The sequence below is a fragment of the Oryzias latipes genome, chromosome 9, assembly GCF_002234675.1.
Source record: "Oryzias latipes chromosome 9, ASM223467v1".
Taxonomy (NCBI): Eukaryota; Metazoa; Chordata; class Actinopteri; order Beloniformes; family Adrianichthyidae; genus Oryzias; species Oryzias latipes.
In genome coordinates this window covers 8,592,944-8,881,301 of record NC_019867.2, presented here as the reverse complement: position 1 = coordinate 8,881,301, position 288,358 = coordinate 8,592,944, and the positions used below count along the sequence as shown (strand labels likewise).

The 288,358-nt window shown below is 37.9% G+C and overlaps 5 protein-coding genes and 3 long non-coding RNA genes across 16 annotated transcripts; 3 read left to right on the top strand and 5 right to left on the bottom strand.

Annotated features, from left to right (window-relative positions):
* Nucleotides 1-9,265: 9,265 nt before the first annotated feature.
* On the top strand, nucleotides 9,266-23,483 carry ercc6l2 (ERCC excision repair 6 like 2). 2 transcript variants are annotated; one of them, XM_011478972.3, is made up of 20 exons: nucleotides 9,266-9,556; nucleotides 9,733-10,049; nucleotides 10,156-10,272; nucleotides 10,375-10,568; nucleotides 10,882-10,975; nucleotides 11,197-11,264; nucleotides 11,384-11,591; nucleotides 13,303-13,443; nucleotides 13,735-13,851; nucleotides 14,000-14,059; nucleotides 14,136-14,207; nucleotides 14,335-14,480; nucleotides 14,643-14,738; nucleotides 14,858-14,957; nucleotides 17,166-17,318; nucleotides 17,538-17,615; nucleotides 18,928-19,792; nucleotides 19,871-20,025; nucleotides 20,210-20,367; nucleotides 22,159-23,483. In XM_011478972.3, the coding sequence occupies exons 1-20, from the start codon at nucleotides 9,529-9,531 to the stop codon at nucleotides 23,195-23,197; spliced, it is 4,206 nt and encodes a 1,401-aa protein (XP_011477274.1). In that variant the 5' UTR covers nucleotides 9,266-9,528; the 3' UTR covers nucleotides 23,198-23,483. The 2 variants fall into 2 exon arrangements, with proteins under 2 accessions (XP_011477274.1, XP_011477273.1); XM_011478971.3 differs by having other exon boundaries at nucleotides 13,940-14,059.
* An 8,412-nt stretch (nucleotides 23,484-31,895) lies between these two features.
* Nucleotides 31,896-44,771, bottom strand: hsd17b3 (hydroxysteroid 17-beta dehydrogenase 3). Of its 2 annotated transcripts, none has more exons than XM_004072225.3 (11): nucleotides 44,510-44,771; nucleotides 37,977-38,023; nucleotides 37,751-37,826; nucleotides 37,532-37,639; nucleotides 37,352-37,419; nucleotides 35,605-35,649; nucleotides 34,918-34,952; nucleotides 34,722-34,803; nucleotides 34,566-34,631; nucleotides 33,948-34,097; nucleotides 31,896-33,862 (listed from the first exon to the last, which is right to left on the bottom strand). In XM_004072225.3, the coding sequence occupies exons 1-11, from the start codon at nucleotides 44,754-44,756 to the stop codon at nucleotides 33,737-33,739; spliced, it is 1,050 nt and encodes a 349-aa protein (XP_004072273.2). In that variant the 5' UTR covers nucleotides 44,757-44,771; the 3' UTR covers nucleotides 31,896-33,736. The 2 variants fall into 2 exon arrangements, with proteins under 2 accessions (XP_004072273.2, XP_011477272.1); XM_011478970.2 differs by adding an exon at nucleotides 42,461-42,536 and having other exon boundaries at nucleotides 37,532-37,826; nucleotides 44,510-44,622.
* Nucleotides 44,772-48,202: 3,431 nt separating this feature from the next.
* Nucleotides 48,203-184,207, top strand: ipo11 (importin 11). The gene is made up of 30 exons (XM_023958341.1): nucleotides 48,203-48,335; nucleotides 52,338-52,487; nucleotides 60,654-60,754; nucleotides 63,711-63,783; nucleotides 64,969-65,172; nucleotides 72,039-72,171; nucleotides 72,317-72,375; nucleotides 79,546-79,594; nucleotides 85,187-85,257; nucleotides 86,099-86,291; nucleotides 87,348-87,500; nucleotides 88,463-88,506; nucleotides 90,994-91,084; nucleotides 99,908-99,955; nucleotides 100,618-100,723; nucleotides 111,512-111,638; nucleotides 116,870-116,903; nucleotides 117,061-117,101; nucleotides 117,234-117,350; nucleotides 120,678-120,791; nucleotides 123,830-123,945; nucleotides 124,605-124,681; nucleotides 140,179-140,258; nucleotides 140,353-140,433; nucleotides 143,027-143,122; nucleotides 143,424-143,537; nucleotides 143,779-143,900; nucleotides 151,345-151,440; nucleotides 156,905-156,989; nucleotides 182,692-184,207. Exons 2-30 carry the CDS (start codon nucleotides 52,350-52,352, stop codon nucleotides 182,854-182,856), a joined length of 2,928 nt encoding a protein of 975 aa, XP_023814109.1. The 5' UTR covers nucleotides 48,203-48,335; nucleotides 52,338-52,349; the 3' UTR covers nucleotides 182,857-184,207.
* Nucleotides 184,208-185,721: 1,514 nt separating this feature from the next.
* On the bottom strand, nucleotides 185,722-189,189 carry LOC111947887 (zinc finger CCHC domain-containing protein 10-like). Of its 2 annotated transcripts, XM_023958340.1 has the most exons (5): nucleotides 188,991-189,189; nucleotides 187,785-187,940; nucleotides 186,801-186,876; nucleotides 186,594-186,770; nucleotides 185,722-186,272 (listed from the first exon to the last, which is right to left on the bottom strand). In XM_023958340.1, exons 1-5 carry the CDS (start codon nucleotides 189,160-189,162, stop codon nucleotides 186,173-186,175), a joined length of 681 nt encoding a protein of 226 aa, XP_023814108.1. In that variant the 5' UTR covers nucleotides 189,163-189,189; the 3' UTR covers nucleotides 185,722-186,172. The 2 variants fall into 2 exon arrangements, with proteins under 2 accessions (XP_023814108.1, XP_023814107.1); XM_023958339.1 differs by having other exon boundaries at nucleotides 186,594-186,876.
* Nucleotides 189,190-189,457: 268 nt separating this feature from the next.
* On the top strand, nucleotides 189,458-191,525 carry LOC111947891. The gene is made up of 5 exons (XM_023958377.1): nucleotides 189,458-189,672; nucleotides 190,493-190,606; nucleotides 190,911-191,118; nucleotides 191,228-191,389; nucleotides 191,505-191,525. Exons 1-5 carry the CDS (start codon nucleotides 189,491-189,493, stop codon nucleotides 191,523-191,525), a joined length of 687 nt encoding a protein of 228 aa, XP_023814145.1. The 5' UTR covers nucleotides 189,458-189,490.
* An 8,993-nt stretch (nucleotides 191,526-200,518) lies between these two features.
* On the bottom strand, nucleotides 200,519-204,602 carry LOC110015568. The gene is made up of 2 exons (XR_002290780.1): nucleotides 204,325-204,602; nucleotides 200,519-201,997 (listed from the first exon to the last, which is right to left on the bottom strand). It is a non-coding gene; the product is annotated as an uncharacterized LOC110015568 (long non-coding RNA).
* A 42,888-nt stretch (nucleotides 204,603-247,490) lies between these two features.
* On the bottom strand, nucleotides 247,491-250,257 carry LOC111947885. Its single transcript, XR_002873849.1, has 3 exons — nucleotides 250,153-250,257; nucleotides 249,824-249,953; nucleotides 247,491-248,194 (listed from the first exon to the last, which is right to left on the bottom strand). It is a non-coding gene; the product is annotated as an uncharacterized LOC111947885 (long non-coding RNA).
* Nucleotides 250,258-250,896: 639 nt separating this feature from the next.
* Nucleotides 250,897-255,611, bottom strand: LOC111947883. Of its 6 annotated transcripts, XR_002873844.1 has the most exons (10): nucleotides 255,567-255,611; nucleotides 254,940-255,046; nucleotides 254,727-254,798; nucleotides 252,726-252,878; nucleotides 252,538-252,625; nucleotides 251,926-252,422; nucleotides 251,761-251,843; nucleotides 251,562-251,646; nucleotides 251,154-251,285; nucleotides 250,897-251,056 (listed from the first exon to the last, which is right to left on the bottom strand). It is a non-coding gene; the product is annotated as an uncharacterized LOC111947883 (long non-coding RNA). The 6 variants fall into 6 exon arrangements; XR_002873843.1 differs by lacking the exon at nucleotides 255,567-255,611 and having other exon boundaries at nucleotides 254,940-255,256; XR_002873846.1 differs by lacking the exon at nucleotides 255,567-255,611 and having other exon boundaries at nucleotides 251,199-251,285; nucleotides 254,940-255,256.
* Between the last annotated feature and the right edge of the window lie 32,747 nt (nucleotides 255,612-288,358).

Below are 288,358 nucleotides of genomic sequence, written 5' to 3'. Positions count from 1 at the left end.
TTAGACATTCGCTTGCCTGTCTGATACATATTTGTTCGGGTTTGTAGTTTTTTTTTTATCTTAATGACAACAAGTTTTGTGGAACTGCTTTTACTTAAAGTAAGCAAAGAAAATGAAGAATTGATCAAAAATTGACATTAAATTCCTTACTTTGAAAAGATTTGTATCTATTGCATGAGGAAAATCTGTTCCCCTAGAAGCTGTTATGGTGAGCGGTAGGACCCCAAAGCAGAATCTGACTCCGAGGGCAGTTAAACAGTTTTTATTCCTCACAGGACAAGGAACAGAATTGGACAGGCAGCAGAATCAGGGAGCTAGACTAGAATACCACAGATATGTAGAGCAATGGAAAAGTGATAATCCGGCATGGAGAAGCAACAGGCTCAGGCATTTAAAGACCTTGATGAGATGAGGATCAGGTGTGCCATGTAGGGAGGCACCAGGGAAAAAGTCAGCCACGCCCACCTGGTCACACTAATCACAACAGAAGCTCAAGGTAGAAAAATGAGCAATTCAGTCTCAGTTGTAGTCACATTTTGAGTTTTTATTTGAAGAAGGGTTATTTTGGTGCAGTGTACTTGAGGCACTAAGCATTGCACTGACAGGGTCAGCCAGTTTAGCTGGAGGTCTCCTGCAAGTTTTTGCAGTCTCTGATTGTGGCTTAGACACAAACCACATTTCACCAGAGAGAAACAAAATCTTCCTGGGGAGGATTTCATATAGAGCACAGCCCTGGACTAAACATTCAAACAAACAAAAAACTTATTCCCTCACATTAATATTCTGTGGCCACAAAATGTTAATTTGTGTGCACAAAATGCTACTTTATGAGCACAAAATACTAATTTGTATGTACAAAATGCTGATTTGTTAGCAGAAAATATTAAATAGTGTGGACAAAATGCAAATTTGTGCGCATAAAATACTAATTTATGAGCAGAAAATGCTAATTTGTTTGAATGAAATGCTGATTTGTGAATAGAAAATACTAAATAGTGTGGATGAAATGCTAATTCGTGTGCAGAAATACCTGATTTAGCATTTTAATCTCCTCGACATATTTGTGGTTTTAAAATTAATTGTAAAAATCTTGGCATTCTTAGGGAGAATATCAAATATATCAAAAATTAAAAGAAAACATGCAAATAAAAATGTAAGTTAATTATTGGATAAATTATTTGCTGACACAGAAGAACATTTTTGTGATGCTGTAACAAACTTGAGGCTAGCTTGCATGAGCAGGTCCTCCAGTTCTGCTGTCGGATTGCCTCAGAAGCCTCAGCTATATCCTCCTAAAGGTTTTGCGAGAAGCCAACTTACCAATTAGATGCCATGGGCACTGTGAGACCTTTAGCTAAAATCCCTAAATACCTTGAAAAACCTTCCCATTCATTTGAATGAGAAGGTGTGTCCAAACATATGGTCTGTACTGTAGTCTGCTCTTGCATTTAAAAATTGAACCAGTAACTGTATTAATGGCGGAAAGAAACCATCTTTTAACTTTACTTGAAGTAATTGAGCTCTTTGTATCCAATCAATCTCAGTTAATTAAAAAAAATGACCAGATTTGTGTTCTGGGAAGCCCCTATTTCAGCTTTTTGGGGGAATAATGGACATTGTTGCCTTGGAAAAGATAACAACATTTTGATAAAACTCATTATCTGTGCTAAGCCCTCATACAAATATATACAATATCTAATATCTAATAAGTATTTTATGCACGTGTGTTAGTCGTAAACAAGTTGAATAAATTACACAAATGAATATCTTTTACTGGTTTGTGCATGATTTAGTGTTCCAAAAATATTACAGAAATGATACTTGAGTCTTTTTCTGACAAGAACACAATTTAAAAGATTAACTAACACACTTACACAGAGAACCAAAATACTAATTTGCGAGTAAAACATGACACCCCTTGCTTTGGTTTCTTCTGAATAAAAGTTTACTGGGTGTTGCTCATGCACCAGCAAAGGTAAACATTTTCTTTATTGTGCAGACCTTGTTGTTTCTTCTTCATTTATTGGTGTCCCTGTTTTTCTATGAGCACAGGAAGGATGCAGTCACCATGAAACGAGCCTGGAGGTCTTCAGACCACACACAGAGCAACCCTGAGATTTTGCCACTTGCCTTCTTTGTTTCCTTTCCTTTCCTCTTCTTTTCCTCCTTTTTCCTACTTTTTTGCCATCAGTTTTATCATTCTTTTAGTATCACTCCTTGCTTGTTGCATGTAATTCTCACACTTTCTCCCAACATTTGTTTTCCTTTTGCAAACCCATCTGGACCAAACAGGATAGAGTTGGTGTGTCCACTGTTGTGCACCTCTATCTCCACTCTGGCAGCAAGTTGTATCCTTTTGTTTATTTGAAAAGCTGATGTGAACCACTGAGACGATGGTCACTTACCAAGATATTTGTGCCTGTTGGACCACCCAGCCAGTAGGCAAAAGACACAGAGTTTAGACTTTTTTCTTTCTTTCTTTCTTTTTTTTTTTTTTCCTCAACGCCTCCGCTGTTCCCACAGCTTCGAGCTGAATGAGATTAATCCTGCTCTGTCGCCAGCATGTGTGGTTATGACACTGTCTAGATCAGCTTTGGAACATCCAGCTCAAAGGCATGTCAAAAGAAGCAAAGTGTGTTTCATATTTTGAATCCCAAATGTATGTTTTCAAAGAGATTTTCTGCACTGTCTGTAAATGGCTGTTAAACAGTTTCAAATGACACTTATCCACATTTAGAGAAAAAGGGATTCTTAAAAAAGGCATTTTATCCGATGATGAAGTCGATGTTAAAAAGGGGGAAAATAAAAAGTCAGACTTTTTTTTTACTGCGTCATTTCTTTATGAAAAAAACAAAACAACTTTAGCTGTTCTGTTGGAATTCGGGGGATATATTTGGATGAACTTGAACTTTTATGCAACGATAACAAGGAGTTAGACCACCAGTTTGATTATTTATGTTTATGTTGTTTCACAAAGTAGAATTATTTGTCCAAGAAGACACAGTTTTACAAAGAGTAAGGACTGCTTACTGCATATGAAAGTAGTTATCTTTTCATGTTACTGGAAAGAGTTCATTAAGGGTATCTTGTATAGGAACCATAAAGGCATAAAAGGCCTTGCCCTGCTCGGTCTGGCATGGTAGCCGATATCGTGGATAAGTATCCCATTGGGTGGCACGATTTGGTACTTGAGGATTTACAGTGTGTCCAGACCACACACAGACCCAATGAGGGAGGAAAGGTGAATGACAGAAGAAGCAATGAGATAGGAAACAGGAGCAGAAATGAGTAGGTAAGGTATTTTGGGGTTAACTGAAGAGTCAGAACAGCCTGATGCAGATATTCTGTAACTTTTTTAGAGGGATGAATGCCAACATCAATCTTGTATGTGATATTATAGATTACTTTATCAGGCAATTTTAAAGGGACAAGACATAAATAAGTTTTCATCGTCTTAAAGTCCCACTTCAATCATCTTTTGATCTTTTTAAAAAACGTTTCCAGTGGTCTTCTAATAATGATTGTTCCGTTTTTTTCTAAAATCCCAAAAACCTGTCAATTTATAGGACAAAGTTTCTGCAGAGCAGCAGTAGTTAGTTAGAAATTCACCTCTGAGTTGTGGGCGGGACTGTTGGCGTCATGTAAGCCCGCCCACATTTTTCATCATCCATCTTTTTACATGCTTTCCCACTAGCTTACAGACCCTCACAACCCAACATTACCAATGCAACAAAAATGATGAGCAATATCGGAGCTATCCAGCAGCACAGTTTTGAGCCAGATTCCAGCTTGGACAGGGAAAACAAAGATGTACAGGGATCTATTTAACTGCAAGTGGATGGATCAGAACGGAGTTGAGCAGGGAGGCTGTGGCTTGCCACTTGTAGCATCTACGTCCCTTGTACAAACCTTTTCCAAGCTTATTTAGGAAGTTTTTCTATCCTCCACTAGTTACCTGTATTATTGTCACCTGTTTGAACTGGTTATCTGGATAAAAGACACCCATCCCCACCCCAAAACGATCAGACTGCAACCTCGTCACCATGACCAAGACCAAAAAGCTGTCAAAGAACACCAGGGACAAGATTACAGAGCTGAACAAGACTGGGATTTACAATAATTATGCATCTTGATGAGAAGAAATCAACTGTTGGAGCAATTATTGGAAAATGAGAGAAATATAAGGTCACTTTCAATCTCCCTCCACCTGGGACGCCAAGCAAAATCTCACCCTACAGATGTAAGCGCTCCAACAAGGAGAGTGCATGCCAGAATGCACTCAGACTTTATGGAGTCTAAAATGCAGTGAATGAGCTACCCTAAAACAAGTTTTTTTTTCTTTTGGATTGTGTTAATCCTGCATGCAGCGTGGTTAAAAATCTTGTTTTCCAACTTTTCATTAATCCTTTCCCAATTTAAAGTCATTCGGAGAATCAATTTCAATGTGAAACTGGTTCTAAAGTGGTTCCTGAAGTTTTCTAACATGACAGATTGGAAACAGAAGCCAGAAGGATACAATCAGTGCTCTCTGTAATAGAAGCTGTTTTATAATTTTTTAGTGAAAGAGTTATTCTTACACTTATTGATCTCTGAAAGACTGAGTTATTGTTTATGTCAGAAAAGTTTGTTAGACTTTATTTTAGTTGAATGGGAAATGCAAAAGAAATAGCTTATTTTATTTATTTTTATTATATTATTTATTATTTTTCGCAGGCAAGGCTTAAATACAAGATATTGGTGAAAAGAATATCAAAGAATTTGGAGTAGGAATTAAATGTGGGCAGCACGAGGCCTAAAAAATTAAAACCTAACAGCCCCCCCAAAAAATGGTAAAGAGCACAAATCATGTGTGAGCAGAGTTTTTAGAAACAACTAATTAACATTATGATAAAAAATCAGAAAAACATTCTTATCTCTTTCACACCATATGTTGCCTATTTGCAACGTTGTATGTAATTCAGTGCTTCACCTCATTAAGCATCACTTTGAATGGAAAAAAAACTGAAAATATTCTTTTACACAATTGAAAATAAATTTAGGCAATTTCTTTTATTTGTCATTTTGTCATATAATTTGATTTTTAGTTGCTCATTTTGCTGTACACAACATTAGTTAACATTAAAAAGCACCAGGAAAGCACACAAAAAACAATGTAGAACTCAAATTTGTTTGGAGAATTTTTCAGAACAAATACGATTTGTGGTGGATGGCACAGCTGTGATATGATAGGTTAGGATATTACATAATTTTGACATTGTAATAGAAAAATCTCTCATCTCTAATTTATTTAAGATGCACTTTTCCCTATGCTTAATTCCTCTGACTGACCTAATAAATGTCTGCATTGATGGTGTAGCTGAACCAGACTGGGGTCGACTTGTTAGATTTTTACCAGCCTTCAGCAAAGCGGACAGTTTGTAAAAAACCTTTCTGGTTGAGACCAAACATCCATCCATCCATCATGCATCCATCTTCAGAACCTTCTAAATCTCCTTCAGGGTCACTGAGCTGCTGGAGCCAACCCAGTTATATCTGGATGTAAAAGCAAAAGTTAACGAAAGGGTATGATTGTAAAGGAAATATATTTTCATTTTATGTTGTTCAGTGAAAAGTTTCATTTTTTGTTACCACAGTATGCAATGACAGATGTGGCTAAATGGTGCAGGGGCATTGACAGATTTAAACAAACAACGTCACATTGTTTTGAAGAAACAACATCATGGCACCAAAAATATGCTAATAAATACAAAACCATAAATCCTTCGAGGTGGATTTAATGTGTCCTGAGGGGCCTTTCTGCGATTATCCGTAAAGTTTTCCAGAACTGGTGTATGAGGAGGAGTGCAGCAAAGCCATGAAGCAAAATGTAATATGCGGGACAAATGGTCCATAGGCATGGATCGGCCTGGCCCTGGAAGCCCCTCTGGACCCCATATGGTGAATGAGTGTGCACTACACGCATGGACGCATGGCCTGACTCCCTGCAGGACTGCTCCCTTCCGGGTAACATCCCATAAAACACTGAGACGAATATGCAAAAACATTCACATAAAGGTTTTACACAAAAGCGCGTTGGTGGTTTTCCAAACTAAGCAATATGAAACTACACTAAATGTGGAATCATTCTCATAGCATATCTACCTTAAGTTGCCATTTAGGTCGTGCTTTTCCTAGTCCATATGAAAACACATGCATGTAGTTGTAGGATCCTTGCCAAAAATAATATAGAAACAAAATTCTTATAGTACTTTTTCTTTTGCAAACATCCCCAATAATGTGCAACTTCTGACACCACGTACTACTCCCTGATTGTAACTGTGAATCAGTAAGTACAGGGGAATTTAATTGCATGCCTGAGAAATGAACATTCTGCTGAATTGGAGCTGTTTGTGTGGCCTCTTTGTGAAGACGTGCAGTCATGCAGTTCTCGGAGAGCCCCGGTCACGTTGGGTAAGAGAGGTGGTTCAGAAGAGTAAAAGAGGGGGAAATACTGTCAAGTGGCCAGAAATCTTTTTTTGAAAGATCAAACACTTAAAGAGGGTCTGTGGCGCAGAACTGCGGTTAATGCCAGAGTGGAGCAAAACCACAAAATTCAGAGGCTCTGTCTACCGTCTGCTCTGCTTCATAGGTCGACATTCCTGTTGACAGCCAGCTAATCAGCTGCTCTAACAGACCTTGAGAGTTTTTGATACAAAGAACAAAAACTCTACAAAACCAGCTGTGTACTTACTGAATATTTGTGTGCAAACATACAAATATATTATCATGATTATGATGCTTGGGGTGACTAAATCAGGCTTTTCTATTAGGTTTTAGCGCAATGAGAGGAAGTTTGACATACTTTGCCTTGCAGAGTTTTCCATTGAACGGGGCAAACAACAGGGACAAGCCAATAAAATCGGGTCATCTGAGGATTCTACGTGTTCTGTGACGTTTAAAGAGAACCTAATGATCAATATTGCAGGGACAGAATGCACGTGTGAAAGAGGTTTGGATGTGTGACAAACTGGACGATGTTCAACGATGCTTGGAAGAGATTCAGTGTTTATACAAGTTTATTAAAAAGAATTGCAGCCCTTTTGTCTCTCAAGTTTTCTCACACCCAACTTGTCACATACAAAGCTTGGTCAGGATTTATTGGAGTCAAATTAATCTTTTTATCTTTACTTTAAAGGTTTGTTTTTTTTTTTGCTGTTTGGATGGATCAAGCCAGATCTAAAACTCCCTAAGGAAATTCTCCACCATTTAAAAATATTTTAATGCCTTGAAATTGCTTAGTTATACTTGTAAAATGAAACAAACGTCCAAGGAAATTCACATAACTTGGTGTGGACATGAAAGAACCAAATTAAAGAATAACAATCTGAAAAATAATATTTTTGGAGGACTTTTAAATCCTTATAATGTTCAAATTTGATGACAGAAAATGCTCATAAGCACAGAAAAAAACCCTTTTACACATAAATGTGTGTAATTTTCATCCATATGGCGATTTAAAGTCAAATTTCACACACAGAACTCCTTATCTCCATTAAAGGTTATTGTAAAACATCAGAACAACAAAAATAGGGGGACATTTTAAATATTAAGTTTAGCTGGTTAGAGTTGCCACATTAAGATAAAGACATTTCCACAGTTAATTGCCAGTTAATCATTTACTGCTTGACAAATAAGCAATGGAACAAGATGTGTGGAAAAAAAGTCTTCTAATTGAGAATCTAAACCACATTCACCACAGTGCTTTGACTAAATGGTCATCTGTGAAAATGTTTCATAATGAGAACTTCTTATCTGTAGCCAATGATCTATTCATCTCCACAGTCACTGATCCAGTGAGAATGTATCAATGTGAATGGAGCCAAAGACGGCCCTCGTGGTTCAGTGAGAGAACAAGTGTGTGAAAGAACTATCTAGTGGAATATGTAAACCATTTGACAGCAGTGTTTGGGCTTTTTTTATGAGAACATCTGCAGCAGCTGCCTAATAAATTTCCAGGGATGAGAGGGAAGGAACAAAAGGTTCATTTTTTGTATGGCAGTGTACCATGGCAAAACGCGGACCTCGCTGTTCTTCATCTGTTGCGCTGTGGAGTTTAGGGAAAGTCAAATCAGGGATGCAAAAATGAGATGTTGATGTGTGTTCACTGGTCCAGAACGGAAACAGAACCTGCAGGTTAGCCAACAGAGCAAATACAGTAATTTTCTACTTACTTAAAAGCTGGATTTAAGGTCAAACTTACAGTTGTTTTTATATATTTGTTCATTTATTTGTGTAACTCCAGGAGAATTGGTTAATATAATGATGATTTCATTTATCAGAATACTTTCATCACAAGGCCACTTACAGCTTCTGCACCATAGACCGACACCATAATTTGAGAGTGTGTATAAAGCGTAATATAGAAACTATTAAAAAACACAATAATAATAATAATAATAATAATAATAATAATAATTAATTCAAACAAAAAAAGTTACAGTTTGCATAGAGAACAGGTCTTTTTTGTGAAAAGGTGGGATTTTACACATCCAATAAGATTTATGTCTGTGAAAAAGAGTTTTTGCCAGCTTTCTGACCGTTTGAGTTAAATATATTTTAAATAAATATCTCTTTTGTCAGTTTTGTACCTCTTACATGATAAATAAATAAAAAACGTCTCTGCAGGAAACAAACAAACAAAAACAAAAAAGTAAGTACGATGATCTTTGTTGTTGTTTTTGATATTGTAATTAAATATTTAAGCAGCCTATTACAGCTAAGGTAAACCTTAAACAAAATAGATTGAAACATTTAATTATCGTTTTTATTCATGTAGAAATAACAAACAATTTATTTGAAAAATACGATAAATAGGATTGTTTATTCGACTTAACGTGTTTGTTTGCTTTATTTACCAAATGAATGCTTGCTTTTGAAAAGCAATGAAAAGCAATTTAATAATATAAAAAACACAAAGCCGTTCTTCCTTTAAAATAGTTTTTTTTTTCAATAAAGCGATTGAAAAAGAGATTTTTTAAATCACAATGATCACTTCAGTTCACAAGATAATACCACTGAACTGTCGATTGAGTCCAGCACTTTCGCTACATGTTCATCTAAAACAATTTTTTAAATAAGATAATGCAGATAAAATGTCATAATTTAACACTTTTTTGTATTTTTTTATTTGGTTAGTATATATACATATGAGTATCTGTGTATATATATTTTTTAAACATTTATATAAAAACAAATAGAAATCTTTAGAAAGTGCCGTGCCGACTGCTCAACTACAAAAACAAAGAAGCTTCAGTGAAACGGCGCTCGGTTTTGCCATATGTTTGTGGTTTTTGGTTTGTTAAAATAGATACAAATGTTTGACAGTCTTTAAATAGTTTGGTATAAAAAAAAGTATGCACCTAAAAGGGTTTCCGAAAGTTTCACGACAGCGGTTATGTCGTGAATACTTGCTAAACTAAGTTAGCTAGCTAGCAAGCAGGTAAATCGACCTGGCTGCTGCTCCTCCTGAAGCCCAAACCAAGAATCCTGATGGCTTTAACTTCAGCTGCCAAAGAAGGTTTGTAGGGAGAACTGATTATGAATTTCTGTCGTTTTACAGCTTAACTTCTTCCTAGATTATAGGTTTAGTATAGATTTGATTAAAGAAGCTTTTAGTTATTTTGAGGTAAATCTAAAGAGAATAGTTTAGTTTGTGGTGTGTGTATAATTTATGGTTTCTGCTCTCTGTTGCAGCAAGCCATGAAGTTGACTGTTGTCTGGCACCGGCTTCAAGAGATGCGCTCACCAAAGATGCAGAAGATGACAGAGGAAGCATCATGAGGCCTGAGTTCAGCCATCTGAGCCAGGAGAAGCCTGTGTTTCCCGGTGGTGTTACTGACTCCAGTTTCTTCGTCCACCTTAATTTAAGTGATGAAGACAGAGTTCCCTTCACTATCAACAGATACCTGAGAGACTACCAGAGGGAAGGTATCAAATTCATTTACAAGAACTACATCCGCTCCTCTGGTTGTATCCTCGGTGATGACATGGGCCTTGGAAAAACTGTTCAGGTAAAGCGGAATAGGCTGTAAAACTATCACCAAGATTTATAAACATGTAAGCGTTAAATCTTAATGTGGCGATGCATGACGATTTCCTTCACCTATTTTGCTCCAGGTCATTGGTTTTCTTGCTGCTGTGCTGCACAAAACAGGCACATGGGAGGATGTAGAGAACAACCGGCCTCTGTTTCTGCAAAGTCAGATACCCTCCAAGGAGTCTAATTCAAACAAAGTATTACTTTTGTCTGAAACAAATGCTGCTTGGTGGACATTTATTGATCAATATTGCTCCATTATTAGCTTTTTAAAATGTCTTTTAAATGATCCTGTCCAGGTGTTTCTCGTTGTGGCTCCACTGTCGGTGCTTTATAACTGGAAAGATGAATTGGACACGTGGGGTTACTTCCACTGCGTTGTGGTCCATGGCCTGAGGAAAGAGGAGGAGCTGACACGGATCAGCAATGGTCGCATTGAGATCGCTCTTACCACCTACGAGACTCTTCGACTCTGTCTGGATCAGTTCAATATGTAAGGATTTTGGTAAAAAAAGAAGAGCTTTATTAAAATATTAAATCAATTCTCACACAGGTTTTATATATTTTTCGGATCCCATCTACTTTCTTATTTCCTAGGTGTAGCTACCTTTGTTTTCAATTATTTTTTTTAGTTTTGGAAGCGAATAAAATCTTATTTTGGTGGGGTTTTTGTAGTGTTGCTAGTGTTTTTAGCCACACAGATTTTCTGTCAAAAGACAGTTACCGGTACACAAAAACTGACTTTATAGAATTGTGTCTGCTTGACTTTTGACCTAAACACAGATACATCTCTGTCCTACCTGCAGGATAAATTGGTCAGCTGTGTTTGTTGATGAGGCCCACAAGATAAAAAATCCCAACTCTCAAATCACTCAGGCCATGAAGGGCCTGAGATGTAAGGTGAGCGAATATTTGACATGTTGTTCGTCGTCTGACAGCATTGCTACTTGAGTCATGAATGAATAGAAATCCATTGAGGTTTGTTAGAGTATTTATCACTTAAAATAATTAGAAAACGAACAAATGCAGTGAAAACACAAAGTATTATTACTGTGAGCAACACCAGCAATATCGGGATTTGTGCGTTAGGTTGCTATTACTTTCTCTTTTGTTTTCCTCAGGTCAGAATTGGACTCACGGGGACCATTTTACAGAATAATCTGGAGGAGCTTTGGTGTGTCATGGATTGGTGGGTTCAACAACAAACCTTAACACTAACAAATAAATGTATAAACTATATTTGTCTGTTGCAGTCGTCGTGCATGTTCGAATTACTTCTTGATTTATTTATTTTTTGTCTTTAACTAGGGCCGTTCCAGGTTGTCTTGGCAACTTGGGACATTTCAAGAACAAGTTTTCCGATCCAGTTGAGCAAGGTCAGAGGCACAGTGCAACCAAACGGGCCCTTGCTACTGGGAGGAAGACTGTTAGAGCTCTGGTGAAAAAGATTTCTCCCTGGTTCTTGAGGAGAACTAAAGCTCTGATCGAAGAACAGCTGCCTAAGAAAGATGACAGGGTAAGATGAGAAACTTGAACACAGACTTTAATGGGTTTCCGTTTCTTAGAAACTCCCAACTCATCAATCAACTGATACCCTAATATTTTTCTTACATATTTGTATATACCAAAATGTAAAAAGGTTCCCATTACATCATAAGATGCCTTAAGTCTTTGCCTTGAGCACAAAATGCCGATGAAGGTTCTTATTTATCCAGGTGACGTTGTTTGGAGTTAAGTCTTCTTTCTTTGCAACGGTTCATTCAGTGGCTTCATCAGACTGATGGTTCATCGGACGGTTGAAGCCACTTGGATGAGAGGCGAAACGTTTCAAAGGAAGAAGATTTTAACGCCAGATGCCATGACTCAACTTCAAGACTTCAGCATGATAATTACAGGGACGAGGGACACTTAAGTATTCCTTAGAAGCTTTATCAAACAGAACATGTCCAATCGTCTGCCTTGTGGAATCCTTGTTGCTTCCCAACAGTAGCAAAAAAAAAATATTGGAACCTCGGAAAATCACTTGATGCCCCATTTTTGTGGGAAATTTAAAAATGTATCCAATAGTTAAACAGGCAGTCAGTATGAGGAAGAGGATGGAGAAATGTGTTTGCCTTGCTGCATCCGTTTAAAGGCTTTTATGTAAACCTTTGGACTGAGATGCCAGTATCCGGACCCTAAAGTTACACACTGCAAAGCGAGGTAAACTAAAAATGCTAAAAAAAAAACACTAATTTCAAGAAGAAAATTGCTGGAAAGTAATGAAATGGTCTGTCCATATTGCTAGTAATTTTTACTTAACAGGAAATCTTATAATATACTATTAAAGTCTAGAAACGGGTAGTTCAATTCAAAAATAAAAAAGCAATAATAAGTATTTTTTTCAGTTCTAAGCAAATGGGTTGTATTTTTTGAGTTTTCTTATGTACCTAAATGTAGTTCATTTTGATTACAGTGACAAAAAACTAGTGTAATAAATGAAAAGCACTCATTTTAATACAAATTGTGAACAAAATGAGAATACGATCTTATTACATGTTGGTCCATCTTAATAAATCCTTATAAAATCAATTCAAGCACATATTCTTAGAACATAGATCTACATTTTTTCTACATTCTTTCCAAAAGAATGACAATGAATGGCAGTCTAATATTTATTAAATTTGATAATAACATTCTTAAAATTGAACCAAGAATTACATTTTAATTTGACTTTATTTGAGTTTTAAATCCTTTTTTTCTACTGCCGAGACGATGGAGCAGGAGGATTTTTGTCTCAGTTTAATCCTAATTTCCTTATTTCTAGATCCAAACTCCCAACGAGACAAACATTATCTGGTGTAGAGCAAAGAGAAGTTAAAACAACGTCAAACCTGGTCAAATATCTTGAATGTCTAAAAACAAGGTTTTAAATCTTTGCAAGTATCAAATAGTTTGTAATATAAAAAACAACAAAAATAATTTTCATTAGAAAATAGGATCATCCAGATTTTTTCAAACTATATTAAAGAATAGTTACGACTCCAAGGTGTTTCCTCAAAAAAACATCCTTATGCCAACCTGTTGTCACTTAAAATTGAAAGTCTTCTCATTCTTATCTTTTCTATTGAATCTAATATAATAAAAAACAATAAATGAAAAATCTGAAAACCTCCATTTTATTGTTGTTATTGTGCCAAATCCAGGACTTGAAATGAAAAGTGTTACCATGTGGTGTTTGTTCACAGGTGGTGTACTGCTCTCTAACAGACTTTCAGCAGGCTGTGTATCAGGCTGTGTTGGACACGGAGGACGTGACTCTGCTGCTGAGATCTTCAGACAAATGTGAATGTCAAAGCGGCCGAACCCGCAGAAGCTGCTGCTATAAAGTTAGTTTACGTCACAGTACAGTTGATCACTTCCTGTGTCAAAATCGAATTTAAAATAAAAAATAAAAAAACATTTTACAAAGTCAGCATTTTTGGGAAGCTGAAAGTGTAGGTTTTGAAATAACAAAAAATGTTGCCATTTATTCATAGTTTATTCTCAAAAGGAAGATGTTTTGAGTCTTTTGAAGTTCAACTGATTCTTAATAAAGTTTAAAGTAAAATATTTTACACTGAAATATTTTTACGATTTATAAAATGAAAACTAAATGATGAAATTCTCCTCTGTTCCAGAAAAACTCCGAAGGGGCTCAGATTAAAGAACTTTATTTCAGTTACTTGGCCATCCTGAGGAAAGTTGCAAACCACGCTGCCCTGCTTCAGTTCACTCCTGGCACCAGCAAAAAACAGGTTTTTTTCTATTACAGCAGCTTTTATTATTATGTTTACCAGTTTTCCTGAGTTTCGCTTATGCATGCAAGTGTTTTGTGTTCCTCAGGAGAAGTATGTGAGTTCTATTTGTGCAAAGGTTTTTCCGAATTTCCCCGACTTTGTGCAGAGATGCAGAAATGAAGCTTTCGAAGCTCTTTCCGACCCAACATACAGTGGAAAAATGAAGGTCTGTCATAAAAGGATTGAGTCTTGTGTATTTTCTTTTATTTCTTTTTTGAATTAACATGTTTCTGCATTTTCAGGTGCTGCAGAAATTACTCAAATACTATTTGCAAAAGAGAAGCAAAATGCTCATCTTCTCTCTGTCAACAAAGGTGACATTTTTTTCAGTTGTGGGTTTTTTAGGAGAGTGGTTTTGACGTCATTTTATAATCTATCCAAAAATGTGTGTTTGTTTATTAAAATGCTCATTTTTCTGTGGTTGTTTATTCTACATGCCAGCTGTTAGATGTGCTGGAGAGCTACTGCATGGCAGAGGGTCTGGACTACAGCCGGTTGGACGGAACCACCAAATCCAAAGACAGAGTCCAGATAGTGAAAGACTTCAACAGCTCCTCTCATGTAAATCTGTGCCTAGTCTCCACTATGTAAGTTAGAAATCAAGCAGAAAAGGAAAAAGAAACACTCGTTAAACAGTCAAAGTTTTGAATAATCTGCAAGAAAACCAGTTTGTTACAAATAATCAAAAATGGGTGTTTATTCTGAACCAAAAAAAGAGAAAATTCATTTTTATGCTCCATTTTTTTTAGGGCAGGTGGTCTTGGGCTTAACTTTGTCGGTGCTAATGTAGTGGTGCTGTTTGATCCCACCTGGAATCCTGCCAATGATCTCCAAGCTATTGACCGGTAAATACTTTTTTAAACCAATAATTATTTAGTCATTGTAAATATCTGTAGGAATCGTGTCAATGATATTCATCCCGGCTCTATGCAAGAATGACCAAAGAATGTCTGTGTGTTTTCAGGGCGTATCGCATTGGTCAGTGCAGGGATGTTACTGTTCTTCGACTGATCTCGTTGGGGACCGTAGAAGAGATTATCTACCTCAGACAAGTTTACAAACAGGTACAGAAAGGTCATTTGTGATGAGATATAATAAGAAAAACAATCTTACCTTGATTACCCTGGACCTCATGGAGAGCAGAGGAGAGGAGATTATTGTCATCAAAAAAGGAACACAACAAAATTTAAGGTGGCGATGATGTTAGGCTGCTTTAAGGATCATAAGAATAAAAGCAATGCAAAAGTATTTTAGTATAAAAAAAACCTAACTCTATTTCTAAATTCATAGATAATTTAAAACATATAAATATTCCATAAATCATGGCAAAAGTTTTTTTTTTTTTATTATTTAGGAAAAACTTGGTATTTTGTATGCAGAAAGAAATTGTTTATCTTTTCAAGTAAAAAGAAATCTTACTTCTTGGGTCCTGATGTTTATAAACAGTTTATTTTTTTTGATAACAAAATTTATCACAAATTACCGTTATTTCCGGACTACAAGCCGAGCGCGTAGCGGCTCACAGGATTTGATTGGCGGCCGCCATGTACGTACATTCGGGCTCGGTGAATGGTGTTGTATGCGCCATCCACCACCAAGCACAAGTCATTTGTTTTAACACACCTCTGAGCAGCCAAACAGCATGGAGGTCACTTCAGGTCTTAGACACTTCAGTCATGGTTCAACAAAAAGAAACACGCATGCCCGGCCGCATCCCAGAATCCTTTGGTGCCATTAGACCCAACGTGCACTTGATCGCCGCTACAATATGATAAAGCTTTCAAGTTAAAAGCAATCGTTAAAAGCAGCGTGAAAAAATCCCCCATCAGTAAATGGAAATGCCGGTCAGCTGCGTGACGGAGAGAACAGCGCATGCTCAGAAGTGTATTTACCTCTGAGTCATAGTGACTCGGCTGGCTGCACGTAAATATGTGTGAATAACATCAGCCTTTATTTTGTCGGGAAACGACTGGAAACACAAATCCATTTGGTCGTTTTTACGGTTTCTGACTGAGCGGAATTTTGCATTGAAAAGCTCACAGCCGCCGTGTGAGCTTTTCGGATAGGAAGGGGAGACAAGGAGCCCGCTTGGCGAGCGCGGAGCGCAGAGGCGTCCGGGGAGCAACAAGTGTTTGTTGTGAAAGGAAGCTTCTGACGAACGCGCCGCGCTGAGGCGCGCGCTATTTTACTGATGTTTTTTAACCAGCCCCGTTAGTACCATAATGCTGCCGCGACACAAGTGGAAGGAGAGCTGTTCCTTTTCACCCCTCCATGCACTGCTGCTCCTTGCTCATTCTTAAACACGAACAACAGTGTGGCGAGCCGGGCGTTGGCCCCGCCTTTAGCCCCTAAGACTCATGGGAAATGGGGGATCGCGGATGTAAATTTCCTCATCATAACTGAGGGATGTAATGTTGATTATATGGTTACTGTTAGTAATTTTATGTATGATACCTAGTTTGTCAATAAGTTAAAAAAAATAAAAAAAAATCAAATAAAAAAACCCATAACTGAGGAACTTGTGAACAGAATAGAGGTCCATGCTGTTTCAGATGTGGGTGTAATTAGATACATGAGCTTGAGACAAGGCCAGTACCTGCCCACAGTGTGGTAATGAGCCATGCACACTCTGGTAGTCAGGACGCGCTTTGTCGAGGCAGCGGCTTGTATACTGATGCGGCTTGTGTATGTACAAAAATATTTAAGCACGTTAAAATAGGTGGGTGCGGCTTGTAATCGGGTGCGCTTTATAACCCGGAATTTACGGTATTTATTTCAGGAAAGCACTTCTTCGTAATTAATCTTTAGAAAATAAACATGCAGATTATTTCATATTTAGAAGGTGGAAATTAGATTCTAATGAGAAAAAGATGCATACAATATTCTTGTAGAGCAGTTAGTAACAAAAGTAAATGTTTAGTTTACTCTATTGATACTCAAAAAACAGTCTCTCAAATTACTTAGTAACTTTTTAAAATATCCCTTTAACTTAAAGTTTAACTCTCATCTGCCTGCCTAGCTGTTGGACAGGACAAGTAAAAAAAAAAAAAAAACTTAAAGTTTAAAGCACATTTGTTGACACTTGCCCTTTTTTTCCTTTTAACTTTATGAGCCATACTTTTAAATTCTGTATTATTGAATAATTATGAAAACTAAAAAGTTATTCCCCTGTTAATTACTCAGTGTGTCCTGTAATGATGGGGAATGTACTTGACGAAAAACGCAAACATTTCTGTGTTGAATGAGTTTGGCTTTTTTCGATTTTTCAACAGCAACTGCAGTGTTCGGTGGTTGGCGAGCAGAGCGCCAGGCGGTATTTTGAAGCAGTGCAAGGCCACGGCGTCTATAAAGGGGAACTGTTCGGGATCAAAAACCTCTTCAGGCTGCAGACCCAGGGGACCTGCCTCACCCGCAGGATTCTAGAGGTTAGATAACCAACACGGCTCTTACTCTTCCAGTGACGAAGTTTTCTGTTGCCGCACTCTCCATGAGTGTGGATAATTGCTGACATGCCTAGAATCTAAACCTAGACACAGCAACATCTGGATTTTACCTAGGACACTCATGTCTATTTATGCATTGTTCTGACAGCCGAGAAGATATCTTTTTTTATTGAAGTGTTGAATGTGTTTCCTCTGTTTCAGAGGGAAGGATTAGTGGAGGCTGGTGTGATGACAGCGAAAACTCACAGTGGTGATGAAAAGGAGAAAGAGGGGAATGGCGTAAGTATCTGTGTAGATGTCCAAAGATTCAGAACATTTGACCTTTTCTAACCGCTTTTTCACAACTCATCCCCCTATTGAAGCACTCATTCATAGGTCCCATTTAAAGGAGGACTTCCATCAACCAGGAACATTATGTCTGCCTTGTCTCATTTGACTTGTTGAAAATGGCAAACCACATTTCACTGTAGCGTCTTTACTCTGTCATAAGTGACTTTTGATTGGTCAGGGAGGTTGTACTATAGTTCCTCTCAAATAGGTAAAGATAGTAGGCTCGTGGCAAGTGTAGTGATGTTAGGATTAAATCCCCAAGTGTCTAAAACAGCATTGGGTGGCATTAATATACTTTTTCTTTTTAAATCATTCATAACGTCTTTTTTGCAACTTAAAAATATTTTCATAGCTGGCTGTCCAGTGACCGTTGCGAGAAATAAGGAGGAAATGTGCTGAAGGAGGCACATGCTCAAACCCTTCAAAACCTCTGGGGAATCTCAGATTTGACCATTTGTGAAATTAGAATGTTTTGGTTTTTAAAGTCCCACTCCAATCATTGTTTGATCTATTTTAAAAGTCTTCCCAGTGGTCTTTTTTTTTTTCTTACGACAATGCCGTTTTGAGCCAACATAAAAAAAGAAAACCTGTCGTCTTCTATAACATAGGTTCTGCAGAGCGGCAGTAGTTCATAAGAACTTTGCCTACACGTTGTGGGCAGGAACGTTGGGGCTGCGCAACCATGCCCCCCTTCCCATCACCCATAACTGAGCGCTCTCTTTACACTCTCTCCCACTAGCTTGCAGCTTCCCCAAAACTGATTCAACAAAAACAAAAATTTCAAAAAAGCTGTTCAGCTGTTCAGTTTTGAACCAGATATCAGCTCAGACAAGGAAAACAAAGACGTACATGGATCTAGTCGTCTACAGGTGGATGCATCAGAATGGAGCAGAACAGGAGGCTTGTGCCTTCACCATCAGGTTTTCGACCAATAAAAAAGCTCATTTTCAAATCGCGATTTTTTTTCATCTGCAACTGAGTCACAATGATTTGAATAAAGAAATACAATTTTAAGCTTAATTTTGTTTGTTATATGTCCTCCATTATGAGAAAAATGCCACAAGAATGTTAAAAACACCAAAAACACAATTTTATTGGATTGGGTCTTTAAGATAATGATCATTTACATTCATGCAATCCTTGCATTTATATGTTAATTCTTCAATCTTGTTTTTGTGGTTTATTGAGAGTTTAAAAAAAAAAACATAACCGTTACTGGATTTTTTCCTAATGCATTACTTGTGCATTTTTTTTTATTCAGGAACCTGGTGATGCACTGACAGGTGCTGCAGGGTCTAATAATGAAGCAGCCAAGGGGAAAGAAGCCTTAGAGGCCTCCAGAGATGTGCTGGACTTCAGTAGTGGGAGCGAAACGGAAGAGGAGAAACAAGTACTTAAAGGAAAAGCTTCCAACCTGAGTTGTGACAGCAACTTGGGGAAAGCTAGCACAGCTTCTGGTCGAATGAATCTCCTCCAGCACGGTTTCTCCAGGCTTCTCGAAGGGGCTAAAGAAAATCCAGACAAAAGCAGTAGCTCAGAAACTGAAGACACTTCATCTGAAGAGGATGCCGAAGATCAAAAGATGAGGAATGTTCCAGAATCCAGGTTAAAAAATTGGAGCACAGAGAGAAAATTTGAAGACTGCAGAGATGAGATTTTTCAGGAAAAGGAGGAAACTGTTAGAATGAGAGAAAAAAGAGTGGAAGTGGTTGAGGAGAGCGGTATAAACTCTTCACCAGAAAGGGAGCAAGCAGACAAAAATAGAGAACTACTTCCTAAATCGCACCACTTTCAGGGTTACTCGGATGAATCTGATGATTTGGACCTGGAAGCAAAGACACGACCCAAAAAGGAGGCTTACAGTTCAAACAATACAGGAGCAGAAATTGGGAGGGGCAAGCATGACCACAACAAAAGGAGACGAAGTACTAGTGTGAGGGACAAGGCGAGATCTAAGTACACAGCAGACATAGAGACATTCACGTCTTCAGAGGATGAAGCAATTCCTACGACTGATCCAACTGCAAGAGGAGCATCGAGGCCAAAGGCCGTTTCATTTACAAGTCTGAGAAACCAGACGTCACCAGCATCCAAAGAGAGGAATAGAACCATCGACTGTGTGCTAGGTTTGATTCAAAGCTTTAATAGGGAATACATTGGAACCAAATCAATTCCAACATGAATGACTCGTTTTTCTTTTAAAGGTGGAGTACAGGAGGTGGTGTTTTCTCACTCAAATCAGCGTGTCGTGGGTGGAAGCAGAGCCGAAGAGCTAATCAGTAGAGCTGCTGTTCGGGATGTGTTTGAACGCAAGATGTACTCGCAGCTTCCAGCCAATAACTTAGTTGGTACCCAGGAGGTAAGTGCAGTTAATGGTAATGAATTGAAGCTAATATTCAGGCAGCTGGTGTGTCTGCCAGAGTCCCAACTGTTGCTTTTAGGTGGTTCAAACCGTGAATCCTGGCTAAAAATCCGTTTTAAATGCCTAAAACTTGACTGATGATCATCTGAGCTTGTTGCTGCTCCTTTTTTGATTGCACCAGAGTCTGCCCATGAGCCTTCCAGAAAGACCGCCTTGCCCTGCTAACGTCACAGAGCAGAGACCCAACGCGGACCATCCTGTCCTCTTCTCCAGCAAAAGTACACACTGCAAAGGACACGCCACTGTTGTCATCGGAGAGACTCCCAAAGCCATACAGAGGTAGTGAGAAGCAGAAGGCCATAATCTAAATGACAGTGAACAGAAAAAAAAAAAGAAATTAGGCTGTAAAGATAATGAGACCAGGAAAAAGGACTGCAGAGTTCGGCTAATTTGCAGGAATTCCTGGCAGTGTTGGGACGCAGGCCAAAACACACCAAAGCTGCAGTGTTTAGCGCCCCCACCTGGGCCTTTTAAAGCTGCGTGTTTTTACTGTGTGTTTTTGCCACGGACCACCTCGGAGCTTTTCCTTCCACCCATTTCGTGCCAAAGATTATCCAGTTATGATGAGGCTCATCAGTGCAGGAGTTTTCCCCTGCACAACCACAGGCCTCCAGAGACCGAGCAGAAACGAACGCCTCGGGGCATCCAAACCCACACCGACACACACAAACGCTCAGTATTCACACACAACCACTGCATCACCTCCGGCTGTTACCCTCCCAGAACTCATACGCAGACTGGTAGACACCTTTATGGCTCCAGTCTCACCCGGTCTCTGCCCAGAGGCTCAACGCGCAGTGAAAACACACACTCCAGTTACATCGATATCGCCTCAATTAACCTTGCTGTTTAATGAGTTGAATCCACATGCACGTCAGCTTTTTACTGCCATTACTTTTATTTATTGTTTTTCCAGAGAAAGCCACAAATGGTAAGAACATGAGCATGCTGCAGCAGCACCAGTGACTCTAAAGTATTTAGGTTCCTTCGTCTGGTTGAAGCAGCGTTTTGATGACTGCCCAGGAAAAACACCTCATGCTACACTGCTGTCTGGATATGAGCCTAAGCTATTCATCTTAGGTTCTGCCCAGAATGTCAAAATATCGGCGTGTGGTGTTACAGAAATGCTGCTTAAAGACCCACTCCAATTAAAATGGTGTTTTTGGTGTTTTTAACATGTTCTTTGTCTGATGATGGACGACAAATATTGGGAAAAGTAAACCCAAAATTGTATTTCTGAATATTTCTTTATTCATTGTTGTGAATCAGGAGCAGACGAAAAAAATGCCGTTGGGAAAATGATTGTAGTTGTGACGTAGACGCTACACTGGGCGGGCCACAAGCTCCCTGCTCGCGTCCATTCCGATCCATCCACTTGCAGACAAATAGATCCACGTATGTCTTTGTTTTCCCCGTCCGAGCTGGCACCTGGCTCAAAACGTTACGGCTGGATATTCAAAATTATGGGTGACGGGAAGAGGGGCAGGGTTGTGGTCCCACCCACAACTGAGAGGTGAATTTCTAACATACTACTACAGCTCTGCAGAAACTATGTCCTAGACAACAACACATATTTATTTATTTTGATTTATAAACGGCATAACCTTGATTAAAAGACCACTGGGAACGCTTTTAAAATGGATCAAAAGATGATTGGAGTGAGACTTTAATGACTTATTCCAATCCATTGTGTGCTGGTTTTGCCCGTGTTAATAAAGGTTAAAGTAACTCAGCATTATCAGGTTTATAATGCTGGGTCACGGCTTTCTGTATTGCAAAAACAGGTCCATTAGAAATAAGTAAAAAAAATCTGGTATTTTGGCAGAGATAAGCCAAAAAAAAATCTGCCAATGGGGTAAGAAAAATGCTTTCAGTAATTCATCCAGATTGGATGTCTGAAAAATGGTAAGTAAAATTACCAAGAATTCTTATTTTAAGAAATACATTTGTTTATATTTTGCCATTGAAAAACTCTCTTGATACGGTTGTTTTTCTTGCAAGACAGACCATTTGTCTTGAAACAAAGCTCTTTTTCTCTCTTTTCTTTGTGTCATTGTCCTTTGCCTCCAGGTTACAACTAATGGAAATGGCACAGAAGTTCACGTTTGCCTCAGTCCATCAGTTTGCTGAAGAAATCCTGAAAAGAAGTTCAGCTGACAGACTGGCATGGCTGCGACAGTATTACACGTCCTTCAATCATCCTGAACTTGCTAATATTATAACAGAAAACTTCTCCTCCACCTCATCTGCCACCTCTTCATCAATCCCAAAAGACCCGCAGAAGGACTCTTTGAGGGACAGGAAAAGACTCAAGAATGATGGAGCTAAACCTCAAAGTTTACAAAATACTGTCTCTGTGCCACAAAATAGATCTGACGTCCAGAAAGACGATGGCCTTGAACCTCCCAGAAAGCAAAAGAAAGGACAAAAGAAAGCACTACAAACTCTGGCGAACATTTCAAGCCCCGACTTAACCGACCAGGAGGTCTGCCCTGCCAGAGGACCCAAGAGGACAAAGAGAGCTAATGTTTCCAGCTCTGGAGCCCACAGAGCAGGGGGTGGTCCTGGCATGGATCAGGCCATCATCAGTGGTCTGGGGTCCGTGGCGGCTGCTGCTGTCCTGAACCGCACAGACAGAAATTCACCTTCTTCTTCTGACCTCAGCTCTGCCGTAGCATCCAACCCTGCGGCACTGAAAGGCGAGCTGGAGCATAAACCCACCCGGACTTCCAGTAAGTTCTCCTTTCTAACCGACCTGGTAGGAGATACGTCCATTCTGGATGAATTACTGAAACCAAAACCCAAGGTGGAACAGCAGCTGACTAAAACTCCTTCAGGTGGAAGAGAAGCAGGCGATCCTGATTCAAGCCCCTGCACTGCTGAGCAGGTCCACAGACCGCCGCGGGCGCCAAAGGGAGCCCGCAGAGACATATGGGACATCCTGGATGAGGGCAATGAGGAGAGCATCAACAGGTTAACAGACCCAGAAGAAGTCCAGAGAGTTTGTATCGACACCAACCTAGCAGCCAGAAGGAAATCTGGACAGAATGAGAGCAAGAGTCTCTGGAAGACGAATGAAAAGTTCCTGTGGAAAAAAGGAGATCTTTAACTTTTTACTGAAAGGCTTTTGGCTTTTTCTGTGTTACCTGTTTTCAGAAATGTGAAAAGAAATCCTGTCTAGAAATATTTTCTTTTTAACGTATTTATTGTTTTAGGTTTTACCCTGGAATTTTTTTATTTTACTGTTTACACCATTTGCTTAGTTTACGATTCATTAGGAAAGCAATCATTATCAATCCAATAAAAAATTGTAATTAACCCGAGATTTTAAGATTTACCTTGGCTGAGTCTAAGGAAATTTTATATTTTTTAATAAAACTTGTTTGTTAATCTGATTATTATCTCCTGCTTTTTCCAGGTTTGGCTTCTGGAGGCAACGGTTTTATATGTAGTTTCATTTTTTTTTACTACGTCATGATATAATAATTTTTCAAAATAAAGTCGTTGTAAAAACCGTTTTAATGTAATTATTTTGTTTGAAAATCTAAAAGTAGAAAAGAAACTACAAAACCTGGCCTTAGTTTTAGAGAATTTTAATTAATTAATTGTAAAAGTTTATTTTTTATATATATCCTGGTAACTTTTGTTTAATTTTATAAAATAAACTAAAAAAAAAGTGTAAAAATACTGTTTAAATCCTTTGAGCATCTGGACTGGTTGTTTTGGCACTAAACCCACTTTTCCAGTTCTGACATTCGTCATCTTTTAGGCTTTTGCATTTGAATAAATTACAGATTTTCACACTTCATTTATCAACTAAACCTGAAAGGTTTTAACTGTCATAAACCATTTTTTTCATGGATTCTTCTCTTTTTTTTTTTTTTACTGAAATTCAAAAAAATAAGAACAGGTGTTGCTTTTTTCTGACTCACAGAAGGTTTATGTAAATTAATTCAATATAATTGAAGCTTGTAAATTCTTGTTTTGCTGCTGGTGATGACTCCTGATTTTCGTTTATTCCTTCTCACGCAAGTGAGGTTTAGGAAAGGAAAAGCTATCTGTTGTCACAGTTTTGTCATCAGAGAACAGCCTAACTGCTGCTTTAGATCTGCCTCTGACCCTGCACTGATATCACTTAAGACTCCCCAATGGCTATTCTGTCTCAATCGCTCTGCACCCCTCGCTGGCTCGCATTCCCAGAGAGGGTTCACAAAGTGTACATGGCATAATTCCCCCGCAGCCCTTTGCGCTGTAATCTGAGCGGTCTGTGGCTTTGCTCAGTTGTGCCTCAGAGGCCCCCTTCACAGTGAAAGCCGCTCTGCCATTAGTGAAATGACAATGAGCAATTGAGGATTTTCTGGGGCTACAAGTGGAAGGACAGCTGAGAGGGATCGCAGCCTGAAAGCATGCACTCTAGCCTTTTGTTTGTTTACATCAAATGATGCTGGAATGATTGTCTTTATTTACAGAAAATAAACTGAGAACTTTGATGCAAAGTGAACCCTGAAGATGACCGCTTGGGTTTGACCTCTCCTGGTTGTTGCATTGCTGTAAGCAGAACAGGAAAAAGCTGCACTGGCGCCTGCTTCGTTTTGCAGAGGTGAGAAAGTGCTGATAAAAATCAGTGAACAGGTGAGTGGAATGCATGTCTCAACAGAGCATCCAGGTCAGTAACCAGTGTGTGTGTGTGTGTGTGTGCATCTTCTGGGTGGCAGATTGCTCCCAAACTTTTGGTCAGGCCACACATTTGTCACACCTGTTGAAATCCCACACTGAAGAATAAAGAGGCCTTTGTTTTCCAAAATGCCATAACGCTTTCCTTTCTTTGCTTAAATCTGTTTCATCTGCAAATTATTTATCTGTTTTTTTCTTTTTAGTGGTTGTGATTAGAAATACGTGAGATTGTGGATGAGTTTTGCATTTTACTGACAATTCATTGGGGCTTGGCAGATGACTGGCAGCTGATAAGACGTCACGCAGGTGTACTAAGGTGCAAATACTACTTTCTTTGAGGCAGTTTGTCAAATTTAAAAGTGACAGATTAAAACTAAAGTGACAAGTGAAGCTTTGACAAAATTTGAATGAGGAATATCTACGACACCTAGGCCTGCACAACAAACCACAAATTTATCGTTATCGCGATTTCAAGCTGTGCAAGATCCATATCGCAACAGTGGGCGAAAATCGCAATAAATGGTAAACCTTGAATGTGCTAAAACAATCTTTTGGCAGCTTGAACTGCTTAACGAATCGAATAAATCCATTTATGCATTTGACCAATCAGATGGAGCCCTTGATGTTGTTGACCAATCAGATGGAGCTTTCATGTTAGATGTTGGCTTCCTATGTAGACGAGGGTCATTTGGAGAATAATTTAAGATATTTTGACTCTTATTTAAATTTAACTGTTGCAGTGAAATGGAAATGTTTTTTGTTGTTTTGTTATTTGTTCATATACAGCAAGTTATATCGTCATCACAATATTGATCACTAATATCGCATATCGCAAGTTTTCCTCATATCGTGCAGCCCTAACGTAACCCTATACCATCTAAATCAATAGCTAATTGCTCGCCTTTCCTTTTAGATAAAAAAGAATCCTATTTTTGCCTATAAAATCATAAAAAGTTGTTTCTCTCTGCTGTCTAGAGTGTTCGCCGACCATCTTCACCCCATTCCCCACCTGGAGCAATGCTTTGCAATGCACTAATCACCATCAACCTTCAATGAATTAATCTTAAAAAAGTAAAAGGAAATGTTGTTTCAAGAAACAAAATGTCTTATTTTCTGTCCTGTAAGACAAATAATCGTGTCAAAGTTTTTCAGTGACAAAATAATCTTAGAATTATTGGTAAGACCATTTTTATTACCCCTTTGGCTGAATTTTATTTATCTATTTTTTTTTTGTTTATTTAAAGGAATCTGCCAATGGGGTAAGAATGTTTGACCTATTTCTAAGGGGCCTGTTTTTGCAGTGCAGCGTCTAGGCTGTGGCGTTTGTACATCTATTGTCCGAGTTCACCCCAAGCACGCTAGACGTCATTGGTCCAGAGCCTAACCGCCAAAAGTTATTTCTGTAACACAAATAAATCTTGACATACATTTCTTTTATTGAAAGGACAAATGTCACCATCTTACAATTTCCTTTTACAATGTGCAGTTCTTTTGTAGCAAGGCAGAGCTAAAGGGGTTATTATTGTTCTCTTATGGAGAACAGATATTTCTCCATCCTCCATCTAGAACCTTCACGTCTGTTATTCTGTTGTTTGCTGGACAGCCTTTTGAAGTATTGAAGACACATCCTGGATGCATGAGTTTATTTACAGATGTCAGAATGTGACTCCCAGTTTGATTCGGTTTGCAAAAAGCTGTGAATGAGTGCTGATCCGTGCTGAGCCGAACCCTTTAGCTCAGGTTTCTAAACATTGGTTCTGCTGTGACGGTCTGCACACTGTCACTGATGAGGAACCAGCTCATGGTAGGGATCTTAAAACTGAGCTTTTTGTACTTGTTTGTGCAAAACAAGCTCTGAATTCTTTAATGAATTAGTACCTATGATGACATTATTATCCTTGATGTAGCTGCAAGCCAAACATTTGTTTTCATGTAGAGGTTTTTCTTTGACATGGTACATGGTTTTAACGTGGTTCAGACGTGATACAACTGTGAAAATTTCACGCAAAGACCACAACTTTTTCCACGTATGACCAATTTTCATTCTTGCAACATGTGGAAAATGTACGTAGTTGGCTGTACAAACTTAAGACTTTGTGAAAGTTTAGACAAAAGTGTAGTTGCTGTTCAGAGCATCTCATTCTTTTGGGCCAGATCTGAGGATCAGATTGAAGCAGAAGCCTCACCCACTCATGTGACTTTTAGGCAATTGGCTCCCAAGACATTTACATCAGCAAATCATTGAAAACATACATTTAGTAAAGTAAAAGATTAGAAAAGCAGGAACTTGTCACCCACATCCACAGATGCTTTTGTGGGGAAAAACAGCAGTTTGTATCCGATGCTTATTAAGAAAAACCTTCTGGGTGACTAAGCCTGCAAACAACTACACTGGAGGGGCCCAAAGCCCTCCTGTTGTTACGGTAACAGGCAGCGGAGGTCTCTAAATGTGAAAAAGAATAAAATGGCCCCACCACCGCCGCTGCCATTAGGAAATTACACAACATTTGCCCCTCACTCCAGTGCAGTTACCCAGGCAACCGTTAGCTGTAATTTGGTTTAATTCACTGACTCCTGGGCCTTTCCGTTCTGCATTGTGCCCCATCATAAAGGAGATGCGGCATGGATGCGCACAAACACTCACTTCCACAAATCAGGTTTCTGATGCACGGACTCACACTGCAAAAGAAACGGATCCTTGTTTTCAGGTCTTTGACTTTTTATTCTCAGCACCTGTGTGGAGCCTAACCCCCCAAAAAGATTACAATATTATATTTTCAAAAGTAATTTATTCTTTCTAAGCTCTGCTCCAGAGACACACAGGCACAGTGGGGAGGCGTACTTTCGGGATCCCTTGGACAAAAGACGTGGAAACTTGCGTGTTTTCTCGTGGTGTAAATATTGATAGAGTGGAGTTATAAACGTACGGAAGAAAGGCTTTTCGGAGCCGCCTGGGTCTCTGTTGGCCTGCCAAAAGCCTGTACGTCACTTGATCCACTGTTTAGTGTGGAGAGGTCTCAGTAAGCAGGCGGCTGCCTCCCTGCTCCAGCTGCAGCCTCTCCACTGTTTATGTTTGCAAGGCCCTTTGCCTTGAAGTGAGGCTATGCAAGCAAAGCTTAGCCATATGTGAGAGCTCAGCCCTCAGAGAAGTCACTGGCCTTTTCTTATTCAATCCATCCATCTCTAAGGTTTTTGCACTTTCCGACTTTTTGACTTTCTCTTCTCTTTTGTCCTTCTCGCCTTGTCCTGTTTTCTTTCCCTTGGAGCCATTCGTGCCGAGATGTTAAAGGACAGAAAGTATTCTTTTGAGTTTTAGAGACATTCTGGGACATAAATAATCCTAACATTTCCCTGAAAGAGTGTCAAAGTGATTTTAATAATCTGAGACTTGTAAAAAACAATAAAACCAAAAAATAAGAATGAGAGAAATGCAATCAAAAATGTTGGGTTGAGATTTTTGAGTAATCTAAATGTTTCATTATTGCAACATGTCAGGCATCATCCATTGAGAGGAAATAGTTCTAGTCTTTAACTTTTTGGGTCAATCTGGAAAATTTCTTGTGTGCCAAATGAAGTTTGTGTGTGTTTGCTGAAGGTTAGCTGTCCTGACCTTGTCTCCTGGGTGGGCTGCAGTGGCGATGTGCTTGTTTTGTATCATCTGTGGACCCTTCTGTTTTCTCAAACAACACACAAGCAGCATCCATGCAGAAGAGAAGGAGTCACACAGGGAGCATCTTCCAAGACGGTTCTTCTTTTTCTGTTCCCCACACACAGATCTCTGTCCTATTGTCTTCCTAAAATATCTGATCCTATACATTTTGATTTATGCATGATAACACCTTACTTTGTACAGCTGCTCACCCTCACCTTGACCTTTATAGTTGAGGTTGTACCTTTTATTTAGACAGGAGAGGTCTGTCTGTTGTCCTGTTTGAGCACAGATGGCCGCTGAGGAGCTCCACTGGAACTATTAGGGTCAAGGACCTTGTTCAAGGACACTATGGTAGGCCAACGACTGTGGAGTAAACACTGCTCGGCACCGGTGCCACTCAGGTTTAATTCTGTAGGTATCAGGACTTTAACCAGTAATGCTTCAGCCGGAGGTCGATAGCGCAAACCCACTACCTTGAGTGTCTAGCCCAAACATTAAAACCAAGGACTAAAATAAACTTTTAAGGGTTCAAACTCTAACCTCATCTTTTTTCATTAATTTTACAGAAAGTCTTTCTAAAGCTCTTGTTAGACGACAGTCCCCACAAGGATCTACAAACCAGCACAAGCATATTTAAGTGTTAGAGGTGTGGACTTCCAACAAGCTCACTCCTGATTGAAAAGATTGGCTGCCATAGAAACTTCACTGCTTACCGATGATGTCTGGGTGTGGCTCTAAAAATAAAAGGCGACTGAATTGACCTCATTTCAATGGAGCTGGAAGTAAACCATTTTCTATGTGTGATGTCACACTCATTTGCAGCAGTTCTTGTTAACAATCAATGAATTAAAAACAACCACCAAAAAAAGGCAATCACTTTCTTTTAAATATGTTAAAGAACTTTGAATTATCTGCCTGGAACTTTAGACGTGCGTTTGGTGCTCTCGTGGTAACATTTTGATTCTTTGACACAAAAGCAAGAAAACAAGTGAAGATCCTATAAACACAAATCATTTTGTTAGAACAAAGTAGCACTGAGTTTTACTGAATGATAAACACTTAAATTCAGTATAGTTTAATAGAACCAGTTCAAACCAGGCTGTTGATGAAGTTTTTTGTTCATTTTAGCACAGGAAGCCCATTAAAGTATAATCTTCATATGCCGTCATTAAAATCTCAGACTCCGTCTCACTAGCGGCTACTGAAGTTTAGCCTTCTCTTTTGTTCTCCACGCGTTTCCATGGTGACTCCGGAAATCAGCGATCCATTGAGAATGTCTTTATGTACTTGCCGTGCAAGCGCATTAACCCAGGGTTACCAGGTCGAGTGTAATTACACTAACTCATATCCAGTCTTTTGGAACCGACATACCCAGAGTAAGGAAGTTCAAGTGGATTTCAGACAGAGTTTAGGGTTAAAGTCAGGGTTAGTTTTAAACGTGCGTGGCCTCCTGCTGATTTTCCAGAAATCCTGCATTATCTGCTGCTGATTACCTGGATCAGGTGTGTTTAGCCAATAAGGAGCTTGGTTGGTTGGAAAGCATGTTGGACAGGAACCAAATCCATGTATTTCGTGAAGTTATTCATTTGTTTGTTTTTAAAACTTTTCAAAATCTTTGTTTTGTTAAGTGAGATCTTAGACAGTAATAGGATGCCTGAGGAATGGAGAAGTGTTCTGATGGCCTTTTTTTTTTAAGAAGAGAGACTTGCAGAGTTTTGGCAAAGACAAAATAATAAAGCTGATGAGTCACACAATAAAGTTATGCGAAAAAGTAGTTGAAGTTAGGCTGAAGTCAGAAGTGAGCATTTGTGAGTGATTGTATAGTTTCATGCATTGAAAGAGAACCACAAATGCAATATTTATTTTGAGAATGCGTCTAGAGAAAAACAGAGAAGGTCAGGAAAAGCTGCACCATGTTTTTGTAGATCAGCATACAGAGAGAGGAGCTGTGATGTGTATGAAGAAGTCTGGAGTGTAGTTGTAGGCAGGAGTTGTTGGGGGATGTATGACAGCTGGAAGATGGTGGTGAGATTTTCTGTAGGTGTGACAGATGAGTTCAAGGTGGAGGTGGTACTACACCAAGAATTTTCAACACTCATCTTATTTGGCCTAATCGGTCCATCAGTTCAAGCCACTTGGATGAGTGATGAAACGTTTCAATGAAAGAAAACTTTGAGTCCAGATGCCATGACTCAACTTCAGGACGACGTCACCAAGATGAATGAGGACCTTCATCGATGTACTACCAGAAAAGAGGAAGACCACAGAGGAGGTTCATGGATGAAGTGGACATGAGGGTGGTTGGTGGGAATTAAGAGGAAGCAAAGGATCAGGTTAAAAGTGAAGGCAAATGATTTTCTGTAGCAACCCCTACATTTTCATTTTTCTCTGGCTTGTAATGTTATATGTGAAGTTTGGAGGGCAGGAACATCCTGAAAACGTTTTTAAACTGAGTCGGGCCAGACTGTATTATAATCATTTCCTGTTTAGTAAATCAGATCAGATCAAATCAACACAAAATAGAGCAATGAAAACCACACGTATTATTGGTATTTTTATCATAGCTTTTTTATTCTTTTGTTTATACTGTACACTTACACTTCACACTTTTTGTTCACTTGTTGTTTTGACAGACCTGTTATTGTATTTTTTTTAATTAAATACAGGTCTGCTACTGTTGTATTAATTTATCTTTCTTTTTACTTTTCATTTTTTATAACAACAAAAACAGTGAGTGACTTCAAATTGTTTAGTTGGTTTTATTTTAAATGTTTTTAATGGGAAATGACATATATTTGAAACTACAAGTAACAAATAAAACCCTACAGTTTGTCCATAAGACGTGTGATAATGGCTCTTTATTTCTCTTTTACATCTTTGACACATAACATCCGATGTTGATCTATTATGCTCCTTTTGCAAATTTTAAAGCAATTTCTTACGCATGAGTATTTTTACAGCCTGTATCATCAGTTACAAAAATGTGTTTAATTTGCAATAATGATGATATTTATGGTAGACTTAGGAGTACAGTTAATTATTTGCCTTGAGTGCCCTCTTGTGGCCACATTGAATACTAAAACCTCAAAAAGTAACAGAAAACTATCAAAAACATGGTAGACCAAGGAATTTCAAAAGTATTTTATTTCTTGTTTTTTTAGATGCATTTTATAAACATTCACATTTTCCAGATTCCTTGTATTTCTTGCAAGATAATCAGGGGTAAATTAAATATGTGTACAAACACAAGTAAACAATATTTAATGTCAAATCCATTCACATTTTAGTTTCATAAAGTTCAGCCCACTGTTGTTTTTCCGCATCAAAATAGAATAAATTGCACATTCTGGCAAACTGTACGGTCACATCTTTGCTAAATTCAAAGTGTTTCCACACATTGGACTGGAATGATGGCTTGATCTAGTAAAAAAAATGCCTTTCAGTTTGATTTTTCAGTTTTCTTAGGGTTTTTTTTATCTTCTGTTCTCAAGTTTTGTGTTTGTCCTCCTATCAAACCAAGTTCAAGCTTTTAACAGCAGCCTTTATTAGGTTCATTATAAATGTATTAAATTGAATTCAATTAATTGCATTAGAATGTTTAAACACTATTCATGATCTAAAATCAGAAAATAAACACATCTTGACAAACATGAATGAGTTATTTCCTGTGAATGTCGTTTGGCTCTACGGTGCAAAGACCCAAAACATGAAAGACCCTCTTCCACAGGTAGTAGTAGTGGTTTGTATCATGTGACATGAATAAACATGTTTCTCACTGAGGGGGAGCTGGGTTTTTTCTATGAAAACAAGGCACGAATCATTTGCTGTTGAGGTCAGTCTGACCGTTCATCCCTCTCTTTGTCTCTTTCTGGCCACTCTCTCGTGGGGGAGGTTCATTCATCATGTTTATCCTTTGGTTTGAGACTCTTCTAAAAATAAAATAAAATCCTCAGTTTGGATGCTGAAGCTGAATAGAAGCTCATTAGTAGTCTTATTTTTGTTTGTTTTTTTGAATGATCAGAGTGATAAAAACAGTGTTATGGTGTCTATTAAGTGCAAAGAAAAACTTAGTAGGGACCTTTGGATTGACAATACTCTGACAAATTAATTTCTCCTTCACTAAGTCTGCCAGGCAACTTTAGATACAAGTTTTAGTTTATAATGTATATGGGGTGTCAAACTATCAGCAACCAGAAAAAAGGGTTACAATTAATAGTCAATGGGGAGGGGTGAACTCCAACTTAGAAAGACTGGGGAGAGTTGAACTGTACTGACCACCAAATGGAGAACTCACTTCCTGTTGAGACACACTGGGAGGCTTCATAAAGTAAAGACTGGCCAAGGACACACACTAGATATATAATTGAACTTATCATACTTTGAACAAGTTTAACACACACAAAAGCTCCAACTAACAAAATGACTTAGAAAATATAATGAACTCAAAGGATACTAACGTTTTGGGGAGGGGGATGCAGTAATAGTCTGGTCTGTCTAAGCATCCACTTGGCAGCATTGATCACTTAACCACCCTTGAGGTTCTATAGAAAACAAAGAGGGATTGATATTTTAAATCAAAGTTGACTAACACCTAATTTAGATCTATCCTTAAATAAAGAATTGAATGATAACAATTGTGTTTGATTTAAAATGACTAACACTTTATGGTACAGTATCTGGCTGTACTGCCCAAGAATCTTTTGTAACTTCAGAGTCACAAGTTATGGAAAAACAATTCTATACCTTTTTCTTTGTCTTTTACCAAAAGCTGCTTAAAGTTCATCTTTTTAATTTTAAGTTTGTTTTTCTGTGGACGTTGTTCATTAAAGAACACCAACTCAAAAGATATACAAAAGTAGGCTTCATTATGAAAAGATACAGCTTGAACGTAAAAAAAAAAAAGCCTCTGTTTTTTGATTACTTCTTTGAAGATGTATTTTTGGCTTTAATTCTGTACAAGGTGAGCCACAATATTTGGACAGTCTCTTAAAAGATTAAAAAATCAGAGACATGTTCCTCTAAACATTGACTCATAAGGAGAAAAAAAATAATAAAGCCACTTGTTACCGTGAGTTTTGTGAAAACATTATCCTTCCAAACATCTTTTATAAAATACATACAGAACATATTAGGCATACCTTTGAAAATACAACACATATTATTTCCATCAGCTTCCCTTCACATCTTCAAAATAAAAGACTTTTTATTTCCCTTCTGATTTTGTTGAAATGTCATTTAAAAATCTAGTATGTGTACATTTTGTCCTCCATCAGTATGTCTTGATTCAGTCTATGATCAAACAACGTTTCTTAGTATTTCCTATTAAGGTTCTTTGAAAGACGTTCCTGATGCAGCCGGCTGTGTAGTCTTCTTAACGTAGTTTTGCATGCCCTGCAGCAGAGAGTCTGAGTGGAGAACCTTAAGGGGAATGCATTGTAGTATCCAGCCCTAAAAAGAAAGGTTCACGTCTATTATCTTATTCTTGTCAAAGGATTTGTGTTTGAATCATGACATATGTGTGAGTGGGACTTACTAGAACAATGTGACAAATACTGCCATGTGTTTTGTTCCCTGCTCGGAGGTACTGCAGAGAATTCTTGACAAAGTCTTCTGGTAAAAAGGTCACCCTGTTGGGTGGCTGGTAACCTGCCATGCGAGTGCAGACCCCGAATGGAGCCACTGCCTTCAAAATAAAGTTTTGACAAGATACAAATGATTTAAATATATTAGTAATTAAGAAATATTTGTTTCTTCTGCATATATCTGAATTCTGAAGCTACGTTCACACCGGCCTCCGTAACTTGGGTTCTTTTCTTTGAAAACATACGTAAAGTGATGTAGCCGCCATTGTTGTCACTATGTCACATGATCAGGGAGTGAATTTTAAATTTAGTGCACCTGTTCACCTGCAGGTTGGGCTTTTTGTGGTGGTTTGTGTGTGGAGAGAAAAAGCCTGGAGCACGATTCAAGATTTGCACCGCTTTCACATTTCGCACTAACACTAGAAAAAGGAAGAAGAAGCCCCCCCCCGCTTGTCCAGTGTGAACACCATGGGCTAAATGTGCGTTCAATAACCTGCATTTAGTGAACGTGTGTCAAATGCTCGATGTGAACATAGCCTGAGAGAAACCTGAGGACGGAAGTTGACTACCTGTATAAGAATGCCTCTGTTTTCATATTCTGCTTGTAGACCTTGAGAAAATCGCTCCACAAATATCTGTGAGAGATAAAAAAAATTAAATAAACAACCTTGAGGGTTTGTCAGAGTGTTTAAAAGATTAATGTTGGTATTTTCTGCCATGCTCACTTTTGATGCTGCATAAAGGGTGTAGAGGGGAAACGGGACAGAAGCAATTCCAGACGAAATGTTCACAATCACCCCTTTTCGCCTTTAGTGCCAGATTAAAAAAAAAAGCTGTCAATCATCTTACATGACTCTTTGTTTTCTTCATTTATAGTTTGATTCCGTAAGACTCTATTTATACTTAAACTGTTAAAGACACCTCTTATCCATTTGTGGGAGGATCATTCTGCACATCTGCAAAACATTTTTAAATTCATTTAAAGTGTCTCTAACAACACCAACAAACACACAGCCTATCAAATGAAATTCAAATGATATTCAAAAAGTCACATATAAATCTACAATTCTTCATCATCTACTCTTAATTCCTTCCAGCTGAGTAACCTTGAACACTAAAAAGTGAAATTCTGTGGTAATGGAGAACTTAATTTTGTTTTCTGTTTATCTTTTTTTTTTTTTTAGATATATAAACCTCTTTTAAGACTCTACCAGAGCATCATAATCAGACTTATGATTGGGGTTTTTAAATGTTATGTTACAAATGTTTTTTTTTTCTCTATTTAACTTGAACTGATTTTGTTCATCTTCAGCTTTGCTTTGCAGTGATTTTCCATTCTTGGAAGAAAAATGTTTTTTTTGTTAAATAATAAGTGTAAGATCTTTGCCAGACGGTGATGACTTTTTTTTTTTTTACACACACCTGCATTCCTGAGACCTGCTATACCTTAAAGAAAAAAAAAAATAATTCTTTCTTCTTCATAATTTTATTTTGATGTAATATAGAGTTTTTGAGCGATATCAGTTTATGAAGCAGAAAAGAAACAATTTCAAACTTTACTGCTGAAATTTTAAGGTATCAACACGGACACCACATTTACCATCTTACCTTAACCATGGTTTTTACGTTGCAGTTTATAACCTTAGTAATTGTCTGGAAACAGAAAAATAACACTAATCAATACATTTTTGATCTGTAAGAGCAGACAGACAAAGTCTAGCCTAAAGGAATGAACCTAGAAGTTGTAGATTCTAAATTTTGTGATGAAAAAAGGAAAATATTTGTGAAAGCATGATATATATTTACATGCAGCATTTTCTTCAATGCAGATGCTTTATGATAACCTTTGCAAAATTAAACCATGTATTTGGTTGCATCTGGTCACTTAATGCATATAACACAAGTCAGTGGCGGTTCTACACTAACTTACTCCCTGGGCGAGTAACCCCACCAGCGCCCCCCCGCACACATACAAAATTTGACAACATCCTGTTGTGTTCCCTATCTTCTATTTAGCCATTTTACTCAAAAAATGCATGAATCTTCTAGACTCATATTACAGGGGGGTCAAACTCAGTCACACAGGGGCCTAAGTTAAAAAAACGCTTAAGGTTTTGAGCCGAAGAAGATAAAGATTTACTGAACACACTAAAGCTAAACTTTTAAACCTTTTAAACTGAACTTTTTGAACATAAATATGAATAAAAACAGGAACATTAATCCAGAATAACTAAAGTTAAACCTTAAATAACTTGTAATATTTTGTTCTCCGTAGAAATGTATTCTGTCAAAATTATACAAATATGAACATGCTGCAGGACAAAAAACAAAGAAAGCCTGGAAATATTAATAAGAAATTACATATCAAATAATATCTTTCATCATTCTTTAGAGCATTTTTTTTTAGAGCTGGACTCCTGCTTCGTTTTTAGCAATAATTTCTTAATGTGTGACGTCCTGTGTGTGTCTTTGTGAAACATATCAGAGGGATTAGATCTAAAAAATAAAACTTATTGTGATTAATATGTTTAGGTCTTATAAAACATTAAAGACTAAATCTTAGAACTCATCAGTGGGATTACTCCAAAAATATTTGGCATTTCCCTAAATTTGTGCAACACCTACAGTAGAAATCCTCCAAAAAAACTCAATCCATAAAAAATGGTCTGCGCTCATCCCCCCTCCCCCTCCCCTTCCCTCTGACACACGCGGCTCCGTCTCCATGACGGGAGGCGCAGCTGCGGCCCAGAGTTGATTGTCAGATAGAAAAAGACTCCCCTCACACCTGGTAGTGTGATTCAGCCAGCCACCGGAGAATTGCGCCCCCCTCTCGAGTTTTTTTACTTATGTTCCAAAGACTACCGCAAAGAGGTGTGGCCGCAAGGGTCTTGCAGCAGAGGGCGGTGGTCACGTGCGCATCGGGTCTGCTGTGTCGGAGCAAAGAATTGTGGGAAATAATCCCCATTGCCTGCTTTTGTCGAAATTGGGTTGAGCACGAATGTTTGTTATGCCTAAATCCTTTTCATGTGCCTGTTTTACGTTGTTTCACTCTGAATTATTCTTTTTTTTTTTTTTTTTTTTTGCACCATAAGTGTGAAGAGGAAATAGGACGAAGACATTATTAAGAGTCTGATGTATCAAAATAAAAGCATTAAGTGTTGGCTACTGAAGCAATTTCAACTTAAAAGCATCAAGCTACCTCTTTGAATATAGTATGTACCACATTACGCATCGGGCACGGCAAATGCCGCCCCCTATGCAGTGCCGCCCTGGGCGACCGCCCACATCGCCCATATCAAAAACCGCCACTGACACAAGTACACAAACTTCACAAGGTTTTCTGACTCTTACTGACTTGGTCCAGGTCTTCAGACTCCAGAAACCTATAGGGGATGAAGCTGGGAAGAATGCCAACGTTGTTGACTGGGTAGAAAGAAAGAAGACGGCTTGTGTAGTTAAAGTATTGTTGCAAATGTTTTCTGTTTGTTTTTCTTTGAAATCTGATCATGCAGAAATAATTTAAATAAAATTGAACCTAAAATTCCGACGCAAAGGTCCTTAAGTTGCTCCTCGATTTCACTAAAGATGTTTTCATCAGTGAAGTCAGCTATGATCACCCTCACCTTTTGCCCCGTGGAATTGCCTGGCGGGGATGAAACAATTTGCTGCAAACTGTAGGTTTTTATGCATGAAAAAGTACAGTTTTGTCGACTTTTATAGGGTTTTAAAACAACAATGCATATATGTTTTATACTTATTTCCTTTGCCACTTGATCCAGTGTAGATTTGGTCCGACTCATGATAACGATGTTCATTCCTCGCTCAGCAAGCTGAAGCAATCATGCACATGTAAAAAAATAAAACATAACAAATAAAAGTTGAACAATTAAAAAAGATTCCAAGTCCAGAATCTTTAACTTTATACCGAAAATGACATTAATAACACAAGAAGTATTCATGGTGTCTGAAAAAGCACTTACTGCAAATGCATAAGCTCTTCCAATCCCCTCTGAGGCTCCGGTCACCACTGAAACAGACATTTAATTCATGTTCTGCTGCAGTTACAGTTGTAAACACTAGGGGCGCTATGAGCCACACCTGCATTTATCCTCACGTGATGTCAGACAAATCACTGGATAGTATGGAGTCCTATACTGTTCATAATTAAATAAATAAATATTTAATTCAATAAATAAATATGACGTCATGCAAATACACAATCAACCAATAAATCTCTCATAAATATATAAAAAGATCATGAAATTGTGAAAAACCTGCACACTGATTTTAAATTAGCCATTGTATTATTCAATATATTTCATTTTGCTTTAAAAACATGTTCATTATTTTTAAACAGCATTTTAAATATATTCATTTTAATCATGTGGAATATATTATAATTTTACGTCTTTTTTCAGAACCTCGGATTTCAAAATCAATATTTTCCAAAGTAGCTTTGTTTTTATTTCATGTTGCTGTTTTTCACAATGGCTGATTTATTTCATGAAGAGCTTTTTCAGGAGAATGGGTCTGTCTGTCAATCAAACTAGACAAGGCGGAGACACTTTTGTGATTGGCTATTCCTTTACCCAGACATGAGCAGCAGCACCCTAACTCCCCTGTCTACATCGATCGAAGATGCTTCAGCAAACGTGATGGCGCAATGCACACCCCTCAACAGTAGGGGGAGTATGCACCTCAACACATCCACAGTGTTACAAGAAATTGGGCAGTTTTGGTTCTAAATTTGCGGATAAAAGTGGCTTTGGGCGAGTGTGCATAATTCAGTTGGTTTTGTGGTCGGTTTGGCAATTTTCATCTTCTCATGAACGTATAGTAGTGGTCTAAGTTAGGCTGAGTGGTTGTTGGAGTTCCACTAAGCTTCTATGAACTGGAGTTTCCATGAACGCACCATGCCGCGTGTGGGAGGGGCAACAAGCTAATGTTTTGAGCCTTATAGCCACATGGAGCGGTTGCTTGTGCTTATCTCAGTAACAATGCATGGATGCACAATGTACATGGAGAGTGTTAAGATGTCAGAAACGTCATCGCAGGAAAGGTTCAACATTTTTCTTGAGAGGGAAAAATAAAACCAGAGGACCTGATTATAATCATTGTCTCATTGAAAATAGAAAAATATCAGAAGGTTCAGGAGGCCCGAGCAGGCTTGTCCCGCTTTGCACAGCTGCCTGGTCTCACTCTGTCGATCCTCCTGCGAGCCGACATATGTCACGATGTGAGCTGTGAGTGAATGGCGTAAGAATGAGGAGTGTGAAAGATGTTGACGACCGGAGCTCCTTTGTGGTTTGGTCCACACAAACCCTCAAACTACAAAAACAGAGTTGTGGATGTTTGCATCTTCTGCAGCAGACAGATAGTTTGTCTCTATTTGATCCTCTAATGTCAGCAAAGCCTCGCGGATATCACTGAAATATGTCATCTCTGACTGGCACACTGCTGAGCGGGTATCGAGGAATATGAGTCGATTTCCATGGATCAGCCAATGAGCGTTTAGATCCCGCCCACTTTCACTGATTGACAGAAAGACCCATTCTGCTGAAAAAGCTCTTCATGAAATAAATCAGCCATTGTGAAAAACAGCAACATGAAATAAAAACAAAGCTACTTTGGAAAATATTCGATTTTGAAATATGAGCTTCTGAAAAAAGACAGAAATATAGTAAAATTCAACATGATTAAAAATGAATATTTTAAAATGCTGTTTTAAAATAATGAACATGTTTTTAAAGCAAAATGAAATATATTGAATAATACAATGGCTAATTTAAAATCAGTGTGCTGGTTTTTCACAATTTCATGATCTTTTTATATATTTATGAGAGATTTATTGGTTGATTGTGTATTTGCATGGGGTCATATTTATTTATTGAATTAAATATTTATTTATTTAATTATGAACAGCATAGGACTCCATAGGATTGTTTGTATTTGTTAACTTTACTACACATTCTGTTCTTACACACTGTGCTAAAACACCATGTTCCTCTGAGCTGATAAAGATTTTTTCCCTGAACGGACAAAAACAGCTTGTTTCTGAGCTCTCAGAATTTCCCTCCTCATTCTACTGACTACATTCTTTTCCCCTTTATTTCCAAACTAGGAGCAGCATCCCAAAAAAAAATAAATATATATATATATTAGAAATAGAGTTTATTATGTACTTAAGAACAAATTAAACACTCCTGGCAGATGTGCACACACAACTGTTTTACATTTGTTTTGTTTTTTCATTAAGAAAGGAAAGTTTCAAATACACCCCCCCAAAAAACCCCTTGTGCTATCCTAGGCACTTTAACGTTGGGAGTTGGGTCATCTAGACCCACAAGACAGTGCGCTGAAATCTTTCCACCTTTGTCATGGTAGGAAGAACACGTCAATGTAAGGGTGGGGTAATCTAAGATAGCACAAGGGTTAAGGAAACCTTTTTTTTGCTTTTCCTTCTTTAAAAAAATTGGTTTCTATGCACAAGGTTTTATGTCTGAACAGGATTTGAAGTTTTTTAAGACTGCAGATTTTCAGGGGGAAGAAATAGTAATGCATAAAAACCAGGAGCTTTGTGCTGCATCTCCAGGGACACTTTTTCTGCACAGACATGTCTACAATACCTTAGAACACTTTGGTTTTATGCAGTAAACATATTATGTGAAATCACATATTTTTTCAAACGTTTTATTTTAACTTGAAACAGTAAAATTTCTGATGGTGTTTGATTTTAGTGTCTTTTTTGAGTTTGCATGATTTTGTCGCAAACAAATGTGCAACTTTTAGGCTGGACGCTGCAAGGAAGTCTCACTTTTTAGAATGTGTTCAGAATGTATTCCTCAGCATGTACGTTTAATTATTAAAATGTATGTATAGTTGTTTGCCTTTTTATCATTTTTTCTAGTCGCTTGCTTTGTTTTTTCAATGACGATTGACAATTTTCATAGACTGCTTCTGTAAATGTTGTCCTCAGAGAATTTAGACCTTGCTGTGCTCCCGGCATGAATCATTGTATTGTGAAACAGTATTTTATTTTATCAAACCGTAAACTAGAATGTACAACTTCTTATATAGAAAAGAGGGATTTTCTAATGTTTTAACATAAAAGCAGGACTTCAGAAAGAAAATAGGACTTATTTGATCCTTTTCATCTCAAGTTCTTGATTAAATAATGCTGAAAGTAACAACAAAGACGAGTTACACAATTAGAGCAAGTAACCTAAAAATAACCCCGAACTTTAACAAAAAAGGTTGTAAAAGTTGAAAAGAAGAACACATTTAAAATGTAAAAAAAAAGATTTAACTCTTTTGAAGGGCAATGAAGTAATGTAAAGAAACTCAGCACATGATGCACATAGATCCCTTCAGAAAAAGCAAAGTTTTCTGCGAAACTGCAGATAAGTGAAGTTCCTTTTTGTCTCATGAAGACGTTTCACTCATTGATCCAGAGTTTGGGTCATAAAGCCATACATCTCAGATGTAGACAAACAATGGTCTTTATACCAGAAACTATAGCCACAAATGAATAATGATCCAGCCAGCAGGGCTCTGCAGAGAGACATGTGAGAGGGAAGACATAAAAGCTATACCCTGAAGTGGAAACAACACCCAGACATCCAAAAGTTAACGGTTGAGGGCGTTACGTTCAGATCTGTGATCAACAACCCTGGTCGGAAAGTGATCTAGCTCCACCTTGGAAAGGAAACACATGCAGAACCCCATTGTTTGAGCTTTCAACATCCAACATCTTAAACATTGCTTCAGAGGAAGCCTCTTTGATCACAAAATTCTTCTTTGTGCCCATGTGTACTTCTCAATCTTCAGAGACTATCAGGAATTTCCTACAGCAAACCAGATCCTTAGCCACAGAGGCTACATTTACCATTAGCTTCTGAGCTTTAAACAGGGTTTGACAATGAAATGCACACATATAGTTTCTGCAGACTTTTCCCATTGTCACCAGTTATTTCTTAACCTTACAGAATCAAACATGAATCACAATAAGAATAAATTATAACAGTAAAATGTAAAAAATGCACTTGATTAGTCCTGAGGATGATTTGCAGGCCTGAAATGTAGTAAATAGCTCAAACTTAGTTTTCTTAAGTTTGAACTATTTACTACTATAGCTCATGAAGTATCGTTCATCCACTCGTCTTCAAGTTTCAAAGTACAGAAAATTTTGATTCTCGGTTAAGCTTTTTTAAATTAATTTTTTACCACAGGCTTCCCAGCAGAGGTTGAAATGTATTCTTTGGGTTCAACATCACACTGTTATTACCTAATCTGCCTTTAGACCTTTTTAATTTTACATTTTTCTTCACACAAATGGGTTTCTCAGGCGCCTGGAGGCAAGCTTTTAAAGGTCACTGCGAGATGCTGTTCAGTGAGAAACGTGGTTTAGCGTGAGGTTGTGTTGCTCATACACAGGCCAATCGTGTCTTTTGCGAATTTATTTAACCTTGATGGAAAGCTCCACGCTGTTCATGCCCCCGATTTTTCTCCTTTTCACGTCAATGTTTTCAGGCGGCCTGTTGCTGTGAAAACACAGAGGGCGAAGGTCATGCACACAATATAAGGATTGCAAAAAGCAATTTAAGGAATCCGAGGCACTTTTATGCTATAAGAGCGTCGCTCTCTCTAAGCCTTGCCTGTCCAGCATCCACTGATTCTGCAAAGAAAGGTTTTTGCCCCACTTGTGCATGTCCTAACAATAAGTTGATTGTGCACCATTTACTGAAGCTTGCATTCAGGGCTAATTCGTATCAAAAGGGGAGCAACTGAAGGGAAAACAGTGGGAGAATTGAGAATTAAGAGTCTGAGATCATCAGACACAGACCGTCATTTTTGTTAGGAACACTCAAAGGAATAACAGTTGACCACTGTAGTGGAAACTCACTGGAATTAGAAGCAAAATGCTGTTAAATCAAAGGATATGAGGAAAAATCTGATTGGTGCACATGGATATAGAGATAGCAGTATAGAGTTAAAAAAATGTGGTATTTAAGGGGAAAAATGTGTTCCATTTTTGGAGTTCATTCACAAACTATCTCTGGTTTGGATCATTGACTGTATAAGAGAACTGGACCGACGGCTTAATTATTGTTTACCAAGCAAGGCAAACTGAATCTGTGAAGACAGGTGCAGAACTGGGAATGCTTTTGTAGAAAACCTATGAAAAAAGGGGGTTATGCAGAATAAAATCTGATCTTAATTCAAACATGTCTGCTCCTGCTTTTTTTTTTTCTTGAGAACTTTAACTGGAAAAAGGTCAACAAGGTTTCCTTCCTGCTGTTGTGTTTCAATTGTTCAGATTATTACATCCGTGCTGTGATGCAGGGGGCCCTGGCCTGGAAACAACCGGGTTGGGAGTTTGAGCCCATCACAGTCCAGTTGTGTAAAGAAGAGCATTCATAACCATTTTTAACTCATTTTTCTTGTCATGTTTGAAGCACTTAAGACCTTCAGCACTTGAGAAACAGGATTTTACCCAGAAAAAAGGAGTTTAAGATCCTCTAAAGAAGTGTATTTTCTTATACTCAGCTCTGGAGTGATGGTAGCACATATAATGGAGTTGTTTTGGACCCATGGGATTTTTTTTTCCTTTGGAGAAAATTATGCTGTGCAGACGCACACAGACCTCAAGCCCTGCATTACCAAAACGCACACTGTAAACACTGACACAATGTACCATACAGTCCATCAAAGTCCACTTGAACTTGAAAAAGGAAACACAAACTCATGCAAATGTGGTTTGAGCTGTCAAGAGTGAAATGATAGGCGAGGACTGAATTTCATGCTGCCGAGAACACACTGTTCTGATGTTTTACTCTGTGCCAGAACGTACCGAGAGAGGGTGTTTGAAAGACAGATCAAGTGGGTCTTCTTTGTTTTGCAGACTGCTTATTTTAGTTTAGTGGAAGACTTTGTAACCTTCTTCAGAGGATGCCAAAGAAAACCTCTGAGTCTGTTCTGGGGCCAGTTGAATAATTTTGTAGAGATTTACGTTAAAGTGACATTGTGCTCACGTTTCTTGAAAAGTTAAAGGAAAACTTGTTGCACTGGCTGGGGTGTGCCACAGTTTATGATGACTTCTGAACGCTCGCTTTACAAGTAATTAACTAGAAAATGCTTACTTCACCGCATCTTTGGCAATTTTCTGCTCCTCGCTCAGAATAAATGATGTCACTGTTTATTTGTGTCAGTGCTCAATAGGCCGAAAGAACAACTAATACGATAAAGTCACTCCTTGTCTCTTAATGTTTTTATTACAGTTAAGCAACTGGTATGGAAACAAGTCTGAGCCCGTATGTTTTCTGCCAGATTCATCTTTTAAAGCAATAAACTGTAAATTACTTGTGTTTTTTAGAGTTTTTGCAACATGCACAATGTTATTTATTCAGTAAACTTGTCAGAAGTATAACGGCAGCTTAATTGTCATCAAGCCTATGGTCCTGCTCACTGACATACATTGAAAGCAACTAACAGAGCAGTGAAACACTTAGCTTACCTGCCCATTCACCCATAGAGGTGAAGAAGGTTTCTGAAATCGGAAAGCAAACTTTTGGGAAGAGAATCCTACTAAAAAATAAAAGTTTAATTCCATAATATAGAACAACTGCAGCACCCAGAGAGATGAAAAACTGTTCAGTGAATTCCATTTCGGTGTCCTGGGCAAAAAGCCTGTCTTGCTGTACTCTGAACGTTTGAACGTAGTGACACAGAGAAGGAGTTACTGTGCCAGTGAACACTCCCATTGCAGGAGCATTTCATTGCACACATACACACACACCATGGAGACATGCTCTGCAGGGTAAGCAGGATTTAATCCTGTATGGATCTTCTCAACTTTCACCTAAATGGATGAACACTTCTTTTAAAAATAATTAAAGATGGTGTCACGTTTTTCTGCCTAACTGATTATAAGATTACCTGAAGAAACTTTAGCTGTGCCGTAACTGTGTAGCTTGTTTTCACTATGATGGGAACCTGTTTCGCTTCACTGCCCCCTCACCAGCAGGTTGTCTTGTTGCATTCTTTCTCCAGCTTCGACCTGTCCTACTTTAACTGCAGCTGCGGGTTACCCAGAAAGTGTTGCCACCAGCATTCATTACTGTGAGATGGAATGATCCAGATAAAAAGTTGGAGGTTTCTTCTTGCGAAAATTAAGCATTTGGAGTTCCCTAACCCCTTTTCAGGACAATGAGAGCTTGAGTTAAGACCCTTGAGCTTGAGTTAAATATGATTGTAGTCTAATTTATTTTTAAAAAAAAGTCAGCATTGCTGCGTCTAATTCTGTGCAAAACAACCAAGCAACAAAAAATTAAAATCTGAACATGTTATCCATGCACACTCTCTCAAAATCCTTTTGCAGATATTCACACTCACACAGACATTGCGTTGATAGTAAAAGGTTTCAGTCTCTCATTTACACACCCAACCAGGGGACTGGAAATTGAGTTTCACTGCATTAGAAACGCTTAAATGTTCCAAAAAGTCATACTCGCCCTATAAGCTCAGTAATCATTAAAAACAAATTCCCAATATATAAAAAACCTCTCACACACACACAATATCAGATACACAAACTAGTAACTTAGATGTACTGTATGTTAAAATCTCCAGACCATTATGGCAGTTCAACATGTATTTTTTTTCTCTCCACCTTCACCTGACTTTTTTGTGAACTGCCTTGTAAAATCATCCAACAACCAACTGTTGATGGAAATAAGCTAACAATTTGGATCCAATCTTCCACTTAAATGAATGAATAATCTGTGTCATAAAATCAAGAACTCTGAAGTTGAGGACAATTCTGGCCAGAGATGAAATTCAGCAAGTGATGCTGACAAAATCTTTTGAAATTCCTGTTACTGTTCCTGATTCACGGAAGAGGAAAGGAAACAATTTGCTTCTTTTTTCTTACAAGTTAGAGCAACTTGTGGAGGTGACCTGTGGTGACTGTGGTTTCTTTTTGTGTTGGTATTCTTACACCACCTTTACATTTGTAATGTGATACAAAAACTGTGAGTTTGTTATCTTAGTTTTCAGATCCTCATTGAATGTTTACTTCCAAAATACAAAACCTTTAAGCTTCAGATACGCTTAAAATCAACCAAGTGGTCCCATTCAACCATCAGCTTGCCCAAGCATGCATCTGTCTCAGGCGGTAAATACTTTGTTACTGTTGTAATTCTTGAAAATTTATTCCGCCAGGCTCCATGATAATCCTATAGTGTTTAACTTTCCCACGAGAGTACGTAATGTTGTTTTCTTTTTTTTTCTGGAACTGTGCAACTGAGCAATTGTCAAATGAAATGTTCTATTTGGCACATATGATGGCTGTTAGTTCAAGCTTTGACTGGAAGGGGTTTAAATTCCTTTTAAAAAGCCTACGCTCTACACAAACAATTTTATTAAGTCCTCTTACTGTTCAAACTTGCATTCACAGGCCACTTGAAATATGTATAGCATGGTTTAGAAGTTGTACAATGAGCCAGATGTTTCAAACCCTCAGGGTTCTTTTCATTGTTGATGTGTTGCATGAATGTCTTATTAATTAGCTGTGACTGTCTGAAACAAGGCTATGACTGCCTCACACTTGTGCATGGCAGCGGGTTAAAACAGTTAGAAAATCACATTTTCTTCTTGTGTGTTCCGGCAGCAGTGTTGTGAGTTTTTTTTTTTTTTATCCAAGACTTTTCGTTGATGTAAAAGAAAAGGTGTTTGAAATTAAAAGGTGGAAAGATTTCATTCTGAATCTCTTTTTTCTGATGAAAATCAGTATGCACTTTTGTTACTGGAATCAAAAGCTTAATAATGAATCATTTAACAATCTCTAATGAGATTCAGTTCTTCTTTTGTGCCAAAATATTGTTTCCACTGATTTTGACCTAAAAGGTGGTATTATCAGGTGGTATCAAGCAGTCTCACGACCCCACCCCCCCCTTTCTAGCAGTGTTTGGTCCCTTCCTTAAGCAGAGGAGGGGCACGGTTTGAGCAACAGTACTACAAATTTAGGTTTGTTAGCTTAAAAGAGCAGTGGATATGAATTTATTAAATAAATTAAAGTTTGCTACTTTACAATATTGCATAAATAAAGGATTTATTCATTCACCCTTATGTACAGTTTTCATTTTAGTGTGATTTTTTCCCCAGACTTTATTGACAAAAACATACAACAACATAGTGAATGTCTAAGGGGATCTGAATGTGTACACATTGGAAAAAAGAACATAAACAACATTTTATAAATGAATATATATATATATATATATATATATATATATATATATATATATATATATATATATATATATATATATATATATATATATATATATATATATATATATATATATATATATATATATATATATCTCCCAGTAGGACAAACATAAATTCAATAACATTTGAAGTTTAATAAATTTTTGATTTAAAAAAATCAAATTAGTTAGAATTGCCTTTTGTTTTTTAAGTTGTTTTATAATGTTACTGTACTGATTGAATTCATTCAAAAATGCTGTAATTTAGGTTTGGAGTTACACCATTTGGCTTTATGAATATGGAATTTTGGTAATAATAAAAACAACTGTGTAACAAAGATTATTTTAGCAGGATTTAGCTTCATTCATCCCTTTTTTTGGATGTCCCCCTCCAGCTTTATTGAACATATTATTAAAGTACAAAACACAACATCAACGAATCAAACAGATCATCAGCAGCAACAGTCATTGCCATCATTCCAAACTTATTCAACCACATCAAGTAATAGACATAGCAGAAATATATCAAAAATAGAATTTGCTGCTAAGAAAATAAAGGATCTGAAAATATATAAAAGAGAATACAAAAATAAATAATGTTTACAATACAAAGTTTTCTTAGAGGAAGGGATTACATATCAAACAAAAAAGCACAAATTGTTCCATTGTTACTTGCTTTGGGTGTGTTAGTTTTTTTTAATGTATTCATAAAACTGAAGCATCTTCATCTTAAATACAGTAAACTTGGGAGTTTTTTTTTAATTATTCTGCACTTGTGTATGTCAATTTTAGATTGGAGAAGTAACAAATTAATACTATACTCTACTTTTTTATCATCAGAATTGAAATATGTGAGGATTTGTTTGATATTTATAACAATGTTACAATTAAAGCTTCACTCATCCCTGGCGCAGTCCGTCACAAGCGCTTACGTCATCATTGTGCGTTTTCTGTGTTGCCCGCGCCATTCCCACCAGCGTGTGTTTCAGTCTCCCATTACTTTACCTTTGGCAGAGCTTCAGCAGCCACTGTCCCGGGCTCATATTCTTTTTCTATCTGCATTTTGTTTTGGTGAGTTCTGATTTGTGCAGTTTTCCAATATTTCTTTATGTGTCCGCAGAGGTAATTTCATATCAGTGACGTAGATGGCCTTTGGTTAGGGATTGAAGAAGTTTAGCTTGAAGGCTGGCTAAAGTTAGCCGCGATGTTTATGATATTATTTTGTCTGGAACAAGGTTTTCCTCCTTATAATAATACATGCACAGTTAACAATATGCACAGACAGCGATACAAACAGAACATAAATAAGTTGAAGTTAAAATAAAAACATGTCGCTGTGATTTAGAGCAGTTGAAAATTGATGCCCCAGTGTGACGTCTGACGTGAGCTTGTTTTGACTTCACATAATGTTATTAAAAAAGTCCTCCTTAAACTGAAGGCTGGACGTTAAAAACAAACAAAAAAGATATTGATTTGTTTTTTTTACAGAGGCAGGCGTGTTCGAAACGAGAGCTGCAGCTGTCAGGATTCAGATTGTCTGCATTACAAAATGACAAACTTGACAAAAATGTGGTTTTTGCTCCCAAAACCCTCTGATGTTAGCATTTCCCTGTCATGGGCTGAAATAGGAAAATCAATTGGGCTGCTGGGTAAAAAAATCAGAAACTGGATGGAGATGCCATTTCACCGCCACTTTCTGAGCTTAAAGGTTACCGTTCATTGTTATGTTAAAAAGTAGTTTAATTATTTACAACATGCTGTTGTAATCTTAGTTGTTTCTACTCAGGTTTTCTTTGTCATAAATAAACTTAAAGAAAAGTTTAATAATAATTTGTATGTTCTTATAGTTTAAAATGGATTGTAAGAGCACAATAGTTTGAATGGCCTCCCAAATACTGATTTATTCATGAAAATTGAGAGGTAAAACAGTTTAACTTTATTCTAAAACTGCTAAAACTCTGTTTCTTCTATGGATTCTTCTCATTTTCATAGCAACTAAGAACTCACAAAACTAACAGATATACTCATTCATAAATACACACAATGTAGTAAGCTAATGTGGTTCCCTCCTAAATGGTTTTTATGAACTCACCATTTTCCAGATTAGTTTAGAAATTAAAATTTAGGCTGATAAAAGTCTTCTTACACCAAATCAAAGTCTGTTTTAGTGTTAAAGCAACAGCAGACCAGTAATCCATCTCCTCCTGTCTTTTTCCTCATCCTTATGTTTGCCTTTTCTGATTAAAACTCGGCACCTATTTCAGTTTATCAGCACTCTGGAGCATGTTTTGAATGGTCAAGATTAGGGAAATACCAGGTCCAGTTACCAATGCAAAATCACATCAATATTTTGAGTACTTCATAGTAACTGAGACGGTTTCTGTTGTAGAAACACAACATGAATATCTCATGAATTTGAGCAAAAAACGCTTCTTAACATCTGTCAGTAGAAGCTGATTTTTGTTTCATCTGAGAGGATTTCTTTCAGTGGTAAAACATTTTCATCTTCCTTATGTGGATTTTAACTTTCTTCTGTCAAAGTCCCTCTTTTAGTACAATGATATCTTTCAGATTAAGAGATGTGCAGAATAACTTGCAACATTTTTGATGCTGAAATAGAAACTCAAATCACGCTTCTCTCTCCACCATTCTTGACAGCTTGTATGAGGTTTTTAAAACCTAGATGGGGAAAAAAAATCTAATGTGAAATAAATATTCCTCTAAATGCTGTTTATACTGACCGCTTTATGAAAAAAAAAAAAAAAGTGAAAAATCTCTAAAATCGAATCTCCTGATATTCAGTGTTGTGATTTGCGTAACTGAGCAAATGCAGGACAATTGTTTGAATGACATAAAAAATGTAGAAACCAAAGTGAGTCTGAACTCTGAAAATATATTGTTGGAGGGGCTGTTAAGTTAACTAATAAGAACCATTTCTTCTTAAAATAAAAAGGATGTGGGATGTAGTGATAACCGAGTATCACATAACACAGTTGTGGTTTTTTTTCTGATTCACTTATGTCACTTTGAGTTCTTTCGGGTTTAACACCAATGAATCGATGGAGGTCTGTCATTTGTGTCTTCAGTGTTCACATTTAGTAAAGGTAGTAGACAAATGTAGACTTGAAATATATTTTCTATTGCTTAAACTCGACATATTCTGTGCCAGTGATGCCTCACAGAGAGGCAATATTTTGCCATAGGGTTGTTTTCCAGCTCCTGCTGTAGAGAAAACACATTGAAGCATCTTCTGTGGTGAATATATTCCCTCTAGTTTGATGTATGGGGGCTTTGTTGTTGATAAAAGGATAAAAAAAACTGTAGACTTTATATTTATGAACTGATTTCAAAGGCAGAGTAGAATGACAGCGTTTTTAGGACCCCATGATCTGTTGAGTACCAACAATAAAAGTGATGTTGAAGACATTTTTTATTTGTTTGTCTTTGTAGAAATGTAATGCCTTTCATTGGTTAATTGTAGGTATTCATCAAGTTAGTGCTAAGCTTTTATATAAAGTATGGTAAAGACAGAGAGAGCAGGTTTTAGTAAAGCAGATTATCTATTCCGTTTTGAAGAATGTCTTCTACGTAAGGCATAAACGTAATCAATAAATAAAATTTATGTTTGTATTCTATTGTTTAAAATTAGGAACATTGTAACATTGACTTACCAGTTGTCTTTAAACCCTGTGTATATATTTTTAAAGAAAAAAAATGCTTTTTTTTGTTTGTTTGCCTGTAATCTGAAATGTAATGATTTTTTATTGAATAAAGTTTCTATGTTGTTCAGCTTTCATCCCTAGTTTTGTAAAACGGTCTAATGACAGCAAACTGGTTTTGGATACATATGATGTTAATTTAGTGTTAATGTTTTGATCCAAATGAAAGATTTGGTTTTCTTTTTTTCCTTAAAATATTGAGTGAAAACCCACAGAATCATGACAGGATTATGCAATCAAAAATAAAATAGAACTATGGGCGTTATCTTTGACATGCAGGGGGGCAATTTGGTGACATAATCCGATGTACTCTCTTTGTAGAATGACCGTCCACCACAGCTATCGGGGAACGACTTTTCTTTATTGATCCAGGGAGGATTAGAAGGTGATTGATGTTAAAGAAATGATCCACAAGCGTCCTGGCTCAGACAGGTGGCTGTGTCATGGTGGAAGGACCTCTCTCTTCTAGACAGCTTTAACCCTTGTGCTATCTTAGATGACCCCACCCTTGCATTGACGTGTTCTCCCTACCATGACAAAGGTGGAAAGATTTCATGGAATCCATGGACACCAGTGAAGATCACAAATCATTGAAGAAAATAGGTTCAGACCACTGTCTAGTGGGTCTAGATGACCCCACTCCCAATGTTAAAGTGCCTAGGATAGCACAAGGGTTAAAACTAGTCTGCATTTTGTGGTGCTGAAATGCTTATTTTTGGTCTCTAGATGGCAGTGTTGCTTAATATTGTTGCCATAAGCACAGAGGCTTTAGCAGCAACATTTCCTATGAGTATTAATCTATACTTATATTCATATGCGTAGAAAAAGAAACCCAAATCATTTCCCCCCCTGGAGATGAGCAATTATGATCAGAGTTTTACTTTGACACTGGCGTCATCTCTGTAAGTGAAACACTTTTGGTGGATGTGGCCTCAGATTCGTCAGTTTTGTCCTTTGAGATTGAAAAGCACCTTTGAGTGAAGTTGGGATGTGTGAATATCTGGGACGAGGAGCAGCTCTTTGCAAGGCAAAGATTACTTCAGGTGTTTCTATAAGATGTGCTTCCTTTACCCACAACACGGATTCTTTCGTACTGTGTCAAACTGTGATTTCATCTCTGCCTGATCTGTAATACAAAGTCGTGGAAATGATGCACTCAGTTATTTTTCTCCCTCGTATGTTTGTAGATTTACTTCTTCAGGGTCCTCTTGATGTTCTCTCTGCTGTACTTTTTCCATACGCCAGAACTCTTCTGGGTTTGTTTTTGAACAAGAACTTTTCTTGATTGGAAAAATGATATTCTGTTTTTCTTTTTTTCTTTCTCGTCTCCGACCCACTGTGCATGTCACTGTAGATATATCCTGCCATGGATATAGACAGTGCCAGTTCAGTGGTGCTGCAGGCCTTAACCCAGGCTACCAGTCAGGACACAGCTGTGCTGAAGCCCGCAGAGGAGCAGCTTCGGCAGTGGGAGACTCAGTCGGGCTTCTACTCGGTCCTTCTGGTAAGGCGGGTAACGACAGAAACATCAATCATAGTCAAAACCTACGGGGGGAGGGGGTATAATCCCCTGAATGCAGACTTTGATGAATGAGGTTTTTGGAAATAAAGTTAAATTCTAACTTTTTTAAAGACCCACTTCCACTTCAAAAAATTGTTTTATGTTTTTAACGTGTTCTTGTGGGATTTTCCTGATTATGGAGGAGAGGTGTAAAGAAAATTAAGCTTAATATTGCTTGACTGAGTATTCCTTGATTCAAATCGTTTTGTATGGGGGCAGATGAGAAAATGTTGGAATAAAAGTTGTAGTGTGACATGGGAGGGGCTTGATAGCTCAAATATTACTCGCCACCAGTAATGTTTGATTTGGGTTTGGAGGGCCTATAAACTTGTGGAAGAGCATGTAAACAGATGGATGATGGGAAATGGGGGCAGGGTTGCTCTGTGCCAACAGTGCTGCTGTTAGCACAGAGCAATTTCTAATGAGCTACTGCCGCTCTGCAGAAACTATATTCTATATTTAATTTTGGCTAAAAACGGCAGAATTATAATTAAGAGACTACTAGGAAGGCTTTGAAAAAGAGATAAAATGGATCAAAAGATTATCAGAGTGAGACTTTAATGACAAATTTGTTGTAAAAGAGCAAATTATGTAGATAAAGAGACAGGTCCCAGGTCTTTTATTAGTTTATCTATTGTTTTTTTGTCATACAATAATTAATCATGAAAGCTACACTTGTTTCAAATGTTAAAAAAATATGTTGGTTAGTCATCCTATCTTATTTCATAAAAGCCAGTTTGCAGAATTGTTCTGAATATTTTCCATTAAAAGAATAAAATGTTGGACAGCAAACCTCAAAACTCATTCATTTCACGTTTTAGCATGAATACCTGTTTACTGACCTCACTTAAAATCCTACTGCAATCATTTTTTGATCTATTGTAGTAGCATTCTTGGTGATCTTTTAATTATGATTATGCCGTTTTTAGCCAAAATAAAAAATCGTTTGTCGTTTTCTGGAGCATAGTTTCTGCAGAGCGGCTGTAGTTCATCAGAAACGCACTTCTGAGATGTTGGCAGGACTGTTAGCAGGGAGTATGCGTGCACTAATTTCCCATGATCCCTTTGTTTACACTCTCCCACCATCTTACAGCCACTCGCAACCTCAAGCCAACATTGGTGCAACAAAAAATGGCGAGCAATATTGCTTTCCCTATCCAGCTGTACAGTTTTGAGCCAGCTCCACAAAGAAGTTAATGGATGGATTTGTTGGTGGACACATCGGAACGCATGCCAGTTGGGAGCTTGTGGCTTGCTGATTGTAATATATGTCCTCCACTATCAGAAAAGTGCCACAAGAACATGTTAAAAAAAACACAGAAAAACACAATTTTCATTGGAGAGGGTTTTTAAATAAAATACATTTCTGACTCAGCTCTGCAATTTATGTAAAGAAGTCCAAAGACATTTAGTAGGTGAAAAAAAATGTTTGTTAGTGGTACTTGGAGTGAAAAATCACATACAGTAATGCTCATAATCTTGCTTGAGTGAACGTACATATTAATGGCACATTTCCAAGCATTCAGTTCTTGGAGAGGAGATCAGTAGCTGCTGCATCGTATCATTTGTCTGGCTAATTGCTTAATCTTTGAACAGGAACAGCTGTTTGAAAAGCGGACGTGTGTTTTCAGGCAGATGTGTTTCTGTGTCGGGGCATGAATGTACAGAAATTTCAACTTTGTGCGTATAAAAGTAAAGACATCAAATGTAAGAATGTGTTAGGAAAGCACAAAAAAGTATTCGTCCATATAAATACATACACAAGCTTTGCAGAAGGAGTTTTTTTTTGTTTAGCTACTTATCATTTCTTCACATTTTTCCACCCTTTTTAATACAAAAGAATGATCACACACACACTAACCCCTGCCTTTAGTGTAATTTCATACATTTACTGTGTTTAGGATTGCCTTTGAGAGCGGCAATGGAAAAGAAAATGTGTTGTGGATCTGCACCATCAAAATGGTAATTTGGGAGCAGTGTTTTTTGTTTTTTTTTCAAAGTAGGACTTGCTCCACACTACTATCTGCTCAATAATTTACAGAAACCAGAGGCAAAACGATCTTCTCCTTTCTATATAGCTGAGTGAGTCAAAGAGACTATTAAAGCCAGGAGGAGGAGGAGGAGGAGGAGGAGGTCTACACACAATACGCTGTTCTGATTTGGCTGGTGTTTCCTATTTATTCATCCGTCCAGTCATTTCTACAGTCACTCCACCAAACGCGTCATCTGTATGGATGATTCAAGCAAAGATTGGTCACCTATATAGACCACAGGGAAAATATGCTAGAAAAACTTGGAGTGAACTCGATGATACTATGCTCCAATTATTCAAATGGAATCAAAGCTAAATTTTTAAATGTTTTTCTTGGTTTGATATTTTGTAGCACCTTGAACGTTGGTTCTTTTGAATTCAAATAAAACTGAGTTTATATCATCTTTGACATCATAATCAACGGTAATGTCGCCGACATTCTCATGTGTTCACTCGAGTAATTTGCTTGTGCTGCATGTACAAAAACTAGCTAAAAAACAAAGAAACACAAGAGGTTATTTGTCAAAGTTCTCCTAGCAGGCACTTACCAGTGCATCTTTGTGGTGTGTATAGTTAGTACATCACATTATAGTCCAGACTCTTCAAAATATACTTTTAACACTGTCGTACTGCCTGCCTGCGTCTTGTTTTCTTGTTGTTTTCAGATGTTTCAGGCTTGTCAACATGCTGGGAACATAAACGTCACTGTGACTTAAGTGAGGAGTCTCATACTTGTTAACAACACTACAGTTTCTGGACCATATGCTCGGCATGCCTCTAGTGCACGCCGCGCAGCTGCCTCTCCAGAGGATTTCTGGTTGAGGAGAAAGCGTCTTTGAAGAACTTCTTGGCTTTGTGCTTGTGTGAGAAAAAGTCACTGCAGGCCACAGGGAGCCGAAGTTCACGTCCAGTTTTTCCAGGCAACCTTCAAACATGTCAAGCTTCTTCACTTTTTGTTTGACTATGTTTGAAGATTTTTTTTCTCCTCAACATTTTGCTCTGTACCTGTTTTTCTGCAGCGATTTGGGATTTTACGATACTTTTTGCCTTAGTCACAACTGCCCTTACCGGTGGATACGGGCTGACTGTGGGCAAATAATGGTCAAACCTGTACAGCAAACGCAGGTGGCCCACAGATAATATCAAGGATATAGATCACTCCATGAGCCCATAAAGGGCTTATACCCACAACATTTTTTTAGCTTTTAAATGTATTATAATATCAGTTACTCATGAACAGAAACCCCAAAGCGGTATTTTGATCCATTTAACGCATTTCTGAGTATTCCTCTAAAAACCTGCACTCTGAGCATTAGCCCCTTTCCAACCCACAAAAACGAGCGGGTCTTCCCGAGCTGACATTGAGAACAGCCCCTTCCAAGAAAAGTCTGCGCTGCTGGCACCGCCCCCAGGCTAACACACACACACACACACACACACAACTACTTTCTCAGCAGAGATAGTTCTTCTTCTTTCTCTTTCGGCTTTTCCCATCAGGGGTCGCCACAGCGAATCATCCTTTTCCACCTCACTCTATCATGAACATCTTCTACTCTAACGTTAGCCAACTTCATGTCCTCTGTTAAGACATCCATATATCTCCTCTTTGGCCGTCCTCTTGCCCTCCGGCCAGGCAGCTCCATCTCCAACATCCTTCTACCAATATATCCACTATCCCTCCTCTGAACATGTCCAAACCATCTCAGTCTGGCTTCTCTGACTTTGTCGCTAACACAGGCAACATGAGCCGTCCCTCTGATGTACTCGTTCCTTATCCTGTCTAACCTGGTCACTCCTAAGGAGAACCTCAACATCTTCATCTCCGCTACCTCCATCTCAGCCTCTTGTCTCTGTCTCACTGCTACCGTCTCTAACCCATAGAGCAGAGCTGGTCTCACCACTGTCTTGTACACCTTTCCTTTGAGTCTTGCTGACACTCTTCTGTCACACAACACTCCTGACACTTTCCTCCAACCGCTCCAACCTGCCTGCACTCGCCTCTTCACCTCTTTTCCACACTCCCCATCACACTGAACTGTTGACCCCAAGTACTTAAACTCCTGCACCTTCTTCACCTCAGCTCCCTGTAACCTAACGCTTCTACCTTGATCCCTCTCGTTCAGACACATGTATTCTGTCTTACTACGACTGACCTTCATGCCTCTTCTTTCCAGAGCAAACCTCCACCTCTCTAGCTGTTCCTCCACCTGCTCTCTACTCTCACTGCAAATTACAATGTCATCCGCAAACATCATTGTCCAGGGAGATTCCTGTCTTACCTCGTCTGTCAGCCTGTCCATCAGCATAGCAAACAAAAAGGGACTCAAAGCTGATCCTTGGTGTAGTCCCACCTCCACCTTGAACTCCTCTGTCTGACCTACAGCACATCTCACCACCGTCATACTTCTCTCATACATGTCCTGAACTACTCTGACATACTTCTCTGCCACTCCAGACGACCTCATACAGTACCACAGCTCCTCCCTCGGCACCCTGTCATACGCCTTCTCTAAATCTACGAACACACAATGCAGCTCCTTCTGACCATCTCTGTACTTTTCCATCAACATTCTCAAAGCAAAAATGGCATCAGTGGTGCTCTTACGGGGCATGAAACCATACTGCTGCTCACAGATCTCCACCTTCTTCCTAAGCCTGGCTTCCACTACTCTTTCCCACAGCTTCATTGTGTGGCTCATCAACTTTATTCCTCTATAGTTGCTGCAGTTCTGCGTGTCACCCTTGTTCTTAAAGATCGGAACCAGGACGCTTCTCCTCCATTCCTCAGGCATCTTCTCACTCTCTAAAATCCTATTGAACAACCTTGTTAGAAATTCCACTGCTGTCTCTCCTAAGCACTTCCATACCTCCACAGGTAGGTCATCAGGACCAACAGCCTTTCCGCTCTTCATCCTTTTCAGAGCCTTCCTAACCTCATCCTTTCCAATCTCTGCTACTTCCTGCTCCACAACAACCACATCTTCCTCCCTTCTTTCCCTGTCATTTTCCTCGTTCATCAGCTCCTCAAAATACTCCTTCCATCTTTTCTGTACACTCTCTTGGGTTGTTAGCACCTTTCCATCTCTGTCCTTAATCACCCTTATCTGTTGCACGTCCTTCCCATCTCTGTCTCTCTGTCTGGCTAGCCTGTACAAGTCCTTCTCTCCTTCTTTTGTGTCTAACCTGTCATATAGCTCATCGTAAGCTTTCTGTTTGGCCTTTGCCACCTCTCTCTTCACTCTACGCTGTGCTTCCTTGTACTCCTGTCTACCTTCCTCAGTCCTTTCTACATCCCACTTCCTTTTAGCCAACCTCTTCCTCTGGACGCAGTCCTGTACTTCCTCATTCCACCACCAAGTCTCTTTACCGTCTTTCCTCTTTCCAGATGACACACCTAGCACCTTCCTACCTGTTTCCCTGATAATCTCTGCTGTAGTTTCCCAGTCCTCTGGAAGCTCATCCTGACCACCCAGGACCTGCCTCAACTTCTGCCTAAATTCCTCACAAGTTTCTTCATTCTGTAGCTTCCACCACTTGGTCTTCTTTTCTGTTTTCCCTCTCTTCTTCTTCCTGACCTCCAGAGTCATTTTACACACCACCATGCGGTGCTGTCTGGCTACACTCTCTCCTACCACCACTTTGCAGTCATTAACCTCTCTCAAATGACCTCGTCTACATAGGATGTAGTCCACCTGAGTACTCCTACCTCCACTTCTGTATGTCACTCTATGTTCCTCTCTCTTCTGGAAGTAAGTGTTGACTACAGCCATTTCCATCCTCTTCGCAAAGTCCACCACCATCTGTCCCTCCAGATTCCTTTCCTTCACACCAAACCTGCCCATCACCTCCTCATCACCTCTGTTGCCCTCACCAACATGCCCATTAAAGTCTGCTCCAATAACAACTCTCTCTCCTCTGGGAAAACTCTCTATGACCTCATCCAACTCACTCCAGAATCTCTCCTTCACTTCTAACTCACAGCCAACCTGTGGCGCATACCCACTGACTACATTCACCATCACCCCTTCAATTTCTAACTTTAGGCTCATCATCCTGTCTGAGACTCTTTTCACCTCTAGAACACTGTTTACAAACTCCCCCTTCAGAATCACTCCTACCCCGTTTCTCTTCCTATCAACACCATGATAGAACAGTTTGTATCCTCCTCCAATACTACGTGCCTTGCTGCCCTTCCACCTTGTCTCCTGCACACACAGTACATCTACCTTCCTTCTCTCCATCATGTCTGCCAGCTCTCTGCCTTTCCCTGTCATTGTGCCAACGTTAAGAGTCCCTATTCTCAAACCTATGTTCCTGCCTTTTCCCTTCTCTCTCTGGCCACGGACCCTTCTGCCTCCCCTCTTTCTTCGACCAACAGTAGTCAAATTTCCACCGACACCCTGTAGGTTAACAGCATCGGTGGCGGTCGTTGTTAACCCGGGCCTCGACCGATCCGGTATGTCTAAAGTGTTGTGGATGATTCGCATGGTTATTTTGGCAATTTTTGCGCCGGATGCCCTTCCTGACGCAACCCTCTCTATTTATCCGGGCTTGGGACCGGCACAGAAGTAACTGGCTTGCAACCCCTGTGGCTAGATTCAGCAGAGATAGTTGTGTTTGCAAAAACTCTTTCCTCTTATATGCACAATATGCACATCCATCTTTGCTCAAGTTTGGATGTTGTTTGTTTTTGTGGGCGAGACGCAGATACGCTGCCGAGGCCGACTCTAGGTTGACGTCATCAAATGGGCGGAGCCCACAAGGAGCAAATCGAGTAGTCTCACCTTCAGGTTGGAAAAGAACTCAAGAAAATAAAAAATATTTAATTAAAAAATGTTTTTTTTGTTTGCGAAAGGTAATATATTACCATATACATGGATATGGTTAACTAAAAAAGGCTTTAGAGTAGCTTGGTGTAGGCCCTTTAATACACATTTTTTCATTGGGTGTGCTGTGGGCAATAGGTTGTGGCAAACACTTAAACATTATATAACTCCTCCTTAGGAGTTAAGTAGGTAAAACGCAGGCATATCATATGGATTTTTCATTATATTAACCACCCTGAATCCTGTGAACAGTGCAAGGAGCCTTGCTACTTGTGCACAGCCTGACTGTTAGAATTTAGAAAATAAGACAATCAGAGTGTAGTTGTTTGGGTTTTCTTAAAGGTTTTATAGGGACCTTACTAATGACCAGAGTGTGGCGTAAGGGCACCGCACGATAACATCACTAGTGTGTGCAACTGTCATTATTCTTACACATTACAAAGCATTTACCAAACACACAACAATGGTACGTTCCATCCTCATGACGTCCTTTGAGGAGCCTCACGGGAACTGCAGACACACCTGTGGTCCACTTATAATGTCGCTGTCCTCTCTACGACCCCCCCCATGGCCACGGACAACCCAAAACCCGCAGCACCTGTACAGGTCAGCCCCCCCGTAGGGGTTCATGTGATTAGAAACCTCTAACCCCATGTCACTACAGAGAACGTAAAGAAAAGACGGGACCAGTTGATCAAGTGACAGCCAGAACCATCAAGATGGTATTTTACTGACTGGTCTAATAAAAGCAGTTGGCAGTGGGCTGATTTGTACCAGCACATTGGAAGCTGGTACAGCGTGGAGCTCAGCTAATGGCCTGTGCTGTTCAGGTGGAGGCTTTATAACCATATAAAAGCAGAGCGCCGTAAACTGTGCCGCTCCTGTGCCTGGAAAAATTAGAGCCCAGGATCCAGTCTGGATTACTGTGCTCTTCATAGAGACACGGCTCTGGCTGTAAAAAGGATAATAAATCTTTACACACTGAATGATCTGGCTTACTCCATAGGGTCATATTTACATTTTACAACTTTTTTAGACACAAAAAGTCAAACTTGTACAAACAAAATACCCTTGGTAATTAGGTTGATGTTTTTGTATTTTTGATGCTGCTTTTTCTTAATTTAATGATAGTACAGACTGTCATCCTTCTGTATAAGTACTGTATTGTATTTCTTTTTTAACTCTTGATTTTAGCATTTGATCTAACAAATGAACTAAGGCAGCCCACTTGTGTCCTTCATTCTATTGCAGAATATCTTCAATAACCACATGTTGGATGTGAATGTCAGGTGGCTGGCCGTGCTGTACTTCAAAAATGGCATTGACAGATACTGGAGGAGAGTAGCACCTAAGTAAGTACCTGCACGCCTGTCCTGTTTTCTACTATAGCCAGTCCTCTTTTCTCATATTTCCATGAACGCTTTTCCCTTTTTTTGTAGTTTTTTTCCTGCTTTCATTCGAGGCCTTTGTCAGGATCCATCAATGTAGCCTGCTTTAAGGCGAAACTGTTCTGTGTTTATTTCAATTTTTTTAACTTTCTTTTCTTATGTTTCTCTAATTTTACACCTACAATTTTTCTACTGCACCATCAGTTGTCATTTTCCTCTCTTGATTGGCCTCTCACCTTTGTTTCTCTTTTTATATTTTATATTTTTGGTTCTTTTTTATTTTAGGATTTTTGATGGTGATTGTCTTTGAGTAATCATGTTTCACCATCTGCCTTTGGGGTGTTCAAAATCACAGGGTGGTGGTTGGTGGAGTATTCTGCCTTTGTTCAATCTTTGAACCCTCCAAACTGTTGCTTTTCTCTTGATTTTTGTTTCTGGGATTTTTTAAGTTTGAAAGTTCTTCAGCTTTTCTTAAATGTCAATCTGAACTGAAGTTATTTGCAGTCTTGGGTTGGACATATCGGGATTAAGAAAAACTCCTTTCCTTATTCTAAACCTAAATTAGGTTAATTACCAATTATTAACAAAAACAGATTATAGTGTTCCTTATATTTTAAATAAATATTTTAAATCCCGCAAAAGTTCAGATGTGACTGAAGCTGAAAGTTTCTGTTTTTATAAACTTGTCTTAGGTTTCCCTCACCCCTATTACCCCCCCCCCCCCCCCCCCCAAAAAAAAGAGCTTTTAAATTAATTTAGGATTATGGTAGAGTAAGGGAGAAAATATACAAATGTACAAATATACAAACATTTAAAACGTGCACGAAAATCTTAATCTTGCATTTACTTTATTGCATGTTGTAGCAATCAAGGTGGTTTTTGACAGCTGAAAATGGTAGAAATGTCATGAAGGAAATGCACAAGAGGGAAAAAAATCCTACAAAGATAAAACACCAAAGATGCATTCAAGTTTCAAATGTGAATCATAATGCTTTTAGTATTTCTGACACCGTTAAGCCTGCTGTTCCCACAGCTCCACGCATTAAAATCTTCAAACATGCTTTTTCTTTCTTCTTTTTAATTACCATATGTGAAGATGCCTGGAGAGGTAAACGAAAGGTAAAAGTTTTCCTAACAAGTTTATTTAACTTAGTTTCAATTGGTCAATTTTTAACATTAATTAGTTTTGCTTAAGCTTGAACCCTAACTTAACATATTTGTCCTGTGATGAAAAACATGTACTCTGAAAGGAATAATGTCCATATTGATACATTACACGTTATGAACTTGACATTTTGTCAAATCCATTTTAAAAAGGTTCATTACTTGGACTTTCATTTGGTTTTAACTTAGACCGTTGAAATTGGAATTGGTTTTATTTTCCTCGGTTTTGTTTCCCCCTATTTCTCACTTCCTTGTTATTTTTGAAATATTAGTTTTTGTTTTTTTTTCAAGCTTCTTTTCCATTTTCTGTCTTAAAAAATGCACATCACTTCTTGATTCATGTTCTGTTCTTTATAGGAAAGATGCCATCTGTCAGACATCAGCAGCAGTTGTAAAAGACAACTTTGGCTTTGTTTGAATGTATTTACTTCAGAGGTTTTCTATGATTAGACGTGTAACAAATCACTTTAACAACAATTTGATTTATTTCACAATTTGTGGTTGCCAATATGATTTTTAAGACTATTTTAGTTTATTGTAAAACGATCCAATTCACTGACGTAAAACCGATCCAGGACATCTTTAGCCAAAAATTCAACCAGATAAATAGAAAAATACCAGGGTACTGAACAGTGCAGGTAAAGTTTTCCAGATTCCTTCAAGATAATAAAGTGTAATTGACATATGTGTACAAACAAACAAGTAATCAAGAATTCATGGCAAATCCATTCACATTTTAGTTTCATAAAGTTCATTCCACTGTTGTTTTTCCACATCAAAGTAATACCAACATTATTAGAAGATTCTACCACACTGTGTGGTCACATGTCTCTGCTAAATTCAAAGTGTTTCCACACATTGGACTGTAATAATATTTAATAATGGATTGGATTTATCTGCGCTTTTCCAGACACTCAAAGCGCTTACATTGTGTCCATTGTTCATGGACTGTAGGCAGTGGGGCAGAATGACAGTCTGTGGCTGCCAGTATGTGCCTACGGCCTCTTTGACCATCACTGAGACTTTCATGCACATTCTCACACCAGTGGAGCCACACTGGAGGGAGGGTAAGGTGTCTTGCCCAAGGACACAACAACAGTTGACTGGGGGGAGCGGGGATGGAACCGCTGACCCATCGATCATTGGCGTGCTAAACCGCCTGAGCCACTGCCAGTTGATCATTTTTTGCTGCCATCATGTGTGTTGTCCGCTGTGATGACACTTGGTCATTTTTATGTTATAGTAAAATAAACCTACTAAAAATAGTATTTCCAATATCGATTATTTCATTTTGAAACGATTTTACAATGGTATAGGTCTATTTAATTCAATACGATTAACAACTTGTCTCAGAAGGATCAATCTTAACTAATTATTTCGATCGCACCCCTATTCATAATTGAATCCTCCAGCCTTTACTGTGGAATTTTACACGATTTAATCAGTTTCATACTGACTTGGCAAAGTTTTTATTCCATCTTTGCTTATCAAAACACAGTTTTTAACCTTGGAAAGGAAAAAGATCCCACAAGATCTCTTGGAACTTGTGGTGCATTCATCCAGTCGTAATGTGATCTCAATCAGACGGGTCCTACCTTCACTGAGAATGTCCTAGATTTAAATTCTAACTGTATGTACTGGCACTCATGTCGGTGCATTCCAAAAACGTCTGCGACTGTGTGTGTGTGTGCACATTGCTTTTCTTCCCTGGCCTTGTCACTTGTTCTGAGTATCTTCTTGATTGCTTTGTTCACAGTGCATTATCGGAAGAGGAGAAGACGTCACTGCGAGCTGGTCTCATCACAAACTTCAATGAGCCTGTCAATCAGGTCAGCTGGGATGAGGGTTTACAGGGACCAAGATTTACATCAAGATGACACAAAACTATAAGTTTAAAGAACATCGAAGTCTTTCTGCTACGTTAGTCTGCAGGGAGCATCCATTTCTTAAAATAAATAAGTCATAATTCATGCGGGTATTTTATCCTATAAAGTTTCATGATGAATAATTTGACCTCTCTCTTAGTTTTTCTGCAGTAAGTAACTCTGGAGTCATGCTGAGTGTAATACATTTGTGTGAGGGGGTTTGGAAGGGGCCCCAGATGATGGCCATCCATCCAGGCTTTTGTGGACTTTAGACTCCACAGAGGCTGTTCTTTACCGTTAGGAATGATGGGGTCCATGTGGCAAGCAATGAATACAATTTAAGCACCATATGTCTGACCAGTCACAGCCTCTCTGTGCCAAATTGAAACTCCACAAGGATTTGTGCGAGGGGTTTCAGGGTGAGAGTTTCAATGAACCGTTTATTTAGGAGTTGTGGAACTGAAGGATTGATTTAGCTTAGAAACCGGTCACTTTTAAGGTTTATAAAAAATAACCAGCTTTACTAACTATTAAAAGTATTTGATGAAAATGTTTTTTTGAGGCGATAAAACATGCATTTTTTTGTAAAATATAATAATTCTGACATCTGAGAACATCAGAAAGCTGTTTTTGTGAAAAAGGAAATTAAAGAGAAAAATGCAATCATACTAGATCAAAGTTACAACAATTATCTTTGCATGTAAAGGAAATTCAACAAGATGTCAGGTTAGGTAATTTCATGGGGCCTGTGAGGGAATTCTGATGCCAAAGCCAGTAAATGTGAGTGAGTGTTGTCTTTGGATCTTGAGGATTGTAAATCTACAAATGACTGGCTTTTATTTAGACGATGGATGATAAAAAAGACGTTTCCTCCAGATGTCACCTGTCTGACCTTGCAGTACATCATTGCAGCTCTCTTAAGGCCTTTGTTTTAGCTTAAATGCCTTTTTTAATTGAAGTAGATGATACATTCTCTTGACTGGGCATCAAACTATTAAATAACGTTGTGTGAAAAGTACAGTTTTTGTTCATGAAAAAGAAAAGGTTGTAGATTTAAAACACCTTAAGACTTTTTTGGTCTTGACTGGCTTCTGCTGGACTGATGTCCTTACCTGTGGTGATGTCTTTCTCTCTGTGGTTTTCCAACAGATAGCCACCCAGATTGCTGTGCTGATAGCAAAGGTGGCTCGCCTGGACTGCCCGAGGCAATGGCCAGAGCTGATCCCTGTTCTGCTAGAATCTGTGAAGGGTCAAGATGGCCTGCAGCAGCACAGAGCCCTGCTTACTTTCTACCATGTCACCAAAACCTTGGCGTCTAAACGCCTCGCACAGGACAAACGCCTTTTCCAAGATGTAAGTCTATCATATCGGCTCCTCCTCAGTTTTCCTTTTTATTGCTTATTTTTAATCTGTGATTGGTCGTGATTTCCCGATCTAATCACAGAATCAGAAATTGGGCCTGTTCACGTAGTTTTAGACCTGATCAAAATCAGATGTTGCATCCTGAAAAGAGATTGGAAATGTATGTTATCCTCACTAGTTTGAGCAGGAGGAGCACTAAAACAGTTCACAGGTTCAATAACTTTTTAATTGACATTTAAAACTAACAAGTGTCTATTTTGTTTTGTTTTAATTCAAACAATGAGCTACAAAGGTATTTCAAAAGAAAAAAAAGATTAACTTTAGTTTCTTTTGAATGAGAATGACTCTTCCTGCTAGTGAGACAGCTGCCAAGGGATCGTCTACAAAGTGCCACATCTGGAGAAAAGCAACTTAAAAAAATCTGTCTCAAAAAAACAAAAGTAAAAAATATAAAAGGTTACATTGATAAATACTCGTCATCATATTCATGCTACGATTTAAAATAGTTTTTAATATTTTTGATTTTTCATGGAGACATGAATCACATAGATCAAAAATGTTGAATAGTTCTGAAGATGCTGAAGCTACAGTCACCAAACTTTCTCACACGACTAATTATCACCTATTTTTACTAGATAAACCTTAACTATTTTTTCTAGTTGAAAGTTGCACTATTTTTACTTGATTGATCAAGCTATTGACAGATGAGCAGTTGTTGAGGTGTTAAATGATGAATGTTCATAAATTAAAAATGGGTCAAACCTGGTTCTGTTCATCTTGCTTTTTTTTTTTTAATGTGTTTCAAAATGGTCTCATTGGGAATCGGTATTGGCAAATTCTCAAAATCTAAGACTTTGTATCAAAACAGAGCCACAAACCTGATCAGGACATTCCTAGTTTTTATGTTTGGGACCTCACCTTTACACTTAAATACAATGGGCTTTTGGGGTTTTACACAACTCTTTTTCTTTTTTGGTCTTTTTTTCTTAAAGGTATCATACTTTTTCCCTTGCTTTTTCCGATAATTTTTTTTCTAAATAATTAAGTAAATATGTGAAATAGATAGTTTTTATCTATTAGTGAAGCTGTTGGGGTATATTATACGCCTTCACACTCATATGCAGTAAACTATTTTTGCCACAACTTCTTATAAGCAAGCATTCACATGCGTGGGTTATATTACCATAGTAGTTCATTTTGATTAATTCAGTCATGCATATCAAACAGGAAATTAGATCTTAAGAAATTAATATAAAATTCTTTATTGGGTGTTTTTTCTTTGTTTAGGTGGGGTTATGCTAAAGAGACATACGTAAAAACATTGTTTTTGTCTATTAATGGTTTTTATAGAACACATATTTTGGAGGGGGGGAGGGGGGGTGCAGGGTAACTCCATAATGAAACTAATCAAAAAGTTGTAGGTGGAGCCTCACAGATGCAGAAATGAGGTAAAAGCGATGGATCACTGGGCTTAAAAAGCTTTGATTGAGACAACAAGCTGTCATCCAGAGACTTCCTGCCAAAATGTGTGCCTTTAGGGCACAGCTTGAAACAAAGTGAGTCCAAGCCCCATTAAGCTGGGCACCATTTAGATGATGCACTGACGACTTTGACATTAAATAGCCTCTGCAGCACTCTGCTCTGTCACAACATAGCCGGCTTTGCATGTAGGAAAGATTTCAGCTCTGCTGTGCATTCAGTCGTTGAGTTCACATGTCGTGAATTCAATGAAGCTGTTTTTTTTGTATTGATAGACGTCTACGTCTGTAGAGAATAAAATGGGGAAAAAGTGTTTTATGTATGAACAAAAGTAAAAAGAAAAAAAAGGGGAAATTTACCGACTAAACAAAAAGATACATGAAAACAAAATAATTATTATTATTATTTATTTTATTATTATTATTTAATTCTTTTTACCCTAAATCAAAAGTTGTGCTTTGTGGATCTAGTTTCCGCAGAGCTGCAGTAGTTCATTTCATTTGCCTGCAGGTTGTGAGCAGGACCGTTGAGCAGAGCAACCCCGCCCCCCTTCCCCTGCCCATTGCATTTTTTTCCATTTTTTTTCCGATTTCTGTAAGGAAATACTCGGAAATGCAATGTTGAGCTTGTATTTTCTTTATATATGTTTGAAGAATGCCGCAAGAACATAATCAAAATCTCGATTTTCACCGGAGTGGGTCTTTTACTGAGAATATTTCCTGACATTTGATTTTGACCTGTGCAGCAGTTAAGTAAACTCTCCTTTATTTTAGACATCATTTAAAGGAACTTCAGTGGTGAAGAAAACAAAATCTGGATATTTCAAGTATATATTTCTACAATCCCCCCAACCCGACACAACAGCGCAGTCAGAATAATAGATTATGGATCCCACAAAAACGTTTGCTTTAGAGCACATTTAACACCTCATAGCTGCAGATATGCCTGTGGGACAAACAGCGAAACACTCAACCAAGAACTAGACATAACAGTAGAATAAAATCTCTTAAAAATGAAATGGTTGATTTTCAAATGAAGAGTTAGTGAAATATTAAAATTTAATATTAAATTTGTTTTTTGCCTTTTCCATGATCAACCTAAATTTAAATGTTTTCTGAAAACATTACACAAGTGCTCTTCTTTATAAAAAGTAGAATATTTTTTTCTGCTTTATTTTTCTAGTGGTGGTTTATTTTTCAATTCTTATTTAACCTTTATTTAACCAGGAAAGTCCCATTGAGATTAAAAACCTCTTTTCCAAGGGAGTCCTGGCCAAGAGGCTGCACATTTCAATACAAAAAAATGGGGTTTATGGGGTTATCTTAATAATTGGTGAAGCCAAGAAGTTTTAATTGATTTGTAATTTTGCCAGTAATCTAACTGTTTAAATCATTGTCTGTTTAAATCGTTGTCTGCTACCCTGAGTTAATTTCCAGTCTTAGTAAAAGAATCACAAGCCCTAAAGATGCGACAAATACCAGATGTACACTACCGCCTAACATGAGCTTGGAAGTGGTTCTGTTTGGAACTGATTTTTTTACGTTGTCTCATTTTAGAAAGGGGTTTGAATAGAAAATTTAGACTGTAGCCGTTTTAAAACACAGAAGGGCAGTGCTGGGAAGTTGGAAACAGCCAGATGTAAGGAGCTGGCAGCGGCTGAAGCACAGCAAAATGCAAATGAGATGAAGTAGGGAAGGGGGAGTATGGTAATTAGCATACGACATCATTGCAGCAAGCTTTGGCAGCTTTTGGCAGCACTTCTGCCACATGGCAAGATATGGCATATCCCAAGGCAGCACACACAAGTCTTTGCATTTTTCTGAATTAGTTTAATTAATTAATTTATTTTTACAACTTTACTTTATCAGAAAAATGCAGAGATTTGTTATAGATCAATACTGCCCGGCCTTAGTGAGGTGTGACACGCATCTGGAAAAGCCCTCCTGTCCACCGGCTGCAGGAAGCGGTCATTTGACTTACTATAGTGTCAGCTCCAAACACTCCAGTCATTCCTCTGTGTCGTGTCCCATCGCAAAGTTGTGTGTCTACACACAACTCCTGCTCTACAGCTGCTTTTGTTTGCCGCTCTGCTCTGCAAAGCAAAATGTGGCGTCAATGTTGCACAGAATGGGGTTTTAAAGAAATAAACGGCATTTTCCTTGGGTAGTTAGTTTTGTGAACTAATAACGAAATCATCTTTAGATTTTTTTCAAACATTTTTTATTGAAAGACAAAATTATCCACGCACCCCTTGTTGTGCTGGTTTTTGTTACAGCTCAGCTGTTTAAACCCAATAATTTACCCAGAAGGGGAAAAGTGTTTACTTGTGAAGCACTGCACTTTCTTCTTGGTTTATGCCAAAAATTCTCCAAATTCAATATTAGTAATGATGCCTCAGTCTTTGGTTTCCAGCTTTGTAAACAACCAGATGCCATTCTGCATATGATTGTTAGAATCCATCAAGGATTTGCAGAGAAGTTTCATTTTATTGGAAATTATAGGAGCCATATTGGTACAAATTTCGTTTCTGACTAGACCCCTTTCATTTTCTGCCATTCTTGTTTCATAATGTTTATCAGAGCTGTGTGCATCCTGGGTTTTTGATAGGAACTGTAGTCTACCACAGGAAATTACATTAACCTTTGAAAAGCCTCACCTTTTAGCCTTACCGATGGCTCTTTTTATGAATGTGGAAAAAGCATATCATGTAATTATCAGGCTTGGTAGCAAACGGCCTTTGAGGCCGCATGCTTCATTTACTGCGAACTCCAGACTAACAGTTTCTTTCGCTTGCACGTCTGTTGCAGCATATGAGGAGCTTTTTGATTATGTGTGTCATGGAATTTGTTGTCCGTTTAGTCGGTTCATTCCTTTTTTCTTCTTTCCATCTGCTGAAGAAAGAATATTTTGACACTTGCAGCCCATATGTTTATAGGAAGGCTGGATAGGATGGATATATGCCGAAATTTTCCGAGACACGTTAGCGAAAACAGATGATAAATGGGAATTTTTAATTTTTATTTTCAGAAGATCACAGAGTTAAACCGGTGGTTCTTGCCACAAACCAAATCTGCAGCAAGCAAAACGACACGGCTTACTATTTCTAAATAAACTACATTTAACACATTTAATGTTCACTTTATTTAACTGCTGTTCATCAAAAAATACTACTAAAGGTAAGAAACCCATTCCCATATTTTACTGTTTGCCAATCCAGTCTATCAATTGGTTGAATCTGGCCTGGGTTTTAGCTCTCTAGTGGTCGGGATGGCCCGCCAAAACAGAAGTGAATGAATGAATGATTCAGAGTGGAGTCAATGAAGTTGACTCCAGGAGGTTTCCTTGGACAAGGATATTTTCTCTTTCCCTTCTGTGGAAGATTAACAACCTTTAGTGGGTTTCGTTTTTACTGCTTAGCTGTGCGCTCCGATGCCGCCTTACTCCTGTTCACTGAACTGAGCAGCTGTTCACGCCATCCATTATTTGGTGGGAGGTCGATGCTTTTTATTTCAAGCGGGATCTTTTATCCAATGTTAGTGCTGCAGGTAAGCTTTCATTAGTGTGTAAAAATACTAAAAGAGGCAATAAACACAGATTGTTACAACAGTCAACGTGTTAAAGTTTGTTGCAGTTGCACTAGTGCTATGAACGCTTTATGGTGATAATAGCTCAGTGTTTCTGCTGAAATGTTCATACCTGCTGATGCTGATAATGTAGCAATATTATTATTACATGTAAAGTTTGCTTGCATATAGAGATGTCTAACCAAACTTGCTTTAAGCCAGGCTTCAATTATCCTTTTAAAGTCCTACTCCAATTCTATTTAGATCTATTTTAAGTTTTCACAGTGATCTTTTAATTATAATTGTGCCGTTTTTAGCCGAAATCATAAAACTTTAGTCATTTTCTAGGATATAGTTTCTGCGGAGCATCAGTAGTCCATTAGAAATTTGCCTCTGAGTTGTGGGTGGGACCATTGTGGCAGAGCAAGATGCCAGCTGAGACAAGGCAAACGGCGACACACATGGATCTGGTTGTCCACAAGTAAATGTCTCAGGAAGGAACAGAGCAGGGAACTTGTGACCCGCCCATTGTATTTTCTACTTAACAAAAACTATCCTTTTCAACGACTTGATTAAAGAAATCCCGGTACTCTATTTCTACTATACTATTTTAAGCTGAACTTTCTTAATAAATTTTCCTCATCATGAGAAAAATGCCAAGAAATGTTAAAAACACCAAAAACACAATTTCCACTGGAGAGGGTCTTTAATTTGGTTACTGTCGACACACATGCACATTCTCATAAATTTTAAACATAACAATGTTGAAAAAGCTTTGGTTGTTTTTATTACCGTGCAAACCACTTTCAGCTTCCACTGATGAGGTTAACTTGGAACTCTTAGGCACGCTGAAGTGAAATTTCTCGGAAGAAACTTGCCCATCTCACAGATTCTGTTAAAGCGTTTGCTCTAAAAGCAGTGATTTGTCTTTTCGGCTCTGAGATTTGACTCGTAACTCCTCAGTATAACCCAGGGGTGCCCACACTTTTGGCACGCTACTTTCGTGTGTGTGTGTGTGTGTGGAATTACCCGCTGGCAGAAGGAATTTGCGCTCAGTGTATTTAAACATGCATGTGCAGTGATGCATCAGAGGATGTTCGATTGGCCGTTCTGCATGTCAATCAAGTGACGTACTTCAGGGTGAGGATGATGATTCGCTGACAGATAAAAAAATAATATATATATTTATATTCTTTATCTTTGATGGCCGCGATCTCTCAACATGTCCATCGATTGCGATCGACGTAATGACCACCCTTGGTATAACCAATGTCAATTTTTACACACGGTTCCTCTGACAGCATTTCATTTTCTTTCTGTATTTGAAATGTATGGATTGGTTCCACTAACCCAGTCTTTTCAATAACTTTAACACTGAAATTGATCTGAAAGTGTTTTTCTTGGCAACAATTTTCCTATATGTGTTGACACTGAGACTCTCTTGACTATCATTTCTGGGATGTTTATTAGGAAGCCATCAAAGACTAATCCAGAATTCTGTTTGCTTTTGCACATTGGTTTAATTCCATATTTTCTAATCCATGGTGTATTCCTAATCCATCTGTTCTTTTTATTTTGTCTTTTAATGCTTCTCTGGCAAAATATGTAATATAACCTTATTTTTATACAGTTTATATCTGATCACTATTGTGCTACACAGTGTAATGTAACACAGTGCATCAAATAGTGGGACATTGAATCTGCAGTGTTCATACAAACGTGTTGGAGTTCTAGTTCAACAAAATGTACCCAGAGGCTTGTTCTTATCCAGAATAGTATGGCTGTATTCCTACTGTACTTTGAATGTGTTTGCAGCTGGCGTCAGGCATCTACAGCTTTGCATGCTCCCTATGGAGTCATCACACAGACTGCTTCCTCCAGCAAATCTATGCCAGAGATGAGCCCACAGCACTCAGCTCACTGGAGAGGACACTGCTCTCTCTTAAAGGTAGCCACAATATTTACAGGTCTGATGTAAGCATATACAAAATCATATTTTAAGAAGTAATAAAAAGGTTTTCATTTTATTAAAAAAAATGACCTGTTTCATCAGTAGTAATACCCCTGGTTGGTTGTGTCTCTCTGTCCCTCAGTGCTTCGTAAATTAACAGTCCATGGATTCCAAGAGCCCCAACAGAATATGGAAGTAATGGTAAGCATCAACGGATTTAATATTGTTAATTGTCAAACTTCCAATATGATTCCTTTTTTTCCAAAAATGTGGACGCTCCTAAGGGGATAAAGTGCCTAAAACTTTGCCTGGGTTCAAAAAGTCAAGATTTCTATTCCACTGTTCTCGGGGTGAAACAACTTGGTGAAACTATAATTTAATTTAGTTTCAATCTGCATTAAAAAAAGGAGGGGGGGGGGGGGGGGGGGTAAGCATGTGCTTTAGTTCCCCTGCAGCTCAGAGTTAATTGAGTCATTTCTACCAAAATGTCTCGTTCCTTTGAAGTCTTGTTCCAGATTCCAGCATATTTAGATTTCAGGCATCTTAACATAAAATAATTGGCTTCGACTCACTCACTGAAATTATGCTGTGATGACATACTGTACAGTGATTGTTTATTTCCAAGTGTGGAGACCTTTTATATGATCTAATTTTTTTATTTCCAATTTTTAAACAAGTATTGTTTCCCATGTTCCTTTACTTAAAGCTCCGTTGGTCGTCAAGTTACCATAGATGGCTCCTTTTTTATCCTTGTTTTCATTCTAGGTTGGATTTCCTTCCACCCCTTTATCATGAAGTCACAGATGAAGGATCAGCATTTCCGTTATTGTTTTAGGGCAGACATGAACTTAGACATATGATGTTTTTAGAAATGACTATCCATGATTTCAGCGATGACACATCTTTGCTCTTTTGTCGGAAATACCTTTGGGCAGAAATCTGGTGAGCATTGTACGTGAAATAATTGTGTCGCTTAACCTGAGGCTCTTCTTTAGTCTTTTAATGTGCTGACATCTGCAGTGTTCTTTTTTAATTCTTTTAGTTGCCCTGGTCTTTTAAAAGTAGCTGGGGCTCTTATGTGTTCTGCCCCAAATGTTTGTAATTCTAATGATGTAGACATTTTCATCACTTTTTGCAACTTCAAATGAATGGACCTACGTGAATGGAACAGTGCATTAACAGGTTTTGGTTTGCGCACTTCTGTGCAATCTTATAGCACCAAGCTAACATTAGCGGCGCAATAAAATGGCAAGCAATATTGGAGCCATCCAGCCGCACAGTTTTGAGCCAGATGCCAGCATGGACGAGGAGGAAAAGACAAAGATGTACATGGGGTAGGGGGGGGGGGGGGGGGGGGGGGGGGGGGGGCAGCGGTGAGACCTTGGTATGATACATATAAATGATACTTATAAATGTCCTCCATCCGGAGAGAAATGCAACGAAAATATGTTAAAAACACACTTTTCATTGGGCTGTATCTCTAAGCAGTTTATTGATTATGGCAGCATACTTTGACTCCAATATGTTGGAATGAGGGTTTTCAGCATGTTGAAGTCTGATCGAAGGGTTGTGGGTTTGCTCATTTTTTGGAAGTGTCCTTGGGCAACACACAGATCTCTAAAGTTCCCTCTGGTGATCTGGTAAGCGCCTTGCATAGCAGCTCAGCCTTGTAAATGTGTGTGCATGGGTAAATGTAAAGTGCTTTGGGTGAAAAGTGCCAAGTATTTTCAATTCAATTCAGGTTTATTTACAAAGCCCAATATTACAAGACGGGCTTCACTAATTGTACAAAACATAAAATTAGTAATAAAAAACAATAGCTGATTACTAAACTGAAATAAACAGACCTTAGACCCTCATTCTCCTCCTCCTTATATGCCATTCTTCTCTATTGTACAGTGTTAATTAGAGGTGGTGGTCTGTTTTCTAAAAAAAAAAAAAAAAAGCTACTGCTGCCACCTCACTCACTCTGTTGGATACCTTAAATGCATAAAGCAAACGGGTTAAACAACTGCCAACCTTGTTGTAAGCTAATTACTGCAGACCTGCTTTTGTAATAATAATGAGCCTTGTCAAGTTACAAGTTTACAAGCGTTAAGCCTCAGCTGCTCAGATCCAGGGGACAGCCTGTTCTGTGGTGTTAAAGCTTTGTAAGTCTCTGCAGTCTCACAGTATTGTCTCTGTGAGCCTTTTTTCACCTGATATACAACAACATTCGACGTGTTGAGATTATTTGCAGTGGAATATGTTTGAGAGAGTTTGACTGTGACCAGAGAGCAGAATCTAAAGACACCGAGATGTGTTGGCAACCATTTTTTAAATCTTTAGATAACAATCTCAAGGAACTTTATTTTTCTGAATACAGCATTTGGTTGTCCAAACCCGGTGAGAGCTGAGCAGTGGTTTAGAATTCCTACAGCTACAGCCTGTTTTCTGTCACACAGAGTTGCATTTATACAAAAGAGGAGTCTTGCACTTTTCAAAATTAAGATTAAACATACTATTTAGGTGAACATGTCTTCCAAATGTACTCTGATAGAAACTCTTGTTAGGGATCCTATAATGGAGGAGTCCTAATAATATCACAGAATTTAAGTTTTTAGTGATGAAATAACGAGTTAAAGACCCAATCCAAAGAAAATAGTTTATTCTTCTTTAACATTCTCTTGTGGGATTTTTCTGATGATGAGGACATAAAGAAAATTAAGCTACAGTATATTTTTGTCAGCTCCTAATTCACATTAATTTGAATAACATATGCCATTTGAAAAGGAGCTTACGTTATTTGTGACATACAAAATACACTAGGCGGGCCACAAGCTCCCTGCTTGGAGCTATCGGCAACAGAGAGCGAGAAAGGGGGACGGGGTTGATCTTTGCCAGCGGTCCTAGAAAATGCCATTTTTTAAATTTTGGTTAAAAACAGCAGAATCGTAGTCAAAAAACCACTGAGAACGCTTTTAAAAAAGCACAAAAGATGATCGAAGGGGGTCTTTAAATTTAAACAAAAAAGTCAAACAACATTTTGATAAATACTTAGGAAAAAAAGCCCATAAAAACGTGTTAGAATTGACCTGATCATGACAGATATTCCTTCTATGCACTGCTCTAACACTGCTGGAGCAGTGTGGCTTCTCGGGGGAGAGTGTAATGCATCATGGACAGGTCACCACTCCAGCAGCTCACCTCTCGATGGGCGATTCAGGGCTAGCAGTGCAAACTCACACCTGTGGGTAATACTCTCTCAATCCCTTCCTTGGGGATGAAGCTACAGTAGCTTATCTACAGTCTGAAACTGAAGCAGGAAAAAAGCTTCAAAAAATAATGAAGGCAGGAATGCACTAACTAAGATTTAAATGAGAACCTCAGAGAGTCGTTAGACCGCAGTGCTTTGTATCATACTAATCCTACATCTTTAATGATTTCATGTTAAGAAACACGTCTTTTGAGCATATGACACTGAAGTTTTTCTTTTCTAAAGTTTCTAGTCTCACTTTGATGTTCAAGGTAACTGCTTATTGCTGTCCAAATCAGCTGGGCTTTGCTGATGCCAGATTTAAGCTTTGGACTCAGTATCCTTCCAGATGATAATCCAAGCAGATGTGGATTCTCACATCACAGGTGTTTTCAATTTTGGGCTTGATTGGCTGGGTTCTAATTTTTTGAGTTGATAATTATTCTCACTCGCAAACACTTTTGGAATTCATGTGTTTGATTTTCTAGGCAGATGGTTGAAATAAAACTTTTTTTTTTTGAATGACAGCCATCTGTGACTGAACTGTGACTGTTTCACAGCCCTGTGGCAGCAGCTTCTGACATTCATCTTCTGTGTGGAAATGTGTAGCAAGCAGTTTCATGCCAGGGGAAGACATTTACCCTCTGATCAGGCCAGTTTTTCAATGAACACATCGGCAACATTACAACACAAGACCGGGACTAAAGCTGTAACTGCCAGGTTTCACACAGACTCACACTATTACTTTTTCACACCTTTTTTGCGGATGATTTGCTTCATTTTTCTTGATAGACTTTTAAGCTCTGCGTGATGGAGATTCAAATACACATTTGTTTAGAACCAAAATTCTCCTTAGATTCTCTAATCAGTAATCTAACATATGAAAAGTGCTTTATAAATAAAGTTTGATTGATTGATTGAGTTAATAGATTTATAATTTGTGGATTCTAACTTTCTGACAGGTTTGTCACCTAAGAATGTAAAGAAGTACATTTTCACTCAAGACTTTCAACAAAATGAGAATAATTAATAATTCCAAGTATAAAGACTTTTGGCACTTGAAAATGTGAAATTATACAGTTCTGATACAGTTATAATGATGCATTAATGGTTAATGTTTTAATGAATAATAGACATTGAAAGATGGTAGTGATATCTCAAATGATTATTTTACATATGAATAGACGCCAACTTCAATATATTATATTATTATTTTGTGAATTTTTAAGGGGTGGGAATTTTTTCTTCCTTCCACTCCTTTTTTTGAGCTGCTGTTGTTAATTGTTAGTTAAAAATCTCAATCAGTGACTTCTAGGGCTGCACGATATAAGGAAAACTTGGGATTAGCGATATCAGTGATCAGTATTGCGATGACTATATAACTTGCGATACAAGAACAAATAACAAAACAACCAAAAACATTTCTTTTTTGCTCCAACAGCTTCATTTAAAAAAGAGTCAACATACCTTAAATGACGCTCCAAATGACCTTAGTTTATATAGGGAGGCAAACATCTAACATAAAAGCGGTCCATCCAAATGGTCAAATGCATAAAGGGATTTATTTGATTGGTTAAATATTTCAAGCCACCATAAGATTGTTTTAGCACATTAAAAGTTACCATTAATCACAATTTACGCCATCTTTTGCGATATTCATATTGCACAGCTTGTTATTGCGATAATGATAATTTGCGATTTATTGTGCAGGCCTAGTGAATTCCATAGTGCTTTAGAAAAACAATCTTTAGTACATGAAATTACAACCTTTAAAGTAAGATAAAAAGTTAAAGTGAAATTTTGGGTCATCCCTTTTTTTTAGTATAATATTAATGAAGCATTATCATTTCCTATCTTTCAGTAGGTTGATGGTGTCCTTCCTTGGCAGACTGGTGCGATCCTGTCTTGGATGGAACACCAAACAAAATTAAAGTGGACCATCGTAGTGAAATGCATGCTGCCATAAGCTTCCTTTTGGACTGTAGTGCTTTTTTGTCTACAAAAATGCTCACAGGATAAATAAATATTCTTTTTGGCTTGATTTTTGTTAAACAATAGTCCTCAGGTCTAGAGCCATAGAAAGGTCAGATGTCAATTGCTTAAAAGTTGGCCCTTTGATCTCTTGGCTTTACGGGTTCCTTTTCAGCAGTAGTCTTCAACTGTGGTCTCTAAGACCTATCAGCCTGCTCATTTTCCAGTTATCCTTGCTCCTTTTACTGGATCGGATGATTTAAGGTTACTTCACCTCTGCATCCACGTGATGCAGAGGTAGAGCGGTAAACGTTTGATCAGAAGATCACAGATTTGGTTCCCGCCTCTTCCCGCCCATGTGTCAAAGTGTTCTTGGTAAGACACTATGAGCGACAAAACTAGACTAAGAAAGCCAATTTTAAGATGTGTGGTTTGTGTGGTTGGTCATGTTAAAGCAGTTTGTACTTTGTAAGTACAGTATATTTGGGCTGGGTTAATAAAATTGATAAATCAATCAGAATCGATCCAAGCTTAGTAGATTAATACTCGATCCATTAAAGAAGAGATCAGTCTTTTTTGCCTTTCATTTTCCGGTGACCTAACGCATAAAAGCAGTAAAGCTAAAGTCTGCTAGCTTGATGCTAATGTATAATGGCATTTCTCATAGAATGGCGAATGCTATTGCTCACCTAGCATACATTGCTGACTAAATGAACAGCTTTAAATACCCACAGGGAGAGCTGCGACGGTGTGGAATTTTTGATCACCGCGGTGATGAACCAGCAAAAAAATCATGTAGTGATATTCATCGCACTCTAGCAGTGCGCATTCATGTTTGGTGTTACGGAGTGAAGGAGAACAGTAATAAAAGGTTTCCCCCAGAATAACAGTGACGGATTCTTTATTAAACTGCTCTGGAGTAGAGCTGTGATGGTGTGGGATTTTTGATCACCGCTGTGATGAAGCAGCAGGAGTCGCGATGTCGGGACTCTTGCGGACTCCCCAACACAAAATCAGTGCGTCGCCCACTCAATTGCTTTTAAAATCCAGGGTACTACGTAGTCCCACAGTATATCGTTTTTTTTAGAATCAAGGGATTAGGGTGGGAATACAAACATAGCCATAATGATCTGCACAGTTTTGTTGGAACTTCTCTATGTGACAAAACATGGAACACTGGATGGTGTTAAAAGTCTCATTGGCTTATTCATTTACTAAAATAAATTTACAGTGAATAACCTCTATCAGATTAATATGAATATCTTCAAAAAATATATAGATTAATATTGTGTTTCTATACAAATATGTCTAAATGTGTAAACACCGAATTGAACCGATCCAGGGATTGGTGAATCGAATTGAATCGATTCTGGAAATTTTTGAGGATAAAATCTTAATACATATTTGGAAACTTTAGTTTTCATCATGGACTACCCTATTATTGTTGAATTTATACCAACAAAAACCAATACCTCAGACTATTTGCACGCAGACTTCACACTCATAAGAACCAGTGTACCGGTGTATGTATTTTTTATTTTTCTTCTGTTGTTTTTTTTTTTTTTTTTTTAACTTGTCACACAATCCTTTTGCATTCTTTTGCAGTGTCATGGGCCTGACCGGTCTTACTTTGTTAGACCTTGTGACAGATTCATTTTGATCGCATTCGCTCCTCCTCTGCCATTTATCAAAAAATGTTTTCAGTAGCTTCACAAATGCCTGTCGTGAACTGTTTTCCATCATCACTTACCCACTCTTTCTTCTCATTCTTGCGGCACTCCTCTTTCCGCCCTTACTTTGCTAGGAGCTGGAGCTGCTGTCTGAAATGTGTTTGCTGGTCTTGTGATTAATGATGCTCCTATTGACCTCATGGATAACATTAATGCCGAATTAAATAGATAGCGCCTCCATCTATCATCTAATTTCTCATTCTAAGCCACTACTACACCCGGCCACAGCAAATTGATTCTCTTTTATACTGTGTAGCCAGCCAGTTTTATTTATAATCCCAGTGGCAAGAGTGCCCACGCTCACATGAGCACAATTTATGTTCCAGTGTATAAGCTCCCCTGAAATCCCCGTGAAGCTGTCTTGAGTGATTGAAGGTACAGAAATGTAGAAAAAGATTAAACTTCATTTCATCTTTTCTGTATCTCTCTTTTTAGGGCTTCCTGAATGCAGTGTTTGAAAGACTGAAAGAGTTCTTGGAGTGCTGTGAGTACCTGCTCCTCTATCCCGAATCTCTGCTTTGATCTCAGCAAACAAATACACCCATCAGTGTTTTTTATCTAATGTCTCCAGAGGATGCACGCTTACAGTCGAAGATACTATATGACAGCCAGAAGCAGCCTTTTCAGATCTCTGCATAATGTAATCATCAAATTAAAAGTTGAGATGAAGTTGAGATATTTATGAAGTAAGCTTTTAAAAAGTATTTGTTTGTTACCCTCAACTTTTGAGATTGATTTGATGATCCCAGGTAATGCTTTTCCAGCTCTGTTGTTTGGTTTTCTTAAGCGAATGAAAGTATTGTGGGGTTTCATTGACTGATTGGTTGGTTGTCAATGTGGGGAATCAAACTACCAACCTTCCAATTAGAAGGGATATACTTTGTATCTCCTGTTTGTGCTCCTGTTTAGTGTTGGCATTGCATATTTTTCCCTTCATTGATGTTTTTTATTGGAGTACTGCTCACTTGAGCTAACAAAAATTTACAAATTATTGACTGGACCACCAACAAATAAGGCATTTGAGTGATTAAAAAAAAAAAAACATTTGTTAACAACTGTGTTTTTCATAAACCTGCAAAGAATTAAACCAACTTTTTTTCTTTTTATCTTCCTAAACCTTTTGGCTTTCTTGAATGAACCTAAACAAATGAGGTGAAATGCCAAATGGAAACCCATCTTCTCTAGGGAAAGTCATTGGTCTTTACTTGGAGTCAGACGTTTAGCTTTCTTGCGAAACCATAAATTATTATTTAATTATTTCATTGCTATTACTCTCTTTAAGAGTTATACGGTTATTTTATGAGATATATTAAGTAATTCTGCGATGTGGTTGACCACATAGGAACAGATAACTACATAGAAACTATTGTCTGTTCAATGAACAAGAATTCATCTTTAAATAAATAATAAAATGAATACAATTATTAAAATAGCTTGGAAAATTAATAAATACATTAAACAATAAAAATCACAGACTGCACCATCCACATACAGTTTAAAACAACTGCTGTTGATAATTAAGCACAGTGACTGCTTTGGGGATCAATGATTTTTTTGTAGACATTTGAATTTTTATTAAACTTTTATTTAAACATTAGAGTTGTTACGATAAAAATATATAGTTATGTTTGTGCTCTAAAGATTAAAAAAAAAACTGGAAAAAATTCCAAGATGCATAAACATGTTCATTGTGTTTTATTCATATGTTGTTAGAAATAAAATATTTTCTTTTCCAAAAAGAGTTTATCTTTTAAAGTAACAGTTCATAAGAAAGACTTTAATGCATTATTTAGCTTTTACACCTCTGCATTGCAAAGCAATTAGGTTTTCCTAGTTTACAAAGTGTTCTTGAAAAGTCCATAAACGTCCCCTTGGTATACATTTATTCCAGCGATTGATTATTAAAAAGGTTTTTTTTTTTACTGTGAAATGTTTTCTCACCAAACTATTGCCACCACACATCTGAAGTGCAAAGTGTGTGACAGCTGCTTGACTTGAAATGATGTTTTTGTGGGCAACGCTGTAGGTGTAAAGTGTGGCTCTGCAACTCTTTCCTTTGATGATAATTTCTAATAATTTCCTCATATTTAATGTTATATTGAAAGTGTCTTTCAATGAAGTGTCACTGCATGCATACTGCTTTTGAAGCGGGGTTAAAAGAAGGAAAACATTTTTTTGTTTTATGGTCCATAATAATAACAGAATGACAGAGTAACAGTTCAGTATATTCTTTTTGAAATATTGAGTGTCTTCATCTTTTGTACAAAAACTGTTTATGATTGAAACTGCAAAATGTTTATCCCCCCAAAAAATAAAATAGAAAAAAGCAGCACATCTCATGTTAAAAGTAAAGACTTTCTGCTGCAATCAGTACTTTAAGGTGTAGAAAAATGGGAGTTCGTAGAACTTTGCAACTTGCTAGAATAAATTGTAGCCGACTGTAAGATGTAACAAGGAAAACATCACAGTTTTTCCTAAAACCCCTGTCAATCATGTCTCAACCTTATATTTAAATGCTTTAAAAGTAATCAAAAAGGAAGTCAGTGTTTTTTTTTTAATAATCTAGATTATTTATATTAAATTCTTTAAAGTCTTTAAAGTTTTTAATTAACACCATGTAAGCTGAAGCTATAGGAGAACAAGCAATAATTGGGGATAACCTTTTACTGGGTGAGACAAATATGCTGCAACTTAATGATTTTTTAATTGCATAAAATTAGTAGGAAAATAGAAAAGCATGTGAAATACTCTCATTCTGTCAGTACCTGCCTCATTCGTCCAGAAGGTTCCATAATAGAAATAGTTATTTGGAAATTCATCTGCCCCCTCCCCCCTTTTTTTTCAGTTAAAGACGATTCACCTCTTATCTTGGAGACTTTCTCCATTCTAAATAAAGCTAGTAAGAGAAGTGGTTCCATGCGCTCTACGGAGGGAGGGGTTGGACAGTTATCTTTCCAGTTTCATTTAGAATTGAGAACAATTTTAGCTAAGAGGTAAAACATATTTAACTTAAAAAAAAAAAAAAAGTCCTGATAAACTTTTAAAAAACTTTTTTTTTCCTCCTTCCCGTATTGCTTTAGGTAGCATTAATATTTACATTCGCTAATCAAATGCTAATTAAATTTTTTTTGTGTCTATATTGGAAAAAAGTGAGCAGATCAAGATTAAATAGACATAAAAATATCTTTCAATCTAAAAAAAAATGTATAAATCAGGTTGGAAAGTCAGAAGTCAAATTATTTTAACGTTTAGAGTTCAGGAAGTCACACAAAGAAATCTGTCGGACATGGAAAAAGTCCTATTACAATATTTACAGAAGCACTGGCTTGTAGTTTTAAGATTTGGGGATTTGTAGGATTTGGGAGCCCAACAAGAGCTTTATTGATCCCACTAAGGCTTTTAACAAGAACCACAGAAGATTAATTAGCACAGCACATCAAGCATCGATGATGGTCTGAGTTTGAGGGTTTGAGTGTGGTCGACAATAGCACAAATAAATGAGCAGTTTCAGCTCTGTCCAAATCTCCAACAGTCCAAACCTTTCTGGCTTTGGGATGATTCATTGCCTGTCACCCTAACATGGGAACATGGCAGTGAAACTTTGTTATACTAGCAATAAATGCTTCAGGTTACAGTCTGTATTTTATTTAGATATGTCATAGGAGTTCATGTGACGGTTCATAAAAAGATTGCAAAAACACAGGATGCTCCTAAAACCTTCTAAAAATAGTCCAAAGAATGCAACCAGGCCTGACATCAATTGAAATACAGTGTCTCACTAGTAATAGCAAGGTTGAAGACAGATCTGATGATCACATATTGGTTAAAAAAACAGTTTTATCAGTTTATTGCTGTTGAAGCATAAATAGGATTATTTGAAAACTTGTACTATTAAACAGACTACAGTCCTTAACTCAAAAACTACCATTTAATGTCCAAATTATTCCAAATAACTGCAAAAGTATCTTTTTATGTGAAGGACTTTACTAAATGTCTTGTGGTTCCAATGCTAAAACTTGTGTTTGATTTTACCTAAAAGTGGGATTTTACTTTTTTTTTTTTTATCCAACTTGGTCATTGCAGTCCAGAATATACGCGAAACAGTTACTCCTTGAGCTGCTATTGCAGCTTATGTTAGTAAAAAATATGACTTCAGGTATCAGCCACTACCATCAGTTCCAATATTCACTCGGGTGATGGCAGTGGAGACAGGATCAGGGCCCTGTTGATATTTGCAGCTGAAAGGAGGAGGAAACCATCAAGGAGCTCATAGCCGGACCGGAAACATATCAGCTCTGCACAGCCTGATAAGCTATATAAGCATATGGTTTCGGACAAGCTTTTGTGGTTCATTCAGACGTCTGAGTCTTCCTGTTTGATGTGCACTCGCCAGCTGGGGTCACCTTTCTATTTCCATTACTTCTATTGATGAAACCTGTTATTTTTTTGCAAAGTCATGCATCAGTCAGAAATAAGGAATGGCTTTTTTTAGTTCTTTTGTCATCGGATTAGTGGTGTCCGTTGACGGTCTGGTTGATATGGACATTTGATCGTAATGACTTTGATAACTTTGTACGAGGTTTGCTAACATTGGTGGATGTCACACACCTACAAATAATTGCAAGGACACATCGTCAATAAGATGTAGCTCGGTATAGATTTGCATAATGCTTAAGCTTTACAAAATACAAAATGAATGAGGCAAGCAGTTTTAGGCCGAGCAACTAAATTCTACCGTCAAATCAGTATTTGCTGACTGAAATGAGGTCGTGTATAATGTGAAAGGGACTGATGACTTGGCCTGTTCTCAATAATTTGAGGCTTCCCGGACTTTAAAGTCTGCTGATTTGATAGAAAATGAAGCACATGGGACATCTTTATTGGTTCTAGCCTCGCAAGTGGGTTTATGGGGTCAAATTTTATTTTAGAGCCATTGGCTCATTTATTGTGGAGTTCTATCTCTGTACTCCATGTACACCACTGAGTCCATAGTAACATGATGGAACAGCAAGGTGAATTGGGCATTTAACCCAAGAACAGAGAGTAAATCAAAAAAATGAATTTGATGCCTTCCTGCTGCCTCAGTGCTTACACTTCTATGACTTCTCTTCTTCAAATATGTCGTATCGACTGTTGAAGTGTATATATTTAACTTTACGAAATGCACAACTTTGTTAATGTTTCTTAAACTTTTGTTAAGGTAGAGGTTTTCTGACCTTAACATGATGTATTTTTACTACAGGTTAAGCAATGTTTTGCAAAATTTTCTTTGTGGAGGAAAGTTACAAAGTTAAAGAGACTAGGAATGAACCGAAAAGTATGGAAGTTTTTTGAAGTCATAATTTAAAGTAAGATGCAATTCTCAATTACTATTTAATATGCAGTTCTGGCTTATATCTGAAAATACATTTTGCACTTTAGAATTCAATATTAAAATTTACAGGCGGTCGCCATTCTACTATAAGCTCTCTTATTTTGGGGGTTTTAAAATTGTCAAGTGCACATTTTATCCTCACAAGAGATTCTCAAGATAAATTTAAGACCAGAACTGTAAAACTGAAAAGTGACAGCATTTTACTTTTTAGATGCTTCCTATTGGCAAAAAAGACATTTCTGTTTAACTGCTGCTTTTCCCTTGAGCTGTTCACACAGAGTAAATGAAAAGGTTTAGTGCCTCATCGATGTGTGCTTACACACAGCGCCGTGTGATCAGTTGAGTGACAGCGACCTCATTAAGATCCAATGTGTTTTCCCTACTGTTCTGGCTCACCTATTCAAACAACCCTTGTTTGCCTTTCTTACTCTTGCTTTAGCTGACAGTTGTTAGAGAAAAGGGGGTGGAGTGGGGTGTCTTTCTGTTGTGCAGTTCACACAGGAAATGGAAAACACTGAATTGCAAAGGTGTTTCGTACCGGCTGTCTGATTACAGCTAATGCCTGACATGCAACACTTGTTTAGTAATTTCACTGAACAAAGTTCAAGGTGACTTCAAACAGTGAAAGGTATTTAATAAATTGTATGCATCTTTGGATTTTTTTTTTTTTTGCATTTCAAATGGGGCTGTATTGTTTTTCAGGTCGTCAGGTTGGTCCAGAAAGCACGTGCCGAGAAAAGCTGGAAAAGACCATCATCCTCTACACTAAAGTTGTAAGTTCAGTTGCTCCATTTATTTGTAATGAGTGGTGTATTCACCAGTAAGCTGCAAAAATAAAGTGCTTGATGCTCTACGCAACTTTTTTCTTCTTTTGACAGCCAAAAATTACTTTTTTTTTTTTTTAAACTAGTCCTTTCCAGCAGTGGAGCCAACAAATAAGAGCTGATGGTCTCTTGTGTTAGACAGATGTTACCATTACAAAAGGGATTATGTAGCTTCAGACACATGAGGTGTATATTTACATAAACCCCTTTTGTATTTAACGATAAACTTTATTTGATTTCATTTGTTTGCATTTCTTTTTGGACTGAACCAAAAATTATTTTCACAAACAGACTCACTTTTTAAATTCATTCTCACCCGTTTTTACATAAAGAGTTTTCAACAAGTCCTGCTGATTGTCCTTCACAACATCTGTCTAAAGAATCTACACCCAATGACTTAACTATCGACCCTTAAACCCAGATGCTTGAAATTATTCCTAGCTATTAAAATAATAAAAAAGATGTCACCTATATTTTTATTTAAATGCTAAATTAACATAAATTGAAAGCAAAATGTACAATGACAATAAAGCTTTATCTTATCTCAAAAGTGGTTTGATGCATTTTTGCATCAATAGGCAGTGCCAAGGGATTAAAGCTGTATTTGGATAATCATGTTCCCTGTCTGGTGTTTTTGTGGTATTTTTAAAGAACTGTTCTACACCACAGAGCTGATCTCAATACAATGTTTGATCTATTTAGTTCCAATTTGAGTTTTTAACATCTTTTATCTAAATTTGTTTCTAAAACACCTCTTTGGTTCCCCTTTTTTTCTTTCCCTTTCATGCAGTTGTTGGATTTCCTAGAATATCATCCCTGTGCATTTATACCCCTCATCCAGCGCTCTCTTGAGTTTGCTGTTAGCTACGTCTTCACGCCCGCCGGAGAGGGCGTGGCCTTTGAGCGCTTCATTGTTCAGTGCATGAACCTCATCAAGATGATCGTAAAGAATGAAGCATACAAACCAGCCAAGAACATCGAAGGTAAGACATAAGAACGCCTGCAGAGAGGAAATTAAAATATGAAGATTTAAAGAAGAGAACTGTAGGAGAAACATATAACGGGGGATATTTGAAGTTTGAGCAAAAGTTACGGACTACATTTTAAGAAACCATGTTGCTGAAAATACCAAAGTTATGTAAAGCTTCTCCATAAGTTATTTTCACTTCTCAATTTTTCCTACTGAATGTCTGCCTACTATCCATTTTTTTGGTGTCATCTATTTATTTTGAAAGACCAGATTTTTCCTGGAATCAACATCCTGTGTAGAAACCATGTATAGTTAATTTAAATGAATGTTGTTTTTTTTAAATGTCGTAAGTAAGTAACTCTGTTTTGCCAGTCTCTGTTGCAGATTAAATTAGAAAGCGCTTATCAAAATTTACAATTAATATAAATTTAATAAGAATATTAACAGAGAAGTTTTTGTCTTATTTTTGTCTTTAATTAATTAAATAAAATAAAACTAAGGACTTTAAATAGAAAGTATAGATAATAGATGCTAATAATGGCACGTTATGATACATTATAACAAATGTGTCAAACTCAAAGCCCGAGGGCCAAATGTGGCCCGCCTTGTCATTTTATGTGGCCCACGAGAGCATAAAGGTTTTTAATTTCTTAAAATAAAAATTGGTGTGTATTTATTCATATCTAAGGGGAATCTGACTTTAAATATCGGATTTTCCATATAACCTAACCTGACAGAATCCAATTTGAAAGGATTTATGCTAGAGTAACAAGCAAACGTGTTTTCTATGCAACTGTAATTGTCACTTTAAAAAGTTATAATAAATAAATAAATTAGTAATTTAACTTTAAGGAGTAGTTACATTTATTTTTCATTACATTTAGTTACATTTATAAGTTATATCTGGCTCTTTGAGGACAGCCACTATGCTGATGTGGCCCTCAGTGAAAATGAGTTTGACACCCCTGCTTTATAGGATTGTTTGTTTATTTTTATAAGCTGTTAATGTTTATGTTTTCTATATTATCTCTTCTTTTCTCCTCTGTTACATGGCCACTTTGCCCTTCAGACAGTAAACCAGAAAGTCTGGAGGCTCACAAGATCAAGACGGCATTCTTCACTCACCCCACCCTGACAGAGATCGGACGGCGCCTTGTCTCGCATTACTTTCTTTTGACGGAGGAGGAGCTGACGATGTGGGAAGAGGACCCTGAGAGCTTTGGTAACTTGTGCATGCCCTCATACCGAGGCTGGTTCTAAATGTTTTATCGGGACTGCAGGAAAGATGCTCTTGAAGTCGAGTGTTGATGTGGTTGGTTGAATTGTCATTATATGGGATCGTTTGCTGCACATTTAAATGGATTGGTCTGTAAGCTTTTTAATGTAGTGGAACACCTGGGCTGACCTCAGACCTACCTGGACATAATCCACGATATTATGCAGTGTTTCAGTTTTTTAGTATCAGCCGTTCTAATGGGATTTGAGGCTTAGTCGGATACGCTGACATTTGAGACCAGACTCACTTTAGATGACCTCAGCTGGAAAGAAATAATTGCAGTGTTCTGTCATAAAGCAAAATCTTATCGAGGATAATATATTTGAGGTGAAAATGCGCTAGCCTAAGCTTTCTTTAGTCGAATAAGCACAACCCAATAATCTAGCAGCGAGAGACTCTTCTGTGTTGAGACAGAAACACGCACTATGCACATTATTTTTAGGAACATACAATACACTAAACAAAAACATGAAATGTACAGCACTGTAAAGTTCAGTTCAGCTTGCCATCTGCTAAATAGTTTGGCATTTGTTTAAGAAAAACATATAGGAAAGCTGAAGAAAACCCAGGCCTTACAAACTAAACTGTTAGTTAATCTAAGAATGAAAATGCTCTAATTTGTACTGGAGAGCGAGTGTAAAAATCCGTTTTGCTTTGATCACTGTCCAACCAGGCAGTTTACTTTGTAGCCAGTTATTTCTCAATAAGTGAACAAAATGACAGCATTTCTTTTTATAACTTGTTCTTCACATTCTCCCTAACTCACCTTTTCTGTTTATGATTTTTTTATTTTAAAAAGGTTTTTTTCATAACTCATTCTGGTGAATTTGTATTTACGGATCCTTTTGACCTCTGACCTTTCGTGACCTGAAATAATGTACACTGGGACTTTCTCATTGTTTCTCTAGCTGTTGAAGAAACAGGAGGCGACTCCTGGAAATACAGTCTTCGGGTAAGTTTGATTTAACTACCGGTACCTTTTCTTTTCCATGCAATGTGCTCATTTACGGTCATTAATTTTTTAAAACAAAAGCTCCATAACTAAATACATTATCTGCCAAATTTACCCATTCATCCTACATTTTCTAGAATCATGGTTTTGCCATGTTCCTTTTTGACATTTTTTTTTGTCATTTTATCCCTCATAATAGAGCCATACCTATGAAGAAAATTACAGGTCTCTCTCCTCTTTTTAACTTTGAGAACATGGACAATTAGTGGCTGACTAAATACTTTTTTGCCCCACTATATTATCTCCAAGATACAATCTGCAAAGTTCTCTGCACAAAGTTATTGATGGTGTCTGTGTGGCTAAGGGTGCGGAGCGGGGCTCATCAGTTTTTTGGCACTGCCAGGCTTCTGAACGGAGATGACAAAATGATTAAATGCATCAGCCCCCAAAATGTTGTAGATGGAGATTGTTCATAATTTCAGTGGATCACAGTCAAGAGCAGAACAAGAATGAGGATCCAGGAAAGTTGAGGATAAAGGACAATGACACGGAGAATCCTCTGCAATGCCAGCTCTGTCTTAAGACTGCTGTTTAATCATGTTTCTAGACTTGAGGGTTTCCATGTATTTTTCCATAAATAAACAGTACCAGCTAGTATTTTATGATTATCTCCTTAGAAAGGCGATCATTTGTTCTTCAAATCTACTAACTATAAAACAAGTCCAGCAAAGTACCAGATTTTGTTTTAGTCACATTAGAAACCAGGGGCAAATACTCTTTTAAAAAGAAGTCAGAGCAAAGCCAAAAGGCTAAAGGAGTTAGGAAACTTTTTTTAAAATTCTTTGTAGGAGTACAATTTATTTTCCCCACCACTTGGTTCAAATCTTGATTCTTGGATCACAGTTTTGTTTTGTTGCAAAATTAGATTTGTGTTTTAAAAATCAAAAACAAAAAAATAAAAATATTCAGAAAAATCTTTTTAATTAGCAGATAATCAATGAGCTTATGCTAAACCTGGTGTAATGTAATGAATATAATAAATACTAAATCCTTAAAAGGCCACTCTGATGAAACTTAAGTTCTTTTAGCATGCCCTTGTAGTATTCTTCTCATGATGGAGGACATAAAAATAGAAAACTAAGCTTAAAATTGAATTTCTACGTGTTTCTTTACTCAAATCGTGTTGAATCAGGAGCAGACAAAAAAAAAACGCAGTTGGAAAAAGGTTGGCAGTGTGACGTAGGACTTACAACGGCAAGACGCAGGCTTCCTGCTCTGCTGTACTTTGATGCATCCACTTGCAGACAAATAAATCCATGAACGTCTTCGCTTTGGCATCTGGCTGAAAACTGTACGGCTGGATAGATCCATTTTAGCTCGCCATATTTACTGCACCACTAATGGTATGTTGGGGTTGTTAGGGGCTTTAAGAGAGCGGGAGAGAGTGTAAACAAATGGATGATGGGAATTGGGGGCAGACTTACTCTGTGCCAACAGGCCCACCCACAAGTATCCTATTTTTACTTTTATTTTGCTAAGAAACTGCATAATCATAATTAAAAGACCACTGGGAACGGTTTTAGAATAGATAAAAGATGATTTGAGTGGGACTTTAAAATTTTTTGACACTTTCAACTTAAACATACTGGTATGATTCACTTTCCTCACACTTCAGTTTAATGATATAATAAACACAATCGAGAAATGTAGCACCCTATTACTTTAGCCTATAAAATAGTACCGGTAATCTGTTTTATATTTATCGCATGTATTGTGAGTATCAATTAATTTAAAAAATGCAAAATTTTAAAACAATTTGATTCAACCCCAGACTTATTAAAATTAGTTGTGTTCTTAATCTCAACATTCCAAGCACCTTTCAGTTGTCTATTGATGTCTTCCTCAGCGGTGCTTTTGCTCTTTGGAGCTTGACAGTGTTTTTGGCATGTTGTCACACTCAGTGAGGCTCATCTTAGTGCCTTGATATTATTTAGAGGACAGTTTTTTATGACTTCCCATGTCAATATAATGATCAGTCTTTGCTTTCATGAAGCTCTTTTATCCAAGAAGCGGATATTGACGGGGTTATTTATTTATTTATTTGTTTTACAGTAAGCTGCATTGAGTAGGTGCAAACTAACAAGTCCCATGCCTGAATTTCTTTTTGTATTTACTAAAGATTTTTGTGGCCTCTAAAAACCAATAAACCAATAAATGTTGGTATAGTCTACCAGAACATCCCCCGACAGTGTCCCATTGACTTTTTCTTCCTATTGAACTTGGAAATCAGTCTTATTGAACCAATAAAAGATTTGTTTTCTGTTGTTTCATAAAACCTTCTTCTTGTGATCATCCACCAGCGTTGAGAGCTCAATAAAACCACAGGTGTTTGCAGAAATTATGGAGGCTTTTGCTAATGAATGCTAATTAACTTCTTTCATGATTTGTTTTTGTGCGTTTCTTTTCTACTTTGTTTTATGGTTTTAGCCGTGCACAGAGGTGTTGTTCCTGGATATCTTCCACAACTACAGCCAGACTCTGACACCAGTGCTGCTGGAGATGGTTGAGAATCTGCAGGGTAAGTAAAATGTTCAACTAGTTAGTAGTCTAAGCTTTTTCTTTATTTCTAGCAAAGACATAGATAGATCGAAGAAAAACATTTTAAGGTAACATGCAATATTTTGCCACTTGGTTTATTACTACTCTATTAAAACCAATACTTAAAGACCCACTAATGAAAATGGTGTTTTTTCTGTTTTTAAAATGTTCTTGTGGCATTTTTCTCAGGATAGAAGACATGTACCAGTAAATAAAGATAATTAAACTAAAAGTTGTATTTCTTAGTATATTTTTATTCAAATTCCAATTAAATAAATGAAGTGTTGGACGGTGTTTGACGGCATTCGGAAACTGTCTGTTTGTTTTTTGTCACAAATGTCTGCCGCTAAATTGCATCTTAAGTTTAATTTCTTTTTTTTTATATGCATTAAAGTGCTACAAAAAGACATAATAAACATAATTAAATAACCCTAGAAATAGACAAATAAATACATCTTCTGGGGCAGGGGGTTGAGGTGAAAGTCTTTTTAATGACACATTGCAAAGCAGACAGCATATTCAACAGAACAGTTTTTTTGAAAAGATTTAAATATACTCATGAATTGTAATTGTTTTTAACTAAACTCTTCAGAACTAATTATACGTGAAATTCTTATGTTCAGTTATGAGAAAAACCTTTCTTTATTGATCAGGTTTCGTCTTACATGTAAATAGCATTGATCTGATCGATTCTTATGTTAACATGAGGTGTTTTGATGGATGATTTTCATTCTTTTAATTGCTCATGTTCATTAAATTTTTATGGCTTTCCCTTAAGGGAAGTTTTACTACCTATGTAGAATGTAAAAAATAACACATTGATGCTTTAAGTATCAAAAGAACACTTACTGTGAAGTATTTGACACCTGTTGACATAAATGACAATCCATTAATTATGGCCCGCAGCACTCACAGAGTGCAAGGACCATATTGTAACTGGTACGAGGGTCGAACACTCAAAAAGTCCAAAACGTCAAAAAAACGCGTCAAAACGCCTAAAAATGGGGTCAAAAGTCGCCCAAAGCACACAACGACACGACAATTGTGTAACGCAACAAAAATACACACACACACGCACAACACCATCGCACTAACGTTAAAATTGTAGTCGCAAAAATGACGACAAAAACACAAAAATGCCCAAAAAAGCCCTCAAAAGACGGGTTTAAAGCCAAAAAGACATGCCCAGCCTATAGTAAAAGACAGGCCGCATTGAAATACATGGGAAATCCTAACCGCAAAAACTTCTATATTGTTTCTGCTTCGTTTCATTATTATTATTATTATTATTCTTCTCGTTTCTAACGGCGTCTTTGAGCTCAAATTTGACCCCCGCCACATACCCGAAAACTCACCAAAATTGGCACACATCTGGGATAAATTGAAAATGAATTTTCGGCAAAGAAAACGTCAACCCCCCCACGACGATGACATCACGGCGAGCGTTCTCGTAAAAAAAATGAATGGGCCGAAAATCGCTTATGGGGCCAAAAAAAAATATTTCGGAATACAGTTACGAACCCAAAACACGCGTGTTGGAGATATCCCAAAGAAGATTTGAAATCATTATGGGATGGCCACACGACCTACAGCTTGGCGGCCATTTTGTGGCGAACTCAGAGAAATGGCGATTTTCGTGTTTTTTGACAATATGGGAAAACGACACTTTTGTTTATGCGATTGTCACGAAATTGCACACACATGCCAAGACCCTGATTCTACAATAACCAAAGAAGTTTCGTTGACCTTTGACCTTGGGAAGGGGCGGCCATCTTGAATTTTCATAAAAAAGCACCTTTAGTAACGTATACAAACGAAAACTCGTCCTAGGGATTTTTATCGATCTTTTTGAAACTTCTCAGGCATCAATGGCAAGCTACTGTGGACAAAATGTTGGAATTAGAAGTTGTAGAATTTGAAACGTGTGCGCGTGGCGAATTCGCAACCGTCGCCATTTTAGCTAGCTCGCACATATTTTATCGGAATAGCCTGAAACTGAAATATGCGATACCCTGGCCCACACTGAACAAAACGATGTCACATACGACAAAATCGATAAAGGAATGTGGCCGTGGTAAACAAAAAACCGTCGCAAAAAAAAGTGCTGACTCGGCAAAAAAAAATTTTTTCGGATTTTATTTTTAAGAATCGGCTAACGAAACCCAGATAACTTTGTCGGGTATATCCAAAGAAAGTTTTGAAATCATTACGTGATGGCCACACGACCTACGGTTTGGCGGCCATTTTGTGCCAAAATCTGCCATTTTGAGTTTTTCGCGTTTTTACACGATATGGAAAATTGAACTTTTTTTCGAGCGATTTTCACGAAATTTGACTCGCATGTCCCTAGCGTAAGTCTACAATCACCTTTGGAGTTTCGTCGACCTTTGACCTCGGGAAAAGGCGGCCATCTTGAATTTTCTATAAAAAACACCTTAACCACCAGATTCAAACGTAAACTTGTCGTTGGAATTTTCTTCGATCGTCTCAAAACTTTTTGGGCATCAATGGCAAGCTACTGTGGAAAAAATGTTGGAATTAGAAGTTGTAGATTTTGAACGGCGTGCGCGTGGCAAGCTAGCAAAGTGGCGCACTGTTATAACTCCCATGCATTTCAATACAATACAGTGAAAATTTAATGCATGCATTAATGCCTGAAACTGAATACATTGAAAAACACTGGATATGGACATATAAGGAATGTGGGCGTGGTTAGCATAAAACCACTGTTGCTAAGGACGACAAAAAGTTTACTTTTACCGATTTGTCCGAAACTGACGTCAATCTGTTCATCCTCCCGAGGGGACCAAAACATAAAATGGTTGCTATGGAGATAAAATCAACAGAAAAGCCGCCATTTTGGAAAAAGTGGGCTTTTTAGCAACTTATGACATATAACTCTCACCAATGGAGGAATGTGTTTTTCTGAGTCAGTTGATGATGCTGATCGCTATGCTAGCAATTTTAGCCACATTAGCATAGCTAGCATAGTTAGCATAATTAGCATTTTAGGAAATGTGTTTTTTTGAGTCAGTTGATGATGCTGATCGCTATGCTAGCACTTTTAGCTATGTTAGCATAGCTAGCATAGTTAGCATAATTAGCATTTTAGGTAATGTGTTTTTCTGAGTCAGTTGAAGATGCTGATTGCTATGCTAGCACTTTTAGCCACATTAGCATAGTTAGCATAGTTAGCATAATTAGCATTTTAGGTAATGTGTTTTTCTGAGTCAGTTGATGATGCTGATCGCTATGCTAGCACTTTTAGCCACATTAGCATAGCTAGCATAGTTAGCATAATTAGCATTTTAGGAAATGTGTTTTTTTGAGTCAGTTGATGATGCTAATCGCAATGCTAGCTCATTTAGGCACATTAGCATAGCTAGCATAGTTAGCATAATTAGCATTTTAGGAAATGTGTTTTTCTGAGAGAGTTGATTATGCTGATCGCTATGCTAGGACTTTTCGTCACATTAGCATAGTTAGCATAGTTAGCATTATGAGCAAATCCAGCCTTGATTAGCTTTTAATTTGTGGGCGGTGAGGGCGGAGAGGGCCGCGGTAGTGCGTAGAGTTGGGCGTGGAAGGCGGGTTGCGTCTGCGGGCCATACAACGCCGCTTGCGGCTTTAATTATTATTCTTCTTGTCCTATAACGGCGTCTTTGAGCTTAATTTTGACCCCCGCCACATACCCGAAAACTCACCAAAATTGGCACACACCTGGGATAAATTGAAAATGAATTTTTGGCAAAGAGAACGCCACCCCCCCGAAGTCGATGACATCACGGCGAGCGATCCCGTAAAAAAAATGAATGGGCCGAAAATCGCTTATGGGGCCAAAAAAAATATTTTGAAATACAGTTACGAAACCAAAACACGCGTGTTGGAGATATCCCAAAGAAGTTATGAAATCATTATGGGATGCCCACACGACCTACGGCTTGGCGGTCATTTTGTGGCGAACTCAGAGAAATGGCGATTTTCGTGTTTTTTGACAATATGGGAAAACTACACTTTTGTTAAAGCGATTTTCACGAAATTTCATACACATGCCACAAACACGATTCTACAACTACCAAAGAAGTTTTGTTGACCTTTGACCTTGGGAAGGGGCGGCCATCTTGAATTTTCATAAAAAAGCACCTTTAGTAACGTATACAAACGAAAACTCGTCCTAGGGAATTTTATCGATCTTTTTGAAACTTCTCAGGCATCAATGGCAAGCTACTGTGGACAAAATGTTGGAATTAGAAGTTGTAGAATTTGAAACGCGTGCGCGTGGCGAATTCGCAACCGTCGCCATTTTAGCTAGCTCGCACATATTTTATCGGAATAGCCTGAAACTGAAATATGCGATACCCTGGCCCACACTGAACAAAACGATGTCACATACGACAAAATCGATAAAGGAATGTGGCCGTGGTAAACAAAAAAACGGTAGCAAAAAAAAGTGCTGACTCGGCAAAAAAAAATTTTTTCGGATTTTATTTTTAAGAATCGGCTAACGAAACCCAGATAACTTTGTCGGGTATATCCAAAGAAAGTTTTGAAATCATTACGTGATGGCCACACGACCTACGGTTTGGCGGCCATTTTGTGCCAAAATCTGCCATTTTGAGTTTTTCGCGTTTTTACACGATATGGAAAAATGAACTTTTTTTTGAGCGATTTTCACGAAATTTGACTCGCATGTCCCTAGCGTAAGTCTACAATCACCTTTGGAGTTTCGTCGACTTTTGACCTCGGGAAAAGGCGGCCATCTTGAATTTTCTATAAAAAACACCTTAACCACCAGATTCAAACGTAAACTTGTCGTTGGAATTTTCTTCGATCGTCTCAAAACTTTTTGGGCATCAATGGCAAGCTACTGTGTAAAAAATGTTGGAATTAGAAGTTGTAGATTTTGAACGGCGTGCGCGTGGCAAGCTAGCAAAGTGGCGCACTGTTATAACTCCCATGCATTTCAATACAATACAGTGAAAATTGAATGCATGCATTAATGCCTGAAACTGAATACATTGAAAAACACTGGATATGGACATATAAGGAATGTGGGCGTGGTTAGCATAAAACCACTGTTGCTAAGGACGACAAAAAGTTTACTTTTACCGATTTGTCCGAAACTGACGTCAATCTGTTCGTCCTCCCGAGGGGACCAAAACATAAAATGGTTGCTATGGAGATAAAATCAACAGAAAAGCCGCCATTTTGGAAAAAGTGGGCTTTTTAGCAACTTATGACATATAACTCTCACCAATGGAGGAATGTGTTTTTCTGAGTCAGTTGATGATGCTGATCGCTATGCTAGCAATTTTAGCCACATTAGCATAGCTAGCATAGTTAGCATAATTAGCATTTTAGGAAATGTGTTTTTTTGAGTCAGTTGATGATGCTGATCGCTATGCTAGCACTTTTAGCTATGTTAGCATAGCTAGCATAGTTAGCATAATTAGCATTTTAGGTAATGTGTTTTTCTAAGTCAGTTGAAGATGCTGATTGCTATGCTAGCACTTTTAGCCACATTTGCATAGTTAGCATAGTTAGCATAATTAGCATTTTAGGTAATGTGTTTTTCTGAGTCAGTTGATGATGCTGATCGCTATGCTAGCACTTTTAGCCACATTAGCATAGCTAGCATAGTTAGCATAATTAGCATTTTAGGAAATGTGTTTTTTTGAGTCAGTTGATGATGTTAATCGCAATGCTAGCTCATTTAGGCACATTAGCATAGCTAGCATAGTTAGCATAATTAGCATTTTAGGAAATGTGTTTTTCTGAGAGAGTTGATTATGCTGATCGCTATGCTAGGACTTTTAGTCAAATTAGCATAGTTAGCATAGTTAGCATTATGAGCAAATCCAGCTTTGATTAGCTTTTAATTTGTGGGCGGTGAGGGCGGAGAGGGCCGCGGTAGTGCGTAGAGTTGGGCGTGGAAGGCGGGTTGCGTCTGCGGGCCATACAACGCCGCTTGCGGCTTTAATTATTCTTCCCGTTTCTAACGGATCCGTAGATCGCAAATTTGACCCCCGCCACATACCCGAAAACTCACCAAAATTGGCACACACCTAGGATAAATTGAAAATAAATTTTCGGCAAAGAGAACATCACCCCCCCCACGATGATGACATCACGGCGAGCGTTCCCGTCAAAAAAATGAATGGGCCTAAAATCGCTTATGGGGCCAAAAAAAAATATTTCGAAATACAGTTACGAAACCAAAACACGTGTGTTGGAGATATCCCAAAGAAGTTATGAAATCATTATGGGATGGCCACACGACCTACGGCTTGTCGGCCATTTTGTGGAAAAACACAGAGAGATGGCGATTTTCGTGTTTTTTTACAATATGGGAAAACGATACTTTTGTTTGAGCGATTTTCACGAAATTGCACACACATGCCACTAGCACGATTCTACAACTGCCAAAGAAGTTTCGTTGACATTTGACCTTGGCAAGGGGCGGCCATCTTGAATTTTCATAAAAAAGCACCTTTAGTAACGGATACAAACGAAAACTCGTCCTAGGGATTTTTTTCGATCTTTTTGAAACTTCTCGGGCATCAATGGCAATCAATTGTGGAAAAAATGTTGGAATTAGAAGTTGTAGAATTTGAAACGCGTCCGCGTGGCGAATTCGCAACCGTCGCCGTTTTAGCTAGCTCGCACATATTTTATCGGAATAGCCTGAAACTAAAATATGCAATTCCCTGGCCCACACTGAACAAAACGATATCACATACGACAAAATCGATAAAGGAATGTGGCCGTGGTAAACAAAAAACGATCGCAAAAAAAAGTGCTGACTCGGCAAAAAAAAAAAAAAATCGGATTTTATTTTTAAGAATCGGCTAACGAAACCCAGATAACTTTGTCGGGTATATCCAAATAAAGTTTTGAAATCATTACGTGATGGCGACACGACCTACGGTTTGGCGGCCATTTTGTGCCAAAATCTGCCATTTAGAGTTTTTCGCGATTTTACACAATATGGAAAAATGAACTTTTTTTCGAGCGATTTTGACGAAATTTGACTCGCATGTCCTTAGCGTAAGTCTACAATCACCTTTGGAGTTTCGTCGACCTTTGACCTCGGGAAAAGGCGGCCATCTTGAATTTTATATAAAAAACACCTTTACCACTGGATTCAAACTTAAACTTGTCGTTGAAATTTTCATCGATTGTCTCGAAACTTTTTGGGCATCAATGGCAAGCTACTGTGGAAAAAATGTTGGAATTAGAAGTTGTAGATTTTGAACGGCGTGCGCGTGGCATGCTAGCAAAGTGGCGCACTGTTATAACTCCCATGCCTTTCAATACAATACAGTGAAAATTGAATGCATGCATTAATGCCTGAAACAGAATACATTGAAAAACACTGGATATGGACATATAAGGAATGTGGGCGTGGTTAGCATAAAACCACTGTTGCTAAGGACAACAAAAAGTTTACTTTTACCGATTTGTCCGAAACTGACGTCAATCTGTTCGTCCTCCCAAGGGGACAAAAACATAAAATGGTTGCTATGGAGATAAAATCAACAGAAAAGCCGCCATTTTGGAAAAAGTGTTTTTTTTTATCAACTTATGACATATAGCTCTCACCAATGGAGGAATGTGATTTTCTGAGTCAGTTGATGATGCAGATCGCTATGCTAGCACTTTTAGCTATGTTAGCATTACTAGCATAGTTAGCATAATTAGCATTTTAGGAAATGTGTTTTTCTGAGTCAGTTGATGATGCTGATCGCTATGCTAGCACTTTAAGCTACATTAGCATAGCTAGCATAGTTAACATAATAAGCAAATGCTTTTTTGACTAGCATTTAATTTGTGGGCAGTGAGGGCAGTGAGGGAGGCGGTGGTGCGTAGAGGTGGGCGTGGAAGGCGGGTTGCGTCTGCGGGCCATACAACGCCGCTTGCGGCTTTAAATGACAATCCATTAATTATACCTTTAACTGGGACTGCACAAACATTACCATATCATGTCCTCTACTCGGTGACTCATCACCAATTATCACTTTAACCTACGTTTCCGCAGTGATGGATTGCAACATTGGGTGTTAAATTCCTTTCTTGCATAATCCTTTCCTTTGTTTCAAATGACGGCGCTTTCGTTAGGGTCGTGTTTCCCTTCAATCAGAAAGTGCAGCAGCTCATTAAGGACCGTAACCTTGCTGTTAACCACAGACTCGTTTGCATATTTAAACTCTTGCAGGTATTTTAACAATTGTTTGAAAATGTGAATTATTACATGCTCTTTATCCTCAAATACTGTGCAAGCTTACATTTCCTTTTCTTTTCCTGTGAAAAAATAATGACCAAAAGTTAATATTTCTTAAGTAAGCTTTGATTCTTAAACTGACTTTTGGGAAATATCTTGCCTTATATTTTTTGCTTGGTTACTTAGATTGGGCAATAGTGGCTCCATCACTCATATTTATGGACAACAGCAGTTTTCTTCTGCCTTGTCTCTTAAGCTGCTTTCTTTCAAGAGTGAAAGCTGGTTCTGCGGGAGAATAGGGGGTAAAAAGCCTGACTGAGTAATTATGTTGTTGAGGGAAGAGATCTATTGATTTGTGAAGGCTGGGTACAGAACATGCATTATAACAAAGGGGGAGAACAGGCTGATAAAAGGACTTGAGCATAATTGACGCACCAAGGCCAAGGCCTCTTTAAATTCTGATGTGGTCACTGGGTCCATTATTCTCCTCCCAACTGCTGTGATTATTAGCAAATAGTATGTGGCTCTAGCTGTTATTGTGAAAGTCTTTATGTCTCACATCTAGTTTTTTTGTCTTCAAAGGCCCAACCAACGTAGAAAACCCCGTTCAGCTGCTGATGAAGGATGCAGGTCAGTTAAATTTGGACTTTTCCCTATCCAGAAAGTCTGACCATCGTCATGGGCGTCCATTCATTAGATTTGGCTATTGTTCATCTTTTGAACAATAGTTCATTTATTATTGTCTTTTTAAATACCTGTTTCAGCCTTTTTCTTATACACCAATTGAGTGCTTATTAGTCCTTGTTTAACCAGAATTGTCACTTCAACAGTTTAATTTGGAAGTACAGTCCAATGATTGCGTGCCATGAGAGGCGCAGATAGCCGGATGCCTGTGGAGATCACATGCAGTGTACTGACAGCGGTGATTAAGAGTGGAAAGGATAATGAATCTGCTGTCATAAAACTGTTTCAGGAGACAAAAATATCATTTGGTGCTTTTAGATATATTTTTTTCTTTTTGCAAAACTTTACCAGCCTCAACGGCACTTTTAACAAATTGGAACAGTGAAAGCTATTTTGAAATATGATATGTTAATCATTGAGCTCAAGTTATTACCAATATTCTTGTTTTTTTGTTTTCTTTCTTTATATTATTATTTTACTTTTTTGTCACTAAGGGCTATCTAATTAAAGGCTGTTTTATTTTAAAGCTCTTGAAACAGAGCTCATGCTGTTTTCCTTAGTGAACACAGGAATCCACGTTTGGTTTTTGTGTTTCTGTTTCCCCTCAGTATACAACGCAGTGGGACTTGCAGCGTATGAGCTGTTTGACAGTGTGGACTTTGATCAGTGGTTCAAGAATCAGCTTCTTGGAGAGCTGCAAGTCAGCCATCACAGGTATTGTCTACTATTTTGACTCATCATGCAGTCAATTTGTTCCTATTGCTGAAGTAAATCTTTTTAGTCAGATAGTATTCTAGTACTATACTATTCTTATTGATATTTTTGCTTTACACAACAAATAAAAACTCCATCCATTTTCATCTTCAAAACGCTTAATTCCTTTTGGGGTTTCATGGTTGCTGGAGCCTATCCAAGCTACTATTGGACAAAGGCAGTGTACCCCCTAAATAGTTTGTCAATTTGTCGCAAGGCCACACAATCAAACACACATTCATCTTCACACCTAGGGGCAATTCAGTCTTCAATCAACCAATGAAGAATGTTTTTGCCATTTGGGAGGAAACCGGAGTACCCAGAGAAAACCCACACGTGTCCAAGAGCATGCAAACTCCAAACAGAGAGGAATTCAAACTAAGACCTTTTTGCTCTGGGGCGAGTGTTCTAACCACTACACTCCAATGCAGCCCAGCAAAAACATACTTTTTCCTTTATCATCGTCTTTCTCAAGACTATGGTAATACAGCATCACTCCAGCACTCTTGCAGACAAATAAAAACAAGATGCATGAAAAACTGAAAAAGAAGTGAAGTCAGCTCAGTTTATGAAGCCGTAAAATGCCAGACGAATGATTTTAGTACTGGCTGGATAAAAGACAGAGTGGCCAAAGGCAAGGTGCTTTGATTGGGATGAAGAACAAAGGACTAGCTTTTACATTCAGGGCCTACGGCAACAAAAACAAAAAAGCCTGCAGCACTCGGAGGGTCAGCTGCTCAGGTTAGTGCTTACGTCAGGGTGGAGACAGGCTGATGTCACTGCTGCCCTGGAACTACACGGTGCATGTGTGAGTGAACCCTCCACTCTTACTTAGATCTTTTATTTGGAGATTGTCTCTATATGACTGGTTTGAATTCTTCCAATTTAATCAAATACAGACAATGAGTAAACAGAGCAAGAGATGTCATCTTGGAATATATTAGCATGAATTACATTTCTGAAGAAAAACATCCTGTATAAGTTTTGCCCCATTTCTTTTAGTTTTTATTGCTAAAAACTAAAATAAACTAAAATAAACCCTCCTATTCTGTATGCTAGTTTAGTGAATAAAAAGCATATTCATTTTGATTTTGGAATTTTCTTTTACAAACTTCTAAAATTCATTACCTAATCCTTTGATAACAACTATAATACAACTATAATACATAACTATAACAACTATAATACATTTTGTTGAAAAAGTTACACCACCAAACAAATATACAGATACATTTTATGTTGATGGGATTAAAGTAAACCAACAGCCTCATAAAGCAGTAGCAATATCATTTACTTTTATAGATGCAATAAAACAGTTTATTAAAAATTGCTTTATTTTCCCCCAAACTGTAAAATTAATCATTGTATGAAACACAAAAGGTTCTCCTAGATATTAGTCGGTTGTGGATGCATTGCCGTACTTGATAAAATCACAGATTTTCACTGTGCTGTGTTAAGTGAAGTTGGTTTCATCAAATGTTGGATTAACTTATTCTTTTGATGTACATTCTGAAAAGAAGCAAAGATTCGGCATAAATATAAAAGCTGTGGTATTTTTGATCTATTTCGTGAGTGTTTTTTTTTTCTCCTTTTCTGCAACTAAATCTCTATATTCTGTCTATGTGCTGAATATGAAGGCTTTCTTCTCACCTAAATTAACCTTCCTCCGTGTTAACTTCAAACACCATCACTGGGTTTTCTTTCTTTACCGTTTAATTTATTCCTGAATCAACTTTGATAATATAGTAGTAACACAAATAATGATTGGGGTGTAACAATTCATTTGAGCAACGATACGACTCAATTCAATTGTGGTTGGCGATTCGATTCCCTTTCAAATTTGGTTCATTTTGAACGATCCAATGCGGTCCGATTCACTGACCTAAAATCAATCCAGGACATTTTAAACCAAAAATTCAACCAGTGTGACCTGGGTACTGAACAGAGCTGGTGAAGTTTTCCAGATTCCTTGCATTTCTTGCAAGATAAGCAAGTGTAAATAAATAAGTAAACAATAATTGATGGCGAATCCAGACAGATCAATCTGGTTTGATTGTAGGAATAGAAATCGAATAATCAATTAAATCTTACACCCCCAATAAAGACAAAAGAACCTGTGTAAATCATTTTTAGCAAAAAAAAACAACAATACAGAATGTAACTCCTCTGTCAATAAGAAAATATTTGGTAATGTAACCCCCCCCCCCCCCCCCTTGTTATAGATGTTAATGAACGTTTTTAACCCTTTAATGCTGGTTGTAGCAAACCTGCTACAAACCACTTCTGCTTCAAAATTATCTAAATGTAGCATCTACTTAAAAGCAAAAATAGAAGTGATTTTTTTTTTCTACTTTTCTTTTTCATAGCTGGAAATTATTTCAGGCATCATTTTAGTATGAGCAAGAAAATCAAATAATTTAGATCAGAAGCACCCGATATAGCAGAATTTTCTTCCTATTTTGGCACACCGGTAATCTTATGGGGAGAAGACACAGACGCCTATTCTTCTGTCTTTAATACATTTGTTGCTGTTAACAGAATATTCCTAGCTGCTCCACTGTCTGCCTTTTTAGTCCTTTGGGTATTTGCAGTTAAATACAATATGCTTTAAAAAACCTTGATCTTCATCTTTGTTTTACACATTAAGATAAAATGTGTTAAAATAAATATCCTCAGTTATGTGCAAACACGTCTGTTTTAAATGGATTATGGTGTCGTTAAACTTGAGCCTCATATGTAGAGAACTGAAGTTTATCTTGCATCCCAGCTCTCTGTATGATAGTTTCAGTGATGTCTCTATGGGGAAGGGCATCCTTGGTGCTATTGATTTTTAATTTTCCTTTAACCTCTTCATTTTTTTTTGTCATTTTATATCCTATTGTTTTTGATCAATAGATTTTGTCTTATTTAGCAATTTATGACTAACAGTTGGTTTTATTTTCAAGCATCTGTTTCTGCTGTTGTGTTCATAAGACTTTTATATGCTTCTCTTGAAGTATTTCGTAGCAATAGTTCAATGGCAAGAGTACTTGAGTCATTAATTATATTGTGATCTTATGCTAATAAAAATCTTTGCATCAGGTTTTTGTCCAGTTTCAGAGAGAAAAAGAAAAAGATTAGAGTTGCAGGTGGTGGTGGTTGTTGGACTTGTGGGCGTCCTGACCAGGCAGACCTCTACAGCAAGTCTTAAACATTGTAATGGACATGTGAGTTTACGGATAAGGCACAGGAAGGCAGTGCATGACTTCCTCCTAGGATAAAGAGGAGAAGTTGCATTATTGGACTGTGACATGAGGTGAAAAGCAATTCCGTTTACATCCACACGTACTTACTTAGTGTTAGTCGGTTTTCTGCTGTGAGCTCCCAAACCAGCTTCATTTAATGTCTTTTTTTTAACAGGCCAATGTTTTTGTTAATATTCTAGTATTTAATTAAGCAATAAAACTTCTTTTTTTAGTCTTTGTCTCGTCTCACTTCTGACATAACTTTTGAATGCCATCATGCAGACTTTCCGAGATCTAATCTAAATATCCGATATAGCAGATTTACAGGCATAAAGAAAGGTAACACAAGCATTCACACACAAGCAACAGTTCCAACTGAGCCAAAATAATTATGCAGCATAATAAGTTATGCACAATCTGTAGACAGACTTCTAGCAGTCCTGTCGTCAGGCATGTGCACACATGGGGCCACACTTGCCCTTTTTGCCTCATATAACAAAGTGCCCTAGTCCCTTCTGTTATTTTTTATTTATTTTTTAAATTAACATTAATAAATTCATATAAGCGCTACAAGAAACAAAGCAGTCGGTACAAAAATTCCACGTTGTACCCTTTTCTTGAAATCCGGGGATCCTGAACTGCTGCTTCTGTCTTTGCGGCTCCACTCGGACTCAAAGCCGCCAGAGAGAGAGATAAATAATTTTATCTTGTAGGAATTAATAGCAATTGTCTTATATTATGAATGTTGTGCAAGTTACTTGTTATTAAATAGGAGTTATTTCTCTTCTTTACTGTAATAGTCTTAGAATTTTGAAGCATTTTATGACTTCTGAATCATTCTGAAGTTACTTTCTTTGTAAAACCTGCGGGAGTAGAACGTCAAATCTGAAGTTACAAATAAACTGCAGAACATTTTACATTTAGATGAGAGGGGAAATGGTTTAACACCGCTTTCTTAATAATATCGTTTATCAGCTGCAGTCAATTTAGCCCATTAAAAATTCGAATTAAGGTTTTCTGCTTTAAAAAAAGAAAATAAGAGTGCAAACCTGAAACCTGTGTGCCCCAGAAAGACTTAAACAAATGCTACCTGATAATAATTGCACGTTAAAATTGCTACACTTGTTAGATCACAATAATTATACAGACAGATGCTGGCTCTGTTAAAAAACAAGACTAGAGGAATTAATTAGGAACACAAAAATGGAATAAGTGTTTGTGTTAGTGAACCTTATCAGGAAATGTGGCTTAGTAGATTAAAATAAATAAAAGAATCTTTAAGTGACTTAAGTAGAAAGAAAGAATTGTGTGATTTTTTTATTCTAATTTTTTAATGCTACATGCTCTTGCCACATTGAACAATCTTGTGCTGTCACTCAAAACACAACTTACTGACTACATAATGAGTAAAATATTACTCAAAATTTATGAGTAATGCCTTTTACTACTTTAAAGAAAACAAGTATAATGTTACTGTAGTACATTACTTTTGTAATTGGCTACTCTCAACACCGAAAATCAGACAAATATTGATTTCTTATAGTCTGGAACCAAAAACTGGTCAAAATTCAACGTTAGTAAGTTCTCGGCTACTCTGGCCTAAGAACTATTTCCTGCAGTCAGCCTGAAAAGGGGGGCTTGTTTTCTGTGGAGTTTATTATTTTATAATAATGTAGTGAAATTATTCATATATGAGGGCCATTGGTTTGTACATTTCAATAGCTTCTTTTTCACCCAGGAACAAAATGGGTAATCATCTTTTAGCCTTTACGTACAAACTCAGTTTTGGACCTTTGGCACCATAGTTACTAGTCACACTTTGGTATAATGCTAGATACCTTCCGTTTGCATTCATAGCTGGACATTTTTTATTGATTTTTACATACGTCCTGTTTGTTCTTCATTGCTTAGCCTCTAATTGCTTCATGTGATGTAATGAATCATTGTACCTAAATGTTAAAAGCTCAGGGAAAAAAAAGTGCACAAACACAAATGTTCATGGACATGCAGCAGTAACCACATGACTCATTCTCTGACAAAGAAATACCTGTCAATGTTCCCTGGTTTAGTTGCATGTGCTTATTTCAATAGATTAAAAAAAAATCTCCATATCAGGCGGGGAGATGCAGATGTAGTGTTTTGTCATTTCGATGTCGGGATAAAACGGGGTAAAAAAAAAAAAGGAGAAAAAATTACTTTGGCATTTCACACAATGTTTTTGTGACTTGACCTTTTTGTGTTTGAAAAATCACTCTCTTGAATGACTAATGCACTATAATTTTGTTTTCCTTTCTTGCTCCCTGTTTGCCACAAATTAACAGTTGGATTCTATTTTCTCTTTTTTTTGAACTTTTGGAACTATAGAGGAAGCTGATGGCCCCGGGCAGGCCGAGTTGAAAACGTACATGATTTCTGAAGCAGCAACTCTAGTCTGGGAGATGTTTTGTGAAACTGCAGAACAGGACTTTCTTTTGTGGCTGGAGGGGGTGCTGGCAAACTGTCAGATAATGAAGAAGGGGGAAACACTGTTGGGAAGAAGAGATGGAGTCGACTTCACTTTTTGGAGGTCAGGGATGATGCATCTGGGTTGCCAAACTGGGGTGACGGTCCACTTGATAATCTGCCTCAACTAAAAAGGATTAGATGTCTGAGCTCTCAGGAGAAAGTTGACAAAAGTTTGGCTTAGGCTCACATTCAAGAAAAAATGTGTTAGTAAGGGTAAAACTAACCTGACTCACGACGGTCTAATCCCAGCTCACGTTCCCTATTAGTGGGTGAACAATCCAACGCTTGGTGAATTCTGTGCATGTGTCGAATTCTGCGAACACTGTGCATCACCGCACTATTTTTTTTTGGAAAGTTTTATTTATTTATTTTTTTTTTTTTAAGTTCTGCATATGCTGCGTGATTGGAACTATAATAGACACATGAAAAACATTCATCTTTGCTCATTATTGATTTTTCTGCTAGTCCTGTGTTCAAACTTCAAGGGTTTCCGGGGAAAACCTTTTATTACTGTTCTCCGCCCCTCCCTGCACTGCGCCTCTCACCTCTTGCGCTGCCCGCGGCTCTCACTCCCTCTTAGAGGGGCTGTGGTTAACTGCGACACCATCATCAAGTGGCTTTAGATGACTCAGCTCATGCTAATAATGTCATTCTTCATGAACTATTGTAGACATTTTGATGACGTGTCTTTATTTTCCATAAATGTATTCTTTGTCTGCCTGTGGTTTAGTGTGTCAGTATTTGACAGAAATACAGCAGGTAATGCAGGAAAACAGCTGCACTTTTTGAGATCATAAATAGAAAAATCAATCATTTAGAAACATTTTTTTTTTTCCTATGGGGGGCCTGGCAAAGGAGTTATTGAGAAGCACTGCCTTAACCCAACATTCTTACACCACTCTTATGGGAGACTTCAATATTGTTAGACAAGCTCTACTTGAAAGACTGAATGGAGGTATACACAGTTACCTACATTTGCGCAGAAGCCCCACCCAATACAGCGTAAAACAAAATGGGTGCAATTACATCCATTCCATAAAACCCAGGGAGAGTATTCTGTGTTGGCCTACTGGTAGTCTCATACACACCTTCCACTAAAATTCCCTGAAACAGTGCCTAAGAACACGCCATGTCATGTGTGGAATGAACCTCCAGACTTACAGAGGGATCCAACCCCTTTAGTTACAAGCCATAACAATGGCTTTCACTGTCCAACATGACAATAAGACCGAATCCGAATTCTACCCCTTTCCCTATGGCTTCTTCCTACCCCTACTATTTATGGAAAAATAGTGACTTCGAATTTGGGCATTACTCCCAGGCGAAGCGCTCCGGAGCCTCTCCTGGAGTTTCCGCTCCGTAAGTGGTCGCGCAACTCTCAAATTCGCCGATTTTAACCTCAAAAACTGTGGAAAACGTGTCTTGTCAACTGAAAATGTTTATTTAACACGGATCAGTGGAAAATAATATTTACTTAATGTACGTTTTTCTATTTTATCACAATGACAGGTGAGGCTGAGCCTCACTTGCCTCGTCTGACTGCACGTCACTGAACTCATACATGTTTCACATATTTTTCAGAAACCACCACTATCAAATAAGCTGTCTCAAAAGAGTCCCTTAAGCACAATCTGCTACAGAGGCTTTAGAATTTGTGACTAACTTTACTTTGGATAGATGTAAGACACCCTAACATCTGAAGAGAAGCAGGTTTAAAGAGGGTGTAATGATTAATTCAATTCAATTTTATTTGTATAGCCCAAAATCACAACAACAGTCGTCTCGATGGGCTGGATTAGGAAGGACTAGAATATTTTTGCCTTTTTACAAATTTACAGATTCTGTCAGAAAGATTGAAGAAATCAATAATAAATCTAACCTTCTCCCTATTATCAGCCAAAGTTACTAGTAACTTAGTAGCTTATATAGTTAAGAAGATCATGTAATACTTTTACCTTTGTACTTTTTTCTTCCAATAATTTCGTTTGTATCTGATTTTCATTTTATCATCATTCACTGTGGATTATCACTTTTTCATCCACTCCCAGCAGCCAATCAGAATAGAGTACTCAGCCGAACCATGGTATAATCATAGTTATAAGCTCTTGATTCAGCATGAAACCAATAAATCAAAAATATAAGTCATAGCAATAGTCTTCCAGAGGTCAACAGGTCTAATTTGTGAAAGTATGGAAGGGGACTTGTTTTTCCAGGTACACTATTGGAATCCTGATGCTCCTGTTTAGTATGGACAGGGTGCCAGTCTGGGTTGTTTAGATATCTTGCCTTCAAGACCCTTTTACTGGAGGTATTTTTGACATGTTTCACTGGCAGGAGGCCTCAGGGCAAACCCAATTCTAGCTGGATAGGCTTTTATCTTTGATGGCTCAGCATCACCTTGGATGAGGTTTGGAAAATGTCTGAAGGGAGGTAGATTTTTGTATCTCTACTTGGGCTATTGTGACCCAGATAATCTTTAGAAAATATGCTGTTTAGTTTCTTGTTTAAATGTTACTGATGCGGGCAGGCATTATCTATCTTTGGGATTTTACAGATGATACGTCTTGAAGGTGATGTGAAAGTGAACCATTGTAATTAAACTTTAAGATTGATTCTACAAGCCAGCTTACACAGTGCTTTGGCAAACTCATGGAATTTGTTTTGCATAAGGCAGCACAATTCATCATGCACTCATGCTGCACTGCAATATCAGCAACCTCTATCAATCTCATGAAAACTGATATGAGTGCATTTTAGTGAAACAAAACATTTTGTTTTCTTTGTTAGAAATCTTGACTTGAAGATGTTCTTTTTGTTTGAATTAGCAGAACTTGTTTTAGGAGAACAGAGACGGAATGACATGGTTGAGGGATTTGGCAATAGATTTAACATACCGGTAGTACATTGCTAGAAATCATTGAAATGTGATAGCCAACATGATTTAAAATACAATAAATGACACTGCAATAAGAAAAGGTTAGGCTAACTTTGGGAAATCTATCTTGTTTAGCTTTTGTTACATGTGTTTAGTTCAGTTTGGGACATGGTTGTATTTTGAGAACATGTGAGAGTTGATGAGTCATGTTCAACCTTTGACTGGCAGAATGAAACTCTTGTCAGCTCGTCCCTCTAGCTCCTTTTTCATTCTTTATATGTACTTTTTTAGCTGACAACTCTTGATGCTGCAGCTAAAACAGATATTCTGTATTTGACAAGTCCTGAAACATACATTTGTATACCGTACTTAGAGATTATAACCTTAAACCTTTCTATTGCGTTGATAAAAAATATACCACTATACCCTTTTGCAGAACTGTAAGTTACTCATTGTAACGTTACTATTTTTGTTGTTGTAATAGCTTTCAGACAAAAAGATTTTGTATTTAGTCACATTTTTTTTATTACGGAGTAAATATTCATTATTTTAATTTATAAGTATTAGAAATAGTATCAAAGAATGTGGAATATCACAATTACTTTTGGTTTATAACCATGTATTTGGCATATTTTTTAAATCTTAATCCAATCTAGTATTTTTGCTGTTGATCTATGGCTACCAAATAATTCCAGTTCTAATGATGTAAATTACAAAAAAATTAGGTTAACTTTTGCAGAAGTTTCACATTTATTCATATTCAATTTATTTATTTTTGTCACTTTGAGTGTTCTCCACAGGTTTAGCAAAATAACTACAATTTCGGATTAACGTTATTTCTATTATTTATTTTATCCAAATGTGTATTACGGTACTTTAAACAAAAGCTGTTGGAATGTTGGAATTGGCAAAAGCAGCACTGAAACAAAAAACAAAAACAAAAAAAAAAACTTTAGTTTCTTAAAGATTAGAGAGCAAAGAAAAAAGAAAATCAGAAAGTTAGCCGAGTTCATTTCTGGTTGTGTGGCAGCCTATTATCACCTGTGAATGTATTATTTATGTGCATTGTCACTCATTTTGAGTGGGTGTCAGGCAGTTTCCAACATGATTACTGGTGCAGGTGTACATGCTGTCATGTTGGAGCCACATATCACATGTTGCCCCCCTACAAAGGTTGTTAAAGAAACAGCTCTTGCATTTAAAGCCATTTTGTCTTATCGTCTTATAAATAGGAATTTGGCCCAACGTTTGTGATGGTTGTCTTTGAAATTTAAAGGAAAAAATCTGTATTAAAGAGCAAGTGTCCACCCACACGCAGCAAAACACACTTGGTTTTGTCCATGATGTCATATTCCGTCTTAAAGCTTTGACTCATACCCTTGTTGTGTTTTTCCCCAGTTAGTTGACCAAAGTTTGGTTTGTTGACTCTATGGATGTTGGAGAGGCCAACAAGAGCGTTATCTTCCCACACTCTGTATTCTCTCATCACTCTGTTTTCTTATCCCTCCATTCCCTCATTTTTGTCAAGGTGGTCCCTTGACACAGTTTCCTCTTCAGATACTAAAAGGGCAGATGTTTAGGGACACTTGGCCAAAAGAGTTCTTGAAAAACCATCACTAGCTAACATGCATCGCAAGGCAATTTAATTCACATCACTTGCCACTTGGCCCCAGTGGGCCTGTGAATCAACTGGTTTTATACCAAGAGTGTTCTCCGTATTTGCACTCTATTTAGTGCTTTCTTATTCCTTCTGGCTTATTGTGCATGTCTTCTTAAAAAAGTAATAGAAAACCATCATGTTAGTTTCAAACAGTCTCCTACTTGCCAAAATGTCTTTTAATTACTATTTTAATATGAGCTGGTTGTTCATTAGTGGCATTTACTCCTCCCATTTATATAGTCTCAATATTTGTCATGTATCAGATGATCCAGATTTGGAAACCAAAGTAGATACTTCATCATTTGAATGATAGCTTCAGACATTTTTCTATCTTTCTATATTTAATTTGTCGTAATCAGTATAATGGGGAAAAGGTTTACTGGTTTATCCACCAAAATAATGATTCAAAGGTAGTGAAAGGTAGGTGCTTGAAATTTATTTTGAACCAGTCTCCATTTTTTTCTTTCTGTTTTGTCCTCCTTCAGGTACAAGTTGATACGCAGGAGAGTCATCTGGCTGATAGGACAATGGATTTCTGTCAAGTTTAAATCTGTCCTGCGACCTTTACTCTACGAGGTCATTTTGAGTCTCATGCAGGACCCTGACCTGGTGGTAAGAAAGACACCTGTGTGTTTGTACCTGTTTACATGTCATTAATTCTAAAAGATTGCAAATTTGACAAGGTTTTCATTTACGTTTATGCACTTACTAGTAGAGACTGTAAGTGAAAGTCTAAGTATATCAGAAAAGATGATTTTAATACCAGGATGTCATGTTTTCTAATTTGTGTTCTTGCCTCAGAATACATTTCTTTTCACTTAATGTATTTTTTATCTTGTAACTCTTCAATTTACTACAATTTCTTTTAAAGCCATTGAAAAACAGACCACATTGGAAAAGGAAGTTATGTTTTAGATCAGGGCTGGCCAACCCTGGTCCTCTGCCTGTTTTTCCTGTTTTCCCATTCTGCTACTATAGAGAGACATGCATGTCCATAAAAGGACGGTGAATTATATAGGTGGTTTTTCATAACCCCCTTCTTTTCAACTTGATGTCTGCCATAGATGCTTATTAAAATAAATGAATTAGCTGGCAGTGTATGATTATAAACGTGTGTACAGGTGGCCCAGTTTGAAGATATTCATCATTAAGGTCCATATAATTTGTTTTTATTTATAATGATTGAGCCTCTTTAAAGTTGCCCACTAACACAAAATACTGGCTTCTCGATTTACTTTCATTTAGTCTTCTAGTGAGGCTGAACGGATTTGGTGATTTCTCATGTTAAAACGTGGAAATTGCTCTATTCTTCATGAGGGTAATTATGCCTTCTAAATTTCCAATGGCCCTTTCTTTTACATAAGCCTTCTATTAGATCACTGAACAGCTCACCAATCATGATGTGGTCACTGATCAATATTGTGCCTGGACCAGCATAGAACTCTTAGGGCAAATTTAATTATTGATCATAAACTTTTAATGATGCTAATAAAGGGAACTGCAGTTAGCAGTGCGTATTTAGCTGTTTAATGGTCTTTCTGCTTTTGGGAATCACCCAAAGCCATAATTATTCTATTTATCTGATATTTTGGTTTATGTATTTTAATGAGAGGTTCAATGAACTGAAATGGTCGAGGTTTTCCAACTTTAGGCTGCTTCTACTTTGTCATGACAGATGGTTGTTAGGAATAAGAAACACTGGAGGCCACCCATTTTACTTCAATTAACTCTAATATCCATTAGAGCAAAAGCTACCTTTATCTCTACCTAGTTCATTTTGTGTCTTTTTCCTCTTGCCTTTTTTTAAGAATTAGTGTTTAGTGGTTGAGTATGTGATCCTTAATCAAATCTTAAAAAAGTGAATTTAAAGGTGATGATTTGGAAGCATGAAAGTAGCTGATGCATGAACAACTTTTTTCTTCTTAAATGTAATTTAAACCACTAACCCAGATGCCTCTGCAATTACCTTGGATTTTTAATTTTTTTTTTACTGACAGAGATAATGTCTTTGTGGCAAATCACTGGATAAAACAGTTGCTTTCTGAAGTTAAAGTGTGTGAACATAAGCTTGAAAAAAAAATGCCTAGTGGTTCTCTGATGAACCAACCTGGCTCCAGTCACTTTGGTTTTCAAGCATCCCAATATTGACTCAGATCAAGTCGGACCAATCACTGCTTACTGGTGTTGTCTGTTTCCAACACGGTGACGTCTGTATTGTGAAAACATGGCAACTAAATTGACTTCATTTCAATGGAACCAGTTGTCAGCTGTTTTCTATGGGTGACGTCACAATCACTCTAGTCCAGTTCTTATGTACTGTCAATATTTTCACCTTTGTGGTGTGAAGAACATTAGAAAAAGAATGGTTCTTTTGTATTAAAACTAAATTGGTGCTGGTCATCTAAAAAAGGGACCAAGCTTGTGGGCTACAATGAACTGTAGATAACATAATACATGCTAGAATCCAAGGCATTTATTTTCGTTTTAAACTGCCTTTTCATGTTTTTCTTCTCTTTAGGGCCTCTTGTTAAGGCTTCTGCATAGTTGTTCTCATCTTCACTGAAGGCTTAAGGCACTTTGGAAGACATATTCTCTGTGATTCCTTTGCAGAGTTTTTTTTTTTTTACTTTAGAGGGTGGTGTTCACCCTCTAAAATATTGTTGTTACTGTTAGTTACTGTAATTATTTTAAACTGAAGTTTGTCTTTTAATTTGACGGAAAAAAACATCTTCCCGTAAAGCAGCTTTTTTAAAATTATAAATAAAGCTCAAGCTATTTTCAATGCAGTTTATCAGCTTATAGCTAAGATACCCCTGGTTATTTTCAGAGCGTTAAGTCTCTGTTGCCTAGGTTCCATTTCTCCCTCTTGGCACACACTGAATGGAGACTGGTGTTGACAGAAAAGACCTGTGACAGATGAGATACTGTTCATGTCTTCTCAGAGCAGGGTGTCACTTTAGCCTTACAGTGTTGCTGCTGATTTAGCTTTATATCATGAGTTAGGCTGTGGATTTTGAGTCACCCTGCTTTCAGTATTTTTCAGTGCTTGTTCAAATAAGTTTCTTACCATGTTTCCCAGTTGAGTGAGCATACTTTGACAGTTTTTGAAATGTGTTTCCAGAAGATAGAAATGATTTGTAATAGTTTTGCCAACTTTGTCCTAAAAACAGACTTGTGACCGTTTTTTTTTTTTAAATACACTATTTTTTTTTGGATTGAAGTGCAATTCAACAATTAAAATAAAAGAATATAGCATATGTCATGTAAAATATAAAAAAATAACATTTTTTTATTGTTATTGTTTTTTTCAAAATCTTAATTTGCCATAATAAATAGGTAATAATAATAATAATAATAATAATAGTAATGCTGTATTAGAATTCCTGAAAAGTACATTTTTCTTTGTTAATGTTTTGTCAATTTTAGCCTATATTTATTTATTTTACAGGAACATGTTTACCTTAGGATTGTTCCTTGTTCTATGAAGTTCAAGGAGCTAAACAAGCATGTCAGTTTTGTGTTTTTACTGTTCGTTTTAGCTTTTAAAGCTCGATTCAGTTTTTCCAGTGTTGAATCTTCTTTTTTTTTTATTTCCTAAAGCTGACTGTGGTTGTGTTTTTCTTTAAATTTTAAATGATCTTCGAATACTTTTTTCCGAGGCAGGGAAATGTCTTAATCCACTACTTCAATTGGTCAGTTGCTGGCATGAATGATGTCTTATTTCCCCAGTAATCTCAATTTAATAGACAGTTCTCTTCATCACTTCTGCATTCGGTTTGAACCTGCTTATATTTCAATCTGAACATTTTGAGAAAGACTGTTCTCATAAAGTAAATATTTTGGCTGAGGGATAATGCATGCATGTGCATAAGGAGGACTGCCTCATTTAGCAGTCTATTATCTTAAATTATTGGTTTGAGTTGCCAGTAAACTCGTGGCTTTCATCACTATATTCTTTCACTGAGCCTTAATATTTGTTAATGTTTTAAAATGTTGTTTTAAGTTTCTGCATGTTTCATTTAGCAGTTTATGTATTTGCATAAACATAAACTTATTTAGTTTAGTAGTTTTTTATTTTATTTTTTCTATCCATTTTTATGATTGAAAAATATTTTTTGCGGCACATTGACTGTTAAATGTTTGAAAGGGGAAAATCCAGTAGGGTAGAAGAAAGACTCCCAAATATTCAACTCGTTACTGCTATAAAGCCCAGAAGATTTATTCAAAAATACCATTAATGTTGTTGGGAGGCCTGAGATTAGCCGGTGAGTCCACCTACTGCAGATTATCAATTCATCAAGACTGGGGGAAAGCAAACCACAGCTGCTCTGACCTGCTGACAGTTGCAAAAAGAGTGATGACATGTGGCTGGTGAAAGCATCAAGCAACCAATGACCCTAGGAGACATCAGGCATGGTGGTGTGTTCAGTTGCATCAAGGTGATATGTGTTCAAAACATGTCGATGTAAAAAGACAAAAGCTTGCCCTGCTTCAGCCCAAGTCACACAGCCACTGCATACATTTTGATCATTTTCCATGGAGGAAATTTCGGTCTGTCTTGACACATGCGTGATGTGCATAGTTCATAACTGTTGTGTTCATCATTCGTCAAAGCGCGCAGATGTCCATTTGGGCCAACACATCTTTACCTGAATTTGGTTTGAAGCTGTCTAAAGTTTTTGATAGTTTTTTCTGTAGTTTATACTCAATTATTACGTAAAATGTTTGGAATTGTACGTGATTTTGTGAGATACATGCAAATTTATTCTAACAGACTTTTTACGCATGTACCACCAATGTGTAACTTTTATATTGCGCATAGGGCCCACACATCAGGTTAAAATTACGTAACTGACGCATGAATTTTGGGCCAGATTTGGCTTTCGCGTTGATTTACATCTTCTTTGCGTAGTGTTTTCGAGAGACATCTGGGAAAATCTCACGTGAAAGACCACAGCTTTTCTAACCTCTTCTGGTTTATCACAGTATCACTGCAAGTGAGGAAAAAAGACTTCCTTTTTACAAACTGAAGGCTAAAGAATGGCTGAAGGTTAAATTTATTCATCTTCCTTGGATTTTGAAAGTTACTCGATGCAACCTCAGAAAATACATGGGGTGTCAAAGCACATTAACAGTAGCAATCCATTCTCTAGTGTTCAAAAGACCTGACTTTAGCAGTCATAACTTTGATTAATTGTATTGCTGAGTGACATTATCAAGTTTGCAAACCTATCAGGGAAATCTAAATTCAGCTTTCTTAACAGCTGTTATTCTTTTTCATGCATTGGGTTGTAAATTTGTGTGCCTTTTTGCCTTTTTTTGACCATCTAAATGCTGGTCTCTATTTTATTTTATTCTATTTTTACTAATCTTATTTTATTGCTATTTATATTCTTTGATTGTTATTATTGCTTGCTTCTTGGCACTGTCATGCTAGTGAGAAACAACATCTCATCTCACCTGTGTGTATTTCTCTACAAATACTGTGTGTGGAATGACAATAAACCAAATGTTGAATCTTGGAAAAATATGGTATAAAGCACACATTTTCCTTCAGTTTAACCTTATTATACATGTCATTAAATCCCTTATTATCAAGGTTTACAGTGCTATGTTCTTGCGTGTGTTGAGTGAGACATGTCTGCATTCCCGGGTACAGATCTTACAATGTTTTGTTAAGTTTTTTATCATCCACATTTTTTTAAGACCCTAGAAGCCTAAACCACGAACTTGTCTTTTACTGTCTTTAAATCTTTGGCACTGTTTTAATGTGACTGGAATCATTATTTTGGATTTCGTCATAAACTGTTTTTTTTATATTTATTTTCTTTGCTCCTTCATAGGTGCGGATTGAGACTGCTACAACCCTCAAGCTTAATATCCTTCCAGTATTTGCTCATTTTCAGATGAGACTCTGATTTGAGTTTTCTACAGGACTCACTGCATCATAGCCAGAACAAAGAAAGAAAATTGTGTCTGAAGGAGAATGGTTTCTACATTCACAAAACAATACAATCCTTAACCCTTTGTTCACCTGTTGATGACTTTGAGTTCCGAACAGAACAGTTTCTCCCAGTGAGTACCAATTTCAAAGAGAGTAAAAAAAAAAAAGACACGGATAAAGCTTTTGAGTTGATCATGTGGTCCTTTTTTTCTTTACCAATGCCTTCCTTGTGTTTTTCTATTTCGTATTTTTTTTTTTTTTAGTATCTGGAGTCCATCTTCGGGCTCCTGTTTCATTTGCTGCAGCAGGTGACAGAGTGTGACACTAAAATGCAGGTGCTCCACGTCATTTCCTGCGTCATCGAGAGAGTAAACATCCAGGTGAGATCTCACATGTAAGAAAAAGAAGGGAAAAAAAAGCTACACTGCCCTATGCTATACTGTACATTTATTATTCACTTTCAGATATTGAGTTTTTGAAGGAGTTCTTGAAATAGACAAAGTCTGTTGTTATGAAGAATTGCTGGTCAAAATATTAAAAATATTACATCAAACACCCAAAACATTTTTGTTATGCATGAAGAAAATAATCATTTTTTGCTGCCTGCAGAGCACAAAGGTAAAGCAACTATCTTATCACACTGTTAGCTTGATATGAATGATTCCTCAGTGACATTTTCTGTGTAATTAAGCCAAATTCTGAGTAAATCCCAAGGCTTCAGGCACCGTTTGTTCTGATGTCGGTTCTCATTTACCATGAAGTCACACAGTCTTTCCTCAGCAGTGCTCTTGTGGCCATATGGAATACATTTTTTTCTTGGGCACCCATTAAGACATTTTAATCTTTTTAACTGGCAGGCCTGAGAAAAATTGACCTCCCCCTCAACCACCCTGCTGGGTTTTTTCAGATCCATTTTAGGAACTCTTATTTAAATGACTCGTTGACGTAAATTTGTCACAGAAAAGGCTTTTAGAAATGTCTTTCATCCTGATGAGCTGACAGTCAGTTGCTTGTGCCGGCTAAACTTCTAGAAGGAGAATTTCTGTTAATATTTTTACCAGCAGGGATTCTGAACCAACGAGGTGTAAGGCGCTGAAAAAAACCTGGCATCTCAAGTGGAAATGAATGAATTGACTTGTATTAAGTTTGACATCCCCCCCCCCCCCCCCCCCCCCCCCCCCCCCCCTGCTGTCCATCTTTCAAACATCCATCTGGTCTTTTCTTTCTGTTTCCCTCCTCTGAGCTAGACGTTCTCTTCATATTTACTCTTCTTTTTGTCTGCTGTAGGTAAAGGTGGAAGTGAGTAAAAACAAGAATAAAAAACATTGGTAGAAGTCAACAAAAAGGCTCCAAATCCTTTTGGAAAACTAGACCTTTTATGTCAACAGATGCAAATGCCCCCTTTACATCATATTAGTTGTCCAAAAAAAACCTTGAGATGGAAAAAAAAGTGTTGGAGTTGATTTGATATTGAGACTAAAGATGGAGAGGTGGGTTTAGCATGTTCTGAGCAAAAATGTCAGTTTCACATCGTTGGCGGAGATTGAGCTGCCAGGCAAACGGGCAGAAAGGAAGGGCAAATTCTAGATTAAGGGATGATGTGACAGCAGACATACATGGAATGACTGAAGATGATATATGAGGGCAGGAGGAGATGGAAACATGATCGTCTGAGGTGACCTCTAACGGAGACAGGCTGGAGAAGAGCATACTAACCATGTCATGATGTACCTTTGAGGGGAAGATTTAGTAACCGTGTTATGGCTTTAATAAATTACTGTTCATGCTTTCAGTTGGCACACTGTGGTCATTTAGCACCTAAAAGCCTGACACAAGCTCTGTTGGATGTGTTTGGAAGAGTTGACCTTAGACTTCAAAAAGCAAAGGGAATTGGCATTAAGGGTCGTCTCACACAGCCACTAGGTACATTTTGCGCATTTTTCACAAATGAAATGTTTGTCTTTCGTGATACATGCCTGATATACGTAATTCATGAGTGTTTCTTGCGTTCGTCATTCGTCGATGTGCGCAGATGTCCGTTAAATGTCCTCTGATAAAAATGTTTGTGGATGTGGTGTTTTTAACATGTTCTTGTGGCATTTTTCTTATGATGGACATATATCAGACAAATGAGCTCAAACTTCAAATCAAATTTCAATCAGGAGCAGTTGAAAACTGATTTATTTGTGATGTAGAAAATATGCTGCTCGGGCCATAAGCTCGCAGCTCCGCTTAAACAGAGAGCTCTCGGCAACGAAGAAGGGTAGGGGGGACGGGGTTGCTCCGTCCCAACAGTCCCGCCTTTAACTGAGAGGCCAATTTCTGAACTACTGTCGCTCTGCAGAAACTATGTCCTAGAAAATGATGCATACTTTTTGATTAAGGCTAAAAAAAGCATTATCATCAGTTAAAAGACCATTGGGTACACGTGTAAAGTAGATTAGAAGATGATCGGAGTGGCACTTCAAAGGGTTAAAGGGTACATAATGGTGCCAAAGGTGCCAGTGGCATAGTTATTGGTAGTGTAGGAGCTTTTGGATGACCACTTGTTCATTAAGTCTTTTTTTTTTTTGAGCATTTAGATTTCATTGTTCTAGCTTATATTTTTCAGAGAAAGTTCACTGAGAGCAAAGTCTAACACAGACACCCTGTTCACACTCCAGCTCAAGTATAACAAGTGGGTCAAGGGTTTTTCTCAAGGGACACCACAGTGGGGTTAATGAGGGGTGGCACAAGTACTGCTTGGCATTTATGTCACCGAGGTTTGATTTGGACAATTTAGAGACTTGAACCGCTGACCCTTTTATCCCACGCCAATAAACATCAGGCTGCCAGTGCTGTACAGCTTGAAATCATTGTGATAAACGAAAAGCAGCACAAAATAACATAAAAATCAAGCCATAACAATTTTCTGCCGATTTCCATTTTTTATCACTAGTTTTCATTGGCTTTATTTTTTATGGATACTGAGGCATTTTTAGCTGCTTAGTAGATAAGAACCAAAGATGTCTTTGTTTTGCAGCTATACTTTATGGTAGCGGTATAACTGTTCTTTTCAAAATGAGGTCTGGAATATTAATATTTAATGTGTTTCTATATTTCCAATATTTTTTAGCACTGATTATGCAGTCAAAGATGCACATTATTGCGGCTCCATACCAGCACAGGTCCTGACTTGAAGAGAGGCCAGATTGCTTCTCTTTTGTTTAGCACTAAGGATGCAACATTTCTGTTTTCTAAGCATTATTCAAATGTTGTTTACAACACCTGCAGGTTGGTCAGTGCAACCCTTCCAGCGGTTTCTGTGTCTCCAGAGCATTTTGGCATGGAGAGTGTTCGTTGGAACAATGATGTTCACAACAGAATCTTACAGCTGTCTGACCTTTCTGAACCAGATTTCTGCCCTCTCCTTTGTACACATTTGTCTTTGCTTTTTTAGTCTTATAAATGTTGTGTCACTCAACAGCATTAGTTAAAACTACTCTTTAATTACTGCAGTGTTGTTTTTTGTGCACATCAAGGGTGAAGCTTGCCGTGCCTTATTTATGTCTCGCATTTTGTTGATGCCCTCGTCTTGACCATTTTCCTTAATTCATTAATAACTTTTCTGTCCACACAACATGTAATGTTCAAAATAATCATTTCTTTTCGCCTTGTGCTAGAATTTATGCCAAATGCCTTTTCTAATGTTGTCGTTTCTGCCACAGATCAGACCATATGTAGGCTGCCTGGTTCAGTACTTGCCCTTGCTCTGGAAGCAATCTGAAGAACACAACATGCTACGATGCGCCATTCTCACTACACTCATCCACCTGGTTCAGGTAAGGTGTTTTGATGATATCATATTAAGTCTATGACTTGACATGCTTTTCCAGCACTTTTACATTTTCCTGTCTTTCGACCACATCCCAGTTGAATATTGTGATGTTTGTGGTTCGTTGAGATTTTCTGTTACCCGCAGCTTCACCCAAAAACGATCCAAACAAGTGAAAGCTTGAGGAAATATTTTGTGGGCAGACGAGCATGGCTTTGCGTTTGGTCCCCTTTTTTTGTAAAGAGTGACATGTGACAGCAAACCAAGAAAAATGGAGGTGTGAAATCTGTCAGGAATCCCTGTCTAATCGAACAGAGTCCCTCCATGCCCTAAATTCAGTTCAGTTTATTTATAAAACGCCAGTGCGCCACAGAGGCGCTTCATAAAAGGTAAAATCATCAAACCAAGCTTGATAAATAGTTTAAAGCCAATTCCTTAAAGATCACTTCAAGACTTAGTCTCAGCCACAATTTAATAATTTACTAGCCTTTACAAGTGACCAGCTGATTACACAAAATGGTTTTCCCTAGGGGCGCAATGTGATCTGTATGGATCACTAGCCACGGTTCGGCACACGCATGTACCGCAGATCTCTTCCCGGTACACATATGTATTATATATTTTGTATGTATTATTTATTTTGAAGAACTGTAGGAAAACGTCGATGCACGTCTCTATGAAATCATTCAGAGACTCCCACTGAGGTCTAGCAGCAATCCTGCAATGTGGCAGAAGAAAGCCGTTGCTCCGTCTGGAACCAGTGGGAGGGGCTTTGATAGCAGCAGGGGACACAGTGAAAGTATGGAAAGTAGTAAATTCCAACATCCCCTGATTCTCTTACTTTAAAAAAAAAATCAAGATGCACGTTTGTTTATATGGGCCTCCTTGTTTTTATAGGTATATCTTATATCTGTTTTATTTTAATAAATTGGCCTCAAAGGGCAAATCTTTTGATGTTACAATACATGTATGTCTGTGTGTATATGTTGTGAAGTACTTTATATGTGCTTTATTAAATCTGTGTTGTGAAGCTTTAAAAAAAATAATAATTGTAGCTTTTTATTTTGTTGTCTTTCCTGTTGTTTTTACATTTTTCTGATCCGAAAAATGATCAGAACCATAAGTTTTGTGTTCCGTTGCCCCCCTAATTTTCCACATGTGCAACACTCACTGTTTTGAGTGTAAAACTTACTAAATACTTTGCCCTTGAAACAGAAAGCTGCAACCAAAACGATTTTCACTCGAGAGAAATTCTCTCTCTGTGCTGCCCTCGAAACAGAGCATCACAAATGTGACACAAAAGCCAGCCAATCACAGGCATCAACCATCATGTCCCTGTCTGTAGCGTCCTGAGTTGACGTAGTTTTGAGTTTGAAGTACATTTTTCTGTTTCAAATGCAAAATAATTATTTGAGCACACATTTTTTTAGTTTTACACTCACAGAAGTGAGTGTTGCTCTTGGAATAATGGCATAAAATTACCTCCATAGAACTCCCTCTAAATGGATGGAAAGAAAAGAATCTGTTGCAAAGTTAGGGTGACTATCTGCTGTGACCAGTTCAAATCTGAGGCAACCCAAAAAAGAAAACAAACACAAAAACCACTGAAACATCTTGCTGTAGAGTTTAGTTATTGCCGTCGCCAATAAGAGAACAGGGGGCAGACTAACACAAACAGCATCTTTTGTTCGACAAAAGAGATTTGTTAGTAACCGTTACAGCCGAGTTTATATTTCAATTTAATGATTCACTCTATTTTTCTTGAGTTGTCTGGTTTAAGATGGTTTAAGTAATTAAGAACAAAGCTGAGCAAATGCATGTGCGTCAATGCAATGTTGGGCTGGGGGGGGGGGGGGGGGGTGTTGCAAAATATACCCTTTTTAATGATTTCCCTCAATCAGCTGCAAGCTTATGAAGTGAAAAACTTGTCATTGATGAAGACTATCCCCTAAAGGCCCAAATCAGCCTACTGCAGTCGTCATTAGGTTTGGACCCCTATGTGGATGGGGCTGCATTATGTCATAGCGGCAAATGAAATACTCAGTTTTAATGACAAGTTCCCTTCGGGGGGGGTAGAACATGAGCACATCTGGTAAATGAATGAGGCACTGGGGAATAAGCTTGACATGGACATGGATTATCTGTCTTTGTTTCACAATCCTATTTTGGGTTAAACATATGCAGTTACCTTAATAAAAAGTACATTGTAATTTTATTTTATAGGAAATACTAAAAAACTATACGTCTTTTGGGGCCCACTCGAATTAGGTAAAAGTCAATTTGAGATTAACGACGGTTTGCATTTTTGACTGGAATAATTAGTAAAAAGGGAGACAAACATTGCATTTTCTGTGTGATTTGTTCCTAATGCTGTGGGGTATTTTTGATCCTTTTAGACTCATTCTTACTTTGAGTTTTATCGTGCAATTGTTTCAATATAAAACGAAAAATATATTTTTTTAAACTTAATTTGAAATGAATGCTAAGGAAGTTTTAAATACATAAAAATAAAATCCTGTTCATTTCATTTGCAAGGCAGAACCATATGTCACTCTATATTTAAGCCCTTCGGTGCTACAGTCCAGACAACAAACTTTAAAATATTTTAGTTTTTTTCTAAATTAGCATAGTATTTCTCTGATTTTAACATTTCCAAAGAAATATTTCGTAGTTTCTTTTCATCCCAATATCCTTATTTCAACTGGAGTTCAACTCTAAATGGGCAAAACAAATTGTGTGATATTTTTTCCGTTCTTCTACCCCATTGTGTAGGAATATGAATTTGCTGTTTTAGTTTGAAATGACAAAAGCAACCGTTCTACATTAAAGCCACCGTGAACCGTATCAAATTATGCTGTGTATAAATAACTGCTCCTATTTCATAACTAATGTGTTTTCAATACTTTATTTGACATGTAATTGGATAATCATAAGACGAGCTTTCTTTGAACTGAAGTTCAAAGCTTTGAAAGTGACCATATTTGTTGTCAGGTTGCCTTTTTTCCCCCCCCCTTCTTTCATTCCATCCTCTCTGTGTTCCTGTAGGGCCTGGGGGCAGAGAGTAAGAACCTGTACCCCTTCCTTCTTCCTGTCATTCAGCTGAGCACTGATGTTTCTCAACCACCTCATGTCTATCTGCTGGAGGATGGACTGGAGCTTTGGTATGTATTCACACGCAGCAAACTAAAAATCTGAGTTGCAGAAAGGTAGTCTCCCTCAGGGAAACATTTATAAAGCACTTAGTGATCTCATTTAATCCCTCACAAACACGCCTACGTGAGAATGCTCCGGCTATAGCTGCCGCTACATTTTTTTTGTTTTGTGAGGCTCTTGTTTCCCTTTGAGTCCTTTCTGCTTTATTGATCATTTGACTGAAACGCCGTCTTATGTCACTGGCACATTAAGGAGCCAAATAAAAACACCTTGCGGATAAAGAAGGGTTTTATTAGCTCACTTGATTATGACATATTTTTCACTCGCATATGTTTCAGTCAATATATTTTACTAATATAGAATATTAAATAAAAACAGACTTTTATAAAATGTTTCCTTTTCTTTTTTCTTTACACCCCCTTCCACATGCATGATGCTTCCCACTTTTGTGATTCTCATATGCTTTCCTTTTTGTCCCCCTGTAATTTATCCATTGTGTTTCCGTCCTATTTTCTTGTGCCACCTCTAATCTGCAACCTTTTTTTTTTTTTTGGCCACCTTTTCCATTTTCTCTTTTATCATTTCCTTTGTGCTCATTTCCTCTTCTCTTTCTTTTTCCTTTCCCCCTGTGCCGGCTCTTCTTCCTTCCCTCCCTCTCATTGTGTAGGTTGGTGACTTTGGAGAACAGCCCAGCCGTCACCCCAGAGCTGCTCAGAATTTTCCAGAACATGTCAGCTTTGCTGGGTGAGCTCATAAAATATTTCTTTGTTTTGTAGTCTTTTTGACTGGGTTTGCACAAGACGGTTTTCTCCTGCCTTCATCCAACTTCAGGGCGTTTTGCATCTGCATACAAATCATATCAGCTGTGGGACTCTGAATATCACAGTCATATAAAGAGTGATGCAACTTGAATAGTTTGATTAGCACATGGGCAAATTATGGATTTTTAGCAGGACAGAGCTGTGTTTATTGGCAAGTTTGTGTCTTTGTAGCTCACTAAAGTGCATATTTTAATTAAAAAAATGTTTCTATGACAAGAAAAAAAAGATAATAAAAAAAACAAACGTACCGGTCCGTTCAAACAGTGTTACATAACAGACTTTGAGTAAAGTTGATGAATTCCCCAGGGAAGAACTTGATTTTAATAGTTTCATTACTTCAGGCGATTGTAGCTCATGCAGATCACAGTTGTGGTTGCATGCAGTTGCCTCCAGGCATCTGAGCCACTACATTGGCTTTGTAGGCGGCTGTGAGGGGTTGCAGATTCAATTGAGTTGGTTGGATGATTTCTCACAAGCTTCAGAGCTTTGGGACACCTCACATGCCGTTTCTGTGCATGTCCCCCCTCCCATCTGACGAACGGCGCTGATTTAGCGTCCCCGCTCCGATCCAGTGAGTCAGACTGTTATGTTCCCTTGCTCACCCAAGATTTCCTCACATATAAATGGGAGCATTGGATCGCTTTTTGTGTGGTTAGGGAATCCGTTAGATGCAGAACTGTAAAGACTGGAATAATGGCGGAGGAGTGAATTAAAGAGGATTGGGAGAAAGGAGAGCTTGAAGAAACATGAAAAGGAGGCAATAGATGAAAAAGAACGAAAGAAGTGATGGCTGGAAAATTCATAAAAAATGTTGGTGTAAAAGTAGAGGTTATGCATAAAAGCAGGACAGGCTGGATAGAAAGATAAAGGATGCTCTTATCATGTGCTGAACAGAAGCAGACAAAGCACAGCAAAGAACATCTTCATTTTGGATTTTGGTCCTGCATCCTGTTTACTTAGTCTGATAATGTTTGTCGGTGCCACATTAACACACAAGCCTGTTATCTTTTCATGTTCATAAATTCTTGTGTCTAAGACAAATGCAAACTCATTAGTACTTATTTAATGTGCAGTGGTAGTTTACTTAATATTAACTTCTTAGTCTTTCAAAGACAGATTTCTTTAAGACTTTTTCAGAGTTGAAAAACAGCACAGTATCAGTAATCCTACTTCAGGATAAAATCAGCTTGTACATTTTTTCAATCAATTTTTTTCATAAAAGTTGGTAAATACATCGTGGCAGTTCTCTAACAGGAGAGGGGAGTTCAAAGTGTGGCAAATTTAAATGGAAAAGTGATGTCAATCTGCCCTTAGTGGGAGTTTAAACCACAATTTTGTCTTCATGAGAGGACTAAAACTGTTTTTTTAAGCATGTTGGTTATTATGTAATCATTTTTATTCAATAAGGGGGAATTTTGTACAGAATTAGTTACACAATGAAGGGAAAAACGTGACAGAAACATGTCTTTTGCAGGTTTGCTATTAATTAAAAGGAATTCAAGCGACTGGGGTAAAATATTTACATTAAAATAACTTTTTTAAACAGTTATTGCCAACAACATTTTACTTGTCATATATACTTTTTAGTTTTTTGCTTGGTAAAAAAAAAACTCTTCTGACATCTTCTATTTTTACGACAGAGTTTTAGGGCCAGTTTACAAAAAAAGTATATTTTTTTAAATTACGAATTTTAAATCATAAATTTACGAAAAAGAAAGACATAACTGTAAAATTACGAGACTTTAAGTCGTAAATTTACTAGTTTTTATCTCGTAGATTTACGAGAACCCCCTATTTAATCAAAATGGTTTCAGTTAATTAGTTAATTATTCAAAATGGCTGCTTAACAGCTTAGCAAACATTTGTCCAAATCGGGGATCCTCAAATCCAGGCTTCAAATGGTAAATGGTAAATGGCGTATACTTGTATAGCGCCTTTCTTCCTACAAGGACAAAGCGCTTTACAGTCACAGACCCATTCACCCAGTCACACACACATTCACTCACACATTCACACACTGGTGGTGGCTCCGCTGCCAAACACAGGCGCCCGCCTACCACCAGAGGCAAGGTGGGGTTCAGTGTCTTGCCCAAGGACACTTCGACTCATGGGCGTGCAAGGTGGGAATCGAACCTGCAACCTTACGATCATGGGACGACCGCCCTACCGCTGCTCCACAGCCGCCCACAATTCAAGGGCTGGTGTCCCGCTGGTTTTCCAGAAACCCTGCCTTATTTGCTACTGATTACCTGGATCAAGGTTTTGTTTACCCAGTAAGGATTTTCAATGGCAGGTTGGTTGGTAAACATGTATGACACCAGCCCTCGAGGCCTGGATATGGTGACCCCTGGTCCAAATCATGGCCTTAGCAGGAGGTAGGTAAACAGAAATAAACATATATTCTAGTCACTTAAGCGAACACAAATTAACAACTGTAACAAATGCCACTTTTTTACACGAACATGTCCATTTGTACCCAACATGATCTATAGTATTAATGTGTCTTCGCATCCCAAATTAGTCAGTACAACTTAAAATAATTTTCTATTTCTTGCTGTCCATTTTCATTTCAAGTTGGTGAATACGAACTTTTCCAAGTATTGAGACAAATAAAACATTCAATGCCATTAGTTACTCTAAATATTTGTATTTAAAAGTTTCCAAATAAGTTCTTTACCTGCATAAGCAGATATGAAAAGTGTCCATCCAAAAAAATGAAAATGTCTTTGTGCTCAGTCTTCAGTTGTCAGATTGTGGTCAGTCATCATCTTTGGCTGACTTTCATGCGGACATCCAAAGCTCATTTGTTTAGTCTGTGGAGAGCAGTGGAGGGATGCAGGGCGCTGAGAGTCTGGCCCCACTGGATGTCACAGTTTGCCAGGTATGTGGCCTGGTCTGTGTGATAACGAGCCCCGCTCCATTACTGCTAAACTGGAGCAGCAAATTCCCTAATTAGAATGTCAGGAGCCTTGCTGTGGCTAAATCATTAGACTAGCACTAAACACTCTATCACTCCTACTATGCGCCGAACTAGGACACATCTCACTTGTTTATGTGGTGCTCTGACTTGTGTTGATTGGGAATAAGCAGGGAAAATTACATCAATTAATGTGTGCAAGAGATAAAGCTAAAGTGCTCATTTATTTCCCTGCCATTTTATTTTATGTGACACTTCCGTTTCCTTTTAAATGCCTTCAAGCCCAAGGAAAGCAATATAACTAATTGACTGTTAGACATAGAGGACATTAACCCATTTCTTTAAAAAAGGATTATCAACTCATATCTTTTGTGATGATTAATTAATAATTATTTTTGTCCTAAATGCAGAGAATAGATTGATTTTCAGTTTCCTGCCACCTTGAATAATCAATTTAAAACTTATGTTTAGAGATTAACCATCCATCCATCCATTTTCTTAACTTTTCATATCCCTTTCGTGGTCATATTCAGGGTTGAGGACAGGGAACACCCTGGACAGATTGCCAATCCTACGTCATGGCCAAAAGTTTTGAGAACGACACAAATATCAGTTTTAACAAAGTTTCCTACTAAACTGCTTTTAGATCTTTGTTTCAGTTGTTTCTGTGATGTACTGAAATATAATTACAAGCACTTCTTCGACAATTACATGACATTTATGCAAAGCAATTATTGCATAAGAAATTATCAGTATTTGCTGTGTTAGCCCTTTTTTTTGAGGATCTCTGCAATTCCACTGGGCAGACTTAGTGAGTTTTTGTTTGTTCACCCGCCTCTTGAGGATTCATTCATTCATTTATTTTTGTTGCTGTCGTGAAAATTGACCAAAAGCTCTCACAAACTGAGATTAACATCTGGGGAGTTTCCAGGCCATGAACGCAAAATTTCAACATTTTGGTCCCTGAGCCACTTATCACTTTTGCCTTGTGGCACGGTGCTCCATCGTGCTGGAAAATGCATTGTTCGTCATCAAACTGTTGTTGGGTTGTTGGAAGAAGTTGCTGTTGGAGGGTGCTTTGGTAGCATTCTTTATTTATTGCTGTGTTTTGGGGCTAAATTGTGACTGAGCCCACTCCTTTGGATGGGAAGCAACCACACACATGAATGGTCTCAGGATGATTAACTCTTGGCATGATACAGAACTGATGATAGTGCTCACCTTTTCTTCTCCGGACAAGCCTTTTTCCAGATGCCCCAAGCAATCGGAAAAGGGCTTCGTTGGAGAATATGGCTTTAGCCCAGTTCTCAGCAGTTCATTTGCCAACTTTTGCAGAAGATCAATCTGTCCCTTATGTTTTTTTTTGGAGAGAAGTGGCTATTTTGCTGCCCTTCTTGACACCAGGCCATCTTCCAAAAGTCTTCGCCTCACTGTGCGTGAAGATGCCCTCACACCTGCCTGCTGCTGTTCCTGAGCAAGCTCTGCGCTAGTGGCATTCCAATCCTGCAACTGAATCCTCTTTAGGAGACGATTCTGCCGCTTGCTTGACTTTCTTGAAGGCCCTGAAGCCTTCTTAACAAGAATTGAACCTCTTTCCTTGAAGTTCTTGATGATCCTATTAGTTGTTGATTTAGGTGCAATCTTAGTAACCAATATCCTTGCCTGTGAAGCCATTTGCATGCAACACAATAATAGCTACAGATTTTTCTTTGCAGGTCACCATGGTTAACAATGGAAGAACAATAATTTTAAGCATCACCTGCCTTTTAACATGTCAAGTCTGCCATTCTAACCCAATCATCCTGACATAATGATCTCCAGCCTTGTGCTCGTCAACATTCTCCCCTGAGATAACGAGACACTTACTGAAATGACTCAGCAGGTCCTTTAACGACAGCAATGAAATGCAGTGGACAGTTGTTTTCGGGATTAAGTTAATTCTCATGCCATAGAATGACTAAGCAATTCATCTGATCACTCTTTATAACATTTTGGAGTATTTTGCAAATTACTACTATAAAACTTAAGCAGCAACTTTTCCAATATTTATGTAATTCTCTTAACTTTTGGCCACGACTGTACACTATGAAGCATGTTTTTGGACTGGGGGGGGGCTGGAGGATGCATGCACGAGGAGAACGTGCAAACTCCACACAGACGGTTCCCGGGCAGGATTGGAACCAGGGCCTTCTTACTGTGAGACTAGGGCTTTAACGTGCAGCCTTTAGAGACCAATCAACATTTTTAACCCTTGTGCTATCCTAGGCTATTTAACGTTGGAAGTTGGGTCATCTAGACCCACTAGACAGTGCGCTGAACCTTTTTTCTTCAATGATTTGTGATCTTCACTGGTGTCCATGGATTACATGAAATCTTTCCACCTTTATCCACCTTTGTCATGGTAGGGAGAACATGTCAATGTAAGGGTGGGGTCATCTAAGATGACACGGAAGGGTAAAAAGAAGCTCTTAAAAAATTGAAGGATGCTTTTACACCTGTTTTTGATTCATCAACCAGTTTATATATAGTATAAGTGGCTCATTAAATGACTTAAGTACCGTATTTTCCGGACTATAAGTCGCACTTTTTTTCATAGTTTGGCAAGGGGTGCGACTTATACTCCGCAGCGACTTATATTCGAAATAAATTGAAATAAATACATTGTTAACCCTCCTGTTATGTTCATTTGTGAGGAACAGAGATGATGTTCCTGGGTCAATTTGATGTATGAGGTATGTTAAGTGTTAAGAGGATGTTAAGTGACTCAGAGAATCAGCAAACTTTTTTTTACAGTAAGATCTTGAAGGCTAACAACATAATATTCTATTTTCCAATGATTTCATAGATTCAGAAATGCAATAAAAGTGAAAACTGTTTCTACAAATACAGGATGAAAACAGAGTATTAGTTAGCCAATGATGCTTCATGAAAAGAATAAATAAATAAGTTTGAGAAAAAATTACTGTGAAATTATTAAATAAACAGTCTGCTATGATTGTGTCATATAAGGTTGTGAAAGTTAAAATGCGACTTATAGTCCAGTGCGACTTATCTGTGTTTTTTTCTACTTTATAATGCATTTTTGGGCTGGTGCGACTTATACTCCGGTGCGACTTATAGTCCGGACAATACGGTATATAGTTTTGCTGTAATTTTGCAGCTTCCTGCTTTCCTTTTTAAGGTAAAGCAGATAATAAGCTGGTAAAACATATTCTCTGTCTACATCTCATATTTAAAGTGAAAGTTAAACAAAAAAAGTTCTGGCATTTTCATCAAAACACATAAAAAAAAGGAAATAATCAAGAAGTACTTTGATGGCTGGTACTACAATCTTATTTGTGTCTCATTTTCCTGTTAATGGTAACAGAAATGGTTGTTGCAGCAACATATGCTCGGGGCTATGAAGGATGTAATGATTCAATCTAAATCAGTGCTTCAACAGCTGTTTTATGAAAAGTTGATTATAACAGTGTGCATGTGTTTTGTAATGGGATGATTCTTTTTTCCTGAATTGCTATTTTAGCATTCTACATAGAACTCATTCTAGATTTAAACTAATTCATTTTGCTTTTCTCATGTTGCCTGTACACAATAATAAATTAATATGGCTCAATTATAAATTTATTTTAATTGATTGTAATAAAACTAACCTCAATTAGCATATAATATTTATTGCAAACGGTGAGTACTTTTAGGGCTATTGGTGCCTTTTTGCTTTGTGGAGACTGAGGGAAAATATGTATTCCACATGACTTATTACAGTAAAATCATTACTCTTAATAAACCCAAAAGTATGACATTTAGAGTTCAAAAGTGTTTATTGGAATCATAGAACTCCGTCATTAGAATGCATGTGCTTTTTTGTCATGCTGTTTATATTCATATATGGATATATGCTAGGGTTCAGGTTTGTTTTCAATAGAGAGCAGTGAAAATGCTGAAAGGCTCATCAGGCCTTGGATAAGTGTTCTTGACTGGCCTTCCTCAAGTGTAAAATGAGAAATTCTTTTTCCTGTACATATTTAGAATCTCTGATTTTTCTGTTGTGTAATTTAGATATTAAAAATTAAAACTAAATCTGGTTCAAGGAATATTTTTTCAAGGTGTACCCTGGTTATTAGCGCACTTCCTTCATTTTTGCTATTTTATTTAGCAGTGCTATTTTCTTTTAGAATAAAGGATAGAAGGAAATGGAATGCTTGTAGTCTGTCTTTGCTTCAACATATCATTTAGATGTGAAATGCCACAAAAACAAAATTTGCACCTCTGTTTAATGTCTAACAATGCAAATTTAACTTTTGTGTGGCAACAGATTGATTTTTGTGCACCACAGGGGCCTCTGTGGCACAGTAGTTCTTTAAGTTCAAACATTTGACTTTCATTTGATATGCAACAGCATTGTTTTGGTTCTTCTGTCATTAAGTGAAGTCTGACTTTATAACTCATATTTCCCTTTTTTCAGGTTCATGCTGTTGCATGACTACATCTGGAATGGAGTTAGGTTTTCTTGTATTTAAGTAAATTCACAATACTTACTTTACCTGTGTAACTGGCTTTATTGACATTTATAGCTAGTACTAATAAAATAATACGGTGATCAAACCTGGTTTCTCTTTAAAATCTGCAGCTGGTGCTCTAAATTCAACACAGTTAGTCCAAGAAATTTCAGTTATCAACCTACAGTTTATTTTTTCTATTTGTATAAAAACACAGTAAATGAATTGTTTTATGTGAACTGGGCTTTTGTCTTTGCTTTAAGCGCTGGCTTTTAGCTCTCCCAAAAACTCTGTTCATTTTAATATGAGCTTTTGGGAATTACTCATGGCATTTCACATGAATCGATCAGATGTCGCTATAGGTCATTCTTAGAAGACTGAAGAAATGCCCTACCAGCTCAAATCTGCCAATTGTTCAAATCCTTCCAATGTTGTGGATTCTATTTTTCAGTCTAAGACATTTGGAGGAAAAACATCATCTTTTTTTTGCATGTCTGTTTCAAAGTTAACCTCGGAGCAAATGCAGCCAGATAGTGCTCCTCAAGTGTGCATGATTAATTCATCACAGGTAGAGGAATCCTCCACCATTACAGTTATGACAGTTTGCTTAGAGCACTTTGGTGTGTCTAAACGCTAAGATGTGGTGTATTAACAAAAGAATGTAGACTTTTAGAATTTCTGAGTAATTTTTTTATCATTGCGCAACAAGGATCAGAGTTGGTAAACACTGTTCTGGTCTAACTGTTAAAGTCCAGTTGCCCTGAAGAACACAATCCTGTTGGTTTCTTTCAAAATGAAGTGATTTTTTTTTTTTTTTTCCGCAATGCGTTTGTACGTTTATTAAACATTTTAAGATCCTGATTAATACGATCTGAATACATGTTTAAAGTAGGATAACAAACTTGCTATGGGCCAAATAGTCCAAAATCCATATTGGTTTGCTTTGTTATGCAGTTATTATATAATCCTCTGTTGCATGTTTGAAAGTTGGTAATTAAATAAAGAAGATGGCTCCCCACTATCTGTCAAGTAATGTTATTTCTACATTATTCTTACTTTTAGTCATGTTGTTAAAGAAAAATATAAGCTAATACATCTTATATAGTATCTCAAAAAACAACAATACACACTAAAGACAATTTTTTAAATGAAATATTAGTTATTTTCGCAGCTCATTTTCCTAACCGAAAGTAAGACCACTCGATCTTTGAGGCTCCGCCTTTTGGTACTTTTGTGCCGCCCATTTCATGACATCAACCCAGAGTCGGCCTCTGCATCTGAGCTAATGCAAAGATGGATGTTCATTTTGAAGGAAAGTATTTTTGCTAAACACCGCCAGCTCAGTTGAGAAAGTGTGTGTGTGTGTGTTAGCCTGGGGGCGGTGCTAGCAGCGCATACTCCTCCTGGAAGGGGCTGTTCCTCACCTGTCTGCATCACAATGTGAGAACCCACTCATTTTCGTGGGTTGGGAGGGGCTGGCGCTAAGAGAGCAGGGTTTTAGAGGAATACTAAAAAAATGCGTGAATGAAGTTAAATATGACTTTGGGGGTGGTTTTTTTTTATGAGGAATGAACATTATAATACACTGAAATGTTCAAATGATTGATTATGCATGGTATAGGCCTTTTAAACAAGCAGGTTGCCTCAAATTATTTTTCTCATGCTTTTAATTATTTTTCCCCATTGTATTCTGATTAGAGGGTTTTATTAATAGATATTAATATATGGATGGCAATAATGCAAATGTGTTTTGATAACCTAAGAATAAAATAATGTGTTGAATTTTCTGTTAAAGTTATCTGTTCATCTTAGTATCTGCTGTTTTGTTTTTTATTCAGTTGTTGGTCACAATGGTACATGAATAAAATAACATAATTTGAGCATTATTTATCACTGCATTATGTTAAAGCACATTTCAGTCAAATATGAAATAGTCTACTACTCTGTTTTTTAGTGTTTACTACTCATGATTTTAGTTGTATTTTTTTCCCCAATGTATTAGGGATCACATGATTTATGTTAGGCTACCATAAACCTGCAAATAGTATACATTCTGTTTCCACTTCACTGTAATTCACTTAATAGTGTGAAAAATTACTTTGTGAGCACATTCCATTAAGTTCCAAGTTATTATTTTCCGCTAGAATTATTTAAAAAAAAATTTGTCTGGATTCAAAATGCTATTAGAAACTAGGATGTGAAGTGGTTTCCATACCGCTAGAACCGAACAATGTCAAGTGTCCTTTATTCATACAATAAAAAACCCAACGGTTATGATTACATCAAAACAACCTAACTCATCAAACTAGTCTACTCAAGAATTTTTGATGCATGCAATGTCAACAGGCACCATTAAAATGATTCATCCTTCTCTGCTGGGGGAGTGGCTGCAGAAAGTAGAAATGTGCCTTCACAGCTGTCTGACTTACTGACAAAGACATCACAATTTGTGAGGCTGATGAGTTGAAGTCCCCTTGGGAGGCTGTTCTCTCGAAGTAGCAGCGTGAAAGCCGCTATAGGTCCCCCCCTCACCCTTACACCTCAAACTTCCAACTTGAAGTCCTGTCAGCCGCAGATATACTTAACTGATTCTGCAGTTGTGGAGTTTGTCAGGGAAGTCTTGAAGCTTGTGCACAGGGACCTGGTGTGACATGACAAAGAACAGTCACACCATATTGAATCTGAACAAGAGAAAGGTGATGATTCAGACATTTTTGAAGGAGCAGAAAAAAGTCCTAACTATTCCCAACCCGGGAGATGAGCGGATGGAGCATTAGATGTGCATGAGAATTCAACTGCACAAAAGAATATGGACGAAACAGCTTGTCATTATTAAAAAAGCATTGCTCTTTTGGAAATTTGCTACAAAATGTTAAACATCTTGTGTTAATCTGTTTTGTACCCTCCTTTTTTTTATTAGCAGTTATCTAAAAGAGAGTTTACAGTCAGCAACTGTAAGGAAAATGTTTTTAATTTAAAAAAGAAAAAAGACCATCTCGTTAGAGCAGGGGTCGGGAACCTATGGCTCGCGAGCCATATATGGCTCTTTTGATGGTCACATGTGGCTCGCAGACAAATCTTTAATTCAAATTGTTTTTCTTCATTAGACCAGTCCTTCTCGTGCGCGATGCGATGGCAGAGGCGCGCAGTAGTAGCGGTGCTTAGAGAGACAAATCTGCGCCAGCACTAGTATAAGTTTAAAATTGTCTATTAATTCACAGAGTTTGTACCACCCGGAAACCTGTGAATTGCCGTGCCTAAAACTGCGCGCTCCCGTCTCTGAGAAAGAGCGCGCAGATGCGGGGACGGGATGTGTGAGGGAGAAAGCAGAGGGTGGGGCTGAGGTGTTGTGGGGACCGGCAGCAGGTGAATCGCGCAGGGATTGTAAATAGGTAAAACCCACTGCCTGTCACTCACTGCAGCGTGTGAATGTGTGTTTGGCTCCAGGTCCGCATGTGAGCAGTCTGTCTCACATCTACAAAACATTCATACCAACCTAAGATCACGTTTAAAGTCTCAACGCCTGCATGAAGCAGAAACTCACCACGTAAACCAGACTAGACCATCAGCAAAACTACCACGAGAAATACTCATCATTTATTAGAAACAGCATAACAATGTTATTAAAAAGAATCCACAGACTTATTGTACTTTAAAAATGTTGAAATTACATCAAATGCACACATTCACTTGTATTTTAGTTTTAAACATATTGTCGCGGACTGAGTTGGGTGGCTGTTGGGCCGCGTTAAAAGTTCTGGAGTTCATGGAACGCATCGATCATGCAGAGATCTGATTGGCCCTCAGTTCTGTCGCTCAGCCTGTTGTTAGGTAGTTTGGACCAATGGGGTTCAGCTATGGGCCGAATAAGGGAAAGGGGAGGGCTGCAGCGGGAGCAGGGGAATATAAAGTTGGGAGACGCGCTCTCGTCTCGTCTCGGCGGGAGAGATTCAGGAGCTGCTGAATTAATTGTTCGGCGTTTGTTGTGGTCTGCAGTAACCCGAATAAAGAACCTTAAAAGAGGTTAAGTCTCCGTGCCTCAGTGTGGGAAAGGGACACTACATTATTGTATGGCTCTTTCGAAATTACATTTCAAAATATGTGGCGTTTATGGCTCTCTTGGCCAAAAAGGTTCCCGACCCCTGCGTTAGAGGCAGCTGATAGCTTAATATTATATTTTGGGGGAAAAAAACGCTGGAACCCAGCTGGCTATACTGCACTAAGCATGCCTATGGGCTCAAACCCAGTAAACCCGTGGCTGAAGACAGGATAAGGTCTTATGGGACTTATGATTGGTCTGGTTGTGCCAGGACCAAGGACACTACCTTCTCGAATAGGAGGCAAACCCTAAAATCCCAAAAGTTGCTATTCTGGAAGCAGGTTTCATTATGTACTGATCCACGACTGCCACGTTAAAAGAAAATTATTAAGTAAAAAACAGATTTTACAACCCAAATTAATATTGTGCACTATGGTGGCAGAAATCCTTGACCAGAAAAGAATCAAATACTCAACAAAACTTACTTTTTGTCATTTGATCTGCATATATTATGATGACATTTGAAATAATGTTATGCCTATTTACATAATCATTGTGGACTTCAGCTTTGTCATGTGATTTATCGAGACTTGGGGCTTCCTTTATGACCTGAATTTGTGGTATAGTATAAATGACTAATCAGAAGTTAAGAACCAGATCATAAATTAGTTAAGGGAAATGATAAACAACAAGTTAAGTAAAGCAGAGCAGGGGTGGGATTATATACATTTTCTTCCTCCCACCCTCTTTCAAGCAATCCACCAACTCCTTTTGATGGTCTTCATACTTAATTTCATTGTGTCATACATTAAATGCAAAAGAGCTAATATGTTTTAATATGTTAAATAGTAAAAATTGAACTATTTACTAGTGTATTTGAACATGTGTGTATTTTGCAATCAATCCTATATTTGATGCATCTATGTATAAATTCAAATTCCTGTTGTCTTGATTTTGAATAATTTCTGCTTTGATTGTTTGAAATAAACCATTTCCATTCCTGTCCAATACTTTATTTGGTCTCCACCCAATTGCCCATTCAGCAAATGTTTTTGATTTGGGTTTAGAATAACTCTTTGAGAGAGTAAATCATGAACAAACATCCCACTGGAAAGGCTAAGTTTCCTCAGCAAAAAAGTGTCTTGAGGAGACTTAACTTTGACTACATAAATATTTACAGTGAGTAACAGTTTTCACTGTTTTCAGACTTTAAATGATATTTTTTCCCCCAAGTGACAAACTTACTCTGTAATCATCCATGTTTTGAATCTGGTTTTCTGTAGCTGTTGGACACAGGAACTTGTTGTTATTGTTGTGGTGAGAGGTTGTTGCCCGCATTTGTCCTTATTGCATTTTATCATTTTTGTTTTTCTAATTTTCCCATTTTGTTGTTGCTGACATTGAATGCTTGGGATTTCACATTTTTACAGACATGCTGCTTCTGTTTGTCACATTTAAAAATTTTCGGATTTGTGTTTTAGCAATTTGGAATTCGCGACTAATTTGTTTCAAACTAATTTTTACAAAAACCCACAGGTTATTAAAACACTTTTTTTCCTCTTGGACTTGTTCTGCTTCTATCTGCTGTCCCTCTCCTTCAAACTGCAGTCTGGAGTATAAATAATTTTATTATTTCACGTTTCTAATTACATTTTGTATTTACATGGTTGGATGCTCTACACTGGCACTGCAAATAGCGTCAGTCATGTACTGACTGCCAGACTATTGTTTATATACCTATTTTATATTTGATGTTTCTATATTTGGGTTTGAAGTCGCCAAAGGGCTCCTTTGTTTGTGCTGGCATGTTGCTCATGTTTATTTCAAGTTGGCTCCATACCACATGTGTAGTATTCATACTTATATAAGCTGATTTGGGGACTAAATAGGCCCTAGTATGTGTTACAAAGTAAAGCAAAAAGCAGATGGTTGCCTCTTCATTCCCTTAATCTAATAATGTCTGACAGATGTTTGGGCAACTTTATTGTATGCATCTACATTACCTGCAGAAATCATAGTGGAACATTCCTTGCATGTATATTTTTGTGCTGTGGGAGAAGCTTGGCAGAAAACCATCACATGCTTTGGGATAACGTGCTACATAATAAATCCTCAGATAAAATGTGTCTAAGTACCGTCGCTCAAAATACCATTTTAAGTAATTTGATTTAGAAAGCCAGCACTTTCATCCAGCAAATTACTAATTTCCTTTTTTTTTTTTTTTTTTTTATGTAAATGGTTTCTTTTCTCAGTGTAAATTTTCTCAGCCATACAAGTGTCAAAGTAGGTCAACCTTTAGCTAAGTGTAATGGAAGGTACATTTTTTCCACTTGAAGGTTAAAACAAAGTCAGTGAAATGGTTAAATGAAGTATACCTTTATAGTGCTTTTCTATCTTGATAAAGGCCCAAAATGCTTTACGGTCACGGCCCCATTAACCCCGTACACCAACATTCACACACTGATGGCGGCTTTGCTGCCATACGTGGCGCCAACCTGTAAGCACCAGGGGCAATGTGAGCTTCAGCCAGCATATTGCCCAAAGACGCTCAAGCACATGAGCATGCAAAGCTGATCCTCCAATTGGAGGTTGATCGCTCTAGTGGTTACCAAGTCCTTTATTAAATCGGAATAGTTAATTTGACTAACAATGATGCAAAAGTGCTTGGTAAGATTGTGTTTTTGTACTGTGAATTTTTTGGGGGGGGGGTGTTTAGGAAAACATTTTTTTGTCAACACACTTTTTGATTTTTACATGACCTCATTCTTTTTATTTTCCTATTTTACAGACTGTAGACCTATTTACAGTTTTTTCCCTTTACTTTTCTTTAAAATGCTGCTGAATCTTTAATGCTTTAATAACCATACTTTTTAGTTGTTAAAAGTTTATCTCACAGTGGAAATAATCTATGGATTACTTAGCTGTTAGTGGCACAAATGTAATTTTCCTTCTTGGTTTTCTTATAAATTTAGTTCCATGGTTTTGCTACGTTTTTTCGCCTAAGATCACATGCTTTCCCTTTTTCCTTAAGGCAACTTCCTGTCGCTCATGTCACACACATTTATCATCTAATCCATATATTTATACCCTGGGCTATACTTAGTTCTGTCATAATTTGTTGTTCTCTTCTGTATCCACTTCTTCTTACACTGACTCAAACTCCCATCATAACCTCTATTTATAGTGAACCCCTCATTTTCTATGATGCATAAATGCACTGGATGTAAAAATATGATTACAATTGTATGCACATTTGATTCTTACTCAACTAAAGGTTGAAAATTCAGTTTGTTGACGACAAAGTTCCTATGTGTAAATGTACTTAAAGCCAGAGGTTCAACTTGTTCTCTCATCATCCGCTCTTTTTTTACCTTTAGGGGTGTTTTTTTCCAATGCATTACCACATCTCTGTCAATCTTTAGATAGAAATGTTGTTTTTTTTATGTTAAAAACCCCCCATTATTTTTCTTTGTGTCGTGACCTTTTAAAAGACTTTAATGTCCACCTGTTTATATCTACCCGTGCAGCTTTTTAATGCTTTTATGGTTTGTGACTGACGGACAAACCTGAGATTTTAATTTTTGCATAGTTGGATCAATCTAAATTTCTTTAAAAAATCATACATGCTGTGCTTTATCAAGCTTTCATGTTCTTTACTCTGAGGCAGAAAACATGATTTTTAAAAACTTGCCCTTCAAAAGCTGTGTGGGTACAATGTTTGTATTAAATAATTAAGTTTAATCATTTACTTTTAATTATTGCTAATTAATTCTAACAATCCATTTGTCAGTCATACAGCTACTAGAACTCCATTCCAGCTCTGAAGGTGCTGCTGCCATGATCATTTGTTGCTCGGAGGAAAAAAGCTTCCCCAGCGTGTATTTTTTTAATCTTAAAACTGTTATAACTTTTGGCTTATGAGTCAATTTGAGACTTTTGACCAAAATTGTCATTTTAATACGTTTCAGAATTGAGCTCGGAGAATCTTCGCACCTGCTTTCAGATTGTCAACGCCTACATTTATTTATCTGCTTCGGAGTTCTTGCAGGTGAGACCCACTTCAGCACACACTAACTTCACACATTTTTCAATGTTTTTATATATATATATATATGTATATATATATATATTTTTTTTTACAGAATTATGGAGAATCATTGTGCCAATCATTTTCCGACCTCTTGAAGGACATCACGAATGAGGGGCAAGTTCAAGTTTTAAAGGTAGTTACTGTTTCTGCCTGCTGAATAATCTTTATACAGTCATGCGACACATTGGTTTATATATATTTTTCCTAATGTGGACTGAGGCGAGATTGATTTTGTCATTAAAATGCTTGATCGCTTAAATATGTCTGACATAATGGGAAATCTGTTCCTTTAGTATATCAAGAAATCGGATCAACTCAGTGCTTTCCCTGCTGTGTGAATAAATGGTAGGCAATGAAAAAAATACATTTAATAACTATAAATAAAAAAAATCCTCAGCCATCTCCCACTCTCTGCCAGACGCACGTCTACAAACACACAATAACTTTGCTTTTGGTATCTTTAAATTGCAGCCAGTTCTACAGTTTCCATTTGCATTGGATTATAGAGAAAAGTGTTCAAACCCTGCAATTTTTCTATTAATATGTATATCTTTATCATGATTTTTCCATAGAAAATATGTCATCAACTTTCAGATTGCGTAGAAGGTATTAGCTTGTGCAGACGTGCTGTTGCTCACTATGGAGAATGTCCTATTTGCAAAGCTGGAGTGATGTGCAGGGACGAGCATATCTAAGTTTGGTGCATCCTGGTGGCGCTTCTGCTCATTCAGCACCTTCTTGTTTGTTTGTTTGTTTGTATTTTTAAAGCTGGGAAGACACAAGACAAGGATGTTTAGATAGTTTAACGGCCCTCTGACAACACAGATGAAAGTCAAAAGTATGTTTTCCTTTAGGAGTATCACTGCAGATACTCCTTTAGGAGTATCACTGCATGAGCAGTTGCTAATTTGGCATCAATGGCGTTAAGTTATTTGGCATCAATAATACACCACAAAAGAGCATCTATCAGTGATGTAAACTCGTTGTATTTGAGTCCTTAATGGTACTTTGTGAATGAAGGGTTAGAGATTTTAGACATTTTTACTCTTTTGGCTAATGTCCTTCAAATATTTAGTATTTTTAGTTAAGTTTTATAGAAGGAAAGTGGGTTTAACATTTAGAGAACACACTATATATATATATATATATATATATATATATATATATATATATATATAGAAACATGTTCCACTGTTTTTTAGTTATAAAATGGACCTTAAAAATTCAGACTGATTTAATCTATTGTAACGGTAAAAAGAAAGTCATTTTTGTGCGGTTTATTCTATCTGAATCCTTTTGAAGTAAAACAGAACTGATGTGTTGTTGGTCATAGATGAAAGTATATATTTTCTCCTCTGATTTCTTAACCTGTAAAGCAACACAATAAAAGAGCATCTCCACTGCACATCACAACAGCTGGCACGTGGATTTTCTGTTCCAACGCTGGTCCCTTTCGACACACTACACTTTAATACTTCTCCACACCGCCTTATTTTCAGCTCAGTTGCTCCTGAAATACCGGTGCCTTATGTTCTCATTTCTGTCTGCTTGTACTTCCCAGCTCCTAAAGCAGCTTTTTGTTTTTAAGTCAAACCTATACAGACTTTCATTTTGAAAAACATTTGTAAAGCATGTAAGGGACAAATTATTTATATTTCTTTTTGTAAAATTGTTCATTTGATCATTTGTTCATTTTCTAGCAAAGGGTAAGTAACCAGATACTTAAGCTTTATTGACCAATTTGGTTACATAATCGGTAAACTGATGGCAGTTTAGAGAGTAGAGGATGAAGACAAAGTTCAATTTCTCTGGCCAAATATTACTACGACTCAGCATTTAAAGGGCCTATATCATGCTTGTCCTAAGCCTTTCAGAGTAACCTATATCCATATATATGTTAATATATTACCTTTGGCACACTAAAAAACGCTTTTTAAATGAAATATTAGTTATTTAATTCATACCAGGAAGTAGGACAACTCTATATCTTAAGGCGCCACCTTTCGCTCCATGACGCCGACTTAAAGCGGCCTGAGCAGCGTGTCTGCATTTCACCCAGGAAAACAAGCAACATCTGAACTTTTGCAAAGATGGATCTGCATGTTGTGCATAAAAAATGACAGCATTTTGCTAATCACCAATAGCTCTATCAGAATTTTTGTTTCCTTTAAAGCACATGGAAATGCACTCATTTATGGATATTTATTTCCAGACAAACACAACTGTGATAGAAATGATTCTAAAAGCCAAATCAATCTAAACAATGGTTCTTGCATTACTACATGCATTCAGGTTTGTCAGCCATTTGGTTTCTGCTATAATTATGGCATACAGAAAATGTGAAAAATTTTAATGTTTACTCTGCTCATTATCTGTATATTCAGAACGATAGGGGAGTTCATCTTTATGCTGCAGAAGCAGCTGTCTAACCTAAATAGCAGTGACATTCTTTTAACTCTGTGAAACAAGTTCGATTTAATCTATTTTTTAATGTTTAAAGATCAGTTGAATTTCAAGGTAAGGCAAAGATTTTACGCGCACCACTTTTTTTCAGCTCTTCAAAACATTTTTATTTCCTTATGTCCGTCTAAGTGTGATTTTCTTTACATCCCCCCGTGAATGACCTTTTTTTGCTCGTCTTTTCTTACCTCCTGAAATCATCCTCCCTGTTAGCCTTTGCCACTTCCTGCGTGTCCATCTTATTTCCTCCCTGCGTTTCTCTGCAGGTGGTTGAGATAGCTTTAAAGGTTAGCCCCATACTGGGATCCCACATGTTTCAGCCTCTGCTCCCAGCCGTCTTCCGTGGCATAGTGGACGGCGAGGTGAGTTTTACAGACGCACACTGTTACCTTCATGTTAGAAATGTTGGATTTAACCAAAAACAAATGTAACCACATTAAATATAATATCTGTTTTTCTATGCATTTTGTCCATTGTTGTCACATCAGATAATATCTTATGGATGTATTAATGAATTTAAAGGCCGCCTCTTTTGGGATTCAGAAGTGTCACTAACAAGAACCATAGCTTCTCTTATCAAGCTCATTAACCTTTACTTAAATGCTTCAATATAAGTCTGCTTTTCATTTCACATGAACATGTCGGCTCGTTTGTGACTTGCAGAGATACCCTGTGGTGATGTCCACCTACCTTGGCATCATGGGCCGCATTCTGCTGCAGAACTCCAGCTTTTTCTCCTCTTTGCTCTCAAAAATGGCTTCAGAATGCAGGCAGGAGGTAAAGCTTGATATCTGACCTTCAATTAGGTCATCACTGCTTCGCTCTCTTTAGATGTCTATGAGAGACAAACTAAAAAAAAAAAAAGGATGTTGTCAACCACACAATTTTTCCCCTCTTTTAATGTCTTGTTATTCTTATAATTATTGATACTTGAAAGAATAATTTAACTATGCCTTGTGTCATTTTGCCGTTTGTCATGTCAGAAATATCTCAAACAATGTAAATTCCCTATGATCAGATGGATCAGTTGCTGGGCAGTGTGATTGAAATGTGGGTGGACCGCATGGATAACATCACCCAGCCTGAGAGGAGGAAGCTGTCTGCTCTGGCTCTGGTTTCTCTGCTGCCGTCTGACAACAGGTGAGAAATATCACTCATTTATGTGCAGATGAGACTCTGGCCTGGAGAGGAGACGAAAGCAAGGAGTCGTCTGTTTTAATTGGGTATGGCGTAACGGCAGCAGACTGAAATGGTATATTATCAGTCGTAGTGCCCTGCATAACACTCCTCCTTAGCAAGAGGAGGCAGGTTTTCTAGTGTTCTGAAAGAAACAGCAGCACACCAACAAAAGCTTCGATTTTTGCGTTTTTGCCACTTTTCGTTTTTTGGTTTATTTGGCTCAGCCTTGTGAGTAGAAATTAATATTGCACAAGCGTGTAGAGCCACAAGTCTCAAGTGGACTGGATTGTTGTTCTCAGAGCTAGCACCATCTGTGCAATTGGCCTTAAAATGATGGGTAAGGAGGCCTTCTCATTTCAGAACTTTAAACAGCACATGAAATAAATAAATATATCTAAAAATACATTTTAGATGTGTTTTTTGTGACTCAAAAACAACTCCGTTGAATGGTCAGATGTTTTCTTTTTTTTTGTGATGCTGTCAGTCATGGTTAAACCTCTACTCACATTCAAAGCTACCCTGTAACAACTACCCTCATGGCTATTAACAGGCTGCCTGCAAGCGGATATGGGCAAAGCTATGTCACACGCACAAATTAGCAATGTTCACGATGCGCCAATAATCTCTCACATGTTTTCTAACATGTCCTGACATGGAAAAAATAAAATATATCTCGTTCCCACAAATTAATATTCCGTTCCCACGAAATAATATTCCGTTCCCGCAAAATACTATTTCGTTCCCTCAAAATAATTAACTAATGCGAACAAAATAATTAATTGATAAGAACAAAATAATTTTTCACGTCATAAGTCATTCATGAACACGGAAATGCTCTCCGTCCTGCCGCAAAAGCCGCTTTTAGCGGTAACTTCCATGTCTCTGTGACCCACATTCGTTCAAGAAAGGAAAAAGAAAAACAAGAATGATCAATTTATTATTGTCTCCATGAATATATGAAAAATATCATAAGATTTACGATGCCCAAGCTTAGTGCTTTGTCATACTGCAGCAATTCTCCGGACATAGCTCCTAGCTCCGCAGCAGAACTCTTTTGCTTGTAATGCCAGCATTCGGGCACGGCCAGCCAGGTGCGTTATGGGATATTGTAGTTGTGTGTGTATCTGTATCTGTGTGTGTCTCATTACATTGCACGGAAGACACGGATGATGTTTAAAGATAAATTTATTTATTTTAAAAAGCACAAAAGCATCTGTGATCACGTTTTCATGTCTGGGTTCATTCACATCCCGGTACGGTCTCCATTCTGCCGCAAAAGCCGTTTTCTGTCGCTACTTCCGTGTCTTTGTGACCCACATTCGTTCAAGAGGGGAAAAATAAAAACAAAAAAGATCGATCTATTATTGTCTATTTATTAACATCCGAAGGCTACATGCTACATATCCCATCACGCATAAAACATATCTCATAATGCATCTTGACCAATCACCCTGGCCCCGTAACTGCGATACGTTCATAGACAATAGGACAAATGCTATGCGGGCATGACAAGCAAAAGAGTTCTGCGGCGGAGCTATGTCCGGTAGGTGAAGCAAGAAGCTCGGGCATCCAAAATCTTATGATATTTTTCAGATTTTCATAGAGACAATGATAGATCAATCGTTCTTGTTTGTATCTTCCCCCTCTTGAACAAGTGTTGGTCAGAGAGACACGGAAGTAGCGGCAGAAAGCGGCTTTTGCAGCAGGATAGATGGAGACCGTACCAGGATGTGAATGAACCCAGACATGAAAACGTGATTACGGATGCTTTTGTGCTTTTTAAAATAAATAAATCTGATCTCTAAACATCATCCGTGTCTTCCATGCAATTGGTCACATCCGTTTTTATGAAGCTAGCAGCTAAGTCCGGTAGGCGAAGCAGCAATCCGTGTTTATAAATGACTTACGACGTAAATAATTATTTTGTTTGCACCAATTAATTAATTCGTGGGAATGGAATATTATTTTGTGGGAACAATATACTATTTCGTTCGCACGACTTAATTATTTTGTGGGAACGAGATATTAATTTGTGTGAATGAAATATGTTTTATTTTATCCATGTCAGGACACGGGCTCCGTAGATTCTGATTCCTGCAAAGAAAAAGTTCAGAAGAATAACTATGATAAACTTTACTGAAAATCTAATCAACTGTGAAATCTTTTTTGTGTTTATGTTGATTAAGGGAAGATTAGTAATCTCCCACACAGTTATGGTAAGGGAATAAAATCAATTTTTCTGCTCCCGTTCTGGGTTTGCAGCTTTAATTGATTTTGACGGGCCAACTCAGAGCTTCATGACAAATTGAGTACTTAATGTACAGTCATAACAGAAATTGAAGAGACTCATATTCTGTCCACAGCTGGCTTTTTACCTTTGATCTCACTTGATATTGAAGTGTGTTGGTTGCCTAGTCCAAGGTTAAAACAGACCACGCTCACTTTGGCAACCACATCATATGCAGCAGCCAGAGGCTGTGGTGGGGTTGGGTAAAGAGGATTTCCGGCTCTTTTTGTGACACCTTAATCCAGAAAAGCCTGAAATTAAAGAGCAACTAATGCATTTTTAAAACACTTTTTTTAAATCGATGTTTTAAAAAAAAAAAAAGCAAACCAGTAATTTTGAGCAGATTAGGGTTAGCAGTAAGGCAGGTGAGAGGCGCTGTGCTGATTGAGTCAGTGCAGCTTCCTTTTACTACACAGACACTGAAAAATACTTTTGACTTACCGGTAACATTTTGAAGACGTATTTAATGTGTCTATTACAGGTTCTAACAGACACCAATGGATTCATTTTTTTACTATCACTTATATTTAAACTTGCATTATCAAAAAGGACATTCTACTGGTTTGTTTGTTTTTTACATTTAATTTACCTTTATTCTTCATGTTGATACTTTTTTTTATTATTTCCTTTTTTATTATTTCCTTTATCATGGTGTATTTGACTATTTAAAGTAGTTAATGAATTAAATGTAGTAAATTTTTAGTTGTACAGTTTTTTATAAATCTCTTCCTTTTCTTTATGGGAATATCTGTTTGGTTTAAAACTTCAAGAAAGGCCAATAGCCTCCCATCAATGCTGCTTTGCTGTCTGGATTCATACTTTGAGATGATTGTGTTCTAGCATTCTAGAGTTTTAAGTGGAAGACTTGTGAACCAGTAGAAACATCAGGAGACAGGAGTAGAGAGCTCCATCAGCATGCACGCTCACTCACAGTAAATGCTCTGCAAGATTAGCTGCTGGATCGACTCGGTGTCATTCACCGATCTGTTTTGTGCTCTAAGAAATAAAGAGTGAAGAATGATTCTGAGGACTTTGTTTGTGCCTCATCTTTTTGCTTTCGGATCATGTTCCCACTTCCAATAATTTGGATGATTGGCGTTGAACAACAGCACTCATCAGGCATTAGGAAGTAATCACATGAGAGGTTTTGGGCTCAGTGGAATTAAGAATTGATAGACGTTCTTAAATGCATGAAAAGGGAACTTGAAAGAAAGCCTGCAATTATGTGTTGCCATGACAGCAAGCCCTGAATGCTGGGAACAGGGGTGCAGTGTTGTATTTTAATTTTTTTACCTAAGTTTGGAAAATATTACTGAGATATCTGCCTGCAGGAAATGGTTTCTTTGAACTGTCATGCTTCCAGCTGAATAATCAGCAAAAAACTGATTTAAGAAATGTTTTGGTTTAATTTACTTTGGCTAGTCAAAAATAAAATAATAACAGATTATCTGTTGGTTTTATGAAGTCGTCCCTGTTCAGATTGTGTACACAACATGAATTCAAAACCTCTATTTCCATCTTTGAGCAGAAAAGCTGCTGATGAGGAGCAGTTTTTTCCCCTTTACCTTTGTGTATTACAAAGCATGGAAAGAGGATTCAACACATGCAGAGCAGAATTGACCAGCAGGACTGTTGCGTCTGTCATTTTATGAGCTATTTAACCAACAGATTTATAGAGTTTTTATTAGTTGGAGTCTCTACTTCAATTCAAATCCGAATCTCTCTCTTATACCAAACAAGTTTTAGAATTTTAGACTAACAAAAGATAAAAATTCTCAGTTGGATCCATGTTCGGATGTTTGACCAGGTCTTTTGACTGCTTTTATTTTGAAAAACGTTTATGAAAAGTAAGGACAAAAACCTAGAACTTTATGCAAAACAGCTACCTGAACTCTAGCATTTGTTTTCTGCTGTTATTGGAAGCTTTTGGTGAATTCGACATGAAGCCTGTGTCACTCTTACCCCTATCTAGGAGAAGTTAAGCGTGTCTCCCCGTACTTCTTTCTGGGTTTACCTCATCAAATAAAAAAGTAAGGAAAAGGTTATTAACAGAACAACAAAACAAACAAAAAAATCCCAAAACGTGAAAAAATAGGAACTTTAAAATTGTGTTGAAACATTTTGTTTGACATTGTGGATTTTTATTTGCATTTTTTTTCTATTTCTTTCTAACTGGTGCTTCTCATGACCCAAAAGTTAGTAGTGAGTACCAGAAAATGCAATTTAAAATTGATGTATCCCTAAAACAAAGCATTCTGTAAAATGAATTTATCTTCCAAACGTAATCACTGTTGTGTTCCAGACTTTCAAAGTCATTTTGCTAAATAGTAAAAATAATACATTTCAAGTCACTTATAGCACTGTAGTAGAGTTCGTATGTTTGTTAGGTCAACTATGTTACAAACACTTTAGAAATGCACAAAATTAAATATTTTTTTTTTCCAAGTGCCAGTTGAGAATCCAACTAGTAATGATTTTACATTTTCCTCACTTGGCTCGTTGCATGAATAAACCAAAACATTATGACTCACACAGATGGAGCAAATAACATTATCTCATCACAGCAGCACATGTTTGGGTTGACGAAGAGATTAGCTCATGACTCAGTAGCAGGTGTTAAAGGATATGGCAATGTCAAATGAATTTATGTTGCACATTTTACTAGACATCTACATAAAAATGGCAAAACAAGTATTGCAGCACTCAATACCTGGAGTATTAATACATAAACGCGGTCTTTAAAAAAACCTGCACTTTCTATGTTTACACAAAAACTAAATGTGTGATCTAATAGATGTCATGCAATAGTGCAGTATATCTGCAGAGATGATTATAAGCATTTAAAGATGGATTAAAATGAACTGGAAAAGGAAGGTCAATGCACTTAAATGTAATCAATAGTTTTGACCTGATAGTTTAAAAAATATAGAGTTTGCTTTGAATATAGACTTAGTTTTAATTGACCCCAGCTCAGCACATAGCTTTTTCATTATTTTCATTTTTTTTTTTAATGCTGGACTTCTGTCTGGGAGCTGTCTCTGCTTAATTGGATTGCATTCTGTGTTCAATTAAAAATCACTCCTGATGGGACCTGGGGTACTCTGTCTCTTCCTAGTGGAACAAGTCTATTTCATTGTCAGGAGTGGCAACTTAAGTGTCTCTTTACAAGCATGCAATACGAGGCTGTTTAAAGTATTTTTGCAACTCTTGTGCTTCATTCGAACACATTCAAATCTATTGGAAATAAGGCGCAGGCCTATGTTTACTGGCATGTTTGCCTTTCTGTAGATTCTCCATATTTGTCCACACTGTATGCTGAGTGAACTTTATGCAGTATTGCCTGAGGTCTGTCTAGCCATGTTCTGGAACTGACGGATACTTTGATGCATCAGTGCCTATCTACACTCTGAGTCTGTCTTTGCATTCTTCTGTACCCTGTACTTTATTCTTTTTGACTCAAATTATCCCTCCATGTCGACTGCGTTCTCCAAGTTTGGGTGATGATGGTTGTAAGTCAGTATAATTTAAGGGTGTATTCAGACTGGACACATTTGGTTCGCTTAACCCTTGTACTATCTTAGGCACTTTAACATTGGGAGTTGGGTCATCTAGACCAGTGTTTTTCAACCAGTGTGCCGCGGCACACTAGTGTGCCGTGGGAGATGGTCAAGTGTGCCGTGGGAAATTGCCCTCATTAACTGATCTAAAAACATTTTCCATCTCCATGATTTCAGCTCTCTGTTCATCCAAACAGGCCCTGATAAAACACTGAGGAGTTAGGAATATAAAAGATCATAAAATACTTTTTCTTTGCGTTTATTTTATTTTATTAAAGACATTTTGATAAGAATGACGATACAGTACCGCGATTCAGCTGCACCTTCGGCTGTATTTTGGAAACGTCCCGTCCCTTTAACTGTCTCCACCAATCATTCTTGAAGGCTTAATCACATGTCATTAGTCTGACCAATCAGAAGTGGTTAAAATCTTCACTTCCTTGTCCCGATTTAGCTCGTAAAGTCGCTCAGTTCTAACAAAAATACCAGCTAAAGCTCGTCTTTAGCGGTGTAGCTTTCCACAGAATCCGGTATCAGACTGGAACAAGTGAACAAAACAATGAAGCTCAGAGACGCGATCTCTGGCCGTTTTTTGCACTACATCTCCCATGATGCATTGGGTTGTGAGAGTGACAGCGCAAACGGATATCTGTTGTTAAACGTCTTGAAACCAACGAACACACATCAAACTGTTTTTAAATCTTCTAACTTATCTTTTATTGCATCTTTTAGGAAAAAAAACAGCTGCAGTTTCCAGCTTTTTCTGCAACAATTATCTCAAAAATGCATGTGAGATTGCGGAGGGGCTGCAGATCAATACAGACTATAAGTTTCTCCTTTTTTTTAATTTTTGGATGCTGGTGTGCCGCGGGATTTTTTTTAAGGTTAAAGTGTGCCGTGGCTCAGAAAAGGTTGAAAAACACTGATCTAGACCCTACAAGACAGTGGGCTGAACTTTTTTCTTCAATGCTTTGTGATTTTCACTGGTGTCCATGGATTACATAAAATCCTCTTCACCTTTATCCACCTTTGTCATGGTAGGGAGAACACGTCAATGTAAGGGTTGGGTCATCTAAGATAGCACAAGGGTTAAAGTGAACCAGAGTTTGTTTCCTCTGATAATTCGGAACAAATTTTCAGTCTAAATACTCCCAAGCGGACTCTGGTCCGGGACCAGGAACCGCTCTCGGTGCCATCTTTCGAGGTGGTCTCGGTTAGTTTCCAATCGGACTAAGCTTCGGTTAGCTTTGAGATTCCTCAGTCTGAATACAATCAACTGGACCAAATCGTCAGACGTAAACAGGGTAGGAATGAAGCAACAGATGAGCCGCAGACCAAAGTAAAGCAACGATTGTCATGTTATCATTATCGTGTTTTTGGTTCTGAGTGCAGTTTTGCTTCTCCATTCAGAACTGACATTGTCTACAGTTCTCACTCACGATGCTCCTCTCTTACTTTTATTCCTCTTATTTAAATAGACACACTCACAAACACATGCAGACATACCCGTCAACCTGATGAGCTCATGAGTGGTAAAGCTGTGAAATATGTTTCATTCTAGTGTGATCCAAGACAAATTCTGTGGCATCATCAGCATCTGTATTGAAGCACTGCACGATGTCATGTCAGAGGACCCAGAAACTGGCACATCTAAGGAGTAAGTATTTGTTCATTTTTCAAAGTGGGAACTCGTGCAGAGCAGGTGATAGTCTTTGAGGTTCAAGTAAAGTTCACGTAGCAACAGTTTCATACAACAAGAGTTGCAATTTAGTGATTTAGTGCACTTTGAACAGTTTATTCTTAAAAAGTGAAATAAACTTTAGACGGATACAACATAAAACATAACCAGATCATGGTTTAGTGTTGCAAAACTAGAGAATTCTGATCGTTTTTTTTTTTACTTTTTTCCTGTAATGTCTGTGATTTTACAACAAAGTGCACAGCTCCAATCACAACTGAAGTCCTATTAGCTGTCATGCAAATGGATGTGTAAAATGTATTTGCTGCATTTGACCCATTCTGTGAGGAAACAGCTAACTGGGTTTGATCCTTTAACTACAATCCAGTCCTTAAAGGTGAGTATCATATATTGCTGTGACCCCACCAGTCTAGGTATGGAAGCGATTGTGTAGCATAATTAAAAATAAAAGTCAATACCAGAAATGCTTTTTCATTTTCAAAATGAAGCTGCATTTTTTTAATCAAAATTAAAATGAAAAAGCAATCCTCCAAAATGCTTTTTCATGTTCTTCCTCAACACTGCTTATTCTGTCACTTAATTAAAATGATAAAGAAAATTGGATTTAACATTTCATTTTCAAAAAGTTCTCTGGTAAATGTGTAGCAAAATTCATTTAGAAATGTCTAATTTGACAATTAAAATTGATTCACAGAAATGCTTTTTAATTTTCAAAATGAAACTGCATCAAATAACTCAAAATTAAAACGAAAAAGCAATTTTCAAAATGCTTTTTCATTTTATACCTAAAAACCGCTCATTCTGTGTCATAATTAAAGTGGAAATGCAAAGAGGGAATTGCATTTGCGTTTTCACATCCACCCCGCTAAATCTGTAGCAATATTCAATCCCAGTCAGCATTTCCAGGCGGAGCGATGACGTCAGTGCTCACTGTTCTTCTGCGCACTTTGCCCTCCCGGCAGTGTTGCCAGATTGGGCGGTTTTGGTTCTAAATTTGCGGGTAAAAATGGCTTTAGAGGAGTAGGCAAAATTTGGGTGGTTTTAGGGTCGGTCTGGCAGTTCTTATGAAAATATATTACCGGACTGTGTGGCTGTTGGAGTTCTGCGAAGCTTCTATGTACTGGAGCTCCGTGAACGCACCAGACCGAGAGTGGGAGGAGCTACCAGCTAATGTTTTTAGCCGGATCGCTACATGGAGTGGTGTCTCTGTCACTAACTATCTCACTTACAATGCATGGTAGACACGGAGAATGTGGAGAGATCATGTTTATTTGTTTTAAAGAGTTCTACATCATAATCATGTTTCTGTGTTCGAGTTCATCCCAGAGATTCACCCAGAAAGAGTCTCTGCTTCAGCTTCCAGGCATGACAGCCGCTGCGCTGCAGGCTGCGGTTTTCCATCTCTCTCTCTGACCGAGTCTGAAAGTTTGCTGTCCTGCGTTAACCCGAGAGGGAAAAAATCAGAAAAAAACCAGATTTATAATTATTGTATCGATTAAAATAAAAAAACATAAGATTCAGGAGAAGGGTTTAGGATCAGGCTAATACGAGTCAGCAACAATATTAAGTGTCTGATGACAACGACATGATCCGCACTGCGGTTAATGCCACAATGTGCATCTTGGCTGTAAATATGTGGGAAAACTTCAGCCTTTATTTTGTCTGGACACGATTGGAAACACAAATTTACATGATTGCATGGTTTCTCAGGACCGCCCGAAGCGGCGCTTCCGCCTTCAAAAGCCGCCTCAAAGCTACTCTTCTGCTTAGAGACTCGGTTCTCCCGGGAGACACAGTCAGACGGACTGAGGTCTGAAGCGTCCTCCGGAGCGTTGAACGTTACAAAGCACCTTTCCCTTCACTTCACTTTACACAAACACGAAGACTCCGGCCGCACTGATCAGATATGCTTGGCTCGTGCACAGCATGTAGCCACACAGATTGAGCACTGACGTCATCGCCCCATTATCAAATAAGATAATGAAAAAGCACTTTGAAGAATTGCTTTTTCATTTTAATTTTGAGTTATTTGATGCAGTTACATTTTGAAAATTAAAAAGCATTTCTGTGAATCAATTTTAATTGTCAAATTAGACATTTCTAAATGAATTTTGCTACACATTTTTACCAGAGAACTTTTTGAAAATGAAATGTCAAATACCATTTTCTTTATCATTTTAATTAAGTGACAGAATAAGCAGTGTTGAGGAAGAACATGAAAAAGCATTTTGGAGGATTGCTTTTTCATTTTAATTTTGATTAAAAAAATGCAGCTTCATTTTGAAAATGAAAAAGCATTTCTGGTATTGACTTCTATTTTTAATTATGCTACACAATCGCTTCCATATCTAGGGATCTGTAGGGTGGCAACGAACACCAGGCCTCAAAACAGCCATGCATGTATAGTATAGTTGCAATAGTTCCGACTGCTCCGTAATCACTAAAGATAATTTCAAACTCAGGTCATTTTTAGATGAACTCCAGGATTGTAGTTTAAAGAAAGCTGAGAGCTCTCCTAATGTTTTGAATTGATATAGAAGCTAGTAGGGTTACTATGGTTACATCATCACCAGTTGAATTCTAAATTTTTGTACTTAACGACATTATGTTAGCTGAAATGTTTATGTGCCGCTGCACATGTCTAACATAATCATAAATGTTCCATCTATATAAATTAGCTTGTGCTAAAAGAAAATAATGCTGGTAGTTTCAGTTTTAGCTGGAATTCTTTAACCGGATCTTTAGCTTTCATTGACAAATAGAAAAAAAATCCTCCTGTGGTCTAAAAAACTCTTTTGCATATTTTTCATATGGGCATGTGTGAACTATTTGTTGAATTTTGGTCATCTTCTGTAAAAAGAAACTATATTTATGCCAATGCTATGATGGTATCAAGAATTATGGTGCAGTTCTTTCAGCTGTATTTACTGACAGTTTTTACATCTGTTTTCATCATATTCCTTCTTATTTGTTGCCTTCATGAGTATAGTTTCAAACATTCTTTAAAAGTTGATGTTGACTCTTAGGCCGGCTTTACACTGCAGGTCTTGATGCCCATATCCGATTTTCTGACTATATCCGATTTTTTTGACGACCCGCTTACATCATCTTTTAAAAGTGACCCGTATCTGATTTTTGCATTTACACTATAAAATGCTGAAACTGTCAAACGTAGACGTTCTGAGGACTACGTAGCAGCATTTCCGCCTTCCACAGACATCCTTTGGACTTTTGTGACTGCGGTTGTCATGGAGGCAAGGCGGCGACGGAAGGAGGCGTTGCCTTGGGCGCTCCAGACGGGATGCACGGGGGAGGAAAAGAAGGAGGGCTGGTCGGCCGTCTTATGTGCTCTCTCTGAGTTTTGAATGAGGAAGTGTTTGCAGACGTTGTGCTGTACTAACAGTTTGATCCAAGTGTTGAACCTTTCCTGAGCAATGACACACGGGAGAATTCATCGGGGTTCTCTTTTCCGTTCTGAACCCTCAGCCTCCAGTGGGCTAAGAAAGACTCCAAAACTTTTGGGCGAGACACCTTATTTTTAATTTACGGTTCTCCGACAGTCCCCCGCTCCGCGCTCACACCCACTCTCCTCTCCTTAAGTTACACGCACACACACGCAAGCAAGCACGCGCGCGCGCACACACACACACACTGTCCCCATCATACACGCCCCCCCAAAAAATAAACAGCTTCTAGCTTGTTCCATAGCAACGGTGTCCAGCTTGATTAGTTACCGTTTGCGTCCCGACCGGGACCGGACCGGACCGGACATAACAGCGGTTTCCAACTACGGTCTGAAGCCTGAGGCTGAAAGGTAACACGCTGACAGCAAAATCAGCGCACAAAAAGCACCTTAACAAGTCATGTGATCTCAGTTGGTGGTATCCTGAATTGACATCACTGACGTACGACTCGCATTTACTGGGGAATATCCGATTTGTCTGCTTACATGGCACACGCAAATGCACGTATCCGATTTATTTCCGATTTATTTCCACATATGAGAGAGGCCTGTATCCGATCTTAGAAAAACGGAATCCATGCGCTTTTGTCCTGCTTACACGTTCACCGATCATATCCGATCTGTGCCACATGAGAGGAAAAAATCGGAATTGGGTCACTTGAACAATGCAGTGTAAAGGCAGCCTTAGTCTTTGTGGAATTGCCACTTCATTCAATGTGGTATTCTGTAGATGAAAAGTACCGTATTAGAAATATCTTTAAAAAATGTACTTTGATTTAAATCTTGACCAAAAATTAGATGCAATCTGTTGTGATTTGATACCAATTGTCAGCATTCAAAGTTTTTTTTTCTCATAGTTGAATAATTTAGGACGCTTCATCATAATTAGCCTCTAAACCTAAGAAGCTGGAACTGCAGATAGGCCTTTGGTCATGCAATGTTCATCAGCTTTGCATTTGCTAGTTTAAATTGTTAATAATGGTGTTGCAACCTAAGTTTGTAAGAAAATGGAGTAAATAGTGAACATATTTTTATAATTGATGTTGTTGCCAACATTATTATTTGCAAATTCAGCAGGGGAACGCCATCATTGTTCATTTAGGTGTTGCTTTCTTTCCACTTTATAGTCATTTTTCCCTTTTAGCCCATTATCCTCGCCTTCTCTTTTTCAAAATATCAGCCTCATTCATTATTAAAATCCCCACTATTAGGTTCACCAGCTTGTCGCCATTTATTTCTGTCTGTCTTTTGATGCTGAACAAGTTAGTTGATTTTCAGAGCTCTATTCTCCTCCAGTATAAAATACCTTCTGCTATAATAAAACCGCAACAATCCCATTTGTTCATCCATTAAACCCAAAAAATAAAAATTGCTGAACAAAGCTCTAGCTCAAAGCAGCAAACACAAAGGGCTTAAAAATGATGCAAATTTGAGGATCATTTCCTGAGAAGTAATGATTAAAAAAAATCCTTTGCTTTCAAATCATTGTGTAAGTATTGGTTATGGCTGCTTAAATGAGGTGTTCATTCCAGTAAAGAGATATCTCCATTTCATTACATTAATATGACATCTTCTTGCGGCTTTCAATTATTGTGCAAAGTTAGATAAATTCCACCCATTTGAATGTTATTAGTAGTTAGATTTTCTAATGATGAATCATCACGTGCTTCATCTCAAAGTCACAGAGTATGAAATTCAGGCTTGCCGGGTGCATTTGTGCTCACAGTAAGAATTAAATAAGCAGCAGTAAGGAAATAACAGACCACAAACAGACCTCATATGGAGCACAAAGAGTTCATATGTAATTCTTAGTGCATACCGATGAACCATTACGAAAAGTGCCACAGGGTTTTGCCGCTTTTGGTTGGCGGTGTTTGCACATCCTGTCAGTTTTGAGATTGTCTCCTGCTGTAGTGGTTTGTGGGTGGTTATTAATATTACGTCAAATTGTGTTTCCAGCTGCATGCTGATGAGCCATTTTGAGGAGCCCAAGCTAAGTGACGACGAGGAGCCGCCAACCGAGCAGGATAAGAGGAAGAAACTTGTACGTGAGACACACAACTTGCATGAGCAGACATGACAGATCTAAAAAAAGTAAAAAGTTTTTTTTTTTCATTCTTTTTGTCTTATACTCTTCAAGTATATTTATACAACATGGAAAGTTACATATTTACTTATCCATGGTAATTTCGCACTTCTTTAACCCCTTATCAGTGTTGCCATTCTTTAGAAAACCGTAAAGGCCCGTACACACCGGGACGAATATTCGCCAGGCGTTATTCGCCAGCGTTTTTCGCCACGTTTTTTTGTGTTCACACCCAGGCGATTTTCGCTGACGATGAGCCGAGCGAACATGCAATTTCATTCCCTGACATTAGATGGCGCTTAATGTAAACAGAAATACTCCTGTACACAAGGTGGCGCTGCGCAACTTTACGCTTCTTAAAGTCGCTTTTCCCTCAGAAGAAGAGAGCAAGTATTTACGCGCTTGTCAGAATCATACAAAGAAAACGTGAATATTTCAAGCACCAGTTGCTCCAACTGGTGCTTGGTTCGGGGATATTTTAGAGTGTCCGTCATTATTTCTTCGCTGCTGTGTAGACGCTACTCGGCGTCTATCTTCTTCGCTGGTATGTGTGCTCAGCAAGGCAGTTTTGTGTTTGAGCGCCCCCAAGTTGTGGTTTACTGTAACTTCAGAAGCTCCAGACACGTGTGCAAAAGCGCCATTCTCATTGGTCGAATAGATTTCGACGCGACGCGTCGAAAAAAAAAAACGAACCCGAGGCGTTTTTTTTTTTTGACGCTCTGACGCGTGGCGTTTTTTCGCGTCGGTGTGCACACTCTTATTGGTGCCCTTTGTTTAGTCACGAGGCGTTAAACGTTGGCGAAAATCGCCGGCGAAATTCGTCCCGGTGTGAACGGGCCTTAACTCTTCAACTGTTTACAGAAGTAACGTAATGCCAGCGGTTTCTGAAGCAGAGGAAAGCAGCCTTGCACTCATATGCAACACCTAATAGCAGTGAAGTGCTTACGCAACCAACGCAAATCAGCTGATTCTGTCTCGGAGAAAAGCTGCTAATGTCATAAAACTTCACGTTAGTAATATGTTGCATATCGGCGCAAAATCGATCTGAAAAGCTGCTTTTCTCTGATAGCAATTTTCCAAACTGTTTAATGGTAATTATAAAATATTCGTCTGAGATGTCAATCGGTTTTGCTCTCTTAACTCTACAATTATATTCAACTGGATGTATAAACAAATCTGTGTCATAATGCTTAACACAGTTACACATCAGGGTAAACATCTACATCAGGTGTAAACATGTAGTTGGAGCTCTCCGCATATAAAAAATGTTAAACGTCTTGATGTCTGAATGGTCTTCTCCAAATGAGTGTTTTAGCAAAATTACATGATTTAAATGTGTTTTGCTTGTTTAAGTTTAAATAGGAGAAACAGTTGACTTTATGTACTTTTTGTGTGTGTGTTTTTCTGGTGTTCTCCACTGGATGGTATCCAATTGCACTTATCACCTCAGCCCAGACTGTGACTTTTCGCTCCAGGGAATAGAGTAGTGCTAAAGTCACACATTTCTGTGTCTTAGTGCATGTGCAGCCTGCAGCTGTGCCCACGTGATACACTTTTCAGCTGAATTGGATGTAAATGAAAAAGGAGACCTGTGACATTTTTTGAACATTTGGTACCTTTATGACTTTCTGCTTTAGTAGATGTTCACATGTCGGTGTGACGCTTGTTTGAAGACCTGCATGCTGTGCTTATGCACAGTGGGAAACACGATACATTAAAAACTGTGCATCAATTTATTTTTAATCCCAGGTTTGCCTATTTGGTCGTATTTTTGATTCCTGTTTGATGAATAAGTAAAATATATTATTATTCATATAGATTCTTATTCTTCTAGCTCAACGGCAGTTGTCCTTAAAAACTCTGGTCTGTGCCCACTGAGTACACTTGTGTAAGTGTGGATTTGTCGTGAAGTAAAGTCAGAAACACTGGCAAGCAATACTTTTTCTTGGACTTTCTTCTTTAAAGGGCTGGAAGTCGCGTCATGTTCTTGAGATGAATTTGGCATTGCCTAGTGGATTTTGTTGTACTAACTTGTATACAGAGTGCTGGTCTGTAAGCCCAAGTGCTGAACTGACTGAGGTTTTACTATACTGTGTCTACACCTCAGCAGGCACACCTCTTTAATATAGTCTGGATTGCCTAAATTGGCCTTTCCGCTGTTTTTTTTTTTTTTTTTTTTTTGTAGTTTAAAAGAACATGTGGTTCTCTCATGGGACTAAACATTAATTATAATCTGAATGTGGCTCAACTGATGACCACAACACATCGTTCTGCTACAACTGACTGAGTGGTTTTCTTTGTTTTTATCCTAAAATTTAATGTGAAAGGGAAATTCTAAAGTATAAAGTCCTTTTCTAACATTCTGCAGACAATTGGTGTAGATGCGTTGGAAAAAAAGTCAAAACAAGTAAAAAATATAGAGAACAAGATGTGTATTTGTTGTAAGTGAATACATCTGTCTTTGGAAATGGTATAATTTGTCTTGGTAAAATCTTTTAACATAAGCTTTGATTTTTTTGCCCCTATAAGATGATATTAAATCTTAAAATTAGCAATAAACACACACATTTAGGCATATTGCTCTGGTAGCTGGAAATATTATATATAGATATCTTCAGAGCATTTTTATATACCCCTTTTCCCCAAAATATTCTATTCAAAACACGGCAACAGTCCAACTGTCCTATTTCTGTTTTAATGTTAGGAATTTATATCTAATTAATAATCTAATTCATCATGTATTATGTAATCCATAATCATTTTAGAGTAAGATCAGAATCACACATTTTAAAATAAATGTGTCCTAAAGGTTTTAAGTAAATCTATGTTCAGTATCAAACTTCAGTCATTCTGTTGTTAAATGCATTTATACTTTCTTATGAGTCACTTTAGCCTAAATAAAAACGGTCTGTTTCTTGAAACAAGACCGCTCATCCTTCACAAATAAAACTTCAGCCTAAAAATATTATGTAAACCAAAAAAAGAAACATTTTCAGAGTTATTGCTTAATATAAGATGTTTGTTAAGATCAAGTGACTCAACGAGATGATCAAGAACTATTGTAAGATTAATCCATCTCACTGAAAAAACTACTAGAAACTTGGTCTTATAACAATTGTAAAAATATACAGTATGTAATCTTAAAACTAGACAAAAATACTTGGTGAGACTTTGTGTTTTTGCAGTTGTAGCTTAGGACAAGGTGTCTGTTGAAGAATCATCTGAATGAAGATCCTGAGGATTGTTACTGTGTTTAGAAGAGGGTGGTGACGGTCTTTCATAATGCTAATCATCTAACAAAGGTTCTTTTTTTTGCTCTGTTGGAGCCAGAGCAGAACCTAAACCAGTCAGCCTTCTTTCTCAGTTAGTTCAGCTTCCTTAAGTCCTTTGCAATGATGCAACAGGCGACTGCAGATGTGATTACGCTTACAGAAGGTACCTAACATCTCACTGCAAAGGTTAAAGGACTTAAGCTTCCTCTAGAAACACAATCTGCTTCATCTTTCCTTGAAAACAGTTTTACTGTTTTGTCTTTAATCTATTTTGTTTTTCCAGGTTAAAAATTTTACCACTTCTTTTACTATGAAGAAAATAGGGTTTTAAAGGTTGCTGCACCTTTCAAAAGCTATGAACTGAAGTGTGTTCCACTTCAGCTTCTTTGTCAAGTTTGTTTTGTGCTTGGAATTTATTGTCCTTCTATTAATTCAAGGATTTGTACACATTTCATCTTCAAACCCATTAACATAAAAGCAGTTGTCTGTTAAAACAATGCAGATGTGTTTTTATCCGCCAAAGCGTGTTTTCTTTGCGGAATTTGTTCAGCCGTGTTTTCTTTGCATGTTTTAAGAGGTCACAGATGCTGGTCTTTTTTTCTAAATGTTATCCTGAAATTGTTTTTCATTTCAGAGTTTTTCATGTGCATTTCTGCTCTCTGAAAGACAGTTTTAACAAAATGTAATAATTGAGTTTGTAATTGGAAAGCCTTTGAATATTTTGAAACTTCCTATTTAAGAATGCCATCGTTATGACACTGTTTTCCTCTCATTTCTGGGGTAAATTGAATGCGACAAAAAGAAGCATGAGTAATTTATGCAAATGCAAATGCATAAACAAAAGCAAACATATATATATATATATATATATATATATATATATATATGCATATGATTTATATTCATATGCACCATACAATATTATACCAGTGTCTATACAGAGGCAGCAGTTGTTGTGGACTCGCCTTTTCAGATTTATTTGGTCCCTGGAGGAGGAGAGGGTGCCTCTTCACTACTGGTTTTTGATTTGGGCTTAAATTGGACTAGCTGTGTGTTTCTGAGCACGAAGGAGGGGTTTGCTTGTGTCGTATAAGCTGTCGACTCTTCCACTCTATCTTGTATTGGATTTGTGAGGGTCCCTCACTTTGATCTGAGAATTTGAGACAACTAGGCTCCGCTAACTGATGCTGTGTTTGGTATTCTCTATATAATGCATCATTTGATTTTTGCGCTTCATCTACAAGGCCAGTACCATCAAACAAGTAGAGTGATAGGCTACATCAAAGACTTTCTCCATTGGAGACTAATGACATGGGCTCTCTGAGTTGTGCTGTCATGGCTTACACCCACTTGAGATTGTTCCTTTTATTATGAATGTTTGTACATAACAGATGCAGAGGCTGCACTCTGCATTTGTGAAATTATGAGCTGGACTAATGTAGAGCTGACTTTAGCAAGTAAAATAAGCACGTAGTAAAGCATGGCTCCACCTAAAGTGAGAAACATGCTTTGTTGTTTCTCGGTGGAATGTGGTGAACCACTTGGTAAGGTGCCTGAAGAAGTGGCGCCTCTTTGGAATAAGATGCTTCCAGATATGTCTGTGGTTTGTGCAGCTTCTGGAGATGACTTTAAAGAACACTCCAGCGGTTTGTCTTTGCACTTCACATCAAATCAGACATGAAAGTTTTTGATCTTTTGTGTTTTGCCTTCTTACCACATCAACAACACTGAGTAAAGGTCAATCTATGGTAACCATGGCTACAAGTTTCTGATGCCTGCCTACCAAAATAAGTTTCTTTTTTAACCACCTTTCTGCTGTCCATTCAGAACAGGTTCAGAGGCAGAGTTGGTTCAGAAGACCCACAATATAGACCTGCATTGTGATTTATTAATCATGCATAAATGATTGACAGAAGCAAACCTCAGTTGATTTAAATGGTTAATGCCAATGGTTCTTTCCTTAAGAAAAAGGTTACAAATTAGTTATAAATAGTTTTGTTACAGATCTTCAGGATATAACTCCAAAACTCTGTGGTCTTTAATAGATTAACTAGATATTAAAAAAGTGAAATACGTGAAAAATTAAAATATATATTAAAAGAAATGTGTTTTTATATACCAACAGTTTATTCAATAGTTCTTATTAAATGTTTTGATTGTTAGTACTGGCACGTCTTTGTATGGGAATTACCTCTAAAACTCCATTTGCTTCGTAAAACGGTTGATTTTAAAACTTCCCTGGTAAGACTGAATTGTATATGACTGCAAACATGTTTGACTTCAAAGGAATCCCTCACAGGCTTTGACATCGTTTAGATAAAACAATGATTTGAGGTTCATTTTGTGTCACGGGTGTTGTTCACTGTGAATGTGGGCCAGGCACCATTCTGAGTCTCCTCACACACAGCCAGGTTTTGCTGAAGTATTTTCAGTTTATTGAAAGGGTCTCAGAATGAACAGAATGTTTGATGTAGTCATTTGTGACCATTTCTTCATCTTGCGTAACTGATGGGTTTCAGGCTATTAGGCTAATGAGTTAGTTTTCAGCAGTGACTCTGAAAATGGTGGGTTTGGATGGTGTTATAATAAATATAACTTTCACCCTAGGAAGTGTTGTTTTCATATGTCATTTTGCCATCATTTTTATTAAAACAAATCAAATGTTGCTGCTTTGGGTGCATAAAACTTTTTCGGGGGGAAAGAAATAAACATTGTTAGAGTGAATTGTTGCTACCACATACTGACAGAAACTCAACACATTTATTCCATAAAGACCATTTATCCAGATATGAATTGGTAAACAAAATTGATCAAACAATATTATCTTTAGCTAGATTTTTATCTACATGTGAATGTTTCATAGGAGTGTAACGATTCATTTCAACAACGATTCGATTCGTTTTATAATTTGTGGTTGCTGATACTATTCATAGTTGACAGTGGTTTATTTCTAACGATTCAATTCACTGACCTAAAATGGATCCATCTTTAGCCGAAACTTCAACCTGTGTGACCCAGAGATGAATACCTGGGTGTCGTGGTTTGGGTTTGTTTGACTTAGTTTTTGCTTCCTTTTGTTTCTGTCAGGTTGGGGGCTTGATGAACATGAAAGACTCAAAATGCAGAGACATGACTTAAATACAAAACAGGACTGACAAGACACAGGTGAACATGATCAGGAGATCATGTTCTAGAAAGTTCTAGAAACTCAAAAGCATGACAAAGTCAAAACCTTCCAAAATAAAACAGGAAACAGAAGTCAAACAGGACAGAAACAAAAAGGAAGCAAAAACTAAGCCAAAGAAACCCAAACGGGGACAGTAAGAAACCCAAACCATGACTCCTGGGTACTGAAGTTTGCCAGATAATCAAGTGTAAAATAGAACATTCTACTACACTGTATGGTCACGTCTTTGCAAAATTCAGTGTTTCCGGACAATGGGCCGTAATGATGCCTCGATAATGTTTTGCTGCCTCAATCTAGATGTTTTCTTTTGTTTCGTTTTTCCAATAATGAAAAAAACATTCTATTTTATTTTTTAATGATTCGACTTGCCTCAGACATCAATCTGGTTGGGTCACACGAATAGAAATCCATTCATCGATTAGGTCCATTAATCGTTACACCCTTAATGGTCTGTACCGGTAATCACCTCTTTCTGTGCTCTGTCAGTCATAAATCAGCCAAAAATTCTAATGCATTTCATATTTTTCCTATAGTTTAAACTAGACTGTACAAGCATAATCTCTTGAAGTACATTAATATCATTTCATCTTTGCCAAGCTGTAATTTTGTGGATATTGTTTTATAGACTAATTAGAACGATTTTTTTAGCAAGTTATTTGGCCCAAATTATTTATTTTTAACAGCTCTCCTCAGTAATTGTCAATGTAAATAGCTATTTTCTTTCATTATTGACAAGAATTAAACTACTTTGAATCTTGTTTTCTCAATTAAAAAAGACGAGACTGCATAAAACATGTTAACACACCAATTGAAAATAGTTATCAATTTGTAATATTTGTCAAGCTAAAAAAAATTGGAGAACATATTTAAGACTTTCACTGCTCAAAAGCAGTTTTTAAAGCTATGAGGAGTTTTTGATGTATTGTTTCTTGTCTTTAAATTGGTTTTCATTCTTTCTGTTTAATGATCGGTCATGCAGTCTTCAAAGACCCAGCAGAGGTGTGTATTTGTAGGAAATGAGTTTCAGCATGTTATCATTTTGTTGTGGCCTACACAAAGCATGGGTAATGAAGACCTGCCAGTCTTGCTTTATTATTGCTCTTTTCTCAAGCAGGCCATCACTGTCAGCATAATCTGCTTTTGTTGAATAACAGACCTCTCTGACTGCTATTTTGCAGCACATGATATAAAGATTCCCCTTTGTGTTCCCTTAGGCCGAGCTGTCAGAATTCACTTCCATCTCTGTTGGTTTTCGGCTGTAGAACATTATATCCATGAGAGTTGTGGGGCAAACACTGAAACTGTGGCCGGATTTCACTTTAGAACCTAACTTAAAGCTAAATACTTATGTGGTTTAAGCTCACATGGTTTGCTTTCAAGGAGTTATCAAGGTTATAAAAATATTATAACATAGCTCTAGTTTTATTTTGTGAATCCTTTAGAATTTTAAATGTGTGGATGTGTTTAAATTTGAACTTTAAAATTTGAGATTTATTCGGGCTGATGCGCAAACGCTATTTTTTTCCCTCCACCGCACTGCCAGCTGTACTAAAGATCAAAACAGCTTAAAAAAAAATGGAAAGAAATGTGAAAAGAAACATTGGAAAGGAGGAAAAAAAAATCCCCAGGAGACTTTTTTGATTGTTTTTCACTTGTAGTGTAGCACTAACAAATTTACCAAGCTATCAGTCTACTTTCAGCTTTATCTCCAACTCATCATATTTGTCATAAACAACAACACAAGCTGCCTCTGTATTATCCATCTAAATACCAAATATGTGTGGTGCTGTGCCTGTGATGCATAAAACAAATGCGAGAGATATTTTTTCCATCAAATCTTTCATATGGTAAGATAAACTTATTGCTGCAGATAAGCTGTATACCTTTCAGTGCTGTGTTGTTGTTTTTTTCTTCTTCTGTTGGATCTGATTCAATGGGGTTTGGTGGAATATGGAAGCGATAGTGCATACATACACACAAACTATTTAAATTTATCACTTTCTGTTCATGTGGGAATTTTCACCCCCGTATGAACTGTCTTCTTTTCTTGACTTGGGTTTTACTTGACATACATTTTACACAATAATCCAAATATTTTAGCCCCTCCTAAAATTCTTTTTTTTTTCTTCCCCCACTTTAGTCTTCCTGTCCTCTGGAATTTGCTGCCTCACATAATCACACATAGCTGCCTTCATAATAGACCAAGAAATCCATTTCTTTTTTTTTTTCCCTAGGGGATTGGTTTGACATTTACCAGACCTCATCTTTTGGTCTTCTGCAGTGTGCCTCCCTCAAGTTGCTGGAGTTTGGGGTGGTTCATCCACTATAAAGGATTTATTATACCTACCGTAAATTCCAGGCTATAGAGCGCACCTGATAACAAGCCGCACCATTTATATTTTTAAAGGATTAACTCTTTAATACACACATATTCCCCTTTCCAGTATTACAGCCTATTTATTTGAACACACTGAGGGACTTTACACCCACGATTCCCCACTTCCCATGAGTCTTAGGGGCTGACTGAGGGGTCTAAGAGCAGAAGTTACCTCCATGCTGTTTGGCAGCTTGTGGGTGTGTCAAAATAAACAGGCACGATGCCAGAAATGAGAGTATGCATTGAGCTTGTATCATAGCCTCCTCCTGAGACTTATCAGTTTCAAGAGGTGCATGGTTTATGGATCATTTCCATTACTTGCAGTTAAATGACTGACAAGTCAGATAACGGACAGCTTGAACTGTTCTCATTGAATTTCCTGTGAATATATGTTGGTGCTATTCATTCTCAAAGCGGGAATTTACATTAAACCTGCATTTCTTTTGTCTCACTCTGACCCTATCTGCTCTAGCGCCCCTAGCAGCTGTTAGAAAAAAATGCGTAAATTAGCCGCATCCTTGAATAAGCCGCAGTGTTGAAAGCGTGTGACAAAAGTAGCGGCTTATAATCCGGAAATTAGGGTAGTTAAAATGTATATATTCTGTAAGTAGCGGTGACATTTTTGGGTTGATCTGTAGTTTTTGCACATTATCTTTTATTTTATTGCCTGTTACTCTGTTGCCACTTTTGTTTATATAGTAAAAAGATGTTTTCCTTGCTAGTTTCTTTATCTTTGCTGGCCTTTAGTCATCACGTATTTCTCAGTCCCCAACACTCAATTTAAGAGCAGGTTTTAAATCTCCTGCACCTCTTTTCACCCAGTGTGGCTGCAATTGGAACCCCAGAGGTTCAATTCTTTGTTGGTGTCCTGCAAGCTAGAGAACCCGTATATGTGCTGTATTCCAGTGGAGATGCTTGACACAAAGTTGTGACGTTGCATTGGACCGACTCATTTTAAATAGTTTAATTCTATTTTGCAGTGGAAGGAAAACATTTTGTTCATTTAACCAAAAATCTGTATGCCGCACACAATGCATGCTCAAATCCACTCAAGAAAAAAAACATTATTTTGCACAACATCTGTTTCCTTTACTTGTTTCCCCGTCTGTGCTGTGACTCCAGACTTGCCAATATACAAGCAAGACAATAAGAAATACTTGCACACTCAATTTGCGAAGAAGCTGATTCTGAAATAGTTAGCTACATTAATGCAGTGTTCCTGCACTAAGTTTAGCTTGGCTACTTTAAACTTGCTTTTTGAATTTGTTTTACATTCTTCTATCTTGGATCCTTTAGGGTAAACACAGTCACCTATTGACAAAAAGTCCTAGCATTTTTTAAATGAAGAGATTATATCATCAGAATTTTGATTCGTTGTATTCTAGTGCTAGAAATTAAATTGAATGGGATTTTATTCATTCTTACGACTTGCTATTCCTTATACGTTTACATAGGTTGGCCCATTCCATTTATTATCCCTTTTCCTGACATAATGGTTTTGCATCATATCCAAATGTAGACAAATGATTTGTAATATTAAAAATCCCAGATGGACGCTTGAAGGATTCATTAATTCATATGTCTTCTACACCCGCTTTATTCTTGTGCAGAGCATTGGGGTGCTGGAGCCTATCCTAGCTAGCTACTGGAAGGGTGAAAATGACATAATTAAAAAAAATACTGAAACTTTTCCACTATTAAAACAACACAGCATCCTTACATAACTGTAAACTAAAATTCATCATAGGGACAGTGAATATATTGGTGGAATGATGCTGATTCTAGAGGTCTATAGGAAGACCAAAGAGGAGGTTTGTGGATGAGGGAAACGAAGACATGCAAGTAGCTAGTGTTAGAGGATCCAGGGGTTACATAGAGGAAGCTGATTTGCTGTATCGACCCCTGAAGGAAAAAGCCAAAAAGAAGAATTTGTGTTGTCAATATGTTTATTTGTATTTGACAAATTGTCAAACGTATAAATACACTTTCAAGTAAGACTATAATTCAGATTTTTATGTTAATATATGCATTTGTTTTTAGCCTAAACATTGTTTATTTATTGTAAAAAAAAACAAGTATATTTTATACAAAATGAATCTGGGTACATTTTGTGAAACTGAACAAGCAGGAAATATTTCAGGCAGAATATTTTTAACTGAATAATAATTTTCAAAAAGACAATGTGCTTTAAAACTGCCACATGATCATAGATGAAATGGGATGAAGCAAATGTTTTAGCTGGGAGGCTGTCAGACTGTCCACAAGCTAATCAAGACTGGAAAAGCTCTTTCCAATGCAGATCCACATTTCCTTCTGCTGATCTGCAGTTGTGAAATCTCCAGCGATCAAGGCTTATAAATGCTGCTTTAAGTAGAATTTAAAAACACCAGCTGCTAGCCACATATCAAAACACCCAAATGAGTTTACTAGTGCATCTCTAAGCACTGTTTATAAACTCTGTTGAAAATGGTTACTTTATGCGCTGCATCAGGAAGCATTTAAAAAACTGAAATCGCAGGAAAATGAGCAACACAATTATCTTTTTTTTAATGGCTCTGTCTAACTCAGGGTAATGTTGTGCTTTTCATGAATATTAGCAGTAATATTTTGATATTACATTAAGATGGGAAAGGTCTCTAATGTTGGGAACAAAGTTGGGGAGTGTGTAAATGTTGATCGACACACTTTTAGGGGACAGTAAGATAAGACAGTGGAGTGATTTTGAAGCTTTTTAAGGGGAAAAAAAAATTGAGAAAGTGAGGAATCAAAACAAAAAAAAATAAGAAAGTCTGCCTAACATCTCTACAAAAAGGTGATTAAAACCAACTACATGGTATGACCAACTTACGTATAGTGTGTGTAACAAAAATTACACCAGGTGAGATGTACCTGTCCACAACCCTCCCACACACTCCAGGGGACACTGCACTGCTCACAGACATTAACTAAAGGACGATCATGACTTCCCAGTGTCTGTCATGGAGCTTTATAGTGATCCAGGTGACAAATTGTGATTAGTAAGGTTGCCATGCCTCCACCGGGTGTCTTCAGTTACCTCATCACAAGAAAATATGCAAATGAGAAAGAGACACAGAAAACACAAAATAAAAGGTTTGCATGTAGCATCTATGTACTTGTATGCCGAAGTGGATAGTTACTACGTACACTTTAGTAGTTGTTTTGTAAAAATGTAATCCTAGTAATAGTTTTATTTCAATATACTTTTAACTTTTAATAAGGTTCATTAACCGTGAAAAACCAGCAAGCTACAATTTACTTTACTTTTGTAAAATGTCTGCCATTTATTAAGACAGGTAAATAATATAGACATAACTGCAATTAAAGGTTAATTATATGTCTTGGCCAATATACAGATTTCAAGTCTAACTTTGACTAAATAACAACAAAGAACCTATCAGTGCACCTTCAAAATAAAAGTCGAGCTTGTACTGGTAGTATTTAGACTAGGCCTGCACAATATACCGCAAATTTATCGTTATCGCAATATCCAGCTCTGCAATATCCATATCGCAAAAGACGGCGAATATCGCAATAAATCGCAAACCCAAAATGTGTTAAAACAATCTTCTAGCAGCTTGAAGCATTTAACGAATCAAATAAATCCCTTTATGCTTTGACCAATCAGATGGACGCCTTCCCATTGTTGACCAATCAGATGGAGGCCTATTATGTTAACCCTGGTCCTGAAGAGCCTCAACCCTGCCTGTTTTCCAGCTCTCCTTAACCAGCTTGCTGTTGATTGGCTGACTCAAGTGATTTCACATCCTGATTGACTGAACACACCTGATTTTGGTTATCATTATCGAGCAGTCTAGGGAGAATTGGAAAACAGACAGGGTTGAGGCTCTTGAGGACCAGGGTTAGCCACCTTGACGTTTGTCCCCCATGTCGATGAGGGTCATTTGGAGTATAATTTTTAAACTGTTGCAATGAAATGGAAATGATGTTTTTGTTTATTTTTCTATTTGTTTATTTACCGCAAATTTATCGTTATCGCAATATTGATCACTAATATCGCATATCGCAAGTTTTCCTCATATCGTGCAGCCCTAATTTAGACCAGGGGTCTCAAACTCAATTTACCTGGGGGCCACTGAAGGCAGGGTCTAGCTGAGGGAGGGCCGCAACTTCAACACACACACGCAACTTGTGAGTGTCTGAGAGCCAATAAATTTGTATGGAACATACTAAACTATTAACTATACTCTTTTCAGTACGATCCAGGCGAGGTACTGGTTCACCTCAAACACGTTTATCGTTGTATTTTCCCCACATATTTTCAGTGTGTCTAAGACTAAATCTTGTTTTTGCTCGCACGTGTTTAATCTTAAAGCCCTGTTAGCTGTCACGCATGTAGGTGTGGGAAATATATTCTCCTCGGCCGGCCCACCTCCCGCGGGAGCTGTGTGCTGCCGTGACAGCCGTGCATGAGAACCGTTTGGTGGTGGGGTTGGAGGTGATACGCCGCCGTGACTGACCGTAACCATAACATCAACCCTCCCTGGGTCCATGCGATACAATCTAAAAAGGAAAGTGAGGAACTCCTTAATGTGGTCCGGGAGGGGCTGTCAGGTGTCCTGCCTTAAATGTTCTCCTGCTTTCAAGCCCAGTCAATGTCACGCCCCAAAGAGTCATATACCCCACGGTGATTGGTTGGTTCATCAGCTCCGCGCACGACAACGAAAAAGTATCATTCATACAGACTGACGGGCCGCATTAACATTAAACATGCATATTACAGCGGGGGCCGCAAAATATCATCTTGGGGGCCGCAAATAGCCCGCGGGCCGCGGGTTTGAGACCCCTGATTTAGACATAAATGCACAAAAGCAGCAGTGATGCATGGTGGGTTCAACTTTTATTTAAAACTTAAGATATATTATTATCTGGAATGGGACACTTAAAAAATAATTTTTTAGTAAAAAAAAGAAATCATTAAATAAAAATTTATTATTTTTATCCACTAACAGCCACTCGAAAGTAACATATTAGCAAAAGATTCACACGTTTTTATTTCTGTTGAACTAATATTGGTTTTAGGTGTTAAAGTGTTCAAACTGTGGTAAACTGTTAGTAAATGAAAATTTGTTGTCCACCTATTTATGTTTGATCTTTTTTTTTTTAAGATGTTCTACTTCTACTTGAGTAACACATTTCTAAAGTCGTACCACTACTTGAGTATAATCCCCCCTTTGGTGATGTGTGATGTATTTATTCAGTTGCCCCTAAAAAATAAAAGCCCTGAGGTCAAACTCCTCTTTTTCTCTCGCTTTATTGCAGACCAGGAGGTCAGGCAGATTAAGGCATTAAATCCTCGTTGTCAGTTGGAGATTTTGCCCGCCAGGTCCAGAGTAGTTTTTTTTAAGGCAACTCTCACATTTACTAACAATATACTATGTCAAACTACATAATATAATTGTCTGAATCACTGTGCAGTTCATTATGATCGTTTATAGACTATCATTACCCAGAATTTGAGAACCTCTGCCTGAAGACACATGTAAAATGTTATGTGTCAGCACAGCACCCAGTTTACTGAATTAAAGAGGTTAAAAACTGCTGATTTCCCAAAAGTTGGAGTCATCCACTTGGAAAAAGGTGGTTAAAATATGTATTAATCTATTTTTTAACCTTTTTTTTAAACTCATCAAAATGTAAATGACATTGAAGCAAACATGGGAAATTTGGCATGATATTGGTACCAAGTGACTATGGATGCCAGGCATTTATTTGTAAAGAAAAAAAACATTATAGTGAAAGAAAACGCCAGGTTTTAACGGTATAGCTAAAATGTAAAGAGCTCTTAAGAGTTTAAATCATGTTTTTGTTTACCAACCCTAATATTTGCACAGTGTTTGCTTTATGACATTAAAGACATAAAACATTGTGTGCTTTTATTATACATCACATATTAGTTTAATTTGACGTAAAAAAAAAAAAAAGTAGTTTTAGAGTAGTTTTAAAAATTTGAAGCAGAGTGGTGGTGCATCCTGATGTGCCTTTATTGGCACACACCCATGTGCCACGCTTATCCATTTTCTCTATGTTGGCACCCTTATTTGTACTGTAGTGCACTTGTGTATTCATTTGGAAGTGGAGACGTGCTGAGGGAGGATCACGGCGGGGCAGAGGTGAAACCGCTGAGCTGTGAGGATGTCGGATCTGTCAGCTGCAGTGAATCTTTGGATTCTTCACACAGGGGCCATGGCGGATGGGCGGGTGTGCTTGCTTAGTCATTGACTCAAGAATAAAGCATCATTCACTCCCTATCATATGCCACCAGCTCCCTTTGTCATGGTCAAAAGAGTTAAAAGGCTCTGAAGTGAAAGTGAAATGAAAAATGGCCTGAAGGCATTGTGAGTTAGTTGAGTTGAACTAGCTGTGGAGCTAGATTTGTTTTTAAAGCGTATGATGCAGTTAGGGCTGTGACGATAACCGCATCACCGCGGTGATACATCACCTCACTTTTTTTTTGAAAGTTTTTTTTTTAAAGTTCTGCATATGGTGCGTGATTGGAACTATAATAAACACATTAAACACATTCATCTTTGCTGATAATTTACTTTCTCTGCGTTCGCCTGTGTTCAGACTTCAAGGGTTTCTATAGGAAACCTTTTATCACTCTTCTCCTTCTCTCCTCCTCGCACCCGCCTGCGCGCGTGCGCGGCTGTCACTGTCTCTTAGAGAAGCATGCGGCACGTGCGCACTCTACTTACACACACACACGTGCGTTGTTTCGGAAACACACACACATCGTCTTCCTACAAAAGAAGTTTCTGTCTTGCGAGGAAATACGACAAATTTACAGCGTTCTAATTATTAATTTCCATTACAAGCTGCGTGCGTTCTTGAATGCGCAACACAGCTGCCCACCGGAGGATCTTGTGTGTGTGTGTGGGGGGGGGATTATTGTTCTCAGTCACTTTGTAACACCAAAAATGAACGCGCGTTGTTAGATTTCCATGAATATCACTACATTTTTTTGTTTGGGAACTATTTTGTGCAGCGCAAAGTTACGTGTCTGTATAAACAAAGGCGGAGCCTCTTGCCCCGCGTTCTTCATGGGTGTCAGGCTTCATGTCTACCAGAAAGGTGACAGTGTAGTCTCGTTTATTACTGGGCAATAGATAATATTCTGAGAAGATGTTTGTACCAGAGAGCACAGGTGAAACTCACGTGCAGCTAGAGAGCAGAAGAATCAACACGCACCCCCAACACGTGTGTGTGCTGCTTTCTCCTAGACGCATGACACAAGACGCACCGCGCTCACAAAGTCACAGTCAATCTACAACACCTACATAGTTAGTTCATTAGTTGGATAGGTAGTAGTTAGTTGTTACTGTTATTTGTTAATAAAGAATAGTATGTTGTAATTGTATTTATTTCCGATGCAGACGCCGGGGGATTTTGTGTGTTTTTTTAACCCCGACACCACGCCCCCTGGTGGTTCATCACCGCGGTGATCAAAAATCCGACACTGTCACAGCTCTAGATGCAGTGGTCTAGGACTACTTTCTGCTTGATTTTAGGTTCAGTCAGTGTGTTGGGTAGCATCTTTATGTTCTTTTTAATGGTTTACAACAGAAAAATAAGGAAGAAAATACAAACTAAACTGATATTTTGCTTCAGAGACAACACTGGCTGATTCTTCAAGAAAAACTAAATAAAATGAAAAAAAATCTTTACTTTTTGAAGTAGTTTTGGGATATGTAAAATGTGAATTAATATTTCACAAATAGATCATGGGTTAGACACAATCCACCTTTAGGAATAGCTTATACTCAAATTTGATGTTTTTTGCATCTTTGCTTAAAAAAACTAAAGAGAAATTTGCTTTAAACAGAAAAGTATAATAAATAAAAAAAGTTGGACTTAGTCATTACAGTCAGTAGAAACCTCTTTCTACTGGTATGAAGAAATTTTCAAATACTCTTTCCTAACAGCCAAGCCATAAATTTCCTTTAGAAGTTACTTTTATAAGTATTCATTGTATGTGGGGTCAGGGGTCATATGTGTTAACAGAGGGGAGTATGAAGGGTGGGATGGGTTTTTATTTTAATATCGTGTATGTTTTTTGTTTTAAATGTTAAAGCACTTCGAGTTGCTTAAGGCAAGAAGTACTTTTTTATAAAGTTTGATTTAATTTGAATGATAATTCCCTTTAAAGTCCCATTCAGATCATTTTTAAATCTATTTTCAAAGTCTTTTAGATAAAAATATGCAGTTTTTAGCTAATATAAAAAAAAATATCGTTTTTTGTAACATAGTTTCTGCAGAGGAGCAGTAGTTCATTAGAAATCTGCCTCTGAGTTGTGGGTGGGACCGTTGGCGAAAAGTAAGCCTGCCTCCGCTTCACGACATCCTTCTGTTTACTCTCTCTCCCGCTAGCTTACAGCACCTCACAACCCCAAGGTAACATTAGCGGTGCAACAAAGATGGCGAGCAATATCAGAGCTATCCAGCCGTACAGTTTGATGCCATATGCCAGCTCAGACGAAGAAAACCAAGACGTACATGGATCTATTTTTCTAAAAATGGATGCATCAGAATCGAGCGGAGCAGGGAGCTTGTGGCCTGCTGATGGCAGCACCTATGTCACAGTTACAATAAATGATACCATGTGCTTAAGGGAAAGTATTTTTATCCATCTTTGACCGCCCTAGTGCAGACAACTTTTGATTAGCTGGACAAACTTCACTCAAGTATTGTATAGTGGGCAGGGAAAATGTGTCTAGAAAACATTTAGGAAAAGTGTCCTTGACCCTGGAGCTGTCCACTCCTGATGTGTAGTAGCAGAAAGCTTGCCGCAGTTTTTAATGCACGGAAATTGGCTGAAAAGCGAGACCCTTAGCTCCAGCTAGAGCTGAGGGGAGTCTGGTGTGTGCAACTGAAGCACTTCATGAAGAACTTAAGCTGAAATTAAGATGCTGAGATATGTGTAAAAAAAAAAAAATTCCTTCCACCATGTGCAGCCATTTCCTTATGTATATGTATTTTTCCTGATTCTAGAAAAGAGCCAAACGGTTTCATCAGACAAGAAAATGTTTGTTTTTGTTGTTTCTACACTTACTAAACCAGTGTTTTTCAACCGGTGTGCCGTGAAATATGGTCAGGTGTGCCATGGGGAAATTACCCATTTTCACTGATGTAAAAAAATCTCCAGGATTTCAGCTCTGTGTTCATCCAAACAGGCCCTGATAAAACACTGAGTAGTTAGGAATATGAAAGGTCATCAAAGACTTTTTTCTTTGTGTTTATTTGATTCTATTAAAGACACTTTGATAAGAATGACGGTAACATGATTTAGTCACAGCTTCAGCTCTGTTTTCGGAAAAGTCCCGCTCCTTCAACTGTCTCCACCAATCATTCTTAGAGGCTTAATCATACGTCATCAGTCTGACCAATCAGAAGTGGTTAAAGTCTTTACTTCCTTGTTCTGATTCTGCTCATAAAGTCTCTCAGTTCTAACTAAAATACCAGCTAAAGCTCGTCTTTAGCGGTGCAGCTTTCTGCAGGATTCGGTATCAGACCGTGGAAAAAGTGATCAAAGTAATAAAGCTCAGAGACACACGTCTTTCTTTCATCACTACATCTCCCATGATGCATTGTGTTAAAGTGACAGCATCTCTGCACTACAATGACTCTGACCTGTTAAACGTCTTGAAACAACTGCGAACACACACATTTAAGCAGTTTTTAAATCTTCTTGATGAAATCAGAGGTCAGCAGTTTAAAGTTTGTGTTTATTAACAGCCAAACATCCCAGAGTTTGGTCCAAGTCATCTTTCTAACTGAAACACTTTTCTAAAAATGTCTAGATTGAAGGAAAAATTTGCTTTCAGACTTCTTAAGCAGAAGTAATAGTTGAAGCAAAAGTAGAAGTAATAACAACATTTAAGAAACAGGATTTAGGTGAAGTGGCCCCAGACACAATTAAACTTTTAAGCACATTTTAGACACATTTCAGCTAAATTGTGAGGGCCGGTTTAGCTCGTGCTGGTTTGTAGCACCTTCCGTCCGTGAAACCAGGGTTCGAATCCGGGATGCTCCCTATTCCCTTCTCTGCTGCTTTGCCGGTCCAATGCCCGGTTGGATTGAGAGGGTTGCGTCAGGAAGGGCATCCGGCGTAAAAACATTGCCAAGTTAACCATGCGATTTATCCTCAAGGGAGGGTTGTTTCGCTGTGGCGACCCATGATGTGAGAAGCTGAAAGTGAACGAAGAAGACACATTTAAGCTAAATTGAAACAATGTAATTATCTAAAAAGAAATAAAACATTTTTGTTGAAGTTTTCAAGGACTTTATCTTTGATTAAGACAAGAGAAAAACTAATAGAACCTCAACATGTTCACTTTTTGTGTTGCTACAGAAAACATAAAAATAGTGTTAGTTTTTTGTGTCAAATGTATCAAACATATTGTTTCATATTGTTCAAAAATTACAGTTGCCTTTGCAACAAGATAAAAAATATTCAAAAAATAAATAAATCACTATTTAGAAAGATTTTTGTGGTTTTTCAGAGTTTACCTAAAATTGCATGTTAATAAACTGAAAGGAAAAACGACTATCAGGGTAAAATTTCAAATAATTTAGTCGAAAATTATTACTGAAAACTAACTCAACTTTTATTACAACTTTTTGAAAAAACAGCTGCAACTTCCAGCTTTTTCTGCCACAGCTATCACAAAAATGCATGTGAGATTGTGGAGGGACTGTACATCAATACAGACTATAGAGTTTCTCCTTTTTTAATTATTTGGATGATGGTGTGCTGCGGGAGTTTTGTCAAGGATAAAGTGAGCCTTGGCTCAAAAAACACCGTACTAATCTAATCAAATGAAAAAGCTTAATGTGTCCAACTTAAAAAAAAAAAAACTTAGGAGTTTACTCCTTAGTGATTGCTGTCAAATACACATAATCATCGGTAGTCGTCTCATTGTTTCATCTGTTATTTGAGCCAGCTTGTGTCCTGCAGGGCTGCAGCTTCCAGCCTGACTCATGCTGAATAAGTGAAGACAGCCGTTAGAGGTCCTCCATGTGCTGCTCAATCAGGACATTAATACTCTCCCATTTAGTTGCATCGCATCATCTAAAAAACTGGATACGTTTAATGCTAAAAGAAACTTTTTAAAACTTTTAATTACCCTCCTAAAAGAATGTTTAACTGCTGCTAAATATCACCCTCTGGCATGACAACACTGGAGTCCCACAGCAAACATTAAAAGTCTTTTGGAAACATCTTATTAATTCCACTTAAAATCAGGCAGACAAAGATTTTTTTTATTACTTTGGGAGTTCAGCATCATTACCATTATTGCAATTAAGCTTTTTTGAAGAAATCCTACCTACTTCTGTGTTGTTTATTTTTTGTATGTTATTTATCACCAATATGTCATCTTAAAAAGCTTCCTATATTTTTCACATCTACTTTTTATTTTGAACTTTCCTCATTTATCTTCCTATCTTACTGAGGTTTATCAGGGAGCAGATGAGGCCTGACATTCTTCCATCACTCTGAACTCCCATGGTCTTTTCTTTGCCCAAATCATCACTCAATTCATTGCCTTTTTCACAGACCCACAGCGTTTTCTTCCCATACATCTGATTGAAATGTTCTCCTTTTATCTTGATTGATGGGTTTATGTTCAATAAAGATGATTCTTTTGCTTGATTTTTTTATTCTTACATCTGATCTTCAGGTTATTTACCATAAATCTTATTCATGGAAACAAACTGTAAATATTTCTTTCATTGCAGTTCTTTTGAAATATTCAACATTATCATTCTTTTGCAGAATCCCCTTCATAAAGTATAATTGTGAATTGTGCATTGTACTGCCCAGAAAAGTGGCACAAAAGGAAACGTGCCTTCAGCACAAGATGTTACTTCTATGCGGCTTCCTGAGGGTCCTGGTTGCAACTCCATCCAGACTTTGTCATTACAGCCTTCCTGTCTTTATCAAAACTTTCTGAGTTTTCAGACCTGAATGTACATTTTGAATGAACAGCCAAAGTTGTAAGTATTTGCGGACGTTTTTAGGGCTTTTTCTTCAATCCTGTTTACAGTCTGTCAGTGAAATACTGCACTAATACCTCGGCTTCAGGGCCGTGGATGGATCTAACAATCCCATCTCATGTGAAGCATCCAAGCTGCTGCTTGTAGTGTAATGGTGTGGGAAAAGCAGTTTATGTGCTCTTATAGTAAATTATCATGAGAGGCACAGCATCTGTTGTACTGCTGACAATGCTTATTCATTTTATGCACAACTCAACACTGTTATTACATAATAACAGTTAAAATGAAGAACCTGACCGTGTAAAAAAAACCAACGTTGTTGTTTTACTTTTCCTCAAACGTTGTCATCTCTCTTTAACTGCACAATTCACAACAAATAAGGGATAATGCCCGACCCGAAGCACAGGACAGTTGTTTCTGCGAAGTCCATTCATTTCTGATAATGGACACCTCAAAGGGCATTTACCCTGCATGTACCATCGTCACTTATGGAAGAAATAAATATGAAATCAAATATTAGTACTAGGTTGTCATGGTGATGGCTACCGAGCCTGCACCGACCTCGCTTTGCTGCAGCGGATAAAAGGGGGTATATATGCTATACCTCATGATAAGTGATACAAAGCATCATTTCAGATGGAAGGTTCACCTCCTAACCCTTGTCTTTGTCCAGAGGAGGAAGCAAAAGTTTGTTTCAAAGACACATTATTTTCATTAATTAATAATAAAATTATTTCTTAACACTGTTTTACTCTGCATCAAGGAAAAAGATAAGCAAGGCAAAAAGACAGACAATGAACAATTTCAAATCAAAGGCAACATTGGCGCGGATCATAACATTTGATAGAGATGCAGCCTGTCCAGAGTGTCCATCATGTCCTACTTATGTTTCAAGTTTCTGTTTTTCCAGTTACCAACTAACACCAGGCCACTGCAGTAATATAGAATATTTAGGCTATGTGATCGGAACGTCTTTTTAATGGATACATTATTTTAGTCATCAACATTTATACAATTAAAGATAAGTTGTTACTTTTTGTGCTAAAAGAAATCAAAAGACTGCATTTTTTTGCTTGATGGAAATGTGCAGTTTTGTCCCGCAATGGCGTGACGTCAGTCAGAGCAGATCAGAGTGGCTCCTTCGCCGCGTTCGGAGGCTGATGGTGTCTGTCTGCTCAGGATGATGAAACCAACTTTGTCCACCGGGCTGCATTCAGACTATTGATTTACATAACACAGTTTATAGTTTACACTTGAATACATCATACGGCTCCACATTTCATTGCATCACACTGGTGTTATGAGGCACTGCAGGCTTTAGGAGATGCTGATAGAGTGTGTGTGTTTGTGTTCGCATGTGTGTATGGTGCTGGGGGGGGGTTTCTTTTATTCAGGGGCTGCATTTAACAGCCGCCTCATTAATTTAGACTTTGTCTTCTCTGCCAGTTTAAGTGTGTTTCTACTGAAGGGCGACCCACTACAATGTGTTTAGTCGCCCTAAGAGGATAGGTGATAAGTGGCATGATACATTTTTAATTGTATTTGTTGTCAGGTTTGTAGCTACTTTTAATCCAGGACTTCAAAGCATTAGTGGAAACCCTTCCTGGAGTTCATGGGGGGGTTCTTTCTGTCACCACACCGCTGACAGGTGATTCTAGCAGCTTTAAATATGTTTTCCCCGTCGGGAACTGTGTTTCTGAGGTTCCTTTCTCACCACAACATGCTCATTATGCTCTTAGGCTGGAAATTGCCGCTGTTATTCGGTGGAGTCTTTAAAGGATGATTTTGCTGACGCTCATCTCCATCCTTTCGTGTCTTGAACAAGCAGCGGTGGGAGTTCCTCCTGTGCCCCTTGTCTTTTTTTTTTGGTTTAAATTTGCTTTCTTTCATCAATGACGGAAATTTGTTCTCCACTGACGCCTGTCTCGGTTTCTTGTATTAAAATATTCCCACTATTTTCAAGTTTGTCTCCTAATTGGCTTCTTTTCTTTATCGTTTAAGCATCATGTGCTAAGCAGTCACACCTCCTCTTCCTGCTTTTTGCCTCCTTTGAACTTTATCTCTCGTCTTTTCATCCCTGCAGCAGATTTTCCCCTGAGATGATGATGAATTATTGTCTTTAGTGAAAGCTAAGACTACAGATGATTTTTCTATCAGTGCAGTTATAGGTGCAGACTCGGAACAGTATGTTCTAACTGTCTTTTTAGAAAAATAAATTACTTTTTAGATTTTGTCAGCCTTTGCTTTTTTCCCCTCAATGTGTTCATTAAAAGTTGCAATTTGACGAAGAGATGAACGGATAGATGGAGATAAAAAACCGTAATGTTAAGATACACAAATTCTTGAAAGGACTATTTCAATGAAAATCTACAGAAAATACTTAAATATATCGCTTGAATTTATTTTAAATATTAACATTTTATATATAATTTAATTTGTGCAATGTGTAAAAGTCATTAATTTATAAGGAAATTATTAAAACCACCTTTAAACACTCAAGCAATGCGGATTATTATGCCAACTACAGTGGGGCAAAAAGGTCACTGATTGTTTAAGTTTGCCCACTGAAAAAGATAATAGGCCTGTAATTTTCATCATAGTTATTATACCTCAACTATGAGAGGAGATGAGAAAAAAATCCATAAAATGTATTTATTTAATTAATTTTTTTCCCCTAAATTATGGTAAAAATAAGTAATTGGTCAATAACAAAAGTTCAACTCAAAACTTTGTTATATACTCTTGGCAATGACAGCAGTCAAACATATTTCTGTAAGTCGTCACAAGGTTTTTACCATCTGTTGCTGGGATTTTGGGCCATTCCTCCATACAGCTCTCCTCTAGAGCAGTGATGTTTTTTGGCTGTCGCTGGACAACACAAACTTTGAACTCCTTCCAAAAATTTACAATGGGGTTGAGATCTGGAGAATCCAGCACTTTGACTCCAGGACCTTAAAATGCTTTTTACGTAGCCGCTTCTTCGTTACCCGGGCAGTTTTTTCGGGATGCTGAAAGACCAACTGTTGTTTTTCAATGCCCCTGCTGATGGAAGGAGGTTTTCACTCAAAATCTGACGATACATCGCCCCATCCATTCTTTCCTTTACACAGATTAACCGTTTTTATTTGAGGTATACCTTTGAGGAAACTTACAGGCCTTTCATCTTTTTAAGTAGTAGAACTTCACAATTGTCGCTGAAATACTTTCTTGCCCCGCTGTATCAATTTTTTGAAAAATGTGTAGTGACTTCCTTTCCAGAGAAGTTGGCCACAGTGGAACTCTTCTGCTGTTTTTTGAGTGCTTATTTGTCAGAATTATTAAATTTGAATGAGAGCAGATTGTTTTATGTTTTTTTTTTTAATCATAGATTTCATCTAAATTTGGAAAAATAAGATTATTTGGAATTGTGCAACAATAACCACAGCAATACACATTTAACAAATTGACACATTTTCTTTGCGAAACTTTGAAGATCATAAAAACTTTTAAACAAACATTTTCTCTGGCCTTTCCACGCTCCACCAGAAAAGTGCAGACAGGAGCGATTGATTAAAGGAGCGATTCCCAGACCTTGTGTTTGTGTGTACATGCAGAGTGGAGACTGAACCCGAGTCCTGTTGGCTTCTGTTTTTGCTTTACGTCACAGAAAATAAATGGTTGTGTACTTACTCACAGAAATGTATTGGATTTAGTCAGCTATCCAATTTTTTGTTCTTTCCCTCCCTATTATCAAGGATTTGTTTTACAGCACTTCCCTCTGCCTAAGATGAATGAATGACGGCCTGAACCTTTCACACATTTTTCTTATGTGCATGTCAAACTTTAGAGGAGTTTCTCTTATTTCGTTTCAAAACTGGCTAAGAGACCATTTTAGATTTTTGTCGTGCTATTCTGAAGCTTTTGTAAATTTTTGGGCTCAAATTTTATCTTGTAGATTGAAATTAAAAATTCCTTCCAATGATCTTGTGATCTATTGTAAAAATGTTCCCAGTGGTCTTATTATGATTATGCCTTTTTTAGCCAAAACCTGTGGTTTTCTAGGGCATAGTTTCTGCAGCGCAGCAGGAGTTTATAAGAAATTCACCTCTGAGCTGTGGACAGGACCATTGGTGCTGTCACCCATATGTGAGAGCTCTCCGTTTACACGCTTGCCCACTAGCTTATAGCCCCTCAAACCCACCAGCGTAAGATTACCAGTGCAACAAAAATGGCGAGCAATATTGGAGCTATGCAGACGGGGAAAACAAAGACGTACATGGATCTTTTGGTCTACAAGTGGATTCATCAGACTGGGGCAGGGCAGGAAGCATGTGGCCCACCCAGTGTATTTTCTATATTACAAACCCACTCTTTATTTAAACAGCTTTTTTTCATCTGCTCCTGATTCACAATGATTTAAATAAAGAAATTCTCAGGCCATTTTAAGCCTAATTTTCTTTATACATGTCATCCATCGTTAGATAAATGCCACAAGAACATGCTAGAAACACCAAAAACACAATTTTCATCAGAATGGGTCTTTAAGCTTCTTTAAAATACTTTTGGATTTAAAACCTTCTGAATGGAACAGTAAAAATGTTAGTAGACTGAAAGCCTATAAGTAAAGCTCTGTTTTGCATTTAAAATCTTGACATTTGTCCATAGCTGAGTTTATTAAAAAAAAACTAATGAGCACAATTTCCAACAAAATAAGCAAAACAATGCATTTTTCAGCGTGTTTTCCAGACTTTGAAAACATTTCCTCCTAACTTGACTTCTGTTTCTCGTGTTTCCTCTGTCCTGCTGCAGTTGGCTCTGGAGGACCCGGTGCACAGCGTTTCTCTTCAGCACTTTGTCTATGAAAAACTGAAGGCGCAGCAAGGCCTGATGGGGGATCAGGGCTTCGGGGTCCTGATGGAGACTGTGGACACCGTGCTGGTCAGGCAGCTCCAGGAGTTCCTCCAAAACCTCTGAGCTACAGTCTGGTGTTAACCTAACAACAGCGTTGTGTTACACTTTACCGCCATTGTTACTGTGCTAAGATTGGTTCAAAGTTCCCAAGTCCTACCCATTACTTATATCACACTTAGCCTTGTCCTTAGCTATTGATCCTTTTCTTATAATCCTTTAAGTCTTGAAGTTGCATAAAAATGTTCATGGCACTTGTATGAAACGATAACCATGCTAGAGCTTCCACCTAATTCTCCTAGTTTCTAGACTTTTATGGTTTTGCTATAAAATGGGTAGAAGGGGAAAGGACTGTTGGGACAATTTTCTACCAGAATAGGAAAACATTCAGATTGTAGCAGAGACATAAACAAACCAAACAAGAAGGACCTAAACAGTGTTTACAGAATCTATTCTTAAAAAAAAAATACAAGAAATGTAATTTTGTATGTATGTAAATGACGGATGATGATCTGCATGACAAGTTTGTTTTTTTTAAAGTTTTCCTTTCCAATGATTTTTGTCCTAACTGTTGAAGGAACTACTGAGAAAAGAGTTTTCTTTTTAAGAGGGAGGTTTTTGTTTTTGGTCTGTAGGTGCAAAGGTTTTAGATGGACGGAGTTGTGCGAGTGCTGAACCACACTTCTATGTATATACAAACTGCTGCTAACTGATGGTGTGTGAGAGCACTTTAATAACCAAAACAACCGCTTCACATTTCTTTGTCATCTTCTCACTTTCAAATACTTTAGTATGAAGGCAGAAGGCTTAAAGAAACAGAATCTCTAAACAAAACACAGCATTTATGCAAATGGGGATTTGATCTACAAATGTTTAGCCTTTCAAGAGATAAACCTTTTTTTTTCTCAGAATATTGGATTAATTAAGTTGATCAAACTTGATGTGACCAAATGTCACCTATTTCTTCCTTTTAGCTCGCTTCTTTTGGTCCTATAAAAAAAATGGCATGTGAATATTTATCATGCCAAATATGGAAGGTGAGTGTTTTGATTGGAGTTTTTTGTGGTTTGGGGGGAAAAAAAAGGTAGTTTTGCTTTCCATCTAGTGGACTGATGAGCCTCCCCGGGTAGAAGAGCTGTTTTTGACACTGTGAAGAAGTTGACAGTCAGAATCGGAGCCTTATAAATTCAGCCTTACTTTTGAAATGCAAGACCTTTTTACTGACACGTCTTAGCAAGTTTAGCAGTTTACTTCTTTTCTTGGATTCTGATAATGATTTCATTTTTGAGGATTTGAACGCCACACAGTGGTGGGATGTTTCTGGATTTTTGTTTTGATGAAAATGAAAAAAAGAAAAAAACTGTTACTTTTTCCTTTTAAGGCCTTCAATAAAGATGCAGTAGTCAGCCAGAATAAACCTGTACCTTTACTTCTGATTGAATGGTTCACCTTAAAGCTCATTCACCGTTGACTTTGACATCATTTCAGGCAGAGCATTTTCTGCTGTCTGGTTCTGTTGAAGGTTTTTATTTCAAAGAAAGCAGACACCGTGGCCCTATCGCAGCTGTCGAGCTTAATAACTCATGGCGCAGGAGACGTGATGGACGTTAAATTACCCTGAGTGCTGAGGAAGAGGAGGAGCTGAGGAGGAGCTTCGCATCACGCTGAAAGGGAAGTGATGTGCATCACAAACATGCACCTTTGGGAGTTCAGCAGAGATGATTAACAAGCTTCCATCATAAAGAACTGAGACTTCACAGACTTTTCTAAAGGAAGGAAATGTAGGTAACAGCAACTCTCATGCAAAGAAATGAGGTAAAAATGGTAAATGGCGTATACTTATATAGCGCTTTCTACCTTCTTACGAAGGCCCAAAGCGCTTTAAAGTCACAGTCCCATTCACCCATGCACACACACATTCCCACACTGGCGGCGGCTCCGCTGCCGAACACTGGCGCCAACCTCCCAGCAGAGGCAAGGTGGGGTTCAGTGTCTTGACCAAGGACCCTTCGATACATGGGCGTGCAAGGCGGGAATTGAACCTGCAATCTTATGATCATGGGTCGACCGCCTTACCGCTGCACCACGGCCGCCCCAAAAAGACAAAAATGTAAAAAGACAAAAATGACATTGGACAGACGAGAAAAAAATGACTTACGGTAAGTCATGTTAGTGTTTTATGTAGGAGTAAACTAACATGTTTAACAGCAATATTTTACATTTTAAAAATATATGTATGGTAAATTTAGTTCCTAAAATTGTAGGTAACACTTTATAATAACTATCTGTTATAGCTAGTTAACAAATCATTAATAAACTCTTAGTTATTGAGCAATAGCTAGTTAACAAATCATTAATAAACTCTTAGTTATTGAGCAATAGATGACTTGCTAAATAACTGTTAACAGTTAGTTAAGGATTTATAAATGTATCTTATAGATAGACAGCAGATAACTAACAAGCTTTTAGTTAGTGAGCTATAAATGACTTGTTACCCGTATATTCATGAGTTCTAACTGTACCTTATTAATTAGCCAGATGATGAAGAAACTGTTAATAAATTACTTACTAATGACTTATTAAGAATCAGTTAATACTTTAAACATGTTACTAGGACGTTATTATAAAGTTGCAGCTATTCCTCGTTTCTTCACTATTTGTAAATGAGGATCAATTCCAACTTTATAATAACGTCCAAATAACATTTACAAGCTAATAACTAACGCTTAACTGGTATATTAACTCACACTTTACAGGTCAGTTGTTAATAGTTTAACCATCTGCTAGTGAAGCTTTGTTGAAAAGCAAATGGGTGGGACAATTTCAAGGTACAAAAATATGTAATATTCAAAATATCAGATGCTTTATCTCATCCTTCTTTCACTAATAGCTTTTTCTGTTTACCGTACTTGACCAAAGAAACACCACAAGTTAAGTGTTGAACACTGTTTATTCCTTTTCCACACATACTGAGTCGTCACATGGCAGATCAGCAGAATAAAACGGAATTTTAGAACTTTTTGAGCAGAACAGAAAAAAACAAATGAATCTATAACAAGCCATTGGCACTTTTGCTGTAGAACAATTAGAACTCAATATATTTGGTCAACCGGACCTGAGCAACACTGAACTACTCTGTGACACCATCCCGCAGTGTTTCAATACCTAAGCTTTCCTGGACAGAGGAATCAGTTTTCCCTTCTTCTTTTGATGTTCAACATCCCTCAAAAGGTTTGGATCACTATTTATCACTTCCAGACATTTTTTTGAAAAGTCCTGAAGTCGTTGCTGTGGCGTGTGGGCACCCAGTAACTCCTTATATGTCTTTGGGGCCACCACAGCCAATTCACAGATCGGAGCATTGCTGACAATGGTGTTTCGGTCAACACCGACCTTCTGATATGCCAAACTCAGCTTTCTCCCTTTCTTGTAAGCCTTTAAGACTTTCTTGTATCTCTTGATGACCTCTTGAGGATGACGTGCTGAAACAGATAGAAATTTAAGTACAACAAACATACAATAAGTGAATAAACACAGGGACACAAACACAGATACTATGTGGTTGCAAAAAGGGATGAAGACTACACAAACAAGGCAATTGGAGAGTTCATAATACTATACCCACCAGGACATACATTTAAAACATTTTTTTCACACAAAAACAGAAAGAAAGCTAGACAGACATAGAAAAAGATAGATACAGACAAACAGAGACACAGAGAGACAGATGTGATGTCTCCATGCTCGACACCCTGACACACATGAGGGGAGTGGCCTTTTTGCTGTCCTGTCTTTACGCTAACCTCTTCGCCTGCTGTGTTCCCTTTTTGTCTTCTTTTTCTTTCTTTTGTCCTTTTTTTTTTTGACTCCGGTGGCGGTGCATCTTTTTGTTCTTGCGTTTTTTCTTCAATTTCTGATCTGAAAAAGCAGTTGATGAGGTGCTGGATGAAGAGGAGCTGAATGAAGTGGAGCTGGATGAACTGGAGCTGAATGAACTGGAGCTGGATGAACTGAAGGACGAAGAAAAAGAAGATGCACCAGGAGATGTGTTGGCCGAGGAGGATGAGTCAGTTGTCCCACTGTTATCTGTGTGAACAACATGATAGAAAACACAATTCAATTGTTAATTTGAAATTATTACCTATGATAATACAAGTCCACTCGCATACATTCTTTTAACATTTGCATTTCCCAAGACTTACTATTTAATTAATCAGCATCACTGTGGGTCATCAGTTGAACAGATGTGTTTGCTGTTAATCGATGCTACAAATAGGCTATTATCTTTTAGGAACTAACTGTGCAATAACACACTTGTGTTCCAATAGACCTGGCCAATAAATTAATTTGATCAATTAATTCAAATTTGTAGTTCAAGATTTTCCCATTTTTTTGGGAGAATCTGGCCTCTATTTACTCTGCTTTCTTGGAGTAAATCTGTCCTTGTTTTCTCTGCATGTTTTAGTTAGAGTTTCCAGTTGCATGACATTAAAAATGTCTTCATGCCATTTACAAATTACTTTTAGATCATTTCATTTTCTTAAAGTTGTCATTCTCGTCAGCTGGTCCAGACTACAGTTGATCTTGTGGGCGATGCATGGGGGTCTTTTTAAGTGACATGTTTTGCTGCTGTGCTAAAGGAAACAAAGACAACTTATTTGTGATAGGAAATGAAACACATTATTGATGGTGGCTGGTGAGTCAAAAAATAAAATTTGGTCACTGTGGTGGTGACTTTAAACTTGGAGCATCAAATCACACGCAGCAAAATCCGTTTGATGGTCGTTAGCAGAAGAGGGAGTATGAGGACAACCTAGACAAAGTTTTTTTTTTTTTGGCCATAGCGCCGAGCTCCATGTTTTGATGAGGGCCTTCTCACTGTTAAATATTGGCCTTTCTTTCCCTTAATATATATATTTTACAAAGCACCAAAGTATTATTGCCAGGTGTGCAGTCCTGTTTCAAACAACAAACAAAACTGTGGGCCCACTTACTTTGACCAACTTGTTGGCAGAGGGAGTCTCTCTCCTTAGTCAGGTCACTGATTTTTTTGGTGACTGTGTGCTGCTTCTTCTTCTTGGCCTCACGTTGTTTAAGCTCTTTCTTCTTAAAATGCAGAAATGCTGTTGGAGCTACAGTTTCCTCAGTATCTGAAATGATACCATAAAGAACAAATTCTAATTAGAAAAGCCAGGTTAGGGTAAATGTATAAAATATGACCTTTAAAAATAATGTTTTGATGTTCTGAAGGGTCAATATTATACAAATATCATACAAGAACGGCAGAAGAGCTTAGATAAAATCCACCAATAAGCGAATTAACAAGAAATGGCTAATGAAGAGCAAACCTTCATTAGCCAAATGTTGCTCTTAATTTTACTCCTCCATCGTCAAATTTGGTCATATTTGGCACCTAGTGAGTTTTAAATTTTGGACCCCGCCTGCATACTTTTATCCTTGGAGTGTTTTTCTTGTTTCTAAACTGGACGCTGATGTTTCTTTAGATCCTTTGTCCATTTTTCACAACCTGGTATAGACTTTTCTGTCTGTCAAATACCCAGAGTCATGATGAGTGAGATGATGGAAACAAATCCACTTTGATGCAGACTCGTCTTTTTCTCTGCTTCCACTTTTCATAAAATCCAGTAAACCCAATAAATTACATTAATTTATGGATAAAAACTATTTTTTTATTTAGAAAGCAGCTGCTGGTTTGTTGCGGGATCTGGAGTCATAAGCGGTGTCTGAGCTCCTCCCCGCCTCTGTACCTGTTCAGATGTTCACGTCCTCTGCAGCCAAGTTGTTTTGCCCCGCGCGTTAACCCCCCCCCCCCCCCCCCCCACACACACACACACACATACGCGCGCGCCGCGCACATGCGTACGGGCTGCTCCAGTGTATTCTTCACAGAGTGCAAATACTGTAATTACAACAAGTACACACGACAGTAAGGGTGCCCTTGCGCACATTTCATTAACTTGGACGTGGAAATGAGCGGTTTTAGTCTAGAAAAACTGCGGGGGGGGGGGGGGGGTACATTTTTGGGGTGCTCGTGGCACGAGTCGTGCAGGAAGATTGTGCCCTAGCCAGTGGCTTCACTAATATGGTTGAATTGTGTAAAACAAATCAATGACTCCGATGTTTAATCAATCTCAATCAAGCTTCTTTTCATTGAAAGAAAAGATAACACGTTTGCTTACCGACACCGTCATCGTCCATGTGCACATCCGGCTGGTCCACAGTTGAAGTTTCCCTCTCCTTCGAAATTCCCGCTGTTGACTTTTTCCTCTTTTTTCCGACAGTACCTGGATTTATCGCGGTAGTTTGCGCATTCCCGCTGGGGTTGGACATTTTACCAGACCGTGTGTTCATCTCTATGCCTTGAAATCAATTTAAAGAACTTGCTACGTGACTCGTGAGTGAAGGATGGGTGCATCTGTCTAGGTTGTCGCCGGCTGCAACTAATCAAAATGGGCCTACAACGGTGATTGACAAGTTGATAACCAGCCGATATGATGGGGGAGGCCGCATGGCACCGCCCTCAGCCCATGAATACGAATATGATTGGCTTGGTTTATCCTCATCACACCGATTTATTATAGTTTGCAATTCAAACGTAATCTGGCGGGAGTTAGTCACTGAAGCTCAAGGAATAGTGTGGTGAGTGCGCGGAAAAACGGAGGATAAGAAAACTAAAATCATGCCTGGTTTAGCCACTGAGCTAAGACAGCTTATCGAAGGAGAAACTAAATCTACAAGGAGACACAAAGTCTTAATCAAATGGCTGCAGAAGAAAAGACTTCTAAGAAGACGGATGAGATGCAAAGAATGCAAACACAAGATGAAATTCGGGGAATCAGTCTGTGTGGATAACTATGCATGGTAAGTTTCTTTTTATTGAATAAAATGACAACACACATTGATAATTTGTTAAAGAATTTCTTGTGAAAATTAAATCTATTTATTGTGCTAATAAAAGGGCATCTTAACTCATGTTAAGATTAAGGGTAAACATGCTGACTATTGTCCTTCTTGCCAAATTTTTGAAAATCATAATACATTTTTTTAACTCCTCAATTTATAACCATCTGCCTTCTGCCCCTGAGGTAGTAAAGTTGAATTTCGGGATTCATCAGCTGAGTCATCAGTTGGGCAGCTACTGTCCCGATGACTCAGAGCGACTTAGACCAATAACAGTTTACTGATTTCAACATGGCGGCGCTTGTCTCAGGAACAGTGGTGCACCTCGTTTCGTCCATTGTTTTTACAGTTTATGAGTTAACGTTAGTGTCAATCACAGATCCAAACCATATCTCCCCAGCTCAGCCTACCTTCACCAGCCCCACTCCTTTTTTTTGTTTGTTTTGCATTTTTCAAATCATGGGCTGAGAGTGGAGTCAGCATCCAACTGCCCTGTTGGGTTACCCTTTAATTTCTAGATACACACTACTATAAACTACACAATGTACATGATTACAATACGCTAAAAGGCTGTGCATATCTGCTATAAAAAATAACAACACCATTGAAATATATTAATGTATATGTTATTGGGGTTCCTTGCACTAAATATTTCTAGTTGGGCTTTATGGCCAAATACACATTACTTTGGGGGGTCCTTGACTTGAACACAGATTTAGAATCACTGCTTTGGCCACTACCTTGGCCTATGTCATAAGTATTTTTATTTGTATATTTTCAGGATTTGCAAACACCACAGCCACAAAGGAAGGAAACTGAAGAGGTCTGTTAGACACAAATCTATATTCAGCAAATCAAAGGTCTCCCTCTTCAACTGGATGCGGTTTCTCTACAGGTACACTATTGCATTGGTATATTATTTTAGAATGTCTGTCTTTGACATAAAGTGTTTATTTCTATAGAAATACAATATAACTATGTTGCCATAAACAATACTTGGAGACTGTACTTACTAAAATGTTGCTTTTCATCTTATGTAGCATCTCTAGTCATGAAGATAAGTGATTGGAGTTATTTCACTTCTGTGATTTATTTTGCTAAAAGTTGTAATTTACACCTTAAATTTTTGGATTTTTTTGTCTATCAAACCAAAAAGGAGACAAGAACTGTGGTGTAATAATAATTTGCTCTTTCATTAGATTTGCACAAGGCCTGCGCCTACGTCAAGTGGACATGATAAGTGACGACATTTCTGGGAGCTCAGCAACACTGTCCAAGATGGCTCGAAAGCTGCGAGATGTTTGCACCACTGCAATGGACAGATATCAGCAAGCAAGAGGCCAGTACATCGGGGGGCAGGAGCAGTTTGTCACAGTTGATGAGAGCCACTTTAGACATAAAAGAAAGGCAAGCAGCAATCACTATTATGTAATAATGCAAATATACAAATTATTGAATGACAGATATTTTTTTGGTTTGATGAAGAATAATTCCTAATATTTCATGTTTTCAACAGTATGGACGGGGACGAATGGCTGGTGGGTGGAAGAGGAAGAAGTGGGTGTTTGGGATGCTAGGTGTTGACCGGAGGGGGAGAAGACATGCTAAACCTATTCTTCGCTTGGTCGAGAGAAGAAGAAGGAGAGATCTGGTGCCGCTTATAGCTCACCATGTTAAAGTAGGCTCTACAATAATAAGTGACGAATGGCGGGCTTATCACAATGCTTTACCTGAGCTAGGTTACACTCATTTCACTGTCAATCACAGTGTGTCATATGTCGATGCCCAAACAGGTGCACATACTCAACACATAGAGAGGGCCTGGAGAACAGTTAAGGAAAATGTGTGGAGACTCAGGGGAAACCGTACAGAAGAGTTACTGTTAGACCATCTCAGAGTTATTGAATGGCATGAGTGGCTTGGCCGTCAACATCGCAAAGGGCCGCTAGGACGGGTAATCCATGACATTTCTGTGATGTATGGACATTAAAAGATCTGTTTGACCAGCGTTCTGCTCAAAAAGTTCTAAAATTCCGTTTTATTCTGCTGATCTGCCATGTGACGACTCAGTATGTGTGGAAAAGGAATAAACAGTGTTCAACACTTAACTTGTGGTGTTTCTTTGGTCAAGTACGGTAAACAGAAAAAGCTATTAGTGAAAGAAGGATGAGATAAAGCATCTGATATTTTGAATATTACATATTTTTGTACCTTGAAATTGTCCCACCCATTTGCTTTTCAACAAAGCTTCACTAGCAGATGGTTAAACTATTAACAACTGACCTGTAAAGTGTGAGTTAATATACCAGTTAAGCGTTAGTTATTAGCTTGTAAATGTTATTTGGACGTTATTATAAAGTTGGAATTGATCCTTATTTACAAATAGTGAAGAAACGAGGAATAGCTGCAACTTTATAATAACGTCCTAGTAACATGTTTAAAGTATTAACTGATTCTTAATAAGTCATTAGTAAGTAATTTATTAACAGTTTCTTCATCATCTGGCTAATTAATAAGGTACAGTTAGAACTCATGAATATACGGGTAACAAGTCATTTATAGCTCACTAACTAAAAGCTTGTTAGTTATCTGCTGTCTATCTATAAGATACATTTATAAATCCTTAACTAACTGTTAACAGTTATTTAGCAAGTCATCTATTGCTCAATAACTAAGAGTTTATTAATGATTTGTTAAGATTTTATTAATGATTTGTTAACCAGCTATAACGGATAGTTATTATAAAGTGTTACCAAATTGTAAATCTGACTGTAGGGGAGTTTGTACCTCACTAGCTCGTGATCCAAAGCGGTCATTGACTCGAGAGAAACTCAGGTATTTTGTTAAACAGAGACTACCAGAAACTTCTGATGGTCGGAAAGACGTGTTGCTGGTATTTTTGCTGCGGTGGCTGTCAGCACTAAGCATTCAGCAACATGTTTGTGCTCAGAGATGAAACGTTTCCTGTTTTAGGGGTCTGAGAATCGGCACGAAAATACTGAAGCGATTCATTTCGGATTCATTTTATTTCAGTTAAGATTCAATTTAAAATCAAATTTGCTGACTTTATTTGGTTATATAAGACTCTAGAACTTGTTATAAACTGAAAAAATGGAATTCATTCGTTAACAAGTAATTGAAAGGAAATTTTTGCCACAATAAAAGAAAAGCAGCTTAATAGGAAAATCCATCAATTGGTTAAATTGTTCTTTTTTCTAAATTTAGATTGGGATTTTGTCCTGAAGAGATGTAATCCATTTAATGATTCCTATTTTTTTTCTGTTCCAAAGGGAGAGCATTTTTTTTGTTTTGAGATTTTTGGTTTTTAATCGGAGATGATGTCCGATGTGACGTATTTTTCCTGGAGTCCAACGTTCCTGTGTCAGTACGACGATTGCTGCTCATTTTCTGGATTCGTTGTTGAGCTGGTGGATCTGAATTCCCATGTTCCGCCGTTCTTCCAAAATCCTTATGTCTCCAACAATGCCTCATTCTGCCTCCATGTTGTCTTTGAAGGTCTTTCAGATGGAAATAGATGTTTTTCTCTGGTAAAAATGTAGAAGGGATCACACTTCTACTTGTTCTTTTGTAGTCTTTCTCCATCTCCTTGGAGAATTTAGTAAGAGATTTCCTCATTTTCAGAAGTCCAGTTACAGTCTCTCTCAGATCATTTTTGCTTTTCCAGCTCCGTTGTAAGATGTTGTTTCTGACTGATCAGTGAGGCGTCCTGCTTGCGTGTTTCCATGTCAGATACCTTCATGAAGGAATTCTCCCAAACCTCAGAACCTCTGAAATAGCTGCAGAGGATCATTTTAAACAGTTTTTCAAAATAAAATCCAAATGATCATATTTGCGTAAAGGCTGTAGATAGAGTTGTAATACTGTTGACATACATGTACTGTTGACATGCTACTTGAGTTGTTTGCGACAAAAGTGACTGGCAAGTGCTGACCTTACCATATATGAGCTTTAGGGATCCTGAATGCACCATTCAAAACTGATTTTTTAACAAGTTTCTTGAATTTGACAACCTTTTGGTTTCAAATTAAAACAATGCTGCTCAAGTAGGAGCCCAGCTTCCTTGTGAAGGAGCAAATAGCAAAATCCCTTTTTCATTTTAGGCTTATTTACAGTCAGTTGATAAGAAATGAATGAATCTAAACCAGTAAGTCTGTAAGATAAATGTTCATTTGGATTTTTTATTCAAACATTCAAAGGTCTAAATTAATCAAAATTCATATATGATTTACCAGATAATCCTGATTTAACCACTCAATACTAAGAAGTGCCTTAAAAGACAACCTAAAGAGTCTAGTTATGCTTTTAAAATGTTTGAAATCTGTTTAACGTTCTACAGTTAGACATCCAGATCTTTGTGTTACTAAAAAAGTAATGATAAGCTCTTTCTTTTTTGACACAAGTTGTGATTATAAAAGCACAGTAGAGTAACAGAATATGGCGCAATATAAAAGAGGCTAAATATAAACAAATGTATAGCAATTCAGGTCTTCTAATGAAAAAAAAAAAAACACATGCTCCTTTTTCAACACAATGAAAAATTTGTAAGAAAGGAAATAAGTAACAATAATTTGTTTTCAGCTCCACTTGTTTTTGTGCGACTGTATTCCTTTTTGACCGGACACAACCGTGGTTCATTTGATCTTCAGATCATGCCTCTCAGTCGCTCCAGGCTAAGTCAAATCTCCTGTGGAGTTTAAAGAGCGGCATCATTTCTCATAGGATTACTTACAAAATGCTTTGTCTTTAAGATTGGAGGGAAGCGTGGCCATTTTTTATGAACTGTTGTGTCTGTTCTATGACCACTCCAACCCCGTTGGAGTCTACAAATTGCATCGCCATTATCATCAGACACTCTACACTCATAACAAAACATGTTCTGATCTAAAAGACAGACATCAGACCATGTTGAACTAAACAGGTTTTGTCTCATGACCATGAAAATTGAAACTTTTACTGTGATAATTTTGTGAGTTCATTGTATTTTTCATTGTTATGGAACTCAGTCAAATTGGAAATGGAGAGACAAATACTAACCAAAAAATAAATAAATAGTGCAAGAGGTAAATGGGTGGGGTCAAAGTTGATCAAAGTTGAAGTCAACAATGCCAAACCAGGTAAGGCTCAATAGCACAGGTTTCAAACCCCAATTCTTAAGGCCCAGTGTCCTATATGTTTTCTAACAGACCTGCCATTGAAGCTCCTTATTGGCTAAACCAGGGGTCAACCTGCGGCTCTTTCATCTCTGTGCTGCGGCTCTCTATGGTTTTGTACAATAACTATAATGTTCTAATATTATTGTGGTTCCTTTAACACCGTTTGGACGTGCGAGCGGGCGGAAGGAGGAAAGCAGTGTGAACGAGCGGAGGGGGCGTGAACGCGGACCAGAGTCTGTTATAGGATGGAAAGTTCTTTTAAAAAGACAGCACATGTTGAAACAACCTGAATGAGAAGTGGAGAAAAGTCTCGTCATGCAGAACCTCTCGGGGTCGTCTGTCGACCAGCTGTTGTATTTTTGTAAGCAGGTCTAAACCTGGAGCATGTCGGAACCGGGTGAGCTGCTCGTCCCTGGAGCGGCTAACCTGTGCTGATGACTACTGTTGGCAAGCAGTAAACAGGAATAGTTCATAAAAATAATTTGAAAAAACAAAATAAAAAACTAACAGGCCAAGTATTCGGTTTAAAAAATATCTAAATGTAGATATTTTCTAAGTAAAGTTCTATGTGACAATCGACCTGCGTCGCCGCCACGACTCCGGCCGGCGTGTGATCCCAACAATGTTCCGACTAAGGTAGGTCAACGATGGAGAAGTTAGGGAAAATTGAAGTTCCTGAAGAAAACGGTAAGTTTAATGGCACCTGGGCAGATTTGTTGGCTTTTTAATGACTTTACCAGTATGACTAATATGTAATAAGGAATTAACAAACAACAAAACCTCAAATGTGGCGAGATATTCCTGAATAAACACGCAGCTTTTGCCCCAAAACACCCTGATCCAGATGAGAAAAAAAGTTGTTTGTTGACAAAAATCCATTGTATTAGCGGAATAATTTCTAGTTAATTACGACATATTTGCTAGTTTTGTGGCCCCTCGCGAAATAGTTCTCATCAGAACCCATGATATGATAGAGGATACCAAAAAAAATCAACATCTCTTCACCAACTTTAACCCTTGTGCTATCTTAGATGACCCCACCCTTACATTGACGTGTTCTCCCTACCATGGCAAAGGTGGATAAAGGTGGAAAGATTTCATGTAATCCATGGACACCAGTGAAGATCACAAATCATTGAAGAAAAAAGGTTCAGCGCACTGTCTAGTGGGTCTAGATGATCCAACTCCCAACGTTAAAATGCCTAAGATAGCACAAGGGTTAAAGGCGAGTGAAATGATGCCGTTCACTGGAAACACTGGGTTTTCCAAACTGTTCTGCGGCTCCTTGTGTTTTAATTTCTGTGGGAAAATTTTCCAAATGTCTCTGAGTGGTAAAGGTTGCCAACCTCTGTGCTAAACACAGTGATCCTGAGATTCTGCAGCAGAAAAGGCAGGATTTCTCAAAAACCAGCAAGGTGCCGGCCTTACAAGACCTAAAGTCTGATATCTACGCTCTATAGCAATGTGCTTTCTAGATAATCAAACATTTTCACCAACAAAACAAGTTCATTTGCTGCTTTTTTCTCAAAATCTTTCAAACAGCGCAACCAAACCACCACAATGAACCAAATAAACAGATGAAATTGACTACAATGTTGCAAGTTTATTTTCATGAATATGTTCCTTAAAATACAATGAGAATTATTTTTTTTAAGTAATCAAAACCTGAACTTTTATTTTTAAAAATCTTCACGATCTGTGCTTCATCCATTGGATATAAACAGCTCATCTTGAAGATAATAACCAACACACTTTTGATGAACTGAAATAATTAAGAAACAAAGAAGTTATCTTTTTAACCACTATTGAGACTGCCGTGATGATGTGCTCCAAGACAGATTCTGTAACATTTTATTGTTAAAAATAAGTATATTAATAGTTTCTCAATTGCAACAACATTAAAAAAATCCAAAGCATTATTCTGATAAAACTCTTAGTTTTATACATCAGACATGCACTTAAGGTTTCAGGAATGTTGATTCTACACTCATGACGTTTACCTGGATTCTTTTTTGGTTTGATTACTTTTCTTTCCTGATATCCAAAGTGGGGTAAAGAAGAAAAGTAACTTTTTTTCTAAACACCGAAAATGATGCAGGAAAAAAGTAGAAGTATAAATATTTAAATAACATTGGTAAAACAAAAAAACAAGAGCTTTAGCTCCAGTGTTTGCTTCCTTTCCACTACCGCTACTCTTTAAGTGTGTACACAATCAAGGTAATTCCTGTGTAATCTTAAGTAGAAAAAAGCAGCCTTGTGCTGATGAACAACACTTTTTAGGCTTTGTACACACGCGTTCAGGATAGCACTAAAAATGCTTTCATGAACAAGCGTTTGTCCTATAGTGTTCACACGGGACAAGCAGGAGGGCTTTCTTCTTCTATTTCTACTGTTTACTAGTGCATGTGCGCCACCTACAGTGTGAAGGTACGTGATGTGAAATGTCGAGGCGGTGCAAATCTCATGAATCCAGGCTTTTTGTTTCACAGCTCTATTTCGGTATATGAAAGACTTGGTGTCATGTGTTACCCCCCAGGTGCAAACTGCAATTATTAATCTCTCCTCCACGATCAATTTTCAAACGGTTGGCATTTCCGTGAATTAAGAAGGACGCCATATACACGTCACTATCAAATCTGAGTACCTAATTGGTCAAAGTTCAACCTGGTTAAACTTGCAGTGTGCGTTCAATAGCAGCACATTTTGTACGTAGATCCCAAAAACAGTCATAGAAAATCGCATAGCTGTGTGTTGAATGTAAGTTGCTGAGAGCCGTGTGAACGTAGCTTGAACAGTAAAGCTCTTTGCAATTAATGTAAATCAGCTGATTCTGCTGCAAAGAAAAGTGGTTTTGCGCCCTTTCGTTGCATTCATAATGTGCTGCTAATGGAAGAAAAGCTAATATGAAAAGCTGCTTTTTCTCTGCGTCAGAATCAGCTGATTCTCGTGGACTGCGTAAACTATATGCGGTCTTTCAAAGAGTGTGTGTTATTTAGGTGTTGTGTTAAAGGGGTTAAGTTTAGAAGTAAGCAGTAGTTGAGTTTTAGCTAAAGAGAAAACTCAAATGGAGCTTGTAAAAATCCTGAGTTTTTCTTAGACCCAGCAAACCTTGTGCAGATATAGTATGTAGCACATGTTGTCTTTGCTCTGACAGCATTTGATGATGGTTCCACCACTATAGAGCCACAAATAAATCTGGATTAGATTTAATTCTGATGTAATCTGGACCATCTGTTGAATTTTCACTGCTCATGCTGGATCAGTGCAGCGGCTGAGATAGACAAGTGTGGCCTTCACAGACACAGTGGATGTGTATTGACTGAGATTGTACGGATTTTCTTGTACTATAAGGTGCAGAGTGACGTGACTGGGAGGGGGCAGAAAGCTTTTCTGTCCTGAATTGCGATCTTGTTGGGCAGATGGTTGAAGTGATTTGTGGGTTGATGCAGCATCAGGATTGCAACCAATATATCACCCTTAGAAAATTGAAGCTGACGCTCCTCTGCAGGTGTGGATGTTTCAGAGAGATGAGACTAGATTTGAGGTGAAACTGGGGGGGGGGGGTATTTGGAGGTAATTCCAAATGCAGAAGGAGGCAGCCGTCTGTCATTTCCCTGCTCCTCTCCTCAAAGTACAAATATCAGAAAGCTGTGGGTTTTCCATGAGGAGAGCTGGGTGAGCTCAGGCCAGCGCTACAGCTTTGGTCTCAGTGGAGCAGCTCTTCTCAAAGCCAGACTGATAAATGAAGGAGGTCTGAGAGGAAATCTTCCTGAAATTGCCCTTCTAATTACTTTAGGCAGAAATTTTCATAGGGAACTTTTTTTTTAAGGAGAGCACCTGAATGCAGTTTGAATCGTGCCTGAATACTTTCTAAGCTCATTTATGTGTGTGTGAGAAATGGCCTGAAGACAGTTGGTGTGAATTGAGGAAAAGGTAGCTGGAACAGGACTTTGGACGCCTAGCTCCCAGTGAGAGCTGAATGACAAAAATATGCATCATCAGCTGGAGAAGAGGGATGGCCTGGAACAGCGATCTGCCCTCCAGCTAAGAAGAGTGCTTGTCATGTGGCTGAATCAGGAAATTGACCGACGACTGCAGATTCCTTCTGTGTGAGGAGTTGGCAGAGGTGTCAGCAGAGAATTCAGTGGTGGTCTTGACTTCCCCATTTTTAGTTTTGGCAGAATTAATTGCTAAATGTGTATTGTGATAGAAAATTTCATGTGTTTTTTTTTTCACTTCAGGCATCTGCAACCTTTTCCTGTATTTTTAGCAAGTCATTTTTTAAACTTTTGGTTTTCCGTTTCCACAGTTCCGATTAAATATTCAGTTCTTTTTTTCGGTGATTGCCCCTCTCTTGATGGCAGGGATTGTTTTTCCCGTGATGATATTTTTGAGAAACTGATCATTTTCATCAGAAATGCTGACAGGCTGTGGGAAGGGGGAGACAGCTGCATCTTCTCTGCCATCAGAGTGGCATCATAATTGCAAAACAGTGGAAGTTGAATCAACTCAAGTGGACCACACCCCCAGTTTTGGTACATCGGTAGAAGAATGCTTAACAAGTGAGTCGGTCAGGATCAATTTGTTTTACCTACTTTACAAAATAATGCAAGCTAAGAAATAATCTTCTAAAAAGCACCAAACTACATCACCCAGAGGATAATTTTTTTTCTGAAGCTATTTCTTAAAGTTACCCGATTGTGTCATTTTGATTCTCTGTGGCCTGTGAAAGCAGGAAAGTGTCGCTGACAGCGTGTGGGGGACTGTTTGTCTCTGTGTATTGATTCTGATTGGAGGTGGCAGTTCCTGTCTGCTTCTGGGAGCCTGCAATTAAAACCTGAAGCTGCAGGTGTGTGTGCAATTTAACATTACGCCAAGCTTTAAGAAAAAGCAAAACGCTTTTCCTGCACGTTTTCACACATCTGAAATCCTTAAACTAATTCACAAAACACTCTGGACCAAAGGCAGATGCATGCAAGGGTAGTTAAATGATGCTTGCCAGGGACATTTTCTTTTAAATATTTATCAGATTTGACCCCCTCTGAGGTAGATTGTTAATGGCAGCCGTTCTGGAAAACCTGCTGATCAACATCTGGATCCCCAATCAGGCCGTGTGTCACTCTCAACAATCAGTAGCGATTGATTGCTGTGAGTTTCCCTACCTCTCTGGAAATGGAAATTGATGCTCAAGACGCAAAGCAGCAACACGCCTTCCCTAACCACTTCTTTAGCTTGCAGTTTAATTCCAGTTCAGTTCCAGAAGTCTTAATCGAGTGTTGGAACTAAAATGGATTTCTGAACCCATCAGTAATTAAAAACGTCACATTTTCAGAGGAATCAGACACAGTGGACGCATTGTCAGGAATCTCTGGCTGTGGCTCACTTAAATTTACACAATGCTTGTGTGATCTTTGTTATTAAAAAGGAATAAAAATCCTCACCAGTAAAAGACTGGCTTTTTTTGTTTTTATTTTTTTTTGGGATTCCCTAAAAAAAGGGTTTTTTGAGGGGGGAAAATGATTTTTTTTTTGGAATAGCATTTTCTATTATTTTTACTCACCCTAAAGGCTGTCATCTCTATTTGTCCCCCCCAAAAAATTTCTTTCGCTGTTTTCTTTAATGTAATGTACTTGTCAAGATTTTTTTTTTTTTTTGCATTTTCCTGCTTTTTTTTTTCTTCCATTCACCTACACAAAACTGGCTAAAACTGCTGTTTGTTATTGTGCAACAGTTAAAAAAAAGTTCTGCAAAATAACAAAAAATAATCTTTCTAGGCCACCTTAAACCCAAAGCGATAAGTGGTGGCACAAATTCCACTAGAAATCCCTGCTTTTTATAACTTTTTTCAGCTATTTTTCTGGTATGTGGTTTCTAGCTTGAATGTCTGAATAGTTTTATAAATGTGTTGCATGTGTTTATATTCACTTCTGTCCATCTTGGTTAGGACTCACAGTGAAGGTTTCTAACAGAATGAAGGTAAAAGAAAATGATTCAAGTTTTTACTGCTGCCGAGAAGAATATATTTTACACAGCAGTACATTGTAGAGCAATATGTACTCAAACACATGCATCAGACATTTTCTGCAACAAAACTGAATACAAATCATAAATATACTTCTACATCTACAAGAAAAAAAAAATAAAACTATCTGGAAACCTAGTCACCACTGCAGTGTTATCTTTTGTTCCTTTGTATTTAATAATGTATTCATGAAAACATCAAACTTTGGTGTCTGCTCTGACAATATTCCTCCTTTTTTCCAGTGTTGTAGATGTCAAAAGCGTGTGTGAAATTAGCGCTGCCGTCGTTGTCGAGAGATTTGTGGCGACGTCTTTTCCCAAAGCTGTCGTGGCACCACACATGCAGTAGGTGATGTGCAAACTGCAATGATCACAAAGAGAGCCAAGAATCTCGGTGACTCACGGCTGCTTATTTCCATTTCGCTGCTGGTGCTCATAAACTATGGATCTGTAACTGAGCAGAAAGCAGTAATAAGTCACCCTCTTCCCCTGGAGTTCACTATTCTAAGGCTTGCTTTATTTTTCAACTGAGATGCCTGTGGTGATTTCCAAGAGATGTGGTTTGAAGACGGTAACCCCCTTCTGTTTTCATTTTGTAAGGTAATGAGTATAAAATGTCATACCTTCTTGTTGATTGCGGTTAACTAATTTTAAGGCCAGAGGCCACAACCATAAACCTGTCAGCACAAATAAACTTTGTTTATTCACAAAAGGTTTTTGACTCTAATTGAGATTAAATAGTCTATTATAACAAGTTGGCATCCAGCAAAGTATTGTTTACTGCTTATTCAGTACTTAGTTCCTTTGCTGGTAACAAATTGTCAAACAGATCCGACACAAAATGATCCTGGGACTGTTTGCTTTCAGCCACTGGTTGACTTTTGAAAGTGAGAAATGACACTCCTTCATTGTCAGTGTCAGTTTGTTCCAGGATTTGCCACCCTTCACTAAAAGTACATTATGTCCGACGGTCATTCTTCCAAGAGTTTTCTCATTGTCCCCTCTGGAGAAAGTCCGTGTCCTGATGCTCCGGTGAGTCCGACGTTTGAAAATGTCAGACATGGCAGGTAGGAACCAAGTTTAGGCAATACCTGGGAAAAAAAAAAAAAGCTCAGGAGATTTCATTTTTTGTTTGACATTTAAACAAATATTTACTGTGATGCGTTATAATTTGGTGCATTTAAACATTAACAGATATGTCAAATAATATTTTGGGGATTTTGTTTGATTTCTGATGTTTTCTTGGTTCTCGTCACACCTGAATCTGGTTGTTAATTGGCTGCAGCTGTCTTCATTTAAGTTAACGATTTTTGCTTTAAGTGGGTTTTCAGGGGCCTGTTTCAGAAAGGAGGTTCAACCAACTCTGAGGTTAAACTTGAACTCTGAGTTGGTCAATCGAGAGATTAACAACTCTGAGTTTTCTGTTTCAGAGAAGCTGATCCGAGTTAGGTCAATCAACTCTGAGTGGACTGATTCAGAGGTAAGCGTCCGCACCGCGACTATAAGAAGCCATTATCAATGGAGCGCAGATATTACGAGTCACCATGGCAACCGTGAAAATAAAGAGGTCTGCATATTTTTCGCCAGCTGAACTTGACGTGCTGCTGTAGAGTTACAGTGAATATGAGCACATATTCCAGAAGAAAAGCAACACCGCTGCATCTGCAAAACAGAGACAGTTAGCGTGGAAAACATAGCTGCTCAAGTTAATGCCTAAGTTTGCATTTAAATCATTGTTATAAAATATTGGCTGTAATAACTTTTTAAGTAGCGTAAGGTGTGAAATAAAAAATGGCGATATTTAGGTGTACTTTTGAAGTGTTATTCCTGGTGTAATTGCATGAAATGCTGCATAGTGTACAGAACCAATCTGAGGGAAAATGCATTGACGTCGGTAATGTTTAGAGGACTTATTTGTTAACCTTCCCCTCTTGGTCAGTTTAATATTAATACATGCAATTGTGTTTTAAAAGTGAACTTTTGTCTACTGTTGAACCTTTCGCTGCGCGAAGACTTCTCCTTTCTTTTCTCTCGTCTTTCCGACCGTGGTCAGAAGCGCAGGGGAGATTTCCTTCAGGGCCGAAGGGAATTCTCCTTCGGGGTTCACTTCCCGTTGGAAACCCTCAACCTCCAGAGCGGATTAAGAATGACTCCAAAACAGTTATTCTGGGAATGACACCTTCTCTTTATTTAACTAAGTGCTCCGTTCCCCGAACACACAATATATCCCACGTACCCCCCCCCCCCCATCTGCACCTGCACTCGCCCCTCCCCTTCTCTCTCGTGGATCGCACCCCGCTCAGCACACACACGCTGCAACACTACCCTTGTATTGATCAAGTGGTATAGGTTTATATGGGATTAAGAAAGTAAGCAGTACTAGCAAATTGTGTTTCCAAAAAGTAATTGTTACATTAATCTAATTCAATGTCCCTGATTTCATTTTCATGTAGATGCAATCCTGCAGGAATTAAAAGAACATGGCAGCAGCTAAAAATGAAGTATAAAAACATAAATCAAACAGGTCAAATTTGAGCATGTCATGGATGTAGGCTTTGTTGACAATATTTGACATATGAAACATCTACTTAGCAATACAGATCTAATGTTGTTTTCATTGTATATATGCAATTGACTGCAACGAAAAACGGTAACGCTTAAACAAAAACGTATGGGGAAATGACAAAAAAATCGAGTCTAGGTCTCAAAATCCTCGCACGACGTAAATGTAATTCTCTGTGAATTAATGCAGCCTCCTCGTCTATTGGGTCCTCCAAAAAAGGACAAGCCATTCTTGTCACTTAGACCGTCTCTGTCTGTGTGACGGAAATTTGGGCAATGAAGGTTAAAGCGAAAAATACCACTTCGTCTTTAAAAAGGGGAGGAGACCGGCAGAAACTTTGAGTTTAGAGGATAAAACCTGCTCCCGACCAGGTTAGGTTCACAGCTTAAGTAACCATGGACACTGACTCCGAGTATAAGTTACCTCTCTTTCAGAAACGGGTTTGACTTACTCTGCTTTCTCTGGTTTAACAAACCTCCCATTCTGAAATGGAAAACCCAGGGTTTCCCTGATTTCAGGGTTAACGCACTCAGAGTTTTCACTTAACCTCCTTTCTGAAACAGGCCCCAGTTCTTCCAGGTTAAGCTAGTTGGTTTTTTTTTTTACCCTTTTTGTTTTCCCTTTTCTCAATGTTTGTTCATGTTTACATTTATTTGTTAAGAGTTTTACGTTCCTGCCATCAAGTCTGGTCAGCTTGATTATGGGTCATCCATCACCAGTTCCTAACAGACTAACCTGACCCACCTGGACCCTGCAGGAAAAGTTTTTGCTCCAGTGGCAGTTCTCTCACCACTGTTGTCATGGCAAACATGTCCAGCCAGGGATCTTTTCCAAAGGGGTTTGCCAGGGCCCCACCTTTATATCATCCCTGCTCCTGAGGAGTAAGGTTGCAGGGGCCGCTTCTCTTCACATGTCTTGTCCCTGAAGGGGGTTGCCAGGTCACTCCTCTTCATGTTCCCTGTCCCTGAAGATGATCGCCGGGGCTGCTCCTGTTCATGTTGCTTTTCTCTGAAGAGAGTTGCTGGGGTTACTCCTCTTCATGTTCCCTGTCTTTGAGGGTGAGTGCTTGGGCTATTCCTCTTCATGTTCGTTGTCCCTGAAGAAGGTTGCCAGGGATACCCTTCTAAATGTTCCCTGTCCCAGAAAATATGTTAAAGACAAATTACAGTGTAAGAGGATTTGAGCTTTGAGGTACACCATCCATAACAGTATTTTACAGAGATTGTTTACTGGTAGCTGATAGGCCTAAAAATGTCAGAATATGAAAAGTTTAGAGTGAGAGTATAGGAAACACCTCATATTCTTGAGTAAATGGTGTTTTTATGAATTCCTACAAAATGCATCCTCAAGCAGACCAGTCACACCTTGAAAAAGCTAGATAGGATCACCCTGAACAGAAGACAGTGGCGGGGAGTTGTTGTTACACTATGCCCAACCAGGGATATATGGTTAACACGATGCATTGTGAATATGAAACGGCTTGTCACTTTCCCATACATACTGACTAATATAGCAGAAAATCCCTCATGTACAGCACATCACCCAAAATGGAAATCCCAGCCACTCGCCGGACTTTTCTCAAGTGCCGACTTATTTTTCTGTACATGACAAACTCTGAAGGACTGTATTTTTCTCCAGGATTTTTTCTATAAACAGATGTACCAGGCAGAAAATGTTATCATATCTTTAATGTGATAGTGTCAACAGAGGCAAATTCTAGGAGAGACGTAATCCCAAAGTAAATCCGGCTTAATCCCTGCAATGTCTGGAAACAAATCTCTGATAAGAGGGAGCCATAAAGAAAAGTGGATAAGACTTGTACAAAAAAAAGACAACAGCTCCTTGTAAGTGGTATTATAAAGCTACCTTTTCTTCTTATCAGTCCTTCATTGTTTAATGGCACTAAGTGCAAGGTAAATAAAGAAAAGAAGGCCTCAAAAAAGATGCAGGAGTCCCCTTTTTTGGAATTCAGAGATATTATGTGTGGTCTGTCAAGCTTTAATGTGGCTGCACCCCCTTCAAATTTAGGGCTGAGTGGCTATTAGTTGAAAGATCAATGAAGGGAAAAAGCCACACTTAAGTTAAAAGTGCATAAACATTATAAATGCATGAGAATTGCAGGGCTGCATGCAGATGTAAGGTTGATAGGTCACCTCTCTGCTGCTGAATGTGTGCAGAACAGGGAGAGATCTGCTGTCAGACAGAGAAGCATGTAATCAGCTAGAGGAAGATTGGTTTGCAGGTGGAGACACAAACTCAAACATGTCCCAGAATCATCACCTGTGGAGACAGACGCAGGAAAGCACACAGACTTGTCAGTTATTGTCAATGTGCAGCCATATAATACAATTATCTGTGCTTATGCGAGCTGTGTGATTACAGACATTCACAGCTGAATTACATTTTAGGTTTAAACCAGAGTCAAATTTACTTTAAAGAATGTATTTGATTGCAAGCAGCATCCCAAATCATCCAACCTTCCAACTCAGATTTTCCAGAAAACTTTATGGATTTAGTTCTTTACCTCTTTATAATATGTCGCGTAAAACACCAAAAGACACAAAATGAGAAAACATGTTCTATCCATTCACTGCCTTAAAAACATCGGCGTCTGAAACTGACACCAGCAAATGTGTGATTTGCAATGCAAAAACAAAAGTATTTGTACCATACCTGGAAAAAGCAATTCACAGTGGAATTATGTGTGGTGTCCAACCTGAGTGGCATCTGAATTATTACTTGTTAGAACAGTTCCCATGGTAACACCTTTGTTGTGGGCTGCTGTGAAATTCGGGGAGTGAAAGGTGAGCTCTATAAGAATCCAGGGATTCGTGGTGACATTTGAGCAGGTGGATATTAGAATGATGTTGTGGTTTATAGTTGATTCTCATCTTAATTTTTTTGATGTTCCCTTCCTGCTTGTGAAACCGCAGCCATTCGAAACTAAATTAGATGATGCACTGTAAACTTTGTTAGCACATCTCATCAGATACATCTCATTTTAACTTTTAGTGGGGCATCAAGCTTGAAATCTTATGAAACAGACCCACCTTTAATCTGATGTTGGGAAGAAATTCCCACATAGAGGCTGGTGACTCACTTAGCAAGCAGCTAATCAAAATCTATTCTTGAATAACATCCACACAAGAAAAAGAAGTTTCTTATTTTAATGAGCGTGTTTCTCTATCGGAGCGCATAGCTGACAATCCCTTTACTTCCTTTTCCTCCTGTTGTTTCCTGGCACCTGCCTCCTGCCTCACACTGGGCATTTTATAGGAAAAATGGGAGGAAGAGTTATCAGAGAACACAACACTGCCAGGAAAAGTTTTTGCTCACTTATCACGTATCAATGTTTTCAAAAATAAAAAGCACCATAAAACCTGCAGAGGGGCTTCAGAAAGCTGCCTAAATTTATACCAGCTTAAAAAAACTCAATCTTAAGAAAGTAAAAAGAGTAGTTTCAAGAAAAGTAAAAAAAAAAAAAGATTAAAAGATGATTTAAAGGTTTTTCAATGGCAAAATATTCGTAGTTCGAGAAAAAAATGTCTTAGTAGCTAGATTTTTCTTTTTCTTAAAATGAGACTGATTGGTAAACAATTTATCTCTCTATATTGGCAGAAAATATCTGCTTATTTAAAGAACATTTTTTCATTTTTTTACATTTTTTGACATTTGTAGAGGACCTGTTTTTGCAGCATAGAGGTTTTTACAATTGAACTTTAAGACTTCAATTTAGTTTTAGTGAAGAATCACAGCTTTATGACCATTTAAGTAGAAATCTTTTATGTTGATCTCGACACAGGCGTTCAGTTTGCTAAAACTGAACGCCTTCACATCTTTACCAGCTGCTTCTAAAAGTAAGCAGTCTAAAAATACTGCCTTTTAAGTTTTTCATTACTACTGCTTTTTACTATCATTCCCAAGAGTTCATTATTGTTTCAATATTATACATTTTGAAAGTGTTTTTTGCATTTTGTTCCAAGCTATATTGAATTTTGTTCAAAGTCAACATAAACATAAAGATCTGATGATTTTATTTCATGAATCCCCAGCACCGAGTCTCATCAAACTACTTCAGGGGATTGACCTGTGAAGCCACTTGATTCACAAGGGTTTATCAGGCGTAACTGAGATGAACCAGCGGCTGCAGACGGGGGCGGCAAAAGGCATTTTCTTATAATTACATTTTACTTGTATATCCATTTTTATTGATATTTTCAGTTGTTGTTTTTAGTTGTGCTTTTTAGCTTTTAAGTTAGACAATTTTAACGTCTGTCCGGGGACAACAGATGAAAAATAGCCAGTGGGCAAATTCTGGCTCATTGCGGTGATGCTTTTAATGTGCACTGAGAAATAAAACAACTTAAAGTTAACTTTTAAAGGCAACAATAAAACACAGGACCACAGATGATTTGTGATGCCTGTATATGAACTCATTTTGTTGCATAAATCCAAATGTCTGTCTGATGTTAAGCACTAAAACGAAAATGTGGATAGAATATCAGTGGATAGAAAAAGAAAAAAATAAAGTTTCAGACACTGACAGAGAAGATGTATTTCCCTTCTCTTCTGAACAAGCAGCAGGTGTTCCTTTTGACCCCTCCCGCTCCCAAATATATTCTTTCTGTGGTAATACACACAGCTTCAATTCTGGTATGTCATCTTTTTTTTTTTTTTTTAACAGAAAATGTTGTTAAAATTGATAACACCTATATTTTTTGTCCAGTAGACTTTGTGCAATGTCTGACTTCTGTTACAAAAATTCAATATTGGTGCAGAAGAAAAGGCAAGCCTGTTTTTCTCCAAGCAAACCAAATTAAGAATTTGAGTCATCATCCCTTTTTAATCATGGCTTGTATCAGTTTTTGGTCACAAGGTGTTTTATTTTCAGCTTTAAATTGTAATTATTTCCTTCCTAAGATCACCTGATTTGTAATTCTTTATAAGCCAATTGAAAACTTTCTTTCCTCCTTTTTTTTTCTGTGAAATGTTTCAGCTACTGTGCGGTCAGCTGCAGCCTCTGTAGACTCTACACTCCCATCCAGAACTCTGTGTTTGAAGATGAGGTCAGTGTGGTTGAACATAAAGACAGCTGAGCCTTCATTTTGAGCTGGTGTCTGAATCTGTTTACTGCAGAAGTTTGTGCTACAGTTGTTTGGCAGATTGAGGTTCTTTTCATCCACTGGATACAGAATGAGAATTGCAGGTTAAGAAATGAATTCCGGCTATTTGAAAGATGCGTAAGTTATCTCACTAGAGCACCCTTCTTGCCTGGAGCAGGACATCAAGGAAGAGAACATAACCTTAGGCCCTTTCGGTGGGAGGAAGTCCCTCTGCTGGGGGGCAGATGACACACCTGCCAGTCAAGCCTGCTGTAATGTTTAAGGAGCTTCAGGGGACAGTGTTTTGGAGGTGTGTTAATTGCATCATACTTTGTGTCTTAAACAACTAGGATTTTTTTTAAAAGTAGTTATAGGACTCTGGCAACACCTTTCAAAGCATTAATGGGGCGGAGCTGTCAGGGGGACAGTGGGGGCAACCGCCCTAGCAATACTTTCATTTGTAATGGCCTTCCAGTTTTCCGTCTTCTGCCCCCTCCCTCCTCCCGTATAAAGTGTTCTGCCACTGGCCAATATGCCAAAAGTGTCTCACAAAAACGTAAAAAGACAGACATATTCATTTTTTTTTTTATAAAACACCAATTCTGCATTGTTCAATTGTAATGAGCACTATTACATGTAAATTCTTTTGTGTTAGACTTATATCTCACTGAGGATCACAGTCTGACTTGATGGCATTTAGTTGCCAATCACTCTTATTCCAGGCACAGCTGGGGTCTTCAGGAAGGACTGAAAACCATGAATCAACTTGTTCTGACCGACTGCACTGAAGCTTTGTCCACATCCTCACTAGAGACTAAATTGCCCTCCTTTATGTGTTTTACTCTGTCACACTTTTTCAGAAAGCAACTCAGCCTATCAAACAGGTTTAAAATGGTGGTCCCCTTCCCCGCAGACACATGATTCAGTTTGCTCATATTTCTGCCAAATGGCACAGCTTTAAGCCAGTTTGTTTCTTGGAACAAAGTGGCACAAGGAGTTTTCCTGCTCAATCAGACGGTGTGTTTTTCTCCAACTGTCAGTTTAGTATTCTCCCTCAAGAGAGCCGGAGCACGTCTGTGTGCAGAGGCAATTGTGTTCAGCTCCCATCTTTTTCACAGAGGCACCAAACAGCTGTGCGTTAAGCGGCCCTGACTTTATAAAGTTTATCGCTTTGGTGCTGTTGTTCAAAATAAGAAGAGAAACCTCTCTTTCTTAAAAGTCTCCTCCTGTTTGATATAGTTTGTTAACTTCCCGGCTGAATGTTCTTTTTAGATGCGGGCTATAAATCCTCAGGTCTGTTCTGTCATTCAGGCTGCAAGTTATGTATTTCCACTGACATCTGTGGATTCATCCAGGTGGAAATTGATTAGTTTCCCCACTACTTGCATGACGGTGTTTACACCCGTTTTATCAAATCTGTGCCAAACAGTCAGTTGACAAAGGCAGTCGTTAATTTTGTCCAACACGGTTGGAACAAAAGCAGCTGGAAAGTGCAAGTCTTCAGTTACTCAACTTTTTTTTTGGCTCATGGAATAAAGAAACAGTACAAACAACGAGGTTTCCTTGAGTCCCTGGAGGTTCAGTTTCCTCTTAAAAAATGCAGACATTAATAGTTTTTTGGGGATGCAGCTGAAGACAAGCTGGCCTCAAACAATTGTTCTTTGATTTCCCCTCCCCCCACCACCAAAAAACAGAATCAACCGCCATGAACGGGTTGCAACTCATAAAGTCGATAAAAACGATTTATTCTTCTTCTCCTGCTACTATAATTTTCCTGGTTCTCGTTTCCCCTTTGTTGCTATTTTCTGCAGCATTGCTATTTGGTTCCAAAAGAGATGTTTGGTGCATGCCGGGTTGAGTTTTTTTCACCAAAATAAAGTGTCCTACTGAAAATTGCTAATGTACCATATGTCCAGATATTTATTGATTTATTTGAAAACAATCTCCTGTAGCCACATTTCCAGTTCAGGGGTCAATGCCCCAAGTGCTCCAATCGAAACGGGGACCACTGTCATCTTCACCTTCCAAGCTTTCTTCAGTTCTTCCCCAACTCCTTGGTATTATTTCAGCTTCTCATGCTTCTTCTACCTGATGTTTATCACATTCACCATGTCAACTTTGCTCTATTCTTTATCGATCACGATTTCTGGTTGGGTCATCTGGATATGTGGAAGTCCCACATGATCTCTGCTTTCTCGTTATCTAGCGCAACGTGTTTCCCATATTGACCTTGGTGTTTCCATTCCATATACTGGATTAGGGGTGTAACGATTAAGTTGTTGATCGAATCAACCTACACCATTATAAAATCTTTTCAAAGTGAAATAAATCGATATTGGAAAATACCAGTTGGATTAAAGCATGGTAGGTTTTTTTTACTGTAATGTAAAAACCACCAAGTGTCATCACAGTGTACAACATGCGTGTGATGGCAGCAAAAAAGGATCAGTCCATCATTACAGTCCAATGTGTGAAAACACTTAGAATTCAGCAAAGACATGCGACCATACAGTGTGGTAGAATGTTCTAATAATTCAATTTATTTACATAGCCCAATATTACAACCATAGTTGTCTCAATAGATGATCCATGAAGAATGGGAAGTCATACAATTCAATAGGGATTGGCTAAACTAAACTAAACAGACCAAGCTAAACTGGGCATCCCTGCCCTTGGACCCTCTGTCTCGGTAAGAAAAAAACTCCTAAAAAAACGGATTCTGGGAAAAAAAGAAGAAACATCATGGGTGTCCACATGAAGGACGGTCAAGTTTGTTATTTGCTACTAATGTTCTGTTGGTATTATTTTGATGTGGAAAAAACAGCGGACTGGACTTTATAAAACTAAAATGTGATACAAGGAATCTGGAAAACTTCACCTGCACCGTTCAGTACCCAGGTATTTATCTCTGTGTCGCACTGGTTGAAATTGTAGCTAAAGATGTCCTGGATCCATTTAGGTTCAAAAGGATCCAAAGTTGACTATGAATCATTTTGGCTTTCACCTTGCTGGACCTAACAGTAACTAATGTTATTGTATGTTCTGGTTTGTTTCAGGGGCCTCTTTGCACACCCCACAGTACTCCTTGGATCTTGTCTAGTGTTGGATCTGAACCTCCATCGCTCTGGTGCTCTGGACTTTCTGTGCTGCCAGGATGAGTGCTTCTGTGCTGTCCAGCCCTATCTAGCCATTGGTAGGACTTGATATCAGCCACTTCAGTTGTGGTCCTGTGATACATCCTATTTCTATGCAGGGGCATGTCTTTCCATGATGATCTGTCCTCCAGCACCACATCCTCTGCTCCTTATGCTCTTAAAGAAATAACATTGGTACCAGGCCACAGGAGAAAAAAACCCAACACAACCTGCATTTTTTCAGTTTTATTCATAATCTGATTCAGAGTTTCATTTTGGAAATCTATTTTATATGTTATTTGTTTTTTTTTCTAGAGGCTAATCAATTTAGCAACTGATAAATCACATCTCTTTTTTCAGCAGGATTTTTTATTCTATACGGGCTCATTTAATCTGACAAAAAAAGAAAAAAAAAGATTTCAAGTAGGTCATTTCAGTGGCTGTTTTTCAATCAATAAAATTAAGAACATTTTTTCTTTTGTTTAATTTTGTCCAGACATTTTTGTCAAGTTGCGTTGATAAAGTAAAACCCACATCAGTCAAAAGGTAAATTCCCCCAAATTGTAAAAATTCATCTAAATCCCATCAAACAGGCTTGATCCAGGTTACATTTTCTCTTTATTAAAACCAAAAAATTTAGGAAAAAACAGGTAAATGTTTTAATTGTATTAAAAAAGTAATAACTTGTAAAGTGGGAGTTGACACTGATTGATAGACTTGTCGGGCTTTTGACAGATGTTTGACACAGAATCTGCAGATGTAGAGCGTGATCACAGAGCATGCTAAGTAGAGTGTGAAATCAGGACCACACACACGCTCACACATGACCACACAAAGCTAAACTCATCCTTCTGTTCCCCACCTCTGCCTCTGCAACCCCTCTATTCTTGTTTTTCCTCCTTTTTTTCCCCTGCTGGTGGCTGATAAATATTGGATGGAAAAGCTGTCATTGTGTTTTCTTTCTGCTGTAGGCATTTTAAAACAGAATATCTGAAGCTTATCCATGAATATTCCCGTAAATGTTGACTTGTCAATCCGGTTACACAGTTGCTTCTGTGGCGCAGTATAACACCTGCATTACAATTCCTGTCTTTTCAGCAGATTTGAAAAGAGTGTTTCCGGTCACGCAGCAGTCACATCGCTTCTTTCCAAGCAACAGAAACTATAAGGCGACATTAAAACCTTTTGCCCAGTGGAAAACAAAAGATGAATGCACTCAGAAGACATTCCTGTTGCTGCTTTCGCGTCCAACTTGTTCTACTGAAGGTGTGCATGAATCTCTAGCACATCCTGGAGGTCCACAAACCTTGTTAGGCTACCTGATTGCTTTGGGATTCACCGGATTTACAAGGATTTGATCTGCAGCTGCTTTTACTTATCATGCAATGGTTCACTATGTTTGACAAAAGCTTGAAGCATGCAGAGCTTTTTCCCCACTGCGAGATTTTGGAAGTGATTGCTCACAGATCAGTCGTGGATAAAGCTCCATTTTTTTTAGGACGGTGAGACATTGCAGTCTTTGTAGATGTTAGTGCATCAGGTGCTCAAGGTCAAAGCATCACACAGTATGAAGGAAGTAGCCTAGAATGATAAATTGACTGTCTTTACCCTGAAATGCTGTTGTTTTTTTCTACAGTGTGTGTTCGGGGTTTCTCGCACATATCGATCCTGAAGCAAACAGGGTCTTTACTGTCAAAACCCTCACAACACACGCACACACACACATACACACACAAACACATTAGGGGCAATGTGGTGTGATTGTCTTTGTCAAGGACATGTGGATCGAGGATGTTTGTGCTCAAACAACAAACCCCTCGAATGGCAAACCACCCCCTTTAGCCGCTGAGTGACCGCTGTCCAAATTCAGCAAACGAATGAAGCCTTTCCGGCTGAAGGGATACATTTATGTTGATGTCCCTCTCCAATCCTCTTTAGATCTACTGTAAAACATTTTCAATGGTCTTTTATTTATGATCATGCAGAATTTTACCAAAATTTAAAAAAAACCCGAACAAACAGATGACCTAGTTTCTGCAGAGCGGCGGGAGTTCATAAAAAATTTGTCTATGGGTTTTGGGCAGGACTGTTGACGCAGATTAAGACCGCCCCCTTTTCCTATCACCCATCTGTTTACCATCTCTCCCGCTCGCTTACAGCCCCTACAACCACGGCCTAAAATTGAAATGAATGCAAGAAAAGTGGCGAGCAATATTGAAGCTATCCAGCCGTACAGTTCTGAGCCAGATTCCAGCTCAGACAAGGATAATGAAGACATATGCAGATCTATTAATATGCAAATGGATGCAGTGCCTTTTTTTTCATCTGCACCTGATTCTCAACAATTTGGATAAAGAAATACACAAAAAAAACAATTTTAAGTTTAATTTTCCAGATATATGTCCTGGATCATGAGAAAAATGTGACAAGAACATTTCAGAAACACCAAAAACAACATTTTTATCGGAGCGGGTCTTTAGAGTAGAGGTTTTGCTGCAGTTTTTCTTCATTTCTTCATTTGTTTGAACTTTTTTTTATAGCTGGTTGAAGGTTCAGTTGCTTTCTGCCTTTGCTCGAACCCCCGGCCCTCTAATGTAACGCCTAAATGGTGACATGGACATCACTGAGGACTGCTGATGAGTTCCTTCAAGCATTTCGAATGATTTTAATAATTCTGCTTGGCTCAAGCAACCTACACTCTTCTCTTGTTTAACAACTAATTATCTTGTGTTTGAAACTGGGACTTCAACTGTGAGAAACCATCTCAGCTGTGCAAATATTCCTCAGTCTTATCTGACCTTGTCTGGTGCTGCCATCTCCACAGCCCTCTATCGGCAGGATGAGTGGCCGCCTGCTCTGGCTTAATCTTGTGGGATTGAGAAGAGAAACGTATTTATGTTCATTTGGCTCATGCAATCATCTTGGGCAGCAAAGCTATTATGCAAAATGGTTTGTTTCTCTGTTAAGTGAGGTCAAATAAGCAAAAACGGTTCCTGTAGGTGCTTTATAAATGGTGTTTACAGCATCTCAGTGAAACCACCAAATGACTGAGTGATCCAAATCCTTAAATGCCTCCTTTCTGCAGATTCTATGGGGGTGGGGGGGTTGTTGATAATTTTGCTGCTGAAATGATCCAATTAACTTGTCCAAGTTCATCATTAACCCCCACTTTTGAGAAAAAGAGCTTTGGAACAGCAGTCATACTTTTCAAAGTCGCAGATCTTGAAGAAAAAAGTTAAGTTTGAAACATCCCCAAAAATGTTCTGCCTGTGCTTGTTTCTGTGTTCTCCTCTGTACATAGTTTTTCCATGAGGTGCATACTAATATCTTTCCTCTTCACACCTTTCCGTTGCCCTTCTTTTCGGCGCACTCTTTTCTGTCCCTCTGTGCAACCGCCTTTATAGAGAAGCCTTTTGAAAGCAGATCTGCTCTTTCTGCAAACACACCCACCTTCCAGCAAATCGAGCATCACTGCAGGGAGAATTTTTTAAAAACCAAACCAAAATCGATTTCCAGCTTTTATCCTGTGCAATTAGCTCCAGTGATTTGCTTCTTTGAGTGTATTGTTCAGGCAGAAATCATCAATGCACTTTCAACTTTCCTCCTTGCCTTCCTCTTTTTCTGACAGGTTGCAAAAAATAAAAGAAGAAGAAGATTTGACTGTGAGTAGCAAAACGAGGTTAGAAGGCAAAGGAAGTTGTTAGTGGGAAGTTCATTGGCAGTCATGTGCGATTGTGGGGTGCGATTTGAGCGCAGGAAGAAGAGTGGGGATGAGATAAGAGGAGAGGCAATCTCAGAAGTGAATACATTAAGAGCTTGAGTGCTTTGATGAAAGTTGTCAGAAACTATGAAATACATAATGAACAGCTTGGCGGCTGGAGCTCTTTGTTCTGGTTATCATAATAGATTAATAAACAAAAAGTTAAATGTTAATGCTGCTATTTGACAGTCTTTTATAGGAACAAAATCATGTCTTCCTGCAGACTTTTTTTCACAGACATTTTTGAGCTTAAATGAAATCCTAACATGGCTTTCAGACACACACTCTGTTTGCTTGGCTAACATTATCCTGTGCATCAACATTTTCCTTTGATACGAAACACTAACACATAGCTGAAGGTTAACACCATTTGGTTTGTCCTGAACAAAACAAAGTTAAATCGGCTTTGGAGGATTTAAGGAACGCAAAGAACCCAGCTTTTAGAGACCCTCTTCAATGAAAATGGGGATTTTAACATTTTCTTGTGGCATTTTTCTCATGATTAAGGACGTTTACAAAGGAAATTAAGCTCAGAATTGCATTATTGTGTACTTCTTTATTCAATCTGTGGTAAATCAGGAGCAGACAAAAATATGTCGTTTTAAAAATTGATGTACGGTCGATGGCCCACAAGCTCCCTGCTGCGCTCCATTCTGCTGCATCCCTTGAAGACAACTGGATCCATGCACGTCTTTGTTTTCTTTGTTTGAGCTCGCATCCGACTACGCTGTATGGCTGGATAGCTTCAATATTGCTTTCCTTTTTTGTTGCACCTGTACTGTTAGGTTGGATGTGCGAGATGCTGTAAGCTACCTGGGAGAGAGTGTGGACAAAGTGATGATGGGAAGTCATGGCAAGTTTTTTTTCCGCGCCAACAGTCCTTCCCACAACTCGGAGAACTTCTGAGTTGCGCATTTTCCACGTAGGAAATTTCAGTATTTTGATACAGGCATGATATACGTAATTCACAACTGTTTCTTGTGTTCATCATTCCTCGATTTGTGCAGAAGGATTCAGCCAACGGATCTTTAAACAAATTCGGTTTTGAGCTGTTCAAAATTTTTGGTCGGTTGAGAAATACGCAGTTTATTCATACTCTGCATAGTTTTTATACACCTAAATCGCAATTGTGTGTGATTTTTGCAAGATGCATATGCAAATTTGTGGTATTCCACATATGTCCACGTCTGCCTAACTGACTTTTCACCCATGTACCACCAATGTGTTACTTTTACATCGCACATGCGGTGCACATATAACGTTCAAATTATGTAAATGATGCACGAATTTTGGCCCCCATTGGGCTTTTTATGTTGATTTGTGTGTTCTTCGCATGGTTTATTCATACTTCTGTGGTTTTAACGTGGTTCATTCGTGATACATCTGTGAAGATTTAACGTAAAGACCACAACTTTTCACACTTTTTCCACGTATATCCACGTATGACACATTTTCATCCGGGAAAGATGCGCAAATTGTACGTAGTGGCTGTGTGTCCTTTAGAAAACGGCACTGTATTTAGGCTAAATACAAATAATTAAAAGCTCATTTGGAAAGCTTTTACAAAAGATCAAAAGATGATTGGAGTTGGGACTTTGAGCCAAATAAAGCTTTGGTTCAGAGACACTTGACTGATTTTTTTCTTTCTTGCACTTAGACATTTTTTTTGAAAATTTTTGATTTATTTCTTTTAAATAGGTAGTGAGAACGGTTGTTTTTTCTCTCAGTTAATACACAGCATATATTTGTGTGTATGGATGTGATCACCTTCTTTATTTTTATCCAGCACATGTGTGTGTTTGTATGTGTGCGTCAAACTTGGTGAAAAAATGGATATGGAACTGTAGCTCCTTTAAGGAAGTAGGCGTCAACAGGAAGGGACATTTTTTCATCATCATGCTCCGCTGGAGTGGAAATAACAGTTTGCCCTGTTTTATATTAGATATATACCTATACAGAACTGAGCTCACACACACGCCCACACACACTGGACGGAAATACACTTAAACGCTGAACCTAGAATGTCTAACATGGTGTTATGGTCAAATTTGCACAGCATGTGGGCTGCAGCAGGAAGCAATGCTGTGACTGCTGCAGTAGGTGGATCGGAACAATCCATTTACACTGAGACATTTGTAGACTACTCTGTGCTCCAAATATGATTCATGTCTGCTGTAAACCTTCTTCAGGACTGACTAATACTAAGCAGCCAGTTAATGGCACGATAACATGTTCTGTGACAATGCTTTCACAGATTAAACACATTTTTGCTGTTTAACATATGCATCACATACGGAATTTTTTCAAAGATTGAAAAAAATAATCTTCTAAAGATTCTTCAACATAAAAAGGAAAAATCTGTTTATTAAAAATGACAACGATTTTAACACAAAAATGTAATGACAATATTTTAAACAACACATTAAAAGTGAATTTTTCTGTGTTAATGCATCTAGAAATCCTAACTAGATCAAGTCCATTTCAAGTTGCAAGTTAAAAACTGAATTCAATTTCCTTACTTTGAAAACTCTCTAATTTTTAAAACTTTCATTTAAAAAAGTTTGGTACAGGAAAACTTTTCTTTTTTGCACAACTGGTGAAATAAACTACACTAAGGTGAATTTGTTCTTCATAAAGCTGTCTAAAAGGTTTAAAATATATATTTTTTCAGATTAAAATTAAATAATTGATTTGATGAGCTAATTCTGATGTTTCTAAGAAAAGATCAATTTAAATTTTAAGTCATTGTTTTTTCAAAACCCAGTTCTATTTGAAGTGTGATGTTTCAACAAACTATATCATTCATAAATGCTAACCTCTTAGACTTTTTCTAAAACTTATTTAAAATGAGACCTGTGAAAGACTGGTAACCTCTGCAGGGTGTGGTCTGCTTTCAGCCAACAGTAGCTGGGATAGGCTCCAGCAACCTAGTTGCCTTGATAGGGGTTAGCAGGTTCAGAAAAGGAATGTTAATGTTAAATGTACAAAAACCACTTTGTATTAAGGGTGCACAGTGGCACAGTGGTTGGTGCTCTCACCTCACAACAAGAAGACCCAGTTCAAATCCCAGCTTGGACCTATTTGTGTGGAGTTTGAATTTTTTCCGGCTTCCTCCCACAGTCCAAGAACATGTTTTATAGGTTAATTGATATCTAGACCCTAGGTGTTCACATGAGTGTGTATTGTGTGGTCCTGGAACAGACTGATAAGCTGTGCTGGGTGTAGTCTGCTTTCACCTAACAGTAGCTGGGATAGGCTCCAGCAACCCATGACCCTGACAGGGATTTAGGGGGCTCAGGAAATGGATGTACAAATGAATATTTAAAACCAGCAATATCCATAATGTACACAGAACAGATGTATTTAGAGCTAAAAACAACAACAACAACAACAACAACAACCAGAATAATGCAATTAATGAATGGAAAGTATAAGACTGACTTCCCAACTGAGAAAGAAAGAAACAATTATGTAGTGAACCTCTTTTGTTTTTTGTCTGGAATTTTACAACATGAGGAAATGTTTGATGTTTTGCACAAAAGCCAGCAGGTGAGCGTCTCCTTCTTGGTCTGCTTTGGTACTAATCAGTGTCAACAGTTCTCTTTGTTTGGCTGCCATGGCAGGCGTTTGTCATGAGCAGCACACGCGCAAACTTCCCTCTGAGGGCAATTAATGCCGTGAGCAGCTGAACAAACCAAATCCAATAAATATACTTCACCCTGTCTTCAACTTCTTGCATGTCAAGTCAATCTGAGGAGTCAAGAGTCCTCAGAACTCACAGCAAACAAATTGTGAGTGCCTTTTTGATGGAGTTTGCAAAAATGTTATAAAAGTTTCTCAGGTTGTCATTTCTTTTGTGTGCGTTGTAGGGCTTCACCTCATTTGATTGAGAAAAACTCCTCAAGTCTTATGTCTTAAAATAAAAGATTAGATCTTCATGGAAAGTGCAAAAAAATGTGAGACGGATTTGTTATATTGATGATCTAGGACATCTCTTTTTACAAATAATTGACTAAAGAGCACAATCTGATATTATGAACAAGTATGTGAACACCAGGGGGGTTTTCCAGAAAGCATGTTTAAACTACCCTGACTTTAACACTGAATTCTGGCTGAAATCAGCCTGCACTTACTAACTCTGGGTATGTCGGTTCCAAAAGACCGGATATGAGTTGGCGTAATTACGCTCGACTTGGTAACCCTGGGTTAATGCACGTGCATGGCAAGTACATAAAGACATTCTCAATAGATCGCCGATTTCCGGAGTCACCATAGCGCGTGGAGAACAAAGGAGAGCGCTATACTTCAGTGAGACGGAGTCGGAGATTTAAATGTTGGCGTATGAAGATTATACGTCCATCAAAAAAGTAATACGGCTGCATCAGCAAAAGAAAGAGTTTCTGCTTGGAGAAAAAGAACGGACAAAGTAAACGCACGAGTTTCTGATCTTATTTTCATTGTGACACACACACACACACACACACATATATATATATATATATATATATATATATATATATATATATACACACAACTCATCCAACTTAAATTCAATGAGTAATTGAGTTAAATTTATTCAACCTAAATATCATATTATTCCAATTCAATTAAAGTTTTTCCATCTTAATTAATTGTAATTCTTGAACTCTCGTATGTGTAAATTTGAGCCTGCAGTTATACTCATTTTTATAAAAATAAAATAAATGAAACAAGACAGCTTTGAATCATGTGTCTATATATCATTTCTCAAAATTTATCATTATTTCAATTACCAGTAGGGGTATATAAACTCATCTTTCTCTCCCTCCCTCTCACTCATGGTGCAGAAAGAATTAAACATAACAGGAAAAATAATTCGGCAAAACACATAAAACAGCTATGCAACTAAACACATTTGGTCAAAAAGCCACACTTAAACCCAAATCCGTCCAGACAAGCAAAGGGAATAGTATCCCACAATTCCTTGCGGTGCCAATCTAACAGCAGCACCAAAGTTACACCTACTTAATTGAATTAATTTAAATGAAAGTAAAACAAATGTCTGTTATTTTTAAGCTCACTTAACTAAAAAGAATTGATTTATCTTAACTGAAGCAAATAATTAAGTTAGATCAAAGTAACATCCATACATGGTCTTATCACCCTCTCATGGTGGAAAAAGTATTATCTGAGCTTCTTTATTCACTAAATCATCTTCAAACGGACACGCCATGCTGCTTCACCTTTCTGAAAACAAACTAACCTTCAACTAAACCTGCTCCAGACCAGGTTATGTTCAGAGCATGAGTTGCTATGGCAACTTAACATACCCTGAAACATACCTCTGTTTTTGGAACTGAAAGCGGTGGTTGTACACTTCTTTAGCCTCAAACTTACCGCGTGAGCTAGCATAACCTGCTTTCTGGAATACCCCCCCGGGAGAGTTTTTGACAACGTTTTGCTGGGGGCTAAAGCTGTATTTGCAATAACCAATTTAGAGTTTTTAACTTAAAGTGGTATTCTTCTGCAAATCCTTTTGCAATTATGTGTGTCTAGCTACTTCCCAGCTTTTAGAACCCAGTGAGACAAACATTTTAGAGATGATTGAGTGTGACAGCACATTTCATACCCCTTGGCTTGACGTGTCTTTTTGCATATTCTTTCCGTAGGATCTCTTTACAATAAGGCTCTAACTGTCCCTTGGCAAATCAAGTAAAAGTAGATAAACCAATTTCTAGGAAAATCTCACATCCCCCAAGATAGTAAAAAACCTCAAAATCAACTTCTCTTGCTTTATTTACTCTCTGTGTACTAAAAAAAAAAAATAAATAAAATAAAAAAAGACTGACACAAGGTCAAAACAGGGCCTGTTCTGCTACCACACTTTTTTCCAAAACAAGTATGATTTATTCATACTTGTTTGTGCTGGCACACTTAAAAACAAGAGAAGGATTCTTAGGCAGGAGCTGTAGGGCTAGAAAATAATCTGCCCTTTGGCCACGACCGGCCGCAGTGTGCCAAACACTGGATGTGTCTGAATAGCTTTATGATATGAGATTATGTGTAAATGCTCTGTTATGTAACGCTTTGGACAAATTTCAGCTCTGGGGATTCATGTATTTTACATTTGATCCACTCCTTCACTCCCTGAAGTGTTGTCTGTTTTATAGTCTTTCATTTTTTAAATTCAACTTTTCTTTTTAACACATAGAATACATATTACCCACTGACACTTTCACCGTAGAGGCAGATATGACAAGGGGCTTTCTTTATTATTGTCGCTGTTAAACCTTTTATTTATTTATTTATTAGGTGTTGATCAAAAACTGCATCACAGATATGTTTTTTTCTTCAGCCCCTCGGCTTACATCCTTTTTGGAACACAAACTATTTGATTTTTACACTTAGGGAGCTTTTTCTCCCAGATGAAAGCTGTTCTCTGATTGGCCAATCACATAGTTTTTTCCAGAGTGGACAAATACTATTTTTATTATTTTTCAGACATTGCAGTTCTCACTCACAGCTCTTATAAACAGCTTTGCAGGAGTATCTGAGAAATTTTAACTGCGGATGTCCCAATCTTTATTTTTTTTTTTTGGATTCTGAGTCATAAACAGATCCAGGTTTTCCCCTTTTTTTATTTATTCACTTTCCTTTATCATTTAATACTAAAACAGAGCTTGTCTGTAAAGTAACTTAAGAATTTTCCCATTGTGGGATAAATAATGTATCAATAATTGCAATGTAAAAACTAACAACTTACACCTGCAAGTTAGAAAAAGTTTCTTGTGTTGTTTAAAGAGCTTAAATATTTTCAAGGAGCCTCTTGGTAAGCACTAAAATAGACCATAGAGCTTCTGCAGAGCTCTACAAACACAGACATATACCAACACAGACTAACACATTCAGCTAACCCAAAATTATCTTCATGTTTCAGTTTAAACTAATCTTACAGAAACAAAAGTTAGAACTCAGTCATTGTCAAATTCCTAGCAGTGACATTTTGACTGACTTTGGAACATAATTTTTCAGATCCCCTTTTTTCAGCATTCAGTGAAAATACGTTGAGTTGAAGCCAGTGTCTTCTTCAGTTCTTTGCAGAAAGAATTAAGAGAAAAGGACAAGAGCCAAAGAACTGATGCCAGATGCAAATGATTTTTCTACACACACAAGTGCTGCATTCACATTGTACCACAAAATACAACAAGCAAACAAACAAGTGTGATTTTCCCTGATCCATTTGAATTCATTAACTTTAAAAAAATAATCTCGTTTAATTAGACAACTGCAGCCGAGCGGAACAGCCGTGCAGAAGAACGACTTCTCTGGCAGCTTTTGAAGACCTTTCTAATGCGACTTAAGAAGAGAAATGATTTTTAGATTACTCCGATCTTCTGGCATCAATGAAAGTTGGCGCCAGTAGACATTTCAAACATTTCTCCTCCGTTTGTGGTTTCAGAACCAGGATAATCAAAAAATACATTTCTTTTGTGTACATAACAGACTTGCATCTTGGTGCAACAGTGGTGAAACACTACTTAGCTGCTTTTCCCTTAGAAGTTCAGGTTAAGTGAAAACAAGCATTCTTTTCTTCACGTGTCATTTAACATTTAGTTGATTACGTTATGTGGAGAATTCTATAATATTTGAGGTTAATGAAAGAAAAATACATGTCTGTCTTACAGCAAGTGAAAAGAAAAAATTAAATTGCATTGAAATGTGGAGTTCCTCAGGGTATGATTGGATTAATTTAACAAAATCAACTGAAAGCCATTCGATTGGCTCAAAGCGAAAACACGCCTCCTTTGCTGATGAGTTTATATTGCACGTTTGCACACAATTACAGTTGTGAATCAGAGTGTGAATCATTTGTGAAACAGGTTGTGTGCATTTCTGATTATTGAGACTGAATTAACTCGATAACCTCCCAGTCTGAGGGAAGACACTCTGACACAAGGCCACTAAGCTTATAAGCATCCAGTACTAAATTAAGGATCCATTTTTTCATTTTGATCCACATTGCATTTTTAGAAATACTGCTCAAAAACAGTCTGTGCCGCCTCCTAAAACCTGTCAGCAGAGGTTTGCGTTTGGGATTTCTTGCAGAAATTTTTCAGAAATTACAATAACAGCTTTGAGTTTAAACTAAAAAGCAATGATGAGGTAGATAAAGCTTGTTGTTGCTGCACAGCAGGAACTTTATATTTACTTGCCCTGTGATTATCACCCCAGGTGAATGGTTTTTTTTTTCCTGAACTGTGCCTCTCATTTGTGTCCCAGATTTACTCCAGCAGCCTAAGGCAATGAATCTGTTTCTTCACGATACCTGTTTTATTGTGTTTATTCAGCCTATACTGTCGTGTTTGGTGCACCTTTAACTTGAATTTTGGTTGTTTCAGAAAGGACTAAGAGGGACTCACTCAACATATTGATGTATTTAACCTGCTCTTCCACTGTTATCACCTAGAACAGAGATTCATTCTTATTTTCCACTGAAAAGAAATAAAATAAATATTATTTTATGTATATTGGGGACAACAAATCCCTATCTTTAGTATCTAAAGGAACGTAAATGCCAAAAATTGATTTTTGTGGTGAAAGCACTTTATTTGGATCAAAAGATCTTTGCGCATATTGAATTGCTTTAAATGTGAAGCACGTATCTTGAATGCATAAATTATTTTCATTATCCTAAATGTAGTTATCTACTGCACGCTCTGCTGAAAGCCTGCAATTTTTTTAGGCTCAAAGTGCTAATTTTACTTCAAATATGCTGGTCAACCGAGACCTCCACCTTCATCTTTATACAGAGCAAATCTTTTCTTAAGAATGCATTGACTGAATTTATTTACATTAGGATGTGTGAAGTTCTGAGGGTTGGGAAAAGTGTTCTATGCTGTTTAGCACAGGAAGAGTGAGAAAATATGCCTTAAAAAGTGCAAAGAATAAAGTAGTTTTCCCTTTAATGTCAAACATGAATGTTTAATCAATACACTCATCAAGACTTATATCTGGAGACTTTCACTTTGTCCTTTTTATCATTTTAATGTTTTCTTGGCTTATTATCTTCACATAGTTTTCTTCTGAATGTGGTGTTGCATTTAAAGTATTGTTAAATAATGGTATCAACCAGAAAGACCTTGATCTTCACTGGAGCTGTAAAGCATCTTTTCTGTTTAAGGTGATGAACAAGTTTGTTCACATTCAGTCTGCCTTGAGGTCCAATGCTGCAACCGCCTCATGATAGATGTTGGCGAACAGCTCTACATCACAGGAAGGGCTCCATCATTTACAGACAGTCATAGTTGTGCTCCAATGGCTCTGTGCTTCTCTTAGAATGATGGAGTATGGAGTTCTCGTCCTCTGTCAGCTAGAAAGCTATTTTAGTCAACGCTTTATGGTATATGAGCTATGTTTGCGGATGTATTCAGCACTGATAGTGAATTTGATGGTAATGAGAGCGGTAACTCCGGTTTGCAGACTCCGATGTTTTTTGTAAAATTAGGAGTTGGAGGCAGTTTCAGGAACTTTATTCTAAAACATTCTAAACGATGCTCATCAGTCGCTCCACATCCACCGGGGCTTGCATCTCTGATGTGCTGCACCTTTATGCTGTAAATGTGTGTGAGTCTCAAGTTTTCAAATGTCATTGCTGGGTTCTTGCACAAACTTAGTGTTCAAATAAAACACTGGCATGATAAAAATCACATTCACGTATTTTGGTTAGTTAAAAAAAGTAAAAGAAACTTTCCAAATCTGCCTAAAATGTTGACTTTACTTTCATATATATCTAGATCTAGATCTAAATCTAAATCTAGATATAGATATATATAGATAGGGTTAAGGGAATTTTTTAGGTTCCTTGTGAGTTTTTGTATTTTCCTCAAAATTGCACAAATAGGGGGGCAGTATTTTGACTGTGACAGCTCTGTAATGGCCCTATTTGGGATTTTCTCGGCAGCTATGTGGCTTTTTTTCCCCACCTACTTTCCCATTATTTGAAAGGCTGTGGTTTTTGACATCACATGTGGCCAAAGTGGCTTCAAATTTTCACTTCAGCCACAAATAAGTTGCATAACTGTATCTGGCATCGACTCTTTACATTTAGTTTTCAAGCGGAAAATTGAAAGAACTTGTTTTTTTAATTTATATTATGTCAAGTTTTGTCCTAAAAATATAAATAAGCTGAAGTCATAAACCTTTTCAAAGTAATTAGAATATATACTTTGACCTAACATAAATGAGTCACAATTGTCAATCTATGTTTCTTCCTTCTTTTATGGTCATAAAGTGTGATCTTCTTGGGTTCCCTTATTTAGTATTATGGCTCAGAAACATAAATATGGATGGACAAAAGGTTAAAATAGTGTGGAAGCAGTTTGAATCCTCTGCAGAAACCTGTTCTTGTCTGTGTGCACTGCACACTCTTAATCAAGTTTAATAATGATATTAATAATAATATGGTAATATTTTCATGTTCTTGTTAAAAGAATCAGACAAGCACGGCATTGAATCGGTTTCCCCATTGGTAATAAAATAAAACCATTAATTTTGCAGAGTGCCGGGGATGTTCTTCTGAAAGGCACACATTTTTTATTCCTATCTATAATTAAACTGAAGTGTAATGATAATTATAATGCTTGTAATAAGCAATTCATTTCAGAGGCTTTTTGAAGCAGGAAAACAAAGGTGCTACATAAAGGTGCTGTCAGTCAACAAGATTACAGTTCTCGTGCAGGTCCTCATAAAGTACCAATACATGATGATAACTATTGAAATGCTTCAATTGTCAGCTGACAGAAAAAGCCAGAGGGAATCTAAACCAAAGGAAAGCAAAGACACATATATTTTAATTTAAAACCTATTGTTTTTAGATAATGCTTTAAACTTTTCTTTATTTTTTTTTACTCAGGATGACCCTTGAGGTCTGTCAAAGTTCAAACTTTTAATTTAAAATGTTTACTTATACAGCAAACTGAGTGAAGATCTAAAGAGTCAGAGCCAAACGGAGTCACATTATTATTGCATAGACCCCCTTTGCGTAGACATGATCCAAAAGGACACAAACTAGGCCTCATGCATGTCATTTGTATTCAGGAAAGAGAACACCTCGTTCCAAAACTTTGCCTGAGGTGTTGTGGAAACACACTGTGTGTCCACACTTGGATGCAATTGATCCCTATTGATTTTCGCCAAGGCCTCTTGTGATGTAGGAGCTTGTTTCTCTGACAGATTTAATGTTGGAGTTGTTATCGAGTCAGAGGTAGGAGGTAGGATTTGGATGAAGGGCCCCCGGAGCTCTGTGTGAGCCGTGCGTGAAAGGATTGGCTGGGTGGGTCACCGAGAGAACCAGGCCTGTCAGTCATTCCTGTGTTTTTCTGACTGGGTAATTATCTGTGCTTTCACATGCTGAGCTTGATATGTCTGTTGAGTGTTTAAGCGTGTGTGGGTGGGTGTGTGTGTGCGTGTGTGTGTGTATATATAGATATATATGTATGTTCCCATCACTTGGCACTGCCACATCCACCACAACGGCTTTCCTCTGTTCTTTATCCACCACTACAATGTCTGGTTGGTTCACCATTACCATCCTTTCAGTCTGGATCTTGAAATCCCACAGGATCTTTGCCCTCTCATTCTCTACCACTTTTGGAAGTGTTTTCCATTTTGACTTTGGGGTTTCCAGTTCATATTCTGCACACATGTTCCTGTATATTATTCCAGCCACTTGATTGTGGCGCTCCATGTATGCTTTCCCTGCCAGCATCTTACACCCTGCAGTTATGTGCTGGATTGTTTCAGGCGCCTCTTTGCACAGTCTACACCTTGGGTCTTGTGTGGTGTGGTAGATCTGAGCCTCTGTCACTCGTCAGCAACTAAGCAATGTTGTTTGGAAGAAGCTTGGCTTTCTTTTAGTTTATCATTAAACAAATCATCTTTTTTTATAACCCTTTAAAACTTAAATTTTTGACAATAAATCGCAACGATAAAACCCAGAGTTTGAACACAGTGACAGATGCAACAATAAAGCAGCAAAAGATAAGACATAAAAAACAGAGAAAAAGTAACAAAAATAGAAAAGCCAAAAAGTTTTTAAAGAAAATTAATGAACATCTCATTGGAGCTGGGAGTTCTTATGGAACAAACAAGGATAAGGTGAAGCAGATCAGATCAGAACGATTAAAAGTTGGATAATTCTGTTTAAAATAAACAGAAATTTAGAGAAGGGAAGCAAAAGACCAGCAAGAAATAACTAAACAATGCTTCATTATTTTCAGTAGGTTTGGTTTTCCTAGTTCATTGGCTGCAAATACATTAGCCTTTTTAACTCAAAAGAACTCAAGAGCTGCTCTAACAGTAAGGCTTAAAATTAATGAGTACCGGTATATTTAAATTTTAATGGTAAAGTACAAAAGAATTTTAGAAGCATTTTAACTTCTCTCTTGAGCCTTAATCTGGCTTTGGAGATGTACAAATTTCTAATTATACATGATAAAATGCCAAAAGAGAGAAAAAAATTCTAACTGAAAAAGTGTACATGTATGAATGACTAATGTTTGAATAAATTTCACCCCAAAATACCAGCATGCTCTGTCAGCCAAAATGTTTACCGTTAATTTGAAGCCACCTCTTAAGAACATATGCCGGAGTTCTGTTCAGAGCCGTCACTAATGTGTTCTGTGGGTTTGCTGCCAGTGAATTACAGTCCATCAACAACAGACTGATCTAAAAATACCAAAGAGCGTCACAATGCTTTCTCCTCTGCTCTACTCTCACACTTACAACCTCTCTCTTGAGTGTAATTTAAGATGATTAAAGCAGTTTATTAGTCCCAAGCCCCTGACTATGATCCAATAAGCAATCAGAGTCTGTACAGTGTGAGGCCAAAGTAGTCTGACAATTAACCACTCAGTTAGTCATTTCTGGAGGTGACAGATGGTCTCGTGTCTGGCTGCTTTTGTTTATGAGCAACAACAAAGACCAGCAGGAAAAAAAACGTTTGTCTGTACGTTATTTTGTACATCTTAGCTCTTAATTTGAATTAGTACTGCTTCATTGTTGCACACTGCAATTTGTTCTTTCTTTTTCTTACACTGAAAACTAAAAACGATGTTAGTGAATTCCTTTATTAATTGATGAGGTAAAACTTGGCTTTATGGTCTTGGGTCTTCTTATTTAAATGATAATATGGATATTTTTTTAAAGTATGAGCCCTCACGGACCCTGAGGTCCTCCGGTGATGGCCTCTTAGTTCTTCCCAAGGTGAGGACCAAAACTTATGATGAGGCTTCCTTCTGCCATTATGGTCCTCGCCTGTGGAACGGCCTGCCGGGGGGGCCTCAGGGCCGTAGAGACCGTAGAGGTTTATAAGAAGAGGCTCAAGACTCACCTTTTTAATTTAGCTTTTAGTTGATTTTAACTGCTAATTTATTCTATTAGTTTTAGTATAGGCTATTTTATGTATTTAATTTAATTGTATGGGTCTTATTCTCAATTTTGTGTTTTTATATACATCATATGTCTTTAATTTTAGTATCTTATCACTATTTTAGCCCCAGTGTTTCTTATGGGGATCTTTTCCTCCAGGGCTTGCCGGCTTGGTCGGTGGTTGTTGCCGTGGTTGTCGCCCTTGCTGGGGCAGCTGGGGTCTAACTTTGCAGCTCCACGGCTGTGAAGTGGACCCCATTATTGTCCTAGTCTGGGTGGGTGCTGTGGTGATGCTCCCATGGCCGGGCTGGCTCCTGGTATGAAAGGATTCCCAAATACTGTTTCCTCACAGCAGAGCCAAGCCATACTTGTTTGTTTGTTTGTTTGATTATTTATTTATTTAAGTTACATAGTCATCACTCTTTGTACGTGGGGGCCATGGGTCATATGTTTTAACGGAGGGGAGTGGGAAAGGTGAAGGGTGGGTTAGATTTTCACTGTAATAATGTGTGTTTTCTATTTTTAATGTTAAAGCGCTTCGAGCTGCACAAAATGCATGAGAAGCGCTATTTTATAAAAAAAAATTGATTTGATTTGATTTAATAAGACTATGAAGTGTTGAGCTTTCACCTCTATTCAGTAAGTCATAGAAAGGCACAGGACACAAAGTCAGATTTGGTTGTGTGATCAATAAGAACAGATGTGACTTTAACATAAAATAGTCAATGACTAAATGGAACTGTAAGATCGTGGTCAAATGGTGGAGTGGAAATTCAACAAAGACCAGCAGAAAAAAAACGTTTGTCTGTACGTTATTTTGTACATCTTAGCTCTTAATTTGAATTAGTACTGCTTCATTGTTGCACACTGCAATTTCTTCTTTCTTTTTCTTACACTGAAAACTAAAAACGATGTCAGTGAATTCCCTTATTAATTGATGAGGTAAAACTTGGCTTTAATCAGACTATGAAGTGTTGAGTTTTGATTTGAGCTCAGTCATCTCTTTGTTTTGCTGCGTCAGCGATTCTTGTTGATGACTGATGTTCTCTTAACCTCTTTTTGGCCCAATTCTTTCAGATACCCATCATTTTTGGGCAGGCAAACTTGCAAATGAGCCAATTGTTGTGCATAAAATTGCATTTTGTGCTTTAAAAAAGACAAATGTAAAAGTGTTGTTTTTTCTGGAGATGATTTATCTGAACCCTCTTTAGGGAGAAAAAAAAAGGCAAGCTGGAAACCGTTAAGGCACAGGCATAAGTGTTCTCATGAAAAGCTATAGATCAAAGAGCAGGTCCCGCTGTTTGAAGCTTGCAGTCACTCTTCCTGTTTTAGAAAATTATAGCACACACTAAAAGCATCAGCTGAGGGAAGCAGCAGCGAGGCGCCTGCCTGTCCCTGTCTGCATCTCCGTCCAAATGTCTGCGTATCTCTCAGCAACAAAGATGCAGCTTTCATATCTCGCACTTCCAACTGGAAGAAGTTAAAGGGCAGCACTGGATGATGTAGTTCGAAGCCTATACTGTTCAGAAAACAACTTTAAATTTCATAGACTTTCTGTTTTCGTTTTAATCCCCTCAGAAAGTTGAACGCCCTGATTGAACTATGAAACACCCCTGTATGTGTGGGGCGGTGTGCCTTGGAATACTGGGTATGTTTAAAAAGCTCCAAATTGACACAGGACAAAGGATAGTCCTGGTTGTTTCGGCAAAACAGAGTTTGGCACAGTCTACTGTTTTCTTATGGTCTAATCTTTGACGTTCCTTACAGTTGGAGGTCTCTTAAATGCATTAAAGCAGAACTTAAACGGGAAACACGTCTTTACATTTATCTAAATATGAGGCCACTTCCAAAATAAGACCTTGGATTTGGAACAAAAGATACTTGCAACTTGAGCAAGACCACGTGTCTATAGCTGACAGTCAACTGAAACAGGATTAGCACTGAACACGACATCCAAATATTTACATTTCTGTTAAATCAAATGTAATTTTTGTTACTTCTTTGCTGTTTTCATTTGTGCTTTAGCCAAAACATGGGGCAGAAAATTAATTCCTTGACAAAGGCTTATGTATCTGAAATTTTGATAATTGTTACTCTTAATTAATGGAGGATTATTCAGTTAACTTTATAGAATATAATAGAATAGACTTTATTGTAACGGTCAGCAACAGTTACATTGTGGGTGGTCCATTAGTAGCAGCGCACAGGGAAATATTACAAAAATAAAAACAATGATCATAGAGCACTTTTCCTTCTACACAACATCTCAAAGTGCTTTACATAAATAAATAAATGATAACAATAGAATAAAAATAGTAATTTTAATAAAAAAATACACATAGAAAAAAGGAAAAATTAAGAAATGTAAAAGTTATTAAAAGCTAAACTAAAACTGAGTTTTCTTTTTTCTTTTTTCTTTTTTGAGTTTCTTCTTAAAAACCTCCACAGTGGACGGAGCCCTGACCTCCTCATGAAGGCTATTCACATAAGCAATGCCCACAGTGCTGAAATGTGGCCTTGCTGTGGGTTTTAGTTTTGACCTTTATTTGTAAACTAATAAAAAAAAATAAAAAAAATCCTTTTGGTGATTTTGTGAGTTTGATTACCTTTTCATGTACACTCTTGCAGCCCTAGACCAAGAAAGGTATACTGGTTTGTTTGTTTCATCAAATGGATGATATTTTGAGAATAGCCACAGCCTTAATGATTGATCTCTAAGTCAGGAAAGCACAGGAGATTTACCTTATAATCAAATCAGATCTACTCAGAATTATTTTATTTTTCCTGTAAGAACTTCCTTTGCCCGTGAAAGCAGAGACAAACTATCATTGGTTAAATCAATACAACAAACTTACACTTAATGAAACATAGACAGTATGTACTTAACCAAATTAAAAGTTTATCAAAGCAAACTACTGTGTAAAGGGCTTATATCATGCTTTTCTAAAGCCTTTCAGAGTAAAATATATTCATTTTATATAGGATAATATACTACCATTAGCACACTACAGAACGCAGTTTTTATTATGTTCACTGCTCATATTCCTACCCAGGAGACTCGATCTCTGAGCCATCGGCTTTCGCTCCTTGTTGGTGCCGCCCATTTCATGACGTCAACCAAAAGCCAGCCTCGGCAGCATGTCTGCTTTTCATCCATTACAACAAACAACATTGAAAGATGGATGTGCGTATTGTGGACCCTTAGAAAAGGGTTTGCTGATCACCGATATCTCTGCAGAGAAAGTGTGTGTGTGCGTTAGCCTGGGGGCGGTGCTGGCAGACACCTAATAAGGGGCTGTTCCTCACTTATCCACGTTTATTTTCTGTGAACAGTTAACATTGGAAAACACTTAAAAGCTCAAACAAGTGGATTTTGCATAATATAGGCAATTTTATAGTTAAATTGAGATTGGTACAAGTTTATGTTAAGAACAAATTGAAGTTTCTACTGGAGCATCAACCCTCCATGTACAAGTCTTCAAATCTGTCACCACGGGTCCATCTCACAAGAACCTATTCTGATCTTCACTGGGTGTTTCAACATATCCTCGGGCTTCTGCAGGGTGTGTCAGCCCTATTCCTTTCCTGGACTTCTCTCATTTGAACCCTCTGTTTTGGCAAGTGGGACTGTCAATCTGTTGTCTACAAGGCTAACTTCTAACTTTTGCCAAAAGGTCAGCTGTTCAACATCTGGGCATTAGCAGAAACCTGGATCACAGCAGAGAACACCAGCACTCCTGTTTGCCTTTTCTAACTTTACTTTCCCGAAGTCTTCATCCACTAAGTTTGTAATAACTCTCATTACATACTCTTACTGCTTCAATGCAAAACCTTTTCTTTGGGTGCTTTTGCAGCAACCAGTAAACCCACAATTTCAAGTTTTACTGTGTTCAATTAAAATTCATATTTTCTTGATGATTAAATTTGGTCCTTTATAAAATAAAGAAATAAAGACTGACATTTTTGCTCAAATCCGAAGCTTATTTACAAGGCTTGTAGATTTGCATTTAGTTTTCTCCCTGACCTTCAATTCAAGTCATTGATATGGTAATTCCACCCCAGTGGGTCATTCAAACTTTTTTTTTTACAATTACTACTTTAGAAAAAACGTAATTTAAGACATGGGTTAATTGGGACTGCATTATTGGGAAACTGAACAAAGCAGAGCTGTGACACTTTCATAAAAAATAATGTCTTGACTTTTAATTAGATTGCATAAAAATAAAGGTCCTTGTTATGCAGTAGATGTAAAACCAGCCTAAACTTCGACTTCATAAAAAGAAAAAAAAAACATTTTTTAAGTCCAAATTTTGCCCTGAATCAAAACAGCATGCAGCTTCTCTAGATAAGGAGTTTCATAAACGTTTTTGATGCCACAGAACCATTTTCCGGTTTTTCCTTGAGTCATATAATTATTATAACTAGTGCAAAACTGTCAAAAAAGCTAAATGTATGATAAGATAATTAATCGGGCTGCATACCCATTATAGTTAAAGTTTCTTCTCAGTTACAATATCATTTTTCCTTTACAGCCTTTCATTTATGTATATTTTTCTCATTACAGACCAGCTGCACTTTAGCTGTGTAATAATTGTTGCTTTTAAGAGGATTACCGAAGAGGGGATCTGAAGGAGCCAGATGACGTTCTCTTATCTGTGAAATCCAGCCAGCATGTGTAATGGGTAAAAGGTTTGATATTGTGGATTAAGCATTTTTGCTAGATGTTCAGTTATGATCCCAGAGCAAGCCCCAAGTTTTTAGTCTTAAAAAACTAAGTTTGAAAGAAAAAAAAACCATCTGGTTTATGTTAGTCCTGGGATTTGTAAGATGTAAAACATTAGAAAAGTTATATGTGTAAATAAAGGCATGAGAGGAAAGATTAAAAAGGGGGTTAATTATGCGAGCAAGTGTGGAATGTGAAGAGAAAAACGGTTTATTTTTGTAATTCGCTCATGGAACTCGAACTATGGTTTGAAGACCTCTGGTTTTGAAGGCAACACAAATATTTCTAGATTTTGTTGTTAACAGTAAAGCTGGTATTTATGGAAAAGTGCAGGACAGTCAAGTTAATTGAACTTGATTTTTTTTTTCTCAGACTGAAATCCATGACTGAACAAACTAAACATGACACAAGCGAACCACGAATGATCCGAAAACAACTGAGAAAAACAAAACGTGACAAGAGAATCTGACAAGGAGCAACAGAAAGCATGGGCTTAAACACACAGAGGCACAATTAAACTGACAGGAAGCAGCTGTGGAGATTACAGGCAAAAATCAGGTGTGACGGGGGATTCTGAACAGAACAGAAAAACACTGGGGAACATGGCAAAAAAACACAAGGCAATGGAAGTTGAATCCAGGATCTCTACGACTTGTTACATCAACACCTAAAATACATTTCAATTATTTTTTTCTTATGAATTATAGCAACTTTTGAGAACATCATTAAATCCAATTGCCTATTTTTTGGGGGACAATTATTGTCTTAATTATGATAAGACTTAAAACAACTTTGTTGTTATTCTAGAAATATTAATTACAATAGATAGCACTACAATTTGCTCACTGACCTTTTCTCACAGAGATTTCCTGGCTTATAATATTGTTTCACAATATGCTGTAAATGTTAAAGAACCTACAGTGAAAGTAATTTTTCCCTTATAAAAAAAGATTTTTTTTGATTTAATAAAGAATTTGCCAAGCCTCAGCCTCTCCTCCCTCCTGAAATGATCTTGAGTTTTTCCCATTCCATTTTGAGGACTTCTGAATCCATGATGACAGGAAATCTTGGACTCTCCCAAGTCATCCAGTTAACAGGGAGTTGTACAGGCTTCACTTCAGTTAGTTGTCTCAGTAATCTTTTAGTGAAATTTGTAAGTGTCTAGTGTACTTATGAGTAAAAATCACATGTTTCTAGATTTATGAAAAAGTTCAGTATTATTTGTAACATGCTTATACTAGACAGGAAAAAAACCACTCTTGATGCTCTGTTTGTTCACATTTCTTTATAAAAGGATATATTTGTAAGCAAAACTCAGTATGAAGCTGAATTTAGAATGACATTTCTTGTTAAATCAGGTTGTGTTTTACTTCCCTGGAGTGAAAAAAATCTTCTATATTTGTGGCAAATGGTCTGTCCTGTTTTTCCAAACAGTTTAAAGATTGACAATCCTAACTTTTTAGATCATTGTTACACTGAGATAGGTTTTCCTAAAGCTGCATAACAATTCATGGCCCAAGTTTCTTCATGTACGTTTTTGTGCTTGCGAAAGACAGTAGCTTTTACCTCTATTCAGTAAGGCATAGAAAGGCACAGATTTGGTTGTGTAATCAATAAGAACAGATATAACTTTAACATAAAATAGTCACTGACTAAATGGAACTGTAAGATCGTGGTCAAATGGTGGAATGCAATTTCCAATTGCTTAGCTACAGTTATGTTTTAGTTACATTACACACAAAGTCTGTAGAGAAGGTGTCAATATGACTTAATATGCTAACCGACATCGGCAGAAAGCAGGGGCTAAAAGTGAACGATTATGGATAAACTATGGATAAACCTTCAACCCCCAAAACATTAGATAAGCTAATGTTGGGGACCATGAGCTGCATTCCTGCTTTTCAAACACACCCTGCTATGGTCTGTTCTTGGCTGGACACACCTGATCTATGTAAAAACCCATGAGTAATAAATTCTTGAAGCCTCCCTACCCTCACTGCTGTCAAATTTGCTGAGGTTAAATAAAAAAGCCTTTTGTTTAATTAATAAAAATAAATGCATTTTCTGTTTTTGACCTTGTGTTGGTTTCTGCCACTCACCCACTGACAGCTGGGATACAGTCCAGACCTCGGAACAGGTTTTTTGGAAGAAGTGGGATCAGAAGAAAGATGGTGCCAAAGTAAAAGCATGCTTCTGTTATGATTTATTGGATATTTCCTTCTTTATACAATCACTCATTACATTAGTACTCATTGTTTAAACATTACTTTAATGTACTGAAATCAATCATTAGGCCCTATCAGTGCCTCTCTGCCAAATGTTAACTATAGGCACTGTTGTGGTCTGCAAGGTCAGAAGATCAAAAATAAATAAAGCTGGGAGGGAAGCAGTTCTGCGCTGGATTTAAATTCTATCTACTATTTTTTATGGTATAAAAGAATAAACACAACTCTTTCAGTAATGTAATTTTTTATTCTTAATTATAACTAAAGAAGCACAGTTTAACTTCATCCACTTTTAATATTGGCTTCTCTGTTTAAAGTCACAGAGGTATGTTGGAACGTGTCCCAGTGGTGATTTGGCAAAAGACAGGTAGACAAGTAGTCCGTGAAACCGACGGCACAGTCTGACTTTAATTTTACTCCATGGGCTCCTTTTGCTGAATTTGACAGTTTGGTAGTTATTGATCTTTTTATGAATTGCTTTAATTAAAGATGAATAAATTTGCATATTTGCATGCTTCAATTCCTTGACGTTTTAACTAACTGAACATCTTTTTTTTTTCCTGCTCACTTCTTTTTTTGTCACCGTTTCAAAAGTTCCTCAAATGTATTTTGTTGTTGATTTATGAATTCAGCCTGCATGTGGAGCCCTGGCCGTATCCCTACAAACTCCCTCGTGTGACAGGATTTGTGCTGTCAGCTGCTCAGAGACAGTGGTGTGCCGCAGGCAGAAGATATGTCTGCATTATTTTGACGCTGGCGTTTGCCGCAGGTGCACCAAGACAGCTCCCTCTCCGTCTGTCTCTGTCACACTTAGCGGCACTTGTCCAAAACTGTCCACTGCCCAACAGGAAAACTCCCAAAGCTTCCAATTAGTTTTTGTGAACAAAACAAGCTTAAGTTATCTGGTGAGGCTAAATTGTTTTCATGAGCAGGATTGTGGTTGTTTGCTCCTTTGTGACCTGGTAATAGACTGTCCTGGAAATACTCCACCCTTCACCCAGTGACAGCTGTGATGGTCTCAAGAAAACCCCTGTGAGCCTGAACAGAAGGAGGATATTTTAGGAAGTATTAGCAGATAAACAGCCAGTTGAGAAAATTATGAGAATAAATCTCATTCTGTTCACATTCCTTGGGTCAACCAATTCATGTTTTTCTGTTTTTAATTTTTAAAGGTATAATTATAAAATGCTGAAAATACTGCATCCTTTTTCAAAGTGTCATATTAAATCGTGTTGTCAATTTTATTGTAGATACTAAAAAGGATATGAATGCTGCTTCTTAAAGGCAGATTTGTGCCGCAAAGTCATTCAGTTTTTGTCCGAACCTTCCACATTGAATAGGTACGTAGAAGGAATTTTACCATTCACATAAAATAGTGAATTTCAGTGGAGATCTAACAGCTCAACCTCATGTCATGGTTTTTGGATGAAAGAGTCTTTTGAAATAATTTACCACAGCCTTTCAAAAGATGAACATTTCCTGTTTTTGCAGTAAGGGTGCCTTTTCCTTTTTTCCTTTTTAGCATGTCCCCCCGCCCCCTCATCCCATGTTATCCTTGAATTTCCTTTTGAATTTTTAATACGACCATCCCTGCACGAGATATGCCAATTAGTGTGATTCCTCATTTCAGCGAGGTAGAATGGGGGAAAAAAGCTGACTATATCTTGTATTTCTATTTTGAAACAACTTGTCCTCTCATTGTTTTTACATCATCTCCCAGCTTTTCAAAAGCTGTCCTTATTCCTCTTCCATTGAGTGAAATTGACTCTTTTCTTGACCTCCATCCAATCCCACCTAAACAATATTACTTATCTTTTATCCTATGCCTTCAGTTCCTAATCCAGTTCCTAGTTTTTTCTTGCCCCTCTCCATTTGTCTTCAGCTGTGAAATGAGAGTGGAGAGACCTGACTTCAACACAGGAGAGGAAGACTACCAGTAACCTGTCAGCAGGTTCATCTCAACAGTCTTGTCCGTCTTTGAATCCCTCTCTAGCTTTTAAACACACAATTGGTTCATCAATCACCAAATTCTCCACAGTCAAACAGCTTCCAAGGAATGGTTGGTTTATGATTACAATCAGTCTAGCTATTGTGGAAGGTGGAGGAGTTATCAAATGGTAGTTCACCCATCTGGTTGGGATTACATTATAACTGCAGAGGATTGCTTTATTGTCCCGCCGCAATTGAATTCTCATGTATTCTCATGTGACTTTGCAACAAAAAAAAAAGACCCTAGATTTCATGAAGAGAACCCTTCATCGAAACTGATTTTCTGCAGAATCCAGAAATCAATAACAATTGAAGTTTTGTCATGACACAAGTTGTCGCAAATTGAACGATGAACAGCAGCAGCAACCAAGAAACAAATGTAAACAAGCTGGCTTCTGGATTGGAGCGCTCCACCTGTTGTCTCTGAAACAAATGAATTCACCTGCATGAGGTCTCAAACCAAATTAATTTGCTGCACACGAACAGTCTGGCTTTTGGCAGTTTTCTATGCAAGGCTGGCGATAACACATGGCTATTTCTCTCTGCCTCGCACACATATGCATATGAGTGACAGATTACTGAAGACAGATGCATTCTTCAACCCTGACAGACTCACTGTGGCAGAGTCAAAAGGCTAACTCACAAATTAGACGAAAAGAAGGTAGAAGACAGAGATGAAACACCCTGGGTAACAGGGAAGGAAAATATACAATTTTGCATTTTGTTTTTTCTTAAATCAGTCCGTCATTGTGTTCTATGTGTGTATTAGTTATCATATATTTGGTTGTAAAACGTTTTTTGGAACATTCAGGGTATCCGTAGAAATGAGAGATTTAACAGCTTATGGATGAAGTAAAATTATAGGTAACTATTTGTTTTTTGGAAAATGTTCAAATAGTTAGATGGATAAAACTTCATCCTGTTGCTACCGTAAGTAAATACTAGTCAGAATAAGGTTTATGATGCAAAAAAGGGCCTGATGGCCGATTTTGTTGCACAGGAACACCTGACGAATGCTAGTGATGATGGACACATACAAAACACATTACCCATTCTGTTCGGGTTTCATAAATGTCTCTGGATTTGTTTAAAAGCGTTTTTCCTCTCCATTCCGTTTGGGATGATAATTCATGAGCTGTCCGTTTGACAGGCCTGGCAGCAGAACCTGAATTAGTGTGATACGCAGTTAAAAATACACTTGACTCGACTGTGACCTTAAATCAGGCAGCAAACTGTGGCCATGAAGATGTTCTACTCAGAACCAATCAGTGTGATAAATGTCATTCACCCTCTTTTGCTTTTGACAGACCACCTGGAGACCTTCGCTGGAGCGATGCCTTAATGTTTTTCTGGAGATTCACAGTGGTGCAAACCAGGTGCTTAACAGACAATCTGTTGAAGTAACCACTGTTTTAGTAATGTTTTGTTGAAGACTCAACATGTCTTACATCACCCCACATACCAATACGTGTGCTGAGGCTTAGCAAATTCTTCTTGCCTTTTTTTGCTTTATTACATAAATGTTGTAATATTTTCTTTGAGCATAAAAAATTAGTCTGCGTTCTCGCTGTCAAAGGTAAGAAGTTTGACAGCACAGACAACTAATTGTAACTGCATACGCTATCAGTTTAAAATAAACCCACATTTTTAGACCAAAGCATTTCTCCTGGATTAAACTTCAGTCATTTCTTCAACCTGTCATCTGCTGGACCCTGTCAAGGAAGCAGTTTAAAAATACTTCAGCTTCCTTCAAAGCACTTTTTTCCAAACAGTTTCCTCTGATTTGGGTGAGACTTTGAAAATGGCAATAATCAGATGAGCTTTTAAGTAGCCCAAGTGGGCTATATGAATTCAGGGAGAAAATCTTTTTAACGTGGCTGGAGAGAAAAAGAGGAAGAAGCCGGCAGTGCAGTCTGCTTGTGCTGCAGACCTGAGCACTGTGGGATGTCATACACATCTGTGTTGTTTGCTCGATCTCTGGGTTGTGTTGTACCAGGGGTCTGCACGTAAACAGCCATTCAGGCTGATTTATCACTGACAACAACCCATTAGGAGCCACAAAGTCAGACAAATATGACACCGATTTGTATTTATGTTATTGTTACTATTTATGTTATTTTGTCAGAAATACTTTCATCTAACTGAAATTAAATCAGAGCTGACAATGCTTTAATCCTTGATTTTTTTTTTTTTTTTTTTCAAAAGTAAGTTTGCTTTTTAATCTTGTGCGCCTTGATTATGAATTCCGGTTGTGCTCACTGGTGCACAGTGCTCAAAAGTCTGCCTGCATGTAGTCAACTACAAAGCCGCACCGCATAATGGATCGTTAGAGCATTATGGGTACCATAGTGGACTGATACATACTGTGCTTCAACTATTTGTGAGTGATTTGAATAAATTTGATTGATCTTACTGATTTGTTTGCTTGATGCACCATGTAGTTAAAAAAGTATATTCTTTTTTGAAATTTAAACATTTATTTTGTTTAACAAAAAAGAGGGGGTAAAAGAGCCACATGTGGTTCCAGAGCCTCGGGTTGCAGATCCCTGTGTTATGCTCTTTATTTGTTGATGTTAACCTTTGTTTGTTAATTGTCTGGTTTAATTTGGGCTACACATTGGCGCTCTTGTCTTACAGCGAGAAGGCCCTGGTTGTAATCCCAGCTGGGACCTTTCTGTGAGGAGTTTGGATGTTCTCCCCGTTGGTTTTCTTTGGGGACTCCAGCTTCCAAACATGCTTCATTGAGGATCTTAAATGGTCCCTTGATGAGACTGTGAGTGTGTATGAATGTGTGATTGAGGCCTTGCGACAGACTGGCGACTTGTCCATTGTGCACCCCGCCTTTGCCCAACAGTAGCCAGGTTAGGGTCCGGCAGCCCTGCAAGTCCAAAAGGGAAACAGCAGGTTTAAGAGCTATAGAGTTTGCATCCTTTACCCTTTTTATAATTATTTTTAAGATTCCTGCCTTTTTTATTGTGCTTCTTCCTTGTCTCCTGGGTTTCTCTTTTTCTCAGTTTCTGCAGGATCTGGGTAAAGAGTTGGGGCCTCTGGTGCTCTGTCTGCACATGTCACACCTCCTACACCCAATTCTATCAGCTGAATAAAAGGCCGACTCATTCACTGCCTCAGTACGAGATCATCAGTTTTCCATGGAGTTCATTTTTGGACTCATTAAGAAGCCTACCAACTATGTCATCCTACCCTCTGCCCTGTTCTGCTCCAAATATTTGGTGCACTACATTAAACCCTGGAAACCCCTTTTTGCCTGCTGTCTGCTCTCTTGATCCACTGGACCTGGTTTATTACAACTTCTAACATGTATGATTTTCCAGATGGTCTTTCTTATAAATGTGTTTTTATGCTTTATAAGATTTTTAGTTTTAAAGAGGTTTTTAAACTTCTTTAACAAGAAAAAGTTTTTTAGGTGTAAAAATAAGATAGTAAGTTTAAACTGCAGAGTTATCTGAACTTTAATGTTTAGATGAGCCTTAATTAAGACTTGATGACAAATAGCTCTAGAGAGATAAAAAAAAGAACAGTTTATTGTGTCAAAGAAACTCCATCCAAGAAGTGCCACAGGAGAACTAATAAGTAGTGATCACTGCCATTTGTGAGAATAACACTTTCATCAAAAATTGTCAAGGGCTTTCCTAAACCAAAAGTCTTAAAATAACAGACAGGATATTCTGTATTTAATTAATTTCTCTACACTGTTACATTTACATGACATGTCAAATGAAAATTTTCTTTAAACATTGAGGATAAAAACCCGACAAAGCATTCAAATAAAGCTGCTTTGTCCTGCTTTCCCCTAAAGGAATAATTTATTTTCATTTGAGAACCAAATCTACTTAAGCATTAAAAGTTGTTCTAAAAATAACTTGCTTTTAAAATAAAAAAACATGCAAAACATCTTTTTTGCAGTTTCTAACATCTTTTAACACACATAGATAGGCAGCACAGCTAGTCCATATCTCAATTATTGTGTTTGATATTTATTAAACTTTGGGAGCACTGCTGAATTAATAATGGTCAGGTTGATGAAACAGCAAAGAAAACCATGCAATGGTAAACAAAAAGAAAACATCTGAACACAGCTCGAGGTTTTGTTCAATAAGAGCTTAGCACAGAAGATCAAAGGCTGTGTGAACACTGTTAAAGTGCAAAGCTTCTCTCAATACCACAGCTATTTTCACATTAATGTGCATTTATAGACCCAGCTGCAATAAATGTAAACTGTTTCTATATAGGCAGCTTTCTTTATGCTCACTTGACCTACTTTGTACACATTAATTCAAACTCCTAGCTACCCATTTTACACAGCGCCAACCACTTTGTTTTCATTTAAACAATGGACAATAATTCAGCTAGCCCAAATCCCCAACAACTAGCTGCTGGGCATTTAAAGACAAGTACAGTGTGGACTTTAAAAAAAGCCTCCTAAGATGATGTAGCAAGAATGAAATAATAATCTAATATAGAACTATACCATAAGCCTACACTGGTTTCGTGTGTTTTGCGTCAGCTTTTGTGAAAAAGGGGAGGGTGAGCCCCTGCAGGTCACGGCGAGCCAGCCCACAGGTCTGTCCCCACCCATGGACTCTCGCACGCACATACACACAATCTTCTGGTTGTCCCCCAACCTCCCATCACCACTCCGTAACCCCCTCCGGGCGATCAACCCCCCAGTGCCGCACGTCCGACCACCACTACAGCCGACAGGATCCCCACAAGCCTGGCCGCCCTGAGAGGACCAGGTGGGTGAAGACCGGCCACGCCTCCCTATGGTGGTGTGGGTGTACTGTGTGTGTGCTGCAGGTTAAATAGGAGGTCTCCCGTGTGGCGGGCCCTACCGCTGCCAAGCAGCGTAGCCCCCCCACCCCGGGGTCCCTCTGTGTGAGATGTGTATTTGCTGTGTGTGTGGTGCTAACATGCAGTGTGTGTCTAAAGTGGAAGTTAAAATTGTGGGGCGGACTAGTGAAAGATAAGCACGGATGTTTAACCGTACCCCCTTCCACCAGACCATCCCCTCAAGGCCCTAGATGAATCAAGGTGTCTATTATGCGAGTAAAAGTGGAATGGAGGGCCGGCGCTGACGCGACCCCAAAGACAGACACCCCAAGTGAACCCCGCAAGCACGTCCCATCCATCCAGTTCCCGGAGCCCTATGTGCCTGTGTGCAACTTTGTTTGAGTGGGAATGGGAAGGAGCAGGCAGATGGGCACAGCCGGGGAAGAAGGCTCCCCCCGGGCGACTGGCCCCCCAGCCGGCTGCAGAAGCCCCCCCCCCCCAGGGCGACCAGGCAGCCAAGAGGCGGCAAGCCAGCCGCAGACAGAGGCCATGGGTTGCGCCAGCGCAGAGAGTGACAGTCAGCAAGGAAGGGGCCTGGCGCCACCCCCAAGGGGCAGGAGGTCCAGCCCCACCATTCATATCCTGACTTCCCTAAGGGACTAGCACACCGCCCCCCCTCCAAGGCGCCCCCTCCCCTCATAAGAAGTAAATAAATAAATAAAATAAAATAAAATGAATAATATTAAAATAAATTAATTAAAAATAAATTAATTAAAAATAAATAAATAAATGAATAAATAAGAAAAGAGGTTGAATAAACAGATGAATAAATAAATGACCTAAGCCCTAGCCCCAAGAATCCTAGTAAATAAGTGAGAAGAAGAAAAAAAAGAAATGTATATATATATATATATATATATATATATATATATATATATATATATATATATATATATAAAAATCCAGAAAATAAGGCAAGATGGAATCAACTGAAGTGGTAGATAAAAATAAAACACCTGGATTTATAATGCATAGTTCAAAAGCCTGCATTTGTGAAAGTATGCAGGTGCATTAGTACACAGAAGTGCAGTGATGCACTCATGGGTAATTCTAGCATTTGGGTTCATAAAAAGATGGTGAATTTTAATTTCCTGTTTCTAGTTACCGGATAATGTCCTTTTTATTGTTTATTATTTTTAGTCATCCATTTTTACCATGAGTTGTGTAAAAATCGTATGGCTTTTGCTAGGACCTGAAAAGCACTTTTATTTCATTGTACCTGTGACAATGACAAATAAAGATGTATTCTATTCTATTTTTCTTATTGCTGGTCCTGATTCATTCTTTTCACGTAACTGTTTCCCCACAGCTTGGCGTCACATGTTGCTTTTTAGGTTGTAAATTGCTTTCAGAATTCCAAATCCTTGTGACAAATGTCCACACTTGTTGGCAGATGGTAATTACCTTCCTATGTTGGAATCTGTATCAATTCTTGATGATTGTTTAGCCAATAGATTCAGGACCAAAATCAGAGCGGCTTTGGAGCGGCTGGACTTTTTGGGAGTTTAAAACAAGACTGCAAATGGTTCCCGAGCGCGGCTGTGTCTGCAGCTCACCGCTCCCCCAGGGGATGGTTCAAATGCGGAGAACAAATTTCACACACCTAGGTATGTGACAGCTAATGGTACTTTAACTTTAACTTTAACTTTATCAGAAGCTTAAATATCACTATACCAACCCCTTAATGCTGAGTGTCAAGCAGGGAGGCAATGGGTCCCATTTTTAGAGTCTTTGGTATGAAGAGGTCCCACAGGAAGCCTTCTCCCATGTAAAACACTCACGTTGCTAACAAAACTGGTTTTAAGTCCTTAACCTTTGTGCCATGACGAAAAAAAAATATATGTATATGTATGTATGTATAGGTTTCACTCACTCATATGGCTGATATCAACTGGACTTTAAAAGGTTGATCTGGGAGACATTTCACTGCTCATCCGTGTAACATCTTCATTGGTTTTCAGTCATTTAGAACTGCAGTAAAGGCAATAATGTTTTATCTTGATAAAGCTTTGCTCTGTGATTCACTCCCTGCTTCTCCTCATCAGTTGGTACAGCCTGCACTCATTCAGGCTGCCACACCATCTCAGTTTTTCTTATCAGTTCAAGTCAAGACTGGTTTTTGCTAAGCCTGATTTTAAGCCTGCCAGTTTGAGGCTGGCTAGTTTGTACTACCCACTTTGGATTGGGATTAGAGCCAGGTTTTTTGCCTCTTTGAACTGCTGTGTTAATAGGACCTGGATTTGGATGTTGATTCTTCCCTCTGGCCCAAAGTTCCACCTTGGCTTGTCACTTGTCTCCTGCTCTGACATTAACTTTATGCTCATTACGTTTACCTCTGTCCTGTTTTCCCCTCATTTGACTTCTGTGCCATCTGGTGAGGCCCAGTTCCCAGCTGATCTAGAAGAAGGACATCCAAGTCCTTAAATTCCTTAGTTTTCTACAGAACTTCCCTTTTCTTAAAGTACAGAAGGGTGCACATATTAACTTGCTTCTAAAGTATAAGCAGCAATATAAGTCTTTGAAAAACAATTCTCAAACGTCATGAACATAGTTGAGAAGAAAGTAGTTGAACCAAAAAAAAAACAATCTTTGGGATTAGATTTAGCTCCTGCACTCACTCTGTGGGCTTGGACCGTACTAAGTTGGTATGAGTGACGTGCTATGTGTACCAAAATACAGCAGCAACCAGATAACACTAAAACACTCTTTATTAATATAAAACTAACAAAAGCTGCTGCTGGGGGAGAGTGTGCAGAACACAAAGGAAAAACAGGTGCAGAAGGAAACCAAAAGAGCCAGTGGAGCTCCGTATATGCTGAGGCGAGTAATTACAAACAACAAAAGAAAAAGCTGTGGTAATTGGAAACAGAACCCAAAGAAAACACATAGAGAAAATACATTTTAAGAAAGACTCAAGGGAAAGGTACTTCAAAATGAAAGAGTAGATCAAACAAAAAATAACAGCGTCTAAGTACACCAAATAGATAAATCTAATACATTAAATCTAAAAGGAATTAAACACATAAAGCTTTATTGTTTTAGTGTTGTTTTATAATTGTCTTTTTTAATGAGAAATCTCTTTAATTTGTGGTTGTAGGTGTTGTAGATATTCCTCATGGGAAAGAAAGAACAAACGCTCCAAGAATATTATCTCCACTATGTGTGGAAATAAGTTGGATTCTTTTTTTCCAGTGCTGAACAGTATGTATTCTCTTTCTTAGTTTGCACATACAAGAGTGAAGAACGATTCACGATTCATAATTTGTTCATAAGTATAAAAATTATGACTCACTTCAATGAATATTGTGTTTTTGGGTGTTTTTAACATGTTTTTGTGGGACATATGTAAAGGAAAATTAAGCTCAAAATTGCATTTCTGAGTGTATCTTCATTTAGGAACAATCAGGAGCAGAAGCAAAAATTCAGTTGGAAAAAGCTTGTACCTGGGACGTAGAAGCTTCTCTGGGAAGCTACAAGCTCCCTCAACCCGGTCTCATCCTAAAATGTGTAGTAGCTACATTTGTCCACATGGAAATGCGTGAGAGTTTTACAAAAACGCCCCCTAAACTGTGAGGGGGATACGTTTCATTTTTCTATTCATTTTCTACGAGCTTTCTCAGGATCACGTGACTTTGGAGGTTTGGCCTGCCGTGAGCAAAAAACATGGCGGATGCACGTTCATTTTTCGGTGGAATATCCCATAAAACAAGATATTTTGAGGACTAATTTTTATTTTGACAACATTTCTAGTGAGAAATATACCATTTTCTTTTAAAATATGCTTTCATTTTGGACATACAGTTTGTAGTTTGCTTGTTTCGTTCAACTTTTTCTCCCAAAGGCTCTGTTACGTTGGAGAAACACGTTAACTTTCATTCATATCTGCAGACGTGCGCGTGGGTCACGTGACTAATATGTTTCTCTTTTTTCCGCAGAAAATGCAATAAAATAGGAGTGATTGTGGACTAATTTATTTTTGAAAACATTTCTAGCAGTATATATCCCCTTTATTTTCATAATATCCATTCATTGCAGACATGCAGTTCGTAGTTTGTTTGTTACGTTCAACTTTTCCTCAAAGGATCTGAAGGCGTTTGATCTTTTCCATAAATATATGCGGGCTGACGTGGGTCACGTGACGTGACCTGAGTTTCTCTTTTTTCATATAGAAGATCTCGTAAAAAAGGTACGTTGCTATTTATTAATTATTTTTATTTACATTTCTACGGACCCGTGTATTATAGGTTTCATGCTGTGTTGTTGCGACTTTGAAGGACATTTAAACAAACCGGAAGAATGTTGTTCAGGAACGGACTGGAGAGTTCTCTAAATTTACTTAGCGATTTATTTTATTCAATATTCTTTTACATGTTAAAGTATTCACACTACAAGTCTAAATGCTGTTTACAATGTCTGATCTTTCCCATCATATCTGTGGGCTGACGTGGGGTCATGTGACGCGAGTTTCTTTTTATTCCCGAGGAAAAAAAATCTCGTAAAATAAGATCGTTTGAGGTTTAATATTTACGTTTAATAACATTTCTAGGGACCGATGTACTCTGTCGTAACGTCCATGCAAGCGTATTTTTCAACATCAACTAGTTGAGTTAAGAAATACACTGTAAATAATAAAAAAAGACGTTTGGCTCAAACTGGTTTTGTGATTGCTCCCACGTTTATCGGGAAGATTAAATTTTAAAAATAAGCCCAGCGACAAACAGGTGTTTATTTTTATTTTTTACAGAAATTAATGTTTCCATTACTAATGCAAACTTTTTGTTTTGCAGGTACTTAAAGAAACAAAACATCAAATGTTTTTCAGAGCGAAGGTACCTTGTCGCATGACAGATTGCAGTTGTTTTTTATTCAAACTTTATTGACTGTAACAATTCAAAACAACAATTCCAAAAAGCAACAAGAAAGAAACAAACCAGAGGATTATTATGAAATTTTTCACAAAAACATTGAAACTGACGCACAGATTGAATGTTTTAAATGCTTTCTTATTGTCAGAGTTTCTTATTGTGTTCATGTTTTGTTTGAACTCATTGATAAAGTTAGAAAAATGGGGGGTATGATTTCTAACTTTGTATTTATGAATGTGCCATATGAATAAAAATAAAAAAAAGGTTAATGATGTAGAATTGTTCTTTTTTATGGGATGGACAGTGGGTGAGGCACGACAGATTACAGTAAAACAGTCAAACTGCTACCACAATAGCGTTGAACTTCTGTTGAGAATAATTAATTCATAAATCTGTCTATATATTAGAATATCAGCATCTGGATCATTTACGTCTATTTTAACATAAAAGGGGCTAAAAAGAACTAACATCAACAAACAACAACTACTAATAAATATTATAGGAAATAAGGAAACTAAGTATAAAAAAGTAAAACAAAATAAATGTACATAGTATATTATTTATTATTGTAAATAAAAAAAATAAACATGTCTGACTAAGAGTGGGGGTTGAGGTCGGGGGGTTTTTTGTCTCTTTTTTGGAATCCAGCGTAGAGGCCATGACCCCCCCCTGCAAGAAAAGTAGAGAAGGTTCAATCAAACAGTGATAGACAATGGGCTACAGTTTGTTCACTCAGTGCTTACAGGACGACTGTTTTTAATTTGATTAGTGTCAGTTATCCTTTGTAGGAAATATTAGTACTATTCAAATATTCATGAATAATTACAATATTACATTGATTTTTAACGCATAGCACAAAAGCATCAAATAATCAATATCTAACAACTTGTAGAACATGAATAATAAAACTTGGACATGCATCCATCATCTACCCCTTTTGTCCTTTTATTGACAAAATTAGAAAAGATTTATATAATTTTAAATAAACAAAAAAACAAATTAGGCTGATTATTATTTGGACTTATTTATTTGCGACCAAGCAAAAAAACTGATGGAAATTCATGTTGAAGAGGCACGTTGCTGGATTGTCCACACGTATTTTAACCATAACCCCGGCTTCTTTACTTGCAAATAGGCACTTCAAAATAAATAAATAAATTCATTAATAATATATACAACATAAAACATGACTAGCACTCCATTAACTCCATCTGGGTTTAATAAATAAAATAAAAACGTTTACCACTCAAAACAATCATCAGAACTCTTAACACAGTAAATATGCCAAACAAATTAATAAAAAAGCATTTATATACATTAGAGTTCTACTTGAAAATAGTAATAATTTAAAATAAAAACTGCTCCTTTTTTCTTTAAATGTCCTCATTGCATATTAATCTTTTCCTCCAATCACACGGCTGCATTCTGAAAGATGAAAAGTGTAAACTTGTTTAAGAGATGTTTAAGAGGACTACTGTAAACTAAGATAAATGTGTTAGTTAAAATAAAGTAATAATGCATAGTTATTTTATAATAAAAGACTAAAAAAGGCAAATTAATAATACAAAATCCAAATCTTTACAAATTCTGCAAGTATTTTGTCGTATTACTTTTTAATGGTGGAAATGCAAAGAAAAGCGACAACTTAGAAGAACTTGTTTGAACATGAATTATTGCACAAAGACGGAAAGGTGGGCGTGTCTCCAGGAAAGAGATCCTCATGACAACCAACATGATTTTTGATACGGAGGCTGATGCTTCAAGGAGAAAAGAAACGTCAACAGCCAGTGCTGATCAGAACACAATCCAATATTCTCATCATTTGAATAAATCCTGAAATGTTCATCTGCTGGTGTTTGTCTGCATTTCTTGATGAAGTTTTGCTGCAAAATAAACCCATTAACCATCACTGTTCTGTCTGTGATGGAATAAACGCCAGGGCTACTATGGGAAGATATACGGTAGTCAACATTTTCTTGGAAAGGATTCTTTTTAAATAATATTTTATAGAATCTTTTAATAGTGTGTAAAATGTTTTTAACTATAAAGCATTTTAATTGCATGTTATATGTTTTATATCAACTGTAATGCCCATTAAAAAGAAAAGCTAAAGTAAACTTGAACTGAATTATTTCTTTCTTATTAAAGATTTGAGGAAAAGTGTAAAAATAACCACCAGATGAATAATTCTGTATTTTCATATTTCTTTGGAGAAACATTTGTTGATGATAAAAAAACACAGGAATATCTAAAAAAACATATCATTTTTGCTAACTGTGCAGAAAAATAAGATTGTACCAGGACAGTAAAATGTCAGGAGTTGGGACACTGGTGGACGGCTGTGGGGCTGAAGTGGTGGGAGGATGGATGTCTGAAACGGTTGATGGTTGGACGGCTGAAGCACTGGAGGGCTGCTGGTTTTTCCAACCTTAATGGATGAAAATGATAAAATGATTAGTGTGGTTGTTTTGGTGAGACATGACCAGATCTGCTGACGGTTCACAAATGAAAGTTTCTAATCAAACTAAAGTTCATGCAGATTGAAGATGTCGCGTCATCAAGCTTCCATGAATAATGACGAACAACAACAGACTGAGGTGAATGTAAAATTATTGTTACCAGTATACCTGATACAAGGCCTTCCTCCAGTCAAAGCACGTTTCTGCTTGATCAGGGAACTTAGGGCAACTTAGGGGGCACAACATGTGTGTGGTAAGAGGCGGGACTTTTTGATCTAACTTGGTTTCCTAACATCCAGGACGTTATCAACAAGGCACATCAGCACGTCTGAAGCTGCTGGCAACCTACCGCTCAGCCAGTCCAACTGCATCATGGTCTGGCTCTCAGATCAAACTGAAGAAGAGCAGCAGAAGCTTCAGTGCTGAAGATACTGGAGCAGATCATCGGCTACCCCCTTCCCTACCTGTCATCCTGTCTGAGTAAAGGGACGTGTCAAGGACAGCACCCTTCCTGCAGCTAACATACTGATAAATACACGTATCACTCCACACTTCTAATATTCTTAATTTCTCATGTCATTTACCCCTAATTTAAGATAACTCATTGTCATTTTGTTACATTTTACTTCAGTCTTGCTACAATTAAAATGTAGTCTGTACCCTGACAAAGGATTTGGAGATGCATAGCACATTATATGAGTTTAATAGGTCAGTGTTTCATTCTAAGATGTTGGACATACAAATCAAAGGCCAAACGTTTGAGTTAAAATGAGAAGTGTCCTCAGCACAGGTGTGAGCACTGAAATGTTTAGCTAGTGTTGTAGAAACTTGAACGGAGGTAAAAAACAATGTAATTGTTGAAATTTAGGTTGAAAAACCCTTCATTGGTGCAGTTCAGAAACAAATCTCTCATTTCAATTAAAAGTCATTTATTGGTACAAAGTTGAAATGAGGTTTTCCTTTATATAAGCCTTTTTTTAGGGGTGGAGCTGGGGCTTGAACTCCAGAAAGTCTCCTCCTCAGCAGACAATTAGTCCCTCACGTCCTCTCTCCATCAATGACTCTGTGCTGCCTAAAAATGAAATGAAGAAGAAAACACATAAATGCCACAAGCCCTGGACATCCATGCAGATCACAAAGAGAAATCTCCTGGCTTTGCGGGGCAGAACCTTCCAAAAGCTGGGAGAAGAGCTCTTCAACCACACTTCAAGGACCTGCAGTGCTGCTGGACTTCACCAACCACAGTCTGGTCAGCAGCATGACATCATAGAGCCTTTAGTTCTTTACCATGGCACCATAACCTGCAATCCATCACATCATGCTTGATCAGTTATGCAACAACTTTAGAAAGTGTAACCCTTGTTCTATCCTAGGCACTTTACCATTGGGAGTTGGGTCATCTAGACCCACTAGATAGTGCTCTGAACCTTTTTTCTTCAATGATTTGTGATCTTCAGTGGTGTCCATGGATTACATGAAATCCTCTCCACCTTTATCCACCTTTGTCATGGTAGGGAGAACACGTCAATGTGAGGGTGGGGTCACAAGATAGCACAAAGGTTACAAAAGATTTTTACCATATGTTGATGACAGCTGATTCTTGTTTTCCTGATGCTCAGACAAAGCCCTTCAGTGTTTTTCTCTGGGTCATTTTGATTGGTCCTTGTGGGAAGAGATTAATGTATTAATAATACTGAAGAAATCAAGAGATATTCCACATCAACAGCATGAGAGTAACAAGCCAACATTTATCTACAACATTACCACAGTCTTTACCTGGAGGTATCATTCTGGTCACGTCTGCTCCAGCTTTTCTGACTTCCGCTTGTTCCAGCCACCGGCCTGAACGGCGAGGATGTCTGTGCAGAATGAAAGGATCAAAATGTATTAAACTGAGAAAACAAACTACACAAAAAGGATGCATCTTCAATGAGTATTTACCAGTTTTTGACACATATGTACTCGGAACATGTGTCTGCTGAAGAGAGGAAGCTGTTCAGTCGGTTCAGTCCCTTTCCCTGATGTTGTCCCTTCTTGATTTCATCCTCGGATCCTCATCATTTCAACCAAAATGTATGTTTGCAAACTTTTGAAACATAAGGGGTTAGAAAAAAACTCCAACAGGAATAAGGGCAGAGGCCCTAAGGGAGACCCAGGACACGCTGGGGAGACTACGTCTTTCAGCTGGCCCCGGGGTCCCCCAAGAGGAGCTGGAGGAAAGGGAAGTGTGGGCATCTTTGCTTAGACTGCTGCCCTCACAACCTGGTTCCTGATGAATGGAAGAAGATGGATGCATGGATGGAACGTGTTCAGGCCTTTCAGCAAAACTCCACGATGGCAGACTGCGATCCTTCCTCATTTACTTTGCCAGAAGACTTGTTGGAGGACTCTGGTGCTGCCACAAACTTACCTGCTCCACATCTCCCATCTCCAGGATTCTATCAAAACAAATAAATGTCGTATATTAACATGATGATATGACACAAAATACAATAAAACATATATGCAGGCATGTTCATTTTCTTAAGGAAGAGGCCATGAAAATAACCTTACATATTCTATTTCCCCATGAATGCAGTTCACAAAGGAGGTTTCCACAGTGTTTTTGGTCAAAAACGCATCTTCCAAATAACCACTGAGCCTAAAAGAACAGAAAAGTTCACATAAGAAAAACATTTATACCATCAAAAATGTAGGTGGAAAAGAATTTTACACAACCCAGTTGGCTCTCAAAACAGTACATTTAGCAAGTTCCATCCACTGCTACAGCCAACATGGAGGGAGAGCATGCAGGACCCTGAAACAGATGAACCTGACAGCCTCTCCATCTCAAAGTTAGCAGAAGATCAGTCCAGGAACTATTTGTACATGTTGTCTCCAAATAACTGACCAGTCTGAGAGAGGAAAGGGAAAAAAACATGAGGTTCTTTTATGTATATACATACATACAAGAATCAGGAATCAGACATTCTGTTGGAGTGGGACTTTAAGTCCCACTCCAACAGAATTTTTAGCTATTATAAAATCGTTCCCAGTGTTTTTTTTAATTACGATCATTTTGTTTTTTTAAGACATTTTTCTGCAGCACAGCAGCTCATAAGAATTTCACCTCAGAGCTGTGGTGCAGATGTTTGCCTCTGCTAATTTCCCATAAACCATTTGTTGATTCTCTCTCCCGCTAGCTTATAGCACCTCACAAGCCCTAGCCGACATTAGCATAGCAAAAAAAAAAAAAAATCAATGAGCAACATTGGAGCTATCCATGTGTACACTTTTGAGCCAGATACCAGCTCAGACAAGGGAACTCAGGACATTAATGGATCTACCGGTATTTGTCTGCAAGTGGATGCATCAGAATTGGAGTGGAGCAGAGACTTTGGCCCATTCATGGCAGTTAGAGCGTCACAACTATAAGCTTTTTGAGACAATCAGTTTCATCTTCTCCTGATCCATTGAGATTTGAATAAATACTCAGAAACAGTTTTAATCTTATATTATTGTGTATGTGTTTATATTTTTGTTAATGTTCTCAATAAAGAGAAAAATGTTTGATCTTAAAAACATGACTTCCATTGGAGCGGCTCTTTAACTTTGTTGACAATGCTAGGATAAATACATGTGGTCAGCCAAATCAGCCATAATTGTTTAGACCAGTGGTCTGCAGCCTGAGGCTGCACAGCCACATGTGGCTCCTTGACCCCTCCTCTGTGGTTCTCCGACAAAAAATAAAAATGTTTTTAATTCAAACAAATATCCTATTTTTCAGACGACACAGCGCATCACGCAAAACAAAACAGTCAGATAAGTCAAACTTTACTCAACTTGGTGATCTACTCAACAGTTGAAGCAAAGTATTACTGTGCCAGGCTCCTGACTACAGTACCCATAATGCTTCAATAATCTATCAAGCGGTGATGCACAATATTTTAAGAAATTCCAGCATTTATGAAGAATTTTTTTAAACCTGACGACGTACCCTAAAAAAATCAATTTGAGGTCAATACGCACAATTTAGAGGGCCTATACCATGCTAGCCATTTAGAATAAACTATTTCCTCGATCTCTGAGGCTCCGCCTTTCTCTTCTTGTGGGTGTCGCCTATTTCATGACATCAACCTAGAGTCGGCGTCGGCAGCGTTTCTTCCACCCAAACTTTTGCAAAGATGGATGTGAATATTGTGCAATGAAAGCATTTTGCTGATCACCACTAGCTCCATTGAGAAAGTGGGCGTGTCTGTTAGCCTGGAGGCGGTTTTAGCTGCACAGGCTCTTCCTAGAAGAGGCTGCTCCTCACTTATGATGACGTCACAATGTGAGGACCCTCTTATTGTGAATTGGGAGGGGCTGGTGCTCAGAGGGTTTCAGAGGAATGCTGAGAGATGCGTGAATGGATCAAAATACCGCTGTGGATTAGTTTTTGTGAGGAATTAACATTATAATACACTTTAAAATTTTAAAACGTTGATGTTGCATGATATAGGCCCTTAAATAAATACTGGCTGAGATGTACTAACAACATAAAATCTACAATGTGTAAAAAAAAAGCCTTTGTAAACCCCAGTAGTTATCCAGTTCCCAAAATAACATAAATGCAAATGAGTGTTTGATTTTCTAAACGCTGAAGAGACACCTTGTGTGTGTGTCCTACTGAGTTCTGGACAGTGAGACATTTGAAAGGCTCTTAGCTGTTTAAAGGGCTGCAGACCCCCGTTTCTGGCTAAATGACCCAAAAGGAAACTTACCTCTGCGGAGACCACGTGACGTTTCCGCCCCCGTCCTCTATACAGAAGAGGCCTTCACCGTGATGCTGCGGCCTTTTAAATTTAAGATGGAAAAACGCCTCGTCATTCAACGTTTATCCTAAACAGCCAACACGTTTTTACTAAAAACCCATCTCTGGTTTCCCAAATCTAAACATTACATTTCTACAGAGAAAAGTTCAAAGCATCGCCCACCTTCCAGCTGTCCAAGAAGTTCTTCAGCCGCGCGCTTTCCTGCGGGTTCATCCGAGGGTTTCCGGGGGATTGGGGTGGGGGTGCCCGTATGACGCTGCGTTCACTGGCTTTTCGAAATGCGCACTTCATGTCAATTGGGGCAAATTGAAGGCTTAAAAGCCTGTTTACTTTAGATAATATATCCTATTTAATCTATCCTATTTAAAACATTATTGAGAATTACTACAGGAAACAGTGATGAAACCTTTTTTAACAGATAAATTAGAGCACTTCATTGTAATACTATAATATATGAGATACGTCAAAAAAATTGACAGTTAAAGAAAAAAGAATATAATAGATCCTAATATTTTATAAACTCCATCAAAATAATTGTTTCATCTCATTTATCATAATATTTATAGTTTTTTTTTTATCACACACCATTAGACTCGTAGTGTAAATAAATTAAAATGCAGAAAAATCAATTTAAAGAACTCTTTGGTCCGTCCCTGAACTCAACATTTTTCCGGTTTGTTGTCACATGTCAATCAAAGCCTGATCGCCGCAACAGCAACACGGAACGAGAAAACCTATACACGGGTTCCTAGAAATGTAAATAAAACAAATTAGTAAATCGCAACGTACCTTTTTACGAGATTTTCCACAGGAAAAAAAGAGAAAGGCACGTCACGTGACCCACGTCAGCCCGCATATATGAATGGAAAAGATCAGACGCTTTCAGATCCTTTGAGGAAAAGTTGAACGTAACAAACAAACAACTTCATGTCTGCAATATTACGAAAATAAAGGGGATATATACTGCTAGAAATGTTTTCAAAAATAAATTAGTCCACAATCACTCTTATTTTATGGCATTTTCTGCGGAAAAAAAAGAGAAACATATTAGTCACGTGACCCACGCGCACGTCTGCAGATATGAATGAAAGTTAACGTGTTTCTCCAACGTAACAGAGCCTTTGGGAGAAGAAGTTGAACGAAACAAGCAAACTACAAACTGTATGTCCAAAATGAAAGCATATTTTAAAAGAAAATGGTATATTTCTCACTAGAAATGTTGTCAAAATAAAAATGAGTCCTCAAAATATCTTGTTTTATGGGATATTCCACCGAAAAATGAACGTGCATCCGCCATGTTTTTTGCTCACGGCAGGCCAAACCTCCAAAGTCACGTGATCCTGAGAAAGCTCGTAGAAAATGAATAGAAAAATGAAACGTATCCCCCTCACAGTTTAGGGGGCGTTTTTGTAAAACTCTCACGCATTTCCATGTGGACAAATGTAGCTACTACACATTTTAGGATGAGACTGGGTTGGCTCCCTGCTCTGCTCCATTCTGATTCATTCACTGGCAGATGGTTAGAACCATGTAGGTCTTTGTTTTGTTTTCCATCTAGTTCAAAATTGTATATCTGGATGGCTCCAATATTGCTCACTGCTTTTGTTGCACTGGTAATGTTACGTTTGGGGTGTGATGGGCTGTAAGCCATTAGGGGGGTATTCCAGAAAGCAGGTTATGCTAGCTCTCACGGTAAGTTTGAGGCTAAGGAAGCGGATAACCTCAGCTTTTGGTTCCAGAAATGCAGGTATGTTTCAGGGTAGGTCAAGTTGCCATAGCAACTCATGCTCTGAACATAACCTGGTCTGGAGCAGGTTTAGTTGAAGGTTAGTTTGTTTTCAGAGAGGTGAAGCAGCATGGTGTGTCCATTTGAAGATGATTTAGTGGATGAAGAATCTCAGATAATACTTTTTCCACAGTGAGATGGTGATAAGACCACATATGGATGTTAGAAAAATATTTTTTTTACTTTGATCTAACTTAATTATTTGTTTCAGTTAAGATAAATCTTTTTTTTTGTAAGTCAGTTTAAAAATTACACGTAGTTTTCAGACAGTTATTTTAATTTCATTCAAATTAATTCAATTAAGTAGGTGTAACTTTGGTGCTGCTGTAAGATTGGCACCGCAAAGGATTGTGGGATATCATTTCCTTTGCCTGTCTGGACGGATTTGGGTTTAAGTGTGGGTTTTTGACCAAATGTGTTTAGTTGTTTAGCTGTTTTACTGTGTTTTGCCATGTTTCGCCGAGTTATTTTGCCCTACTGAGCTTACGTCTCTGCACCATGAGTGAGAGTGAAGGTGAGAAAGATTAGTTTATATAGTACCCCTACAGTCTGAAGCTACAAAGATAATTATGGTATATTCTTGAACAATTTCTTACATTCCGAGCATTTTCCCCCCTGTCTTTTTCATTGTTATAAAAATGAGTATATCTTCCGGCTCATCCTTAGACATTTGAGAGTTTAAGAAATATAAATAATTAAGATGAAAAAAACATTTATTGAATTGGAGTAATATGACATTTAGTTAAATAAATATGTAAATTTGTGTTGTATAAACAATTATTGAGTTTTATAGACGTAAGAAATTAGGTTGAATAAATTTAACTCAATTTTTTGTTCCCAATAGAAGTAATCCATTTAAGTTGGCAAAATTGGATACGTTTTATATATATATATTTTCGTCACAAGGGAAATGGAAACAAGATCAGAAACTCGTGCGTTTACTTTGTCTGCTCTTTTTCTACACGCAGAAACTCTTTCTTTTACTGACGATGCAGCCGTGTTACTTTTTTGATGGACGTATAATCTTCATACGCCGTCATTAAAATCTCCGACCCCGTCTCACTGAAGTACAGCGTTTTCTTTTTTTTTCACCACGCGTTTCCATGGTGACTCCAGAAATCGGCGATCTATTGAGAATGTCTTTATGTACCTGCTGTGCACGTCCATTAACCCAGGGTTATCAAGTCGAGTGTAATTACGCCAACTCTTACCCGGTCTTTTGGAACCGACATAGCCCGAGTAAGCAAGTTCAGGCGGATTTCAGCCAGAATTCAGGCTCAAAGTCAGGCTAGTTTAAACATGCTTCCTTGAATACCCCCAGAAGAGCATGTAGACAGATGGTTGATGGGGAAAAAACAGAAATTTTGAATGAACTCCTGCAGCTCTGCAGAAACTATGTCCTAGAAAATTACACAGGTCTTTGATTTTGGCAAAAAACTGCACAATTATATGTTTAATTATTTTTATTGTATTTTTCCACATAAAGACACAAAACAAAATGAACAGTGACAGTTCCCCCTTCCCTCCCTCTCACTGTCAACAATTGCACTAATTATAATTGTAGCATATCAATAAGATATGTATACATGGAAGTATCTATATAAATGTCTTAAGAAGATATAAAAAACATAATGTCAGGATATAGTGCTTAAATGAGCAACAACAGAGTAAAATATAAGATAAATAATAGCCAGAGAAAAAAAACAACAATAATAATAATGATGATAATACAAAAACAACAGAGAAAGAAGGTCATTCTGTGCCTTTTGCAGATGGATGATTGAAGTCCAAGTCAAATTTATTTTCAGAATCTCTCAGTGTGTACCTTATATTTAAGTGAAATAGCACATCTTGAATCCAATGTGAGACCTCCATTTGAGAAGAATCAGGCATTGTGCTTATGATGTGGAAAAAATAATGATCCTTTGACAGAAGGAAGACAAAGGTAGCCCTTCATCATTCATCCCACACAAAAGCATGAGTTGGTTTGGTGTTAACCTTTTCCCAAAGATACAAGTGTCACATTCATTCATCCAAAACCACTGTATTTTAGGACAGAACCAAAGCATGTGAATTAAAGTGGCCTCTGATGATTTAGATGGATTTGTGGATACATTTTAGCCAGTTTGGATTTATGGAGATGTGCATGGTAAACTGTTTTAAACCATATGGCATAATCATAATTTAAAGACCACTGGGAACGCTTTTGAAATAGATCCAAAGCTGATCGGTGAGGGACTTTAACTGAAAGAACACCTTCTGAGCAAAATTCATGTCTTAAGGGGTCGTTCCAAGATAATCAGTTCTTCTGCGTTAACTTTGGTTTTAGTGTCACAAAACACATAAACAAAATGATGTACATTGCACTATGACTGATGTGTGTGTATGTGTTACCGCATTTCCACCATGCTTTTCTCCAGCTCACTGTACTTAGATTTATTAAGAACGTCATCACTGCTTCAGGGCTACATCACCTTTTCTCCTGTCCATGATAATTGATCAACAGTCATGATTTCATTTGTTCTTCATCACTTGAAAGGATATTTCTTTAGGATTGAAAAACACATTGTGTGACTCAGCTTGCAATTTCTACATCAATTTCAGACCAGATTCACATCAGTGTCAGACTTTTTTTTTTTGCATCCCAGACTCTGTAGAAGTGCAATGTGACCAATTTCAACAAAATTATGATAACACAAAAAACTGCAAAGGCAGTGAGACTTTTATCAAATTGTTTGGGAACCTGATTATGTTGGCACTTTCTCAATATCTGCAAACATGATTGGGAAGAAAAGAAAATTGTGAATATTTTATCACATTTGACAGTTTAGATCAGGTGTCGGGAACCTATGGCTCGCGAGCCATATATGGCTCTTTTGATGGTCACATGTGGCTCGCAGACAAATCTTTAATTATACTTTTTTTTTTTTCATTAGACCAGTCCTCGGCGCGATGCGATGCCAGAGGCGCGCAGTAGTAGCGGTGCTTAGAGAGAGAAATCTGCGCCAGCACTTTCAGTTTACTATTATCTATTATTTCACAGAGTTTGTGCCAGCTGAAAACCTGTGTGAATTGCCGTGGCTAAAACTGCGCGCTCCCGTCTCTGAGAAAGAGCGTGCAGTTGCGGAGACGGGATGTGTGAGGAAGAAAGCAGAGGGTGGGGGTGAGGGGTTGTGGGGACCGGCAGCAGGTGAATTGCGCAGGGTTTGTAAATACGTAAAACCCACTGCCTGTCACTCACTGTGGCGTGTGAGTGTGTGTTTGGCTCCCCGTCTGCATGTAAGCAGTCTTTGTCACATCTACAGAACATTCAGACCTACGATCACGTTTAACGTCTCAACGCCTGCGTGAAGCAGAAACTCACCACGTATCAACCAGACTAGACAATCAGCAAAACTACCATGAGAAATACTCATCATTTATTAGCAACAGCATAACAATGTTATTGAAAAGAATCCACAGACTTATTGTACTTTAAAATGTTGAAATTACATCAAATGCACACATTCACTTGTATATTTAGTTTTAAACATATTGTCGCGGACTGAGTTTAACTTGGCTGTTGGACCGTGTTATAAGTTCTGGAGTTCTGGAACGCATCAAGCAGAGATCTGATTGGCTCTCAGTTCTGTCGTTCAGCCTGTTGTTAGGTAATTTGGACCAATGGGGTTCAGCTATGGGCCGAATAAGGGAAATGGGAGGGCTGGAGCGGGAGCAGGGGAATATAAAGTTGGGAGAAGCGCTCTCGTCTCGCTGGAGAGATTCAGAAGTTGCTGAATTAATTGTACGGCGTTTGTTGCGGTCTGCAGTAACCAGAATAAAGAACCTTAAAAGAGGTTAAGTCTCCGTGCCTCAGTGTGGGAAAGGGACACTACATTATTGTATGGCTCTTTCGAAATTACATTTAAAAATATGTGGCGTTTATGGCTCTCTCGGCAAAAAAGGTTCCCGACCCCTGGTTTAGATGTTCCCTTCATTGGTCAAGTCACAACAAAACAGAGTGCAAATAAAGATTTTGACATGATGCACTTTTTTAGCTGTTTGTCTGATTGCAGGAGTTTAGTTTTGCTTAGAGGCATATTGTAATAAACAACATTTTTAGTGTTAATGCAAATTAGAGTAATCATACTGTATCCAAGATGAATGTTCTTGCAGCATCCATTTTTCACACTTCAAATTGTTGATATCGTGAATTTACACAAATATACTGTGACGACAGATTTCATCAAACTGTACGTGTTTGCTCAGCAGGGCTTCTGTGAAGTTGCAGCAGTGGCAGATGGTTTGTTGCATGTCTTTGCGTTAATCCCAGCATGAAAACAATTCAAACTTGTGACCAGAAAGTGAGCTGGTCGTGGATTAGACATCAGAGAGTGAGAGGATTACAGCACATAACTGAAGCAGCTCTACCGAGCACTTCTCATAAACCACAGAAACTCCTAAAAGTGAAAAACCGAATAAAATAATGTGGTTTTTAGAGCAAGATTTGGGGCAGCTGTCTGGTGCTGGCTCTGGGGTATGTGGTGAGGGGCCTCCTGCCTTTGCTGGAGCATTCAGTGTGATGAAGGCACACTCTAAGTAGCACACATTCATTCAACACACCTGCGTATTCACTTGTGCACAAATATTGGCATAGGTATTGCTTTTACACCCCTCTCCAAGAAAATTGGTTATGCAAATCTTGTGTGTACCTGTCTGTGTGCACAAGTCAATGTGAACTAAGTCTTGTGAGATCACCTTTCCATCATTAATGTGTACATATATGTCAAACCTGTAAATAGCTGTGTGCAGACTCTGTGTTGATGTGTGTATGTGAGAACAGAGTCATGCAATTTACTTATGACACTTGTATGTTATGACAATTATCGACTGCCCCCCCATCTGCCCCAATCCCTCATCTCTAACATCCCACTCTCTCCCTTTCCTTTCCTTTTCCGGATGGTCCAACAAGGAATTCATATAAATATATGAAATATGTGAAAATCCATAAACCCCCTATTGTAACAGTAAAATCTGTCCAACACAAGAGGCCTTCTGCTCTGATCTGCTGACTCAGCCATTGGACAGGACAAGGAAAAAAAAAAAAAAAGAAAGAAAATCAGTATAGCTAGATTTATTATAGTGGTTCATAACCTAAGATGGCAAAATAATAAAAACAAAGTAATAAAAAAAATTGCCTTCAATACTGGTAGGCAGTTCATTTTAAATTGGTAAAAAAAAAAGTGTAATTTTTTTTAATTCAAAACTCACAATTACGAAATTGTACGGAGCCCCTAAAGCAGGGGTGGGCAATTCCAGGCCTCGAGGGCCGGTGTGTCTGCATGATTTCTAGATAGTCTTGCTCTACTCATGGCTGATTACCTGGTTCAGGGTTGTCCAGCCAATAATCTTGCCCTAGTCATGGCTGATTACCTGGTTCAGGTGTGTCCAGCCAATCAGAACATGCCAGAGCAGGGTATGCTGGAAAACATGCAGGAATGCGGCCCTCAGTGCCCACCCCTGCCCTAAAAGGTCATTGAAGAAAAGAGAATTTGGAAGTAAAAAAAATAAAAAATAGTATCGGGTGCTCACCAGTTAGTTTTTTTTAATTTTATTTCAATTGATTGTTTTTTTTTTTCACCAGTTAATAACAGCCATTAATACAAATAACAAATGGCTTTAGTTTGTCATAAGAATCCAAATGCCAAATATAATAAGGACCCTTTTTTTGAAACAAACCGCATGACTTTAAAACTCATTTAAGATTACTGTCAGAAATCATGTAATTGTGACGGTAAGCAAGCAAAGCTGAAATCTCTTTGTAGACAAGTCAAAAAGCAAAGTATAACTCAATTAACTCACGTAATCCCATTTCCAGGTAACTTGGGAACATTTGTCTGTGCGCAAATTACCTAGTAACAGTTACTAACGGGTGCACACCCGATGCTAACTGGTGCGCACCAGTTATTTTTATTTATTTATTTTTAACTTCCTATTTTTGTTTTCTTCAGTGGCCTTTAGGGGCTCCGCACAATTGTTAACTACCTCTACAGTTCCCTAAATTGTGTCTTAATTGACCCTTGTATGTGTTATTCCTACCATGACAAAGGTGGATAAAGGTGGAAAGATTTCATGTAATCCATGGATACCTGTGAAGATCACAAATCATTGAAGAAAAAAGGTTCAGAGCACTGTCTAGTGGGTCTAGATGACCCAACTCCCAACGTTAAAGTGCCTAGGATAGCACAAGGGTTAACTTGAGAACAGAAAGTCTCACCCACAAAAACAATATTAGGAAATATTTTCTGAAAAAAGCCTGTAATAAAAATGCAGTTTGCTTGTACCTGGTTTCCTGAAAAGAAAAAAAAGGTTAAAAAAGACTTGAGTAAAAAACCCATGTTCTAGAGCTTTTACTTGCAAGTTAGAGTGACAGAAAATGATTACATTACATTTGTGTTGGAGCTTACCTCGTAAAAATAAAGATAAAAAAATAGTTCTTAAAGCTAATTTTCCTCATAAACAAAAACAGACAATAAAATGTCTAACATTGCTATAAACTAGAGATGCGATGCCAGGGGGCGCACAGTGGAAGCGGTTTTAGGCACAGGTAATACGGGCAATTGCCCGGGGCGCAAATTTAACAGGCGGCGGTGGTGACAGCGGAAAAAAATCTGCGTCACTATTGGTTTTCTATTATCTGTTACATCAGTGTTTGTAACAGCCTGAGACCTGTGAACAGCCATCCCTGCAGTTGCTCCCGTTTTCTGTCACACACGCGGCTGTGAGAAGGAAAGGGGAGGGGTTGTGTGTGTGTGGGGGGGCTGTGAGGTGGAACGGCGCACGCGGAGCGCTACCTGGATTGCGCAACATCAGGATCATGGCGTACCTTTAGATGACTCAGCTCATGCTAATAATGTCATTCTTTATGAACTATTATAGACATTTAGACAGAAAGACAGCAGGTAATGCAGGAAAACAGCTGCACTTTTTGAGATCATAAATAAACAATCAATCATTTAGAAAAAAATCAGCACAATGTTTTTTATCTGTTTCTTCAGACTAAAAACGTTAAATATATTGGTGCTGCTGTGTTAATGTTTCAGATCAATTTACATTTGCTATTATTTATTGATTGAATTATTTTTCTCAGCATCAAATGGTTCAGTTAGTCAAAATGTTTCTATTTTAAATAAGGACTGACAGATTTTTTCTTTCAGGCACTTTAAACTTCTTTTCTGTTTTAGACTATAACATGGTTTCTGTGTGGCAAAATAAAGTTAAAAGTTGTTTAAAGTGGATTTTTATTGCTTTTTTTCTTTTGTTACTATTAAAAGATACAATTTTAGGTATACTTACACAACATTTTCCTTTTCCCAGGGGGGGGCCTTGCAAAAAATAATTGAGAAGCACTGCTTTAAACTATGAGACCATGAGCTGATTAAACTTTAGAAACAGCTAACATTTATATAAACTATGATTTGATATGATAATATGAATCAATCTAACTGCAACTTTGGATAGATATAGAAACAGGTTCCTACCAAACAGCGAATAAAAGACTACATTTTCACAAAATGAGTTTGCCATTTAGTTTAACTTGGGTTGAGATCTAAAAGTTCTAGCTTTTATACCAAAGCTCCATGGTAAAGCGCTTTGGTTTTGAAATACTATATATAGTAAAATTTTATTTGAATTCATTTTTAAAGAAACAAGAAATCACCCGAAGGGGATGAAATGCAATGCAGAAAAGCAATTCATCTGACAAATTACATTTGGTCTGCACATAAATACTTCTACGTTTTCAGTTATGAACACTCACAGAGAAACCTGATTTATGAAGCCTCCATGATACTGATATGCATCTATGATACGCTTTTTCCAAACAGCACCATCTTCAATGCAATTGGGTCTGGTGTTAAAACATGAAATAAGCCTTTGAGAATTTCCCTTCCAGACTCAAAGTCTTAAACAAGACTGAAAGTATCTATTCTAAAATATTTTTAGTATACAAAACATAATCATTTAAAAATTATTTCATGAAGATCCTCATTTTTGTTTTTTTTTGCCCACTGAGATGTTGAGAAACCTCAGAAACCAGCAATCCTTGTCTTGATCGTCTTGCAAAACTTCTGTGATTCACAGCACAATCTCTGGATCTGTCCTTGTTATCAATAAACTTTACAGCTTTCCCCATTCATCACCATGTGTTTTGTCATAAACTGAGCTGTCATATTGCCTGTATTTGAAAACTGCTGTGTCTGCACATCCCTGTGAACTTCTGGCCTTGCACTGTGTGACACTTCACAGCCTCATATATTTGAAAGGCTGATTCCTCCTAATTTACTCCACAGGTCTCATCTTACTCACTAACGTGTTTTCAAAGTCCTAGAGATTTGTGCTCAATATATCACTTTAGGGGTTTGCTTTAAAATATAACCCCTTGCAACTGAAGCATAAATAACTGTTTGTAAGTGAGCAGGATCTGAGCTATTTTTTTTCTTTGCTTAATGAAAATATCCCCAAAAACATCTGCTCGAAAACTCAATTTTTTCTGTTTGATTACACAGCATTTATACTTGACAGATTGCATTTCTTAATGGCAGCAAGAACTTTATCATTTAACGAGTTTATTCATGCTGACTGGCAGCCTCCTATTAAAAACTCTGAATATGGATACCTAAGCTGTGGACAGCTGTGGTTGTCATTACAATTGAACCAATGTTTATCTAAATTTGTAGGCTCTAACTCCATTCATGCATCTTCTGAACCCGCTGAATTCCCCTCAGGCCAAGGGGTTGTTGGAGCCAACCAAGCCACTGTTGGGCCAAGCCGAACACCCCGGATAGGTTGCCAGTCTGTTGCAAGGCCACACAAGCACACACACGTTCGCACCTAGGAGCATGGGAAGAACATGCAAACTCCACACAGAATGGTCCCAACTGAGATTTGAATCAGGGCCTTCTTGCTGTGAGGCGAGAATGCTAACCGCTATAGCACTGAGTCTGGTCATGGTCAGCAGGGGACAGAGGATGAAAATCAGCTGAGGCTATAATCCTGCGTATTTACAGTGTTTCTCTTTTTAGAGCACTTCACACTGTTTTTTGTATGCAATTATTAAATAAATACAAATACAAACACTTTATGTCCTTTAAAAAATATGGAAATTAAGACATTTTTTAAATAAATTACTAATGGAGAACTACTCAGCTGTGAGAACTGTGTAGTGGAAAGTAATACAACTGTCGTTTTGACAACACAAGTTTATTCACTTTACTATGGACTTGGAAGACATAGAAAGCAATAAACCACTTGAGGCTATTGTTTTGGGCTGCAGGCATAACCAGCACGAATCAAGTTCAATACAAATGATAATACATTCAACACAGATATCCAAAAACGTTTCTCCCCCCAATGCTAAGAATATTAATAATATTGAATGTTATTACCGCAGTGTTGCTGTGAGGATTCTGCCGTTTAGTTCAGTTTTTCAGTGGTGTTTTAGGTCATGTTCTGTCCTCTATCAGTCACTCCAGGTTCATGTTAATTATCCACAGCTGTCTTCATTTCTGTTACTTGTCTTCAGTGTATAGAAGTGTGTGGTATTCAGTTCTACATGGTCAGGTCATCTCCTTTTTGTTTCTCCACGGTTTTTGTTCCGTTTGAGTTGATTTATTAAATCTTCATGTTACTGCCTCCAAGCCCAGTTTCCTGCATTTTGGCTCCTACACCTCCTATGTGACTCTTGTTCTAGATTGGAATTCACAGCGAAATTCGCTTTTGCATTTTACCCTCTAAACAAAGGCTATTGTTGTGACTTGAAAGATTTTGAAGAGTTTAAAGAAGGCATTTTTGATCCAAAGATACGTTAAACAGATCAATTTAGTGTCAGACCCATAGTGACGAAGCTATGAACTTGCCATAAATACTGTTAATTTTTTTTTTTTTAAAAACAGTGTTTTATTTTGAACTTAGTACATAACTTCCTGTCCTTGCGTGATCTGCTGTGTGTTGAATAGATGCGCCGTGTTCAGATGTCTGGCAAAAGTAAATAGTTACTCATTGTCTAATATAGAGATGTATAATATATATAATGATAAAGATAATGTATTAATATATCTTTTAAATATGAACCAAATATGAACTGTCTGCAGAGTCCTAATGGAGCCGCAAAGGCAGAAGCGGCAGCTCAGAACCCCCGTATTACAAGAAAATGGGTTCGATAGAATACCAGGATTTTGTTGCCAAATTTTTTCTTGTATCTAACAGATATTTATTAATGTTAATACAAAAGAAAAATGTAAAAAAAACAGAGGGCACAAGGGCACTTTTTATTGTGAGGCAAAAATGGCAGGTTTCTCAAGGACCCTTTAAGGTCCTATGAGTGCACGTGCCTGCCGAGCAGCCTAAATTTTACTCAAAATATTTATTTGCCTGTAAATTTTCACACACACTCACACTTAAAACGACTTCAACTGATTTTATTAGTCTACAGGAATGAAAGTCCAAGAAGACACAGACATGACAACATCTTTGTTTGCTTCAAGGCACATTTCTCACTTGGGGGAGACCCAGAATGCTTCTGCAGTTTGCCATTGCAGGTTAAACAATGAACGTTTGGGTCACAGCTGGTAAAATCCAGGTGGGGACTGCCTGCCAACATTTGTGCCCCAAATGGCAGATCATTTGACCTGTTTTGCCCTCCATTGCTTCTAAATAATCTTCTTTTTTTTAACGTTTGGCCTCCACCTGACCTTTTTTGCATAATTACCATCAGATTGACCTGTTCTGAATCATGACTTCCACTGATTTAGGGAAGTGCCTGAAATTTTTGCTATTTAGTTGTTTTAACTTTTTGCCTATTAATTCTTCTTTTTTTATCTCTACCTGTTTAGTTTGTTTCCTTGGTTTTCTTCTTCCTGTTTTTTTTCCATTCTCCTGTGTCTGTGCTTAATCTGTTCTGTTGTCGGCACTAAGCTAAATTCTAACAGGTGGGCTGCCTAAACTTACCACCATTGATGTCATTCGTTTATCTTTTTGTCATAGTAGTAATTTTGTCTTCAGCTTTTAATTAGGGATAATTACTGTCTATTTATTTTTAAATATACTGGATGAGGATTCTCTGATCTTCAACTTCTCCTTAATGCTTCAGACATAACAATGCCACTATTATAATTATTTTAATGTGCTCAAAAAAAGTGACCAATATCTAAATTAACCTAGTTTAGGTTTGTTTTGCTTTTTTGTTTACTTCATTTTTTATTCCTTGAAAGAAATGTTCGGACTTCTGATATAGTTTTTAATGAACAAAGCTTGGAATACAGGATAAAATGCTGTGTAAATCGAGCACCACTGAAAGCTGCTAGAATTGTTGTGCAATTGTTTCACAAATTAAGTTTGTTCAACAGGCAACCCAGATATTCTCTCCAAATGCTTGGAGTGTATCAGCCAAATTGCACCATATCTGTTGTAGTTTCAAGCAAAAGTAAAAAATAGAAGGACTTGTTTACATTTGTAAACAATTATTTTGCTTTCCTTGGAGCAATGCATTCATTTAAATGTCCTTTCTTTTCACACCTCTGTCACAACCTGTTGTGAGTTATGCATTTCCTTATCTCTTACAATGTGGAACATATGTCACTCTGGACACTGGTGGACTAGAAAATTTGCAATTGTTAGTGTGGTAAAAACGAGGGAAATGATTGGTAAATCTGATAGATCTATCGTAAGGTGTGAAATCTGAAGTCTAAGGAAATTTCTTTACAATAGCAACAGAGATGCTGATACAGGTTTAGCACTTGAGGTGGCACACACCATTTTAAGTGGTCCTTTTAGAGCCAGAGGCAAAAGTTGAAGAAAATACTCTGACATTTACTGATGACAACGCAGGTGTGATATTTGTCCACTTTTTAAAGGCTAAGAATGACACACAGTCAAAAGTTCACTGCAGACACAGCTTTAACTGAAAGACAAAGTGCATTAGATCAAATGGAAGCTCAAAATCCACAGCTCAAAACTTTCTGTTTTTCGTATGGAGGAATGCCTCATCAAAATTAAGACAGCTAAGAGAAGCTGCACTTTTGAATGGTGAGATGTATGCTTAGAGAGTGTGGCCTTCCAAAAGAGCAGTGTGCTGTGATGGTCATTTTTAACAGATGTTATAGCAAATGTGTTGGACAGACTCCTTTAAAGCTCAGCTTTGTGTGTGTTTGGAATGCAAACAACAACTGTGAGGTTTGAGAGAAAAATAAAGATATTTTGAAGATTTCTCAGGCAAAGATAAATGAAAGGGAGGTTGAAACAGTATTTTAAGTTCAGTCAGATTTTTTGTTAAATGTATTTAAAAATAATGTCAATATCAGAGTTTGCCTTGTTTATCCATTTGCTTTTCTAAATAAATTGGTGGCTAACTTTTTTGTGTCTTTTACTTGTCTGTTTTTTGCTTTTAACTGTAAAGCACTTTACAAGTAATTTTTTTATAGTTAAAGTTTGATAATTAATGGTTAATTGAAGTTATGCTTGCGACCCCCCCCCCCCCACACACACACCCACCTGTGCTCTGTTAATTAAAAAGACAGTAAAGTTCCTATTCTCAAAGCCAATTAGAAGGAAGCTCGCACAAAATGCAAAGTTTGCCTTGTTAGTCGAACTAATGACCTATGAGGGGCCAGACATAAACCAAAACTGCCTGGTTAAAGAAAGTGGCAGAGGAGACAAGAAGAACTGGAATTAATTTAAAATGTACATGAACTTATAATTCTTAGATAACACAAATAAACAGTTCATAACTCAACCTAAAACTTAGGTATCAGGTAAAAAACTAAACTCTGAAAAATATCTGCCAGACTGGATGTTAACTTGTTTTGTTGTTGTTTGTTAAATTATCTGAAAGCTTTGAAAATCCTTTTTTTTATTTTGTATGTTTTCCATGGTGAACATGGTATTCTTCTTTCTTTTAATCAACAGCATACTCACTGTAATGTACGAGATATTTATAATTTTTAATGTTCTGGTAAACCCCTTTGTTCCGGCAACATAAGAGAGCACCGGTAAAAATTTAATCATTTGAATGTGAATTGGTAAACCATTGTTTTATGTTTTGAAATTAGGTAATGAGTCTGGGGACAGTTCACAGTTTCTTATGAAACACTGTGTGATGCTGGAGCATCTGCATCTGCCTCAAATTTAAAAGAAGATTCCACATCTTTTCAAGGATAATAATAAACTTTGAAAATCATTGAAAAATATGATAAGATTTGTTGCAATTCTGACAAAAGAATACTCCCTAGGAGAACATGCATTCATTTATGTAGCATATGTTTTTAAAGTACCCATGCTGTCAGGTTTTGAATAAGCTGGACCCAAATGCAGACAGGAAACAGATTTATTGAGAAGAGGAGTGAGTCTTTGAGAGAGTTAACTGGCAGAAGATCCAGAAGACGAGGCTGAAAAGTGGTGGGCTTGGCTCGTGTTTGAGCTGCTTGGTTTGGTTTGCTTTGGTTCGGCTTGGCTTGGCTTGACTTGGTGTAGTGCAGCTTAGCTTGGCTGGACCTTGCTTGGTTCGGGGCTGCTTGGCTCAGCTTGGTTGGGTCTTGAGCTGCTTGGCGTGGCGTGGCGTGGCGTGGCTTAGTCTTGAGCTGCTCAACTTGGCTTTGCTTAGCTCTTGCTTCAACCAGCGGGGATCAGTGGTCTTTTCCATAGAGGAGAACAGACGAACCGACGATGGCCGGAGGAAGAGAAGGACTTATAAAGGCCGACTAATCAGATGTAGAACAGGTGCGGGAACCAGCGGCAGGTGTGCGGGGACGGCCTCGACACCTGACAGTACCCCCTCCACAAGGGACGCCACCCGGCGTCCGAAATCGGTCAGGGTGCAGACGGCGAAAGTCCCGCACCAAGGCATCATCCAAAATGAACGAACGGGGCACCCAACACCGCTCCTCAGGGCCATAGCCCTCCCAGTCAACCAAATACTGGAAACCACGGCCCCGGCGGCGAACATCCAGGAGGCGACGGACAGAAAAGGCAGGATGGTCATCCACAAGCCGGGCGGGCGGAGGGGGCTCGGCCGGAGGGCACAGCGGACTGGACGCCACAGGCTTAAGACGGGAGACGTGGAAGACAGGGTGGACTCTCATGGAACGGGGAAGACGAAGCTTGACGGAAGCAGGATTAATAACCGAGTCAATCACAAAAGGGCCAACGTAACGGGGCGACAGCTTCCTTGATTCAGTGAGCAGGGGCAAATCCTTAGTAGAAAGCCAAACCTTTTGGCCAACGGAATAGGCTGGGGCTGTGGTACGAGAACGGTCTGCAGCAGTCTTAGTGCGTTGAGAAGCACGGAGTAAAGACCGTCTGGTAGCAGTCCAGACCTTACGACACCGGCGGATATGGGCTTCAACAGATGGAACCGCCAAATCCTGCTCCTCAGATGGGAAGAGGGGAGGCTGATATCCCAAGGAGGCCTCAAATGGAGAACGGCCTGTGGCGGAAGAAACAAGAGAATTATGTGAATACTCCACCCAGACGAGAAAATCAGACCAAGTCGTGGGATTCTGAGAGCAAACACAACGAAGAGCGGACTCCAAGTCCTGGTTAGTGCGTTCTGTCTGACCATTGGTTTGTGGATGGAAGCCAGAAGATAAACTAGCTGTAGCCCCTAAAGCTTGACAGAAACATCTCCACACCTGGGAGGTGAATTGGGGCCCTCGGTCAGAGACGATGTCAGATGGGATGCCGTGGAGACGAAACACATGGTGAGAGAGAGCACTGGCCGTCTCAGCAGCGGTGGGGAGTTTAGACATGGCAACAAAGTGTGCTGCTTTGGAAAAGCGGTCGACGATGGTGAGTATGACCGTGTTTCCTTTAGAAGCGGGGAGACCAGTTACAAAGTCGACAGCGATGTGAGACCAAGGCCGAGAGGGAATAGGTAGGGGCTGGAGAAGACCAGCGGGTGCTCGATGCGTGGACTTGTTGGTGGCACAAACTGTACAGGCGGCCACAAAAGCCCTAGTGTCCGCAGCCATGGTGGGCCACCAGAAACGGCGTTGAATCTTTGAGAGGGTGCGGTGAAAGCCTGGGTGACAAGAGAAACGAGACGCATGAATCCAAGTCAACACCTGGGGCCGAACTGCTGCAGGGATGTATTGGCGGTTGGGCGGTCCGCCTCCCGGGTCGGGGTCAGAGACCAGAGCATCTCGAATGGCCGCTTCGATTTCCCAAGTGAGACTGGCCACCACACATGAGGAAGGAAGAATGGAATCTGCCGGGAAGTCAGGGTCGTTGGAGGTATGTAAACGAGAGAGGGCGTCTCCTGGCGTGACGTAGTTCTCGGAAAGGACGGCTGGGACTTGTAGTTCCGGGTAGGGCGGCGCTCTCGAAGGCCGTTGTCGATTCTGATAGAAAGAGAAATGAGAGCTTCCAGGGAGACAGGTTTGTCATAATGCAACAGTTCATCTTTTATGGCGTCATTCAACCCGTTGAAAAATACTTCCTGAAGTGCTCTACAGTCCCATCCCGCTTCCGTGGCCAAAATGCGGAAGTCCACAGAGTAATCAGCCACGGACCGTTTGTCTTGACGTAAAGCCAGCAGCTTCCGGGACACATCGTGATGTTTCTCTGGTGTCTCGAATATTAGTTTAAACTGGCTCATGAAGTCCTGGAAAGATAACACAGCTGAGCTCTGGTTCGCTAAAAATGCTTCGGCCCACTCCAGAGCACGGCCACGTAACAGCCCGGTCATGTAGGCGATCTTGGCTTCATCAGATGAGTACATGCTGGATTGCTGTGAAAACACCATGGTGCACTGGAGGAGGAAACCTCTGCAATGGTCGGAGGTTCCAGAAAAAGGATCCGGATTAGGAATTCTGGCTTCCTGGACCTGGGATGAAAGACTTGGAGGAGCCGGAGGCGGCGGAGCAGCGGAGGCAGGTGAGCGTGATGAATCAGCAATAGTCTGGAGCAGAGTCTGGAGCTGGGTTAACTGTTGTGTGATGGCCTGTTGATTTTCTGAAAGGCTGTGGAGCATATGCTCATGTCGATCCATGGTGGTGGCGTGGGATGACAGAGTCTGATTCACAGGGTCCGTGCCTGCTGGGTCCATGATGGTCGGTTCGTTCTGTCAGGTTTTGAATAAGCTGGACCCAAATGCAGACAGGAAACAGATTTATTGAGAAGAGGAGTGAGTCTTTGAGAGAGTTAACTGGCAGAAGATCCAGAAGACGAGGCTGAAAAGTGGTGGGCTTGGCTCGTGTTTGAGCTGCTTGGTTTGGTTTGCTTTGGTTCGGCTTGGCTTGGCTTGACTTGGTGTAGTGCAGCTTAGCTTGGCTGGACCTTGCTTGGTTCGGGGCTGCTTGGCTCAGCTTGGTTGGGTCTTGAGCTGCTTGGCGTGGCGTGGCGTGGCGTGGCTTGGCGTGGCGTGGCTTAGTCTTGAGCTGCTCAGCTTGGCTTTGCTTAGCTCTTGCTTCAACCAGCGGGGATCAGTGGTCTTTTCCATAGAGGAGAACAGACGAACCGACGATGGCCGGAGGAAGAGAAGGACTTATAAAGGCCGACTAATCAGATGTAGAACAGGTGCGGGAACCAGCGGCAGGTGTGCGGGGACGGCCTCGACACCTGACACATGCTCCTCTATGGCATTTAGGAAATACCTTAAAACTGTGGGTCTATTTTTTCCGGTTCCGGGTTACAGCAGCAGGACGCGTGGTGTGCCTCTCTGCGATTACAACTATCTTCAAATTACTTAAAAAGTTGATTTTTCTCCAAAAAAGAGAGCTGACCATGCCCCCGAAGAAACCCCAGGAATATGAAGAACTCAAGAAGTCTCTTGACATTAATCAAGAAACGCTGAAAAGTTTTATGGATCAAGTGTCGGCGAAGCTAACACCACTCTGGGATATGATGGAAGAGTTCCGAAGATTTCGGGCTCAAAACGAGCAGCGAGAAAACCAGGTCGAGATTCTGGAGAAAAGACTGGACGATGTGGAACAGCAAGTAAGGATGAATAATGTCATTCTCACTGGAGTACCAATCAAGCCTCGAGCTAGCACTGCTAATGCTAGCGCTAGTGTAGCTGGCAGTGCTACTAATACGGAGTTCGGTGGAGAGTCTCTGGAACAGCAAATACATTCATTTCTCACATCTAAAGGGATTTCCCTGGATCTCAATACCATCGAGACCTGCCATCTGCTCCCCAGGAGAAAGGAGACGGATAAACCAGCGATCCTCATCAGGTTTGTGAATCACAAACACAAGCTAGCTTTGATGACCCAAAGAAAACACCTGAAAGGTTCGGCTGCTTATCTGAACGACCATCTGACCAGAAGGAATGCTGAAATCTCTAAACATGCACGGCTTCTCAGGAAGCGTAAGCAGATTGAGAACACTTGGGTTAAAGGCTGCAGGATTTACGTCAAACCACTCGGTCCAGAGGACCGGTCCAAGGTTCTGGTGGTGAACACCATGAAGGACTTTGAGAAGTGCTTGATTACGGTCGTCTGAAACAACGTGGAGTAATAAACCAAAGAGCCAAATAATTTCAAGAAATATGACACCAGGAATCATCACTTTCTCCGTCGTCTGACGTCACCTGAATAACAGCGGAGTTCTGACCTGCAGACAACTTGACCTCAACTTTCACCGCAGCTGATATCAGCTGAAGAAGGATATGGACCTGAATCTAATGTCTGCAGACATAACATCGAAGAGAACTATTAACTCTGTTTTGAACCCAGGAGAACAGCTGTTATCAGTAAAAGAAGAAATACCAACCTTGGACAATCGACAGTTATGGACCCTTTTTATTTTATTTTTTTTCTTTTCCCCAACAGCATTACTTTATTATATAAAAAAAATAATAATAAAAAAATAATAATAAAAAATATATGTATATATATAAAAAGAGTAAAACAAATGATTAATCACTTTTGAAAATTGTTAAATTGATTGACTTTTGATGATATTACTTCACTAGCTCCTAAAATTGATAAATTGATTCAAAAATCTTTCCTAATGTAGCATAACTTTGCACATGTTTTTAACTTTTGATACTTGATGAAATTTTGCTTTGAAAATTCCTGAAACAGTGTTGTGTCTATTTTACTGGTATAGTATTATTTTTTAAAGCATATGAATGACTTTTAAAAGTAACATAATTTGCATATATTTCAGATGCTGCATTTGCCATGTTAATTTCTAGAATAGTTATTTTTGACGTAGTACTTAAGTAATTCATCTTTGGCATGTGCCTTATTGATACCTTATTCTTAATTCTGTCTGATAAAACCTAGGAACCGGATATTGATAAATCATGTAATATAATGGTTATAGTATAACGGGGTGGAATTATATAAGTTCGCTTCCTTCCACTCCCTTTCAAGCAATATTTATTAAATATGTCTAATTATCCTAAGTTTGATTAGTTACCGTATGAATGTATAACTGATGTTTATATTGCTTTTGTGTATAACTTCTATTTGATTGCTTGAAATAAACCATTTCAAATCAAATCAAAATCAAAAATTTTCCAGAATTTTAGAAAATCCATGTCATTTTATTTACAAAGACTGTGTTTATAACAGCATCAGGCCCAGGACGTGACAGCTTGTTGTTTGAAGCCAGCAGTCTCAGCTAAATAAGGTGAACTAGACCCCTTCTCCACCTGACTGATAAATGGCTTGAGCCCCGTCCCCCTGCTTTGCTTTTTTATTTTATCACATGTCTTTGATGTCACCAGATAATTGCTCCTTTTAGAAATCAGAAAGGCCACTCAGCGCAGACAAAATGAAACAGTATCCATGGTCACAATCTCTGTTATTTCACACTGGAGAAAAGAAAACAGTTGATTGTGTTGAATGAGTGAAATGCTTTTGAGCCCATATGTTGCACATCTGTGGCTAAGGAAAAAAGGAAACAAAGATGTATAGAAATAGACAAAGATGATGGGAGGAAAGATACGGAGAGGCAAAGAGATGAGGGCCAAACTATATTTATGCCAGTGAGCTAGTGATGAGAAAGAGTAGCAGTTCATAAATGGATTGCATCTGTTTAGGGAGAGAAAGAGACAATTTGCCAGGGGCTGATGCAGGGATTTGGTTTCTCCCATGTGTTTAAAACAGGGTTTTTTATGTGAAAATGCATTTATTGTTAACATTCTTGTGGGGATATTTATACCCACCATTGAAGTAATGGATGGACGAAAAAACAAATCTTGGCCTCATATATTTTAGAACTAACACACCAGACTTTTGCCTTTATCTGTCCCCTCTCTGGCCTTGTCCTCAGGCTATGTTCACCCAAGTGCTTTTCAGTTTTAAAAGAGCATTTTAGAACAGAAATACTACACAGCCATTATTTCACCATAACCTAAATGTGTAATCTTAATTTTATTTCACCTTATCTTCCCATGAACATAGGTGGTGACGGTTAACAAAGTGACAGGGGAGAAAATTAAAACAATGCAATTAGGTTGCAGTTTGCGAAGGTTGCAAGCTTTGGCTATTTGACTAAGTCCTCTGCTTTGCTGTTGAATCTAGAATGAATATTTGTGAGAAACTTTCCATAATTTCTCAGAACAATGGCAGGAGGTTTTGGTTATATTGCATAAATCGTAGCTTCACATTGCCTTTTGCATTTTGAATCATATTTAAAAACTTGAAAAGTATAACTTCTGTCAGATTCATCTCAAAACTGTCTGGAGCTCTTCAGAGTTGGGCTTCTGCGAGTCAAAAGAATGAGATTATTTTACTCAGAACATGACATTCTAAAAGATAGTTTGATCACTTTCCATGTCAAACCTTGGATACATTTTTGCCTAAATTTACAGAATTTGTAAAAAAAAATTAAAAAAAAAAGAGAGAGAGTTTGCAATTACTTTGTAATGATATTGTGGCCATTTTTGAAATAAAATCTATTGAAGTAGGTTTTTTGGGAATTTTTTAAATTTCCAGCGAGGCCCCTGTGACTTATGTGAGAAAACAAAGATGCTTTCTAAAATCTGTGAAAACCAGTCACCAATGTTAGGATTCTACAATACCGTTTAATGTTTGCATAAAGTATTCAATACCAATTACTGATACATATTACTGGTAGTTTCTTATTGTTGATTTTTCTCTACCATATTATTTGTTATCCTGAAAACAAAAATCATCAAAAACTGGCCAGATAACAATTTTAATGTGCTGGGATCAAATAAAACAGTTTTTTCAAAATCACTTACTCATGCCACGTTGTCTTGTTGCTAAGGGTAGCACGCACAACTGGCAGATCTTCTGCTCACGTGACTGATGGAGCAGTTCCATATGTTGTAGGCAGAGGGATGTTTCGGCACAAAACACTGGAGTAACTCGTCTAATAACCGAGAACACATTCACATACACTTTTAGTTTCCAATTTATTGATTAGAAATCAATCTTTGAAAGAGTACTCAATACCAAAATTGGTATCGATGCTTTGATTCCTTGGTATCAATACTCCCATCAATAGTAACCATAAGTTTGACCTGGGAAAAGGTAAGACAAAGAAAAAGGCAATCTATTTTCTGTATTAAAATCCTATAGAAATAAAAAAAAAAAAAAATGTTTCTTACTAATACAAGGTTAAATAGTTCTGAATCAGAATTGGCCCTTTTAGCATTCTTGCCACTGTCATAGACATTAACTGTATATGAGAACTGGACAGAGTAAGTGAGACGTTACCCACAGAGAATTACCCACTTCCGGTGCCAACGAAATTAAGTCAATTCAGTCATAATTTTTTCATGATACAGATGCCGCCATGTTGAAACAAGCAGATGTCAGTAAGCAGTGATCGGTATAAGTCGGTCTGAATAAATGTTTCAATGGCAACCACCCTCACCAATCAGTAGTGAGCTTTTTTGGAAGTCCGCACTCTTACCACTTAAAGGCGTGCTCTGAAGAATCTGTCAATCAAACGTTTTACGTGAGACCACATATTTTTATTGCGGCATCTGATTGGTCAGTTTATAACTTCAATAACTTCCACTACAGAAATATAATGATAAAGGTTAGCAAGAAAATGTTAAATAAAGGTAGCACAGCAAGAATGGTTATTCTGAAAAATACAATGACTGAGTAATAGCTGTTTGTTTCTCAGAAAAAGTCAATGGAATTTTGGCTTCTTGGGACTAGCGGGTGCTTCATGTTTAGAACAGCAGGGGGGAGGGTCACTAAGTCCAGTATTCTTATATAGACATTGGTCATAGATTTTAATAGGGCCAAAATGTAGCTGTTCTATGCAAATCCTCTAGAGCTTTCTGTCACTGCACACCATCCTCATTTTAATGAGTCATGGAAAGACAAATCCATGAACCAGAAGACCAAATCAAAAAAATAATACGGACCACCCAGTATTTCCTCACTAATACTGTGTATTTTGTAGTTTAAAATGCCTGAATAGCAAAGACAGCATGCATAATCATAGCAAGGGTGAAAAGTTTAAAACAAGCAAGTACGGGTGTGTGAGCAGCCTGGGACACATTTTTCTTATAAAATATGATTTGTCAACTAACAAGCTGAGTTACTTCAGGCCAACTATTTGTGAGACTGAGTGTCCCGGCTCCATCAATCCTCTTCTCCTGCATTAGACATGATGACCAAGCTAAACTCCACTACACTTCGTAGCACTTTGAATTATGGCCCTCTTCACACTCCAGTGCAACAATGAAATTGGCCTTCCCACGTTTTGCAGTTATTACTATTGGAAACTGCCCAACGCAATTATGGGAGAAAATGTATGGCTTCTAGCCGCGGTTTAACTTTGACTGGCTGTGATTTGGAGTTTGTACTGTCTCGACAAGGTGATGAGAGTCAAACAGATAATTGATAGTGGAAGCACTCAGTCCTTGTAAAACAAGTAAGCTCTGAGGCCAGACAAAGACACGGCATTGCATAGAGATTGGTGGAAAACCCTTCCTGTCTGCAGATTTTTCAAACAGAATGAAACACTGATCACTTCAGGATATTTGTTGCAGTTCACAATGGGTTTAATCTCAATAGTTTGTTAAAAATATGTATGAAGTGTTTAGAAAAACACTCTATAGAGAAGTAAATGGATTACATATTTCAGGTAAACAACATGGAAGCCATATTCAGAATTGAATATGGCTTATATATATAGATGACGTTTATGATGTTTTTCCTTAATCAGAGTCTTGTTCTTCAAAACTGTGTTTTATTTTATTTCAAAGATATGTACATTTTTTATCTTACCATTTCAGAGAAATAACAATGACCACATTCAACATGCCAACATTTCCTACATTTCTTGTTAAAAAAAAAACAATCTGCATACCTTTTGTGTGGTTGAACTGTTCAGGCATCTGAGTCGATGGGTCAAGGTGCCTTGGACAAAGATCATGATGGCTGTTGCAAAAACCTCTTACATTTTTCTACAGTATTCTCAGTGTAGCTCATTTTTTTTTGTAAATTATGAAATGTGTTACTCTTTTGTCTGTGCCTGAAAATGAATATTTGTTTGTTTGCTCTGAAGATTTACCTCCTGTCTTTGATTTTGGTTTGGTTATGGATGTTTGGTTAAAAAAACATACAGTAAAAAACTTCAACAGATGGATGACAATGTATATCATGTATTATTTGGTGGGTGTTATGAAGTCCTTTGAGGCAGAGTAGGGATTTTCAGCCATAGAAATTGACCTGATTTGAGAACCATGGACTAGGAAGGAGAAAGAAATTGAGTAAATTTTTTTTGAAAAATTACTTTTTTCAAGCTGATCCTCAAATGAGTGCCACAAGAGGCAGCAGGAAAATGAAGTTGATTGGATTAGAGAGTGATTCATCTGAAGGACATTCAAGGAGGACAGTTGGAAGGAAAGAATAGGATATGAAAAGAACTTGTAATGAGTGTCTGTTCTTGTTTCCAGAAGCCCCTATAGGGGTTTGCATGTACTAAAAATGCTTGTGCATATTTTCAAAGCTTAAACTTTCAAATAAAAATTCACTTTTGCCTCAAAGTGTTCATGCAGGTTTGAAACTTGGACTTATGATCTGTATCAGTGTTCTAATTTTGTTTTGATTTGTATTTGAAACTCACATTGAGTCCAGGCGGATTTTATCTTGCCTTGCAAGTTCTCAGATATGATTTCACTGTCTACTGCTTCTGCATTTTTTTCATCCCTAAAGACAATTTGCACTTCTCCTTAAATGTCCCATCAAATGTGGCAACCACTTGAAACCTGTATGATCTTGAACTAAAAAAAAGAACAGGATATGAGAGGCAAAATGATCACAGCTTTACATCAGAAACCAATCAAGAGTAATGTGTGATGTTTGTGAGAGGCTTCACAATAAATTAACAACAAGACTCTCCCCTGCATAATGCATGCTTTGTCAAACAGCATATTTTATCAACACCATAGGTTTTCCTGTCTGATCTCATGCCCTAGAGGTCCATGGGATTGTTTGAATGGAGTTCTTTATCACACAGTGCGTTTGGAATGAAAATTTATCTTCCTGCTGAGGGGAACATATGACCTTAAAATATAAAAGTGCCACTACTGAGATTTACTGACATTCAGCACCTAAATGAGTTCAACAAACTTTCTTATGTGACCCATGCTTCATTGGATTTAAAGAGTGAGAGGCTTTACTAATTTCCACAACTTTTGAAGAAAAGAATATGTTTACAGTACATAAAATGTTTTTGCATTCAATGTACAATAATCAATCACTCTTCTACATACACAGTGATACACAGTGACGCACTTCAGGGACACACAGATTTACTGCAAAAATCAGACTGTTTTAGAAGCAAAAAACACTAAAGATTGGATAAAAGAAAAAGCTTTTGATGTAATTATATCTATAGGAGAGCAATATTGTGAGTGAAGGTGAAAGTAACCTGTACAGGGTTTACACCACCTGTATAAAGATGATAACAGGAACAGAATTTCTGTGACCCTGAAGAAGTATAATTAGAGAAGAGAACTGATATATTGTTGTTTTTTGCCATTCTGTACTGATATACCATGTACTTTTACTTTTTCAGGTGATTACTGCTCACTGTTTTTCTCCATAGTCAATGACAAATAAGGATTAGATCCAAAGAGTGCATATACTTTTGTAATTCCCTAATCTATTTTAAAACCCAGATTTTTTTTGTGCCCCTAAAAGGGATGTGAACGTTATGGAAATGGCCCATTTGAGGAAAGTCATGACATTTTTTTCAACTCTGTTCATTAACATTGTGCAGTTTATGTCAGGTGAACTGCTATACTGTTATGTTTCCCCTTCACTGGAGTCTTGGAAGGTCATGCAGAATCCACCTAATAGGTGGACGTTATTACAGTTGTAGGAAGTCAGCTTTTGCTGGCCTCACTCAGCTGACTTAACTGTAATCTAAAGGCTTTCACAGTGGATGACAGAACCTGAACATACAGGCTGGTGAAGCTGCATTTCAAGAAATGATGTTCAAGTATTAGATTGCATTGAAAACATTGATTTGAGTAAAAAGATTTAATGTATAATTTCCTATTTTGGGTTGCACAATGCCCCCCCCCCACCCCTTGTTATTGTTACCTTGCACATCTTTTTCCAAGTGAAAAGCACATTCTGTCTAGAAAATACTCAAAACAATGTGTTATGTTTCTTTTTTTTGACAACAGGAAAGCACACAAGTAAACACTTGAAATAATAATTTTATACTTTTATTCGAATAATCGACAGTCAGAAAACAGTCAGAAAACCTTGCCTATGTCCGAATTCCTTCATGATTCACTACATAGTCAACTACATAGTGCGTTCGCCATTTTGTAGTGCTGTCCACAGCTACAATTCCAAAATCGATTGCCCTAGAAATTTCCCAGAAGTCTCTGCGAAAAACCAGTCTGCATCGATGCTCACTAGATTGGCGAATATATACCACAATACATTGCATTTGAACAATTTTTGCAAAAATTTTGTATCTAAATGTATTTTTTTCAATGTTTTGATCTTCAGAAGTGGATTCATAAATGGTCATTGTAAAACGCTCATATCAATTCAATTTTTAAATCTATAAATCGATGACATCATATTCGCCTTTAAAAAACAAACAAAAGGAGTGCGCACGGTGTCTGATTTTCTTTTTTATATCCAGAGCACTACATAGTCCCACACTATATAGTTTTTTAGTAGTTAGGGATTAGGGTGGGAATTCGGACATAGCAAGTGTAATTTTAAGTTTGTCCAGAGACAAAGGGGGCTCAAAAAAAGGGTTCGATGCCAGTTGTTTGACACGTGCGACAGTCCAGCAAAACTGGAGAGTAAAGCAGGAGAATAAAAGCAAGACAGTAGGGAAATGATCAAAAGGATAAAAGCATGATCAGTCCATGTGGAGAATGTTTGGGTCTGTATCCTACATTTACTTTGTCTGGGTTTCTTTAGCCTTTAGGTTTGTCCTCCATGTATACATTTAATCTTTATGGACTTGATAAAAATTATGGTTGTCAGTGTTCCTGGAGAAGACGAGGTGAGTGATACGCTGGCGTCTACATGGTGCCCAGCGTTTGCTTTGGTGAAGAAGGTGCAACTGTGAGCAGGCATCACCAGTCAGTGCAAAACCGATTTAGATTTTGTAGATGGCCCAGTCACTGGCCTATGTTCTTAACACAGAGATGTCACAGAACCCATCATCATCCCCCAATTCCACCAGCACACCCCTAACTTTCTGTTCATGGATAATAAAGCTCCATCATATTGTCCCAGAATTGTCACAGCCCAGCTTCAAGAAGTCTGAGTTCCTTGTATAGTTTGGCCAGCACTGACCCCTGACCCAAGCCCCATAGAGCTCGTCTGGGACCAGCTGAAACAGAGACTGGATGAGCGTTCCCCCCCCCCAAGTGAACTGTCAGAACTCCATGTAACACTTGAGGGAAAGTGTAGCGGATTGCCTCAGAACAACATCATGAGGCTAGTGAGCAGTATGAAACATATCTGTGAAGCTGTCATTGTGGCAAATGGCGGAAATAGCTGCTATCGACATTTGGGTTGTAAATATCAAACTAATGGAAATGGTGTTTCTACTCATTCATTATTAATAACATCAAAAGGAACCTTTATGTATTTCTTTAAAAGTCAGAAAAAACATTTAATAACAAACTTTTTGTTTGGGTTATTACAGGTCTGCTGAATTCTCACCTTTTTTCCGATTTTCCTGCCTCAGCAGCACAATTGTTTGTTTAGGAACAGGAAATTTTTCATTCCGTCTAAAATGTAACTGATTTCAAAGTAGCCATTTCCTCCAAATAAATGTGGCCATAAATCACTGCATGCCAATTTAATGACAATACACAATGTTACCTCACAAACCAGAATCGTGTTGTTCACTGTCCCGTTTTAAAGTCAATGTTGTTTTGAAAAAAGATGAAAATTCAAACTCAGAAGAGAAGGAGATGGTACTTAAAAAAGTGTAATTAGCACAACTAATTACACTCATCCTATAGAAAACCAACAAACACACACAAAACTGACCAGAAACCAATACTAGAAAACTGAAGGCAGTAACATGGATTGTGACAAAAGGAAATAGTTCCAAGCACAGAATACATTTGAAAAATGAGCTAAGTAAAATATGAGAACAATATGATAATCACTCTAACCCAATATTGCGTTTCTCTGGGAGAGTAGAATTCAATTGAAGTGATCAAATCTAATAATGAAGCTAGTGGATAAGATTAACGGTGCCAAAACTTTGAATAATAGCAACCTTCATCTGACGAGTGGTGCAGAGTACGAGGCAGGACAATGCAACAGAATAAATAGAAAAGTTAAGGTTTATGACAGTTACAGAAAAAAATCGTGAAGGTTTAAATGGTCAGACAATTACGTGTCAGACTACTACTGCATTAATATTTAAAAAATTTGAATAAAAAATTAAACTTCACATTAAATTAGGTGTGCTATTTCCAGAAAGATATAAACAAAAAGTGCACAAAACATTAACTGTTGTGTTTGAAATAAAAGGATCACTGAAAAAGGAGATAAGAGTTTGGAAACAAAGACAGGAAAGATAATAGAAATACTGAAAGCAGGCTTTGATCTTACATAAAAATGAGTTAATTTAGTTTGTAGCTGAAGATATAAACTACCCACAACAGCAACGATAAAATACCTTAGGTGCAATATACCAAGGATTAACAGACAGGTGGTGATGAAGATTTTGCTGTATCCACATGACGTTGCCTTGAAGTTTGACTTACAGTCTTATCTTCTTGAAATGTTTCACCACTCATCCAAGTAGCTTCATCAGTCTGAGTGTGAGTCTGGGTTTAAGCCCCACTCACATCCTACTGGTAGGTACCCACATTCCTGAAATTGAATGGATTTGATAAGGGGACAAAGGAATGAATTGGAGAATGGCGAATGTGAAAGTCCTCTCCCATCTCATTCAATGGATTGCTGTATGTGGTTGTGCCGGACCACACCCAGACATATCAGAAAGGTCTTAGCATGGAGGATTCAATTCCCTCCCTACTACACAGACTTAGCTGCCTGGCACTACGCTAACTACCTGCAGCTAAATCCTCAGAGTCAAAAGAAATGAATCCAGAACAGAAGATTAAAAGACATTTTTAAATTCTTTTAAAAAAATGAATTTTTCAGAATTATTTAATTAGACTATCTGATATTGAACTCTTTAACCAAAATTTACTTTCTGTTTTCATCATTATGCACCTATTGAAGTAATGCTAATTGGAGGCTAAAGGGGGAGCTTTGCAAAGTAATGTACATTAGGGGACAATGGTGACATTGCCATTTATACGGATAAAACACTACAAACTAATTGCAAAAATGTTTACTTGAGTGTGACAGTTCGTGACAAGAATAATAAGCGTTGAGAAGAGGCCTTAAAATGTCTAAATCTTTACAGAGATTACATTATCATCATATGATTGGCAGTACCTTACTCACTGGTCAATAGAAACTTGAACATGTGAAAAATAGGTATGAAAAATCTCTCAAAATAGCTTTAAATCAATATTTAAAATGTCTAATTTGGTTCATCTTAGTTAGAGTGAGAGAAATATGAAGTTGTAAGCATTGACAACCTACTCTTAGTGATATTGTTTTATCAAGCACTATGCCAATGTCCTGAAGTCACTTACAATCTTCATAGCCTGCGTGAAAAGAGCCTCAACTGTGGTATCATCTGTTTTAATTAATGAAGAATCTAACAAGAAGAATCTAACACAAAGCCTTGGCTCAATGGGTTTTAGAACAGAATGGTCAGACCTAATCATGGTACTCATTGAGATGCTGCTTGAGTTATGAATGCCAACACTGTCAGATACATTTGTGTCAAGTTGTCTAGTAATGCTGAACAATCAACATACAAAAGACTGAGCTGAGTTCAGGTAACAACAGCTCCAGTTAACCCTTGTGCTATCCTAGGCACTTTAACGTTGGGAGTTGGGTCATCTAGACCCACTAGACAGTGCGCTGAACCTTTTTTCTTCAATGATTTGTGATCTTCACTGGTGTCCATGGATTACATGAAATCTTTCCACCTTTATCCACCTTTGTCATGGCAGGAATAACACATAAAAGTAAGGGTGGGGTCATCTAAGATAGCACAAGGGTTAAGCAGTGTGCATGACAAGAGCACCTATATTTGACCCTTTTCCATATGCAGTAAGTCTGAATGCACAGTCTATTTGTGATTTATGTCCAGTACATCTGCTTTATGAAGACACTTAGGGATATGTGAACATTGGATTTCCTTAAACCTGAAAAACAGTCTTGGTTCAGCAAAAATTGTCCTGTAAAATTCCTCTGATATTTTTTACCACAACAGAGCAGCGATATGAGGTTTCTACTGCTATGTTGGCCTCATATCTACAGTGCAAACCTCCATTTTCAGAACATTTCCTATGGATGCTCTGTTTGGATTAAAACCTCATTTAGTATGAAAACTATTTTAATAACAGGACAGAATATAAATTGACACCTTTTGGCATTAGACGTAGACACGATAAGATGCTTTAATGACTAGATATGATCAGTAACAACAGTATAGTTGGATCTAAAAACGATAATTTTGTTGTAGTAAGAGGTTAAAAGTGCGCCAAAGTAAAAAGAGTCCTTATGCAAAATTCTGATCCAAACATTCAGATACCTCAAACACTTCAATTCATGTTCAACTTAATCAACTTTTTTCAAATTTGGATGCCCTGTTTGTGCTTCACCATTTCTATATGCATTAAGCTGCAGCTATTTCAAATTCTGTCAATAAAGTCAATAAAAAATTCTGTCACAGTCAATTAATAACTAAATGGATCATTTTCCCAGCAAAGTGGCATATGGATTTAAATTAGTTGGGTTAAAATACAGACTTTGCCCTTAAGCCTATGCCATAAATCCATAATCCATATCTCAACATGAAGCATGTAATAATTGGAAATAGGTATTATGTATGTATATTGGTCTTTTAACATGTTCTTTCATGGTTATTTAAGTTGTAAGGGCTCTTGTGCAAGTTGTACATTTTGGCTTATGTACTAGCACCAGAAGAAACTTTATCAAAGCTTAGCCATTATTTTCGGTCAGATCTCAGCTACAACTCTTCATGTCCAAAGATAAGAGCTCCTGACACCTCATCATTTGCAAAGTGAGCCTTTAACTGAAGCCAATTAGATACATGCAGCTGTAACAGCAGCCAGAGGGCTTATCTTTAGCTGCTTTGACAACACTGAGAGAGTAATCCAGTTCAAAGGAGGGCTTGCAGAGACCTCTCTGGGTAGTCATGCATGGCCATTTGTACATAAAGAATTCCTGGAAGTACAGAAAATACTTCAGAGTCTTACAAGAGGGGCATATGAGTGTTTTGAACTGAGGAATAACAAACATTAACTGTAGTACTATTCAAGGCTGTTCACTGAACTGTGATGTGAATAAATGTGGCGTTTGGCTTTGAGGAGTTGTGAGAAATATAAGATTAATTTATCAGTGTGCTGTAGGTCTTTTTCCCAATGGGTAGAGGTCTTAGGCAGTATAATTTTGGGCAGGTGTTCAATCAATATCTACTCCTTTTCTACCAATCTTACCCCTCAAACCCCCGAATCCCAAACTATGGGGATGCTGTGCTGATGAACAACTTCTCTCTCTCTTTTTTTTTTTTTTTACAATGTCTGTGACTTGCTGTCCTTTTTCTGCAAATCCTTGAACCTTTGCATTTATCAAATCAATACAAATGGATTAAACAGAGGTTTCAGAGAATTTAATTACTGATGAACGAGAATGAACATGCAAATATGCACAAGATGAAAAAAAAAACTATTTTTTTCTTTCACTTTGTCCTTTTTGTGTAATTTCCACAAATGTCCCTGCTCTCTCAATAACTACCGTTCAGCTCCCCCATGTCCTATAGACTTTACACTCAGCATGGAGGAAAAAAAAGGACAAAAAAAATACTCAGACGAGCAACACTCACTTGCTGTCTGGTGCAGATCCTTGACCTTTCCCTTCAGTTCTGTTTTTCTCACCACTAGACCCCATCACATGAACTCTTGTTATAATGTGGAGAGACCACTCAAATGTTGTTGAGAAAAGCAGAGATTGAGATAGACAGGGAGGGAAAAAAAGTCATGAAGGGAACCAGGGCAAATACATATTTATGCACTAATGTTGCTCAAAACCTTTTTCAAGGATCAACCAAAACCATAGTTAACAAAATGAAAGAAAACAAATAACTTTTATTAAAGGGTAAGGTTAATACCAGTTTTGTGGTAAATTCAAAATACTTTGAGCTGAGGAATACAATGATTTGATAGTGTTTACAAGCTTATGATGGGAAAATGGGGGTTAAAGGTTTTAGCTGTAGAATGAGTCATGCACACCTGTATTCACCTCCTGTTTGAAATCTCCTGTTTTCTTTTTATCTTTATTTTTATTACTTTGCTTTGATTCAACACATTTCAAAATATGTTAGATAGGACAAAAGTTTAAACGTGTACTCCCCTTTGCAATGTACGAATTGAAACCCAAATAAAGTAGAAACACATATTTTAATAAAACAAAAACAAAAAAAAGGTTTATATTGAAAATAAAACAATAAACATTGAAAAGTGTCTTTGACACATGCATAAGTGCAAAGTTAGACATCTTTCTAAGGTGGGATATTGTGTCATTTTTAAAACCGATTGGTCATTTGAGAAACTACAGCTTTTCTACACTTCAAGGTTGGATTCAAATGTGAAAACGTAAAGCAGCAGCTAGGTTTATGCCAAATTCAGCAGTGGCATTATGGGCTCCAAAGTCCATTTTGTTTCCTGCTGTTTGTACGACATTTAGTTTGTTATGTAGCTACTTTCTAAATCTCAGATGGTTTTCCTGTTTTTTCTAGAAAGCTTTTCTTGAGTTTTTAAAGATAAACAGTCATGAAAACAATTTTAATGCACATTATTTTCTCTGTGTATCACTCTACAATGATACACAAACACGTTTGTTTGTTTTTAACTCTCTTTTACGTGAACCCAAGAACAATTTATTTCTAGGCTTTTAAAGTTAATTTTACAATTTGTTTTTGTCTGTTCTTTTTGTTCAGCAGCAATTCAACACAGCCAAATAAAAGAAAAATAAATAAATAAAATTGAAAACAAAAACTAAAATAAAGAAATAAATAAAAACCGATGGCCAAATTTGACCCCGTGGTTTAAAGTGAAAATATTAAAATGAGTATGTTTTATTGGGTTCACCTGCTTTAAGCAGCTTGTATTATTTCTCTTGTTTTGTTTTGTTTTATACAGTGGGAACTTTGTGAGTTGCTCTCTGTGAAAAGTGCGATATAAAGATTTACTTACTTACTTACG

Excerpts from the sequence above, each read along its gene's own strand:
- ercc6l2 (XM_011478971.3), top strand. The coding sequence starts at position 9,529 with ATGGCTTTAACTTCAGCTGCCAAAGAAG. Across the intron at positions 13,852-13,939 it reads CTGGCACCAGCAAAAAACAG|GAGAAGTATGTGAGTTCTAT; the intron begins GTTTTTTTCTAT and ends TGTGTTCCTCAG. Across the intron at positions 14,481-14,642 it reads CTGTGCCTAGTCTCCACTAT|GGCAGGTGGTCTTGGGCTTA; the intron begins GTAAGTTAGAAA and ends CATTTTTTTTAG.
- hsd17b3 (XM_004072225.3), bottom strand. The coding sequence starts at position 44,756 with ATGGGAGTGTTCACTGGCACAGTAACTCCTTCTCTGTGTCACTACGTT. Across the intron at positions 37,640-37,750 it reads TCAAGTGGCAAAGGAAATAA|GCAATTCCACGGGGCAAAAG; the intron begins GTATAAAACATA and ends CATCCCCGCCAG. Across the intron at positions 37,420-37,531 it reads CCTTTGCGTCGGAATTTTAG|TCAACAACGTTGGCATTCTT; the intron begins GTTCAATTTTAT and ends CTTTCTACCCAG.
- ipo11 (XM_023958341.1), top strand. The coding sequence starts at position 52,350 with ATGGATATAGACAGTGCCAGTTCAGTGGTGCTGCAGGCCTTAACCCAG. Across the intron at positions 86,292-87,347 it reads ACCAGCCAAGAACATCGAAG|ACAGTAAACCAGAAAGTCTG; the intron begins GTAAGACATAAG and ends TTTGCCCTTCAG. Across the intron at positions 143,538-143,778 it reads CTTCAGAATGCAGGCAGGAG|ATGGATCAGTTGCTGGGCAG; the intron begins GTAAAGCTTGAT and ends CCCTATGATCAG.
- LOC111947887 (XM_023958339.1), bottom strand. The coding sequence starts at position 189,162 with ATGAACACACGGTCTGGTAAAATGTCCAACCCCAGCGGGAATGCGCAA. Across the intron at positions 186,877-187,784 it reads CTGCCAACAAGTTGGTCAAA|ATAACAGTGGGACAACTGAC; the intron begins GTAAGTGGGCCC and ends TTGTTCACACAG. Across the intron at positions 186,273-186,593 it reads GGAACACAGCAGGCGAAGAG|CACGTCATCCTCAAGAGGTC; the intron begins GTTAGCGTAAAG and ends TATCTGTTTCAG.
- LOC111947891 (XM_023958377.1), top strand. The coding sequence starts at position 189,491 with ATGCCTGGTTTAGCCACTGAGCTAAGACAGCTTATCGAAGGAGAAACT. Across the intron at positions 189,673-190,492 it reads TGTGTGGATAACTATGCATG|GATTTGCAAACACCACAGCC; the intron begins GTAAGTTTCTTT and ends GTATATTTTCAG. Across the intron at positions 191,119-191,227 it reads ACTTTAGACATAAAAGAAAG|TATGGACGGGGACGAATGGC; the intron begins GCAAGCAGCAAT and ends TGTTTTCAACAG.